The sequence below is a fragment of the Furipterus horrens genome, unplaced genomic scaffold, assembly GCF_987537825.1.
Source record: "Furipterus horrens unplaced genomic scaffold, mFurHor1.1.pri manual_scaffold_17, whole genome shotgun sequence".
Taxonomy (NCBI): domain Eukaryota; kingdom Metazoa; phylum Chordata; class Mammalia; order Chiroptera; family Furipteridae; genus Furipterus; species Furipterus horrens.
Window position 1 is genome coordinate 13,021,189 of NW_028327187.1, and position 272,341 is coordinate 13,293,529.

The 272,341-nt window shown below is 39.6% G+C and overlaps 2 long non-coding RNA genes, 1 other non-coding gene and 4 pseudogenes across 24 annotated transcripts; 4 read left to right on the forward strand and 3 right to left on the reverse strand.

Annotated features, from left to right (window-relative positions):
- Positions 1 to 40,469: 40,469 nt before the first annotated feature.
- On the forward strand, positions 40,470 to 40,576 carry LOC149990555 (U6 spliceosomal RNA). Its single transcript, XR_016508840.1, has one exon. It is a non-coding gene; the product is annotated as a U6 spliceosomal RNA (small nuclear RNA).
- Positions 40,577 to 56,092: 15,516 nt separating this feature from the next.
- On the forward strand, positions 56,093 to 145,408 carry LOC149990556 (uncharacterized). Of its 2 annotated transcripts, none has more exons than XR_016508684.1 (6): positions 56,093 to 56,243; positions 129,952 to 130,075; positions 139,038 to 139,177; positions 143,802 to 143,873; positions 144,482 to 144,603; positions 144,938 to 145,408. It is a non-coding gene; the product is annotated as an uncharacterized LOC149990556 (long non-coding RNA). The 2 variants fall into 2 exon arrangements; XR_016508685.1 differs by having other exon boundaries at positions 144,549 to 144,603.
- Positions 84,166 to 84,483, reverse strand: LOC149990557 (thioredoxin pseudogene; annotated as a pseudogene).
- Positions 84,720 to 87,924, reverse strand: LOC149990558 (AP-1 complex-associated regulatory protein pseudogene; annotated as a pseudogene).
- Positions 88,180 to 97,161, forward strand: LOC149990559 (dnaJ homolog subfamily B member 6-like; annotated as a pseudogene).
- Positions 129,815 to 195,956, reverse strand: LOC149990560 (uncharacterized). 21 transcript variants are annotated; one of them, XR_016508669.1, is made up of 10 exons: positions 195,765 to 195,956; positions 186,477 to 186,601; positions 185,876 to 185,946; positions 181,764 to 181,867; positions 179,429 to 179,617; positions 175,752 to 175,847; positions 172,770 to 172,807; positions 146,897 to 146,987; positions 134,386 to 134,470; positions 129,815 to 129,999 (listed from the first exon to the last, which is right to left on the reverse strand). It is a non-coding gene; the product is annotated as an uncharacterized LOC149990560 (long non-coding RNA). The 21 variants fall into 21 exon arrangements; XR_016508665.1 differs by lacking the exon at positions 181,764 to 181,867 and adding an exon at positions 186,180 to 186,284; XR_016508664.1 differs by lacking the exon at positions 181,764 to 181,867 and adding an exon at positions 186,180 to 186,284 and having other exon boundaries at positions 185,876 to 186,030.
- A 25,558-nt stretch (positions 195,957 to 221,514) lies between these two features.
- On the forward strand, positions 221,515 to 221,994 carry LOC149990561 (large ribosomal subunit protein eL29 pseudogene; annotated as a pseudogene).
- Positions 221,995 to 272,341: the final 50,347 nt, after the last annotated feature.

Genomic DNA, 272,341 nt, shown 5'->3' on the forward strand with positions numbered 1-272,341 from the left:
CAAAAATCAAAGATGTTTTCATGTGTTCAGCTATAATTTGTGATCCTAAGACCTTTAGACTAGGCCCATTTCACTGCTCTTATGTTCAGGACCTAGAATTATCTATTACTAGGCCCATTTCACTGCTCTTATGTTTAGGACCTAGAATTATCTATTCCATATAAAATATGCTGTTTGTCAAATGAATCTAAAAGCAAACCTGAGTCATTTATTTTTACTCCTTAAATGTCTCTAAGCAAGGCCAGAGTGGATCTAATTCACCTCCATCTTCTGCATTCAGCATTTAAAAGTCAGATGGAGAATCAAAACAACTTGCTTTTTTAAAAAAAATTTTCCATCTCTTCACTCAGGCAAAGGAGCAAGTAGCCTTTTAACCTGGATTATATTTTTCCACTTAGCTTGGCCTTTATTGCATACTGCATTGCACAATTCTATTGTTCCCATGTTTTCATCATTAAATAAGTCTAGTAGTAGTTAAGTACCATTAATCTGGATCTCACACCTTTTACTTCATTTCCTCTTGTGAGTATTCCATAAGGATAAAATGATTTTTATATACTAGGTCAAATCTAGATTTGAGCCTCATAGAAAGTAATCAGTCATTAAGCCAAGTTAATTGCTTACAACTGTATAGAACACTAGGCTTTTTAAATTTACATACAGATCTATACAGCAGGCTCAATAATAAGAGTGATGGATTTTTGCATTACTAGTTTCTGTCTCTAGGAATAAAGAGTAAATCATCATTATTCATTCAGCAGATATTTCTTATATATGCATGGCTGTTTAAGACTTATAAATTGCAATAAAGATGGTTTATCTTCAGATCCTTAATGCTAAACAAAAAGACTGGCATGTAATAGACAATTATTATCCAGTCTTGCATTCATCAAAAATGTAATCTTTTACATATAGTATTTAGAGTGCTCAATAGTTAGCAATACTTCCTCAATTTTTTCCAACTTTTTTTCATAGTATAACTGTGATGCAATTTTATAAGTCTAGTACTCAACACCAAATAAGAAAATCAATAGTTACACTTATATGGTGGTTTAGAATTCACAAAATGCTAACATACGTATTGCCTTTTTCTCAACTGTAGGCACAGTATGTGTATCTCTTTAGTGCCTATAACAGCGAGTTCACATAGTAGGCAACTGATATTCATTTAACAGGTTTTGAAATCCTCAGTTTGTACAATTATTTATACTAGCTTTCTCATAGTGGGTCAAGCACACAATGAGTTTTGTAGATAGTGCTTACCTCAATAAAGTTTTATGCACACAAAAAACATCTAATGTCTTATAATTATGTAACACTTTATAGTGTAGAAGGCTCAATTTCATTCATTACATTTTCTTGTTACATGGGAAAATATACTGGTAATAACTTGACATCACCAGTAAAGTCTTGACTGATTAAAATCAGCAGTATCTAATTCCTTACATCTAATAATGCAGAACATAAAACTCCCCTTATTACTTGAGAGCATTAGCTTAGAATTCACAGAACCCAAAACAATAGCTGGCCCATGAAAAGCTATTAATATTTATTCATTCATAAACAATTAAAAACCCATTTGTATTTAGTGCTTTAGTTTACAAAGCACTTTAAAATGTACTCCTCATCTGAAACTTTTATTTCTATATTGAGAATATTTTTCCCTTTGTTATCCACAGTGCCTAGCATGTTATCTGGCACAATGTAAGTTATCACAATAGCTTAATCCCTTGTGTTTGCTGTATATTTATTTTATAGTTTAAAAGCAGTTTCCATATGTTTTTTTTTCCCTGCTACTTGGAATACTGTATCTTTACTCAAAATCACCAAAGCAGCAGAAACATCATGGCTACAAATATATGAAATTTTCATTTATCAATCACTTAATTCCTAATATCTGCATAGTATTACATATTTTTTACAAAGCATTTTGTTCATGCTTCTTCTAATCTTTGTATCCACAGTGCCTAGACAGTAGAATGTATATACTATGTAATCAATATTCATTCATCAACTCTGAAACTTATAAGTCTTTAAGCATTTTCATAGTTTAAAAGCATATTCACACATTTTTATTCAGGTCACCTGGATGTGATCATAACCATTAAGTCCTTAGTGCCTAGTACACATACAGGCTCACACAAGGAAATTAATATTATTCAGCACAGTCTCTGGCATTTACATCGTGGATAACTATGGTCCACAGACCAAATCCATTTGGTTCACAAGCTAAGAATAGTTTTTCCTTTTTAAAGGATGGTAAAAAATAAAGTGTAAAGATCACATGGCTTGCAAAGACTAAAATATTTACCATCTGACCCTTTAGAGAAAGGGTGTGATAACCTGTGAAGTACATAATGCTTCACAACTGACAGTGCTCTTTCAAATATTGGCAATGCATGGCTGCCAAAACAGGATTAAAGAGAACATCTTGCTTACACATATATTCTCAATCATTTAAATGATCTTCCCTCATGGTAAGAGGGGGGAAAAATCAAGAAAAGAATTAAACTTGCTAAATACTCCTATATTCTCTCACCTTTAAGCCTAGAGGTTGGTATTAAACCTAAAGGCAGGGTTGGTGCAGTCTACCAAATTATTAGGCCACTACTATGAGCAGGGAGGTTAAGTTGTCTCCTTGGGGCCTCACTCTGTTCCAGGCCCACTTATTCTTTTTTGTAACCATCACTAGGAATCCCAAACCCCAGGAATTCTGCTCAGCCAAGCTCAAAGAAGTCAGGTGTTGCAAGTTGGTGCTTCTCAGCAGGCTGGCACATCTGAGTATTTCTTGTCTAATTGTTCTCATTGCCCTAAATCATCTCTTTACATTTTCTATATATAGCCTGGCACTTTTTGCCCAGTAACCTGATGCTTTCCCTCTTCTCATCAGCCTAGAGCTTCTGAGTTAAAGGGAAGACTGAAATACAATTTTGTCTGTTTTTCTCAAATGGAGTGGACATGAAGAGAGACAGAAGTTAAAAGAATACATAAAACTTAATAAATGACTGAAAACTGATAAAAACTGGCTTACACTGCCCCCAGCATAATATTTCCAATCTAAAGATACTCTTCAAGATAATAGCAACATCAAAAAGGGAATCTCAAAATGAGCTTAAATGGAAATATAAAACCTGGAAAAGGAGAATTAAAAATGTCCAAGAGTAGGGAAGAGGGCAACAGAAAAGAGCTGAGGTTTAGAGTTCTCATACTGGTATTTCCTCTGGTCTTGGGCCTTGCGTCTCAGATCTCATGTCTTCCATGTGTCTCTGCTCTTAGGCCTTCAGCCATTCACCCTAAGTCTTTAGCCTTCTGTCTGACTCAAGACATGAGACATCCATCCAACTCAGTCAGGCCTTCTGTCCAACATGGGCCACCTTCTGTATGGATGTCACGGCTCTCAGAGCTTCCGATGGTCTCAAGCTTGAGGTTTCCATCTATCTTGGGACACTGGTTTTCCATTTTACTTCACAGGTCTGAAGTCTCAAGCTCACTTGTTTATTACTTTGATACTTCTATCCATTATGGGCCTTCCATCTTCTGTCCTTAGGTCTTTGGATCCTTGGGCTTTCTATTACTTTTGGATTATTTCACAGGACGGCCTGGCGTAAGGAACAGCTCCGGAATGTTTATGATAGCAGAGAGTCTGTGCCTATTGGGAAGGGGTTAGGAAGCCCCTTTGTCACAAACATACACAAACATGCACACATCGGTGTAGACATACACATGTTCACAAAAAGATGTGCAAGGACAGAAGATTGCAGGAAATAAAAGAGGGAGACACAGACTCATGAAGAGGCTGAAATACTCAAAGGTATGTAGAAGAAGAAAAGCAAAAAGCAAGAGAACAAAGAGACGAAAGGTGAAATGGAAAATCACAAAGAACAAGAGACACTGAGACACACAGAGCAGGAAAAGAGAGAAAATGGCCCAAGAGAGGCAGAAAGGACATGTAGAAAAGAGAAATCCAAGATAAATTGTAAAAACAGCAGAAGAGAGACCAGAATCAGAAAAAGGTAAAATGTCAAACCAACAAAAGGGGAGAGGGTGACAAACAACCACAGTTCACAAAGAGAAAGGTAGGCAGGACAAGGAATGAGCAAAACACAGATCATGTGACTCAGAGACACAATGGTAAGAACAATGAAAGAGCCAGATCTAGGAGAGCAAAGACAATCAGTAACAAAATGAAAAAATGAGAGAAACATCTAAGACAAGGCACAAACAACTTATGAACAAAAAAGAGAATGAGACAAAGATCCACAGAAAAGGAACAAGCACAAGGATCATGAGAATAGATAAGACACACTTTAGAGAACGAAGACCAAGGACATTCAAGGAAGAAATAGGCAAGCAAAGAATTACACACTTATGAGTGAAAAAGATACACCAAAGCAGACATTTAGAAGAAGAATGTACGAAGCAGAAGAGACAACATACAGTGAGGGGCACAAGAACTGGGAGAAACATCACAAAAAGAACAAAAGAAAACCAAAAAGTACATTAATAACTATAATAAGCTATTATTAGTACCAATACTACTTATATCACTATCAATAATAATAATTATAGTTGTAATAACAACCACCCATCAACATAGATGCTCTTCTACTCACAGACTCTTTTTGCCATACAAATTTCTTACATAGAACCAAAACATGCCAACTCTGCCTCCTACTAGATGGTAATAGTGATCACCTGTATTGGCCAAATAAACTTAAGAAACTTCTTGGGTAACCTTTTACTTACCCCGTGGCCAGGGACCGTACTAAGCACTTTAATACAATATTCCACTTACTCTTCATAAACAGACAAGTTTAATCAGAAACTCTAAATTCCCAAAGGCCGTACACTTAATGAGTGGCAGAGGATTTAAATATAGAATGTGTGCGTCTTTAAATTCTACTATGACTGTAAGAATTTCTAAGAGCCAAACAAGATGCCACAAAATGAGTGAATATTAACATAAAGAGCCCTTGGAGAACTCCAAGTCAATGACCTCATTTTATATCTTCACCTTTTCCCATGCATTTAGAAAACTGACTTGATTTTCACACCCTTCACAATTAAAACACTGGCTTTTCATTTAACACTAAATATTAACTGCAGATAGATTCTCTCACAAGGAGATAAAAAAGGGCCACCCTTTCCACACAAAAAAAAAACCTAAAAACTTTTTTGTTTTAAGTTTCTATATGTTTAGGCCTCTAAGAGTGGCAAAGAAAAAAATATTTTTTTGAGTGGCAAAGAATTTATGCAGTGAAGATAAAGAATAGATAAGGTGAGACTAACCTTGACACAACTAGTAGTGACTAATATCTTTGAGTTGCTTCAGTAAACGCAGTTGGTAATGCAGGCATACCTTGTTTTACTGCACTTGGCTTTACTGTGCTTCGTAGATGTTGCATTTTTTTAAACTGGAAGCAACATTCTCTACCAGCAAAAGGCTTACAATTCACTTTAAACGTGCTTTATTGTGGTGGTATGAAACCAAATTGCAATGCCTCCGAGGTATGCCTCCCATCTCACATTCAGGCCCCTCCTCTACATTATACTGCCATACTTCATCCTACAAAAACCTCCAAAAAACAGCTATTATGTCTAAAGCAATCCTCATGAGATTACAACACCAACAACTTACTTCATTCTGCTGTTCTAAAATGCTAGAGTGCCAGGCATCGTGACCTTACTTCGGTGTGTTCAAATTTCTTGCTCTCTGCATTGCGTTTGAGAAAGATAATTTGGTAGATATGAAGGAAACAATCAGGAGCTACAAAAAAAATGAGAGGGAAACTATATAAATGCCATAAAAAATACTGAGTACTTGCTAGAGTTACAAGAAGATTAAAAATAATGAGTTACAGAAACTGTCTTTACAGAGCTTAGAAATGCATAAACGTCAAGCTTTTAGGTTCTTCCAGACAAAACTAATACAACTTCTTCATTCAACAGAATGACAGACTATGGCATGAATAAGAAAATGTCTTGCCTAATAATATACAGTGAGCCACTGGAAACATCACTATTAACCACAGCCTTATTTCTTTAGTTGAATACTAATCTGTACAAAACCTTTACGATCAGGACATTTAATTTAAATTATACAGTTGTCCCAATTTTTCCCTCTTTGTCCCCTTCATACAGCCTCCCCCACTCCCTCAGGCAATCCCCACACCATTATTCATGTCCATGGGTCATGCAGATACGTTTTCTGGCTACTCTATTTCCTATACTGTACTTTATATCCCCATGACTATTCTGTAACTACCAATTTGTACTTCTTAATCCCTTCACCTTTTTCACCCAGCCTCATGGCCCTTCTCCCACTTGGCAACCATCAAAATGTTCTCTGTATCTATATTTCTGTTTCTGTTTTGCTTATTTATTTTTTAGATTCAATTGTTTATAGATATGTATTTGTTGTCATTAGATTGTTTGTATTTTTAATCTTCTTAAAAAAGACCCTTTAACATTCATATAATACTGATTTGGTGGTGCTAAACTTCTTTAGATTTTTCTTGTCTGAGAAACTTTATCTGTCATTTGATTCTAAATGACAACTTTTCTGGGTAGAGTAATATTGATTGTAGATCTTTGCTTTTCATCACTTTGAATATTTCTTGCCAATCTTTTCTATCCTGCAAATTTTCTTTTGGGGAATCAGCTGACAGTCTTTTGAGGGCTTCCTTATAGGTTACTAACTGCTTTTCTCTTGCTGCTTTTAAGATTCTTTCTTTGTCTTTAACCTTTGGTATTTTAATTATGATGTGGGCCTCTTTGGGTTCATTTTGTTTAGGACTCTCTGCACTTCCTGGGCTTGTATATCTATTTCCTTCACTAAGTTATGGAAGTTTTCTGTCATTAGTTTTTCAAACAGGTTTCTAATTTCTTTCTCTCTTCTCCTTCCAGCACCCCTATGATATGAGCATTGGTCTGCTTGAAGTTGTCCCAGAGACTCTTTCCACTATCCTCATTTTTGTTTTTTTTGATTATTTTTTCTTCTTGCTGTTCTGACTGGTGTTTATTTATTTTTTGCTTCCTTATATTCCAAACTGCTGATGTGATTCTCAGCTTCATCCACTCCTCTGTTGATCCCCTATAAATTGTTCTTTATTTCAATTAGTGTATCCTTCATTTCTAGCCCTGGCTGGTTTGGCTCAGTGGATTGAGCGTCGGCCTGCGAGCTAAGTGTCGCTGGTTCGATCTTCCAGTCAGGGCACATCAGAGAAGGAAAACTCTGACTCCAAAAAAGCTCCGCTGCCTTGCGGCATACCTCTTCAGGGGAAAGGCTAAGGGAGTAAACCCCGACAGAAAATCCGGAGCCGGAGTCCCTAAGGCGGTTTGACGTCGTAGTCAACACCGGCAACTCCTGCGGCGCACCTGAAGCCAAGCTGTATTGACTCCGTCTTTCCCTTGAACCCTTCAGCTGCGAAGAGAGGGGGGGTCTGCTGCATGGGCAACAGCAGACCCTCCATATCACCCTGCCCAGGCTCTGTAGCTTCAGCTTCACTGGAGAGGACACTCCAGCGTCATCACAAGATGTCGATTCAACACGGGAGGAGACAGATACCGTGTCACTCCCGAGTCGGACTGCACAGCCATTCTCGGCGGTGCAGATAGACTCTTAAGAAGCTACACCATTGTCTCTCGAGACGGACGGCTGCCGACGACGACGACGACCCTTCATTTCTGACTGATTCTTTTTTATGGTTTCCATGTCCTTTTTCATGCTGTTGAAGTTCTCTCTGAGTTTATCTATTCTTTCCCTCAGTTCCTTGAGCATCATTATAACCAGTGATTTGAACTCTGCATCTGATAGATTGCTTTTCTCCACTTTGTTTACTTCTCCTTCTTCCTTCTTCCTTCTTCCTTCTCCTTCTTCTTCTTCTTGAGTTTTGAGTTTTGATCTGTTCTTTCCTCTGGGCCATGTTTCTTTGTCTCCTCATTTTGGCAGCCTCCCCTCCCTGTCTTTGTTTTTATGCATGAGATAGAGCAACTACATCCCTTAGGCTTGGTAGATTGGTTAATGTAGTACATGTAGAGTCCAGTGGCACAGCCTCCCCTATTACCCAAGCTGGGTACTCAAGGAGCACCCACTGTGTGGGCTGTGTACACCCTCTTGTTGTAGTTAAGCCTTGATTGCTGTTGGCATGTCCAAGGTCAGCTACCGACTATGTTCCATCCAGGGTTACACAGCATAAGTTACAAAGAGATCTGCAGATGGCTACTATTTGTAGTAGGCTTAGAAGTGCTCGGGAGAGGCCAAGCTGTGAACCAAGGTCAGGTGCTATTTGTGCTGGGCCTGGGGCTACTTAGAGATACAGACAGGGCTCACTGAAGACACATGCTACTCGTTTGGAAGAATTTAGGAAAGTCTGAAGCATGGGCCAAGACAAGCCATTCGTATGGAAAAGCCACTGGCAAAAGCTTAGGTGGGCCTGAAAGTTGGATGGGGCAGGGCCTCAGGGAATCACTAGGGTGAGGCAAACAGTATGAGCCAGGTTGATGGAGATTCAGATATAGCACCCATCTGCCAGCTCTGTGTGGGGAAGGCTCAGAAAAGGAACAATGGCCTCTACTAGCACTTCTGTCTGGAAAAAAGCTGCCTCCTAGCTCTTGCCCTGATGCCAGACAATTCAGTTCCTCCTTGTATGTCTCTGGTGCCTTTCAGTCTGCTGCGTCAGCACTGGTACTCAGAGGGAATGAGTCCAAGTAAGTCTGTGCATGGGCCCTTTAAGGGGAACTGCCTGAGACTCCAGAAGTTTCTGTCTTTCACAGCCTCTATCCCCACTGGTTTTTTACAGCCAAAATGGTTTTTTAAAGCCAGAAGTTATGGAAGCTTATCTTCTTGGCACTGGAACCCTGGGCTGAGGAGCCTGGCATGGGGCTAGGACCCCTTGCTCCTGAAATTTCCCTCCTGATTTTTATTCACCACACAAGTGTGGGACCAGCCCATTCAGCAACTCCACCCCTCCTGTCAGTCTCGATGTGGCTTCCTCTAATTCTGTAGTTGGTTTCTCTTTTACTTCTACAGTTGTAGGATTTCCATCCAGCTTGATTCCTGACAGCTCTGAATGATGGTTGTTCCACAGCTTAGTTGTAATTTTGATATGGTTGTGCGAGCAAGTGAGCTGGGTTTACTTACACTGCCATCTTGACCAGATGTCTTACAATCAGGACTTAGTACACTGAATGGTTACTTCCATCTCCCAACCTGCAGCCCCCTAATCAGCCTCTCACATCACTGATCTAGAGTATGCAGGGTTCTAGTTCTTTTCATCTGTCTGACAACAGATAACTTTGTGCAATTTCTGGTCAGGCTCCTATTTACAGTTCTGAGGCTTCCGTCAATCATCAAACACAGCATAAAAAGATACAACTCATTTATCTTCTCAAACAGTTTGTTTTGTGTTTTATCCCACAGACATCCCAAGGCATCCTGAAGTATGCGAATGATTTCAAAACTTCCACAACAGGGCCTAAGGGGTGACACTTTGAGGACTACAAGGTCCGGAATGATGACTTGCCCATGATCAACATTGCAGATGTAGCAGCTGTTGTCCATGTTCTCTTAAAAGAACAATTTAGCTATAAGCCTATACAACATACTATAGTCTTAGCCTGAATACCCTAAGTCATGCAGCCTGCTACTCTCTTCACATCATCATTTTCACCCATCTCACACATAGTCGTTTCCCAGATTAGTTAGGAAGCTGTTTTTACCAAAGCAGACACAGTTGATAATGATGAAAACAATCTCAGTGGAAAGCTAAAAGCAATGTATACCGAAAAATTAAAGACAGCATCCTTATTGTGCTTTTGGAGATAGCTTACTCACCTCTAACATGTGGAAAATATCTTGAGACTTCACCTTCCTATTGGGGCCCAAGAAAGAATCTTGTTAGAAACTCCTGGCCTAGGGTTGTTGCCCAGTGGTAGTGAGATTTTCCCCTGGAGGATCCTCATGCCCCATCTCCACCTAGGGATCGTCAAGGGGAATGGGTCACTAACACTGTAAAGCAACAAGCCTATTCTTCTGAGGAAGATCTGGAAGAAAGATAAGAGAAAATAAATTACTAAAATGCAGTATACTGGGAAAATCTGTCTCAAACAGCAACTGGTGGTTAAATTAAATTATGTCTACCCTTTTTTTCCTATGGATTGAAGGGTAAAGATTGAGAACTGTGGAGAGCTGCCAGCCTACAAAAGCAAATTCTTCCACTCATTCCAGTTCCATTCCTTGAATCCCTTCATCTCAAAGAGAAATTTAGAGCTAAATAATTGCCAAAATTCCCATACTGTGCTTTTATTCTCCAGTCTCTACTATACTGTGAATTATTATTTTTTTTTTTACATTTTTGCAAATTTCTTTAATGTTTGGTTTAATATAATAAAAGAGAGTTGGAGTGCTATATCTGCTTCTGAAATCTGCTATCTGCTGCTTTTTTTTTTTTTTTTAATTTTTTTATTTTGGTTTTTCAATTACAGTTGTCCCCTTTTCCCCCATTTTCTCTCCCCCACCCAACCCACCCCCTCTCCCACAATCATATCCCTCCCCGTTGTCCATGTCCATGAGTCTTTCATACAGGCTCTTTAATTAAACCCTTCCCTTACTTATCCCCCTTCTCTCCCTCTCCCCTCCCCCCTATTGACTGCTATTCTGCTCTTTGTTCTATTTAGTTCCTTTGTTTGTGTTGTTCTTTAGTTTCCTGTATTAGGTGATATCATATGGTATTTTTCTTTCTTTGCCTGGCTTATTTCACTAAGCATAATTCTCTCTAGTTCCATCCATGTTGTTGCAAATGGCAGGAGTTCCTTCTTTCTTTCTGCTACATAGTATTCCATTGTGTAAATGTACCACATATACTGTGAATTATTAATGTTCTAGTGTTCTCACCATAAAGTACAGTGAGGGGTCAAGAAATTAAAGGGTTAAAAATAGAAGGAAAAGCTAAAGTTTTCTCAACCAAAAGAGCTATCAAGCTACTTAGGTAAGCTTCAATAGGATCTGACCTTATTGAGTTCTATAGGAACTCTTCTTCACATTGCCTCAGGTTTCTTTTATAAAGCACAGTTTTAATAACAGAACAATCTATCACAAAGTGTCTCTCTCACCTAGTTCTGTAGCATTTCTCTCTTTTAATTTGTATGTTAAGTACTCAGATGCTGGAGCTCTGTCATGGTAAACAGAATTGTTTTCTGCTCAATCCACATGGTATATTTCTTGAACAACTTTCATAGGTGGGGCACTACCATACTCAAATCAAGAATAGTTACAGTGACAGTTATTATGACAGCTAAGCAAATCTAAGCAAATCTATTCTTATCAAAGGCTAGGAATCCAGTAAATAGCTTAGCAACAGGCCCTTGGGTATCTGTTATTTTACCCTTTAGCAATTTCATGACTTCTCAAACTAACAAACCTTCAACTTCTTAAGGTAATAAAGGAATGACAGTAATAATAGAATTAGGCCTGCCAAAACAGGACTATGACACAGATCAAGTTGGTACTACTCGTCAACAAATTTTCAGCACTTACTACTAGTAGGCCAAAGGAAAGTAGAAATAATTTTCAAGGACTGTTAATCAGAACGCATCAGTTGGTTCTCTTTCCTAAGTAGCTACGAGGTCTGAAAGGAAGTGACTTGTTGTTTTGCATCTCTAATTCATCATTTATGAAATGGGGATCAAGTATGCTTGTCCTCATACACCTCACTGGAACCTAGTTCTGAAGGATAAATGAAATGATAAACCAAATTAATTCTGGAAAGTTAAAATGTACGTATATATGAAAAAAAAATTATAGGAATCAATGCAAAGTGGCTCTTGTTCTGTTTTAAAAAGAAGACCTACAGGAAGCCAAAGACAGAATTCCCACAACAAAACAAACCCCCCAAACTACCTTTTTCTCCAGGTGGCCTAGAAACCATCCGTAGATTAGATGGAGCTTATCCAGAAGATCTGCTGAATATAGAGCTTCTTAAAACTGTTTGGATTCCTCAGGTCTCACATGTTCATAATGTCCTTGAGAAGAAAGACAGGGCTCAGTAGGATAGGATACCACCTCAACAACAACAGCAAAAACTAGGAAGCATTAACCTGAATAATTCGATATAAGTGTGTCCTGTCTCTCATTTCTAGCCTATACAGTCTCCTTAAGGTCCCGTAATGGCAAGCACTGGCAGTGTCACAGAAAGCTAGGCAAATGTAAAAAAAGAACTAAATGAAAATAAGGATCAAACCAATACCCATCCTTAAGGGCTGACTAAATTTGTGGCCTAAAGGTTAAATACTTCAAGATGTTCAAGGTAGCAGAGCAACTGCTACAATTCCTGGTGGTACAATTGCCTTGACCACTTTTAATATTTGATGAACTACCTTTACTATAAGACAGGAGCTCACTGAAACAAGTCTAAGCCAGGTTTGCAATCTTGAAAGCACTTTGCATGGTATGATAGTATAGAAAGAACCAGATATGGATTCCAGATTTTAATTAGGAATTGCCATATTATTTATAAGGGATTTTATGTCAACATAAAAAAACCTAATAGTAGTATGTGAAAGATCACTTACTCAACTCTACATTCTCTAGATAAAATGTCCAGTAAATCCAAACTGGTATTTTACGGTGTTCTCAAGATGAGCAGAACAAGCTAAAAATCTCTTGGCAAGTCTTTCCCCATCCTTATTTAACCTAAGATTAGATATTTCATCCTCAAATACAGGCTTCTAGTTAAACATTATACATATTTACTGTGCTCCTTCCTGAAATCTCATGAATGATGATAAATGGACACTATATGAAAGCAAAGTTTCCCAAAGAACGTTTAAATGGATCCAAGCTCAAATTCATTTATATACTGCCTACTTAAGGTACATAAAAGGAAACATCTTTTCCAGTCTCCCCAGTTCTTCTGAGTTACTCTAAACCATATTTATTGAGTATAGCTGTCTTACCATCAAAAGCCTATAGTTTTCTATGTTGCTATAGCGATGGCATATACAAGGAGCATTTCCTTTCCCTTAAAGGGAATCTAAGGCTAGAGAAAGTGGTTTTGGATCTGGTACAGAACCATGCATTTCATTAGAGTTCAGTATTCATTGACAAAAATCTTTGAAGGACTCTCAATCTAGCATCCCTTAGCCCAAGAAAATGTCAAGGTACTTTAGACATAAAAACCAAGTATCATAGCCAGCCATCTGGTTCAAATATTCCAACACTAGACAAATCACAGAATTATCACCTAGATATTTTATGAAACTCAGTAATGCACAGTGATCTCCCAGACATATCCCCATTTTGAAATTATTATAAGCATTTGATTAGTTTATGCAATAAGAGGGTATTACTTCAGTCTGCTGCATAACCTCTAATATTTCTGGACAAACCAGAAGAATAGCATTCTAGTTGGTCAAACAAAATACTTTAAAGCCCACACATCATCTAAGAAATCTAGCGCTGGTCAAATTTAAATTTTGCTTCAATTTCACATCCTAACATGAACAAATCAAAAGGTCATTTCCAATATAGGCATCAAAACAATGAAGAGTTCTTTATTGAACTTAATTGTACAGGATGTACAAGGAAACTAAGTAACATTCCATGTCTCAGTGTTCTAATTTGAAGTGGTCAAGGAAAAGCAATCAAGTAAAACCTAAATCACCAACAAAAATATAGCTAATTAGTCCGGGCTGGATGGCTCAGTTAGTTGAAGCATCATCCCCTGCTCTGTCTCTCAATGGCACCAATACAATGGTGTATAACTATGCATGGAAGTTTAATTTACTAATAATGGCACCAATACAATGATAGATAACTGTGCATGGAAGTTTAATTTACTAATTCAGCAGGTCAGCTAAGTCTCAAACAAATACTTGAATTTGGAAGGAAACCAGTGTTAAGTGCTACTCATCTGTAGTCAAGAATATGTAATGGGAAAGTAAAGTTTTCTTCCAATTCAGTTTATAAGACTTGAGGCAGAGGAAGACATCAGCTCTGTGTAACCATACATGGCAGTACTCTTTGCCATCCAAGAATATAAGGTTTGAGGAAACAGCTTAGTTCAGATAACAGCTTCCTTCTCTTTAAGCTAGTAAAATATTTTCCAGAATGGTTTCACAAGAATATCTCAGCAGCCACCAGCAGATCAACATTTAATTATTTTACTTCAAGTCACAAACTCCCATGCAGATGTACATTTGATAGCCAGGGCCTAGATACCCTGTAAAGAAACTATGTTTAATCAGGGAGGTGGTTAGAGAAATAATTTATAGAACAATAGGTGAAAAAGCTAAAGGGGGATATGGAAAAGATGCATAAAACTGGGCTCAGGAAACTTCCTCCAATCCTATATATTAAGGTTCTATAAGGAGGACACTCAAGGAAAAAGTCACAATAACCATTTAGAGAAATGCCAAGAGAATTTTAACTACTTTTTTTTTTTTTTTGACCCTTTGAAAATTTTCCAAATTTCCCCATCTTAATTCATCAGTAGTCCTTAAACAGTCAGGTGGACATGGATGTTGATTTGATCCAAGGTTAGAGCCAGGGCCAAAAATTAGCTATTCTTATTCCCAGTTCACAACTCTTTTATAATTTTACCTTGTCACTTCTTCTGCTCCCAAGCCCGTGAAAAATATCAATCCACTCTGTCTAGGAGAATGTGCGCTTCATTAAAATGCACTTTCAAGAAGTAATATTAGAATAGTGCCTGTAAGCCCTCAGCTCACACATTCCCTGAGCTTACTGACCAAGATGCCCTCCCTACGCACACCTTTCATTTTCCCCTTGCTGTCACTTGGCTCAGTAAGAGTGCTTCCATCCACTCTTTTTTCTCCCTATGCCACATAACTTCCCAAAGTTTGTATGCTACTCATCAAATTGCCCAATACCATAATGATTTGCTCATTTCTGCATCCTCCATGAGATAACAAATTCCTTGACATGAATCATGTCTTTGGTATTGCTATTTACTCCAGTACCTGCCCCAAGAACTATTTGCTCAGTTAACAAAAGTTATCTCAATTTTGAAGATGCCAACATTTCCAGAACATCTCTTTTTACACCTGCTAGAGATTTTATTTTGAGCAAAGAATTGAAATACAACTCCAAAATTCACCTTTGGATGCTTTCTAATGCAGGCTTCAATCCACCTAAAACTGACCCATCCTTTCTGAGTAGGGGTTCAGAACTGCTCTGAATTCATCCCTTTAAAACAAATTCCAATAAATAGTTAGAGCTGTATGTTTACATTGAATGACAATTTTATTAGTAGCAATAAAAGATTTGATGAGTATAGACCAGTGTTTCTCAAACTGAGGTGACAAGAACCCTGGAGGTTTGTAGATATATTCTCATGGATCCCCAAGTCCTATGTAAATTATATAAAACATTATATATAATATACATATATATATCTTTCACAAAGATATACTAAAATTAGGAAACATGTTTACATTTCAAATAACTTCCTTAAGTCAGTGTTCCTCAAAACACATGTTCTTTAGGATCTCAAAGAATTTTGTTCCTGTAAAAGGTGTTTCATTCTGACAAATTACTTCAGTTTGAGAAAGAATGGCACAGACCATGTTTCCAAGAAGACTCAGGACCATTTGTATATTACCCAGACAGACAGTCAGACACATAATGTCATTAGGCACTTTATGGGGATGGGTGGGGGGGACACAACAAGCTGTGAGGAAATATGGATATGAATTAAAAGGAGCAGTAAGAGAAGCCCAGCTCATTATTATGCTTCTTGTTCCCGCTAGGGATGAAATGATGTACACAAAAATATTTCAAATTTGATATTAATATTTTTTAGTTGTACCTCTGTGTCTGTTTTTTTTTAATGTGTTTTATTGATTATAATGTTACATTTGTCCCAATTTCCCTTCCCTCTTCTCCCCTCCACCCGGGGACCCCCCTCCGTCCAGTTGTCCTCCCCTTTTTGACCATGTCCATTAGTTGTGCATATATCTGTGTCTGTTTTTTATCAGGGAGGCTAAGCTTTATTGCTTACCAAGGTACCTGTTGCAAAAGGTGATGGGGAAGAGGGTATATTAACATCATCACAAAGTAGGCATGGCAATGGTTTTCTTAAACAACATATTTCTCCATTGCCCTCTTGTCAAACAGGTTCCATGAATATCTCAGACTAAGAAGACATTATCACTACTCTCACTTGTTCTTAGGCAGAGAGAATAAAAATGTACCAAGAGCCAATGTATCATATTTATATCCCCAATCCCCAAACCTTGAAAAGCTCAAGCTTATAATGAGATTTAACAATCAACAATTTGCCAGCCATAGCATATAGCCAAACACAATGACTAGGCTTTATCTCTTTAATCAATTACTATGCCCCCAAAAGAGGTAAAAACCAAATGGCATTAAATAAACCAACTGGACTAACCCAGATGACTGTAGTATTAATCATATCCTGGAACCAAAAAGAAAAAGTAAACCCAACTCCTTAAGTTTATCCTGTAAACTTCAAACCCTGGTGGGCTTCCTTTATAAAGTTTAACTTATAATTCAGCCAAGACAGCACTTGATAATCATTTCTAAAAAATTATTTCAAGTGTGCTTGTATTAGCTCAACAATATAACCATCCAGGGAATGAGATTATATATAGCACTACATCACTTAAGCGTAACCTAGCATAGAGCCAGGTACACAATAGTAATGCTATAGTTCTGTTGGTTAACTCATATGGTGAGATACATATATATAGCAGAGGGGGTGGGAAGCAGGAAAGGAAACTTAACAGGAAACCTCTGACTTTTTTAAATGGGTAACATCTAAGAGAAAGAAAACAGAACAGAGAAAAGATTATTTAGTAACTATAAAGTAGTACTTACAGTATTCTAAAGAGCCAGAAACTCTTCTCACAGCGGTCCAAGGAGGTAGTAGTGTAAACTGCACCCTGACCTAGGCTGACTTTTTGACATCCTGTTCAGGGGAATAGTATCCTTTTTTCAGTGATTACAAAGAACTGCTGTTGCGATAACTAGTTATTTGCCTCAGCAGTTCTTTATTAAATACTTCTCTGCCACCACAACCTGTACCTTAGAGATAAGCCTATTCATTTTTACTAGGCAGATCACTGTTAAAATTTACGTCCACAAGAATGATTACATCTTGGCTTATTATTCTTTTCATATAAAACAGGAAAACAAGTCCTCTCTTCAGTGTGGTGCTTAAGGCTACTTTAAGTGAGCACTACTAAATAGGGTGTAGTTTATGTAATAGGTTAATCAAATAAGGTAATCTATGGTTTTCAAAAGCACTTCAATATATTTTGTCTCATTTCATTCTTTTACAGTGATCTTCTCAAAATAAGTAGGGGCTGGTTGCTGTTTCAGATGAAGAGATTTAAGGATTAGAAAATGTAGGTAGTTTTTCTAAAAGTGAATGGTTGTAAAGCCCAAACAAAGCACGGTTTTAAAGATGGTGGTAGAGCCCAAAAATACTAGTCTTAAGAGTCACAGTGGTCTATCCACAGACCCACCACCCAATGAGAAACACTGGTCATCAGGTACATGGCATCAATGGGTTTTTAACTTCAGAAATTTAATGACCAGGTTATCGGTACCACCTTGTAATCCAGATATCTTTCTTAATAAAAAATTAACAGCAACTTTTTGGTTTTATCCTGGCAGTTTATTCTGTAGAACAGCAATATACAGTAAGAGACGAGAGATTCTTAGCCACACAACCTGCTTTGGAAGGAAGAATGCAGAAAGCACTAGTTTTCCTTCCTGGGAAGACAACTCTCAACTAATACTTATATATACATTTAGAAAATCCAGAATATAAAGGGTGGCCATCCAGCTCCCTGCACCTGACTTGCCTTGAGCATTTTGCCCAGTAAAGCAGTAACAGAGGTGGGCAGAAATAGCTCCTATCTCAAGAATGGGATGATAATTGGAATTCAAATCATTAACAAATTCAAGAAAAGGTGTGAAGGCCCATCCACCTAGTTCAGGCCTGCTTTTGGTAATAATCAACACTGCACAAACACAACATCAAAGCAGTAGGGAGAGCTTGGGCTGAAGGGCTGAAATACTGAGACAATCAGTACTGTGTTAATCAACAACACAGAAGGGCCTTGGGATAGTTTGCACTGCTTAGAAGCAATGCAAAAAAGGACGTGCAGGGGTCCATATCAGATGGGCGAGACCAAGGAAAGTGCAACTGAAGCACCAGGGAAATATAAACTGGATAAACCAATGACATCTGGGATTGTTAACATCTAAGTCCAAGTGAAAGGGCCTTGACCAGTCAACAATCCTCACCAACAATACAAAAGGGACAGAGCAGGGCAGGGAAGGGCAGGGCAGGGCAGGGCTCACAATATTATCTAATGGCTGGATACATGGACACCCGAAACTGTGATTATTAATAGTCCATACGGGTCCAAGGACAGGCAAGAGGTGGGGAGAGGGAAAAGGGTAACTCCAGAACTACTTGGAATTTTATGCTCTGGAGCAATACAAAAGGAGTGGGAGTATGAGATGCTGCTTGAAGGACAAGTTCAGAGCATACTGTAATGTTTATACTTTATGATGCCATGGGAAATTGGGGCTGGGAGTGCCTGCCTAACAAGGTCAGGGAGGAAAAACCCATTGCTAATTGCTATGTGCCTATTAACATTCCCAGAAGTTTTGCCTGGTCAGCAGCCCCTGCAGTAATGCAAAGGGAGTGTAAAGAAATGGTATCCTACCTCTAACAGAAGGGGGCATAGATAATTGCAAATATTTTTGCATTAACAGTAAAAGAAATGTCCTTGGTGAGTCAGTACCCCTGATGTATACAAAGGTACTGGGTCCTACTTAATAATCAGTACTTCGGGTAACTGTTCAAGAGCTGAGGTCATGATAGCATTCCTCAGCAGGAATTCAAAGGCAGTGGTAGGGGCACGGGGCACCCTTTCCTACTGCCCAAGTCCACCAACAAATACAGTTAATTATGTACATTAATAATCTCAAGAGGAGAGCTCACTTATGGTTAACATGTCCCTAATGCAAAGGGGAAATAAAGAGGACACAATCGTACTCCAACAGAAGAGATGGACAATTGCAATTATGCACACTGAGGTCCAAACAAAGAGGGGGCATTAGTTGAATAGCATCCCCTTGCACTAAAGCAGAGTCTCCAGTCATTCTGGTATAAGCCATGCTTACAAAATTACATTTGTGCACATGAATTTTCCAAGCACTGAAATTCTGCACATAAATAGTCCCAGAAAAAAGCAGGTAATTAACACACCTTCTTTTAAAATGAAGAGGGTACAGAGACCTTAAATGAAAGACATAGTTGTGGTCAGTTACCATGATTCATTTTAACTATATATATTAGTACAAAGGTCCTTAGTAAAGGGCATCCACTGCTGAAATAAGGAAAATGAGTTAGGTCCATATATACTGCAGAAGAGAAAAGATAAAGCAATACTGCATATTAACTGTACAAAAGAAGGGGTCTTGGTGTTCAGATCCTCTTTTGTAAGGGTAACATATGACAAAAAGGGATACACCTTCCCAGTCTCAAGTATCTTGTATTGTAATAGCAACAGGGTAGGAGGAAAAAGAATCTTAGATTAATAGAAGGGACCACAGCTATAATTAAGTTTGTCTCAAGTAATACCAGTTGATATAAAGGAACTTAAAAATAATGCGTTCCTAAATTAACAAGAGACCACATCTGCATTTAACCACATTCGCAGTCCCCTCTATGGTAATACAAAAGATGTTTAAGAGCATGGATCCCAGACTGTAGCTGCCTTTAAGCACATTAACAGTCCCAACTACCAACTGTACTAATGCAAAGTGAGTGGGAAGGGATGGCATCCTAGACTAACAGAAATGACAGTAGTTGCAATTGATCACTTTTAACAGTTCCCAAAACCCTCCTTGGTAATGTAAAGGGAAAAGGACAGGCATGATCTTGGAATTACAGAAAGGACCACAGCTCCAATTAAGCACATTAACAGTCCCAAATGCTCATCCAGGTATTGTAAAGGAGTAGGAGGTAGATGGGAACCTAGACAAAGAAAAGGGACCACTGCAGCAATTAGGCAACTTCACAGAACCAAATACGCTCCCAGTAAATGTAAATAGACTTGGAGGGTATGGGATCCTAGATTAACAAAAGGGACAGTAGCTGCAATTAAACCCATTATCAGGCCTACTTACTCTCTGCTGTAATGCAAAGAGAGTGGGAAGACAGAGGGCACCACAGCTGCAAGTAAGCACATTTCAGTAACAATTCTGCTCCCAGGCTATGCAAAGAGAGGGGAGGCAGGATTTCAGAATAACAAAAGGGACAGTAGCCATATATAAGCAATTAACAGTCACAAGTACCTTCTGTGATAATGCATAAGAAGGAAGGAATGAGGCCCCAGACTAAGAAAAGAGCCAACAGTGACATTTAAGCACATTATCTGTCCAAGAACCCTCTAGTTCAATGCAAAGTGAGGATATGTGGGTTCTAGAGTAACTAAAGGACAGTAGTGGTATTTAAGCACACAAACTGTCCAAGAACCCTCTACTTCAATATTAAGTGAGGATAGTAGGTTTTAGAGTAACTAAAGGACAGTAGTAACATTTAAGCACAATAACTGTCCAAGAACCCTCTACTTCAATGCAAAGTGAGGATAGTGGGTTCTAGAGTAACTAAAGGACAGTAGTAGCACTTAAGCACATTAACCGTCCAAGAACCCTCTACTTCAATGCAAAGTGAGGATAGTGGGTTCTAGAGTAACTAAAGGACAGTAGTAGCACTTAAGCACATTAACTGTCCAAGAACCCCCTAGTTCAGTGCAAAGTGAGGATAGTGGGCTCTAGAGTAACTAAAGGACAGTGGTAGCATTTAGCGCATTAACTGTCCAAGAACCCCCTAGTTCAGTGCAAAGTGAGGATAGTGGGCTCTAGAGTAACTAAAGGACAGGGGTAGCATTTAGCGCATTAACTGTCCAAGAACCCCCTAGTTCAGTGCAAAGTGAGGATAGTGGGCTCTAGAGTAACTAAAGGACAGGGGTAGCATTTAGCGCATTAACTGTCCAAGAACCCCCTAGTTCAGTGCAAAGTGAGGATAGTGGGCTCTAGAGTAACTAAAGGACAGGGGTAGCATTTAGCGCATTAACTGTCCAAGAACCCCCTAGTTCAGTGCAAAGTGAGGATAGTGGGCTCTAGAGTAACTAAAGGACAGGGGTAGCATTTAGCGCATTAACTGTCCCAAGAACCCCCTAGTTCAGTGCAAAGTGAGGATAGTGGGCTCTAGAGTTACTAAAGGACAGGGGTAGCATTTAGCGCATTAACTGTCCAAGAACCCCCTAGTTCAGTGCAAAGTGAGGATAGTGGGCTCTAGAGTAACTAAAGGACAGGGGTAGCATTTAGCGCATTAACTGTCCAAGAACCCCCTAGTTCAGTGCAAAGTGAGGATAGTGGGCTCTAGAGTAACTAAAGGACAGGGGTAGCATTTAGCGCATTAACTGTCCAAGAACCCCCTAGTTCAGTGCAAAGTGAGGATAGTGGGCTCTAGAGTAACTAAAGGACAGGGGTAGCATTTAGCGCATTAACTGTCCAAGAACCCCCTAGTTCAGTGCAAAGTGAGGATAGTGGGCTCTAGAGTAACTAAAGGACAGTGGTAGCATTTAGCGCATTAACTGTCCAAGAACCCCCTAGTTCAGTGCAAAGTGAGGATAGTGGGCTCTAGAGTAACTAAAGGACAGTGGTAGCATTTAGCGCATTAACTGTCCAAGAACCCCCTAGTTCAGTGCAAAGTGAGGATAGTGGGCTCTAGAGTAACTAAAGGACAGGGGTAGCATTTAGCGCATTAACTGTCCAAGAACCCCCTAGTTCAGTGCAAAGTGAGGATAGTGGGCTCTAGAGTTACTAAAGGACAGGGGTAGCATTTAGCGCATTAACTGTCCAAGAACCCCCTAGTTCAGTGCAAAGTGAGGATAGTGGGCTCTAGAGTTACTAAAGGACAGGGGTAGCATTTAGCGCATTAACTGTCCAAGAACCCCCTAGTTCAGTGCAAAGTGAGGATAGTGGGCTCTAGAGTTACTAAAGGACAGTGGTAGCATTTAGCGCATTAACTGTCCAAGAACCCCCTAGTTCAGTGCAAAGTGAGGATAGTGGGCTCTAGAGTTACTAAAGGACAGTGGTAGCATTTAGCGCATTAACTGTCCAAGAACCCCCTAGTTCAGTGCAAAGTGAGGATAGTGGGCTCTAGAGTTACTAAAGGACAGTGGTAGCATTTAGCGCATTAACTGTCCAAGAACCCCCTAGTTCAGTGCAAAGTGAGGATAGTGGGCTCTAGAGTAACTCAAGGACAGTGGTAGCATTTAGCGCATTAACTGTCCAAGAACCCCCTAGTTCAGTGCAAAGTGAGGATAGTGGGCTCTAGAGTAACTAAAGGACAGTGGTAGCATTTAGCGCATTAACTGTCCAAGAACCCCCTAGTTCAGTGCAAAGTGAGGATAGTGGGCTCTAGAGTAACTAAAGGACAGTGGTAGCATTTAGCGCATTAACTGTCCAAGAACCCCCTAGTTCAGTGCAAAGTGAGGATAGTGGGCTCTAGAGTAACTAAAGGACAGTGGTAGCATTTAGCGCATTAACTGTCCAAGAACCCCCTAGTTCAGTGCAAAGTGAGGATAGTGGGCTCTAGAGTAACTAAAGGACAGTGGTAGCATTTAGCGCATTAACTGTCCAAGAACCCCCTAGTTCAGTGCAAAGTGAGGATAGTGGGCTCTAGAGTTACTAAAGGACAGTGGTAGCATTTAGCGCATTAACTGTCCAAGAACCCCCTAGTTCAGTGCAAAGTGAGGATAGTGAGCTCTAGAGTTACTAAAGGACAGGGGTAGCATTTAGCGCATTAACTGTCCAAGAACCCCCTAGTTCAGTGCAAAGTGAGGATAGTGGGCTCTAGAGTAACTAAAGGACAGTGGTAGCATTTAGCGCATTAACTGTCCAAGAACCCCCTAGTTCAGTGCAAAGTGAGGATAGTGGGCTCTAGAGTAACTAAAGGACAGTGGTAGCATTTAGCGCATTAACTGTCCAAGAACCCCCTAGTTCAGTGCAAAGTGAGGATAGTGGGCTCTAGAGTAACTAAAGGACAGTGGTAGCATTTAGCGCATTAACTGTCCAAGAACCCCCTAGTTCAGTGCAAAGTGAGGATAGTGGGCTCTAGAGTAACTAAAGGACAGTGGTAGCATTTAGCGCATTAACTGTCCAAGAACCCCCTAGTTCAGTGCAAAGTGAGGATAGTGGGCTCTAGAGTAACTAAAGGACAGTGGTAGCATTTAGCGCATTAACTGTCCAAGAACCCCCTAGTTCAGTGCAAAGTGAGGATAGTGGGCTCTAGAGTTACTAAAGGACAGTGGTAGCATTTAGCGCATTAACTGTCCAAGAACCCCCTAGTTCAGTGCAAAGTGAGGATAGTGGGCTCTAGAGTAACTAAAGGACAGTGGTAGCATTTAGCGCATTAACTGTCCAAGAACCCCCTAGTTCAGTGCAAAGTGAGGATAGTGGGCTCTAGAGTAACTAAAGGACAGTGGTAGCATTTAGCGCATTAACTGTCCAAGAACCCCCTAGTTCAGTGCAAAGTGAGGATAGTGGGCTCTAGAGTAACTAAAGGACAGTGGTAGCATTTAGCGCATTAACTGTCCAAGAACCCCCTAGTTCAGTGCAAAGTGAGGATAGTGGGCTCTAGAGTAACTAAAGGACAGTGGTAGCATTTAGCGCATTAACTGTCCAAGAACCCCCTAGTTCAGTGCAAAGTGAGGATAGTGGGCTCTAGAGTAACTAAAGGACAGGGGTAGCATTTAGCGCATTAACTGTCCAAGAACCCCCTAGTTCAGTGCAAAGTGAGGATAGTGGGCTCTAGAGTAACTAAAGGACAGTGGTAGCATTTAGAGCATTAACTGTCCAAGAACCCCCTAGTTCAGTGCAAAGTGAGGATAGTGGGCTCTAGAGTAACTAAAGGACAGGGGTAGCATTTAGCGCATTAACTGTCCAAGAACCCCCTAGTTCAGTGCAAAGTGAGGATAGTGGGCTCTAGAGTAACTAAAGGACAGGGGTAGCATTTAGCGCATTAACTGTCCAAGAACCCCCTAGTTCAGTGCAAAGTGAGGATAGTGGGCTCTAGAGTAACTAAAGGACAGTGGTAGCATTTAGCGCATTAACTGTCCAAGAACCCCCTAGTTCAGTGCAAAGTGAGGATAGTGGGCTCTAGAGTAACTAAAGGACAGTGGTAGCATTTAGCGCATTAACTGTCCAAGAACCCCCTAGTTCAGTGCAAAGTGAGGATAGTGGGCTCTAGAGTTACTAAAGGACAGTGGTAGCATTTAGCGCATTAACTGTCCAAGAACCCCCTAGTTCAGTGCAAAGTGAGGATAGTGGGCTCTAGAGTAACTAAAGGACAGTGGTAGCATTTAGCGCATTAACTGTCCAAGAACCCCCTAGTTCAGTGCAAAGTGAGGATAGTGGGCTCTAGAGTAACTAAAGGACAGTGGTAGCATTTAGCGCATTAACTGTCCAAGAACCCCCTAGTTCAGTGCAAAGTGAGGATAGTGGGCTCTAGAGTAACTAAAGGACAGGGGTAGCATTTAGCGCATTAACTGTCCAAGAACCCCCTAGTTCAGTGCAAAGTGAGGATAGTGGGCTCTAGAGTAACTAAAGGACAGTGGTAGCATTTAGAGCATTAACTGTCCAAGAACCCCCTAGTTCAGTGCAAAGTGAGGATAGTGGGCTCTAGAGTAACTAAAGGACAGGGGTAGCATTTAGCGCATTAACTGTCCAAGAACCCCCTAGTTCAGTGCAAAGTGAGGATAGTGGGCTCTAGAGTAACTAAAGGACAGGGGTAGCATTTAGCGCATTAACTGTCCAAGAACCCCCTAGTTCAGTGCAAAGTGAGGATAGTGGGCTCTAGAGTAACTAAAGGACAGTGGTAGCATTTAGCGCATTAACTGTCCAAGAACCCCCTAGTTCAGTGCAAAGTGAGGATAGTGGGCTCTAGAGTAACTAAAGGACAGTGGTAGCATTTAGCGCATTAACTGTCCAAGAACCCCCTAGTTCAGTGCAAAGTGAGGATAGTGGGCTCTAGAGTTACTAAAGGACAGTGGTAGCATTTAGCGCATTAACTGTCCAAGAACCCCCTAGTTCAGTGCAAAGTGAGGATAGTGGGCTCTAGAGTAACTAAAGGACAGTGGTAGCATTTAGCGCATTAACTGTCCAAGAACCCCCTAGTTCAGTGCAAAGTGAGGATAGTGGGCTCTGGAGTTACTAAAGGACAGTGGTAGCATTTAGCGCATTAACTGTCCAAGAACCCCCTAGTTCAGTGCAAAGTGAGGATAGTGAGCTCTAGAGTTACTAAAGGACAGGGGTAGCATTTAGCGCATTAACTGTCCAAGAACCCCCTAGTTCAGTGCAAAGTGAGGATAGTGGGCTCTAGAGTAACTAAAGGACAGTGGTAGCATTTAGCGCATTAACTGTCCAAGAACCCCCTAGTTCAGTGCAAAGTGAGGATAGTGGGCTCTAGAGTAACTAAAGGACAGTGGTAGCATTTAGCGCATTAACTGTCCAAGAACCCCCTAGTTCAGTGCAAAGTGAGGATAGTGGGCTCTAGAGTAACTAAAGGACAGTGGTAGCATTTAGCGCATTAACTGTCCAAGAACCCCCTAGTTCAGTGCAAAGTGAGGATAGTGGGCTCTAGAGTAACTAAAGGACAGTGGTAGCATTTAGCGCATTAACTGTCCAAGAACCCCCTAGTTCAGTGCAAAGTGAGGATAGTGGGCTCTAGAGTAACTAAAGGACAGTGGTAGCATTTAGCGCATTAACTGTCCAAGAACCCCCTAGTTCAGTGCAAAGTGAGGATAGTGGGCTCTAGAGTAACTAAAGGACAGTGGTAGCATTTAGCGCATTAACTGTCCAAGAACCCCCTAGTTCAGTGCAAAGTGAGGATAGTGGGCTCTAGAGTAACTAAAGGACAGGGGTAGCATTTAGCGCATTAACTGTCCAAGAACCCCCTAGTTCAGTGCAAAGTGAGGATAGTGGGCTCTAGAGTAACTAAAGGACAGTGGTAGCATTTAGCGCATTAACTGTCCAAGAACCCCCTAGTTCAGTGCAAAGTGAGGATAGTGGGCTCTAGAGTAACTAAAGGACAGTGGTAGCATTTAGCGCATTAACTGTCCAAGAACCCCCTAGTTCAGTGCAAAGTGAGGATAGTGGGCTCTAGAGTTACGAAAGGACAGTGGTAGCATTTAGCGCATTAACTGTCCAAGAACCCCCTAGTTCAGTGCAAAGTGAGGATAGTGGGCTCTAGAGTTACTAAAGGACAGGGGTAGCATTTAGCGCATTAACTGTCCAAGAACCCCCTAGTTCAGTGCAAAGTGAGGATAGTGGGCTCTAGAGTTACGAAAGGACAGTGGTAGCATTTAGCGCATTAACTGTCCAAGAACCCCCTAGTTCAGTGCAAAGTGAGGATAGTGGGTTCTAGAGTAACCAAAGGACAGTGGTAACATTTAAGCACATTGACTGTCCAAGAACCCTCTAGTTCAGTGCAAAGTGGGGATAGTGGGCTCTAGAGTAACTAAAGGACAGTGGTAGCATTTAGCGCATTAACTGTCCAAGAACCCCCTAGTTCAATGCAAAGTGAGGATAGTGGGTTCTAGAGTAACTAAAGGACAGTGGTAGCATTTAGCACAATAACTGTCCAAGAACCTTCTTGTTCAATTCAAAGTGAGGATAGTGGGTTCTGGAGTAACCAAAGAACAGTAGTAACATTTAAGCACATTGACTGTCCAAGAACCCTCTAGTTCAATGCAAAGTGAGGACATGTGGGTTCTGGAGTAACTAAAGGACAGCAGTATTATTTGAGCACATTAACTGTCCGAAGGTCCCTCCTGTTTAATGCAAAGTCATGATGGATGGATTCTATTGTAACCAAAGGATGGTAGTGGCATTTAAGCACATTAACTGTCCCAAGGATCCCGTTTTAAAGCAAAGTGAGAATGGGTGGGTTCTGTAGTAACATAAGAACAGCAGTGGTGCCCTGGCCGGTGTGGCTCAGTTGGTTGGAGCTTTATCCCGCAAACCGAAAGGTTGCTGGTTCCATCTCTGGTCAGGGGGTATACCTGGGTTGCATATTCGGTCCCATGTCGGGTAGTGTGCAGGAGGCAGCCGATCGAGGTTTCTCTCTCCTTTCGATGTTTCTCTCTCACCCTTCCTCTCTCTTTCAAAGCAATGAAAAAATGTCCTTGGGTTGGGATTAAAAAATAATAATAAAGAACAGCAGTGGCATTTAAGCACATTAACTGTCCCAAGGACCTAAGTTTTAAGGCAAAGTGAGGATGGGTGGGATCTGTAGTAACATAAGAACAGCAGTGGTGCCCTGGCCGGTGTGGCTCAGTCGGTTGGAGCTTCGTCCCGTAAACCAAAAGGTTGCTGGTTCCATCTCCAGTCAGGGCATATACCTGGGCTGTGTATTTGATCCCATGTCGGGTGATGTGCAGGAGGCAGACGATCACTGTTTTTCTCTCACATCAGATGTTTCTCTCTCTCTCTCTTTCTCCTCTCTCTCTCTTTCTCCTTTTCTCTTTCAAAGTAGTGAGAAAAAGTCTTTGTGTGGAGATAAAAAAAAAAAATAAAGTACAGAAGTGGCATTTAAGCACATTTATTGTTCCAGGGACCCCATTTTAATGCAGTGTGAGGATGAATGGGTTCTAGGTGACAAAAGAACAGCAGTGGCATTTATACACATTAACTGCCCCAAGGACCCTGTTTTAGTAAAGTCATCATGGGTGGGCTCTTTAGTAACATTAAGTACAGTAGTGGCATATGAGCACATTAACTGTCCCAAGGATCCTCTATCTTAATGCAAAGTTATGAGCGGATATGGTCCCAGACTAACAGAGGGACAGTAGTTCCTTTTAGCACATTAACAGTCCCAGGTACCCTCTGTGGTTATGTAAGAGAGTTAAGTATGCAGAGGATCCAGGTTAACAGGAAACAATGAGGACTGCAATTTTGCACAAAATCGATTTGTGATAAGGACCTTAAGTAATTATCACTTTTCAGATGTAAAGTTGGTGCTTTATTCCTGAGAGAACGGTCATTACTAATCACTTAGAATTGTGCACAAACGGTCCTGGTTCATTGTTCCTGAGTACTAAAGGTCTCCTGCTGGAATTCTAAGGAGCGGCTGTAGTTAGTTTACAGACATGGGCAAAAGCAATTATGGATATTATTAATTCAAGAGAAGGGTCTTGAATGTTAGGCCCCCATTATAGCTACCAAATGGGATACAATGGACCTTTCAAGTGAACAGTACTCTGGACAACTATGACTGTGAAAATTTACTGTCCAAGAGCTAATTTCTTGAATAAATCACTCCTTAGCAATATCCTAGACAGCGTGATAAGATTCCATCTTTTATTGCACAGGAGTATGAATATATGCAATTATGCATATCAATTCTTTAAGAAAAGGTATGGGTGGGTCTCACCTGTCAGGCATGACCATAAACAATAATCGTGACATTCATAACCCAAAGTAAAGGGCTTTGAGCGTTAGCATCTCTGCAATAGTCTGAAGTTGCAAGTGGCTTGTGTAATGAACAGGTACATTGTCAGTTGGAATCCTGCTCAATACTTATTCACAGAACATGGTCTCAGATAGCACTGCCTAGTAGCAGTGCAAAGGGTATGGAGGATCACTGATTACGGGTGAGACAATGTAGAATTACAGTTTGGTTGTTTGACTGTCTCATAACAGCAGGACTCCCAGAAGCAGGGCAAAGATGGTAGATAGGGTGCCTTTGGACAAGGCTATGGCATTTGGGACTGAGCATGTTAACTGTTGAACAAAAGAATTGTGTTTTCTGCATCCCCTGCAGTATGCAAATGTGTTTTGAACTGGAATATAATCCAGTAGGCAGGATTATGGATATTTAGAATTTCACTCAATGCACAGTGTATGAACACTGCCAAGAATATTGGTACTGTGACTATTGCAACAATGATAGAATAATGGTTTTTCCTTTCTTTAAAGGAGAAGATGAGCAGTAACTAGAATTAAGGACAATTGTCTGATGTGAAGCTCTTGATTAATTAACATTTCCTAAAGTAATGGTTCATAGACTCCTTGTTCTAACATGGGACAATGGGCAACTGGGATTTTGTACATTAACTGAAAATGATGACTCGGGTAAGTCAGCAATGAAGTTCCGCAATGCTAGAGGCAGGTAGGGCATCACAGTCTGATGGATGAACAACGGATGACAGATGACTTATTTTTAGTACCGAGTCAATAACTGAAGTGGGTTTAGGGAGAAGTAGGGGGGCGGGGCTGGGGCTGGGGTCAGGGCTGGGGCCAGAGCTAGGGCCGGGACTGGGGCCGGGGTCGGGGCCGGGGTCGGGGCTGGGGTTGGGGCCGGGGCTGGGGGGTAGGGCTGGGGCTGGGGCTAGGGCTGGGGCTGGGGCTGGGGCTGGGGCTGGGGCTGGGGCTGGGGCTAACACAGGGCTTGGAGGTTGGGGGCAGGTTCAGAAGAACTGGGGCTAGATGAAGAAGTTCTGGGGGCATGGTTGGGGACTATGGAGGCAGGTCACCACAGAAAATTGAAAATGTGGGCATTCAATGCTCCAACATAAATTTGAACAGAGGAAACAAGTCGACAGTTTCCTGCCTGATATGCTCATCATTAGTCAGTTTGTGCAGTGTTAAAGATGGGAATATAGTAAAGGCCTAGACTGGAATGGACCTTCAAATATTTTTTTATAATGAGTCATAAAGTTTAACTTTTAATTAACTATGGGCTGTAAGACTGTTCAAAAATTCAAAGTAAAGTAGTTTAAGTCTATTTCAAAGTAAAAAAAAATTATAGTAGAAAATATTTAATGCCAAATTATTTGACTTTGGATATGTTAACCCAGAAAAAGAAAAAAGGAAAACATTTAAGGCACTTATAAAACAAAGTTAAAACTTTAAGGAATTTTAAGGAACAACTATTTAATGAAAACTCATTAAGTGTAATTGAAATAAATTCTACAAATAAAGCCATAACAGTCATTTGAGGCTTAAATCTAACCCTAGCAAACCACATAATAGAACTATTTATGACTGGCATCCAGAAAATAAGTATAAATCAAAATCCAACCCCAGCATTAACCACGGGGTAGGTATTCCTCTTGAAAAAAGCAAGGGATTCCCCTGCTGCCACCTGTTGGCCAATGATCATCTGAGATCCATTTTTGGTTCTTGCCACGACTCACCGCCATGTTCACACTTGGCAGGCATGGGGAGCACTGTCTCTGGCCGCAGTGTAAAGAACAGAGGCCAGGGGGAAGTAGACTAGCCTTTGGCCACAGTACCAATGCAGAGGAAAGGGGTGAGGTTCAGCCGGTGCAACCAGATATGCCGCACAGCAGGTGGCAGTGTTGCAGCGAAGGGGTCTTGTAAAAGGAGAGGGAGCTGGAAAGGCCAAATGTCCTTGAAAAGACCTTGGGTACCACCTACTGGGAGCATACTTATAAAAGTGGCACCTCTGCTTCTACCTTCTGATTGGCTGAATAAAAATGGCGCGAGAAGTCATGCTAAATTGGTCTTATTCCATCCTCCATTGATTGGCTGTACCCAAATGTACCACCCTATCTAATTGGTGGTTCATATGACAATTCAACCTTGATAATCCCACCTTTCACTTTTTGCGGCAAGTGCAGCAACCGCAGCAACCCCACCAAATGCGGCAAGACCACGGAATACGGCAAGACCACGAAATGCGGCAAGACCACCGAATGCGGCAAGACCACCGAATGCGGCAAGACCACCGAATGTGGCAAGACCACCGAATGAGGCAAGACCACGGAATGCGGCAAGACCATGGAATGCGGTAAGATCACGGAATGCGGCAAGACCACCAAATGCGGCAGACCACCAAATGCGGCAAGACCACCAAATGAGGCAAATGCGGCAATGATCGCCATCTTTAATGTTGTTGAAGGTTCACTTGCAGCCAAACCCACCAAGAATGCACCGTGCCGAACCTTTCTGCCAGGACGTCCACGTGACAAACCGCCATTATGTCCACATGACAAAGACTGCCATATTGTCCCTGCGGCAAAACCTGTCAGGAAATGCATGCCACAAAAACAAGTCCCGCCATGTTTTACACTGCGGCAAGTATTTGCGGCGCCATTTTATAACATGTAACAGAGCATTTCCACCACCACGCTGCGCACTAGAACAAAGACACACCGTGATGTGGCCTTCCCGCCACTTGGACACGGAAGCAAAATTGCACGCGCCATTTTGGACAGCCACGCTGAGAGGTACTGTGAAGTCAAGTCGCCATTTTAAATCCTGTCCCTAACTCTTCTCCCGCCCTCATTTTCAACGAGCCCCTTGTAATGTGACACAGGACAACCCTATTCTTCTTTCTCAAGATACTACAATTCACGCTAAGTTCCAAAGAAGCCCGAAACCAGCTCATTCAAAATATTTAGCTCATGTAATACATATAACTGCCTCTGTTCCGATCTCCATATTGCCCCCCTAGTTTATACTAAGCACAACCAACTAACCATCAGCCAAGCCACACAGCAATCCTGAAGTGGCAGGCAGCCATATTTCCTCCCCAGCCTAACTAGCCCCTTAGCCTAACTGCAAAGTCATTTCCCAGCCAAAGCCGTAGGTCCACTCACACAACACCAACGATTAGCAGCAAAAATCTGTAGACATTCCAGATAGTGTAACAAACCACAGAAAACAACCACTTTTTGAGTGATTAAAAAAAAAAATCTAAGCAGGTATCCACGGCCCCGATGGGCAAGAAAAAAAATTAAAGCAGGTATCCGAGGCCCCGATGGGCAAGGGAAAAAAATAAAATAAAAGCAGGTATCCGAGGCCCCGATGAGCCAAAAAAAAAATTTTTTTTAATAGCAGGTATCCGTTGCCCCGATGGACCAGAGGTTTGGGGAAAAGAGGTCCATAGCAGGTATCCGAGGCCCCGATGGGCTTAGGGGGGAAGAAAAATTAAAAGCAGGTATCCATGGCCCCGATGGGCAAACTTTTAAAAAGGAGTAAATAAAACCAGGTATCCGCAGCCCTGATGGGCAAAATATAGAAAAGTGGAAGAAAAAACTAAACCAAAGAGAAAAAGGAAAAAGAAGGAAAAAAATAGCTTCAACCAAGCAGTATTGCAAAGAAAAACGCCTTTAAAATAGAAAATGGCCTAAAAAGATTCCAAATACCCGAAAGATGAGGAGATGTCAAGAAAATACTGAGAGGAAATTAAGAATTTTAGAAGTATTTTGTAGAATTTCAGTGAATTCTTTTCAAAGAAATGCGCCATAAAGAATGGTAGGAGCTATAAAACGTTCCAGAAAGAACCTCATGGGTGAAGACATCTGCTATTAGCAAGTGTCCATTCCACCTCAGGAGAAGAAGAAGAAATATGGCGCTGGCAGCAAGCTGCAGCGCTTTAAGAAGAGAGGGAGGTGGAGATTGCGGAGGCGGAGGGAGTAGAAGAGGCGTGGTCTAGAAGATTGAAAGCCAGACATTCCTGAGGTTTAGATGGCTTAAAATTTATTCAGTAATGACAGAAAGGGAGATTTCAAGAAGACAGCAATATATCCAAAGGAATAGACTGGAAATAGGCTTCACTGATAGTCCAGGAGCCATTACTTCAGTGAGCTTTCAATGAGCTATCATCCAGAGAATAGGGACTTTAAGTAAATAAAATTACATAACTAATGGCAAAATTATCCACAAACAACATAACAAAAGAAAATGTTTTAGTTTAGTTTGGTTTTGAAAAAGATAGGGAGGAGGTAGAGTTTTGATATGTTAATGAAGCATCCAAGTACCCTATTCAGTCAGAATGTCTAACTTACCATCAAACTTTTGAACCAAAGAAGCTAGGAAGGGGCTAGAAAGTAGAACCTTCTTCAGAGGACTTTCTCTTCCATTATCTAATGTGATAGTGAAGGCTTATTCCTTTGTTTTATCAATTATGAAATAGACACCCATAAAGGTTATGTCATGTACCTGAGGTCACACACCATGATCCTGAGTCAGTGTATTTTCTAATCCAGTACCCTGTCTCTGTATGGCCGCTAATCGTAGGATACTAGAAGTGTTGTAAGTCAGAAGGTGAGCAAGAGAGAAAATGGAAAGGAATTTCACAGAATGTCGATTTGGTCCCTGTATCACACAACTCCTAAATTGTCAAAGGATACAATGCCCTTCCACAGGTGAACTGGAAAGTAATACTATCAAGCAAGCATGCCCTCCAGTCTCCAGGTAAAGAAAAAAGTATGCAAACATTCTTTCTTAAAGGATACACTCCATCTTCTAAGTGCCTTCGGTTTCATAAAAGAGTAATTTGACTTGTCATTCCAAATGAGGGATATTTTGTTACAAAAGTAGTACTCTTAAGAAGACAATGATTAACACAAAGAGAATTTAATAATAGAGTTTCATTCTGGAAGATAATTTTCTAAAGGAGCATTCCTGAATACCCAGAAAATAAACTATGGTGTAAAAGCCTACAAACAAGGCTTGCTATAAGATATCACCCTAATTTAAGCTTTCACAAGTTCCTAGTGGAACAAATAGGGGGAAAGAATTATTTCATTTTATAGACTGGTAAATTGAGATTGAGGGATGTTGATTTCTTTTACTTTGGTTTAAAAAGCTAGTAGCAACATGAAGATCCCAGAGTAGAAATACTTAGATTCAGGTAACTTTGTGTGTCAGATCTCCCTCATGAGAATTTTGGGATTTGTATGGAATTTAAAGTCACTGTAATGACCATGGTATATTTGAAAAATAACAACAATGCCTGGAAAAGGCAGTAGCTACAACCACTTTGATATCACTCAGTCATCAGGAAAAATACAATTATGTGTAAGTAGTATTCCCTTTAACACCTGAGATCTCAGGTGTTTTTAGGAGGACCTAAAAAGCAAACCAACTACCACCAGCAGCAATATTATCAGGCCACCCGATCAGTCTTGAACTTCTCCTCTATAGATCATGAAATAATAGTATCACTAGGAATCTGACCCCATTAAAGAATTTAACCTATTTCAGCGTATTTTACCTTTAACACAGACTATCAATTGTTTAGATAACTAGGTCTGTCAAACACAACTCTGTCAAATAGAATTTTCTACAATTATGGAAATATTCTACAAGTTTTTTACCTTAAGTTATGGAAATTTTTCTTAACACGCAAAGAGCACCAACTACAAAAAAGTTTGACTTTATGAAATTAAAATATTTTGTTTATCAAAAACACTATAAAAGGTGAAAACATGAGCGCTATAAACTGATTGTCCCAAGGTTCAGTGGCCAAGCTAGAGAATCACTTCCATTGATCATCACAGTAATATCTTTCATGAAATTGAGTGAGATTAAGCTGCCGAAATGATGATAACATGATGATTTGGGGTGACTCTCACTCACATCAGACAAAGGACGCTTTTGGGTTCTGGGTTGCTAAGCTCTACTGCCGATTACCTAGTCTAAAAGAACTGCAGAGGTAAAAAGAAATCCATAGTTTTTCAGTACAAACAGGTTCCAAAGAGTGATTGCATTGGAAGTAACAACAGTGTTGCTAACTTTTTCTCCTACTAGAAGGTATTAAGTTAACCAGGAAAGGTGCATTTAACAGTTAAAAACAAACAAGAAACATTTTTTTCCAGACCGGTAAAGGAAGAGATAGTATATATGGACATTGTGAAGAATTTTCAGCTCTTGCATCTCTGCCACCAACAAGCCATCCAGACTAAGACCTAGAAACTTTGGGACCACATGAGCCATGGCCTCAGCCGCATTGGCAAGCACAGGAAGCACCCAGGAGGCCAAGGTAATGCTGGTGACATGCTTCATCACAGGATCAATTTCAACAAATATCATCTGGACTACTTTGGGAAAGCTGGTATGAGGCATTACTACTTAAAGAGGAACCAGAGCTTCTGCCTCTCTGTCAATCTTGATAAACTGTGGACCTCAATCAGTCAGCAAACACAGGTAAATGCTGCCAAAAACAAGACTGAAGCTACTTCTATCATGATGTGGTGCAATTGGGCTACTACGAATTTCTGGGGAAGGGAAAGTTCCCAAAGCAGCTTGTCGTGAAGGCCAAATTCTTCAGCAGAAGAGCTAAAGAGAAGATTAAAGGTGTTGGTGGGACCTGTGTCCCTGTAACTTGAAAAGCCACATGGAGGGGAGTTCATTAAATGCTTGCAAGTGCTTTTGTAAAAAATAAAATAAAATAAAGGAACATGGACAACAGGGTGGGATCGACTATGGGAGCGGGGGAATGGGTGGCACAATGGAGAACAATGGGGGGAAATTGGGACAACTGTAATAAAACAACAATAAAAAATAAATTAAAAAAATAAAATAAAATAATTTCACATGAACTGTTGACTAAATAAATATTTAAGCATCTCTTTTCCATCCATTCTTTTAAATCTTCATTGTTAAATTATCTTACCTCACATGGGCCCATAAATTTCATAATATACAGTGGTACTTAAGTACTACCTGTTACTTCGTTCAAAACTCATGATGAATGCCAAAACCTATGAGTAACAAACGATGAAGCATTTTCTCATGCAAGTTTCAGCAAGTGCAACGCGTCCCGAGGAAGCACCAAGTGCTGAAACATTTTTTTCTCGTCAAATTGCAACAAGTACAGGGTTTGATGAGTTCTGAAGCTAATGAGTACTGAGGTATGACTGTATTTTAATCAGGTTACTTATATAGAAAGGGACTCCCAAAAATATTTGCCCAGGACCCTGCATTATACATTGGAACAGCTCTGCTCTCTGTCCTGCCATTTATCGCCCACAGACTTTACTTAACCTAAATGCATGGCATACTGCAGAATTATGTGGGAAGAAAAAATCAAGCCCTCTTTTGTAAAGATTCCGGTTATTTTACCTACAGGTTTGTCACTTTGTTAACCTATGCTTCCTTTCTGCTTGAGTTAAAAAAAAAAAAAAGGTAGAAATTACCTGAATTAGCCACCAGATGGCAGCATGAAATTATTAAAGAAACTAGCCAGCTTGTGGGGAAGGATCCAAGGCTTACACCAGTTTGCTATCAGAAGAAAGAAAAGGAAAGGAAAGGAAAGGAACGGAACGGAAGGGAAGGGAAAGGAAGGGAACGGAAGGGAAAGGAAGGGAACGGAAGGCGGAAGGGAAGAGAAGGGAAGGGAAAGGAAAGGAAAGGAAAGGAAAGGAAGGGAAAGGAAGAAAAGAAGAAAGGAAAAAAGAAAGAACTCAGCTTCCTCTAGTTTGAAAAACCCTCTCCCCCTCAATGGAAGTTTGTTTTTGGCTTTGATGCAGTGAGATTTAAAGAGGGCTTTATAAAACATTCAAAATAAAATTCGCAGGCTGATGGAGGTAATTATCAATGAATTGCATTAAAGGAACAAAGACATTATGGAAAAAAAGAATATTTGGGGAAGGGCTATTTATAAACCTAAGGACTATCTGCAATGCAGAAAGAGATGTTTACCCTTCTTGTGTGTAGCTGTATATAAATCTCTATATAAATAAGGGTTTCTGATACTCAAAGTTCTCCAAAGGTGTAAAAGACTACCTTCAGAACTGGTGAGATGCCAATCCCTGAAGGTATGCAGTGATGGATTTTGTGGGGATGCTATGGAGATTACCACCAAATAGTAAAGTTGGACTACATGCCCTATAACAATCCTTTATTTAGCTCAAGACTTTATGAACCTCATCAGAGTATTTGGGGAATTCCTCTAATCCTGCCCCCCGACACATGTGTTTATGGCATCCTTCAAGGGTATATTAAGATATTGGGAGAGGTATTTATTTAAAAAAGAACATGGATTTATAGCCGTCAAAGCTCAGTGAGTATATACTTAATAATTGTGAATTTCACTGTGCATAATATATACTTTACATTGAAGTTTAAAATCTTATAAAGGAATATTGAATTCTGTTCATGACATACAAATGAAAGTGTCAGAGTGTATATGGAAGTCTGCAATTCATTGAAATGCATCAAAGCATAAGATAAGTTAATGGATTGATAGATAAGTGGTTATATGATTAAGAGCAAATATAATAGTATGTTAATGGTAGAACTTATGTGGTGTGTCTTCACTGTACTATTCTTTTATCCTTGATACAGGATTTAAAACGTCCATAAAAATGAAGTGTTGGGGGCAGGAGATATCACTGAGAATGAAGGAAGAGGGAGCTCCAAGGATTCATCATCCACTGAAGCAACCATTAGGCCAGAAATAAACTGTTAGCCCCAGCTGGTGTGGCTCAGTGGATTGAGCACTGGCCTGCGAACCAGAAAGTCACCAGTTCAATTCCCAGTCAGAGCACATGCTTTGGCTGTGGGCCAGGTCCCCAGTTGGGGGCATGCAAGATGGCTTCACTGGTGAAATCTACCAAATATTTGTAAAAGAACTAACGCCAATAGTTTTTAAGCTCTTCCAAAAAATAAGAGTAGAAACATCTCCTAACTCATGCTATGATACCAAAACCAGACAAACATACTACAAGTAAAAGAAACCTGCAACTTTCCATGCCAGTAGGGCTCTTGCAAACATGGTGAACGTTCCTAAAACCTGCCAGACTTTCTGTAAGAAGTCTGGCAAGCATCAACCCCACAAAGTAACAGTACAAGAAGAGCAAGGACTCTCTGTATGCACAGGGAAGGCCCTTGGACCCTGTTTTCTCTTTGATTCCAAGCATCAGGTTGGACCCATTTCTGCAAGTTACTATGACAGCAGAAAAAGTCTTAAATTTCTATTAAAATTATTGCATTTCTATTTCTATAAATGAGCTTTTTCTTTCTTTCTTTGTTTTTTATTTTTAAGATTTAGGCTTTTTCTTTCCACAGGAAAGAAAGAAGTGGAGGTTCAAGAGAAAATGTATATGTCTAATATATAAAAATAAACTTTAAAAATTCAGAATGGGCAAATCGACAGAGACAAAAAGAATATTAGTGAATGCTTAGGGCTGGGGAACAGAAGGGAAGGGAAAAATAAAGGAAAGACCTGAATCTCAAGTCGGTGGTGTAGCTTCCTAAAAACAACTCGGCCAGGTTTACTGTAGAAATCGGCTTTACTCTTTTGAGACAAAAACTCAACTCTGTTGTGGTTCTCCTATTTAAAAAGCAAATAAATAACTACATAAATAAGTAAATAAAATAGTTAGCTGGAGTATTTTACGAGCAGTGAATACATTTTTCTCTAAGAGGCCCAAGTGTCCTTTACAAAGTCATTTGACACCATTCTCCCACCCTTTCCTGACCCTGATCAGTAGATTAATCAAATATTAAATGAGTACTGTGCCAGGCTTTGTTGTGGGAAATAAAGATATTTAAATTTTTAGTCTTAAACCCCTTCTGATATAGATGGTGGAAAAAAGACTAAAGTGAATAAAAAACAGGTTTTACACAAAGCAGTTGTATTCTAAGGGCAAAATGGGGGGTAGTTGATAGTCAACACTATAGTGCAAAAAGGAGAAAGATTGCTGTGGTCACAAAACATTTCAGGAGTAAGGTCTTGAAAGATGAGTAAAATTTAGAGTGGTGAAGAAAAAGGGGGTGCAAGCACAGGCCAGGCAAGAGTACAGGAACAAAGAACAGGTATAATGAGATATTGCATAAAAGGTTTTAGGTAGAGAGAGTGGTAAGAGATGAGGTTAAAACAGACACAGCACACGCAGATGGTTTGATTCCTAGGCCGAAGAACTTGGACTTTATTTAGAAAGCAATGGCAGCTGTTTAGAACCAAGAATACGAAGAAGTTGGCATTTGGTTTATTAATTGAATTTCTGCTCTCAAAACCGTAACTAAAGGTGATGAGAGGTCTTACGACGTGTTCTCCGTAGACATTAGTGAACTTATATGAAGTCATTTGAAGGGTAACGAACTTACCTGTAACCTGTAAACAAAAAAATGAACAGAGCCACTTTAAAATAAAGTTGGAGTGCATTCTATAATTGTCTTTTTAGCGCTTAGACCTCCTCCTGCGAGCCTGGATCCCTCCTGCTCTCTTACCTGGACTCCAGAAGCGCGAATATCTCCAGGGGCAAAGCCGCAGTCCCCACCGGTTCCAGCTTCGCCCAGAAGGTCAGCAAGACTGCAGGCGGCACCAACAAGGTGGTGCGGTCCCTGTCCGAGCAGAACTTGGTCATCTCGCCCGCTGCTGGTGGCCCAGGATGGGCCTCTTGGCCCTACTCCAAGAACAAGAGGTCAACGTGGTGCTCTACGACAGGACCGGCCGCTGCTCGCGCCTCAAGGAGCTGGTGCCCATTCTGTGCGCAAACCGTAAGATGAACAGGGTGGAATTCCTCCGGCATGTCATCCGACTACATCTGGGACCTGGAGTTAGAGCTGAAATAAGAATCTCAAGGTGGCTCCCCTCAAAAGCTCTCCTCAACACTCCCAAAGACAAGATCAGCAAGCACCCTGGTGGCTGAGGCGGCTTGTATTTCAGAGGAAGGTCGCATCTTGTATCGCTGAAACGCTGTCTTCCAGGGCCTTCCAGGACCCGCAGACCCCAAACCTCCAAGAGGCAAGAGGGGAAAGTCCTCTCTGGACCTCCCAAATGCTTCGCAGCAGCTGCGAAGGAACAAAATGGAGATCAGCGACTTTGGGGCTCATGGTGGATCCAGCTCAGGGCTCGGGGACTGACAAGGCATGTCGGCCTTCCCTCAACAACTACCAAGCACCAGAGACTTGGGGGAGTCCCCGCCCCCCTCCACAATGTTTTTATTTTTTGAAAAGCAGACTTTTTAAAAAAAAGGTCACCTTTGGTGCTTCTCAGATTTCTCAGGAAATTGCTTTGTATTATGTATTACAATGATCACCTTAATCACCGACTGAAAATATTGTTTTACAATAGTCCTGTGCATGTGAGGGTTCTGTTTTTATTATTAAACAAATATTTTAGATGGCCCTGACTACTGTTGCTAAGGGGGTTGGGCATCCTCTCGTAGGCTGAAAGGTGGCCGGTTTGATTCCCGGTCAGGGCATAAGCCAGGGTTGTGGGCCAGGTCCCTGGCTGGGGAGCAAGGGAGGCAACCAATTGATGTCTTTCCCTCTTTTCTCCCTCCTTTCCCCTCTCTCTAAAAATAAAAAATAAAATGAAATCTTTTTTGAGAGAGATTTGACATGGTAATAAATAAATAAATAAATAAATAAATAAATGAAGTTGGAGCAGCCATTCCATAAGAACGGACCTGCATGTCTTATGCATCAAACCTTTGGAATGTTAAAACAGGGCAAAATAACCTTTGGAGTGGGCCTAAGCAACCTTGTGCCTTGCAAAAGAACTGTTTACAAAGATGACAAGAAAGTATTTATTATGACTACTGCACTGAAATTAAAAATATAGTTTAGAAATAACATAATGTTTTGTCATCTGCACAAGTAGAAAAGCCTTCCTTTTACTGATGCAGCTGTGCTCGCTTCGGCAGCACATATACTAAAATTGGAACGATACAGAGAAGATTAGCATGGCCCCTGCACAAGGATGACACGCAAATTCGTGAAGCGTTCCATATTTTTTTGGGGGGGGGGTCTGCTGCATGGGCAACAGCAGACCCTCCATATCACCCTGCCCAGGCTCTGTAGCTTCAGCTTCACTGGAGAGGACACTCCAGAGTCATCGCAAGATGTCGATTCAACACGGGAGGAGACAGATACCGTGTCACTCCCGAGTCGGACTGCACAGCCATTCTTGGCGGTGCAGATAGACTCTTAAGAAGCTACACCATCGTCTCTCGAGACGGACGGCTGCCGACGACTGATGCAGCTGTTTCCCTTCCCTTTCTCAGAAATAGCCATCGCCTTTGTCTCCTAATTGGGCTTCTGCTTGAATCAGTGCATCAGATGAGCGGTACTTACTGATCCTAATAAGTGCTTGTTGCCTCTCACTTTGAAAGATCCTTTTATTTTTAGGTTAACAAACCTCTGATATTATATTTTTTACAGTCCCTAACTTACAAATGTTTAATGGTTGTTTCACTAATAATATTTCCATGCAAGCAACTACTATCATCTCTGTTCTTCCTCTCCCTTATTTCCCTCCCTTCAAGGCCCTTAATGCCACTGGCAATTGAACCGTTGAGAAAAAAATAAAATGAATTTGCAGAAAATTTGTAGGAGGAAGGGGAATACCTGTGGTAAATAGGAACAACTTAGGAGACATTGAAGAAAGTAGAATTAAACCCCCAAATAGGTCTTACCTGACCACATGGAGGCCCACTGCCCCCAAATAATCTTTTACCAAATGACCTGATTTATTCTCATAAATTTGTCATACTGCCTGAAAATAAACTATACAATAGAGAGATTATCTAGGTGAGCCTAATATATCAATGAGCTCTTTAAAAGTATAAGGTTTTTTCCTACTAATGGCAGAACAGTAAGTCAGAGGTTTGAAGTACTAGTGGGATGGATGGATGAAAAGTTTTGTGTTGTTGGTTTAAAAATGGATGAGGTTAATTAGAAAGCAGTCTCTTAGAACTGAGAGTGGTCCCTGGTTGAAGCTTGCAAGAAAATGGGCACCTCAATCTGAAGTGTTGAACTTTGTCAACGACCTGAATGAACCTGAAAGACTTTGAGACCCAGATAAGAACTGTGGCCCTGGGCACTGCCTTCACTTTAACCTTGTAAGACCTTAGCAGAGTATCCAGCTAACATATGTCAGACTCCTGACCCATGGGAACTGTGAGCTAACAAATGGCTGTTATTTTAAGCCACCAGGTTTGTATTATTTTGTTATGTAGCAATAGAAACTAGTATAAATGTGATCTCCTATGATAAGCGTGAGGATTCTGGCACTCAAGAGTCTGGGAAGAGAGCTTCTGTAAAGCAGGGTCTACAGAAAACAAACTTATTTATTTTAATATTTTGCTGATGGACTTGTTCTCTGCTCAAGAAATGGAAAGTAACTCTCTTCCTTTCCTCCCTTTATGCTACATTCCATGAACAACAGGACCTTCTTCTTTCTAAGACCCAAGGCTCAGATCAGTCTTATTATTTCTATGGTTCAGTTTTACAAAAGTTAAATAGCTTTCCACAGTTTGACCTGAGAGCTTAACTTCCATGTATAGTATTGTTTCTATAGGATAATGTGTTCTGAGTTCCCAAGAACTTAAAAGCAAATGTTTGGAACAAAACCCATTCATTATGAAAACAGGCCATAAACTAGAATAGAAAGCCTTAAGTGAAAAGGATACATATATGTAGTTTCAGGTACCTGAGCACTGGTATTTGGGAGCATGAAGGGGGAGAAAAGGAACCAGTCTTTTACTAAGGGCATATATAGTATATATGGATCTAGATCCTAGTTGCCCATGTTTAAATATTAGCTCTGTCACTTGCTAGTTGTGTGACTTTGGACAAGCTGCTAACCTCTCAGTGCCTTATGTTTTCCATTTATAAAATGGGATAATAGTACTGATATCCTAGGGTTGCTGCACAAATAAAAGAGCAGATATATGTAAAGCTCTTAGACTAATACCTGGTACACTATAGGCGTTAGTTACTACTGTTATAAATGCTCAGAAATTTTCTTATAATCGTTTTTACCCCTCAGCTTCCTTAGCGCTATAAATTAATCTAAATCAGTTAATCTCTAAAGTTTTAGTTATTTCAGCATCCATGCATTTACAGTCTTAGAATATTAGGACCACCTTTTAAACCATTCCACCCAGAGATTGTCCCGTCTAAGGCCAAGTTGGGATGTTCTTTTTAAAATCTAGACCAAATCTTACACACTACAAAAGAATCCCAATATCTTTTTGTGTGGCCACCAAGGAAAAGCAATTGTTATTTGTTCTTTTTTGTTTGTTTGTTTGTTTGTTTGTTTGTTTGAAGTAGAAGAGTATAAAGGTGAGGAGAGTGAAGCTCAGTTTGAGTTTTAAAACCCCAGTCTCAAAGGTTTGCCTAGAATCTAAATCCACAGTGCGAAGGTGATCCGATTGGGAAGCCTGAAATATGAGTGAGGTTATTATGAATAAACTCAGATTTTGTTTTTCACTCTTCAGTAAAAGATTTCAGACTTATTTCAAATTGTATAGCGTATTTGAGCCAAAGTGCAGCACTCTGGCATATCAAAAACAAATGCCCATCCTTGATGCAAAAAGACCCAGTTTTAAGAACAGCAAAAGGCAACTTAAAAGCTTATTAAAGAGGCCACAAGAGGCATTGGGGCAGCACATAGCCCTTTCTAAGCATTTTTATGAGAAAAATGTAAGTAAATCAGAAACATGTTTTGGATTTCCCTGAAATTACCCAGTAACAGAGAGCTTTAGTTCACATTTGAATAGACTGAGGTTTTTTGATTAGAGGTAATCAATAATGCCATGTATTATTCTACTTGGCTAAAGCAAGAGGCTGGCAAAAAAAACACATGAAGAACTCTAGTATATCCCTGTACAATGCGTATTTATTGTTTGGCTAAGGACATCCTCACTCATGCTTCCGTCCTTCTTTTTAACGACTTGTTGCATTTTTACAAATATTCAGGAGAGCAGATTTTGAAGGGTATGAGGGAGGATAGAAAATGTAGCTCATCCAGTCACACCTCTTTTATAGTTCCAGCACTATGAGCCAAGGAGAATACACAATACAGGTCCCTGTGTATGAAAAGTTGCAGTATGTAGTAAAAAGATGAAACTTGGATTCTAGTCCCGACTATCATTTAGCTTAACCTCAGTTTCTCCTGTGTAAAATGAGAATAGCGATCTCCGCTTTACAAACTCAATGGGTTGTTGTGAAGACTTAATGAGATCATGGGTGAGAAGGTGCTTTCTAAACTAAAGCACTGTGCAAACCTAATACTTTCCTGCTTCTGTGCAATAATTCTTTTATTCTATACAAAATCAGGTCTTTACTGTTCTGTCTTACTTACCAGGTCATAACTGAAGGCATGGAACCCATCTGTCCTTTTCACTGCTCTAACACTGCACCTGCTACAGAGCCTGACATAAAGTAAGTATTCAATAAATATTAAAGTGATTATAAAAAATTAATATTAAAAAGTTTGCTTGTGTGACACTCTATCTTTTTTATCTTGATTTTCCTCATCCCTACTGCTTTCTCGGTTTCAGAGCCCTAGTGTCGCATACTTTCTCCTGGAAAAAAAAAAAAAAACGCTCTGGAGAAAAGAACCATTAACTTTATTTACAAGATTTCAATGGTGAACAATAGTTACTGGAATATTCTATGCCCCTCTTCCTCTTGGGAAATTAACATTTTAATAGAAGTGAAAACCTAACTAACAATCTCTAATGGTTGGAGTTTCAAGAATCAGTAGGCTGTGGGCAATACCTGATTTTATGCAATAAACTTTTGGAAGTCACTGAGTCCCAGGACCAGGATTAAGGCAATTGCCTTAGATACAAAAGTTAAGAGTAAAAAAACCTCAATATTCAACATAAATAATATTTAATGTAATTACTTGCTTATTTTTTACAGCTTTGTTGAGCTTTAATCTACACGTCATAAAGCTCACTCATTTAAAATGTACAACACAAAAGTTTTCAGCTATTTACAGAGTTGTATGACCATCACCATAATCTATTCTTAGAGCATTTTCATCACTGCAAAAAGAAACCTTGTACCCATTAGAAATCAGTCCTCATTCCCATCAATCTCTCCTCCTAGTGCTAGACAACCCCAAATCTATTTTCTGTTTCTATAGATTTGTCTATTCTAGAAATTAAATGAGTAAATGCAAGTAAAGCATTTTGCATTGTGCCTGGTACGTAAGTGCTTAATAAATAGCTTTATTATAAAAAAAAGAGAAATTAAATGAGTAAATGCAAGTAAAGCATTTTATGTAAGTGAAATTGTACAGTATGCAGTCTTCTGTGATTGACTTAATTTAGTATAATGTTTCCCAGGTTTATTCATTGTATGGATATACTACATTTTGTTTATCTATTCATCAATTGATTGAGTTGTTTCCACATTTCAGCTATTATAAACAATGCTGTTATGAACAAGTTTTTGTGTGGACATACATTTTCAATTCCCATGAGCATATACTTAGGAGTGGAACTGTTGGGTTATATGGTTAACTCTGGATTTAACTTTTTGAGGAACTGTCAAACTACTCTTCATTTTACATTCACAGCAGCAATGCATCAGGGTTGCAATTTCTTTACATTTTTGCCAATGGTTTTTTTTATTACAGCCATTCTAATGGGTGTGAAATTGTAAATGCAGTACTTTTTTTAAGTTAATGCAAAAAAGCCACGATGAATAAAAATTTTAAATGAAAACAGAACCTGTCAGTGCCATGCTGAGCCATATTAGAGCCTGAGGCAAAAGGAAATATGTGTGTTTCCATATATATGTTACTATGATTTTTAATAGTAATGAAAGAAACCAACTTTGAAAGTATATTTTATCAAGAGATGCAAATATTCTTCCCAAATCTGAAAAGAAATGAAAAAGAAAAGTAAATAAATAAAAAATGTACAAATCACTAGATGACAACATCAATTATTATGGAAAACATACACATCAAATAGAAATTAAGAAAATTATAGATGTCCTAATTTCACATTTGAAGTGGAGATATGAAAAATAAAACAAAGTACCCTCACAATTTTCATTTTTAACCAGAAAAATTAGTTTCTATGAATACTTCTGATATACAAAAAGCAGCCAATGACTTGGTTCATGAAAATTTGACGACTTAAGTCCTGTAGAAATTTCTTCTCAAATAATTATATCTATTTATTTATTTTAGAGAGAGGAGAAGGGAGGGAGAAAGAGAGGGAGAGAAACATTGATTCAAGAGAGAAACATGGATCGGTTGCCTCTCATAAATGCCTTGACCAGGGACCCAACCCAAAACCAAAGCATGTGCCCTGACCAGGAATCAAATTGGCCACCTTTTGCTTTGCAGGACAACACCGAACCAACTGAGCCACACCAGTCAGGGCTCAAATAGTTTTAAGTAACATGCAAAATTAAAACAACACAAACTATTAGCAACTTACTCAAGAAGAAATAGACCTTTAAAAGTGAAGAAAGAGAATTAGTAATCAAAGAGAAGCCTAGGTTCAAGTGACTTTCCTGGTCAATTTTACCAAGTTTAAAGAAAAATGTACAGTTTTTGCAAACTCTTCCAAAAAAATAATAATAAGAAGAAGGAACAATTTCCAACTCATTCTCTGAGACCAGAATTGTTTTGATACCAAAACCAGACAAAGACATGAGAAATGAAAACTACAGACCAATATCTCTTATGACTATATACACAAAAACATCAACAAAATACCACCTAATTGAATCTGGAAACATATAATAAGGATTATACATCACCACCAAGTTGGATTTATTGCAAGAAGGCTAGGTTGGTTCAACATATGAAACTCAATCATCCTATCAATAGAAGAAAGCACAAAAACCACACAACCATCTCAATAGATGTAGAAAAGAACCTTTAACAAAATCCAAAACCTTTCATGACATAAACATTCAACAAACTAGGAGCACAAGGGAATTTACTCACACTGGAAAAGGGTACCTTTTGTAGGGTGAATGATGGTCTCTATCTTAATTGCCAGAACCTGTGAACATGTTACCTCACATAGTAAGAGACTTAGAAGATGTGATTAAGATCTTTAGATGCAGAGATTATACTGGATCCATGTATCCAGAATACATATAAAAGTCTTACAACTCAACAATAACAGATCAATAACTTGACTGTAAAGGGGGCAAAGGATTTGAAGAAACATTTCTCCAAAGGAGATCTACAAATAGCCAATAAGCACATAAAAAGGTACTGTACATTATCACCATCAGGGAAATACAAATCAAAAGCACAATGACGTGCTACCTCATATTTACTAGGCTGGTTTATAATTTAAATGATCAATTTTGGCAAGGATATGGAGAAACTGGAACCCTGATACATTGCTTGTGGGAATATAAAATAGTACCATGCCTTGGAAAAAAACAGTTTGGCAATTCTTCGAGTGGTTCAACATAAAGTTGCCATATAATTCAGAAGTTCCACTCCTAGATGTATTTCCAAGAGAGCTGAAAACATATGAGCATACAAAAACTTGTGCGTGTATGTTCATTACAGCATTATTCATAATGGTCAAGAAGTGGAAACAATTCAAACATGCATATTAGATAAACAGTATGGTATGTATCTATGCAGTGGGATATTATTTAATCATAGGAAGGAATAACAAACTGAAACATGCCATAGAAATTCATAGACCTGAAATTATCATACTAAGTAAAAGAAGCGAGACACAAAAGGCCACTTGTTATGTGACTTAATGAAATGTTCAGAAGGGATAAATACTTGTTTGGGAGAAGAGAAAATGAAAGATAATGGGTATGAGGGTTCTCTGATGGGGTGGTGAAACTGTTCTAGAATTAGATAGTGGTGAGGGTTACACAAGCCTGTGACTATATTAACAACCAATGCATCATACTTTTTGAAATAATACATTTTATGATATGTAAATTATTTCTCAACAAAAAAGCTTCAGGACAGGTCAACTTTATACATAGTGTAAGTAATATGATTTTACATGTCTCATAATACATTTTTCATTCCAATGTATTGCTCTCTTTGATTTATCACACATTTGTATATTTTGCTGTTGGTCTTTACATTCCCTACATCACATAGTACAGTGCCTTATAAATGTATGACTTAATCATTTTAAGTGTTGAAATTAAGTAATGAAATACTTTTTTCATCTCCTTAGTCCCCTAATATAAAATATTACCCAACCTTCCATTTTAGTTTTCCCCACTAGTTGTAAATTTTCTGAAGCTACGAATCATGGTAGATTCATCCCCATATTCTCTTTCAACACCCAAATCTCACTTTTATTCCCATCTTGTACCTAGTACAATGCCTGGTACAAAAATATTGCTTATAATTCTTATTTTCCCCTGTCCAGCTTACATGTAATTTCTTTGAGGAACAATACTGGGTTTTGTTCATATTTGTACTCTCTACCATGCCCTTGGCTGGTTTAGCTCAGTGGATTGAGCGTCGGCCTGCGAGCTAAGTGTCGCTGGTTCGATCTTCCAGTCAGGGTACATCAGAGAAGGAAAACTCTGACTCCAAAAAACCTCCGCTGCCTTGCGGCATACCTCTTCAGGGGAAAGGCTAAGGGAGTAAACCCCGACAGAAAATCCGGAGCCGGAGTCCCTAAGGCGGTTTGATGTTGTAGTCAACACCGGCAACTCCTGCGGCGCACCTGAACCCAAGCTGTATCGACTCCGTCTTTCCCTTGGACCCTTCAGCTGCGAAGAGAGGGGGGGTCTGCTGCATGGGCAACAGCAGACCCTCCATATTACCCTGCCCAGGCTCTGTAGCTTCAGCGTCATCACAAGATGTCGATTCAACACGGGAAGAGACAGATACCATGTCACTCCCGAGTCGGACTGCACAGCCATTCTCGGCGGTGCAGATAGACTCTTAAGAAGCTACACCATCGTCTCTCGAGACGGACGGCTGCCGACGACGACCATGCCCTTGTGTAGCCCTATTCTTCACCTGTTGGTTCTTCTTCTTTTTTTTAATCTTCACCCGAGGACATTTTTTCCCATTGCATTTTAGAGAGAGAAGAAGGGAAGAGAGGAAGGGAGAGAAAGAAACACTGACAGAGAAGCATTGACTGACTGGTTGCCTCCTGCACTCACCCAGACCCAGCATCCGATGTGCCTGGACCAGAGATAGAACCCACAACCTAAGTATGCACCCTGACCAGGATCATCTTTTTTCCATCAAGTAGCAGGACCATGCTTCAACCAAACGAGCCACAACGGCTAGAACCACCTGTAAGTTCTTAATTTTAAAAAAAATTTTATTTATTTATTTATTTTTAGAGAGAGCAGAAGGGAAGGAGACAGAGAATAGAAACATTGATATGTAAGAGAAACATTGGTCGATTGCCTCTTGCACCCCCCTAACCAACGACCTGGCCTGCAACCCAGGTATGTGCCCTTACTGGGAATCAAACCAGTGATCTTTTGGTTTGCAGGTCAGCACTGAATTCACTGAGCCACCCCAGCCAAGGTTGTAAGTTCTTAATGAATGAATAAATGGCCAGAGCCACCTGTTGGTTCTTAATGAATAAATAAATTCTATGTTAGATTTGCTCTGCCATTTGCCACACAAAATTATACTTTTCCTTAACCCATGTTTTGAACAAATGTATTGTAGTCTAACTCTGCATGCATCTATTATTTTAACTATCATTTATAGGTTCATTACTCATACTTGTCTTAAATTATGAATGCAAAGATAACAGAAACTTTTGCCCCAGAGGTCATTGGCTTGTGCAGTAAATTCTCCAACTGAGAGCCCTTTTAAAGTGCCTGCTAAATATGGCTGGATGATGCTGAAATCCCAACACTTATTTTGCCTATTTGGGTTTTATATCCTTGCAGGAGACAGTTTTCTTACTTTTGGAACAAGTACTTATCAAAGAGGAAAACAGCTGTGACAGCGAATGAAATAGGTACTGACTAGACCAGTAGTCCAGAAAGCCAAGAGGATCAGCCTTGAAGAGCAAACATTGTAGCCTGGCCACCGACCTCTCCCTGGTGTTTCCTGGAGGCATCTTTCTTGGTTGGAATTAATGTAGGCATACTCGGGGAAATATGAGTGGGTGGAGGCAGAGATAGAAAGTTTTCACTTTGGCTGTGAATTAATGGAGAAAGCTCTTCTATACCTAGGTCTCTAGAGCTAACATTTTAAAATTTGAAATGCCACTAAATAAAAGCAGTGCATCAAGTCCCCACCCCCAAATTGACTAGCAGCGTCACAGCCTATTTTTGCTATTGCTTCCTGTTAATTATTTACTTATGTGTATTTCCTTAAAATCTAGATGGCCATTTTTTTCCAGAAAAAAAATCCTTAGAATCAGCAGAAGCAACACGGCAATAAAATTCACTCATTTTTTCCTACTTTTTCTACTTACCATTACATTACTTCAGCCCTGGCTTCCATGGCTCAGTTGGTTGGGCATCGTCCTCCAAAGAGAAAGGTCCCCAGTTTGATTTCCAGTCAGGGCACATGCCTGGGTTGCTGGCTGGGTCTGGCATGCAGAGACAACAGATTAATGTTTCTCTCTCACATCGATATTTAGCTCCCTCTCTTTAAAAACAATAAATATTTAAAAAATTTTTCAGAGATGTTACTTAGCTCAGAATAAATACATTTTGTCGCACAACCAGCATATATGCTACTTGATTGAAAAAAGATGATTGAAGCCACAGATTCCTCTGCAATACTTAGAACTACTCCTTTATTTACCCTGCCTACCCCTTCTCCTTGGATTTCTTCCTCAAAATTCAGCAGTGCCTTTTGCAGTTGACTTCTGGTCAACTTCTGGTCCTATCAATTTCAGAGATGTAAACAGACAAGTCTCAACCCTGAGAAATGACATAATTTAAGTTTAAGCTAAGAACTCTTCACTTTACTACACACGTTATGGACAAAACAGATGGGCTCCATGCAGTGTTTTACATAAGAATAGTCATTCATCAAGACCCAATTGTCTACACAATTCTCTACCATTACCTTCTATTTGAGTGTGAAAACAGCACAATAAAGAAGAACTAATAATGCAAATTAACAGAATAAGAGGTGTTCTATGCTGGTTTCTTGTAGAAAGCTAGAGATAACATTAGAATGTAGAAAGAAAACACACTTTTTGAAAGGGATTAGGACTTCTCGACTGTCTTTTCCTTACCTGTGCAGCACAAACCTTCTCCCACTAACCTATACCTTTCATCCATAACACTTCACAAATTTCAGCCTTTTTTTTTTTTTTTAATGTTTTGGGGGCCGGCATCAAGTTAGTGTATTTCCTTAGTGGAAAGAGATTTTAAAAAAGAGAGATAAACGTTTTGATAAATATAGAGTCTTCTTAGAGGAGTCAGGACTTGAGCTAAGTCTACAAGAACAGGAAGAACGTTTAGGCTGAAGAAGAGCACCCCAACCCCTTTACAAAGATGCTTTCTGTTACAGAATTAAACAAGAAAGCAGCTTGTTGTCATTGGTTCACAGTATGAATTTAGTCCAAACCTTTCCCATCTCTATCTTTAGTATTCCCATCTTTTCAATTAGTTGGTTGAAGCATGGGACTCAACTGGAGTGAAAAAAATAATAGGTTCTTGTTTACTCTAATCTAACACTTACTAGCTATTGCAGCTTTTGGGAAATTGCTTTATCTCTCTGGGCCTTAATTTCCTCATGCATAAAATAGGGAAAATCAGTCCTCAGCTCACCTTATTGAAATAATTTGGTGAAATAACAGAAAGACAGGTTTATTATAAGGTGCCCCACACTTTGAGGTAAATGAAAGTTGAGAATAAGAGATAACTAGAAAGCTCATTTTTAATTTTTTGAGGAAACTCCATACTGTTTTCCACAGTGGCTGCACCAATCTACATTGCCACCAACAGCGCAGAAGGGTTCCCCTTTCTCCACATCTTTTCTGTTAGGTTTGGCAGACAGAGTGAGAGGAAAACAAGCAATGAGTTTAAAAGATTTATTCGGTCAGCTAAAAATAGGCAGACTGAGACCAAAAAGATGTCAGCCCTGAACAGGAACAAGACAGGGGTTGTTAAGGGGAGTGGGAGTTGGCACGATCCCCTGCCAATGGTCTGATGGAGGAGTTGATTAGGAACGGAAGCTGATTCTGAGAACAGAGAAGTTGTTAAATTCCTGTCTGCAGATAAAGATATCTTAAAGAACATAGGCAGACACTGATGCCAGCAGTTACTGTGGGGGCAGCAGATCTATTGGGGGCTTGTTAAAATTAGACCTGAATTCCTGGAACCCAGGTCTTATGTCTAAGATTCCTGCCTTTGTTTTATTGTTTCTGTGGAGTTGTTTCAAAGGTCCATTTTCTGAAACTTCTTGGAGCTGCGATTAAGACATAGAGCCATTCTTATATTTCTTCTTGAGATATTGGTTGATACAGAAGGGTACGGAGGAGGAGCATGTCACTGACAGCTTGATTTGTGGCAGCCTGCACTGTCCTGGAGATGAAACTTATCAGGAGGTGTAGGAGACAGGGACCTACTAAGAGAAGAAAGCAGATTATTATTATTGAAGTTATTAAGGGTATAAGCATGGCTTAGAGGGGAGAGGAGAAATAAGAGAAGAAGGTCTTGAGCCAGGAGGGGTCATTGGAAGCATTTATTTCTGCACGTTTTATGATGTCAGTATTTCATTCTAAACTTTAAAATCTTCTACAACCTGCCCATTAGTGTTGACATAAAAACAGCACATCTCATTTAACAGAGCGCATGTTCCACCTACCTCAGCAGCAAGTATGTCTACGGTTCATCTGTTTTGTAGGACTACATCAGCCAGATTGTCTAAGGATCTCTATTGGTTTTCAATTGCTATAACAGTTCCATTCCAAGATTGTTGTATCATGACTGAGATGTTAAGGATTGATTGTTGGAGGAGGGGAATCTTGGCAAACCAGAAAATTCCATGGAAAATAGAATGGCCTATTCCTGTTTTTTTTTTTTTTTTTTTTTTTTTTTTAGGATAGGGTTGTCATGAACATGGTATTCCCATTCTGCTGTGCCAATTCCTGTACTGGTGACTCTCTTTGTCCTGTGAAGATGTTGAAGAGTTAGTGAGGTTTTTAAAAAAGACCCAAGGTTAGGGATGAGCTCCAATGTAGCCATTTCAGAAGGGGACAGGATAGAGGCTTCAGGGAGCAGTGTGATGACAGTACAAATGCCTGACCAGTATTGGGGAAGTATGAGGTAGGTCCTGTTACCACATAAAAAGTATCCTATTCCCATAAGAGAGATGGACATAGTGGATCCCTGTGGCTGGGAGTGTTTGAAGGAAGTATAGATAAAGAGATCAGAGGAGCTAATAATATATTTTCCTATAAAGAATTCATTGACACACAGAGGGGAATATAAGGGATTAGACTCGTTGTACATGTGAGCAGGGCTCTGGCAAAGCATGTTGTGGAAAATAAGCTGGAAGATATTGTTCTTTGGGAGCATCAGAGCAATGTGATCACTTTCAGAAAGATTTGAAATGTTGGTAATGTTAAAGAGTTGGCCCGTTTTCCTCCTTATTTTAAGTAATTCAGTAACAGTTTGTGAGCTATTATAAGGAAATATTATTTCAGAATAGATTTTTGAGGTTTTAGAGACTCAGTCGGCAGCCGTCCGTCTCGAGAGACGATGGTGTAGCTTCTTAAGAGTCTATCTGCACCGCCGAGAATGGCTGTGCAGTCCGACTCGGGAGTGACACGGTATCTGTCTCCTCCCGTGTTGAATCGACATCTTGCGATGACGCTGGAGTGTCCTCTCCAGTGAAGCTGAAGCTACAGAGCCTGGGCAGGGTGATATGGAGGGTCTGCTGTTGCCCATGCAGCAGACCCCCCCTCTCTTCGCAGCTGAAGGGTCCAAGGGAAAGACGGAGTCAATACAGCTTGGGTTCAGGTGCGCCGCAGGAGTTGCCGGTGTTGACTACAACATCAAACCACCTTAGGGACTCCGGCTCCGGATTTTCTGTCGGGGTTTACTCCCTTAGCCTTTCCCCTGAAGAGGTATGCCGCAAGGCAGCGGAGGTTTTTTGGAGTCAGAGTTTTCCTTCTCTGATGTGCCCTGACTGGAAGATCGAACCAGCGACACTTAGCTCGCAGGCCGACGCTCAATCCACTGAGCTAAACCAGCCAGGGCTTTTTTAGAGACTACACCACCCTAAATTAAAGAATAGATGTTATTGTAATATTAATATTCTGGGGTTATTGGTATGCAGGTGAGTGGAGTGTAGAGGGGTTGAAACATAAGGTATGGTTGCAGTAGGAGGTATCTAAGTGGCCTACTTATATGGATCAGCTATCAGAAAAGTAATGACAGAAACAAAAGAAGGCATTATCTATTAGGTGGGAAACCCTTCCTATTGGCTCTGAAAGGCTAGAAAAGTCTTGAGTTTGTAAGTCAGCAACCCCTAATTGCGTAATTTCGTGCCCTGGAAAAGTCTGATTAGTTAAGTTTACGTGGAATCCATGGAGTTTATGTATTATAGTTATTAAAGTTTCAGGATTTATAGGAAAGTCCTGAAGAACTATTGATGTGGCTCATGTAGTATTGGGACATATCCAGCAGTCAGTCTGGTTTGCTATTTGTGTTATGGACTGAATGGTAGGTGTCAGGGTGTGCTGGGAGAGGACACAGGTTGTGGAGGCAAGAAGGATAGGAAGGAAAAATTAAAACATAATGGGGGGAAGGGGGGGTACTGGGCAGAGGGGAGCAAAGGGGAAAATTGGAACTATTGTAACAATATAATCAATAAAATGTACTTAAAAAAACATAATGGGGAATCTTAAGACTTTCCAGCACCTTGAAAATTTAAAAGATTTTATTTATTTATTTTTAGAGAGAGGAGAAGGGAGGGAGAAAGAGAGGGAGAGAAACATTGATGTGCAAGAGATACACTAACGTGCAAGAGATACATTGATTGGTTGCCTCTTATACACTCCCCTCTCCCCCCAACTAGGGATCTCACCTACAACCCAGCATGTGCCCTGACTGAGAATCAAACCAGCGACCTTTTGGTTTGCAGGCTGGCACTCAATCCACTGAAGCACACCAGCCAGAGATCTAGCACTTTTTATTTCTTGATGCATTGATGTTAGTCATTCTGACAGATATGAGGTGATATCTCATTGTAGTCTTATTTTGCAGTTCTCTGATGATTAGTGACTTTAGCATCTTTTCAAATGTCTATTGACCATCTTTATATCCTCTTTGTATAAATGTCTATTCAGGTCCTTTGCCCATTTTTAAATTGGATTCTTTTTTGGTGTTGAGTTTTACAAGTTCTTTATAAATTTTGAATATTAACACCTTATCAGTTGTATTGACAAATATGTTCTCCCATTCAGTAGGATGTCTTTTCATTTTTGTGATAGCTTTTTGGCTGTGCAAAAACTTTCTAGTTTAATATAGTTCGAAGATGTTTATTTTTCCTTTGTTTCCCTTGCCCAAGGAGATATATTAGAAAAAATATTGCTATGAGAAATGTCTTAGATTTAACTCACTATGTTTCCTTCTAGGATTTTTATGGATTCCACTTCTGGGAATTTATCTGAAGAAATCTGAAACACTAATTCAAAAGAATATAAGCACCCCCATGATCGATCATTGCAGTGTTATTTACAATCACCAAGATTTGCAAGAGGCCCAACTGTCCCTCGGTAGAAGTGGATAAAACAGCTATTGTACCTTTTACACAATGGAATACTACTCACAGTAAAAAAAAAGAAAATTTTACCCTTTGCAACAGCACATATGGATCTGGAGAATATTATGCTGAGTGAAATAAGCCAGTCAGAGAAAGACAAATACCATATGATTTCACTCATAAGTGGAATCTAATGAACAAATTGAACTAACAAGCAAAATAGAGAGAGAGTCATAAATAGAGGGCAGGCTGACAGCTTTGTGTGTGTGTGTAGGGGGGGGAATTTGGGGTTGTGTGTGAGACTGAGCAAAAAAGAAAAATAACTCATTGACACAGGCAACACTGTGGCGATTGTGGGAGGAGGGTGGCAGAGGGTATAAGGGTGATAAATGGTAATGGAAAAATGCAATAAAAAAGGAGATCTAGAAATGTGGAAAGAAGAAAGAAGTTAGGGCAAAGTTAAAAAAAAATGGGGTTGGGAAAAGAAATGAAGGGAAAGAAAAAAAGGAAAAACAAGGGAATTTCAGTGAAGACAAAGGCTGTGAGAGAAAGAACTAATATAAATGATCCATGGACATGAACAATACGGTGGGGATTAACTGTGGGAGAGGGGCAGGAGTAGTCAGGGCAGGGGAGAGCAACGTGGGGGAAATGGAGCAATTATAATAGAACAATAAAAAAGGAAAAGAAAAAAAAAAAGGGCTTGTTAAGGAAGTGCAATCAGTCAGGAAAATTAGGGGTGGGGCTGTAGGGTTGCTGGGTTACGTTGCCGCCGGAGCCATTTGGTTAGTGCACGGCTGTTACGCCCGGGGCCTGTTTGGCTGTGACGCCCACCACAGTCTTTATCGCTTGAGTTCCCTATCCCTCTCCTAAGACCTAAGATGGCGGCGTTCGCCCGGCGCTTAAGTACTGCCTGAGTACCAGGTGTGGAAAAGCGTCCAAAGGGCGAATTTACTAAGGGAAGTCCCGAAACTGGCCAGTTTTTGTGTTGGGGTGAGTGCTGAACCTCAAATCAGTAGAAAAGTGGTTGTTGGCAAGGCGACACACTTAGAAATCGCGCTTATCCGAGTGGGGGGAGGAGCCGGCCTGTATTTCATTTTTCTCGCTCGCTCCTAAGAGGGATATTAGGTTGTTTTCCTCTCGTCTTTCCTTGTTTAAATGTTTTGGTTGTTTTTTTTTTAATTGACACCATGCCGCTCCAAAATGAAAGATTCGGTCTCCCCACAGGTCTTTCAGGAACAGACTAACCTGTTGGGCCTACTCGTCCTTATTTTTTTCATGCTGCTTTTTTGCGTGCAAACATCGTTTTGATAAACCAATGAGTTTGACATTCCTAATGTGCTAGATTAAAACATTTTTTTATATGCCCTTTATAGTTACTGGAAACGAGGACTTTCAGGCATTTAGGCATATACTGTAATAGGTAACGTTTGCCCTGGAACCTCAGGGGCGGGTGTGTGTGTGTGTGTGTGTGTGTGTGTGTGTGTGTGTGTGTGTGTGTGTGTGTACACACAGATATTATTTTGTGTATTGCTGATTACTCACTGAGTAAGAACAGCTAGGTTTCCAGAGTGTGTGTGTGTGTGTGTGTGTGTGTGTGTGTTGGTGTGTGTGTGTGGGTACACACAGATATTATTTTGTGTATTGCTGATTACTCACTGAGTAAGAACAGCTAGGTTTCCAGAGTTCACATCTCTTAGTGAAAATAAATTTGTATTCTGCATAGCATGTTTACTGTGTGGAGAAGACAGTAAAAAAATTACATCTAATGTGTTGTGAAATGCTTATGTTGGTTAAAAAGTGCCCATACCTCATATATTGCTGGAAAGACTATGAGTTGCTACAACCTTCTGAAAAAATAACCTGGCAATATCAAGGGAAATAAAAAATACAGATACCATTTGACTAAGTACTGGAACCTAATAGTCTTAACTTTTAAGACTATTCTACTGAGATAAAAGTACCAGTATATTAAGGTACATGAACAGGATGTCTTTGTAGCTTTGTCTTTGTGACAAGTTATTGGAAGCAACCTGTGTATTCATTAATAGGAGAATGTTTTGATAAATCGTAGGACATTTGTATTATGACATATTTTGCAACTGTCGAAACAGATTTACCTCTTTACATTCTTTTGATGTGGAGAATGCCATGTGAGAAAAGTAAGTTGCAGAATGCCCCATCTAGTGTGATCCTATGTTTTTTGGTGGTGGTGGTGGGGGTGATGAAAGAATGTAAGTTTAACTTTCTTTTCTTTGTCTTTTTTTAGGGGGGCTTTCTATATGTGATATGAAATACTTAAAACATATATACACGTACAAAGAATAATACAATGAACCTCTGTTCTCACCAACCAAACAGAAAATAACAAATTACTGTTATTGTTGAACTTCTCTGTGTACTCATCCCTGATTGTATCTCTCTCTCTTCCCTTACCCCCAGAAGGAACCATTATTTTAAAGAGTGATTATTTTTCTATGCATTTCTTGAACTTTTGTAATATATGCACTTTTTCTAGTATGTATTATTTTTAGAATTTATTTAATCTTTAAAGATTTTATTTATTTTTAGAGAGAGGGGTAGGGAGAGAGAAAGAGAGGGAAACATATATGTGAGAGAGAAACATCAATCAGCTGCTTTATGCGCCCCATCTGGGGACCCAAACCAAAACCTAGGCATGTGCCCTGACCTAGAATAGACCGGTGACCTTTTGCTTTGTGGGATGACGCCCAACCCACTGAGCCACACTAGGCAGGGCTAGCATGTGTTATTTTTATATAAGTTTTGAATAGAAATTAAAGAAAGAAAAATCATTTATAAAATACCTTTTTCTTTTCTAAAGGATTTTATTTATTTATTTTCAGAGAGAGGGGAAAGGAGGGAGGAAGAGAGGGAGAGAAACATCAATGTGTGGTTGCCTCCCGTGCACCCCCAACCGGGGACCGGGCCCACAACCCAGGCATGTGCCCTGTCTGGGAATTGAACCGCAATCCTTTGGTTCACAGGCTGGCACCCAATCCACTGGGCCACACCAGCCAGGGCTATAAAAGATCATTTCTAAGTGCCTGTTATTTGGATTACAGTAACAGGTCAATTGCAGTTACTTATAAAATAAGGGTAGAATCCAATTAAAAAAAAAATCCAAAACAGGAAATCAGTCATGGTAAGGAAGTAGAGAAATTGGAACCCTCGTACATCCACTGTGGAAAATAGTTTGGTGGTTTCTCTATAAATTAAACTTAGAATTACCATACTTCCTTGCCAACACTTGTTATTTCCTCTTTTTGGTTTTTAAAAATGTTACAACCATCCTATTACGTTTCAAGTGGTATGTGATTGTGGTTTGATTTGCATTTTCTTAATGACTAATGATTTTAGACATCTTTTCATGTACTTGTTGGCCATTTGGATATTTTCTTTCCAGAAATGTCTATCCAACTCCTTTGCCCATTTAAAAACTTTGGGTATTTGTCTTTTGTTTATTTTTTTAAAGTATATTTTATTGATTATGCTGTTACAGCTGTCCCAATTTCTTTTCCCTTTGCTCCCCTCTGCCCAGTACCCCCCTTCCCTCCAGCAATCCTACCCCACTTGTTCATGTCCATGTGCTTGTAAGTTCTTCGGCTTCACCCTTTCCTGTATTATTCTTAACTTCCTGCTGTCTATTTTGTACCTACCAATTATGCTTCTTAATTCCTGCACCATTTCCCCATTTCTCCCCCTGTCCCTTCCCCCCAGCTGATAACCCTCAAATGATGTCTATACCTATTCTGGCTGTTTGCTTAGTTTGTTTTTACTTTTTAGGTTCTGTTGTTGATAGTTCTGAGTTTGTTGTCATTTTACTGTTTATAATTTTGATCTTCTTTTTCTTAAGTAACTCCCTTTAACATTTAATATAATAAGGGCTTGGTGATGATGAACTCCTTCAGCTTTGTCTTCTCTGGGAAGTACTTTATCTGCCCTCCCATTCTAAATGATAGCTTTGCTGGATAGAGTAATCGTGGTTGTAGGTCCTTGCTTTTCATCACTCTGAATACTTCTTGCCAGTCCCTTCTTGCCTGGAAAGTTTCTTTTGAGAAATCAGCTGAGTCTTATTAGGTACCCCTTTGTAGGTAACTCTCTGCTTTTCTCTTGCCGCTTTTAAGATTCTCTCTTTAACTTTTGGCATTTTAATTATGATGTATCTTGGTGTGGTCCTCTTTGGGCAACTTGTTTGGGATTCTGTACTTCCTGAACTTGTATGTGTATTTCCTTCACCTAATTTGGAAAGTTACCCTTCATTATTTTTTCACACAAGTTTTTAATTTCTTGCTCTTCCTCTTCTCCATCTGGCATCCCTATGATTTGGATGTTGGCACATTTAAAGTTGTTCAGAGGTTCCTAAGCTTCTCCTTGTTTTTTTTTGAATTCTTATTTCCTCATTCCGTACTGATTGTTTATTTCTTCCTTATGTTCCAAATCATTGATTTGAACCCTGGTTTGGTTTCCTTCTCTTCACCATTGGTTTTGTGTGGATTTTACTTAGTTTCACTTAGCAAAGCCTTCACTTCTTATGCGTTTGCCATACTCAAGTGTATCTCTCAAGTCTGTGAGCATCTTTATCACCAGTGTTTTGAATTCTGCATCTGTTAGTTTGGCTATCTCCTCGTCGCTTAGTTCTCCCACTGGAACCTTAATCTGTTCCCTCTTTTGGGCCATACTTCTCTGTCTCCTCAACTTGACAGCCTTCTGTGTTTGCCTCTGTGGCTTAGGTAGAGCTGTTGTACCTTTCTGGATGAGTATTTCTTCTTTATATCAATTGTTGGACTTCCACACAGCTCGATCTTCTGGAACTTCTGGTTGTCTCTAGTTTTGAGGTAGTTGTATTCCTTCTTAGTTGTGGAGGGAGATGCAGCATGTCTACTTACACTTCCATCTTGGCTGGAAGTCCTTTTGTATTTGAGTTGTAAGAATTAGTTCTTCATATTTTGGATAGTAGACTTTGGTAGTAGACTTATATATATGATTTGCAGTTCCCCCATTCTGCAAGTTTTGTTTTTTTTTAAGATTTTATTTATTTAATTTTCAGAGAGAGGAGAAGGGGGGGAGAAAGAGGGAGAGAAGCATTGTTGTGTGAAAGATACCATACATTGATTGGTTGCCACTGGTACGCCCCCAACTGGGGACCTGGCCCACAACCCAGGCATGTGCCCTGATTGGGAATCGAACCTATGACCTTTTGGTTTACAGGCCGCTGCTCAGTCCACTGAGCCACACCATCCAGGGCTGCAAGTTTTATATGCACTTTTTGATAATGTCCTATGGTATACAAATTTTTAAAAATTTGAAGCCCAATTTATCTATTTTTTAAAATGTTTCATTTATTTGTTTTTAGAGAAGCATCAATGTGTGATTGCCTCTTGCGCGCCCCTAACTGGGGGCCTGGCCTGCAACTCAGGCCTGTGCTCTGACTAGGAACCAAACTGGTGACCCTTTGGTTTTCAGGCCAGTGCTCAATCCACTGAGCCACACCAGCCAGGGCCCAATTATCTATTTTTGTTGTTGTTCCTTGTGCTTTTTAATGCCCAATCTAAGAATTCCTTGCCAAATCTAAGGCCATGAAGAGTTATTCCCCTTGTATTACCCTTAAGTGTTCTATGATCTTATATTTATGCTCTTATATATATGCTCTTATATTTATGTCATTCATCTATTTTGAGTCTTTTTTATTTTTTTGTATACGATGTGAGGTCCAACTTTATTCTTTTACATGTACTTAACCAGTTGTCCCAGCACCATTTGTCCATTATCCTTCCATTTTAGCCTGAAGAATAAATAAATTTTTATTTATTGATTTTAGAGAGAGAGAGGAAGGAGGAGAGAGATGGGGAGAGGGAGAGAGAGAGAGACAGACATTGATTTGTTGTTCTACCTATTTATGCATTCATTGGTTAATTCTTGTATGTGCCCCGACAATGGATTGAAACCACGATCTTGGTCTATCAGGATGCCAGTCTAACCAACTGAGGTACTGGGCCAGGGCCCCTTGATAATACCTATAGACTTATTAGCAATGAACTCCCTCAGCTTTTGTTTTTCTGGGAATGCCTTAATTTCTCCTTTTGATTCTCTTTTGAAATATATTGAAATATAATTCACATGCTGTACAATTTACCCATTTAAAGTATACAGTTTAGTGATTTTTAAAAATATATGTATAGCCATCACCACAGTCAATTTTAGAACATTTTTATCACAAGACATCCATATTCTTTAGCCATAACCCCACACCTGTTGAATCCCATGTGCCCAACTCTAAACAATCACTAATCTACTTTCTGTTTCTATAGATTTTCCAGTTTTGAACATTTCATATGAATGGAATAATATAATGTATGGTTTTTTGTGATTGGCTTCTTTCAATAAGTGTAATACTTCAAGGTTCATCATCCATGTTGTAGTGTGTATCGGTACTTCATTCTGTTTGTGGCTGAATAATGTTCCACAGTATGGATATATCAGATTTTGTTTATTTGTTCATCCATCAGTGGCATTGGGTGTTTCCATCTTGAGGCAATTAAGAATAATTTTGGGTGGGTGAGCTAGGTGAAGGGGGAATCAAGAGGTACAAACTAACAGTTAAAAGATAAGTCATGGGGATGTACAGCAGGGTGACTGTGGTCAATAAAGAATTTACACAACTCAACACCAGGAAGACAAACAATCTAATTAAAAAATGGGCAAAGGACCTGAACAGACACTTCTCCAAAGAGGACATGCAGATGGTTAATAGACATATGAAAAATGCTCAACGTTACTAATCATCAGAGAGATGTAAATGAAAGCCACAATGTGGTATCACCTCACACCTGCCAGAGTGGCCATCATCAAAAAACCAACAAACAAGTGCTAGTGAGGATGTGGAGGAAAGGGAACCCTAGTGCACTGCTGGTTGGAATGCAGACTTGTGTAGCCACTGTGGAATAGTTTAATTCATCTTTTGTATTGTCTTTTTAGACTCTATTTGGTTTATTTCCACTATCATCTTTATTATTTTCTTCCTTCTACTTGCTTTTTTTGTTGTGTTTTTCTGTAGGTTCTTTTCTTTCTTTCTAAATATTTTATTTATTTTTAGAAAGATAGGGAGAGGGAGAGAGAGAGAGAGGCATTGATTTGTTGTTCCACTTATTTATACATTCATTGATTGATTCTTGTATGTGCCCCAACCATGAATTGAAACCACAACCTTGGTGTTATCAGGACACTACTCTAACCAACTGAGATGGAGAAAGAGAAGAAGAGAGGGAGAGAAACATTGATGTGTGAGAGATACATCGATTGCCCCCATCTAGGGACCTGGCCTGCAACCCAGGCCTATGCACTGACTGGGAGTCAAAGCAGTGACCTTTGGTTCACAGGCTGGTGCTCAGTCTACAGAGCCACACCAGCCACTGTAGGTTCTTTAGCTGTAAGGTTAGACTACTTAGGTGGGCTCGTATTGTTACGAATTTCCCTCTTAGGATTGCTTTTGCTGTATTCCATAGATTGAGTTGTTGTGTTTTGATGTTCATTAGTCTTTAGGTATCTTTTCATTTCTTCCTTGATCTCATTGTGAACCCATTTATTGTTTAGTAAAGCATTATTTAGCCTCCATGTGTTTGTGTATTTTTCAGTTTTTTTTCTTGTAGTTGAGTTTTAGTTACATGCTATTGTGGTCAGAGAAGATGCTTGATATGATTTCAATCTTCTTAAATTTATTGAGACTTGTGTACTAACATGTGGTCTATCCTAGGAAACGTTCCAGGTGCACTTGAAAAGAATTTCTATTCTGTTGCTTTGGAGTGAAATGCTCTGAAGATATCAATTAAATCCATTTGAGCTAATGTGTCATTTAAGGCTGCCATCTCCTTGATTTTCTGTCTGGAAGATCCATCCATTGAAGTCAGTGGGGTGTGAAAATCCCCTTCTATGACTGTATTTCTGTCCATCTCTCCTTTTACGTCCATATTTAGATGCTTCTATGTTGGATGCATACATGTTTACTCTGGTCATATCCAAAATAAAGTCTTTTGTCAGATATAAGTACTGCTGCCACAATTTTATTCCCTTTTCCATTTGCATGAAATATCTGTTTTCCATCCCTTTACTTTTTAATATGTGTGTATCTTTCATTCTGAGGTTGGTCTCTTGAAGACAGCATATATGGGTCTTGTTTTTTTATCCATTCAGCTTCCCTATGTCTTTTTTTATTTATTTATTTAATTAATTTTTAGAGAGAGGGGAAGGGAGGGAGAAAGGGAGAGAAATAGCAATGTGTGGTTGCCTCTGGTGCACCCCCAACTGGGGACCAAGCCTGCAACCCAGGCATGTGCCCTGACTGGGAATCGAACCAGTGACCCTTTGGTTTGCAGGCCAGCACTTAATCCACTGAGACACACCAGCCAGGACTACCCTATGGCTTTTCATTGGAGCATTTAAGCCATTTACATTTAAAGTGATTATTGGTAGATATATACTTATTGTCATTTTATTTTTTAAATGACTTTCCTCCTTTTTTTTTTTTTGTCCTTAAAGCAAGCCCTCTAACATTTGTTGCAATACTGGTTTGGTGGTGACAAACTCCTTAAGCTTTTTATTGTCTGGGAAGCTCCTTATTTCTCCTTCAATTTTAAATGTTAGCCTTGCTGGGCAAAGTAGCCTTGGTTGTAGGTCCTTGCTTTTCATCACTTTGAATATTCCATGCCAATCCTTTCTGGCCTGAAATGTTTCTCTTGAGAAGTAAGATGATAGTCTTATTGCAGCTCCCTTGTAGGTAACTTAACTGCATTTCTCCTGAGGCTGTTAAGATTCTCTTTGTCTTTAACCTTTACCATTTTAATTATGATGTGTCTGGGCATAGGCGTCTTTGGGTCCATCTTGTTAGGGACTCTCTGTGCTTCATGGACTTGTATGTCTTTTTCCTTCACTAGGTTAGGGAAGTTTTGTTCATTTCTTCAAATAGGTTCTTAATCCCTTGCTTGCTCTCTTCTCCTGGTATCCCTATGATGCAGATGTTGTTTCACTTTGTTTTCCCAAAGGTCCCTTAAGGTATCCTTATTTAAAAAAAAAAATTTTTTTTTTTGTTGCTCTGTTTGAGTGTTTTTTTCTACCTTATGTTCCAAATCGCTGATTCGATCTTCTGCTTCATCTAACTTACTGTTTAGTTCTCCCAGTGTATTGTTTATTTCAGAGATTGCATTGTTTATTTCTGACTGGTCCTTTTTTTATTGTTTCTATGTCTTTTTTTCATGCTGTTGAGCATCCTTATAATCATTACTTGGAACTCTGATAAATTGTTTGCCTCCATTTCATTTAGCTCTTCTTCTGGACAATTCTTTTGTTCTTTCATTTGGGACCTGCTTCTTTGTCTTCCAATTTTGGCTGCCATTTTGTGTTTGTTTCTATATAAGAGGTAGATCTGAAAAGACTCGGGTGCAGGCCTGTGTCAGATGCTGCCTTTGAGTTGCCTTGGGCAACCTGTTGGAAGTATCAATGATCCACATCTTGTGGTTCTCTTTGCTGGGCATGGGTGCATGGGGAGGATCAAACTGCACACCAAAGCCGGCTTTAACAGCACTGTGTCCTGGGGGTCAGGGGGTGTCAGCTAAAGTCTCAAAGCATCCAGAGATCTACCTCCAGCTGTACTCCTCAGCAGTGCTTAAGCTCCCAGGATTTGGCAAGAGGGATTCCTCTGGGTGGGGTAAGTGGGATTCCTGCGGGCGGGGCTCTTGCTTCCCCTCAGGCTGACGCAGCTTGGAGAGGAGTGCCTTGCTGGACAAAGGTGGCTTCTGCTGTATGGGGAATGACTCAGCAAGGATCCTCGTGGCTGACCCTTCGGCTCTCTCCCCAGAGCTACAAATCCCAGATTTTCCTCCTGTGGCTCTAGTCTGCTCTGTCCTTCCTCTGCTGGAGCCCAGAGTAAGTGGCTGTAAATGAAATGTTGGGCATTGGCCCTCTAAAAGAGTGTCTATGTCTCTAGCCATCTCTCCCCGGTGCACAGAAACCCTGCTGCTTTTCAGTCAGATATTATATGGGTGCTTTTCTCGATTCTGGTACTTTAAGCTGGGGACTTGGCTTGGGGTTTAGATGCCCCGCTTCTCAGGGCAAACCCCCTGGCTGCTGAAATATCCCTCCGGTACTTCAGCTGCCACCCATGGGAGCCCAGCTAGCCCTCTTGTGCCTCTGCAGTTCCTTTCAGTCTCGATATGGTGGTGTGGTTTCTTTTGTAAGTCATTGGTTATAAGGCTTCTTTCCAGATAGTCTTCAGTTGGTTATTCAGGATGATTTGTCTATAATTTAGTTGTAATTCCAGTTTGGTTCTGGGAGGAGGTTAGTATAGCTTCTACCTATCCTGCCACCATCTTAAGTCTCTGTCATATATAGCCCTTTTTAGTGTTTGCTTTAGGAGGTAGCACATACATAATTTTTTCATAGTCTGTATGTCTCCCTGTAATTTCGAATGTAGAAACATTAACGTTCTTAAAGGTCCCTTAATTCTCTCTCTTTTATAATTGTTATATATTGTATTTACATATATTGAGAACTCCCAGGAAATGCCCTTTGTTTTCAATCTTTAAACAATTCTACGGAAGTCAAGATATATAAGTCATCTATCATAACATCTAGTTAAATGAATTTGTTATTTTTGTTTTTCATCCTTGGTGATTTGGGTTTCCTTCTGATATATCCCATGTACATGAAGAACTTCTTTTGCTCTTTTTCTCTTGTCGAGAAGCTCTTATGGACTACATTCACTTAGTTTTCCATCATCTGAGAATGTCTTCATTTTGCTTCCATTCCTGCAAGTAATTTTTCTGGATAGATTATTTTGGCTTGACAATTTTTTAAAGCCATTTAAATGTGTGCCACTTTCTTCTGTCTTCCGTGGTTTTTTATGGGAAATGAGTTATTATAATAATTATTGTTCTTTTATATGGTAATGCTTCATTTTTCTTTTACTGCTTAAATGATATTTTTATAGCTTTAGTTTTTGGTAATTATATTATGATGTATCTGGCTGTGGGTTTCTTTGTGTTTATCCTTTTTGAAGTTTTTATTTTTTTTGTCATTTCTTGAATGTGTATGTCTATGTCTATTGCCAAACCTAGGACATTTTCAGACGTTAATTTTTTCAAATATTTTCAATCCCACACCCTTTCTTTTTATCCTTCTGTTATTCTCTTAATGTTCTCTGAACCTTTGTACATTTATGTTCAATGTTTTCTCTATGAGTATTTGATAGGTTCTATTTGTTTATTTAAGGTTTTGGGTTTTTTTTGTGTGTTTTTTTTTTGCCATCTCCATTGTGCCATTGCCTGTCCATTTATTTTAAATTTTAGTTATTGTATTTTTAACTTTAAAATTTCCACTTGTTTTTTATATCACATTTGTTGACAGTATTTTCTGTTTCAATATTTGTTGCAACAATATGATTGCATGTCTAAGAATTTTTATAATTGTTGTTTTAAAGTCTTTATCAGATAATTTCAAGAATTGTCAGCTTGGCATTTTTTATAACTTAATTCATGTTGTGCAATCTTGGCAATAATGCTATGGAAGTAATGCTGTATCATTTTCTGTGTATCATATACACATGATGTCAGTATCATTTTCTGTGTATCATATACACATGATGTCAGTATGTCTCATGAGTTGTTAACCTTGAATTGTTTGTTGGTTGAAGTGTACCAGAGTTTTCCACTGTAAAGTTACTGCGTTTCCCTTTCAATTTTATATGTATCTTGTGGGGTATACTTTGAGATTATACAAATGTCATGTTTCTCATCATACCTTAATCCACTCATTTTACCCATCCATGATTCTTATCTGCTACAATAATTATTTTAGTGTTTGTGTCATGGTTATTTAGAATTTCAGTTATTCCTTATGTGTTTATTAATTGGAATTCTGCAAGGAAGTTGTTCCTTTTTCCCCATTTTATTTAAGCAAATTTTTTAAAAAATATTTTATTTCTTTATTTTTAAAGAGAGGGGAAAGGAGGGAGAAATAGAGGGAGAGAAACGCCAATGTGCAAGAGATACATTAATCAATCGGTTGCCTCCCACACGCCCCCAACTGGGGACCTGTCCTGCAACCTAGGCACGCGCCCCGACTGGGAATCGAGCCAGCAACCTCTTGGTTTGTAAGCCGGCAACTCAATCCACTGAGCCACACCAGCCAGGGCTTAACCAAATTTTTTATGTCAGTATGGATTCCTTGTGACTCATTTCATTCTTTTGGTTATAACCCAATACTATCATTATTTTGTTGCTTTGGCTCTCAAGTTTGACCATTGGACTTTCCTTCAGGTTGACTCCTGTGTTCTTTTGATATGCACTCATTCTTTTGAGCATTGCTATACATTCTAGCATCATAATATGTTCTGGGCACATCTTGTTTTCCCCCCACTACTACTCTGGAATCAATCATTTCTTTTAAGGAATCCTGGTTTCTGTTATTGGATAATGGCTTTTACAAAACAATATTTGTGTGTTCATTGTTAGTGGGATATCATTGTTTCTAGGCCTTCTTAGTCAACAGAGTTAAGAAGTGTATGTTATACTCATATACATAGATATTCCTATTTCTATGTGCATCTTCCTATACATATGTGTTTATGTGTGGTTGTGTGTATGTTTCATGGAAAACCATGAATTCATAGATATGTCAAATTCCAATTAAAAGCATAGCATTCATTCTCCTCTAGTCTTCCTATTATTCTTGTAATTTCTTTTTTTGAAAGTGAGAAACTTGGCTCTCATTATCCTCAACATATATACTTTGCTCAATTTATTATTATTATTTAAATTTCTTTATTTATTGATTTTAGAAAGAGAAGAAGAGAGAGAGAGAGAAAGAAAGAAAGAGATGGAGAAACAGAATTGTTATTCAACTTACTGATGCATTCATTGGTTGATTTTTGTATGTGCCCTGACTGGGGATTGAACCCGCAACGCTGGACTATCGGAATGACACTAACCAACTGAGCTACCAGGCTGGGGCTACTTTGCTCAATATTACATTGTTAGAATTTTTTGTTTGTTTTTGTACTAAAACATACCCCTCTGAGAAGCAGATTTCCTAACTGTAGTACAGTACTAGTGTATAGTTCTGTTTATCTTTTGTCTGCCATCTGTAGTCAAAAATACTGTTTCTAAAGTTGCTTAAGCCAGTTCTTATCTACCCATTTCAATTTATGTTATCCTTTGTTATACATTAGGTTTATTTGTTATTCTTCACATTCCATTTTGGGGTTTCTCCACATGATGGTTAGGTTAAAAACATTTTTTATTTTTGGTTATATGAAACATCATGGTTCCAAGTGTCAGAGTTATACAAAAAAGGTTTACAAAGAAAAGAGTTATTCCATTTCTTATCCTCCCTAACACCCTTTTCCCATTCCCTGATCTTACCACCCCATTCCCAACCACTTCCTGTAAATAACTAGTCTTAGTATTGTAGCTTCTGTTTTATTTTCCCTGTTTTTCTTTAGCATGTATAATTTTTGTATATCCCATTTTTTCTTACATGAAAGGTTGTATACTGTAGTTACTCTTTTTGAGTTTGATTTTTTTCCCATTTACAGTATATCCTGGAAGTCACTCCCCATCAGGTAATGGAGATCTTCCTCTTTTTTTTTACTTGCTGCATTGTACTTCATTGTTTGAATAGACTATAGTTTATTTAGCTAATCTCATGTGTATGGGCATTTAGATTCTTTCCAGTGTTTTCCAACTGCAAACAAGGCTACAGTGAATAACTTTATGGGTACATATTTTGTATTGTTGAAGATGTATCTATAGCACAGATTCCTGTAGGAATTATTAATTGCTTTTGCTGTTTTAAGTATTGCCAGATACCTCTCCAGAACAATTTGTATTTGCACCAGAGAGGTGTGAAAGTGCCTGTATCCTCACAGCCTCACCAGCTGGATGTATTTTCCTTATATATAATATATGCATATGTGTGTATGTATGTGTATTAGTTTTAAATGAATGTAGGATCTTAACCAAACGTGCTGTTTGTATTTTTTGCCTACTTAACAATAAACCGTGGTTATAGCTATGCCCATATATACATACATAATGCCTAGATACACATATATATGCATATATTTTCAATGGTTTTTACTTTTTCCTTATTTGTACTTACCATATTTAACCAAGCCTCTTAATGAAACTCTTTTCAATGTCTTCACTATTAAATACAATGGTGTGACTAACTTTAGAGTTCATGCATTTTTGCATTATTGTTGTAGTCATATCTGAGATTAAGTCTTTTTAAAAAATTTTATTTATTTGTTTATTTATTTATTTATTTGTAGAGAGAGGGGAAAGGAGAAAGAAAGGGAGAGAAACATCACTGTGTGGTTGCCTCTCACTCACGCCCCCAACTGGGGACCTAACATGCAACCTAGTCATGTGCCCTGACTAGGAATCGAACCAGCAACACTTGGCTCGCAGGCCAACGCTCAATCCACTGAGCCACAGCAGCCAGGGGCTGAGATTAAATCTTGATCACTAGAAATAAGGCCTGTGCCATTAAAAAAAAAACTTAAAAAAATTTCAAACTAATTGTAGATTCACATTTAGATGTAAAACATGATACAGAGAGTGTCATGTATTGTTTACTCAGTTCTCCCTGCAAGGTAACATCTTACAAACCTGTAGGAAATAAAACAAAGAAATTGACATTGATACAACCCACTGAATTTATTCAGATTACCCAATTTTCACATTTTAAAAATACTGCCAATCTGATCGGTGAGGACTGGCATCCCAGTGGGTTTTTTTCCCCTCCATAATCAAATTTATTATTGCAGTGGCACTAATACAGCTGGAAGTGCTTATGGTGACATTGCACAAGGTTTCCTGTCTTCTAGCTTCTGTCCAAACAGAAATGTCTGCCTCCTTGTTCCTTTCCCACTGAATTGAGAGTTTCCCATGTTTTAGAGCCTCACCATCACTTGAGATTTTTTAAAAAGATTTGATTTATTTTTAAAGAGAGGAGAAGGGAAGGAGAAAGAGAGGGAGAGACGCATCAATAGGTTGCCTCTCATGCACCCCCAACCAGGGACCAGGCTCGTAACTCAGGCACGTACCCTGACTGGGAATCGAACCTGTGACCTTCCAGTTTGCAGGAAGGTGCTCAATCCACTGAGCCACACCAGTGAGGGCATCACTTCATTTTTTTTTTTTTTTTAAGCCACTGTAAAAGTGTTTAGTAGTATCTTGTCATTTTAACTTGCATGTCCCTGGTGACTTATGGTTCAGTATCTTTTCATGTGCTATTTGACATCTATATCTTCCTTGGTGAAATAGTCAACTTTTTTGTCCATTTTTAATTGGGTTGTTTGTCTTAATATTGAGGTAGAATGTTTGTTTATATTTTCCAGTTAAAAGTCCTTAGATAAATGATTGTAAATATATTCTTCACTGATCCACACCAGCCAGGGCTCTTTTTGCTTTCTTATGGATATCATTCAAAGATCCAAAGGTTTTCTTTTTTAATGAAATACTTTTCATAGTCTTTTTCTTTCATGGTATGTGCATTTTGTGCTTTAAATTAAGGAATATTTACCTGTGCCAAAGTGGGAAAGATATTGTTTTCTAGGAGTTTTATAATTTTACTTCTCACACTTAGATCTTTAATATAAGAAAATATAAGTACAACTATCAAAATATGTGAGACAGTATTAAAGCATTTTATTTTGATAAATTTATATCACTTGCAGTAGAAGAGAGGTAAGGTTTCAATTCCATAATGTACTTCCTACCTCAATTAACAAGAAAAAGAAGAGCATAATTAACCCAAAACCAGCAAAAGAAAAGAACTAATAAGGCAAGAATTTAATGAATTTGAGAATTAGGAAAACAATAGCGAAAATCAGTGAAACAAAAAAAAGTTGATAACTGGCAAGAATAACAAAGAGAAGGAAGACAAGTCATTAATATCAGTAACGATCTGCAGCTATTGAAAAGATAATGAGGGCATAGTATGAACAACTTTATATTCATAAATTCATCAGCTTTTAAAAGTAAAAGATTGATTCTTCAAAATTGGCAAATTACCAAATCTAAACCAAGATGAAATGAACAGCTTGAATAGTTTCACAGCTATTAAAGAAATTGAAAGTGTAAATTTGAAAGATTATAAAATAGAAATCTCAAGACCCAGCTGATTTGATTCCTTGTTATGTACTACAAACTAAAGAATAATTGAAACCAACTTTACATAATTTTATCAAAAGTAGAACTCATTCGACACTTAGCTATCCTGATATGAAAATCATTGAAAATTAGTACAAAAGCCCCACAAAACTACAGACTGCTATCTTTGACCATCTCAGACCTAAAATACTTTGAACAAAATGTTAGCGAATTGAACCCAGTAGTGTATGAAAATAATGATACACTATGACCAAGTGGAATATTGCCAGCTATGCAAGGCTGGTTCAGCAGTTGAAAATCAATCAGTATAATGTAACTTATCAACAAACTGAAGAAGAAAAATCATATGATTATATTCATTGATACCAAAAGGCATATAACAAAATCAAATACCCACTCATGATAATTATTAGGAAATAAGGACTATAGGATAACTCCTTTGAGTTGGTAAAGAGCATCTACAAAATACTTGGCTAACATACATAATGATGAAAGACTGAATACTTAACCACTAGGGTCAGGAAAATAGAAAGGATGTCCACTCTTCTGTTATTTAACATAATACCATAAATTTGAGCTACTGTAGTAAGGCAAGAAATTGAAATAAAAACTATCCTAATTAGAAAGAAGGAAATAAAATTTTTCCTATTTGCATAGAACTTGTTTGTCTATTGAGAAAGTATCTAACAAATAAGCCCCCCAAACTCCTAGAATTAGTGCATTTAGCAACATCACAGGCTACAAGATAAAGACAGAATTCAATCACATTTCTGTATGCTATCAATGAATGTGTGGAAGCAGAAATTTATAAATTCAATCCAATTTATACCTACTTCAAGAAAGTACAGTGGTTACATATAAACTTAACTAAATGTGTGCAGGACCAATATTCTTGAAATTACTGAATATTGATGGAGGAAACTAAGGAAGACCTAAATTATTGAAGATATTTACAATGTTCATAAATTGGAAGACTCAATGTAGTAAAGATGTCAGTTGTCCCCAAAGTGATACAGGTTTAACGCAATTCTTATGTAAATCTTAGTATGTTTTTATAGATATAGACAAGTTCATTCTAAAATTTAGATGGAAAGGCGCAAATCCTAGAATAGCTAAAACAATCTTGAAAATAAATTGTGGAATCATTCTACCTATTATTAATACTGTATACTGCAACAATCAAGACTGTTATATTGGTGGAGGGATAGACATATAGATCAATGTAACAAAATTGAGTACTAAGAAATAGACAAACACAATTATGCCCAACTGATTTTTGACAAAAATGAATCTTGGCCTGAGTCACATACCTTATACAAAAATGAACTGAAAATGAGTTACAGATTTAAGTGTAAAATGTCAAACTTAAAACTATAAAACTTCTAAAAGAAAACATAAAAAAAATCTTTCAAATGTTGGGCTAGGCAAGGAGTTCATATATTTGACTTCAAAAGCATGACCCATAAAAGGAAAAAGATGATGAATTAAACTTTATGAAAATTTAAAACTCTTACTCTGCCAACGACTCTGTTAAGGTAATGACAGAATTGATTTGTAAACCACATATCTTACAAATTACTAGTATTTAGAATACATAAAAACTGGAAATAGTAAAATAAAAACAAAAACAAGCAATCTAATTAGAACATGGGCAAAAGACATGAATGGCTATTTCCCAGAAGATATGTAGACTTCAAATTAGACAAGTAAAAAATATTCAAAGTCATTAGCCATTTTTTAACTGCAAATTAAAACCACAAGGAAATATTACCTGTTAGAATGATAAAATGAAAAATAGTGGTAAACCAAGTACTGGTTATGATGGAGAGAATCAGGATTACTCATACATTACTGATGGGACTGTAAAGTGGTACAGCCATTCTGGAAATTATGGGCCATTTATTTTTTTTAATGTTTTTTATTGATTATATTGTTACTGGGCCATTTATTATTAAGCCAAACATGCAACTATCATCTAACCCAGCAGTTACACTTGTGAATGTAAAAATAAATGTCAGAGAAATGAAAATTTATGTTCACACAAAAACCTGTACACAAATGTTCATAGCATTTTTATTCATAATAGTAACAATGTAGAAATGCCCAGATGTCTTGTTTTCTTTTTAAATAAAACAATTTTAAATTATAGTTAGTATACAATATTGTATTAGTTTCAGATATGCAACATAATTATTATACATTTATATACCTTGTGACGTGATTATGACAATAAGTGTATTAACCTTCTATCACTGTGCAAAGTTATTATGGTATCATTGATTACAGTCCCTGTGTTGTACACTACACCCCATGGCATATTTATTTTATAACTGTAAATTTAGATCTACTATTCCCCTTCACCTTTTGTACCTATCTCCCCCACCACTTCCCTCCCCTCTGGCAACCCTCAGTTTGTTCTCTGGAGTGTGCTTAGGATGGTTCTGTAGGAACACGCTGTGGAAATCCTTGCATGTCAGCCAGGAGACTTGGACAGAGTTCTCATCTACACTATTTAGGTGGAGGGGGAACATAAACAATGTTGCTCAATGGCACCTGTGATCCTGGAGAGTTTACACAGATCTCAGCCAGCTTTATGTGGTCTGTCTCTTGTTTGTTGTGCAGAAGCTGTACGATCAGCCCTCAGAGGGTAAATTCAGGGTCCTCTATGCCTTCATCTGTACCCCTCTCTGCCCAGATATCTTTTAGTGGTTGAATGGCTATACAAATTATAAATTCATCACATGTTGTGAATTTGTCCAATTAACAACTGTTAAATAGAGCCCCCTGAGGTTTGACAAGTGACCACAAGGGAAATTGAAATAGAGAAATCTATTACTCACAGTTCCTGGAGGTAGCACACAGCACATCTCATTAAGAGTCACATGGGGTGGACAAGACAGAGTGTAGGCTGAGGTAAAAGGGCAGGACCTGGGGCACATACGTTTATTAGGATCTATAAGTGAAGTGCTTCAGGTTTCCAGGCTAAGGGTGGATAGAGCAATTCAAATTAATGAGTGGGGTTTTGCTAAGCTTCTAGGGGACTTAATCTAATGGGTGCCTAAAGGAAAGGCAAGACTTTTTATCACAGTGGCCACTGGGGAGGTCATATTAGGACTTATATTTACTCATATTCAATCTCAACAGGTCACATACTGTAAAATATATGTCTCTCTGGGCTGTTATCTAGGGAATGTGTTGCCTGAGGGTCTAATATCAACTTAAGACCCTCAGGCCAACTGGCCAAGCAAAATGGATGTCGAGGCGATAATACTATTGCAGGTGAGCACAAGTAACCAGGCTCTTGGTGATCATGGACAGAGAATTGAACTGAACACACAGAATTTATAGCAGAGAGAGAGAGAGAGAGAAGATTTATTAAGTGATAGTGCACTCCACAGAACATGGGAGCGGGCCAACTCTGAGCAGAGATGACCTCAGGGGCTGGAGAAATTCTATTCTTGTAGGATAGATATTTCCTGGCTAGTTTTGGCAGGCTTTTATTGTGCATGTACAGGTAGTTATGTTACTTTTTAAGCTACTGCACATTGTGGTCTCCCATGATTTTCCTTGATTGACCACTGGGGAAAGGGATCCCACAGTGCTAATTTATTATAACGCTATTATAATGAAGCAGGGGCCATGTAACATCTTCCGCAGTCATAATTCACCATGATTCAGCACTTTTCTGGAAAACAGGGACAACTGGTCTTAGAACAGGGTCTCTGTCTGGTATCAATGTCCTTTGTCTTAGCCCTGGGGCGCCTTTGAAGTTTCCTCCCCCCTGACTGTCTCTTGCCCCGATACCATGGAGTAGCTTAGCTTAACTCTCGATGCACATAGAACCAGTCAGGAATGAAAATGAATGAAGTTGATACACACAACAAGGTGGATAAATCCCCAGAGAATTATGCTAAGTGAAAAAAATTCAACCTCAAAAAGTCATCCATGGACATGGACTACAGGGTGGGGATTGACTGTGGGAAAAGGGGTGGGTAGGGTGGGGGGAGCAATGGGGGGGGAATGGGACAACTGTAATAGGAAAAACAATAAGCAAATCAAAAATTTTCAAAAAGGTCACATACTGTAAGACACCATTAACATAATGTTCTGAAAATGACAAAATTACAGAAAAGGAGAATAGAGTAGTAACTGTTAACTTTCAGGGGTGGGGTTGTGTATAGGAAGGTAGTAGGTGTGTTATAAATGATCACATGAAGTATCTTTGTGTTAATGGAAATGTTCTGATCTTGACTGTCAGTATCGGTACCCTGGTGATGATGTATAATTTTGTAAGTTGTTACTATTGGAGGAATGTGGATAAATAGTAAAAAGGTTATCTTTGTATTACTTCTTACAACTGCATGTTAACCTACAATTATCCTAAAATTAGAGGTTTAATTAAAAGCACTCTGATCTTGAGTTGTTGATTTTTCAATGCTCTCTTTGTGTGTACTTCAATTATCTGGACAAGTCCTTGTTTTAAATGGAAGTACAGTATCTTAATGTTTGGAACCCATCTGGTTAGACAGTTAACTTGTTTTGAACACAACCAAGAACTGGAATAAAATGAATTTTGAACAGGTGGGAGAGGTACAGCAATGTCTTTGCACTAGAAGCTCACATTGAATTCATTGTAATTGAATTACATTCAATATGTAATTAAATTACATTTAATATGTAATTCTAATATATCTTGTTTCCAGGTCCATGGCACATTTATCAGGTCGAAGAGTGGCAATTGCATGGTATATTGATGTTATTACAAGTGACAGCTCATATAGTCTGACTGCAAGTGAAGAGACAAAAATATAAGTATAAAGTAGAGTAGTCTGGGGCTATTTAATGTAGAGGGTATCCAGAAAAAGTTGTTATAGTTTTTCCTGTTTTGTTAGGTAGAGATGCATGTTACACATTTTAGGATTCCCTTCTGAAGTTTAAAAAAGTTTGCTTACTTTAAAAACCCTCAGCTAATTAAGGAAACTATTTAGAAGATGTAGCTTTTATAGTTCCTGAGAAGGTTGGGATACCCTTACTGATTTGGAAATGAAGCAGTTTTTTCCCCCTAATCCTGTGTTTTCTACAAGACAGGGAGTTAAATGACAGTGAAGTTGTCACTGATATAGACATCAGTAGTACTATTGGGAAAGGGCAATAAGCCATAATGGTGTGGGAGCAGATTTAGGAGAACATATCACCTGACATGGTGGCTGACAATATAAAAGAGTTTTCAGTCCTGGCTGGTGTGGCTCAGTGGATTGAGTGCTGACCTGCGAACCAAAGGGTTGCTGGTTCAATTTCCAATCAGGGCACATGCCTGAGTTGTGGGCCAGGTCCCCAGTTGGGGGCATACAAGATGCAACCACACATTGCTGTTTCTCTCTTTCTCCTTCCCCTCCCTTCTCTCTAAAAATAAATAAATACAATAAAAAAAAAAAGTTTTCAGTATGTGGGCTTTTCAAGGGATCTACAAAGTGGAAAATATTTTCATAATAGTACTAAATTGTTACTTTCACATTTATTGTGTTTATATCTACAGTGATGATATCAAATTATCATCAAAAATAAATAAATCTGCTTTTGCCTGAGTATGAATCAAGATAGTGGCATCAAAATGTCGCAATAGTTATTGTGTTCTTCACTGTGCACCTGTAGAAAGAAAAGACTAGCCAGTTTGTCTTACAACATATCTTTGTACAGATGTTACTAATGTTATTAGATATGGACTCTTATGTCTTCATGTTGTGTGATGAAAAGGGAAGTATGTATGAAGTACTTCTGCAAACTGGATTAAGATTCCTATTCTAAGAGGAATGAAGGCTAGTAATATAGAGGAAAAATCCAGCACCCTTGTCATATTACATAATAGATTTTTTATAGTAAAATAGTTTGTCTTAACTATTGGTTCAGGTGGAACTCCAGATTTACTTATTCTGTAGTCGGTGCCTAGCCTCAGACCTTCCAGCTGATCAAGGTGCAGTTTTATACTAGATGGCTTCCTAGGTATTTACTTACAGTAATGTTTGCACTTATAGAATGTACTGTTTATTTTTAGATGTCTCCTATGTTATCTTCCAGGAGTTTCATAGTTTTGCATTTTACATTTAGGAGTTAATTTTTGTGAAGGGTGTAAGGTCTGTGTCAAGATTCATTTTATTCCATGTGGATGTCCAGTTGTTCCATCACCATTTGTTGATAATACTGTCTTTTTTTTTTTTTTTTTGTATTGCCTTGACTCCTTTTTTCAAAAATCAGTTGACTACATTTATGTGGATCTGTTTCTGGGCTTAGGTTCTCTATTCTGTTCCATCAATCTGTTTGTCTGTATCTTTACTGATAGCACAGTATCTTGATTACTGTAGCTTCATAGTAAGTCTTGAAGTCTTATAATGTCAGTCCTACAACATTATTCTTCAATATTGTGTTGGCTATTCTGGATCTTTTGCCTTTCCATATAAAATTTAGGCTCAATTTGTCAGCATGTACAAATCAGTTTGCTAGGGTTTTTTTATTGAGATTGCCTTGAGTATTGATCAAGTTGAGAGGAACTGACATCTTGACAACATTTAGTCTTTTATCCATGAACATGGAATATGTCTCTGTTTATTTAGTTCTTCTTTGATTTTTGTCATTAGAGTTTTGTAGATTTACTCATATAGCTCTTGTACATATTTGTTAGATTTATACCTAAGTGTTTTATTTTGGGGTGTATAAATAGTATTGTGTTTTTAATTTCAAATTCCACCTGTTTATTGCTGGTATATAGGAAAATGATTGACTGTGGTATATTAATCTTGTATTGCGCAACATTGGTATAATTGCTTATTAGTGCCATGTTTGTTTGTTTTTTTGTTAATGTCAGGTCTTTAGGATTTTTTACATAGAAGATCATGTTATCTGCATACAAAGACAGGTGTATTTCTTCTTTTCCAGTCTGTATCCCTTTTATTTCCTTTTCCTGTCTTTTGCCTTAGATAAGACTTTCACTGCGGTGTTGAAAAGAAGCAGTGAGAGGGGACATCCTTGCCTTCTTGATCTTTGTGGAGATTCTAGTTTCTCACCATTAATTATAATGTTAACTGTAGGTTTTTTTTCCTTTATCAAGCTGAGGAAGTTACCCTATATTCCTAATTTGCCAAGAGTTACCATGAATGGGTGTTGCTTTTTCTGCATCTATTAATATAATCACGCCATTTTTCTTCTTTAGCTGTTGATGTGATGGTTTACATTAAATGATTTTCTAATGTTGAACTAGCCTTGCATTCTTGTGAAAAACCCTACTTTGTCATGGTGTGTAAGTATTTTCTTTTGTGTTGGATTAAGTTTGCTAATTTGTGAGGATTTGTGCATCTATGTTATGAAAGATACTGGCATGTAGTTTTCTTGTAATGTCTTTGGTTTTTGTATTGGGATTACGTAGGGTAGTGTTGGCTTTATAGAATGATAAAGTATTCCCTGTGCTTCTATCTTCTGGGAAAGATTGTAGAGAATTGGTATTTCTTAAATGTTAGGTAGAACTCAACAGTGAACTCATCTGGGCGTGGTGTTTTCTGTTTTGAGGGTTTTTAATTATTGATTCCATTTCTTTAATAAATATAGGCCCAATGAGATTCTCTTTATCCTTGTGTAAAGTTTTGGCAGATTGTTTCTTTCAAAGAATTGGTTGATTTCATCTAGTTTGTCAAATTTGTAGGTGACGTTGCTCATAGTATTCTTTCATTATCTTTTTAATGTTCACGGAGTTGATAGTGATGTCCTGTCTTTCATTTTGGATACTAGTAATTTGTGCCTTCTCTTTATTTATTCAGTTGTCCTTGCTGTAGCCTTATTGATTTTACTGATATTTAGTAAGAATAAACTTTAGGTTTTGTTGATTTTTATCTGTTGATTTGCTGTTTTAATTTAATTGACTTCTGCTGTGTTTTTAATTTATATTTTCAACTTGCTTTGGATTTCATTTGATCTTATTTTTCTACTTTTCCTAAGGTGGAAACTTAGGTTTTTGATTTTTGATCTTTTTTTCCTTTTCTAATAGATACATTCAATGATATAAATTTCCCTCTAAGCCCTCCTTTCATTGCATTCTGCAACTTTTGATAAGTTCTAGTTTCCTTTTCATTTAGCTCAATATGTATTTTAAATTCTCTTTAGATTTCTTCTTTGATCCATGTGCTAGGTAGATGTGTCGATCTGCAGGTATTTTGGAGTTGTCCAGTTATCTTTGTGTTCTTGATGTCTAGTTTAATTCTGTTGTGGTCAGAGAGCGTACATACAGACCTCATTAGGACTCCTCTCTATTTCCCTGGTTCTGTCTGATAAAATTTTAACTGGTGTTTCTTTGGCTTGTTAATCTTAAGTACTTAGCAGTCTCCTCTTAATTGCTTACAATTCAAATTCCTGTTCTTTTGGGGAGTACCCTGGGGGTGGGGGTTGAACTTTTCCTGTGTGTTCCAAATTAAGTTATTTCCCTTGGGGATATCTTGTGAGCTCTGTTTGTAAAGCCTGCCTCTGCCCTTGGCAAAACCTTTCACTGCAGCTGTAGAGCTAAAGTTAGGAAAGGTAGCTTGCTTTTTCAGAGTGACTCCCCTACTTAGTGAACATGATAGTTTGGCTAGGATAGTAGGCTCTGGTTTTCCTAAATGACTGTCAGTCACAGGTTAAGTCTTCCCTTTGTGCTGTGTCTCAGAGAAGATCTCTTTCCACATTATTGTTCCTCCCTTATCCACAAATAGAGGTTGCTCAGGTTTTGATTGGGATGACATTGAATCTATAGATGATATTGGAAAGATTTTAATGTCTTACTCAGTCTTCTGATTAATGGACACAATATTTCTCCATATTTAGCTATATTTTCTTTGGTTTATTTCATTAATATTTTGAATTTTTTTCAGCACCTAGGTCCTGCATGTTTTTTGTTAGATTTATAAGAATTTTATTTTTTGAAGTGCTGTTATAAATTGTATTTTTATTTGTTTCATTTCAAATACCAATTATTAATAGCTGTATATAGGAATATGATTGACTTTTGTTTACTGACTTTATATTTTGCAATCTTGCTAAATTCACTTTTTAGTTCTAAGAGGTTTTGTTTTGTTTGTTTGTTTTTTCTTTTGTAGATTGAGATTTTCCAGAGGGACAATAATGTTTTCTGCAAATAAAGGTCTTTTGAATTCCTCCCTTTCCAACATGTGTGCCTTATAATATTCTTGCTGTGTATTGGTAACCCTTCCAATACAATGTTGAATAGAGTAGAGAGGGAGGGCATGTTTCCTTGTTTCCAATCTATTTTCTGTAGGTTTTTCTTAGATGCCCTTTATTAGGGTAAATTTTTCCCATTCTATTTTCAGTTTTCTGAGAATTTTTATCATGAAAGTATGGTTTTTCAAATGCCTTTTTCTAAATGTATTGAGATGATTGGTCCTCTTTAAAGTGTTACACAGAATTTCATAGATTTTTTTAAATATAATTTATTTATTTGTTTATTTATTTATTTATTTTTAGAGAGAGGGGAAAGGAGATAGAGAAGGAGAGAAACAACTTTGTGGTTGCCTCTCACTTGCGCCCCCAACTGGGGACCTGACATGCAACCTAGTCATGTGCCCTGACGGGGAATCGCACCAGTGATTAATATATTTTGTAGGTATTGGTAAGCTGAATCTAAACTTCTTATGGAAAGGCAAATTATTACTAACAAGTAACAAGTAGTGCAGAAGCAGCACAAAGTTGGAAGACTTAACATTACCTGGTATAGAGACTCAGTATAAAACTACAGTTAGGAAGGCAGCATGTTACTGGTAAAAGGATAGACACTCAGATCAATATAGTAGGTTAGAGGGCTTCTGGCCAAGATAGAGGCATAGGTAGATACGCTTCGCCTCCTTGTACAACCATAAGAAGGATTATATCTACCTCAGAACAACAACAACAACAACAACAAAAAAAAAAAAACAACAACAACGAGAACTACCTGAAAATTGAACTATATGAAAGTCCAACAAAGATATATAGAAGTAATACTCATCCAGATGGGTAGGAGGGGCGGAGACAAGGAGCCAGGGTGGAGAGGATGAAATGTGGCAGTGGTGGCAGTAGTGGCAAGGCAGTGGCTGCCACCAGCCGGCAGAATGAGCAGTCACACATTATAAAAGCCAGGAGGGACACCTGGGGAGTGAACCCAGGCCAGACTGCGCAGCTCATGGTTCCAGAACCAGGAAAATAAAGTCTCGTTGTTTCTGGCTGTGAAAACCAGTGGTGGTTGGGGTGGCAGAAGATACTGCTGGTCTCTCAGGAGAGTCCTTTTAGAGGCCTCCCACGGTTGTAGAATATACTGAAACCTGCCCACTCTGGGAACCATCACCAGGGCAACAACAGCTAGAGGGGTGCCAGTCGCATACGGGAAGCAGGTGAAGTGACTGGAAAAGGGGTGAGTGCCAAGCAAGTGGCATTGTTCCCTCTCTGACCTCTCCCCCACACATAGCACCACAAGGCTGTGAAACCGGTGCCCAGCACTGACAGTACCTAAGGCTCCACCCCTTACAATGCAACAGGTGCGACAGCTCTACCTAATACACAGAGGAAAACAACAGGGTGCTGTGAAGTGGAGGAGACAAGGAAGTATGGCCCCAAAGAGGGAGCAGATCAAGACTCCAGAAGGAGAACTAAGCAGAAAGGAGATAGCCAACCTAACAGATGTAGAGTTTAAAACACCAGTGATAACAATGCTCACAGAAATGATTTGAGTATGGCAAATGCATAAGGGAAGAGGTGAGGGTTACACTAAGTGAAATGAAGAAAAATTCACACAAAACCAATAGTGAAGGGAAGGAAGCTGGGGTTCAAATCAATGATTTGGAACATAAGGAAGAAATAAACAGTCAACCAGTATAGAATGAAGAAACAAGAATTGAAAAAAACGAGGAGAGGCTTAGGAACCTGGGACAACTTTAAACATACCAACATCCACATCATAAGGGTGCCAGAAGGAGAAGATGAAGAACAAGAAATTAAAAACATATGTGAAAAAATAATGAAAACTTTCCTAATTTGGTGAAGGAAATAGACAAACAAGTCCAGGAAGCACAGAGAGTCCCAAACAAACTAGACGCAAAGAGGACCATACCAAGACACATCATAATTAAAATACTAAAGGTTAAAGGTAAAGAGAGACTCTTAAAAAGCAGCAAGAGAAAAGCAGAGTTACCTACAAAGAAGTTCCCATAAGACTGTCAGCTGAGTTCTCCAAAGAAACTTTCCAGGCAAGAAGAGACTGGCAAGAAGTATTCAAAGTGATGAAAAGCAAGGACCTACAACCAAGATCACTCTATCCAGCAAAGGTATCATTTAGAACGGAAGGGCAGATAAAGTGCTTCCCAGACAAGATAAAGCTGAATGAGTTAATCACCACCAAGCCTTTATTATATGAAATGTTAAAGGGACTTATTTAAGAAAAAGAAGATCAAAACAATGAACAGTGAAATGACAACAAACTCACAACTATCAACAAATGAATCTGGAAAAAAAAAACTAAGCAAACAACTACAACAGGAACAGAATCATAGATATGGAGTACATATGGAGGGTTATCAGCAGGGAGGGGGAAGGGGCAGAATGGGGCACAAAGTGCATGGATCAAGAACCATGACTGGTAGGTAAAAATAGACAGGGGGGGCGTTAAGAATAGTAAAGTAATGGAGAAGCTGAAGAACTTCTATGCATGATCCTTAGATGTGAACTAAGTGGCGGCGGGGCAGAGGGGACACATTGCTGGATAGAAGGTAGGTACTAGGCAGAGGGGGTCAGAGGGAAAAGATTGGGACAACTGTAATAACATAATCAGTAAACTATACTTAAAAAGTGCAGCAGATTAGCTCAGAAATACTAAAAAAAATATAGTGAATTGATCTTTGCCAAAGGCAGAAAGGCTATCCAGTGGTGAAAGAATTTCCTTTTCAATAAATGATGCTAGAACAATTGTTATGTCCACAGGTAAAAAAGTGAATCTAATTAGAATCCTTAAACTTTTCCCAAAAAATAACTCAACATGGATCATAGCGTTAAATATAGAATGGAAAACTGTAAGACTTCTAAAATAAATTACATGCAAATATGTGACCTCTTGGTGATGAGTTTAAATACAACATCAAAAGCATAATCCACCCCCCAAAAAAGCATAATCCATTTAAGAAGAAATTGGTAAGTGGAATGTTTTATGATTTATTTTATTTTTAGAGAAAGGAATGGAGGGAGAAGGAGAGGGACAAAAACATCAATGTCGGGTTGCCTCTCAGGCGTCCCCAACCAGGGACCTGGCCTGCATCCCAGGCATGTGCCCTGACTGGGAATCTGATTGGCGACCCTTTGATTCGCAGGCCAGCACTCAGTCCACTGAGCCACAGCAGCCCAGGCAAACTAATTATTTTGAAAATGAAAGTCTACACATAGTGTAAACAGGAATGCTATAAAGGAGTTAAAATAAATATAATTGATAACATGACAGAACCATTAATTTGTTTTTGAAAATCAGAAGGCAGATTTTGAAAATGCAGTTAATTCTGAAGCAATTCCCATATAGCCCATCATTCCTAGTCCTTTTTTTTTTAAGGGTAGAATTAATGTTTTATTGTCATTTATATTAGATGACAGTTGAGCATTATAGTATCTATACTTGATCTTTCTTTTTTGTAAATAAAAATATAAGAGCTGGTGTGTGGTTATGTTTTCAGAGAATATGGTTAAACTAACTTATTGATGGTGGCTTAAAGTTTTTCCTATTGGCTCTTGAAAATTCATCCACCTTTTGTCCTTTTTTAAAATACTGAAAGGTTGGCAAGCATTTGACTTTACACTCTGCAGCAACATTCTGACAGTCATCCACATTTTACCTCAAGGAACAACACACTGGTATACTTTTCAGAGAGAGAATGAAAGAAAGGCTTGGTCATTTTGCAAGGCCCACACCATGTAGCAGAGAAGTCAACTACCACAAATTTATCTCCTGCACTGTTCAAGGCTTCCTGAAAAGCATCCATGTTCTCAATCTGCTTTACCATTTCGGTGGCCGAGGTCTGATGAGCAACTGTAAGAACCGACAGAAATGGATGCAAAGTGGCGGAGTGAACTTGGAGAGTGTGCAACCTACGTTCTTTATAGTGACAGGGGAACCAGGCCCCTAGTCCCTTCTAATAGCATTTACAACATGGTTTATACCTCCCTACGAAAAGGCCTAGCATAATTTATTCATTGTAGTTGGTTTTTAGCATTTGGTTGTAAATGCTAAAGAGGGTCACTAAATTTTACTCTCTCGTTTCTGTTGATCTCCATCAGACTGCTTCATGCCACAATCAGCCAGTTCTATAACAAGATTTACAATCCAGAATACTTGGGATTGCCATTATCATCCACAGGCACTCATGAAATCACTCTCCCACTCCAGCCCATTGGAGTCATCAGAGGCTGACACAGGGTGACTTCCAGACTTCTTGCCACTACACCTAAGTGCTTCCCAGAGAATGTCTTCTTCTGTCTTAGAACACTCTATCATTGGAAGCATTGGATTAATTCTTTCGTCATCTTCCTACTCTAGATCTAAGGATGTGCTGTCATCCTTTGTACTAGTTGATTTAGTTTTGGTCATTACATCACAACTACTTTCTGTATTTGCTGTCAAAACTGTGGCATCTGAGGAGCATCTACTACTTGGAAAACATTCATAGTGTGAGTTTATATTTCTCAAACAAGATTCAATGTTGTCTTCTGGTCCTGAGTTTGACATCCTGCACTATTGGTGGGGTGGCTCATGTGCTGCGCTCGGCCTTTCCTGCTCCAGCCTTGGAGCCTTCGCTGCTTTACTGCCTTGGCTGCCTCACGCTGTGCATCATATAAAGCTTCTCTAGTCTTAACTTCTCTTCTTGTAAGGCTCTTTTTGATTTTTCACATCCAGACCTTTCTGTTTTTCAGCAATAGAATCATAATGATGCTCTCTTAGGTCAACAATTTGCCAGTGACTGCTGCCTGGGCTTACCCCTTCATCACTTTCTATTAGATTCTCAAACAAGAAAAAGTGACTCAGATGATTCTACTGTGGAGTTGCTTAAAATCAACTTGCTGCTTTCATTTTGGTACACCTCTTCACTGGGCAGGCCCAGCACCTGCCTCCAGAATCACTGCCTTACTGACAAAAGAGCACCCTGTCCCTCAATTAAATGCTCACCTCTGGAGTGTGTTCTAAAATATTTGGATCCTCTGCCACGCTGCAGCTGCCCCAGTCCTTGCAGAGCTGTCTGAAGCACTATGTCCAGCAGCAGTTCTCAATCGTAGCTGCCAAGTGTCGCTCCTCCACCTGCTCCAGTCCTGGCTGGCAGCAGCCACATCCAGGACCCACAGTGGGCCAACGGGAGGGTGGTGTGTGGGGGTCTCGGCTGGAGCAAATGCTGCGGCTCCTCCTGAGGCCCCCCAGTCGCTGCTGCATGAGTAGGGCACGCTGGGCTGCGGGCTCTGGACTCTCAGGCCATCCGTGTGGCTCCACACTCAGCTTAGCCCTCAGCTTTGCATGAAAAATTTTGCTCTGAAAAAAACAGTAAAGAAAATGAAATGACAGACAAGAAGAAAAGTTATGTCTTAAAGCTCAACAATAAGAAAACAAACAACCTGCTGAAATGAGGAACAGTGCATGGCAAGGTCGCATTGCTGGCAAGTGTGGGTGTAGTGAGCGTATAAAACCTGGTTCTGACTGACTGCAAAGCCCAAATTCAACTTCTGTGCTACTCAGTTTTTGTATCTCAACTTCATTATCTGGGGCATACCTGCTGGTAGAAATCACAATGAAAGTTTGAATTATTGCCCTGGCTGGTGTGGCTTAGTGGATTGAACACTGGTCTTCAAACCAAAGGGTTGCTGGTTAGGTTCCTGGTTGGGGCACATGCCTGGGTTGCAGGCCAGGCCCCCAGTTGGGGGCGTGCAAGAGGCAACCACTCATTGATGTGTGTCTCTTTCTCTTTCTCCCTCCTTTCCCTTCTCTCTAAAAATAAATAAATAAAATCTTAAAAAAAATGTTTTAAGTATTAACAACAATAAAAAAAGCCAAACAACCCAATTAGAAATTGGACAAAAGACCTGAATATACACCTCACTGAAGAAGATAGGGATAGGGATGGAAAAGTAGCAAATGAAAAGGTGCTCATTTGCAATTAGAGAAACCCCAATAAAAAATCAAATATTTGTATGCCCATATTAGAATCATTAAATATTTTGAAATCACCTTAAAGTTAGCAATAAGAAATCTCATTTTAGTGTATTTTTTATTTTAAAATTGTTGCCCATGGGATTATAATATGCATATGAACTTAAAACCATCTACTTCATATTAATACTAACTCATGTCCAGTTTTTTATTCTTTTCCATTGTCTTATGCTACAATTATCAGAAATACTGTATTTAAGCAACAGGTATAATTTTAACAGGTCTTTTTGTGTGTGTATGTGGAGACACAAGCAAAATGAGCTTATAATTGTGTAGTATACTGAAATATATATAAAAATTCAACTGCTTTGTGTGTCTAGTCGATTCCTTAAATAAAACAGAAAAACTAAAAGCAAAACAGAAGTCCAGTATAGAGAAGACCAAGCAGGCCTATGCATATAGTCTATAAGGTACTGAATATAATCAGGGTCACCAGGAAAAACAGCTTTGTCACTTGACACACAAACACTGGGGGAGAGGGACTACCAGTGGGCAGGAGCCAAATCTTTTGACCTTTTCATCTTATTTTCTCTTGTTGCTGAGAAGGACCTGAGTAAAGGCAAGATAGAAGGGGGAGCTAGGGGAGCAAAGACAGTTTGCACATTTCCCAAATGCTCTGAAACTCAAAAGACCAGATTTCCCTCTTGAGGGTCTTAGCTCTGCAGGGGGTGGGGGCACCTATTCTTGCACCCACCCTCCCTCTACCCCAGGGGATATCAAAGGTGAAGGGCAAGTGGGGTGTACGCCACAGTGTGCTCTGACCTCTGACCTCACCTCTGAGTTCAGAAGGGAATGCCAATTCACCAGGTTGTAGGCCCCAAGGAAAGCAGAGAAGGGGAACGTCCTCAAGGGACAGGCTGTGCCACAGGAGAGGCCAAGGAAGAGACACCACCTTCTCCTTCCTACGTACCCGGGCCCTAGTTAGAACTCATTTTTTCTTGACAAATTAGAGCTTCACGTAGGCTCTGTAGAGATGAGAATGGAGCAAGAAACAAGTGTGCTTGGGAGTAAGAAGGGTGTAGGCCTTTATGAATCCCTGATGACCACTCTGCTTTCTACATCAAGAGCTGGGCTGCTACAGTTTAGGGACCAGGTCGGCCACTAACCTCCAGGTCTCCCCTAAGGTGGCAGTGGAGTCCTCAAGGACTGCTACCCAAGGAGAGATGGGCCCTCCAATGACAGGATGGCCCCGAGTCTCAGATTCAGCAGCTTCCAGCTGGAATCCCCTTTGCCTGCAGTGTTCCCCGCACATCAGTTCAAGCTCCAAGTATTTTTAGATCAGAATTTTTGCAAAAGCTTGCTCTTATTTGCTCAGACACATCAGAATGTAATTTTTTGGCAAATATTTTCTAGGTTTTTCCGTCTGAGGTGTTGAGAACAGGTTTCAGTGTTCACTTTTTTTCCTCCCTTTAATATGTGACTTCAGACTTTGGGGGAGGCAGTATCCTAGTGATGTATGACAAATAGGTCTTTTCTAAAGATTGATCTAAAAGAGAAAGATGCGAGAATGGAGACCCAACAAACCCCTCCAGAGTGGATGAGCTCACAGACCAACTATGTGATTAGAGGGTTGGAACTTTCAGTACCACTACCAGCCTCTGGAGATTAAATCAGTCACCATAGGCCAATGATTTAATCAATCATGCCTTTTCTTTTTTATTTTTTTTAAATGAAGCCACCATAAAAATGCAAGTGCCTGGAGTTTGGAGAGCTTTGGGGTTGGTGAACACATGGAGATGTTGGGAGAGTGGCATGCCTGGAGGTGGTCTGGAAGTTCTGCACCCCTTCTCATATATACATTGCTCTATGCATCTCTTCCATCTGGCTTTTTCTGAGTTAAATCCTTTTCCAATAAACTGGTGCTCTAGTCAGTAACATGTTTCTCTGAGTTCAGTGAGCTATCTAGCAAATTAATCAAACCCAAGGAGGGAGTTGTGGGAATTTCTGATTTATAGTCAGTTGGTCAGAAGTACAGGTGAGACAACCTGGAGTTGGATTGGCATATTGAGTTGGAGGGCTCCTTTGAACCTCCAATCTGCGACTAGTGGGTCAGAAGCACAGGTAACCTGGGCTTTCATTTGGTGCCTGAAGTGTGCATATATATGTATGTGTGTGCATGGGGACAGTCTTGTAGGATTGAACCCTTAACCTTTGGAATCTTATGCTATTTCCGGGTAGGTCGTGTCAGAATTGAGTTTAATTCTCAGATACCTTGCTGGTGTCTGAGAATTGTTGGTTGGTGTGAGGGATCCCCCACCCCCATGGTGGTACTGGGTTTGGGAACCCAATTTAATATAAAAGCTCCCCAATTTCATCTATAGAGTCAGTGTCATCCAAACCAAAATCTCAGCAACCTCTTTGTAGATATAGCCAAGCTTATTCTAAAATTTATATTAAAATGCAAAGAAGTTAAAATAACAAAAGCAGTTCTGAAAAAGTAAAAAATAGTTTGAAAGATCACACTACCTGATTTATACACTTCTAAAGATGGAGTAATCAGTGGTATGTGGTATTGGTGAAACACAAGGGTCAGTGGAACAGTGTTAGGAGTACAGGACTAGACCCACAGAAATCTAGTTAATTATTTTCAACTCGGACGCAAAAGACCAATATGGAAAGGATAATCTTTTTAACAAAAGGTGCTGAAACAATTGGAAGACCACATGTTAAAAAAATGTGTGGACATATAGCTTACTCATTATACAAATATTAATTAAAATTACCACAGAGACACTTTATTTTGGGGAAAACATGCATTTTTAGAAACAGTACTGACAGCACAGTATTAATGCTAGTTGAAAACTATTTCTTAAAAGAGTATGGCAGGTTTTTCTTTTTTAACAGATTTTATCTTTCAGTGCAGTTTTAGGCTCATAGCAAAACTGAGAGGAAGGTACAGAGATTTCCTATACCCCTTACCTCCACAAATACTTTACCCTGCCCTGATTATCAGTATTTCCAACCAGAGTGGTACATTTTTAATGATGAATCTACATTGACACATCAACATCCAAAGTCCATAGTTTACATTTGGGATCATTCTTGCTGTTTGTTGTACCTTCTGTGGCTTTGAATAAATGTATAATGCCATGTATCCATCATTAAAAAATCAAACAGAGTCTGCTCTAAAAGCCCTCTGTATTCCACCTATTTCTCCCCCCAACCCCTAACCTCAGGCAACTACTACTGATCTTTTTAATTTCTCCATAGTTCTGTCTTGAACGATGGTTTTGTTTTGTTTTTATCTTTTGTACTTCTGTTTGCATCGTTGATATTGGGTTGTTTAGGCTGACCTATGTTTGAGTTTCCTGATTATTTGTGTTGAGTTTACTTATGCCTTTTTCATTTGTGTTAATGTGTTTTTTATTTCTACCATTTTCATTTGATTCTTTGAGTTTCCGTCTCTCTTCTGATATTACATGAGTGATCTTGCCTGTTGTGTACATTTTTAACATAACTTCATTATTTTAAATGCTCTGTTAGTTCCCAAATCTTGTATCTGAGTCTGGTTTTGAAGTTCGCATGTTTTTCAGTCTGTTCTTTGTCCCTTTGATTTTGTATGAATTGTAAATTTTGTTGGTAGTCAGACATGCTATATATAAGATAGTAGATACTGAAGTACATATTTTTTAATCTTTGAGGAAAGCACAACTTTCCTTTGTTTAGGCTATTAATGTAGATTTTTTGTGTGTCAAATCAAGTTTTTGAAGCTTATTATTGTGGTTTCCCTCAGTGTACCAGAGAATTTGAACCTTTGTTTTTGTGTCCCTCCTTGGCTTTGGGTTTCTGACTTTGCACTACTATTCAGAGAGGGCCTGTCTCCTTCAGCTTTCTTCTGTAAACATATCACTATAATTTTACTTGATGCTTGTTAGCATGTGGTTGAGGAGAGAGGGGTATTCTCTACCGTTCTAATTAAGACTCAGTGTTAAGCAGGCACTGTGAATTTGTGTCTTGGGGTATGGCCTTCACAAGTCTTGCATCTTCCGATGTAATGCTAATTTCATCATGTATTTCTGTTCCCTCCCTAGGGCTAAAACTTTCTTTTCTCCCTTTACCCAGATATAGTTGCTTCTCACTAGTGGATGTCCCCACATTGTGAAATTAGGCTTTTGTTCTTAAAGGTGGTAGGCCTGGTATTGATTTTGCTCTGTCCTCTATTCCCAATGCTTTGGGCCCAGGTTTTAACGATCTTCCTTTTATGTTAAGAACTTTTATTTTTGGTAGGAGAGAGAGAGAGAAGTGGGATTTACATGGGCACAATTTCAGCCATAGTTGCTGCTCTCCTTATTTGTCTACATATTTGTCCTCCATAGTTTCTCATAAGAAATTTGCAGTTGAGTTGAATCATTGTTTCCTCATATGAAATGTGTTATGTTTTGTAGCTGCATCCAAACTTATTTTGTGTGTAATTTTGGTTTTTAGCAGTTTCACTATGATATTTCTGAGTGTGTTTTTGTTTCAGTGTATTTTATTTGGGTTTGCTGAGGTGGTTGAATATGTGAACTTAACTTTTATCAAACATTTTTTTCTCATTCTGGCACTCTGATAAGTTGTCTGCTAGACATTTTGATATTGGTCCAGAGGCTGTGTTTTGTTTCAACATTTTTTTGTTGCTGTTCTGTTGCTCAGATTGGCTCTTTTGTCCTGTCTCCATTCTGTTATTAAGGTCTCAAGTGAATTTTTAAATTGTAACTGTAATTTTTAGTTAAAATCTTCAATCTCTCTTTTTCAGCATTACCGAGGTATCATATACCATAAAAATTATCCATTATATATGCACGATTCATTTGTTGTTTTCTTGTAAATTTGTATAGTGTGCAGCGGCCACCACAGCCCACTTTTAGGATTTTTTATTATTCCCCCAAATTACCTCAACCCTGCTTATAATCAGTCCTGCTCCCATCTCAGTACGAGGGTCCCACTGATCTCTGTCTAAAGATCTGCCTTTTCTGACTGTTTTCATATAAAATGAAACATATAATATCTATTATATTGAGTTTGGCCTCCTTCACTTAATAAAATCTTTTTGAGGTTTATTTTTGTGGTAGCATGTAACAGTATTTTATTCCCTTTTTAGAACCGAATATTATTCAGTTTTATAAATATAACACAAGAGTTTTTTCTCCATTCAGCACTCAATAGAAAGTTGAATTCTCGCCCTTTTTTCCTCTTGGCTACAATTAATAAATGCTGCTATGACCACCAGATTAAATGTCCTTGTGTGTTTCCATTTCTCTTACATAGATTATTTAGAGTAGAATCCTGGATTATAGGGTAAGTATTTATTTAGCTTTTATAAAGGAACTGCCAAACTGTTTTCCAAATTGGCTGTACTATTTTACATTTCCACCTGCAATATATGAGAGTTCACATTCTTCCATATCCTCACCATCACTTGGTATTGCCTATCTTTGTGATTATAATGATTTTAGTTTGTATGAAGTGGCAATTCATTGTGGTTTCACTTTCCATTTCCTTAAGCTGTAATGAGGTTGAGCATCTTTTCATTTGCTTATTGCTCATTCTATTGTATTTGGTGGAATATCATTTAAACCCTTTCTCCAATTCTAATTTTTTTTCTTAATGCATAGTAAGACCTCTTTTACAATATATATACATATATTTTTTGACACAGGTCCTTTATAAAAAATATGCTTTACAGATATTTTTTCCCCACTATGTGGCTTGTCTTTTCATGATTTTACTTTTTAAGTTAACCAGAAAACAGAACATCTGTGACAAATATGTAAAGAAAGATTAAATGGTGAAGGTGGAGGTAGAAATCATTCTGTCAGTTCCTTTGTTTGGCTCCACATTTTGTAACCCAGGTGATGGCTTTAGGAAACTTTTTGGTAGAAGAGACCCAATTACCTTCAATTTCTATGAAGACACATTTGAGGACCTTTTGGGGAATCAGAAGGCTCCTATGTAAGCAGGAGCCAGGGCAGAGGGTCATGTTTCTCTGCCTTCAGTCGATTTCTATCTTCTGGAGGCCGATGTTTTTCTTTTTCAAAATATTTTTATTGATTGTTATTATAGTTGTCCCAATTTTTTCCCCTTTGCCACACTCTTCCCAGTACATCCCTTCACTCCAGCACCCACCATTAGTTCATGTCCATGTGTCATGCATATAAGTTCTTCCACCTTTTCATTTACTTTTCTGTTTTTATCATCCCCCCTGTATATTTTATACCTACCAGTTATGGTTCTTCATGCCTGCACCTTTCCCCCCATTCTGCCCCTTCCCCCTCCCTCCTGATAACCCTCCGTATGGTCTCCACATCTAATGTTTTGTTCCTGTTCTAGTTGTTTACTTAGTTCGTTTTTATTTTTTAGATTCATTTGTTGATAGTTGTGAGTTTCTTGTCATTTTAATATTCATAGTTTTTAATGTTCATAGTTCTGATCTTTTTCTTAAATGTGTCCCTTTAACATTTCATATAATGGCTTGGTGATGATGAATCCTTTAGCTTTACCTGGTCTGGGAAGCACTTTATCTGCCCTTCCATTCTAAATGACATTTTTATATATATATAAATGTGTGTGTGTATATATATATATATATATATATACACACACACACACACATTTATTTATTTGTGTGTGTGTGTATTTTTTCTTTTTCTGGCACTCTGATGACTTGTATGCTAGACATTTTGATATTGGTCCAGAGGCTGTGTTTTGTTTCAACATTTTTTTGTTGCTGTTCTGTTGCTCAGATTGGCTCTTTTGTCCTGTCTCCATTCTGTTATTAAGGTCTCAAGTGAATTTTTAAATTGTAACTGTAATTTTTAGTTAAAATCTTCAATCTCTCTTTTTCAGCATTACTGAGGTATCATATACGATAAAAATTATCCATTGTATATGCACAATTCATTTGTTGTTTTCTTGTAAATTTGTATAGTGTACAGCGGCCACCACAGCCCACTTTTAGGATTTTTTATTATTCCCCAAAATTACCTCAACCCTGCTTATAATCAGTCCTGTTCCCATCTCAGTACGAGGGTCCCACTGATCTCTGTCTAAAGATCTGCCTTTTCTGACTGTTTTCATATAAATGAAACATATAATATCTATTATATTGAGTTTGGCCTCCTTCACTTAATAAAATCTTTTTGAGGTTTATTTTTGTGGTAGCATGTAACAGTATTTTATTCCCTTTTTAGAACCGAATATTATTCAGTTTTATAAATATAACACAAGAGTTTTTTCTCCATTCAGCACTCAATAGAAAGTTGAATTCTCGCCCTTTTTTCCTCTTGGCTACAATTAATAAATGCTGCTATGACCACCAGATTAAATGTCCTTGTGTGTTTCCATTTCTCTTACATAGATTATTTAGAGTAGAATCCTGGATTATAGGGTAAGTATTTATTTAGCTTTTATAAAGGAACTGCCAAACTGTTTTCCAAATTGGCTGTACTATTTTACATTTCCACCTGCAATATATGAGAGTTCACATTCTTCCATATCCTCACCATCACTTGGTATTGCCTATCTTTGTGATTATAATGATTTTAGTTTGTATGAAGTGGCAATTCATTGTGGTTTCACTTTCCATTTCCTTAAGCTGTAATGAGGTTGAGCATCTTTTCATTTGCTTATTGCTCATTCTATTGTATTTGGTGGAATATCATTTAAACCCTTTCTCCAATTCTAATTTTTTTTCTTAATGCATAGTAAGACCTCTTTTACAATATATATACATATATTTTTTGACACAGGTCCTTTATAAAAAATATGCTTTACAGATATTTTTTCCCCACTATGTGGCTTGTCTTTTCATGATTTTACTTTTAAGTTAACCAGAAAACAGAACATCTGTGACAAATATGTAAAGAAGGATTAAATGGTGAAGGTGGAGGTAGAAATCATTCTGTCAGTGCCTTTGTTTGTCTTCACATTTTGTAACCCAGGTGATGGCTTTAGGAAACTTTTTGGTAGAAGAGACCCAATTACCTTCAATTTCTGTGAAGACACATTTGAGGACCTTTTGGGAAATCAGAAGGGCTCCCATGTAAACAGGAGCCAGGGCAGAGGGTCATGTTTCTCTGCCTTCAGTCGATTTCTGTCTTCTGGAGGCAGATTTTCTTCCTCATTTTTTTTTTTAGTATATTTTACTGATTATGCTAGCAGAGTTGTCCCAATTTTTCCCCCTTTGCAACCCTCTGCCCTGTATATCCCTTCCTTCCTGCAATCACCCCTTAGTTCATGTCCATGAGTCATGCAATAAGTTCTGCTTTTCCATTTACTTTCTTTTATTTTTTCCTTTTTTAAAAAGTATATTTTATTGGTTATGCTGTTACAGTTGTCCCCATTTTTTTCTCTTTTGCCATCCTTTGCCTGGTACATCCCTTTCCTCCAGCAATCCCACCTCCATTAGTTCATGTCCATGGGTCATGCATGTAAGTTCTTTAGCTTAACCCTTTTCTATACTATTCTTAACATTCCCCTGTTTATTTTGTACCTACCAGTTAAGCTTCTTGATCCCTGCACCTTTCCCCCTATCCTGCCCCTTCCACATCCTGTCTGATAACCCTCCATATGGTCTCCATATCTAATGTTCTGTTCCTGTTCTAGTTGTTTACTTAGTTTGTTTTTATATTTTAGATTCATTTGTTGATAGTTGTGAATTTGTTGTCATTTTAATATTCATAGTTTTGTTCTTTTTCTTAAATGTGCCCCTTTAACATTTCATATAATAAGGGCTTGGTGATGATGAACTCCTTCAGCTTTACCTTGTCTGGGAAGCACTTTATCTGCCCTTCCATTCTAAATGATAGCTTTGCTGGAAAGAGTAATCTTGGTTGTAGGTAGGTCCTTGCTTTTCATCACTTTGAACACTTTTTGCCAGTCTTGCATGCAAAGTTTCTTTTGAGAGATCCACTGATAGTCTTACTGGAACCCCTTTCTAGGTAACTCTCTGCTTTTCTCTTGCTGCTTTTAAGATTCTATCTTTTACCTTTGGCATTTTAATTATGATATATCTTGGTGTGGTCCTCTTTGGGTCTAGCTTGTTTGGGACTCTGTGCTTCCTGGACTTGTTTGTCTATTTCCTTCACCAAATTAAGGAAGTTTTCCTTCATTATTTTTTCAACTTAAGTTTTCGATTTCTTGCTCTTCTTCTTCTCATTCTGGCACCCCGATGATTTGGATGTCGGTACATTTAAAGTTGTCCCAGAGGTTCCTAAGCCTCTCCTCATTGTTCTCCATTTGTTTTCTTCTTTCTGTTCTGGGTGAATGTTTATTTCTTCCTTATGTTCCAATCTGTTCATTTGAACCCTGGTTTCCTTCCTCTCACCACTAGTTTCATGTGGATTTTCCTTCATTTTATTTAATGTAGCCTTTACTTTTTCCCTTATGTGTTTGTTGTACTTGGTCATTTCTGTGAGCATTGTTATAACTGGTGTTTTGAACTCTTCATCTGTTAGGTTGGCTATCTGCTCGTCATTTAGTTCTCCCTCTGGAACCTTGATCTGTTCCCTCTTTTGGGTTATGCATCTCTGTCTCCTCAACTTGACAGTATCCTGTGTTTGCCTCTGTGTATTAGGTAGAGCTGTCACACCTGTTATGTTGTAAGGGGAGGAACCTTAGGTATTTGGGAGTGCTGGGTGACCAGTTTCACAGCCTCCTGGCACTGTATGTTGGGGAGAAGTCAGAGAGGGAACAATGCTCGGCACTCGCCCCTTTTCCAGTCACTTCACCTGCTTCCTGTATGCAATTGGCACCCCTCTAGCTGTTGCTCTGATGATCATTCCCAGAGTAAGTGGGTTTGCAGGTGTTCTAGGACCCTGGGGTCCCTCAAAACAGGCTATCCCGAGAAACAGGAAGGTTCTTATTCCCCCCCGCACCCCCCACTTTTCATAGCCAGAAGCAATAAGGCTTTATTTTCCTGGCGCTGGAACCATGAGCTGTGCAGTCTGGCCTGAGACTGGGATTGCTCCCCAGGTGTCCCTCCAGGCTTTTGTAATGTGTGGCTGCTTTCTGCAGGCCAGCGACAGCAACTGCCTTGCTGCTGCTGCTACCACACCACATTCTCCACCCTGGCTCTCCATTTCCGCTTCTCCTACCCCTCTAGATGAGTATTACGTCTTTATATCTTTGTTTGTTGGACTTCCATGCAGTTCAATTTTCTGGTTGTTCTGGTTTTTTGTGTTTTGAAGTAGATGTAATCCTAATGGTTGTGCAAGGAGGCAAATCATGTCTACCTATGTCTCCATCTTGACCGGAAGTCCGGATTTTCTTCTTTTGATACAGGATTTACTTCCTTCAGTTCACTAGGTCAGGGAAGCCTGAGTTCATTCTCTAAATCATTCGGTGGAAGCGGGATGGGAAATTTCATATCTATTTTAACTTCTAAAATAGTTAATGGCAGAAAAATCACTACAGGGAGATTGTCAATATTACAAAGAGTAGAAGTTGAGGATGTCTAAACATCTTAATGATAAATGGCAAGGAGCAGCTGCACCACTTGCATAACAAGTAATTCAATGCAGGGATTAAACAGAAAAGTTGAACTATAACAAGCACCATTTGAGGATTAACAGGAGCACTTTCCGAGGATTTTGAAAAACTCAATATTCAGTTTATACTGAATCTAATTTGTAATCAGTTCATTGTAGTCCCTATTTGATATAGACTTGAGTATATTGTTGGGACCACACAATAGCACCCCTTTTTTATACTTAAAAGTGTTCTAAATTTCTGTGTGCACTTTACTTTCTTATTAAATATTTCCCAAGATGGCCGTGATTCTTTCCTGTACTAACAGTAGTGTAGACCTGCTTTTCCATTGTGTTTGAACATGAGTCAAGTAATCTTGCACAAAAATAATTTCAGTTTTGTTTTTAGTATTTAGTAGTTTAAGATATTAATGCCTTAATGGTAATAATTTTCTGGTTTAATAGAAATTCAGTATGTTTCCTAGTTGTGCATGAATGCTGGTAATGTAGTAGCAAATTTTGACAGTTGTTTAAGATGTTAAGCTTAGCTTTAAAATAATAAACCTGGTAAACTGGGTCTTTGTCGCTTGCTTAAAATATAAAAGAAGTGCGGATGTGTTTGATGTATTGCTGAAATTAAAGAAGACCAAAATAAATACAAAGGCATACTCTGTTTATGGCTTGGGAGATCTAATGTTCTTAAGATGGAAATACTACCTAAAAGAATTTATAGATTCAATGTAACCCTTATCAGAATTTCAATGACTTTTTTTTTTTTTGGTAAAAATAAACCCATCCTGAAATTCATATGGACTATCAGGAGACCCATATTAGCCAATACAATCTTAAAAGAGATTAATAAACTTGGAGGACTTGCAATTCCACACTGTAAAACTTTCTAGAAAGCTATACCAAGCAAAATAGTATGGTACTGGTATTAAGGAAAATTACACCAGTGGAATAGGATATAAGGCCCAGAAATAAACCATCATATATGTGATTGATTCATTTTTGACAAAGGTACCAGGACCATTTGATGGGGAAATAACTGTTTTCACAGGTGATATCTGGAGAACTGGATATTCACATCTTAAAGAATGAAATTTTACCCTTATAACATATACATAAATTAACTCAAAATTGATCAATGACCTAAAATTTCAATGTGAAATTGTAAAACTCTTAGAAGAAAACGCTGCCCAAACTCCTAATGAAATTGGATTTGGTGATTTCATGAATGACACTAAAGGCATAAGAAACAAATTTAAAAAATAAATTGGACTTCATGAAAATTAACAAACTTTGTGCATCAAAGGATACTATGAATAAAGTGAAAGACAATCTAAAAAATTAGGTAGAATATTTTCAAACTAGATATCTTATAAGAGATTATTGTTCAGAATTCGTGAGTAATACCTAAAACTCAACAACAGAAATAGAAACAAAACAATTCAAAATTGGGCAAAGGGCTTAACTAAACATTTCTCCAAATAAGATATACGTATTACCAATAGCCTCATGCAAAGATGCTCAACATTATTGTTCACTAGAGAAAATGTAAATAAAACCACAATGAGATAACATTCGCTCCTACAAGGCTATCTATAATTTAAAAAAATAAAGTTAAGTGTTGACAAGGGTATGGAGAATTTGGAACCATTGTGCATTGATGGTGGGGATGTGAAAATACACAGTTTCTGTGTGAAACAGTTTGGCAGTTCTCAAAAGCTTCAACATAAAGTTACCGCAAGACAGTCAATTCTACTCGTAGATATATATTCAAAAGAATTAAAAACAGGGGCTCAATCACTAACTTGTACAGTGTTCATGGCAGCATTATTCACAATATCCAAAAGGTGTAAGCACCCCAGGTGTCAATCAGCAGATGAATGATAAACAATATAAGGTATATATGAATAATGTAACATGATTCAGTCATAAAAAGAATGAACTGTTGATTCCTCAAAAAACTAAAAATGGAACTGCCTTTTGAACCAGCAATTCCATTGCTAGGATAAAAAAAAAAAAAAAAGAATGAACTGTTGATATATGATATAACATGGGAGATCCTTGAAAACATTATAGTTAGTGAAATAAGCCAGACACAGATGACAAATACTGTATCCTTTTACTTTTATGACATACCTAAAATAGGCAAATTGAGGGATGGGGCGGGGAAGGGCAAGTCATTGTTTAATGAATATGGAGTTTTTGTTGGGTTTATAAAAATATTTTGGATAATGATTTTGTGTTGATGTTTACAGAACATCGTGGACATATTTAATGTACTGAATTGTACACTTACAAATGGTTATAATAACAAAAATTATGTATATTTCACCATAAAAAAAAGAAGGAAAATCTGCTATTTTGTCATTTTTATATCCTTCGGTGAAATGTCTTGTTGTGTTTTTTGTCCATTTTCTTTTTTCCCAACTTTATTGAATGATAATTGACAAAATATCTGTTTGTTTTTGTAGGGACTAAAGTTTATAGTTTAGAGAACTATACTGAAAAATTAAAAATTATAAATTCAGAATCAAATACATTTGTCATTTGTTTAGAACATTAAAAAGTTACAAAAAACTACAAGATTAAAAAGCTGGCAAATAATCTACATCACAAAATCTAGAAAATAAGGATGTTATTAATGCTTAACACTGAAATTTTTAAATGTTTTTGGCTGTATACTCTTTAATTGTCCAGTAACATAAAAATTGTTTCTTAATAGTATTTTCTATAAAGAATAGAAAATAATTGATTAAAATGTGTTTTAATATATTGCTATTATTGATAGTTTTAACAAGGTATTAAGACAGAAAATCTCCCATATACTTTTATATGTTCTGTGATTAGAAGATTTTCTACAAACCAGCTTCTGGCTTTACACATTTCAAACTGTAACTTTTCTACTACCTACATGTTTTTGGTGCTGAAAGCCATAAGATTAGTTCACGTTTTACCAGAACTTCTAGCCCTGTCAAATGAATTTGTATAATGGGCAATAGGCATGTTACTGAAAGCTACTTAGAACTGGCACAGCTAGCAATCATTTAGCTGTACACTGAAGGTACCGTGAACCATTCAACTACATCCTACTACACAGGAAGTACATATATCCCCAACTGACCTTTTCCTTTACTGGATCCCAATAAAGCCTATATATATTTAAAGTATACAACATAATTATTTGATATAAGTGTATATTGTAGGATGATCGCTAAGATCAAGATAATGTAACATATCCATCAACTCACATGTGTGTATATGATGAAAACTCTTAAGATATACCTTAGCAAATTCAAAGTATACATTGCCATGTTATTAATTATAGTTACCATGTTGTGCATTAGATTATCAGAACTTATTCATCTTCTATCTAAACATTTGACCTACATCTATCTCCCCATTTCCTGCTCCTCTTAATCTATGGCAACCACTGTTCTACTCTCTCTATCTATGAAACTGACTTTTTTAAAAGACTGCATATAATAGCATAGTGAACTTATCTTTCTCTGTCTAGCATTATTTCACTTAGAATAATGCCATCCAGGTTGTAGCAAATGGCAATATTTCCTTTTTTTATGACTGCACAATATCCCAATGTATATACATAAAATATTTTCATTATCCATTCATTTTGGTCATTTCTATATATTGGCAGTTGTGAATAGTACATGGGTATGCAAATATCTCTGACAAGGTATTAATATCCAAAATATATAAAGAACTCATACAATTCAACACCAAACAAACAATCCAAATAAAAAATCGGCAGAAGACCTGAACAGACACCGCTCTCAAGATGACATACAAATGGGCAAATATAAAGATGCTCAACCTCACTGGCTATTAGGAAAATGCAAGTCAAAACTACAATGAGATAACACCTCACACCTGTTGGTATTGCTGTTATCAAAAGCAAAAACAAACAAAAAAACAAGTAATAGCAAGTGTTTAAGAGGTTCTTTGCCCATTTTTACTGTATTTTTCTTGGCAATATTTTGGTTATTACTCCTTTATCAGATATATGGTTTGCAAATATTTTCTCCTAAAGTTTGTCTTTCAATTTTTTGACTGTTTTCTTTGCTGTGTAGAAGCCTTTTAGTTTGATGCAGTCCCGCTTGTTTATTAAGCTTTTGTTGCTTGTGCTTTGGAGTCATATCCAAAATTTTTGCCAAGGCAAGTGTCAAGACGTTTATTACTTAGGTTTTTTTCTATGAATTTTACACTTTCAGGTATTTCCTTTCAGTCATTAATCTATTTTGAGTTAATTTTTTGAGTGGTATAAGATAGGGGTGCAGTTTCTAGTATTTTTAATGCTACTTATTGAAGACACTATGGGCATTGTGTGTTTTTTGGTTCCCTTGTCTAAGATTAGTTGACCTTATATGCACGTGTTTGTTTCTGGGCTCTTGATCCATTGGTTTAAATGCCTGTTTTTATGCCAGTACTTTACTGTGTTGATTACTATTGCTTTGTAATATAGTTTGAAATCAGGACGTATGATACCCTCTGTTTTGTTCTTTTTTTCCTCAGCATTACTGGCTATTAGGGGTTTTTGTGTTTCCATACAAATTTTAGGATAGTTTTTCCTATTTCTGTGAAAAACACCAATGGAATTTTGATACGGATTGCATTCAATCTGTAGATCACTTTTAGGCAGTATGGAAACTTTAACAATATTAATTGTTCTAATTCAAGAACACATTATCTTTACATTTATTTGTGTCTTCAGCTTTTTTTATTGATGTCTTTCAGTTTTCAGTATACATATCTTTCACCTCTATTTAAATTTATTCCTAAGTATTTGATTTTTAAAAATTTATATCCAGGTATTTTAATTATGTAAATCCTATTATAAAATTATAAATTGTGTATCACTTTCATTTACACAGTATTTGTTTACTTTTTCTGTCTATATATTTTATTATTTATTCTATTACAGTTCTCCCATTTTATCCCTTTTGCTCCCCTTTGCCCAGCCCACTCTTCTTTCCCACAGTCAATCCCTTCTTCGTTGTCCCTGTCCAGGAGTCGTTCATACTTGTTCTATGATTAGTCCCTTTCCCTTCCTTCCACCATTCCCTCCTCCCAACTCCCCTCCTACAGCTGTCAGTCTGCTCCATGTTTCCATGTCTGTGGTTCTGTTTTCCTCATTAGTTAATTTTGTTCATTAGATTCTAGTTATAAGTGAGGTCATATGGTATTTGTCTTTCCCCAATTGGCTTTTTTCACTTAGCATAAAGAATCCTGAAACACCAATTCAATAGAACTTATGCACCCCTATGTTCATAGCAGCGCTATTTATAATAGCCAAGTGTTGGATACGGCCCAAGTGCCCATCAGTAAAAAACTGTGGTACATTTACACAATGGAATACTACACAGCAGAAAGAAAAAAGAATTCCTACCTTTTGTGACAGCATGGATGGAAATGGAATATTTTATTTTTTGATGTTATTATAAATGAGATTGTTCTTCATATCACTTTCAGATAATTTTTGTAAATTTATGGGAATGCAGCTGTTCTTTGTGTTAATTTTGTATTCTGTAGCTTTAATTTATTTATTCTAACAGTTTTTAGTGGAGCCCTTAAAATTTTATGTATAAGAGGTCATATTAACTGCAAACAGACACAATTCTACTTCTATTTCATGTGTGTTTATTTCTGCTCTCTCTATTCTGTTTTTATTTATTTTTGAACTATGTGCCTGTTTTTCTCTGATACCATATGTTTTGATTACTATAGCTTTGTAACAAAGTTTCAAATTAGGTCATGTGATATCTGTAACTTTGTTCATCTTTCTCAAGATTGTTTTGGCTATTTGGGGTATTTCATGGTTCCATACAAATTTTAGGATTCCTTATTTTCTTTCTATGGAAAAACTGCTTGTGGATTTTGATAAAGATTTCATTGAATCTGTAGATTGCTTTGGGTAATATGGACATTTTAACAATATTAACTCTTCCCATTTATGAGCATGGCATATATTTTCATTTATTTGTGTATTTTTAATTGCTTTCATCAGAGCCATATAGTTTTCAGCGTACAAGTCTTTCCTGGATTAAATCTATTCCTTAATATTTTATTGTTTTTGATGTGACTGTAAATGGGATTATTGTTTCTTAACTTCTTTTTCTAACCTTAGAAAAAAAGCTTTATGCTTTTCACAGTTGAGTATAAATTTAGCTATGGACTTGTTACATAAAGCCTTTATTATGTTGAGGTATTTTCTTTCTGTACCTAGCTTGTTAAATTTTTATTATAAATCTATGTTGACTTTTTATTATATGCCATTTGTACATCTATTGAGATAATTATATGGTTTTCACTTTTTATTATGTTAATGTGATGTGTCATGTTGATTGATTTGTGGATGTTGAACTGTCTTGGCATCCCTTAAATAAATCCCACTTGATCATAGTGTATGATTCTTTTTATGTATCGTTGAATTTAGTCTGTTAATATTTTGTTAAGGAGAGGTTTCCACCTTGTTGACATGCTTGCTAAGACTTGTTCTTTTGCATTTCATTTTTATACTGTCATAGTGGGTGTGAAGTGATAAATTCCTGTGATTTTGATTTTTATTACCCTAATGACTAATGACGTTGAGCATCTTTTCATATGCTCGTTGGCCATTTTGGAGATACGTCTTTTCAAGTCTTTTCTGTTTTATTTTTTATTTTTTGGTTGTTCAGTTGTAAGAATTTTTAAAATATATTCTGGATTCTAGATCCTTATAAGAGACATCATTGTCAGATATTTTATCCCATTTTATACATCTTTTTATTTTCATAATAATATACTTTGACACACAGAAGGGTTTTATTTTCTTTTTTAAAAATAAGCTTTATTTTTTAGGTACATTCCCATGTCTGTTTTGTAACTACTAATTTCTGCTTCTTAATTTCTTTATCTTTTTCACTGATTCTCCTCAAGTCCCCTCTCCTCTGGCAATGGTCAAAATGTTCTCTGTATCTATGAGTCTGCTTCTGTTTTCTTTGTTCATTTATTTCTTTAGATTCTGCATATAAGTAAAATGATATGGTATTTGTCTTTCTGTCTGATTTATTTCATTCAGCATAATACCCTCTAGTTCCATCCATGCTGTCGCAGATGGCAAGATTTCATTATTTTTTATGACCAAATAATATTTCATTGTATATATCTACTACCACCTTTTTAATCCATTTGATTATTGAAAGGCACTTAGGCTGCTTCCATATGTTGGCTTTTTAATGCTGTGATAAATATATGGATGTATATACCTTTTCAAATTAGTGTTTTGGGTTTCTTCGGATAAATACCCACAAGTGGAATTGCTGGGTCCTTATGTCTCTTGATGTAGCCTTTTTAAAGTCTCTTTTGTCTGGTATATGTTGTACCACCTCACCTCTTTGGTTGTTTGTATCCATTTTCATGAACTATCTTTTTCTATCCCTTTACTTTCAGTTTGTGTTTTGTCTTTTCTATGTGAAGTGAGTCTTTGAATTCTGAAGGCAGGTAGTCAAGAAGCGTTCTAGATGTCTGTCTCAAATCATCTTCAGGTAGAGTGAAGACAGGCAGTTACAATCTGATAAATTCTCCCAGCCTGTAGTGTAAATTGTCTCTGGTGATCTTTGTGCAGCATGCAGGACGATTGTCCATAGATGAGCTGTTGTGGTGATTTCTCTGAAGTCCCACTTTAGCTTGGATAGCCTTGGGAATTGGGCAGTTTCAGTTCTCAATGATTTCAAGTCAAAGGATGGAAAACTGAAAAATGTTAGTTTGGAGGGTTGCATCCAAAGATTTAAGAAAACTACAAGAATTCAGGATCCAGTCTAATTTATAGGTTGAAATTTTTTTTTAAAACTTAGGAGACAATGAACAGCACTAGAATCTAATATCCTACAAGGATATGTTACAGTTTCTATCAAAACAATTTTTCTCTCTAAAATTATCTGTATTTTTAAAATCAAAGATAGCCAAATTAAGACTAATTTATTTGCAAAATAACTTTAGTTTCTATAAATTTGGCCTGATCATTTGTATAAGAGTATTTGCAAGAATTGTAATTAACCACATAGAGTCCTTTAAATCTGCTTTACTGAAAACTTGTATAAGGAATCTTTAGATTAAACTGAAAAAGTCTCTTCAAGGCCAGAAAAACCTAACCCACATACTTGCCAACAGAGTTAGCCTGCAATACCTATAGATTTGGTGTTAATTCCTCTCTTCTTGAGGTTCCCAGTGTATTTTTTGGTTCTTTCCTTGCATCTCCCAGTAACCAACCTTTGTTCCTTACTTGGAAAGAATACTGTAAAACATGTTAAGCAAGGTACCAGGATGTTTTTCAAGGGGCCTTTATTGGTTTTCAACGTCAATCTGAATTCCTTAAAGTTTTTTGTCATATCTGAGTCTGTGCATGTCTCTCTCAAATATAATATTCCAGTCAAAGCCTTATGTCCTGCTATAAAGAGAACAGACTGTGATTGAATTTATGAAAACAAACATTGCAATGCAGGTAAAAATACTCATTAAGAGTTTTTAAATTCTGGAAGGATCAGTTAGGGAGAAAAATGTGAATGTTTAAATCCTGCTTACAAAGTTGTCATTTAACCAAATTGCTAAGTCATATGTATTTTAAGAAAAACAAGTTTTCTTTTATCTGGAGATTGAAAGATTGAAGAAAACCCAGCAATTACAAACAAAAATTTAAAAAATTTAATCATTTACATCAGTTCATTTAGTCTTGTGTAATTAAACTTGTTTTTCTTGAACTCAGTTTTTTCCATTAGTTATCTCAACCTTGCCTAACAATTGAGGGTGATAAGATCAGTGATAATTCCAAGAAGTTTGCAAAGCTGTTCATCAAGACTGCTATGGTTTTGCTCAGTGAAGTGGGTGTGTCGATCACTGGAGATTGTGGAAAGTATACCCCAAGTGGTAAACAATTTCTTTGCCACTATGAGCACATCAGCCTTGTGGCAGGGGAAAGCTTCAATTCATTAAAAAAAAAAACAAAAACAAAAAACCCAAATCACACAAGAACATGATAATCCAAAATACGTGGGCATTGAGTCCTGTACTATGGTGGTTGAACAAATACAAAAAAAACAAAAAAACAAACAAAAAGCCAGGGATTGTGGAAGAACCAAGTGGCCATCTTGGGGTTCCCTTAGCCCCAAGTATTCATGTAATTTATAGCCATTATTTACCATTCTTAATGTCTCTGCTTCAGAAGCAGACTGTTGCCATGTTACCAGGACAACAGAAAGGCAAGAGTCTAGCAAATGAGGGGTCATTTTGCCAAACCAGACAGGACTTCATCCTTATGTGCCACAATGTGAGACTCAGGTTCAGTTATCTTGGTGTGTCCCTCAATTTGGTGACTGACAACTGGTGCAGGACACCTCAGGTTTCCAAAACTTTCACATAATTTCTGGAACACTTATACTCACACAGGTACAACATAAAGAAGGATCAATGTTGTTTCTTATTCACCAATGCTTTCCTTGTAATTTCAACACACCAGAAATAAGCCTAACTAGTTAAATATTTCTCTTTTGTAAAAAGAGAGAAAACAAATCTTTTGAGGTGTTCCAGGAGCCCCTCTGGAATAAACCTCAGTTATTCCCAGGCCAAGACTCTATTTATAATTTAAATTATGGAAGTTTGTCAAAATATATTATGAGGTTTGAACATTTGACTATATAAGATTGTATGTCATTATGAAGTAATACTTAGGCCATATAACATTTCAAACACAAATACAGAAAGATAATTGTTAGCAAAACTTAGTATTTACTATTGAGATTCAGTTTTCTTTAAGTAATCAAGGGCCTAAATGAGACAACACAGAAAGTTATTTTGATAAAACACACAATAATTTTTGCTTTTTAGATATATATATTTTTTACAGTCCAGAAGACCAAGATTCCTTTTACCAGAGAGAGAACAATGAACCTCTAATTTTACATCAGCTTATTTTTGATATTTAAATTCACTTACTTGATTAAAATTTCATTTCTCATGATACCTTTTCACAAACTTTCTATATTTTTCCTTTTCATATTCAAATTTTTATACTCTTTACCCTCTTTTCCATTCTGAAACAACCAACCTTACTTTAGGACAAAATTAATTTATTTTCCCTAAAATATACATCTTCATATCTCTCATAGCCCCCCTTTTAAAAACACAAAACATATTCTATTTTCCTTATATACACAGCTGTTTTCCTTAATATTACTAATTTTTATAGCTTTAATTACATATTAGAATTCTTAACCTTAAAAAAGATCTTAATTTCTACTGAAACTAAGAAGTTAGCAATTGTGAACTGGCTGTTACATTAGTAGTTTTTAGAGTGATATATTTATTAACACATCATAAGTTTTAGAAATATAAATTAGCTCATAGCACAATTTTTTTTAACTGTGGCACAAGACATGTTTACTAAGAGACCATAATATCTTTTTCTGTAACAAGAAGCAAAAAGTAGATAAACCTATGTTCGGTAGTTAATGTTTCATTCTTTAATCTATTTGGAAATGGCCTAGACATTCAATAAATAGCCATCATTTAATTTATCTAACAAAGCTTTAAAGTTTCAAGTTACAAAAGACATTTAGGAGATCATTTTTAACAATATAATCATTGCTAAATAGTTCACCTAAAAAGAAGCCTTTTATCCTACTTACACTGTTTAATTTACTTTTTCCAAACAATTAAGGTAAAATTTCTTATGAAAATTTCTTCATATCAAGTTATCTTTCTTGCTGACAAATTCTGCAACAGATATAACATGAATTTATTTGAATTATAAACCCACGTAGAATAAAAGTATTATGTAATGCTAATTATTCAAGAATAGTTGGATCCACAATATGTTTCTGGGACATGGAATAAATTAAAGTTACCTGTGGAAAATACCTAAAGCTTTTTCTTAATATTTGTGGAGAAGCCAGTTAAGATGTGCACAGCATTTGGCAAAAGTAAGTATACAGTTGTGAGTACATGAAACAGTTTATTCTTGTATTATTATTTATTAATTACTGTATTATTTTCCATATGAAGAACTGTAAACCTACCTTTGCCTCACCCTGTATTTGTCCTTGGCAAGGGAGACTTGGAGCCATAGAAGCAGATTGTGCTTTCAAAAACACTTTATTCTCCCATATTTTTTCTTCAGTTTTGGGAATTAGGGATAAAGATAAGTGGGCTTGACCTGCTTCTAGAGGTGCATTTCTAGTTTCACAAAGATGTGTAAGGTAACAATTGCTCTCAAAATTTGGGTCAAAACCTGTGACCTCATAGGTTGACCTACCTGTCTAACTAGTCAACTTAAGAAACATTCAAACCTGTACAGAAGTTTTGTGAGTTTATTTGAGCCAAACTGGCAATAATTCTAGGAAGCAAAACCTCAATGAGTTGAGAAAATGCTCTGGAGAATAGAAGTTTTGCACCTTATTTTATACATTACAATCAGAGTAGGAGGCATAAGGGAGTTATAGGACATCCACTGGTGCTAGATTAGGGAGATAGGCAGAGGCAAAACAGGGAAACTTCTGGGACTGGATAAAAAGTAAAATGATAGACCCATCTTTAACATAGGTAGATAAAGTCAACAGTCAACAATTAACATGATAATAATAACAATGAGGGGATTTGTGGTCTGTGCTTAGAGGGATCCAGAAAAAGGAAATTTGACATTGCAAAGGAATGCAAAAGGACAAGGGACAGGCTCAGTAAGGTAAACATTGACCTTTGTTAGGGAAAAATACTGGCCTAAGGCAGGACCACCAGCCCTAAAATGCTTTCAATTGGAAAGTTTTAATTTCAGACCTTCCCATGTGGTTACTTTAGGTCTCTTGAATTTCTAAACCTTCCATGCAGGCTTCCCTCGAACTTGTCAGGTTTTACATGTGGTCCTTTTTCTTCCACACTACATAATCTGTAATTTGCTTTTTTACCCTCTGGGAATATAGTTTTATTTTAGCTTATGGAGGGGCTGAAAATGTAAAAAGATTCCCATCAGGCTGTGACAGTTTACAATTTGGCTAAATTTCTGATCAGAGAATTATTGAATCCTTTCAAATATCTTGTCAGATTTCAGCTGGGACAAACAATAAATATTTCTGGCATTATTAAATAATTCAGTGGACCCAAGAGGGCATAAAGACCTTCCAGAGTCTTTCCCTCTGACAGGCAAAAGAAAGAACTGACACCCGTCATGTCCCAGACCCACCATGGGACACAAAGTCTATTTCTACAGTACTTTCAGGTAAAGGAAATCCTGTCAAATAAAGTTGACATTAACTTCTTTTTCTGACATAAATAAAGCCTGTTTAAATTTTCCAACTTTCCTAATCTTATTGAAAGTGGGTACAGATCTTCCCTACAGCCCATGGTTGGGGGATAAGGGAAAGAGAGAGTACAGCATTTAAGATACTTTGCATATATATGGTAAGTTAATAGCTAGATAATAGCTATGCTAATGTTCCAGGGCAAAGGGTGTAAGGAAAGGAGAAAGTGGGAGAGGAGCATCGATTGCTTGCCTCTCGCACGCCCCCAACTGGGGACCTGGCCTGCCACCTAGGCATGTGCCCTGACTGGGAATGGAACTGGCGATCTTTTGGTTTGTGGGATGATGCCTAACCCACTGAGTCACACCAGTCAGGACTGTTTTTTGATTTATTGATGGTAGCCATTCTGACAAGTGTGAGATGATATCTCATCGTGGTTTTAGTTTGCATTTCTCTGATGATTAGTGATTTTGAGCATCTTTCCATATGTCTGTTGGCCATCTGTATGTCCTCTTTGGAGAAGTGTGTATTCAGGTCCTTTTTCTATTTTTAAATTGGATTGTTTGTCTTCTTAGTGTTGAATTGTATAACTTTTTATTCACTTTGGAAATTAACCTCTTATCAGATGTATCATTGGCAAATATGTTCCCCCATTCAGTGGGTTTTCTTTTCATTTTGTTGATGATTTCCTTTGCTGTGCAAAAACTTTTTAGTTTGATGTATAGTCTCATTTGTTTATTTATTTAATTTTGGTTTTGGTTCCCTTCTAAGGTTTTTATGGTTTTGAGTCTAACATTTAAGTGTTTAATCCATTTTGAGTTTATTGTTGTTTATGGTGGGAGAAAATGGTCTAGTTTTATTTTTTTGCATGTATCTTAATGACTACCTATTATATAACAATGTGAGAGTTCTCTAAATATTTTTTTCCTTTCTTTTCCATTTTAAAAGTTTTTCTAATTAAAAGGGATCCATCCTATGTTCTTGACATTGGAATCTATAGTGACTTGAACCATCGCTATGGCCACAAGTCATCCCAAAGGAGAGTGCAAAAGATAGAACCCTCACAAGAAAGTTTATTCCTAGAGTTAGCCTAAGAAAGATGGGGGGCCCTGTCTTAAACAGCTGTTCTAAAACACAGGGAATCACTTGCTTTTCCATCTTAAACAGAATAAGGTTTAAGATTCCCTAAGCTTGGATCCACACCCTATAGACCATCTCTAGGAGGATCAGGATAGACACAGTAAACTCCTTCAGAGCTTGTTATGATTGGATAGAGAGCAAGTTACACCTTGGCAAGTGTACCCTCTGGATGGTAGAAGCCACAGAGAAAATTTTCTCACTAGTCTTAAGGCCAAGCTCTCAGGACATATAGCAAGATGAAAGGAAAGAAACCAGGCAGAGCAAAACAAAACCCATGAATACTCATACCTAGTAACCAGAGTTGCTAATCCAAGAAACTGGTTTCACAAATACTTTCTCTTGCTAATTTAAATTTAGGTGAGAGAAAAAGATTCTTACCACTTTTGCTGCCACAAAATCCAACAGACAGAGATCTGGTGGTGTGCTGACATGGTAAGAACCCTTACTTTTTGCTGGCCTGTGTCAGATGTTCCAGGATCTTTTCATCTGTAGCAACTTTGTGGGGAAGTGCGGGGTTCCAGCAAGTGAGTTCATCCTGCTCACAGCACCAGCTGTGGGGGAGAAACTAATTTTCCTCTACACTTAATTTCTTTTGGCTTATGTAATAACCAAATAGACATGAGACAGCAAGATCTTAGCAAGAAAACATAACCAAAATCTGTGTATGGGAACCCCATAAGCGTGAGAGTGTCAGAGACTCCACATATGTAGGTGAATCAAAGATAGAAAGGGGGATCAAGGTATGTAATACATTCTAATCTATGGATGAGGTCATGTACCTTGGGAGCTTCAAAGGGTCTTTGAAGGATGATAGGAAGAATGGACTTTTAGTAAATAGAAAATCCGGGCCATACAGTTGGGTCAAAAAGGTTATCACTGATAATCTCTTATGGACTACGCCCCTAACTCAGGTTTTTCTAGGCAGTTAAAGGGAGGGGCAGAAGTTTTGCTTGAGCCTGAAGCTAAAATTGCCTTTAGCACAAAATAATCCACATTCCACAGAAGCACATCTTGGTGTGGCTTGTTTTGAACCCCTACAATAGTCTCCAAGCCACCTGTGAGCTTTGATTCTTGCTCTATATGGGGTTGGGTACTTTAGGGTTCCAGGATAAATGGGGTGTATGATTGGGACACATGTTCTGACAAGAGACACTTTCCACCTGTCAGCTCGTTCTTTGAATTTTTAGTACAATGGTTTTTTAGTGTATCTGATATCTTGCAGAGGGACGCCAAATTTTCTCAGGAAAGAATGATTTGATCCGGTAGAATAGAACTCTGGAGGCATCAGTGACCTAGGAAGCACAAATTATTGAAAAGCTTTACACCCATATCATCTGCCCGTAGCTCCTGCAGTAAGGCAGATCTGTACTCCAGTTGAGTGATCATCAGCAAGTAATTGCTTTGAACCTCCATTTCCTTGTGTGATAAATACCTATTTATATCACATCTTGTTTTTGTGAAGATTTGAAAAAGAGATTAATACAGTGCTAAGAACTCAATAACCTCAACAAAAGTTTAATTTGTAGTAACAGGATTGCATTTCACACTTAGACAACACTGCTGAAGTTTCTGAAGTTTCTTTGGTTCCATCCCTTCTTCCATTCAACTATCTTTAATTTGTGTTAGAATTCATAACCGCCCCATGGTCTCTTGATTTTACCTTTGCTTGGTGGGAAGTCGGGGAGAAGGAAGCCCTTGGTCTAGAAGTGGTGAGTCTTAGGAGGCTTCTATGGAACAAAGGAGCCTCTAAATCTCTTCACCTTCATGTGCCAAGATTCGTTGTACACTACTCAATCCAACCTCTTTATTGACAAGAGTAAGAACCCATTATCATGAGATACGAAGCAGTTTGTCCAAAGTATACAGAGCTTTGGTGTGTTAGAGTGACTCTTTTTCTTTAGATTTTATTTATTTATTTTTAGAGAGAGGGGAAGGGAGGGAGAAAGAGAGGGAGAGAAACATTGACTAGTTGCTTCTCGCATGCACCCAACCGAGGACCTGGACCACAACGCAGGCATTTGCTCTGACAAGGAATCAAACCAGTGACCTTTCGGTTCGCAGGCCGGCAGTCAATCCACTGAGCCACATCAGTGGGGCTGGAGTGACGCTTAAGGACTTGGGAAATGAGACTGTGTGCATTTATTTCTGCCTCCACCTTCCGTGACCTTAGTCGGTGTCTTGTAATTGGTCACGGTTATTATACTTACACCATTGTACCAACCAGGACTTTTTCAGTGTTGGTTGTTAAATCACTACATCACTGGTACTGGCTAATATATTAGCTGGAACTCTTCTTGTTTTTGTAGTTCCTTCTCAAACTGATAACTTGAGTTCACATCTCAATAGCCCTATGCTCAACTTCTTAGAATACACCAGGCCTGGAGCTTGCCACTCAGCATGGGAAGGGGAGTAAATCAAATCTCTAGGAGTAAGTAAAGTGAACTTTTCCAAAGGTGATTTACCATTCATTCATTTGAAAAACAAGCATACCAAAGGGGTAATAGGGAAAACAGAATGGAAACAGAAAAGTAGATTCAGTTTGTGAAAGTTTAAAACTTTTTAAATTCAATAGTATATGTACCTTAGAGCTTCATAGCTTTGAAATGAACTGGCTGCGGCTGGGGTTACATCATCTGCTTTGAAAATGTATATTATAATGCCTGCATCCAAACACTGTGGAACCTTACCAGCACACACTCATATTAAGAAAGTGACAGATGTATGGGCCCTAGAAATCTCATTTGAGTAGACAGGTCTTCCAGACAAAGTGCTCAGTGCCCACTCTGTGGGCTAGCCTTCCATAGCCTTCAAGAAGGCAATGGAGTGGAGGGAAAACAGCCATCAGGGAAGATAAAGTTGCAGGCAGCCTCTTGGGGTCTTTTACCTTCAAGATCATTAAATTGATGCATGTTAGCTATAACAACTTGGGGTAGAGGTGTGGTCACTATGATATAGCCCCTTCTCACTTTTGCCAGGCCCGCCATCCTTCTCAGCCTCGGAGTTCTATTCTTGTTTTACTCAGTGAGGTTGCAGAGTGGGCAGAATGGAAATTAAACCTGGAAATGTAAAGGAAACTGTTTCTATGGCAAAAAGTATAAGATGAGAGACAAAGGGGGGGAAGGGAATGGTGCAAGGAAAGGAGGTTGCCTGCCTGGGCTTGTGGGAAGTTGTATTGATATCTGTGTACAGTTCCTGGTAGGGCTTGTAGGATGGGAAGGGTGACTAACCCTAGAATGTTTTTTCTTCTCTGATTTTTCATTTCTTTTCTGCTCTTTCAGTTTCTTTCTCTTCCTTCCTACTCCTACTCCTATGCTCTCCCTGAGCCTTGGGCCAATAGGGGATATCCATTAAGGATTCTTAATACATTTGTGGAGATATGGGAAAAAGATTCCTTCAGGAGGTTTTTGCACTGCTATTTGCTCTGAAAAAGGGCACCCCCTGGAAGGGGGTAGAAGGCAGTCCTGGGCCTCAAATGGGAATCTGATCCTGCCCCTTCTTAGAGACTACAAGAGGGAGCATATCTTTCCAAATATTTGGGCAGAAATGGGTAAGGAAGGTTGTTGTCTCTTCTGAGGTGGCCATTAAGCAGCTTGGAGACTTAAAAAAAAAATCCCCACCCAAGGATATGTTTATTGAATTGGGGGGGGGGCAGGAAGAAACAGAGAGAGAGACAAAGAGAAAGAGAGAAACATGGATGTGATAAGAGAAACTGATCGGTTGCCTCCCAAAAGCACCTTGACTGGGGATCAAACATGCAACCTTTTGGTGTATAGGATTGATGGGGGACTCAAATGCTGGAAAATTTTAGTTTCAGGTAGTAGCTAATAAGCTTAGTAATGAATGTATGTATAAAGTTGTTGTTTCAGGAACTGAAGTGTGACCCACCTTGACTCCAGGACACCATAAGCCGTTACACCTTTGTGCCGCAGGAGGACTGCAAGCAATCAAGACGGTATCTGAGCCCTTGTGCTCCAGGGTGAGGCACCACCGCCCAGGACACAAAGACCAACGCCCAGGACACAGATAAACGAATGTTGCAGCTTTTATCTGATTAACTTTTTCCCTGAATTCCAAACCCCTTACCTACACTTTTCTTCTCCTTAAAAAAAGGGCCCGTTTATAATGGAATTTAAGACGGTCTGTTATGGTATAAACCGTCTTCTCAGTTTGCCGAACATCTGAATAAAGTGCCCATACAGATTCAATCCCTGTCTCTGCTTATTGGGTCTGGTAGATGACTGACAGTGTGAACACCGGCTTTCCCAGTTTCCTATCTTGGCAACTCTGCCGGGACAGATTTTGGGACTCTGTGGTAAGTCTGGGTATTGGGCGGGGAGTCCCATTGGCTGCCTGGACTGGAGGGCCCGGGGTGCAGATTTGGAGATTCCCTAGCAGCTACCAAGTGATTTCACTTTTTCCTTTCCCGATTCTTGGCACCTCCCATCGTCTTCATCTTTGATTGACTTTGAAGCACTGCGCTTTCTGGTTCAAGCTACAATCCTGGGTCATGACTAAGATAATTAGGAATAAAGTGTCTTCTGGCTTAATTAAGGTGCTGTCTGGTTTACAGAGCTCTGTCTGTAAAAAGGCGTCTTCTGGTTTAATTACAGTACCATCTGATTTACAGAGCTCTGTCTGGTTAAAATGTGCCTTCTGGTTTTTGTGATAATACAGCACTCTATCTGGTAGAATGGGGGAAAAAGCCTCTGTTCCAGGAAGCACCTCTTTGGGGCGAATTTTGGCTGATTGGTCGACCCGTGCTAATGAACCTATGATTAAAAAGAAAATGCTTTTTTATCGTAATACTATTTGGCTTATGTATTGTTTTATCTATACTCAGGAGAGCGCTGGCTGCTGAATGGGTCTTTAATTACTGTATTCTACTATAAATAGAGTTGTTTTGTCAAATATCAGGGTAGTTGGACAAAATGTATTGCCTAGAAACTTTTATAAGTTTACTTTCATGAGTTTACATAATGAGGATGCAGCATTAAAAGGAAATACAGATTAATGGTCCAGCGAAAATTTATATCTTGCCTGTGGAAGATATAATAGTAGAAGCTCCAAGAAGAAGGCCCAGGAAGATCTAGATATTATGGCTGCTGAGAGTATGGTTAGGGATGAAGCTCTGGTCAGGGCTGAAGCGGTTTCTTAACACAGACTGGGACATCTGGGAATGGCTCCAGTCTGTCCTCACCCACACTGCCATTCTTCAGTCTGTCTCTTCCTAGCTCTGAGCTGTCCGTTTTGGCTGACACTGAATGAAGACACTAGATAAGCTGCAAATGCGAGTACAAAGGTAATAAATTTCCCCTTAAAGCAGTGCAAAGACAGGGAGTGAAGGGATAGAAATACCACTCTTTGCCTTCTACCCCATTACCCCAGGAATTCTCCAATTATGGAAGCATTCACATATACACATGCACCCTCACCAGCATTTACATATAGGCGCAAATACACAAATGCATACAATGGAGGGTCAAGAAATAAGTAGACAGCCCTGGCTGGCGTGGCTCAGTGGATTGAGCGCCAGCCTGCAAACCAAAATGTCACTGGTTTGATTCCCAGTCAGGGTACATGCCTGGATTGTGGGCCAGGTGCCCAGTTGGGGATGCACAAGAGGCAACCACACATTGATGTTTCTCTCCCTCTCTTTCTCCCTCCCTTCCACTCCCTCTAAAAATAAATAAATTAATTAAAAAAAAAATAATTCATCAAGTATGTGAGCTTAGTCAATTAAAAAAAAAAAAGAAAGAAAGAAGTAGACAGAAGAGTACATAAAGGACAGAGGTCCATTGGGGGCTTTTCCAAAGCTGTTTTTCTAGACCCGAAGAGTGAAAACTATGGAGCAATGGATTTGAAGAGGAGAGATGCAATCAACTGGAATGACTCATTTGCCTGTGCCCAGGAAGGAACCCCCTTCCCTGCCTCTTCCTTTCCTTTACCCTTCCTCCTTCCACCTCATAGTCTATTACTTTCTCCCCGTCCTCCTACCCCAGATCTGGTCTCCAGATCTGCTACACCTTCCCTTCTCACACAGGAAGTGGCTCTGTACTGAGATCCTAACAGCTTATGTCCCAACCATCTTTGAGTTCCAGAACTATCCTAGGAAACCCCTCAACACCTTCTAATTTGACAGAGTCTCAAAATTCAATGATTTCTTGTGACCACAGGCCCACACATGAACTATAAGAGGATGCAGCAATAGTTGTTGAATAAATTGTGAATATTCTCTAGGTTTCCTTCAAATATGTAGGTAATGGGAGATGGCAAGCACATAAACTATCAGAAGTGAGGACCAACATTCTTGAAATAAAATAAATATAAAACAAACAGGAGTTTTAGAACTTAAAATTACAATAACTAAAATAAATTACTTATGGTGTGATCTCAATGGCAGAATTGAGATGAGAGTAAAAAAAAATCAGTGAAGTTGAAGAAAGACCAATAGGAATTATGCAGTCCAAAGAAAAGAGAACTATTTTTAAGCTATATTTTTATTGCTTAACAATTAGTTTATAAACTTTATTGATTTTTGAGAGAAGATGGGAAAGAGAGAGAGAAACATCGATCTCTTACTCCACCCATTCATGCATACATTGGTGTTTTCCTGTATGCACTCTGACCAGAAAGCCCTGGCTGGTTTAGCTCAGTGGATTGAGCGTCGGCCTGCGAGCTAAGTGTCGCTGGTTCGATCTTCCAGTCAGGGCACATCAGAGAAGGAAAACTCTGACTCCAAAAAACCTCCGCTGCCTTGCGGCATACCTCTTCAGGGGAAAGGCTAGGGGAGTAAACCCCGACAGAAAGTCCGGAGCCGGAGTCCCTAAGGCGGTTTGATGTTGTAGTCAACACCGGCAACTCCTGCGGCGCACCTGAACCCAAGCTGTATCGACTCCGTCTTTCCCTTGGACCCTTCAGCTGCGAAGAGAGGGGGGGTCTGCTGCATGGGCAACAGCAGACCTTCCATGTTACCCTGCCCAGGCTCTGTAGCTTCAGCGTCATCGCACGGGAGGAGACAGATGCCATGTCGCTCCCGAGTCGGACTGCACAGCCATTCTCGGCGGTGCAGATGGACTCTTAAGAAGCTACACCATCGTCTCTCGAGACGGACGGCTGCCGACGACGACTCTGACCAGAGATTGAACCCACAACGTTGGCATTTGGGGACGATGCCTTAACCAACTGAGCTACCTGGCCAGGGCAGAGAGAAGAAATATTGAAAAAATTGGAGATTCAGTAACCTTTGGAACAATACTAAAAGTTCTAGAATTTGTCTTTGAAGTCTAGAAGGAGAGGAGACAGTGGGTGGTGCATAAATAATTTTTAAAGAAATAATTTCTAAAAGGTTAACAAGTTTGCTGAAAAGATCTGAATACAGATTCAAGAAGATACAGAGAACAAACTGATAATTGTCATTGGGGAGGGGTTGCAGATGGGGAGTAGAGTTGAAGGAAATAATAGGTACAAACTTCCATTTCAAAAAAAAGTGTCTCCAGGAGGTAATGTATAGTATAGAGAAAGTAGTCAGTTTTATTGTAATAACTTTATATGGTAATAGATGATTACTAGACTTCTCACAGAGATCACATCATAAAGAATATAAATGTTGAGGCCCTGGCCAGGGGGCTCAGTTTCTTGGAGCCTTGTCTTGAACACCATAAAGGTTGTGGATTCCCTTCCTGGGCAGGGCATATACAGGAGGCAACCAACTGATCGATGTTTCTCACATTATAGGTCAACTATAGTTTAATTTGTTTTTATATAAAAATAGCTATATCCATAGAACTAATGAGAGCCTTAAACAAAAGTACTGAATCAGAAAAATAAATAATAGGGAAGGGTAAAGGAAGCAATCCAAACTTCCATTGACAGATAACGGATAAAGAACATGTGGTGTATTCATACAATGGAATATTATGTTGCCTTTAGAAAGGACATCCTGTCATATGAATGAACTTTGAGGGTATTATGCTAAGTGTAAAAAGGCACTCACAAATGAGAGATATTGTGTGATTCCATTTATACCAAGTATCTAAAGTAGTTAAAGTCATAGAAACAAATAAGTTGATTTCCATGGTCTGTAAGTGTTGGAAGAACTTAGAATTTAGTGAATGGAGTTTCAGTTTTGCAAGATGAAAAACTTCTAGAGATGTGTTGCACAACATTGTGAATACACTTAACATTACTGGCCCACTTAAAGGTAGTTAAGATGGCAAATTTAATGTTATTATGTGTTTTTTTTTAAGATTTTTTTTATTTTTATTTTCAGAGAGGGGGGAAGGGAAGGAGAAAGAGAGGGAGAGAAACATCGATATGAGAGAGAAATATTAGTTGGCTGCCTCTTGCATGACCGCAACCAGGGACTTAGCCTACAACCCAGGTATGCACCCTGACTGGGAATCATACTGGAGACCTCTCGGTTCACAGGTTGGCACTCAATCTACTGAGCCACACTAGCCAGGATGTTATGTGGTTTTTTAAAAAATGACAATAAACAATTTAGAAAAATAAAAATAAGTTCACTAGGTTAACCAAAAAGAGGGAAGTTTAATGAACCTATGTGCTAGTATTTTTACATTCTCCCTGAAGTTGTGAAATATTTATACTAAGAAGACTGAGAAACTATGTATGTACATTTTAATCTAAATTGTAGCCACTACAAAAGCTATACATAGAAATTTATCTAAAGATAATTTAAAATGGAATACTGAAGTGTATCAAATAGAAAAAACAGGAACCAATGGACACAAAAAATAATAAAATATAGATTTGCACAACTTCTCAATAGTGTATTAAATGTACATAAACACTTGCACTAAAAGAGATCTTTTTTTTTTCAAATGGAGGGGGAAAACAATCCAGAATCCACCTGAATGCTGTATATAAGAAACCCCCTTTGAATATAGGCACTGTAAAAGTAGAAAAAACAAGTAAGAATTTTAAAGTAAATGAATATGTTTCATTTCCTGGTAAGATGAAGCAAGTAAACTCCACATTTCCTCTTTCATTAAATTTAGTTATGAAACCTAGACAGAATGCATGAAGCAGCTATTTGAACATTGTGAAAAGTAAATACCAACTGCAATAGGGAAGAAGAATGTGACATACCATTGTATCAGTGGTGAATATATAAATTTTTTCTCCATTATCTCCCAGGCTAGACTCAGTAGAGCCAGTAACATGGAAGCAAGCATTGACATGCACAGGGAGACATCCATGAAAAATGATCTAGTTCTAATTTGAACAGTGGGAAAGATAACTCCTAATGTCAGAATGGGCTAAGTCTGATTTCTTTTTCTCTAATTTTGTTACACCGTATCTCTCAAAACAATTCCAAATTGTGAGTAAAGGTAACTAGGACAGCAATAACAATGGTGTCTAGAGTTCCCTAAAACTCCAAGATAGGGTAAATTTGCACTCTCATCAGAGGCCAACCATCTTTATTTTTTCACTCTTATTTGCTGGTTGGCTCCAGATATCTGCTTAATCACAGAAGAATGCAGTACACCAATATGAATGAAGTGCCAGTTTTCTAGCCAAATGACCAAAAATGGGAGTGCAAGGTACCCAGAAAGTACTGGAGAGATAGTGGCGACAAGGAAACTTAGAAAGTGACACCATAATGTTGTTTACAAAGCCCTAAGTTGTTTGAATGTGTGGGTTTGTCCCTAGAATGCGTACTGTTAGTACACACAGACCCGTGGAAAATCTCTGAAAATCTGCCTCCATAAGCTGAGGGCAGGGAAAGACCAACGAAAGGCAGACCACTCCAGTCTGGAAATTACCAGTTTATTAAGGAAAAGTCACATACAAAGTAGGTCTTGGGTGCCTGCAAGATGAAGTGGATATCCTTCATGCCACTTCACAGGCACCAACTAATTATTGTGTAGGGTAAGAAGGAGTGGTACTAGTATATGAATGCTCAGGTATGGGAAATTACATGCTTGACTAGGTCAGGACAATGGCCTCTACCAGGAAGCAGCAGGTGACAGATGGCAGGGGCGGGGAGGGTGTTGCTGATTTATGTCAGAATGGACATCAATTATGATCACACAGTTTTAAGTGGGGTTTTGTGAGAAGTAATATTTTCTTGCTTTGGTCCAGCTCACGGGACAAACAGCAATGCCGTCATGGAACAGTGTCTCCTCCACTAATACCAAAGACTTTGAGAACTGAACTATTGGAAGTCAACCACCCAGATGTCAGACTGACCACTGGATCGAGCAGAGAGGACAGATATGAATCATACTGCAAAGATTTTGAAAACTGAACTGACATTGAAACCATGACCCAAAGAAGGCTGGTCAGGATTTGTAACCTAAACTCAACTAAATTCATTGCCTGCCAGAGTGAAATATAGGCACTACCCCCTACATTTGAAAAAAAAAATCCAGATTCTTATAATATTTAAAAAGTCAACAGAGAATACAAAACTACTTGGCATATGAAAGACCATGTAAATATCATTTCACATGGGGAAGCACAACCAATGCCAAAGCTATGAAATTATCTGATAAAGATTTTTTAAGTATATTTTATTGATTATGCTATTACAGTTGTCCCAATTTTTTCCCCTTCACCCCCACCCGCCTGGTACCTCCCTTCCCTCCAGCAATCCTCCCTCCCTCCTTAGTTCATGTCCGTGGGTCATGTGTGTGAGTTCTTCGGCTTCTCCATTTACTTTACTATTCTTAACATCCCCCTATTTTGTACCTACCAATTATGCTTTTTAATCCCTGCACCTTTTCCCCCATTCTCCCCCCCACTGATAACCCTCCATATGATCTCCATATCTATGATTCTGTTCCTGTTCTAGTTGTTTGCTTAGTTTTTGTTTTTTTAGATTCATTTATTGATAGTTGTGGCTTTGTTGTCATTTTACTTTTCATATCTTTGATTCTCTTTTTCTTAAATGTGTCCCTTTAACATTTCATATAATAAGGGCTTAGTGATGATGAATCCTTTAGCTTTGCCTTGTCTGGGAAGCACTTTATCTGCCCTTCCATTCTAAATGATAGCTTTGCTGGATAGAGTAATCCAGTTGTAGGTCTTTGCTTTTCATTGCTTTGAATACTTCTTGCCAGTCCCTTCTTGCCTGCAAAGTTTCTTTTGAGAAATAGCTGGGAACTCCTTTGTAGGTACCTCTCTTCTTTTCTCTTGCTGCTTTTGATATTCTCTTTATCTTTAACTTTAGCATTTTAATTATGATATGTCTTAGTGTGGTCCTCTTTGGGTCCAAATTGGGACTCTCTGTGCTTCGTGGACTTGTATGTCTATTTCCTTCGCCAAATTAGGGAAGTTTTCCTTCATTACTTTTTCACATAAGCTTTCAATATCTTACCCTTCCTCTTCTGTCACCCCCATGATTCAGACGTTGGTACATTTAAAGTTGTCCCAGAGGTTCCTAAGCCTCTTCTCATTTTTGTCAATTTTTGTTTATTCATTCTGTACAGGTTGACTTTATTTCTTCCTTTTGTTCCAAATTGTTGATTTGAACCCTGGCTTCCTTCCCTTCACGGTGGTTTTGTGTGGATTTTCCTTTGTTTCACTTAGTGTAGCCTTCACTTCTTCCCTTATGTGTCTGCCATACTCAACTATGTCTGTCAAGTCTGTGAGCATGGTTATCACCAGTGTTTTGAACTCTCCACCTGTCAGGTTGGCTATCTCCTCTCCACTTATTTCTCCCTCTGGAGCCTTGATCTTCACACTCTTTTAGGCCATACTTCTCTTTCTCCTTCGCTCCACAGCCTCCTGTGTTTGTCTCTGTGCCTTAGGTAGAACTGTCACACCTGTTACATTGTAAGGGGTGGAGCCTTAGGTATTCATCAGTGCTGGGTGACTGGTTTCATAGCCTTGTGGCGCTGTATGTAGGGGAGGGGTCAGAGAGGGAACAATACCAATTGCTCAGCACCCGCCCCTTTTCCAGTCATTTCACCTGCTCCCTGCATGTAACTGGTGCCACTCTAGCTGTTTCCCTGATGATAGTTCCCAGAGTGGGTGTGTGCGCATATGTTCTAGGATGGTAGGGGCCCTCTCAATGGGCCAGCAGCTTCTTCCACTACCCCAACCCCCAGTGGTTTTCACAGACAGAAACAATAAGGCTTTATTTTCCCGGTGCTGGAACCATGACCTGCTCAGTCTGGCCTGGGACTGGGATCTCTCCCCAGGTGTCCCTCCCAACTTTTATAAAGTGTGACTGCTCTTTCGCCTGCCAGCCGCAGCCACTGCCCTGCCGCCACTGCACTTCGTCTTCTCCTCCCGGCTCCCCGGCTCCCCGGCTCCCCGGCTCTCTGGATCTGCCCCTCCTACCTGTCTGAATGAGTATTACCTATTTATATCTTTGTTTGTTGGACTTCCATGCAGTTTGGTTTTCTGGTAGTTCTGGTTTGTTTTTGTTCTGAGGTAGAGGTAATCCTCATGGTTGTGAAAGAAGGTGAAGTATATGTACCTCTGCCCCATCTTGGCCGGAAGTTTCAGTCTGCCTTATTTTAAATGCTCGACCCGGAACTTCCTTTTGACCTCATATCCGGTCCCTCCTAGGATGTGCTACTTTTGCCAGTTCCCCTGTATCTTTTACCTTCTTTCAGCTGTCACCTGTAGTCCGGGTAAGTGTTCCCTGTGACACAGGGTCATACACCTCTTCTGAGCGGCAGTCTACTTCCCTTCAAGAAAGGAACGGCTGCCCTGGCTAATGTGGCTCAGTGGATTAAGTGCCGCGCTGTGAACGAAAAGGTCGCCAGTTTGATTCCCAGTCAGGGCACATGCCTGGGTTGTTGGCCAGGTCCCCAGGTGGGGGCACGTGAGAGGCAACCACACATTGATGTTTCTCTCCCTCCCTCCCTTCCCCTCACTCTAAAAATAGATAAAATATTTTTTTTAAAAAGAAAGGAAGGTAGGGCTATCAATTGGTTATTATTATGCAAAGTATCTTAAACACTATCATCCACTTTCCCCTTTCCCCAACCAAGCGATATAGGGAATATTTCAGCCCCATGCCTCCCTTGCCCCGCACCATTCTGCACCCCATTACATTGTCAGAGTAAAACCTTTCTTCTTTTACAATAGCATTATTTACTATTGCCAAACCTGGAAATAATTCAGATGTCCTTTAACTGGTTGATTTTTAAAAAGTGGTAAATCTATGCAGTAGATCACAACTTACCATTCTCTCAGCAATTTATAGAATAAAAAGAACCCCCCCCAAAAGTCAGAAAACAAAATCTAACAGCTTTATCAATCACTTTGATCCCATTGATATTTATAGTACACTACACCCAACAAGTGCAGAATACAAGTTGTATTCAAATGTATATGGAATGTTCACCAAGATAAGTTATTTATTGGGCCACAAATGTTTTCATACATTAAAAATAACCAGTCTACAAAATATACTTTTTGTATAGAAAAGCACTAAATAGAAATCAACAAGATACCAAAATATCTTGGAAAATAAGCAACACTCTAATAAATATCCGTGTAAGAAAGAATAAGTAAAGAGAAATTCGACAATATTTTAAGTGAATGATAGCACAAACTTATGAGATGCAGCTAAAATACTTTTCTGATAACTGGCACAGAAGTCACCCAGTCACACCATACTCTCTATCAAACATTATTGTTGGAGAATCAGGTGCAAAAACAGCTAGGCTAAGTTTCTACCTGCCATTTAGGAATCGCTCCATCTTCCTGTCATCAAATTTTTCCTAAGATGTATGTGTCACTAAGTGTTCTGTGTATTCTTTCTCTGATGAAGGTTGAGAATGCACACTATGTAAATGTACAATAGCACCTCAAATCACACCTAAGGGAAACCTTGACCAGAGGTCAAGTAACTTAAGTGTACTTAACAAACTTAACATATATTTAGATATAAAATTTGATCTGCATTTAATGGTTGATATCAAGCTCTATACAACTACATCAAAATTTTTTTCAAATAGTTCAGAAATGATTTGAAAAATACCCAAGAGAATGTTTAAACATTTTTTCTTATATTTGAAGGAAAAACTGGAAGTGTCTGTAGGCTAGTAAATCACTGAGTATGTTTTGTCTGTAATCTCATATTGAACATACAGCCACTGATACTAAACAGCCACTTTTTGAATTTTCATTCTCTGAAGATATACTCCTCCAAAAGATAGTATTAAAGTCTTACTTTTCATTTCTGTGCTATTTCTGGTAGTAGCATTCTGGAAGTGTTTTAGGTAAAACTTTTGGTCATAACGTTATTATGGGTCTAATTGTTATTTACTGAAGTTATTCTTTGAAGAAATAAATGTTGGCATGGTATTAAGGCAAAAAATATAATTTATAGAACTTCACAATGAAGCTCACAATTGACATTGACTAATAGATATTTTAAGTATTTTGTTAAAATTTTGTAATGGACAGTTAAGTAGATTAACAGAAAGTTAGAGAAACTGAGATCACCCAAGAAGGATTTCATTGTAGATTTCATCTCTGTCCAACAAATGTAAAAGAACAAGTTACAGTTAAACTTGAATGGACAGCTTGCCATTTCACATCCGTTTGTCGTCTTTATTGAGCCTACCTATACACCTTAGGCTCAATACAGGCCTAAGATACTGAAAACCAGTTTGTATGTTTTCTTCCAGCTTTTTGGTGATTATGTCTACTGCCTCATCTTGACTTATAAGCAAAATCTAGAAAAGTTGCAAAAAATAAGTGGTTTGCATTTTTATAGAAACAGTACAGAAAATATTGCTGTTGATTTTATGAAAAAAATAATTTTGTTTATTTCAATTTAAGTAAAATGTGAAAAAATTTAAAGACTGATAATACCTGCATTTGGTGAAAATGTGGATTGACTGGAACTCTTCTATACTGCCCTTGGGAATGCAAATGTGACAGTTACATTGGGAACTGTTTTTAATATAAAGTTAAAATATAACTACCATAAAACCCAGTCATTCCACTCCTTGATATTTAACTAGGAGAAATGGAAATAAAAGTGCACCACAAGACTTGTGTATAACATGATTTACATACTATAGTAAAAAAACTTCAATCAACTCAAATGGCAATAAACATGATTGTATAAGTAACATGTTATATCCATACAATGTAATATTACTCACCAGTATACAAAAATGAAGTACTGATCATGTAGCAATATGGATAAAACTTAGAATCATTATCCAATAAAAAGACATGGTATAATTCCATTCATATAAAGTTCTAGAAAATGCAAACATCTCTAGCAATTTGAAGTAGATAAGCTATTACCTGAGGCTTGGGATATAATCTAAAGGGGCATAGGAAATTTGGATTGTGGTTGTGCTTTCATAGGTATATACATATGTTGAAAGCCATCAAATTGTGCACTTTAAATTGTATACTTGATTGTACCTAAATTATAAATGATGAAAGAAATTAAAAGCATTCAAAAGAAAGTGGGAAGTATTGTTGATAAGCAAAAATGATTCTACGTAAGTAATGTAAAGTCCCTCAAACACCAACCAGAGTAACAGAAAAGAGAATATACTAAAACCATAATTTAAAAAAATTATTTATTTATTTGTTTATTTTTAGAGAGAGGGGAAAGGAGAAAGAGAAGGAGAGAAACATCACTGTGTGGTTGCCTCTCACTCGTGCCCCCAACTGGGGACCAGGTCCGCAACCCAGGCATGTGCCCTGACTGGGAATTGAACCAGCGACACTTGGCTCGCAGGCTGACACTCAATCCACTGAGCCACAGCAGCCAGGGCTTAAAACCATAATTTAAAAATTTTTCCATAATATGAAGAAAATTTGAAGGTGTGACCACCAGTTGGTGAGCTGGATCCAGGCAGTTGGAGGCTCTCCACTCCCTTCCCTTGATAGGTAACAGAACTAATAACCCAGAGCAAAAAAACAGGAGGGGACAGGACAGAATGACCACAAGAACAAAGGAGAAAAGTGGTTATGGAAACACTGAGAATGGACAAAACACGTTCTAGGAGCAGAAAGAATACAGGGCAGGGGGTGGCTAAGATGATGAAACCCCCTAGCCAATAAGGGAAAAACAACTCACTAAAATATAGAAAGAAACCAATAGAAACTTATACAACATACACTTCTCCCTCAGTGTGGTTTGTTGCTTTAAAAGCCAGTATCCAAGCCCCTTTCAGTTGGATATTAGTCCTTATCTAATTCCCCCTCTTGCTGGAGAGTTTCCCCAAATAAATCAATTACTTGACTATAAACTTACTGCCTTCTCCTAATTTTCCTGGCACATCAGACTCACACCCGTTTTTGGAATGTGTATTCTGCTTGCCTTCCGCATTCCCAGAAGCTGCCCCAGGGATATAGCCTTGAGATAGGCATGTTGTGTTGAAACTATCTGGACAGTATACATGACTGAAGCAAGTTCAGGGCTCTATATAAACTTTTAAAATTTGGCAAGCGAGTGCAGAAAACTACTTGTCTGGTTGTCCCCTAGGATAAGCATCGTAATAAGTAAGTTCTCTTGTTCATTAAAACTCATCTACTAGTCTGGATCTTTGATCTCTCCTTGCCCTCCTCTCCTATGGAGGCCAGTTTAACATTATACCTGGGAAGCTCCTGGCCAGTTTGCAAACCAACTATTGGTGAGCGATCCAAGAGACCCAAGATGAGCTTTGAGAAAGAGGTATCCGAGGGGAAAAATCTCGTGTTGGCCATTGAACTCTTAAGTGGGGAGGAATGGCTTGTATGCTAGATTCTTGTGAACTACCATGTGAATGTGAATAAAAATAGGCCACATACTAAAATAAACCTGACCAGCTCAGGGGAGGCCTGCGTGATGGCCTTACAAGCTCAGAGACTTAAAGTAACCACATAGGATGGTCTGAAATTAAAAGTTAACTAAAAGTGGGTCAGGGCAGGCAGTCCTGTCTGAGCCTAGAATCTTCCCTGATAAAAGTCAATCTACATAAAGGGAGCCTGTCTATTGTCCTTTTGCATCTACCTCAAGATAACTTTCCTTTTTTCGAACCCCTGGGGCACAACCACCTCACCAGAGCAGAGACCACTAATCCCCTCATTGTTATTGTTATCATGTTAATTGTTGACAGTTAACTATCCTGTACCCACCCGCATAAAAGAAGTATGCAGCTATCATTTTACATTTTTATCCCCATTCCAAAAGTTTCCCTGCTTTGCTTTCTCCGGCCCGCCATAATCTGCCACCAGTGAATTTTATGTAACCCACTTACATATTCTTTTTTGATTGTAATGTATAAAATAAGGTGCAAATTGCCGTTTTCTGGAACATTTCCTCAATCCGTTGAGCTATTGCTTCCCAGCTACTGTTGGTTTAGCTCGAATCAACTCATAAAAATTCTTACAGGTTTGGACGTTTCTTAGGTTGCCACGAGCATGAGTTTGGGGGTGCCCTAAAATATCGGCTTATTTAATGAACTTGTTTGAGTAACTGTACAGCACACTGGCAGAGGTGAAACAAATGGCTGCCCTCTACTGTGGGCAGTTCAGATGGACACCAATGTCCACCTGGAGGCTGAAATTCAAGTTAGAAAATTGGAAGATGATCTGAGATTAGGGAAGGACATATGGATTTCTACTATTCTGCTAGCTTCAGGACTGGAGAACAGGACAATAAGTTAGAAATCTTATGGTGCTGTTTTGTAAAGCTAGGAGTGCACAGAATGTTGCAGACTGAGGTCCCAGTACTGGTGACAAAGCCTGCTTAAAACTCTTAAGAGGTAGAATCTCTGGGAACGTGAGGAGTATGAAGAGGAGGTTGTGGTGATTGATGGGGAACTGGACAAAACTCTTCATGCCCTGTAACCCCTAATACAAAAGAGAATTTTAATGATCAACTACTCCAAACCACCTTGGAGAACTCTTACATTCTTTAGCCTTGAAGTTGTAAATCTTATGTTTTTGAGATGTAAACATCCAAGGAGATAACCAAAACATTGCCCACTGAAACTAAAGAAAAAAAGGGGGACCTTTTAAAATATACACTGCTGTAGAAATTCCTTGGCCCAAAATTCAGTCCACAGCCTCAATAAAATAAATATCGGTAAAAAGCTTTACCCATTTGAGTGGGTACCTGATTCATGGCTAAAGTTTTGGAATAAAAGCTCTGTGGTTTGTTTGCATCTCTGTCTGTGTGTTTATATATCTCTGGATGTATGTTGTGTACATATGATGTTTTTCTACATCTATCAGAAAAAGAGGATGAGACAAAAGGTGAATGAATATGGAAAGTTGCAGAAGGTTTGTGGAAAAGAAATATTGAGAAAGGAATTTTATGTGTTGTCAAGCTGTGATTGGAATGGATTTATTTAAGTTAAAAAGAAAATAGTATAATTTTTTTAATTTTAAAAATATTGTATTTTTTTTAGAGGGGAAGGGAGGGAGAAAGAGAGGAGAAGAAACATTTATTGGTTGCATCTCATACCCACCGCAACCAGGGACCGAAACCAAAACCCAGGCACGTGCCCTGATGGGGAATTGAACTGGCGGCATTTTGGTTTGTGGGATGACACCCAAACAACTGAACCACACCGGTCAGGGAAAAAAATAGTATAGTTTTTAAAATATATATTTTAGTGATTATGCTATTGCAGTTGTCCCAGATTTTTCTCCCTTTGCCCCCCTCTGCCTGGTACCTCCCCTTCCCTCCAGCAATCCCACCCCCCTTAGTTCATGTCCATGGGTCATGCGTATAAGTTCTTTGGCTTCTCCATTTCCTATACTATTCTTAACATCCCCCTGTCAATTTTGTACCTACCAATTTGTTTTAGTATCAAAAGTATACTGGTACAAAATTAGAATTGGTTTTCTCTTTGTTAAAAAGACAAAGTTTTTTTTTTTTCCTTTTTTAAGATTTTTGCCTGCTCTTAATAAGGAGTTGTAAACAAAAGCTTTTCTTTACCATTAATGTAATCTGCCTGGAACACAATGATTCTGTGTTTTGCCTTCATCAGGTCTTTGATCACTTAAGAAAACTGAGACATCTTTATTAAAAGAGCTGTTTTGTTTTTTTTTGTTTCTGTTTTGTTATTTTTTACAACTATGTAACTTTATACATAAATGTCATGGGAAGCATTGTCAAACAAGAAATGATGCTAAACTTTAAAGTTCTTTAAACATACCCTTTTAAAAGTCTTTTGTCATTTGCAGACATTTTTTTTCCATCTGTCGCTTTGGCAAAAAGTGTTCCTGCAAAGTGCTTCATTTTCGATGAGATTCATGGAAAAGTCTTTAACAACTACAGGTTTCTGATAACTAAGATCAATTTTCCTTTATGGGGGGGGGGGAATAATGAACATTTCCAGTATTTCCCCAAGGCTACTTGCACAATATGTCATGGATTGGTGGCCTGAGACCTGTCCCTGTTCTCCTTCCGCACATCAGTAAAACGGGCCCATTACATTAATGGTATAATGTTCGCAGGTGAAGACATGCCTCTGCATTAGGATACTCTAGGCTTTGTTGGAACATCTGCAAGAGAGAAGATGGATGGTGAACCCACGGAAAATTTGCCCAGGCACTGCCATAAGGTTTCAGGAGTCATTTGGTGAGTTAAGATTTGTGTTGTCCCAATATCTGTGTTTAGATGCATGTTTATACAACCCCTGAGAATGTAAAGAAGATGCAGCCTTTGTAGGGATTGGGGAGGTGGGGGGGAGGCAGGGTTTAGAGAACTTTTATTCTCCACCTGACACTGGGCAGGCACTCCGTTCCTTAGTCCACCTGGCAAAGAAAGGGCTTGTGTGGGACTGGGGATCTGAACAGCAAGCAACCATTGAGAAGGCGAAAATACCAGTGAAGCATATTAAAGCTCTGGGTATCTCCCAAGGAGGGCTCCCATTTGAGTTAGATGTTCTGTGTCTCTAGAAGTTAGGGCTTAGGCATTGTGGCAGAGACAAGAGAAAGGGATATGACCTGCTAGAGCAGCAGTTCCTAGCAGCACACATAGCGCTTCTCCAGGTTAAGCCTCTTATGAAGGAATACATTGGAGCAGACTGGGCTGAACTCAGCAGTCGGGCTGTTCTAAAGAGATTAACACTATGGCTTGAACAAGGGAAAGCCAAGGGTGGATAATTCATGAGCGGTCCCCTGTGGGGTCAGGATGCGTGGAGGGACATTTGGGTTTGCCACCAAGAATCTAAGTCAGTCCTCACTATTTTCTGCATCATTCTCAAAAGGTATTGACACCCATTGTCAATCAAGAAACTGATGTCCTAGCAATTGACCCTTTAGTATGTGCAGCAGATTGGGTGTATAGAAAGAATGGCCTTTGCATTATTCAGGTGGGATGGCATACTGTCAGGGATGCTAATTTCCCTTGAAATACAGTGACTTAACCAAGTTATAGCATGTCATGTATGTCCTAAACGATGCCCAAGGCAACTGCCAAAGGAATCTGGGGTTATCCACCAGAGTTCTCAACTGGTGAGCTATGGACCAGTTGATTATATTGGCCCACTCCCTCCAAGTGAGGGTTCTAAATATACCTTGCTTTGTGTGGATGTTGTGTCTGACCTAACCCAATCTTCCCTCATTGCCATGAAAACCAGGCTGCCATGATTAGTGGGTTAGAAAAGCTGAGTACCATGTATAGATAAATAGATAATGAATGGGGATCATAATTCAAAGGCCCTGATGCGCAATAGTGGGCAAGAGAACAAGACATTTAATGGGAAGTTCCAGCTCCCTTATGACCCACAAGCAGCAATATGGCCTTTGCAGTATCCTGGTAGACAGGGAGAATGGAATATGAAAGCAACAGATTAAGTTACTAACAGGTAAACCACCTTGGCTGGGTAGACTAAAATACTGTTCCAGGCTTTAACATATTTGAATGATTAACCAGCAGGGCCTGTTACCCCATATGCTAGACTTGGGACCCTTAACCAAGGCACCCAATACTGGAAAGGCATGGAAGTCTTAATAAACAGCTGTTGTCCTCACTCTTACTGTGTATCATCGTGCTATGCTGCTGAGAACACAAAGCCCCATTATGCCTGGGAAAGGAGTTATCTCCTAGAATTTGCAATGGTATATCTTACCATCCCTGGGTGAGGGGAAACTATTCAGTCTCCCATGGGATCTCCTTGTCCTGGGGCAAGTCGGACCTCTTGAAATGCACTATACCCAGATTAGAACATCACTATTGAAAGAAGGGCAAAGAACAATAAAAAATAAAATAGCCCTGGCTGGTGTGGCTTAGTGGATTGAGCACTGGCCTGCGAACCAAAGGGCTGCTGGTTCGATTCCCAGTCAGGACACATGCCTGGGTTGTGGGCCAGGTCCCTGGTTTGGGGCATGTGAGAGGTAATCGATTGATTTATCTCTCACATTGGTGTTTCTCTCCCTCTCCTTCTCCCTCCCTTCCCCTCTCTCTAAAAAGTAAATAAATAAAATCTTTAAAAATAAATAAATAATATATATATATTTTTTTTTTTTAAAAATAAGAAGAATAAAGGGTACAAATGGAGGTTTTGGTCTGGTATATCCCACCCCCAGTCTATTTCCTCACATCTGACAGTGCTGCCTCCTTCCAGCCAACATGTATGGTATGTACAACTAAGGCCAAGTTCCTAAAGCTGCCAACCTTCCTCTCAAGTCTGGGTAGGCATATTCTATTCCCCACAGGTAGGATTACTTGGCTTCTATCTTTGGCCCCTCCACTGGCCTGGAGGACCTTATGTTATAGAACCCCAGCCTATGCTGTTCTGGAATAGCTATGGGGTCCAATTGCCCGCTGCCAAGAAATGTGACTCCCAGTACAAAAGTTTGGTGAAAAATGAAAGGGGGTTTTATTTAAAGGTTATACGGATTCAGAATTATGGCAAGTTTCTGCCATTAAGCCCCACTCCCTTTAAAACACGCAAAAACACATAGTCCCGCCCCCTGCCCCCAAACCAGGCCAGTTTCAGAATGCACCAGTCAGAGGTACCGTCTCTCAGAAAAGCAGAAGTCTGCGGCTCAGCATTCCTGGTCATAGTTCAGCATTCTAGGCATCTCCCACTAATCTGTGCTTGATTAGGCAGGTCCCTGCAAGTACAGCTTCATCAGCTGTGCCACTGTGTTCTCCAGGCAGGTTTCCCAGTGGGTCTCTTTCTTACTCCAGCTCTTCATTTAAAACCGTGTGGCACCTTCTTTCTCAGCAGACCTCATGGCAGACATGGGTCCTTCTACATCCTTTCAAACCTCATGGCCCCTTCCTCATTGTTAGCTCTGGCGAGAATGAGAGGAGAAATGACAGGAGAACAGGCCATGCGTCTAAAAGATTTATTTGGCCAGCTGCACAAGGGTGCTGAGACCCGGAGGTGTCAGCAGCCAACAAAGAAAGGTGGGGATTTTTATTTTTTTTAAGATTTTATTTATTCTTAGAGAGAGGGGAAGGGAAGGAGAAAGAGGAGAGGAATATCGATGTGCAAGAGAAACGATGGATTGCCTCTTGCAACTGGGGACTTGGCCCACAACCCAGGCTTGTGCCCTGACTGGGAATTGAACCGACAACCTTCCGGTTTGCAGGCCTGCACTCAATCCACTGAACCACACCAGCCAGGGCAAGGCAGAGATTTTTTAAAGGAGGAAGGGGGAAGGGAACTGAAGGGACTCCCTGTTGATGGCTTTGGGGGAGCTGACCCTGGGGACAGAGGCTTTCTACAACAGAAAAGTTATTAAGTTCTTGCCGGCAGGCAGAGATATCTTTGAAGGACACAGGCAATCACTGACACCAGCAGTTACTGCAGGGACTTGCTAAAACCAGAGCTGGGTTCCCAGAACTCAGGTCTTATGCCTAAGACTCATGTCTGCCCCTTTCATGGCTGGCCACCCTAATTTTTAAATGCTGACTCAGAGCTTCCTACGTGACCTCCTACTAGGCACTATGTGTACTGAAAGTCACATAGATCTTCTCCCTGGGTGGCAGCACAGCTTCCCTTCAGGAAAGGCACTGCTATCACCTTGCCATTGTTATGAAAAGTATCTTAAGCTTCATCATCCGCTTGCTTTTCCCCTTCCTCCATCCTCCAACCATGGGCTGTGGGGAAGATCTGTACCCTGTTTCAATTATAGCACACAAAGAAACCTGTACTAAATTCACCCAGCAAGGCTTGAATGATAGCCAGCAAAGCCTGTCCTTACTGAATACTGAAATGTCTCTAATGTGGAAAGCTATATTTATAATAGAATGGCCTTCAGCATTACCGAATGTTGTGTGTTTATACCTGATGAGTCTGTTAATGTATTATCTATTAAATTGCATGAGGACACAATGGAATGTCCTGAGTGATCCAACCCCCAGCCTAAGGGACTTAGTAAATCAATGGTTTGAATCATGGGGTTCTTGGTGAAAAAGCTGTTATTGATTTTGGGAATCATTGTCTTAACCTCTGTTCTCTCTTGTATGTGCCTGTGTGGTGCTGTGGCATGTGCCTCTGGAGAGCTTCTGCCAAATGAGCCATCTCCATACTAGTGAAACCCTTGCTGACTACTCAGAGCACTTTTCAGAAGAGCGGTGCATGTGAGTTGTAAGGGCCAGTCACAAGGGGTGGAGTGTTGGGGCGGTCATCAAGAAGACATGACTGCTAGTTGATCCTCTAGCTGGACCTAGGAAATTAGAGGCTTTCCACCCCCACAATGCACTTGGAATGTGTTCTGCTTGCCTTCCCCATTCCCAGAAGCTGCACCAAAGGTACAACTTTGAGACAGAAATGTGGAATTGAGACTACTTGGACAGTATATGTGACTAAATGCATTGAGGACCTCTATATACATTTTTAAGCTTTGGCAGTTGGTTGCAGAAAACTGCTCATTTTGTAGACACCAAAGACAAGCTCTTAAGTTCCCTTGCTCATTAAAATTGCCACCTACCAGTTTGGAGTGGTGTGCCCTTTTCTTCTGTCTCTTTCTGCCCTCCGCTTGAGATAGCCGGTTTCAGATTACATCCAGGAAGCTCCTAACCAACACAAGAGTACAACTATGTAACTGAAAATATGAGTCAGAATGTCAAAATCCATTATACATTCAAATCAAACTATGAAGTTTTAGAGAAAAAGCCCTTTAAGTATTTAGGCAAAATCAACAAGTGACATACAGGCATACGTTAGAGGTATTATAGTTGAGTTCTAGACCACCACAATAAAGTGAGTTTTAATTTCTTTGCTAGTGGAGGGTCTTAGGGAGGTTGGTCACGCAGGCTATGAAAGAATTCACAAAGAGAAGAAAGTGCAGAGAGTAAAGTTTTTATTCAGTCTCCAAGAGGGGAGAGGGGCTTGGTAAGGAGAGATACATGAGCAGCAAAATGTAGGGGCTTTGAGCTTTTATTAGATGATTGGCAGGTTGTAGAGCAGGCTGCAGCTTGTTTCGATGTTATCTTTGGGTGCAGGGTCCAGTCAGGTAGGTTATTACAGTCTGGAATGTACTCTTTCGTAAGTTCCTGGAGCCTCTGTGCCTTCAGGGCACTTCCACTAATTCTCTAGTCCTGAGGGTAGAGGCTCATAAAACAATTAGGGTCAGTCATGCTTTACGGGGGTCCAGCCAACTCTGGCAAAGGGGGCCTGAAAAGGGAGCTTTTGTCCAGTTAGAGGGTCTTGCCATCAATTTGTAAAAAATGCAACATCTATGAAGAGCAATAAAATAAGGTAGGCCTTATAAGGAAGATAAATATATATTATTATCAGAAGTTTCAGAATGAGTGATATAACATGGGTAAATCATAGAATCATGCTGAGTGCCAGAGAAGAACGGAATTATATATTTAAGATACTCAAAGACAATGTGAGGTTAGCATTTTTTATATTGATAGGCTTTACTTTTTGAGCAGTTTTAGGTTTATAGAAAACTCGAGCAGAAAATTCAATGGGTTCTCATATAACTTAATCCTACCCCCTGTTTCTACTATTATTAATATCTTTCATTAGAGGGAACAATGTATGATTACTAACTATAATCCATACTTTGTATTGAAGGTCATTCTTTGTTGTACATTCTATGGGTTTTGACAAATGTATCATGTCATGTATACATCGTTTCACTGTTATACAGAATAGTTAGACCTAAAAATCCTCAACGCTTTATATCTTTATCCCTCCCTCCTTTTCCCCCAAACTCCTGGCACCTGCTGATGTTTTTTTTATTGTCTCCATAGTTTGGCCTTTTCCAGAAGGTTATACAGTTGGAGTCATACGGTATATACTTTTTTAAGATAGACTTTTTTTCATTTAGCAATATACATACGTTTTCTTTATGTCTTTTTGTGTCTTGATAGCTTAGTTTTTAAAATCACTGTATTGACGTACCATATATGTGTTTATCCATTCACCTACTGAGGGACGTGTTGGTTGCTTATACATTTTAGCAATTATTAGTAAAGCTGCTATCAACTTTTATGTGCAGGTTTTTATGTGGATCTAATGTTCAACTCATTTGGGTAGGATTGCTGGATCATATGGGTATAAGCACGTTTAGTTTTTTAAGATTTTGTCAAAATGTCTTCCAAAGTGGCTGTGACATTTTGCATTCCCACTAGCAATGACTAAGAATTCCTTCCTGTTGCTTCATATCCTCCACAGCATCTGGTGTTGTCACTGTTTTGGAATTTAGCAATTCTAATAGGTTTGTCATGGTATCCTGTTGTTTTAATTTTCAATTCCCTGATGCCATATGATGTTAAGCATCTGTTCATATACTCATTTGCCATCTGTATGTCTTTGGGTAAGGTGTCTGTTTATATATTTTGCCCTTTTTAAAATTGAATTTTTTTCAAATTGTTACATGTTTTTCCTATATTTTGAATACAAGCCCTTTATTAGATACGTGTTTTGCAAATAATTTCCTACAGTGTTTTTGCAGAGAAGTTTTTAATTTTAATGAAGGTCATTTTATTAATTTTTTCTTTCATGTATCTATCATATTTTTGGTATTGCATCTAAAAAGTCATCACAAACTCAAGGTCACCTAGACTATTTTATGTTATCTTCTGGAAGTTTTATTGCTTCGTAATATACATTTAGGCCTAAGATCAATTTTGAGTTACTTTTTGTGAGAAGTGTAAGGTTTGTGCCTATTTTAATTTTATTATATATAGATATCCAATTGTCCAACACCATTTGTTGAAAAGACCAGCCTTTCTCAATTGAATTGCCCTCACCCCTTTATCAAAGATCAGTTGACTATATTTGTGTGGGTCTGTTTCTTGGCTCTCTGTCCTGTTTCATTGTTCTATTTGTTCTTTTGCCAATTCCACACTATATTGTTTATTGTAATTTTATAATAAGTCTTAATGTTGCATTAAGTTCTGCATTTACTGATATGACTGTATGATTTTTTTTTCTGTAGCCTGTTGATATGAAGGATTAAATGAATTAATTTTTTAATGGTGAACCAGCCTTGCATACTTGGAATAAATTTTGCTTGGTCATGGTGTATAATTTTATTATGCATTGTTGGATTCAATTTACTAATATTTTGCTGAGAGTTTTTGCATGAGTATCATGAAAGATATTTTTCTGTAGTTTTCTTTTCTTATAATGTGTTTGTCTGGTTTTGGTATTAGGGTAATGCTGGCTTCATAAAATGAGTTAGGAAGTTATTATTTCTGCTTTTTTTGTTTTGAAAAGGATTGTAGAGAATTGGTATAATTACTTCCTTAAATGCTCGGTACAATTCACCATTAAACCCATCTAGACCTAGTGCTTTCTGTTTTGGAAGGTTTTTAATTATAGATTCAGTTTTGTAATAAATGCATATTCTGATTTTCTGTTTCTCATTATGTGAGTTTTGGTAGATTGTGTTCCTCAAGGAATTGATTTATTTCATTTAAATCATCAAATATGTGGCTATCAGGTTGTTCATAATACTTTTTTAATTATCTTTTTAATGTATATAGGATTGGGTGATGGCCCATCATTCCTTTCCGGTACTGATAATTTGTATCTTCTCTTTTTTAAAATAATTTTTTTTGTTATTGTTTTTCAATTACAGTTGTCCCATTTTTTCCCCCATGCTCCCCCTGACCCAGCCCACCGCTTCTCCTACAATCATATTCCCCCCGTTGTCCATGTCCATGAGTCATTTATACATGCTCTTTAACTAAACCCTTCCCTTATCCCTCTTCTCTCCTTCCCCCCTCCCCATCTTCTCTCTTTTTTTATTAACTTTAATAGAGGTTTGTCATTTTTATTATTTTTCCAAAGAAAGAGTTTTTTGTTTCACTGATTTTCTGTGTTCAGTTTCATTGATTTCTCCTCTAATTTTTATTATTTCTTTTCTTTTGCTTACTTTGGATTTAATTTTTTTCTAGTTTCTAAGGTGAAAACTTGACTATTGATTTTAGATCTTTTGTAATATATACATTCAGTGCTCTGCCCTGGCTGGTTTAGCTCAGTGGATTGAGCGTCGGCCTGCGAGCTAAGTGTCGCTGGTTCGATCTTCCAGTCAGGGCACATCAGAGAAGGAAAACTCTGACTCCAAAAAACCTCCGCTGCCTTGCGGCATACCTCTTCAGGGGAAAGGCTAAGGGAGTAAACCCCGACAGAAAATCCGGAGCCGGAGTCCCTAAGGCGGTTTGACGTTGTAGTCAACACCGGCAACTCCTGCGGCACACCTGAAGCCAAGCTGTATCGACTCCGTCTTTCCCTTGGATCCTTCAGCTGCGAAGAGAGGGGGGGTCTGCTGCATGGGCAACAGCAGACCCTCCATATCACCCTGCCCAGGCTCTGTAGCTTCAGCTCCACTGGAGAGGACACTCCAGCGTCATCGCAAGATGTCAATTCAACACGGGAGGAGACAGATGCCGTGTCACTCCCGTGTCGGACTGCACAGCCATTCTCGGCGGTGCAGATAGACACTTAAGAAGCTACACCATCGTCTCTCGAGACGGATGGCTGCCGACGACATTCAGTGCTATAAATTTCATTCTAAGCACTGCTTTTGCTGTATTTCACAAATTTTGATGTTATATTTTAATTTTCATTAAGTTTGAAATATTTAAAAAATTTTCTTGAGCCTTATTCTTTGACCAATATATTATTCAGCACTTTTGTTTAATCTGTTTGTTATTGATTTTGAGCTTAATTTCATTATGGTCCGAAGACATCTTTTGTATGGTTTCTATTTTAAATTAGTTTGGTGTCTTGTATGGACCACAAAGTGCTCTATTGTGGTTAACATGCCATGTGAGTTTGAGAAGAATGTATATTTTGCTGTTGCTGGATGAAGTAGAATGTCTTACTGGAGAATCGATCCCTAATCTTTATGTAACACTCTTTATCCTTGGTAATTTTCCTTCCTCTGAAATCTGCTTGTCTGAAGTTATAGCTGCCCCAAATTTATTTTAAGTAGTTTTAACATGGTATATCTTTCTTCATCCCTTTCCTTTAATCTATTTGTGTCTTTATGTTTAAATTGGGTTCCTTGTAGACAACATATTGTTGAGCCTTGTTTTTTATTTACTCTGACAACCTCCATATATATTTTTTATCTTTACTGAGAACATTCCTTCCTTGCTTTTTTTTTTTTTTTAGAGAGAGAGAGGATGGGAGAGTGAGAGAGAAGCATCAACTGATCCCCAACCCCAGCCCTTGTATGAGCCTGGTCTGGGGATCGCACATGCCTGGACTGGGGATCATACGTGCCCGGACCTGGATCGGAACCTGCAACCCAGGTATATGCCCTAACTGGGAATTGAACCCACAAAGTTTTGGTTACTAGATGATGCTCTAATCAACTGAGCCACGCTGGCCAGGGCCAGTCCCCATATTTAAATTTTACTTTACTAAATTTGTTGAGGTAACATTAGTTAATAGAGTCAGATAGGTTTCAAGTGTACACTTCTATGATATGTAATCTGTATATTGCATTGTGTGCCCACCACCCAAAGTTAAACCGTCTTCTGTTACCATATATTTAGCTCTCTTTACCCTTTACTATGCCCTACCCTCTTCCCTCTGGTAAACAGTATACTATTGTTTGTGTCTATGAGTTTCAGTTTTATTTCACATATGAGTAAAATCATGATTCTTAGCTTTTTCTGACTTATTTCACTTAGCATAGTATCTTCAAGGTCCATCCATGTTGTTACAAATGGCACTATTTCACCTTTTCTTATGGCTGAGTAGTATTCCACAGTATATATGTACCATACCACATCTTTTAAAAAAATATATATTTTATTGATTATGCTATTACAGTTGTCCTGACTTTTCCTTCTTTGCTCCCTCCACCCAGCACCCTCCCGCTCCCTCAGGCAGTCGCCCCACCATTGTTCATGTCCTTGGGTCTCATATAAATTCTTTGGCTACTCCATTTCCTATACTGTACTGTACATCCCCATGGCTATTCTGTGACTATCTATATTCGTACTTCTTAATCCCCTCACCTCTTCACCCATTCTTCCCCACACCACTCCTATCTGACAACCATCAAAACAGGTCCACTGGCACAGCCTTCCCTATCACCCAAGCTGAGTACTTGAGGTATGCCCTTTGTGGGGGCTGAGTACACCCTCCTCTTGTAGTTGAGCCTTGGTTGCTGTTGGCAGGTCAATGGGAGGGATTTATCCAGGCTGGTCAGCTACAAGGACTGGCTGTGACCACTGACCACCAACCTCCACCCTCCATGGAGAATCAGTTGTGTAGGGGCAGGGTGGTGGTGCTCTGAAGTTGTACCACATCTTTTTTATCCAATCATCTATTGAAGGACACATTGGTTGTCATGTCTTGGCCACCATTAATAAGGAACATAAGAGTGCATATATGTTGGAGAATAAATGTTTTTGAGTTTTTTGGGTAGATACCCAGAAGAGGTATGGTCACATGGTAACTCCATTCTTAATTATTTGAGGACCCTCCATACTGTTTTCCACAGTTGCTGTACCAGTCTGTATTCCCACCAGCAGTGAATGAGGGTTCCTTTTTCTCCACATCCTCTCCAACACTTGTTATTACCTGTCTTATTGATAATAGTAATTCTAATAGGTGTGAGGTGGTATCTCATTGTAGTTTTGATTTGCACTTCCCTAATAGCTAGAGGAATTGAGCATCTTTTCATATATCTGATGGCCATTTTTATGACTTATTGGGAGAGGTGTCCAAGCCCTCTGCCCATTTTTTTTTTTTTTTTTTTTTTTTTGTACATGGTTGGTCTTGAATGCCAACATAACTGGTTTTCTTTTCTTTTTTTTATTATTTTATTTTATTTTTATTGTTTTTCTATTACAGTTGTCCCATTTTCCCTCCATTGCTACCCCCAACCCAGCCCACCCCCTCTCCCACTGTCAATCCCCACCTCGTTGTCCATGCCCATGGGTCATTTATACTAGTTCCTTGACTAGATCCTTCCCCTTCTTACCCTCCTTCTCTCCCTCCCCCTCTCCCTTCTGGTAACTGTTAGTCAGTTCCTTGTTTACCTTCTGCCCATTTTTAATTGGATTGTTTGTTTGGTGTTGAGTTGTATGAGTTATTTATATATTTTAGATATTAACCCCTTGTCAGAGCTGTTGTTTGCAAATATCATGTCGTATTTGTTTTGTTGTTGGTTTCTTTTGCTGTGCAGAAGCTTTTTAGTGTGATATAGTCCCATTTATTTATTTTTGCGTTTACTTCCCTGGCCTTTGGGGTCAAATTCATAAAATGTTCTCCACAACCAAGGTCCATACGTTTATTACCTATGTTTTCTTCTATGTATTTTATTGTTTTAGATCTTATATCTAGGCCTTTGATCCATTTTGAATTGATTTTTGTATAAAGGGACAAACTATAATCTAGTTTTGTTCTTTTGCATGTGGCTTTCTAATTCTCTCAGCACCATTTTTTCAAGGGTTTTTCTCTTTTCCATTGTGTATTTTTGTCTTCATTGTAAAAAATGATTTACCCATGTACATGTTGTTTTTATTTCTGGGCTCTCAATCCTCTTCTGTTGGTCTGTATGTCTGTTCTTATGCCAATACCATGCTGTCTTGATTATCGTGGCCATGGGTACAGTAAAAAAAAATGTATGGGGCATAGAGGGGTAAATGAGGCCCCATTTTCAAGCCACAGGACTGGAAAGGGGGTAGAGAGTGAGGTGGGGGTAGAGAATGAGGGGGATAGAGAGTGAGAAGGGGAGACAGAGAGAGGGAGACAGAGAGAGAGAGAGAGAGAGAGAGAGAGAGAGAGAGAGAGAGAGAGAGAGAAAGAGAAAGAGATTGATTCACAGAACCAGAAACTATCAAGATGGTTGCAAAGAGGGAGCAGGTCAGAAAAAATATCCCAAAAAGTTTATTATGAATTCCTGGATTCACCCCTGAGGTGCACATTTTTGGGTTTCACTTAAATGTACTATAGAGTTTGATAATTAATCTGTGGGTAGAATAGTGTCCAGGTCCTAGACTAGCCACAAGATGGCACATATGAATGGTAGCTGTAAACAGTACAGTAAAATCACTGCAAACTAAACTGATATTGTCTAGAAAAATTAGATTGGAACTTGAAGCCCACACTTAATTGTTTTAGGCTATCTTCATTAAAAAAAATGGGGACTCGAAAAAGAGCTCGAGTCCCATCAGTTACTATGTAAAATATCCAGATTACTGAGCATAGGAAGAACTTGGAAGATCTTAATTTACCTGGGAAGACAATCAATAGATGCTAAAGCTATGTTACATAGATGGTGGAATAATCTAATAACTAACTGAACACAGCTATGTATACTTGACATTTGCTAAGAAAATCTATCTTAAGTGCTGTCACCATAGACACACAGAAAGAAAATATGATCTCAGCTGCCAGAAGCTGGCACTGAGCTAGGGCCTTGGGAGGGATTCAGGCAGCTGGTGTCAGTGACTGCAAAAATACCAGTGAGATGAAAGCTGGTAAAATCTGCAGGGGGTCTATGCTGGCTATTGTTTTTTTTTCAGTGGTGAGAGCTGCTAGGTTTGTCTGCAGAGCAGGTCACTGGAAACCTTGATCACTCTCACTCTGTGGCTGCTACTGGTAGTCTGTTTTTTTGTTGTTGTTGTTGATTCTAACCATCTTTATATGTCTCAGATTTGCTGGTTTCTGGTTGGGGTGAAACTAAAGTGGGACTTTCATGCAGAGTGCCTGAATGCAGGGGAAGGTAGTCACTCACACTGCTTTTACCCCCTGTGAGAGGAACTCTAGCTGAGGAGTTTCCTCTTGGCACTGAGTAATGCCGGCTTGGGGGTTAGGATGATGCAGGCAAAATGAAACTGTCTTCCTTTTTCTCTTTTTTGCAGTTATTCTCAAGGTTTTTGATCCACGGTGTTGCTGGTTTCTTAAGTGGAGCCTAGAGTTCTCCCAGAACTGTGTTTGTTAAAGGATATGTGTCTAATTGTTGATATTTGTGGGGGAAATATAGGCTAGGGTTTCCTCTCTTGTCAATTTAGAATGTCACTCAGATCCTCTTAGCTTTTATTTATGAAAATATTTCGTCTTTAATTTTGAAAAATAATTTTGTTAGTTGTAAGAGTTTTGGTTGTTTTTTTCTTTCTGTACTTTTACTATGCTATGCCAGTGCCTTCTTGCCTTTATTGTTTCTGATGAGAAGTCATTTACTTTTGATTGCTTTCAATATTTTTGCTTAGTCTTGGTTTTTAGCATTTTTACTATGATATGTCAGTGTAGATCTCTATGTATTTATTTGAAGTTTTTCAAGATTCTTAGATAGGAACAATGTTTTTCATCAAATTTGCGACATTTTATCTATGTGTCTTCACATTATGTTTTTCTGCTCTTTTCAGTTTCTTGCCTCCTGACAACACATTGGTATGCTTAAAGTTTCCCCACATTTCCATGAGCCTCATTTTTTTTGTTTTATTTTCTCTTTGTTCTGTGCATAAGCTTTTATTGGCCTTTCTTTGAGTTTATGGATACTTTCTTCTGCCACTTGAAAGCTACTGTTGAACCTGCTAAAGAATTTTTTATCTCAGTTATTTACTTTTAAAGTACTAAATTTCCATTTGGTTATTTTAAAACAATTTCTGTATTTTTAATGATATTTTCTATTTGATGAGACATTGTCTTTATAACTTTATTTCTTTAAGCATAGTTTCCTTTAGTTATTTGATCTAAAAATTTTTGAAATCTGTTAAAAATGACATCTGGTCCCTCTCATAGGCAGTTTTTGTTACTTTGTTTCCTGTTTATGGATCACACTTTCGTTTCTTTGGATATCTCATAATTTTTTTGTTGAAAACTAGACATTTTATGTAATGTGTTCAACACTAGGTTACAAACTCTATCCCTCTACAACACTTGTTTTTATGAATGTTTTCTTTGTTGTGTGTCTAGGATGTTTTAATGAAGACTATTACATCATAGTATGAAGCTTTTAATATTGCTCTTCAGAGGATGAAGACTTAGGTATGTACATAGTCACCTTGGGAGCACAGAGATTTTAGCAGTGCTCTCTTTAACTGTCTCTGAACTCCTTTTTAAGCAGTTGCTTCATATATTATTATGTTTTACCTATTAGGCTCCATTAATTACCAGCTACCTTCTATAATATTTTTCAACAATGTTCTGACATATAAATTGCTCAACGGTTTGATCCAATTAAATTTGTAAACATAGTTTTTGAGGCTAGCCTTCGTGGTTTGTTCAACTCCCAAGATGGCTTTTATTAGTTTTATCTTTCCCTGGTTCTTTCTGGTGAACTAGCAGGCCTTTTGCTCTTAGTTGACAGAAATTAATGATTTGAAGAGTGCCCTTAGACTTGAACTTTCCCCACTCTGTTTCAAATAGTCACTTTCTTTGGGTAGAGCTTTAGAGCTTACTTTTCTTATGGATTGCTTCTACCCTTGAAAAATTACTATGGGTACTAGGTGGAGTGGTGGTCGCTTGACTTCTATGCTTTTTCTCTCCTGGTATGGAACTACTGCGCCATGAGAAAACTGGGGCAAGGGGGAGAAGTCAGAGTTCCGTACTCTAGGCCCACCACATCTGGAGTAGAACCTCCATCATATTAATAGGAACTGGGTGAAAAAAAGGAATACTTGGACTCTTGGCTGGACTCACAAGGAATTTACTCTTTTCAAGTTGGAATTGGAGAGCACAAGAAATGCTGGCAGTCTGCCAGTCCAGCCTAGATATGGTAAGCATTGATTACTTCACAAAAAGTTACTTATAATGGATCATTAATCTAAATGTAAAATACAAGGCTATAAAATGCATAGAAGATAACATAGAAAAAAATCTAGATGACCTTGGGTTTGACAGTGGCTTTTTATTTTTTATTTTTTGGCACTTCTTAAAATTAAATTTATTGGGGTGAATTTAGTTAATAAAATGATATAGGTTTCAAGTATACAATTCCATGATATATTATCTGTATATTGCATTGTGTGTTTACCGCCCACTCAAATCTCCTTTTGTGACTGTATATTTGACCCCCTTTATCCTTTACTACCTCCACCCTCTTCCTTCAGGAGACCACCATACTATTGTCTGTGTCTATGAATGTTTCTTTGTGACAATGGTTGTTTAGATACAACACGAAAGGCATGATCCATAAGAGAAAGAAGTGATACATTGGACTTCATTAAAATTTAAAATGTCTGTTCTGCAGAAGACACTGTCAAGAGAACGAGAAGACAAGCCACAGACTAGGATAAAATATTTGCAGAAAAATCTACTCAGTAAAGGACTGTTGTCAAAAATATACAAAGAACTCAAAACTCAACAATAAGAAAATGAGCCTGATATTAAAATGGGCAAGAATCTGAACAGATAGCTCACCACAGGAGGTACACATATGGGAAATAAGCATATGAAACGATGTTCAAACTCATATGTCATGAAGAAGTTGCAGATTAAAACAAAAATGAGTGCTGGCCTGTGAACTAAAGGGTCGCAGTTTGATTCCCAGTCAGGGCACGTGCCTGGGTTGATGGCCAGGTCCTCAGGGGCGTATGAGAGGCAGCCACACATTGATGTTTCTCTCCCTCTCTTTCTCCCTCCATTCCCCTCTCTCTAAAAATAAATAAGTAAAATCTTTTTAAAAATAAAATAAAACAACATGAAACACCACTACTCAACTGTTAAGAGTGGTTAAAATCCTAAATATTAACAATACTAGATGTTAAAGAGGAACTTCTATTCATTGCTGGTGGAAATGTAAAATCGTAGTTACTTTGGAAGAGTTTGGCAGTTCCTTACAAAAGTAAACATGGACTTACCATACCATCCAGCAGTCACACTTCTAGGTATTTATCCAAATGAGTGAAAACATGATTACACAAAAACCTACACATGAATGCTTATAACAGCTGTATCTATACTTGCCAAAATTTTGAGGCAACCAAAGACTCCTTTAATAGGTGAATGGATAAATTGTAGTTCATCCATAAAATGAAACATTATTCAGGGGTAAAAAGAAATGAGCTATTAAGCCATGAAAAGAAAGGGAGAATTTAAACTCATATTGCTAAGTGAAAGAAGCCAACCTGTTAGTTTATTTTATGAGTAAGAATATAATTTATCTTGGTTAATATTTCATGAGCAATTGCAAGAAATATAAATTCTGCTGTTGGGAATAGTGTTTTGCAAATCTCAGTTATGACAAGTTGATTTTAGTGTTATTTAGATCTATTATTAACTTTCTAGCTAATTGTTCTATTATATTTGAAAGCTTCAAATATAATCTTGGATTTATCTAAGTCTTCTTGCTATTCTGTCCATTTTTGCTTCAGGTATTGTTATGTCTTCTTGGCAAATTCCCCTCTTTATTATTATGTAATGTTCCTCTTTATTCTGACAGTATTCCTTCTTCTGAAGTCTACTTTGTTATAATCATATAGCCATCTCAACTTTCTTTTGATTAATGTTTGCATTAAATAATTTATCTGTGTATTTGTATTTAAAATTAGTTTCTGGAAAAAAGAATATAGTTGGATCTCAAGAAAGATTGGAATAACTAATTTAGCTTTCTATTTTTTTTTCTCTTTTTCCCAGTCCTTTCTTGTTTAAAAGTATATTTTATTGATTATGCTATTACAGTTTTCCCGATTTTTTCCCTCCAGCAGTACTCCCCTTAGTTCATGTCCATGGGTCATTCATGTAAGTTCTTTGGCTTCTCCATTTATTTTACTGTTCTTAAAGTCCCCCTTTCTATTTTGCACCTATCAATTATGCTTCTTGATCCCTGCACCTTTTCCCCCCCTTCTCTCCCTTCCCCCTCCCCGCTGATAACCCTCCATGTGATCTCCATATCTATAGTTCTGTTCCTGTTCTAGTTGTTTGCTTAGTTTTTTTTAGATTCATTTGTTGATAGTTGTGATTTTGTTGTCATTTTAATGTTCATAGTTTTGATCTTCTTTTTCTTAAATAAGTCCCTTTAACATTTCATATCATAATGGCCTAGTAATGATGAATTCCTTTAGCTTTACCTTGTCTGGGAAGCACTTCTTCTGCCCTTCCATTCTAAATGATAGCTTTGCTGGATGGAGTAATCTTGGTTGTAGGTCCTTGCTTTTCTTTCTTTAAAAAAAAAAAAAGTTTATTTTTTAGAGAGAGGGGAATGGAGGGAGAAAGAAGGAGAGAAATAGCAATGTGTGGTTGCCTCTTGCGCACCCCAAATGGAGGACTTGGCCTGCAACCCAGGCATGTGCCCTGACTGGGAATCGAACCAGTAACCCTTTGCTTTGCAGGCGGATGCCCAATCCACTGAGCCACATACCCCAGGGTGGTCCTTGCTTTTCATTACTTTGAATACTTCTTGCCAGTCCCTTGTAGCCTGCAAAGTTTCTTTTGAGAAATCAGCTGACAATCTTATGGGGGCTACCTTATACATAAATAACTGCTTTTAAGATTCTCTTTGTCTTTAAACTTTGACATTTTAATTCTGATGTGTCTTGGGGTAGGCCTCTTTGGGACCCTCAGCTCTTCCTGGATTTGTATGTCTATGGAATAATTTTTAAAAAGAATTACAAGGTTTTTTTTACACTAAAAATAAAAAATAATGTTGAAGTTAATGAAAATGAAATAAATGGAGAAACATCCTGTGTTAATGGACTGGAAGAATTAATAGTTAACATGGCAATACTCCACAAAGTGATCCACAAATCAAATGTGGTATTATCAAAATTCCAGATCATATTATAGCAATTGACATAGTGATCCTAAAATTCATATGGAAATACAAAGGCCACAGGTTAGTGAAAATAATCATGAAAAAGAAACAAGTTGTAAGATTCATACGTCCTGATTTCAAAATTTACTATAAAGCTATAATAATAAAGACTGTGTGGTTAGCATAAGGATATAGAGAAAAGTTATATAGAATTTAAAGTCCAAAAGTATATCTTTGCATTTAGAATCAAGGATTTTCTAATTTTTAAAGATTTTATTTACTTATCTTAGATGGGAAGGGAGGGTGAGAGAGGGAGAGAAACATCAACGTCAGAAACATCAATTGGTTGCCTCTTCCACATCCCCAGCCAGGGACCTGGCCTGCAACCCTGGCATGTGTCCTGACTGGGAATTGAACCGGTGACCTTTCAGTTTTGGGGACAACACTCAACCCAATGAGCCACATCAGTAAGGGCAGAATCAAGGAATTTTCAATAAAAATGTCCAAATAATTCAATAGGAAGTAGTCTTTTCAACAAATGGTGCTGGAAGAACTGGATATCTACATTCAAAAAAAATAAAGTTGGATCTTAATGTTCATACCATATGCAAAAGTAAGTGCCAAATGGATAAGACTTCAATGTAAAAGCTATAATTAAGTTAGGTAATGGTTTCTTTGTTATGATACCAAAATCAAAAGTGACAAAATAAAAAATAGATAAATTGGATTTCATCAATTATTAAAAACTTCTAGGGAGCAAATAATATAAGCAAGAAAAACACATGCAATAGGAGAAAATATTTGCAAATCACATATCCAATAAGGGTCTATTTTCCAGTTATAAGAGTATAAAGAACTCTCACAACAAAATGACAGACATATGACCCAATCATCATGAACAAAGGATTTGAATACACATTTTTCCAAAGAAATACAAATGGCCAATAAGCATGTGAAAAGTTGCTCAACACAGAAAAACCAGTCAAAACCACAATGAGATACTTCACATCTACTAGCATGGCGATTATAAAATACAGAAAATAAGTGAGAATGGGGATAAAATGTAATCCTCTTGCATTGCTGGTGAGAACGTAAAATGGGACAGGTACTTCAGTAAAGCTTGTCAATTACTCAAAATGTTAAAGTTTCCATATTACAAAGCAATTACAATGCTAAATGTATATCCAAGGAAATAAAAACATGTCTTCATAAAAACTTGTATACCAATGTTTATAACAACATTATTCATAATAGACGAAAGGTAAAAGCCCGGATCTCCTTCAACTGATAAATGGATAAAAATGAGGTTAATTCATAAAGTAGAATATCATTCAGCCATAAAAAAGAATGAAGTACTAATACATACTATAACACAGACAAATCACCAAAAACACACTAAGAAAAGACGCTAGACATACTAAATATATTTGAGTCACCTTGGCAACTATGGTTTAGATGAATACTGTTCAAGAAATAATGACAGCAAGATGGATGCAATGACTGCTCATCAAGATAAAGTTCTGGGATACATTTTTAAAATTAACTTTGGCAGTATAACAAATCATGGACCTGTGGTTTCCTAATATGGCAAGTAACAGTACTTCAAAAACAAAAGAGCAAACTAAAAGTGAGATGCAGCTCAAATGTAGAGAACACCAGCAAAATTAAACAACCACTCATCACTGCATGATAGATATGGATGCTGGATAATAAAAGTATAAATAGAAAAATAGGACACAACTATACTAATAGTATTACATTGACACATATCCATGTCAGCTTAACATAGGGAATGTGCTTACTGGGCAACGTTACACGTAACAAAAAAAGCTAAAATTACTGCAACAGAAGTATGATAAAAATATATGAAATATACTTGGAAATTTTGGAATAGTATGTTAAGCTTTTAGGCATTTTTCATATACAGAGTAATGTACTCTCATGACATCAACTGGTATTAGGAGAAACACACGATCTTTGGTACCAGATACAAATAAATCATCTGTATATTCTTACTTTGCTAGTGAAATTTTAACACTGATACTGTTGCAGAACCCCAGCCTATGCTGTTCTGGAACAGCTGCGGGGTCCGACTGCCCGCTGCCAAGAAGCGTGACTCCCAATACAAGAGTTTGGTGAAAAAGGTAAGGGGTTTTTATTTAAAGGTCTTACAGACTCAGAATAATGGCGGCTTTCTGCCGTTGAGTCCCACTCCCTTCAAAACACCCAAAACCACATAGTCCTGCCTCCGAGCCCTGCCAAACCAGTCCGGTTTCAGAGTAAGTCATTCCGAGGCACTGTCTTTCAGAAAAGCAGACGTCTGCGGCTCATCATTCTAGGTCACAGTTCAGCATTCCAGGCATCTCCCACTAATCTGTGCTGGGTTCTGCAGGGCCCACAATTCCAGCTTCATCAGCCATGCTGCTGTGTTCTCCAGGAAGGTTTCCCAGTGGGTCCCCTTTTTCTTACTCCAGCTGTTACTCCAAAACCACGTGGCATCTCCTTTCTTACCAGACCTCATGGTGGGTGGGGTGGGGGTGGAGTAGTGGGGTGGGGGTGGCGGGGCTTCTACATTCTTTCAAACAGCGTGCCTCCCCTCATCACTCCCTCTCTCAGGGCTGGCCACTCTTAATTTTTAAATGCTGACCCGGAGCTTCCTACCTGACCTCCTACTTGGCACTGTATGTGCTGCAGACCTTTTCCCCGGGTGGCAGCACAGCTTCCCTTCAGGAAAGGCACAGCTATCAGCTTGTCATTGTTATGAAAAGTATCTTAAGCTGCATCATCCGCTTCTCCCCTACCCCCATTCCCCAAGCATGGGCTGTGTACCCCCACTTCAGTACTGATAAGCCAGAATGAAGCTACGAGGTAGGGTTTTCAAAGTAAGCAAATTGTACATCGGGACTACACTGCACTACACACAAACACCAATGTCAAACTTTATGAGCCAGAACCTGTAATTTCACAAAATCAAGAAGTGAAACAAGCACGCTTGAAATTCTTTGAATGGCTCTGGCCCGCGTGGCCCAGTTTGTTGGGAGCGTCGTCCTGCAACTGAAGGTTTGTAAGTTTGATTCCTGGTCAAGGCACATGCCTAGGTTGTGGGTTGGATCCTGGGTCCAGGTGCAGACGATCCTTGGTCCGAGCGTATACAGGAGGCAACCAATCGATGTTTCTCTCTGACATTGGTGTTTCTCTCTCTCTCTGAAAGCAATGATAACGTGTCCATGGGTGAGGTTAACAAAAATTCCTCGAATGTATTGTTGGCTCACTGGCAGGGTTATCAGGTTAGCATGTTAATACTCTATCAGAATCAAAATGTGAAGGAAGCAATGCAACATTGTCCCAAAAAGGCAATACTTTGTGGACTAATGTGTCCATAAGGTAGCAACAAACCTTGAAATACCTTCTGACAGTGAAAGACACAAAAATCCTCAGAAATTTGGTGGTTGACATCCAAGCTTGCAGGAAAATAGCCACCGTGACATACATAATAATTACACTGATGTGCTTTAAAAATGCCGCTCACCTCAGTGAATATGGAGATAAAATTTACAACATTAGAAGTGAATAAAGAGCTTATATCAAGACTAGAATATTTTTGTCTCTTTAGGACTCTCAGAATGTAACGTTGATAGACGTTTCCTATGACCAAATTTCTGATGGGAGGAGAAAGGCTAACATATCCAAAGGGTGTTGTATTTTGGGGTAAATTGAATAATGCTGGCTTTCCAAGGTTTCCTTTCTGTCCCTGAAACTATGACAGATCTGGATGAAGTTCTCTTGGAGTTTTAAGAGTGAAACCCCCACTCTTGTGTAGGACCTATGTAACTGGCAAGACTGCTGTTTTACATATCACATAACGAAAGTGAGCTGTTGACAAGAAAATCACATTACTAATAATTTATACCTAAAACTACAATAGCTGAGAATCACAGTGCCCTCAAGAACCCTGCGATATTATTGTCTTATCATCACTGGAGCATAAAATTGACAGTAATAATCCCTGAAGGGAAATAGGCAACCAATCCCACTAATTCAAACTGTGGACAATTGAGTACTAGTGAATTTCCACAATCACTCCCTATTGTCCATGGATTGTGCACAAAATTCACAGTTACAGTGTAAACGGATGAGTAAGACACCGAAGGTACCGGTAAATAGCCTTCCTTGTTTATACCTTTAAGAAACAAGAAAAACCCCAATTACCAGGCCTGAAAATCCTGCGTACTCATTGGAATTACTTAAGTGCCTAATAATAAAAGATGCTCAACAATCTCACATTATGTTAGTGATTCAGAATGGAAGGATCAGATGGTACTGTTACTGGAAAATTGGGGAGTATAGCTGGTATGTAGTTCCTTGTTAAGGGGCGCCATCACGTGGTCAAATTAGGCACTACACAATTTAGTGTCCACAAGGTGGTGCCAAATCCCTACCAAAATCGATATTTCTGATTATGTAGCAGAGGTATTAAACTGCACTGCTGATGGGACTAGTTTCCTACACTCACGTGAACTTCAAACCCTCTACATTCCCAGAGGGCAATGATGTATGTACCAACTGGGTAGCATAACATTCTGAACTAGCTCCAATGTGTCCGCAGTTCACTGACAAATCTGGAAAGGCCTGATGCATTACAACCTGTCAAAATGCCACGCCTTTACCATAGATTTAATAGGCAGTGGAACTAATAATAAAACAATGGCCAAAACACAATGTTGGAGCTAATAGAATGAGGCACATACTTATGACTAAGTTTACCCATATATACTTTGGCCCGTCACAGTTCCTTAGGTTCAAAAATTAGAGTGCCAGCCCATCACTTGCTAAACAGCAAGGCAATGTGGACAAATTTAGTACAAAAGCACCAAATAATTACATAACTCTGAAACAGTGCCAAATTTAAAATTTAGAGATATGCCAGGGTACAAATTCCTGTCAGTACAGGGACAGAGACGTGTACAAAACATTACTCCGTGAAATGCCTTTATTACTCTTTATTACTTAAGTGCTGGTTCCCAATGCCGCTAGTGCACTATTAGGAGGAATTTTCTTCAAAGTATCTAATAACTTTATAAAGGATGATGCTATGAGGACAAATTATTATATAAGATCCATGGTAACGGGCCTTTATGTCCAGACACACCATCAAATTTCATGACTTGTGGAAGCTATGCTGGGCAGTGGGACCTCGTTAATGTGGCCAGAAACTCAGATGAAAATGACTCCTCCCAAAAGCACATAGCTTCCTCAGGATATGGAAGCCATATTGTATTGGCAGAGAATCGAAAGATCCTAGTGAAACTCAAATGGAAAATGCCCTGAGAAGTTGGCAGGTGATGACACCTCTAAAGGGGCAAGACACAGTGAACAATTAGGGGCTGCCACAGATTTGTGCTGTTACTTGTAAGCCTCTAGGCTGTGCCAATAAATAAATGGTAAGTGATTGAAGTCACAGGGTATAACATTAATAGCATGACAATGTAAAGACTTAAATATGAAAAAGTGTAGCTATCCAGGTTTGCAGTATTATAAAGCACCCAATTAATTACAAGGCCAAATTTCCCACAGAAAATTTATATCCAATAGCATTATTGCCCTACAAATTTCAACTAATGGTTTACTATTTCAAAAAAATGGGTGCCAACCCTGTAATTTTGTTGGGCAACTTGATTGCATTGCCTATTTACACAGCATGGATATGGCCCAACTAGTAATAGATGGATTTACAAGTGAAATTAAACACTGCACCTAAAAATATGGTGACTGGTACATCACTATGTAAGTATGTATGTATGAATAGATAGTTCTTAGAATCAACGGCCCGTAAATAAGCAGCAACATTCTACTAAAATTTGACTAGGTCTAAACTTTAGAACAGAAGGTGCTGAACCAGATTTTCAAAGCTTTCCTCTCTTGACTGATTTTGATATTTGGTTGATGGTGAGATGTGAACCACAAATTGCAAAGGAAGCTTTTGGGGCACTTTATACAACTAGGCACAGTAAGCACGACTCATCCAAAGGACAGATAACTCAGTATAAAATACTGAATACAAGATGCACTGGCCATCCTGGCTGGCAGTAAACAATGATTACCTTTATCAATGTTTGAGAACATCACAAAGCTCTTTGGGATAAGTGTGCCACAGAGAAAAAGCACTAGGCTCATTCCTCTTCCTGCTGAAAGCAGCCTTTGTTCTCTTCCTATAAAACCCATTCTGAATTATTCTTGAGGTCAATGCCTGCGACCATCCTCCTGGTTAAAAATGATCTCACTACATCCTTTACCAATGCTCTGGTCCTAACATAAGATATGGGATTTCTTAAATTGTTTATTTTGGGGTCTCATCTAAGACCTCCCAACTCTAGCGTATACACTTCACTACTGCATTTAGTTAAAAGGACATGGACAACAGTGTGGGTATTGACTATGGGAGTGGGGTGAGCTGGGTGGAGGGGGGCACAGGAGAATAAATTGGGATGACTATAATAGCATAAACAATTTCATATATATGAAATATATATGTGTATATATATGAAATATATGTGTGTGTATACATATATATATATATATATATATATAGAGAGAGAGAGAGAGAGAGAGAGAGAGAGAGAGAGGGAAGGTAACTTACTGGGTAGTTTTAGTTGATACTGGAACTATGTTCACCTAATACAGGGAGCCAGTATTCTTCAAAGATGAGAATGCCTCTTTAAACTTTGGGCCGAAATGCCTTTGGCTTAGCTGTACTTTCACTGGCTTCTGCTTATAGGGACTAGAAGGCTGTCCAGACAGATACCACCATTAATTGAAATTTGTAGGGCAATAATGTTATTGGATATAAATTTTCTGTGGGAAATTTGGCCCTGTAATTAATTGGGAGCTTTATAATACTGCAAACCTGGATAGCTACACTTTTTCATATTTAAGTCTTTACATTGTCATGCTATTAATGTTATACCCTGTGACTTCAATCACCTGCCATTTATTTATTGGCACAGCCTAGAGGCTTACAAGTAACAGCACAAATCTGTGGCAGTCCCTAATTGTCCACTGTGTCTTGCCCCTTTAGAGGTGTCATCACCTGCCAATTTCTCAGGGCATTTTCCATTTGAGTTTCACTAGGATCCTTTGATTCTCTGCCAATACAATATGGCTTCCATATCCTGAGGAAGCTATGTGCTTTTGGGAGGAGTCATTTTCATCTGAGTTTCTGGCCACATTAACGAGGTCCCACTGCCCAGCATAGCTTCCACAAGTCATGAAATTTGATGGTGTGTCTGGACATAAAGGCCCGTTACCATGGATCTTATATAATAATTTGTCCTCATAGCATCATCCTTTATAAAGTTATTAGATACTTTGAAGAAAATTCCCCCTAATAGTGCACTAGCGGCATTGGGAACCAGCACTTAAGTAATAAAGAGTAATAAAGGCATTTCACGGAGTAATGTTTTGTACACGTCTCTGTCCCCGTACTGACAGGAGTTTGTATCCTGGCATATCTCTAAATTTTAAATTTGGCACTGTTTCAGAGTTATGTAATTATTTGGTGCTTTTGTACTAAATTTGTCCACATTGCCTTGCTGTTTAGCAAGTGATGGGCTGGCACTCTAATTTTTGAACCTAAGGAACTGTGACGGGCCAAAGTATATATGGGTAAACTTAGTCATAAATATGTGCCTCATTCTATTAGCTCCAACATTGTGTTTTGGCCATTGTTTTATCATTAGTTCCACTGCCTATTAAATCTGTGGTAAAGGTGTGGCATTTTGACAGGTTGTAATGCATCAGGCCTTTCCAGATTTGTCAGTGAACTGCGGACACATTGGAGCTAGTTCAGAATGTTATGCTACCCAGTTGGTACAAACATCATTGCCCTCTGGGAATGTAGAGGGTTTGAAGTTCACGTGAGTGTAGGAAACTAGTCCCATCAGCAGTGCAGTTTAATACCTCTGCTACATAATCAGAAATATCGATTTTGGTAGGGATTTGGCACCACCTTGTGGACACTAAATTGTGTAGTGCCTAATTTGACCACGTGATGGCGCCCTTTAACAAGGAACTACATACCAGCTATACTCCCCAATTTTCCAGTAACAGTACCATCTGATCCTTCCATTCTGAATCACTAACATACTGTGAGATTGTTGAGCATCTTTTATTATTAGGCACTTAAGTAATTCCAATGAGTACGCAGGATTTTCAGGACTGGTAATTGGGGTTTTTCTTGTTTCTTAAAGGTATAAACAAGGAAGGCTATTTACCGGAACCTTCGGTGTCTTACTCATCCGTTTACACTGTAACTGTGAATTTTGTGCACAATCCATGGACAATAGGGAGTGATTGTGGAAATTCACTAGTACTCAATTGTCCACAGTTTGAATTAGTGGGATTGGTTGCCTATTTCCCTTCAGGGATTATTACTGTCAATTTTATGCTCCAGTGATGATAAGACAATAATATCGCAGGGTTCTTGAGGGCACTGTGATTCTCAGCTATTGTAGTTTTAGGTATAAATTATTAGTAGTGTGATTTTCTTGTCAACAGCTCACTTTCGTTATGTGATATGTAAAACAGCAGTCTTGCCAGTTACATAGGTCCTACACAAGAGTGGGGGTTTCACTCTTAAAACTCCAAGAGAACTTCACCCAGATCTGTCATAGTTTCAGGGACAGAAAGGAAACCTTGGAAAGCCAGCATTATTCAATTTACCCCAAAATACAACGCCCTTTGGATATGTTAGCCTTTCTCCTCCCATCAGAAATTTGGTCATAGGAAACGTCTATCAATGTTACATTCTGAGAGTCCTAAAGAGACAAAAATATTCTAGTCTTGATATAAGCTCTTTATTCACTTCTAATGTTGTAAATTTTATCTCCATATTCACTGAGGTGAGCGGCATTTTTAAAGCACATCAGTGTAATTATTATGTATGTCACGGTGGCTATTTTCCTGCAAGCTTGGATGTCAACCACCAAATTTCTGAGGATTTTTGTGTCCTTCACTGTCAGAAGGTATTTCAAGGTTTGTTGCTACCTTATGGACACATTAGTCCACAAAGTATTGCCCTTTTGGGACAATGTTGCATTGCTTCCTTCACATTTTGATTCTGATAGAGTATTAACATGCTAACCTGATAACCCTGCCAGTGAGCCAACAATACATTCGAGGAATTTTTGTTAACCTCACCCATGGACACGTTATCATTGCTTTCAGAGAGAGAGAGAAACACCAATGTCAGAGAGAAACATCGATTGGTTGCCTCCTGTATACGCTCGGACCAAGGATCGTCTGCACCTGGACCCAGGATCCAACCCACAACCTAGGCATGTGCCTTGACCAGGAATCAAACTTACAAACCTTCAGTTGCAGGACGACGCTCCCAACAAACTGGGCCATGCGGGCCAGAGCCATTCAAAGAATTTCAAGCGTGCTTGTTTCACTTCTTGATTTTGTGAAATTACAGGTTCTGGCTCATAAAGTTTGACATTGGTGTTTGTGTGTAGTGCAGTGTAGTCCCGATGTACAATTTGCTTACTTTGAAAACCCTACCTCGTAGCTTCATTCTGGCTTATCAGTACTGAAGTGGGGGTACACAGCCCATGCTTGGGGAATGGGGGTAGGGGAGAAGCGGATGATGCAGCTTAAGATACTTTTCATAACAATGACAAGCTGATAGCTGTGCCTTTCCTGAAGGGAAGCTGTGCTGCCACCCGGGGAAAAGGTCTGCAGCACATACAGTGCCAAGTAGGAGGTCAGGTAGGAAGCTCCGGGTCAGCATTTAAAAATTAAGAGTGGCCAGCCCTGAGAGAGGGAGTGATGAGGGGAGGCACGCTGTTTGAAAGAATGTAGAAGCCCCGCCACCCCCACCCCACTACTCCACCCCCACCCTACCCACCATGAGGTCTGGTAAGAAAGGAGATGCCACGTGGTTTTGGAGTAACAGCTGGAGTAAGAAAAAGGGGACCCACTGGGAAACCTTCCTGGAGAACACAGCAGCATGGCTGATGAAGCTGGAATTGTGGGCCCTGCAGAACCCAGCACAGATTAGTGGGAGATGCCTGGAATGCCGAACTATGACCGGGAATGATGAGCTGCAGACGTCTGCTTTTCTGAAAGACAGCGCCTCGGAATGACTTACTCTGAAACCGGTCTGGTTTGGAAGGGCTCGGAGGCAGGACTATGTGGTTTTGGGTGTTTTGAAGGGAGTGGGACTCAACGGCAGAAAGCCGCCATTATTCTGAGTCTGTAAGACCTTTAAATAAAAACCCCTTACCTTTTTCACCAAACTCTTGTATTGGGAGTCACGCTTCTTGGCAGCGGGCAGTCGGACCCCGCAGCTGTTCCAGAACAGCACAGGCTGGGGTTCTGTAACATCCTGATGGAGCTCTAGTTCCCATCCTAGAGAGACATAGCCACTTACCAGTTCTTTTGATAGGTTTCCAGTAGAAGTCCTATGTTCCTTACTGCTCGCTATCCCTTGTAACCCTGAAAATTATGATCCCCTCATTGGATTTACCATTTGTGTTCCTCATAAAAACCTTCCAAAAACAGAGGCAAGAATATAAAAATGTATAATAAATCTGGTCTTTGTCTTTGTTGGTAGCAGAATGCTCCAAAAAGCCTGACAGATGGAAGTGTTGTTTTGTTATTTATAGGAACCCCTTTTGTCCACTCTTGAGTTTATGCTGAGAAGTTGACTCAAGATGGGCTCTTACAGGCCCTGGTTGGTGTGGCTCAGTGGATTGAGCACCGGCCTGTGAACCAAAGGGTCGCCAGTTCGATTCCCAGTCAGGGCACATGCCTGGGTTGTGGGCCAGGTCCCCAGTTGGAGGTGTGCGAGAGGCAACCACACATTGATGTTTCTCTCCTTCTCTTTCTCCCTCCCTTTCCCTTTAAAAATAAATAAATGAAGTATTAGAAGAAAGAAAAAAAAAAAAAAGATGGGCCCTTACATAATATCCAGAGAGAGAGAAGGATGGCCATGCTAAAAAAGCCAAGCCTATGAATAGAAAGTTGAACCTTTCAGCCCCAGCCCCCAGCCCCCAGCCCCCAGACCTCCACAGAGAGAAGAGGGTTTGGAAACTGAACTTAATCAAGTGGCTAGTAATATAATAAGATCCCTAAAGAACTCTGGACACCCAGAACTTCTGGTTGGTGAACACTTTGATGTGCCAGGAAGGTGACATGTCCTGAGTCCAAGGGGAGAGATCATAGAAGCTCCTCATCCAGGATTCTTCCAGACCTTGTTGTATGCATCTCTGATTTGGCTGCTCTTGAGGTTGTAGCCTTTATAATAAAACTAAACTTTCAGGAAGTTCTGGAAATTGTTCTAGCAAACTAACAAATCTGATATGATAATGGGAACCCCTGAATTTAGCCGGTTGCTAGCAAGTACCGGTGGCCTTAAGATTTCCTGAAGGGAAGGCAGTCTTTAGGAAGACTTTGCCCTTAACTTGCGGGAACTGGTATTAACTCAGGATAGTTAGCATTGCAATTAAATTGAATTGCAGGATAGCCTAGTGGTGTCAGAACAGTATCAATCTCTCATTGTGAACCTACCAACTAACTAAATTCTTAACTTTTTTCCAACATAGTGTATTTTAATTAAAAAAAAATCAAGGAAACCAAAACACTCAAGAAATATTAATTTGGAAATTGACTTATGTAAATCTGTTTCAAAAGATAACAAATATGAATATTTTGGTTTATAGACTTCAACATTTTTAACTTTACCAGGAAAATGCATCAAAGAGCTTATAGCAATTCCTTCAGTTTCTGATAAGGGGGAAAAATAGTATTATCTGAACTAAATTATAGCACTATCAATCTGTTCTTAAATCTTGTCCAATGGAGAGGCCTGTTACTTTAAATTAGTTTTCAGTTTTCTAATTACATTTATGTGAAACTATAGAACAAAAAATTAATATTCCCTTGGACTTCTTTTTAATTCTCAATTGAGGATATGTTCATTGATCTTTGAGAGAGAGAGAGAGAGAAACATTGGTGTGAGAGAAATATTAATCAGTTGCCTCCTCTATGCACCCAGCAGACCACGGCTGGAACCCACAACCTAGGAATGTGCCCTGACCGGGGATCAAACCTTTGTTCAAATCAGAGCTTTTGCTGTACAGGACAATGCTCCAATCAACTGACCACCCAACCAGGGCTGGACTTCTTTCTTAAAGAATGATTCCTTGAATGTCAATTTCCAAATTAATTTCTGGGGAAGGAATGACACCAAAATTTTTTTACATGCCCCAAACATAACAGAAATTGTGTATTTAAATTTACTCTAATCAGTGGCTTGCTTCTTCCCTTAAAACCAGGGTCTGACTGTGATCAATTACAGATGGCTCTAATTTTGATACATTCAACCAGTGTACACAGAATAGAGTTAACATAGTAGGCCTGAGACGACTATGCTCAGAAAGGCTTACTTGCAAGTTTGGCCCGTGGTTGGCATCTGGAAAATTTTCTGCCTTGATTGACTGGTGTGGCTCAGTTGATTAGGTGTCCTACCACAAAGCTAAATGTCATTGGTTCGATCCTTGGTCAGGTTCCATGCCTCAGTTATGGGCCCGATCCTCAGGATCCTTGGTCAGGGCATGTGGGAGAGGCAAGGAGCAGCTGATCAGTGTTTCTCTCTCACAATGATGCTTCTCTCCCTCTTTCTCCTCCCTTCTCCTCTCTCTAAAAAATAAATAAAATATTTAAAAAAACAAAACTTTTCCTAACTTATCAGGCTGGCTTACTCTGCCTAGACTGCTTCTATAAATAATGTGAATCACGCTGAACATCTATTTTCCTTCTGGAAATATGGAACTTTACTATGTGCCTATGTGACTATCCCACAATTAAAAATCTTGGCTGCCGAGTCTCTATCAGTCTTCTCAGGGGGAAACACTGCACACATGTTGCTACATTTTTATCGTGCTCTGTGTTACATTTTTATTGTGCTCTGTGTGACTTGCTCATGGGAGAGAGAGAGTAAAAGGAAGCCTGCATAGGGATTTCTCCAGATTCCTCTTTTCTGTTATGCTAATCTTAGAAAGGCTGTGTATCCTTACTATGTTGCTGTAAGAAATGTATGTGCTGATACTTGTGATCTAGTGACCCCTCCCAACCCAATGTACCATCTGATTTTTAAATATTAAGATGCCAAATTTGGACTTCTGGCCAAGATGGAGGCATAGCTAGACATGCTGCACCTCCCTCACAACTAAGAAGGAATTTACAACCACTTCAACAAAAAACAAAAAACAACCCAGAATATCCAGAAAATAGAAACTACATGGAAGTTCAACAAAGAAATAAAGAAAAAATATTCAGCCAGAAAGGTAGGAGGGGCAGAGCCAGGATGGAGAGAATGAGGTGCGCTGCAGTGACAGCAGCTGTGGGGGCAGTGCTTGGCAGTGGCAGCTGGCAGCACAGCTAGTGGCAGCACGGCTGGCAGCAGCAGCAGCAGCAGCACAGGGACTGTAGCCACAGCAAAAAGCGCAGTCATACATTTTAAACCTGGGAAGCGATCCTAGCCCCACACCAGACCACGCAGCTCACAGTTCCAGCACCAAGGAAAACAGAGCCACATTGCTTCTGACTGTGAAAGCCAGTGGGGGTTGGGGTGGAGGAAGAAACTGCTAGTCTCTCAAAGGAGGCATCCTGTTTAGTATGGGAAGCGGGAGAAGTGCCTGGAAAGGGGGTGAGTGCAGAACAAGTGGCACTGTTCCCTCTCAGACCCTTCCCCCACATACAGCACCACAACATGGTGAAACAGGTCACCAGCACTGACAAATATCTAAGGCTCTGCCCCTAACAATGTAATAAGTATGACAGCTCTACCTAAGACGAGGCAAACACAGAAAGATGTCAAGATGAGGAGGCGAAGTAGAGCCCAAAAGCAGGGGCAAGTCAAGATTCCAGTGGGAGGACTAAGTGATGAGGAGATAGCCAACTTAACAGACGCACAGTTTAAAGCACTGGTGATAATGATGCTCACAGACTTGACAGAAAAGATTAAGGGAAAAAATGAAGGTTATACTAAGTGAAATAAAGGAAAATCCACACAAAACCAATGGTGAAGGAAAGGAAACCAGAGTTCAAATCACAAGTTGGAATATAAGGAAGAAATAAACAGCCAACCAGTACAGAAGGTGGAAGCAAGAATTTTTAAAAAATGAGGAAAGGCTTAGAAACCTCTGGGATAGCTTCAAATGAGCCAACATCTGAAACATAGGGGTGCCAGAAGGAGAAGAGGAAGAGCAAGAAATTGAAAAATTATGTGAAAAAACAATGAAGGAAAACTTCCCTAATTTGGGGAAGGAAATGGACATAAAGGTGCAGAAAGCACAGAGTCCCAAACAAACTAGACCCAGGGAGGACCACACCAAGACAAATCATAATTAAAATGCCAAAGGTTAAGAATAAAGAGGGAATCTTAAAAACAGCAAGAGAAGAGAATTACCTATAAAGGGGTACCAATAAGACCATCAGCTAATTTCTCAAAAGAAACTTTGCAGGCAAGAAGGGGCTCACAGGAAATATTCAAAGTAATGAGAGGCAAGGATCTACAACCAAGACTACTCTATCCAGCAAAGCTATCATTTAGAATGGAAGGGCAGATGAAGTGCTTCCCAGACAAGGTAAAGCCAAAGGAGTACATCATCATCAAGCCATTATTACAGAAAATGTCAAAAGGACTTTTAAGAAAAAGAAGATCAAAACTATGAACATTAAAATGACAACAAAATCACAATGATCAACAGCAGAATCTAAAAAATAAAAATAAAAAACAAACAAACTAAGCAGACAACCAGAGTGGTAACAGAATCGTAGGTATGGGGAGCATGTGGAGGGGTGTCAGCTGGGAGGGGGAAGCAGGGAGAAGGAGGAAAATGATGCAGGGATAAGAAGCATAGCAGGAGGGTGCAGAATAGACAGGGGGATGTTGAAAATAATACAGGAAAGGGTAAAGTCAAAGAGCTTATATGCACGACTCATGGACATGGACTAAGGGGGGGTGGGGCTACTGGAGGGAGGGGGTACTGGGTGGAGGGAAGCAAAGGGAAAAGAAATTGGGACAACTGTAACAGCATAATCAGTAAAACATACAAAAACATGCCAGATTATATAGACAACATTTATTTTCTTCCTAGTTTCAAATAGCATTTTTACAACCCCAATTAAATATAATACATTATAACTATTAGATATTTTGGTTATAACTGTCACATTTTTAAATCACTGAATTAGAAATGTTAATGAATGAGGTTACATTTACAGAACACAACTCATACCTTGGTAACTACTTCTGACTTAGAACAAAAGGTCAACCTGGTTTTTAAGCAAAAAGAATTCATTTTTTGGAGAGGATACCCTTCTAAGAAAAGAAAATAAAAAAAGGAAAGAAAGAAAGAAAGAAAGAAAGAAAAGAAAAAGTACATCTGTCTCCTAAACTTGTTCCTAGTGAGACATTTTTCTTCTTTAGCTATGTAGAAGTTCTTTTTAGATATTAACTTGTTATTCCCAGTTAAAATATATTTCACTTTTTAATGGTGGTACTATCGAGTTCCAGGCTACTAAAAACAGGTACTCATATTTTTCAATTACAAATACTTCATGCAATTCCCTCTACTTTGACAACTTCAAGGAGTGTAAACATCCTTTGGTGGTCCATTGGAGCTAACTTCTAGCAACCATACATCAGGACCAAGACAAAGCAAAATATGCTACTACTTCTAAACTGACTAAAGTGATTCTGTAGGTACAATGAGAAATGATGTATTTTCTCCTAACAAACTATAACCACTGATTTTTATTATCACATTCTCTCCTCTAAATACTTCCAAATGCATACTTCCACTTATGTCTGCTCACAGGAACATGTCCACACTAACAATCTTTTGTTAGGCTCTTTTTCATGAGAACAAACCATGTTTCATAGCAGCTTCTGTGACTAAAAATTATAGTTGGTAAAGGAAATGATGAGTCAACTGTGTAAAGATAGTTACAAAGGCATTCACCATAGCTGACATATGAGAGGTAAATAACGTTAATACCAATTTCTCAATTTACTATAAAAAACATACCCACCAGTGTAACCAGATACTGGTTTCCACATGCATAGCATATTTTTTTCTTTTTCTGTAGCCAAATTATAACAATAAAATTGCTTAATCAGCACAGAATCTGAATGGGTGGCATAATTAGATAAAATAAATTTTCAATAACAACAGACAAGTACAGCCTGACATTCAAGAAGTGTATATATCAAAAGTTTAATAGTGGTTTCAGTTGAATGATGGGATTATAATTTATCTTAGCTGTATTCTTTATATCCTTGTGATACCTGAATTGGTTATAATAAGTACCTCTTTATAAGCAGGAAAAATAGCACTTCCATTTTATTTTATTTTATTTATTTTTTAAACTTGTAAGACTTTTTAAAAAAGATTTTATGTATTTATTTATTTATTTTTAGAGAGACGGGAAGGGAGGGGGAAAGAGAGGAAGAGAAACATCGATGTGTGGTTGCTTCTCACACGCCCCCAACTGGGGACCCGACCTGCCACCCAGGCACGTGCCCTGACTGGGAATCAAACCAGGGACCCTTTGGTTCACAGACCTGCACTCAATCCACTGAGCCACACCAGCCAGGGCAGCACTTCCATTTTAAAATAAACTGGAAATAAAACCAATTATTAAAGTAAAAATCTAATTGTCACTACATACAACATAAAGTAAAGAATACCATAAGAAATATTAGGGATCCAGATAATAAAAATTATGATTATTAGGATATAAGACTTGAATAAATGTTTCTAGAAAGGAAGAATAAATGTTGCAAACATGTTAATTCTGACCAAATGAATTTACAAACAAAATGCTGTAACAATATCCCCAAGTGAATTTTTTAAGACAAAGCAAAATTTTACAAAGTAATTCTTAAAGTCAAGTTAATGATTAATTGGAGAACAGTAGCTAAGCACATACTGAGAAAGAATAAGAAATTTTACTATAAACAAGGAGGGAATAGGCCAGGGTTCAGCAACTACAACCAATAGGTCAAATCTGGTTGGGGACAGATTTTGCATTCATTCTCTATGGTTGATTCTCTGAATGGATAATTGCAACAGTAATTTCAAAAACCACTCTGAGGCCCACAGGGTTAAAGTATGCACTATCTGGACTTTTATAGAAAATGTTTTCAAATTGTTGCAACAGACACTTCAATGATGTTGTCATGCCCACAGTCTCTTCTCTAAAGGAGTTCATGAAGGCCAAGAGAAGGCAAATTTATGAAGTACTACAATCCGTGAGGACAAGTAAGCAGAAGCTAGAAAGTAGAGAAATAAAGGTTGGGGAAGCCAATTAATAGCAAAAGCATGAACAGTAGGAAGGAGCTTTGAAAATACTGATGCCCAGAGCCACTCCAGACCAATTAAATCTCAATATGTTGCTCTGCTATTTTTAAAGTTCCCAAGTTGATTCTAGTGTACAGTTCTAATAGAGAAGCACTGAGCTAGGAGGGAAGCAAATACAGAGTGGCTGAGTGATGTCAGTGGTGTAGCATACAAGTGTTGATCCAAAAATACCTGCTGTTAAGGTGCCCAGAGCTGCTTGAATCCAGTTTCCAATATTGCTGCTTGAATCCAGTTCTCAGTATTGCTCCTGTATTTAGCTTCTCATTGAATTCTCATGTTCTTCCTTGTTCTACATGTGTACATATAATAAACCACTATTAATGAGGCAGAATAAGTGATTCACTTCTTCAGACCAAAAGAGCCAACTTAGTGTAGAAATTTGTATCAGATACACACTTGCATGAAATAGACCCTCAGCAGAAATATGAAACATTTGGAATTGTTAGGGTGTGACTATGGAGTGAAAATCATACACAATCCACTCCATATACCAGGATGAAACATTTTGTTTCATTTTTAGAAGTCCAGGTTATATTGTAACAAAGCCACTAATTATACAATTGCCTTTGTAACTCATACATGCACCCATTTAGAGTGAAATTCTGGTAGTGGCTGTGTTATAGCAACTTCAAAGAAATAAGTAAAGCAGGGTTTGAAAGTTGTTTCTCTTCTTTCAATGATGTGCAAATTCTGATATAGCCATGAGGCGCTAACCCTGGGAAACATGATTTTGCCTGTTTTAGTCAGATATGGTGCTCAGTAATCATTCCAACAAATATGGAATAACATGGATTAGACCATAGGTCTTGAAGTTTGAGAACCATTGAACTAAACGTGTCAGTTCAGGTACCTACCAAAACTACACCCACTTCTTTCTAAAGATTACTACTCTTGTCCATTGTCCCAGCTGTAGCACAGTTCTTGATGACCAGGTTTTGTTTCACATTATACAGTATTGAAACCGAGTTCAAAGCAAGGGGACCCTGTAATAGGAGATATCCCCCCAGCCCAAGGTTGGGGTAAAGGGGAGAAGCAGATGATATGGCTTAAGATACTTTTCATAATAGTGGCAAGGTGATAGCCTAGTCTTTCCTGAAGGGAAGCGGGCTGCCACCCCAGGATAAAAGGACTAGTGAGTTTCAGGGCTTATCCTGACTTGTGACATAGCCAGGGGAGGCGAGGCCCGAATATCACTGAGTCACTCTTATCCTGACAAAAGATGGCAGCCATAAGAATGTAAACAATACCAGGAAACTGGCAAATGTAGCCCATTGTGGGAGGAGCCGGATATGAAGTCACATAGGCTCAGGATTTAAAATAAGGGTGATCTGAAAGAGGAGATTCTGCCATGCTGCCTGCAGTAAGGGAGGAGCTACGTCTGTTCCTCTGAGAATTCACTATGTGGCTCAGACTAGTAAGAAAGAGGTAGCTGGTTCACCATGGGAGAGAGGAGAGGTAGCAACCATGCCGAGCTGTAGTGAGGAAGGAGCAGCCATGAGGGGTGGCCATGAGGTCTGAGAGAGAAAGCAGCTATGCAGTTTGCTGCTGCTCTGATCATGGCCACTCTAGCTGACTCTGAAGCCACAAGGACTCTGCCTTGCAAGACCTGACCTGCTGCCTCGCAGACCCAGACTCTCTCTGGACTCTTGGGACATGAGACATACAGAGAAGTCACTCTCTTGGGATGTGTGCTTCCCCAGGACTCCACCATGATCCAGTGTAACATGGCACATGTATTCCTGGACTATTATACAGAGGCTGAGAACAGTATACCCCAGATCCTGAAGAAGAGAGCTGCTGTGAGAGGATAGCAACTCTGAAATCCACGAGTGTACTTTCCAGAGGGGATGGAGAACTGTTTGCACAGCCAGCTGAAGGACAAATAAGGATGTGGGGAACTTTTGGTGTTTTGTGCTTATAGCTTGGTGGGGAGTAAGGGAAGTGCTGGGTCTCATGGGAGGATAGGGCTCCAAGCAGGAGTGCTGTCAGCCTCCCCAACGCTGGAATCCTGTAGATAAAAACCTGTTTCACTCAGCACTAATTGTTGGGTCATGCACCAAGGCGCCACAAACACAAGCCCTGGTTTCCTCTCCACTGAGCACAGTGGATGGAACCAAGCCATACATTGCCGGCAGCCTATGACATGTCTAAGCATGAAAAAGTGGGGCACAAATAAAGGTAAACCGGGACAATTAGATTCTATCTTTGGAATTTGAATAGAAACAATGAGAACTACGTCATTAGCAGGAAAAGCTGAAGCTAAAAGCCTCACCAAAGATAGGTTAATAGCAAAACCAGTCATAAGGAAGCAAGTATTAAGAAGATGAGTGAGAAAACCCTAAATGATAAGGCAGGTGAATAGGAAGAAGAGTTGAATCAAGTCAATGAAACAGCAGAAAAGGTCCACAAACTCCACTTCTTTAAGTTCATAGAGCCACCAAAGATCAGAGGCGGCTTAAGGTCGGTTGAGGCTCCAGGCGCAGAAGAAAATATTGGGCCCCTTAAAAAAAAGAGAGACAAGGAAAATAAAAATACATGTTAACCATATTTTATGCAGCGTAGTAATGAAACCAAACTTGGTGTCATTAGAAAAAGTATAAAGTTGGGGTTTTGCGGGGCCCTTCAGAGGTTGGGGCCTAGGGCACGCGCCTGGTACACCCGCTATAAAATCCGCCTCTGCCAAAAATGCAGTTCCATGCTGCACTCTTCTTACGATTCTTATGAAATTTGGATTTTCCTTACTGTGGGTACATTATGTGGGGGGTCTAGAACGAACTACTCCAAGAAGTGCCTCTGTCGTATACAGATTGTTTTCAGTTGAAGACAATTTTATCTTCAGGCTCACGAGAAAGTTCTGTTTCTTTAACTACCTAGAACTTGAGTTAGGGGCCTTGCCCATAATAAGACATCATTAGCCACAATCTCTTTTTGACCTCTCTATATGGCAGGGTAAACTTCTATTTACTAAACATCTGCTCTCCTTAGCATCCTTCAATGACCCTTTGAAGACCCCAAGGTGCATAACCCCATCCCTAGCTCAGGATGTCTTATATCTCAATTCCCCTTTCTATCTCGGAACCTCTCCTGTGTGAAGGGTCTTTCTTTCATGTATGCGGGGTTCCCATACATATGTGTGCCTTAAATTTGATTCTTTTCTCTTGATAATCTGTCTTATGTCTATTTGGTTATTAGAACTTTCAGGGTAGAGGAAAGTTTGTTCCTCCTCCACAGTTACTATGTGTATCTATATGATAAACACATTTCTTGAGCGAAGCCTGTGTGTTACCTCTTGAAACCAGAAATCCTAAGTAATTTAGGAACTTGTAGAGAGCTGGGCTACATAAACAAATGTTCAGTAGGACTGTGAATTATTTAGGCCTGGTTACTATTTGGTGGTGGGGTAGTGAACAGGTATACTCCATCACAACCCAGGCTGTAATGTTAAGAGCCTATAGGAACTGTGGCAAAGTTATTATCACAGGACCACATATCCAATGAAGGTAAGTTTTGGTACAAGTACAAATACAGAGAAAATTCAAGTGATCAAGGAAGATCACAGATGGGTGAGTGCTTCTGCAATTTGCAGGTAAATTTCTAAAGTGGTCTCATGAGATAAGTTCAGATTATAGCATCTGGCTGTGGCTTAGCTACTTTCCAACATTTCTGCTTAAATAAGAGCTGGAAAAGTATACAGCATTCCCTCACTTATCGCAGGTATTACATTCTAGACCCCTCCGTGAAGTAGGAACATTACATTTATTCTACACTCTTAAACCTACGTCACTTTAACAACATCCGTATACAGTACTGCAAAATCCCACGATATAGGGAAAAATCCGCAATAAATAATTAAATCTAATATTTTTTAAAATCCCATGATACAGTGAGGCTGCGGTAAGTGAACCGCGATATAGAGAGGAACTACTGTAAATAGATGCATATTTAGAAGTGAATATATAAGATGAGGAGCATATTTGGTTAGTGGTCAAGATGTAGAAATGCAATACAAACATATCAGAATTAAGTGATAGCCACACTCACAGTCCCATCTAAGGCAAACTGTCCCATCCATAGTTGTAGTAAACAAGCAGTCCTAGAAGGCAATGGATTTTAAAATGTGACTTGTCCTGTCATTCAACGCAGAATGTAGCAGGTGTGAGACACACTACACCCAAGCGTGGTATCACTGAATGGCTCAAAAAATGACTACCCAAGCAGAGGTGAGCTAAGCCACTGAAATTCTTGCAATGAGGACTAAAGTTCCTGAAATGCAAAGAAAGTGAGGCCCAAAAGAGTTGAATCGTAAAGGATGAAGCTGGGAGATATATCCAAGGACACCAGAGCAATAAGCAAGATTTAGTGATGAGTAGTTGAAAATGTATGAGGAAACAGAATGCACACAAAGCTAGGAGGTAAACTAAAACGTGAGTAAATAATGAGGAAGGTAAAAGAAAAGCAGAGACAAAGAGGAATTTAGACATGTGATGTACAGCACAAGTCTACAGTTAATACTGCATTGAATACTAAAAATTTCTTAAGAGAGTAGGTTTTGGGTGCTCTCCTCACACTCAGAAAATGGTAAGTAGGTGAGACAATAACGTTTGACTAATAATTTCACTATGAAGATCAAATCATCATGTTGTATAGTTGAAATTATACATCTTTTTATTTAAAAAATGTTAAGGCTGGCATACTGGATGAATGACACACACCCCGGTTGCAAATATTTTCAGATCTGTCTTGGAACCATTTCTGATCCTCAAACTGTTCTCTTCAGAAAGGAAACAGAATTTTATTTTCTTTATTTTATTTTTTAAAAGATTTTTATTTATTTATTTTTAGAGAGGGGAAAGGAGCGAGACAAACATCGATGTGAGAGATAAACATGAATTGGTTGCCTCTTGTACGTGCCCCAACCAGAGACCAAATGCACAACCCAGGCATGTGCCCTGACCAGGGATGGGACCAGAGACCTTTTTACTTTATGGACTGGTGCCCAACCAACTGAGCCACACCAGTCAGGGCTATTTTCTTTATTTTTTAATTGTCTTTATTCAAATACAGAATTTTCTTTATTTGGACTCTATGAGAGCTTAGTCTACCTTAAAAGCTAGCCATACACAACCTTGGGTGGTCCAAATTGCCTGGCTTGCCCAACAGAAGTCTGTTTCTTGAAAATAGAAGAGCTTACAATACCAGAAATTGCTAACAGGATTCTAGCCACAACTGAAGCTCACTGAGAATGTGAGTTTTCTGGAATTAGTTAGGGTGTCACAGCGGGGGAAAAAGGAATTAAGAATTTCCCCACATATTAGAATAGAATGATAATAAATCACTAGTAGTCTATGACAAAGCTGCTAATTGGGCATTCAAAGCCATCAAAGATGATATTGTGAGGGATCTGGCAACTGCTGCAATAGAGCAACTTAAAATTTTTTTTTTTTAATGGCCAGTTAGTAAATATTTGAGGTTTTACAGGCCATTTGGTCTCTGTCACGGCTACTCTGTTCTGCCACCGGTAGCATAAAAGTGGCCAGAGATAATACATAAATGAATGTTTGGCTGTGTTCCAATAAAACTGAAATCTGAATTTTGTATAATTTTTTCATGTCATGAACTATTATTCTCTTTTTTATTACTCTCAGTCATTAAGAAATATAAACACTATACATTATTGTTTGCTCATAGGCTCTTAAAAAAGAAACAAGCAGTGGGCCACATCTGGCCTGTGGGTCATGGTTTGCTGCCCTTTCATACACAGAAATGGATAATTGAATCCAAGATGGTCATACAACTTCTTTTAAATTTGAGGATGTTATATTTAACATGTCTAAGGGCATTCTCATGACTGTGAATTTGCTGTTTAATGAGCTATTCTTGTTCTATTTTTTACCATCTTAACCATTTTATTTTATTAATTTTAAAAAAGATTTTATCCATTTATTTCTAGAGAGAGGGGAAAGGAGAGATAAAGAGAGGGAGAGAAACATCAATGTGTGGTTGCCTGCCCTGCACCCCTTACTGGGGACCTGGCCCCCAGCCCAGGCATGTGCCCTGACGGGGAATCAAACCTGTAACCCTTTGGTTCAGAGGCCCGCGCTCAATCCACTGAGCCACACCAGCCAGGGCCATCTTAACTATTTTAAATGTACAGTTCGGTAGTATTTAATATATTCACATTGTTCAGTAAACATTCTACAAATCTTTTTCATCTTGCAAAACTCTATCCCCAATAAACAACTTCCCATTTTCCCCCTCTCCCCAGTAACTGGCAACCATCAGATTTCTAAGAGACACTGTGTGGGCCAAAGGAGATCTGTCTATTGAAGGGGTTTACTCCAGAGGATGCCAGTTTGCTCACAATGTTTCACGAAGAGTCTTGTAAAATTGTTTAATCCACGGTAAGAAATACAATTAGATTGGTCCAAAGATACACATACATACAAACACATAGCTGAAACAAAAATTTCACAAAGTACCCTTTGCCAGGTAGAGGCTAATGTTTTCTTATTTACATTTCTATATTAATCTGTTTTTTCCTAGTCAATTCTATTCTAATCTACACAATTCCATTCAAAACTGTGACCTAGTTTTAAATACTATTCAGGCAGAGTACGAAATACCCATGTTTCATATCACATTGGAAAAAGGTAACACTACAAATATGCCAAAATTACAAAGAAGCAAAAACTATGAATTTATAAAAGTATTTATAAACACACTGTGTGGGCCTGTGGCATTAAAAAAAAATTTAAGCTAACAGCTCACAATCAGGTTCCTTGTAGAAAGCTGGAAATCCTGTCAATATTGGTCTGTATTTCCACTGGGCAACTATCAGTAGGAGCCAAGGAGTAAAAAGCCTTCTCCTTTGGATGAAAGGTACATGTCCCAGTGGACCACAATTCCAAACACTCCCTACTATAATCTTCTCTTAAAAGCATCAGCTTCTCTTTACCATTACATTGGCACTCTTGTTTTTATTTTAAGAGTAATCTCTTTTCCAATGTCTCTATCAAAAGTAGATAAACAAAAGAAAAGCCCAACACTAAACAAAACAAAAACAAGAATAAAAAAGAAACTCAAAACAGGGTTTCAAGAAAAAGGAGGAAAATAAATATCAGAACCATTTTACAAATCTACCTGTGGAAGAAACCACTCAGGAGAGACCTGTGTGATGGCCTTACAAACTCAGACCTAAAGAAACCAGGTAGGATGGTCTGAAATTAAAACTTTCTAACTAAAAGCAGTTCATGATGGATAGTCATGTGCTAGGCTGGTATTTTTTTCTAACAAAGGTCAATCTTTACCTTAACTGAGCCTATTGTCTTTTTGCATCTATGATAACATACTTTTGGAATGTGAAATTTCCTTTTTCCGGACCCCTCCAAGTACAGGCATGGTGCCATGGGGAGACCACAAATACCCTCATTGTTATTGTTATCATGTTAATTGTTGACTGTTAACTATCCTGTGCCCACCTTCTAGGAAGTATGTGACTATCATTTTAGCTTTTATCCAATCCCAGAAGTTTCCCCACTTTGCTTTCTCCCGCCTCCTTAATCTGTCACCAACAGATTTCATGTAACCCCCTTATGCCTCCTCTTTGGATTGTAATGTATAAAATGAGGTGCAAAACTGCCATTCTCTGGAGCATTTTCTCAATTTTTTGAGGCTTTGCTTCTCAGCAATTGTGGTCAAGTTTGGCTCAAATAAACTCACAAAAGTTCTCTACAGGTTTGAATGTTTCTTACGTTGACATACCCCATCTGGACTCTGCAGGCATTTGCACACTGCAACCCCTGAAATAAAGGATGGAGAAGCCTGTGATTAATTGATGCATTAGAAGCTAGAAGAAACAAAGCAGGGTAAAAGAAGCAGAGACTGGGTGTAATAATTGTATTAATTGCAGAACATGAAAGTAAAGCCTCATGAACTGCTGCTGTTGGTATATAAGCATCTAAATAAACTGGGATATGTTGAGGCTAGTAAATTTATGTCTTCAGGAATTAGAATTGGCCTACCAAAAGTAATCACAGTTAGCAAAGGGAACTGAGGCTGAAAGGACACACAACAAACTAACACAATGCAGAGATGAGGTCGTGAGAGCCACAAGCAAGCAAAACTTATGACAAAGGTGAAGCCCTAAGTAAGAAGAGCCTTATGAAGAAACTAAAAATTAGGAGGTAGGAAAATAAGATAGAACAAAGTAGACAGGCAAGCCAATAAGTAATGGGAGAAATGAAACAGAAAAAGATAAACAGAAAGACAGAGTAGCTCAGTAAATGGCAGTATCTTAACATGAAGGCCCACAAACCCCTGGTGCTTCACGTCCCAGAGCTTCTCTGGAGCCAGGTACCACCCTTAAGGGGTATAACCATATTAAGGTCGCCTATATTTGGAATTTCATGTGATTATTTCCAAGGGGCCAGCCAATAACCTGTCATTATCTCAATGAATTTGTTTCTACCAATCAGAAGTGCATAGCACTTACTTCTACCAGTAAGAAGCATAGCAGCCCCTCAGGAGTAATACAATTTAGGAAATTGGCTATGATCTTGTAGAGAATCTCTTTGTTTCAAAGATGTTGTACAAACAAAATTGTGATATAAAATTTAGATTTCTTTAAATTTATTTATTTTAATTCTCACTCTAGGATGTTTATTGATTTGTAGAGAATGGAAGGAAGCGGGGAAGGAAGGAAGGGAAGGAAAGAGAGAGAGACATTGATTAATTGCCTCCCATACATGCCCCAACCAGGGATGGAACCTGAAACTTCTCTGTGCACAAGATGGTGCTCCAACCAACTGAGCCACCCAGATGGCAAAATTTAGATTTTATTTCCACTAGAAGGTGACACTTTGAGAGACTTGGTAGATGCTGCAGTCAAGCAGCTATAGAGAGATAAACCAGAGAAAATAAGGTAGACATGTCATAGTGTTGCCCATGCCCAAAATTCTTCTAAAGGAAACTACTGCAAACAAGCCTAAGAAAGCATTCTTGTGACCAACTGTTCCTCCTCCACATCTATGGTTGGTCAGATCAAGGGTAACTAAGAATCAGTGGAGAGATATCCACAAGCTGGTCAATAGCCTGTGACATGTCATGACCTGAAAGCTGTTCCCAAACAAGGATGAGGTGAGAAATTAGATTCAACTTACAATTAGGGAAAAATAGAGGAACAGAAATTCAGCATCTGAGATAAATGAATACATGATAAAAGGACATACCAAGAATGATTTAATTAAGATCAACTTGTTAGTAAGCACAGGAATCAGAAGCTGAAAATAAGCAGAAACTATCCATCGGTGATAGGATAAAGAACAAAGGATAAGGAAGCCAGTCAGTACCAGGAAGAGACTCATGGATATGAGGAAAGTAGGATTGTGTAGTTACTTATGAAACTGTCACTTCCCAAAATGGTCAAGTATGATTCTGGATGCCTCATGGTTGGGTTGGTTACCTTCTATTTTTAGGGCAATTAAATGATTCTGGATGTATTTATGATAGCTGATTTGTATTAGTCTAAAGTAGTTTGGGATCATACAAAGGGGAAGAAAGACATTTGTATTTAGCGGTCAATAGGGGAAAATGTCCTAGATCTGCCAAATACCAACTGCTACCTCTGTAGTCTCCAGAAACTTAACAACTCAAGGCAATCTGATTCTCAATTTAATGACAATTGGGCAGCATGAAGAACAAGAGCTAAAGCAGACAGTCTGCAGACAGAGACATGAGGGAGAATAAAAGCCATGACTATATAGGTTGCAAACACCGATGTTATGAATAAGAAAAAAAAAAAAAAAAAAAAAAACCCGTAAGTATTCAGTAGCTAGGAGGTAGAGGAAACCACAGTATAAGGAAATCAGTTGGTAGCAGAGGCAACATGTCAGGCAGAAGACCAGAGGAAAAAAGCTGAATCACATTAATACCACAACAGAGTCGAATTCTGTAAACTTAAGAAAGTTAGATTGTTATTATTATTTTTATTATATTTTTTCCATTACCATTTATCCCCCTTATAATCTCCTCCCCTCCTGTAAACTTCTTAAACTGATCCAAAGGACCTCATTTCTTGCAATAAAATTTGGATTGCTAGGAAGGCACTCTCGAAAAGGAATGTAACTATTTGGAATTGGTTATATTAAAGCAACAAGGTAGATAACCAAGCAAATCCCTTTGACATCCCAGAACGGATACTGATGACATGCAAAGCATATTGGCCTGGCTACCACCTGTGCTCGCAGAAACATAAAATTGTGAAATATGGATAGAAACAGCTAATCGGTAGAAGAGAATGGATGTGAAAAAGTACTCTAAGAGGTTATAAGGGGAGATGAGAGGCATGAATATGAGGAAGCCCACTATGACTACACAGAAACTAAGAGAGTAAAAGTTCTAAGAGTAAAATGTCACAGAGCAGGTGTTGGCAAACTACAGCACAGACACATTCTTCATTTATGTATTATCTATGGCTCCTTTTATGCTACAATGGCAGAAACAATAGGGTACACGACAACTGACAAAGGTTACCACCCCAGCCTAAAAACTCACTTTTGAACAGAGAAACAAAAAAGTAAGAAAATAAAATTTAAACTAGCAAATTCAGCAAACTTAATTCAAAATTCTTGAAAAAAAAATCCTTGAAAAGTAGAAAATTTTACTCTAGAAATGCAAGGTAGGTTCATTATTAGGAAATCTCTTAAATATAAAAAATAAAACAAAAAGCTCAAAGAAAACATTTACCTCCATGTTTAACAATCATGTCCTTGACTAAGATACCCATTCCTTTATCCAGATCACACTTTGAGATGTCAATGAAAGGATTAGTTCCTTCTAAACCTGAAAAATAAATTTAGGGTTTGATATGCAAATGATCAAAACCACAGCCCCCTCTACCTTAACTATTAGAATAGTGATTTATATCCAAAGTAACCTCTGTATTAGATTCATTTATGGGTAGAAGATATTTGCTGGTAAAGAGAGTAAACACTAGAGCTAATTATATAAGCATAAAAACAACAACATAAATATAAAGACAAAGTCACTATGATAAGGAAGAGGAACCTCTAAGGGATGGTAATAACATGGCCCATAAAGATTCTATCACTCCTCTAAGAACTCCAGCCAATGTCTAGATAACTATTAGGTCATACACATAAAACACCAATCACAAGACATTTTCCGGTTCTGATTCAAGTAGAGCTGTGTTATTGTTATTATATTACAGGCAGTGTGAGTAAAATTCACCCTGAATGTCTGCTTTAATGTATCACCTCAAGTTTTTTTGTTCTAAAGTTTTTGTGTATGTATACCAGAGAGTGGGAATGGCATGCTATATCCCATGGGCTGAATCCAGGCTGCTGCCCGTTTTGGTAAATGAAGTTTTATTGGAACACAGTCCTGCCCATTTGTTTCCATATTGCCTATGACTCCTTTCATGCTACAGACGGGGGCAATGTATTCAAATTAGGGTAAAGTCATAATTAGGAAACATAAGTTGTAACTTTTTGGATACTTGAGAATGTGTAAATATTAAAACAGTTACCCAGAAAAGAAGGAATAAATTGGGAGAACCATATATGATAGATGAATAACTACAATGAAGCATATAAAACATAACATAGTTCTTCCTGCATACATAAACCCAATTTGTGAATATGCTTTCTTGGTGAGTTTAATTTGGGTAGGAAAAAACTCAAAGGACAAACTGACTACTATGAGTTCCACACTTCCTAGGATTAGCTATACAACCAAGTCCTACAGAAAAGAAAATGGGTTGGGAGGGGGCTAGGATTTGTAGACATAGTTCATTTAATGTATGCCAGGAGTTGGCAAACTTTCTGTGAAGGGACAGATGGTAACACTTCAGGTTCTGTGGATCATCTGGTCTTTGTTGCAGCTACTCAACTCTACTGTGGCACAAAAGGCAGCAAAAGATAAAGAATGAGTATGATGGTTCCAACAAAAGTTTATTTACAAAAACAGGCAGCTGGCACGTGGTACATGGTTTGCCAATCTCTAGTCTATGCTAATTATCTGGACACTGTTACCTTAGCAGCAATAAAATTTATTAAAGTATTCACTGATAGGTTTTCCTGTTGTGTTCCACATGATACGAGCATAGAATAATTTTGCCAGCATTGTTTGCTAACAGAATGCAATTATGTGGAACGCTAGTCAGGACATGCTGATCTGCACAGCAGGTTACCTCAGCACCTGATGTACCTGCACCTGAATTAACATTCTGCAAGTTGATGGGATTTTCAGTTGTGGCTCCAATTCTTATCATTCCTTTTTTTTTTTAATATGTTTTATTGATTATACTGTTATAGTTGTCCCAATTTCTTTTCCGTCTGTTCCCCTCCACCCAGTAACTTGTCCCCCACCCCTTAGTCCATGCCCATTGGTTGTGCATATAGTTCTTCTCAACATCTTCCTGTCTCATCATCTCCCTCCCTTTCCCTGCTTCCCCCTCCCTGCTAACCTACCCCCATATGTTCCCATACCTATAATTCTTTTTCCCTTTTCATTGCCTACTTAGTTGCCTTTGTTTCGATTCCTTAGCTTCTGTTGTTGGTTGTTGTGATACAGTTTTCATTTTAATGTTCATAGTTTTGATCCTCCTTCTTCTAAACAAGTCCCTTTAACATCTCATATAACAGTGGTTTGTATCTAATGAACTCCTTCAGTTTCACTTTGTCCTGGAAGCACTTTCTCTGCCCTTCTATTCTGAATGACAGCTTCGCTGGATAGAGTAATCATGGCTGTAGGTTTTTGCTTTTCATTACTTTGAATATTTCTTGCTAGTCCCTTCTTGCCTGCAGTCTCCTTTGAGAAATCAGCTGATAGCCTAATCGTGACCCCTTTGTACATAATTGTGGGGGACAGACAGGCATGGGGAGATGTGGGAAGCATACAGGCTTGGTATAAAAGACTGACCACTGTGCGGAGCCGCCCCCAGCTGGGCCCTTAGCCGGCAGGTTGTCTTCCAGGCCTGCTCTGAATCCCACCCTCTGGGGGATTTTAAAGATAGAATAGAAATACAAAGTGGCTTTCAAGGAAAAGGGAACCTGCTCTGTTTTCTCTGTAAAACCTCAAATCCTTGTCAGTAAAATGTGAAGAACAGAACAATAAAGTAAGAGGAAATGCTTTTGACCTTGTGTAAAATACCTGGATGTTTCAACCCTGTATTGATCTGCATTTCCCTTTCACTCCCTACCATTTGGGGAAGTGCTGCATATTTTCCTTAAGTACTTCCGCATGTGGAAAGTGGATTAAAACCCTGGCTAATAAAGAAACAGGGCGATTTTCCACTAGAGAAAACCCCCTCCCTTCCTTCCTCAGATGGAGAGTGTCTAAATAGTTTCTTCATCCACTCCGAGGGACCCAGAGTCTCTCTCACATAATTCTCTTCTCTCTTGCTGCTTTTAAGATTTTCTCTTTATCTTTAATTTTTGTAATTTTTGACGTTTTGATTACAATGTGTCTTGATGTGGTTCTCCCTGGGTCCAGTTTATTTGGAACTCTCTGTGTTTCCTGGACCTATAAATCTACTTCCTTTCCCAAATTAGGGAAGTTCTGTTTCATTATTTTTTCACATATTTTTTCAATTCCTAGTTCCTCTTCTTCACCTTCTGACAACTCTATAATTCGGATGTTCACTCTCTTATGATGGTCCCAGAGGTTTCTGAGCCTCTCCTCATTTTCCTCACTTTTTGTTTCCTCTTTCTGCACTGGTTCACTGTTCCTTCCCTATGCTCTGATTTGTTGATTTGATCCCTGGATTTTCTTCCCTCACCACTTGTTTCATATGTGTTTTTGTTCATTTCAGAAGGACTAGCTTTCATGCCTTCCCCATCTTAATTAAGTCCTGCTCTCATTTCTGTAAGCTGTCTTATAACTATAGCTCTGAACTGAGCCTCAGAAAGGTTATCTATCTGTTCGTCCATTAATTCACGTATTTGCTTTCTGGTCAGCTGCATGATTGGGATCTCTATCATTATCTCTGCCATCCTGGCAGTTTTTTGCTTCCTTGGTGGGGCTGTCACACCTCCCACGCTATAGGGGGTGGAGCCCCGTGCACTCATCACTACCGGGCGACCCTTCTCACCACACTGGCGCTTTGTGTGGGGGCGGGGGTCCAAGATGGATTCCTGAAGTTCTCTCTCCACTGAGACTGGAAGCCTCCTCCTCCATCCCCACACCCTCTGAACCTCACAGCCCAAGGCAACGGGGGTCTTCTTTCCCCAGCGTTGGAAACACGAGCTAACGGGTTTGGTCTGCAGCTAGGGGTGCTCCCAGGTGCTTCTTGCCTCCCCTTAAATACAGGTGTCTGTGATTACTGGAGTCCCACTGCCCGTTGCTGCAGCTGCCACCGCCAGCACAGCTTGACCACTCCACCCCAGCTTCGCCCCGCCTACCCGTCCGGACGAGCACCACTTGTTTATAACTTCATACGTTGGACTTCCATGTAGCTTTATTTTCTGGAACTTCTGGTTATTTCTGGTTTTGTGGTAGTTGTAGTCCTTCTTAGTTGTGGATGGAGACGGAGCGTGTCAGTCTAGGCCTCCATCTTGGCTGGAAGTCATTATACCTCTTCATCCCTTTTTCTTTGGTGTAGAAAAAAGCATAACTTCACAGGAATTGTCTAATATAAACATCATGCAGGAGAGTGGGGTAGTAATATTATAAAAGGTGAGAAAAAAGATAAACAAATGATGAATGGCTGTGGGAAATAAATGCTAGTTCATCCAAAGTGGTAATCTCTAAACGTTAGAGGGACCTACACATCCCTCACACCATCTCCTTTCCAAAACTAAATCTCCCCTTGAGAATGAACTCTATATGTGCACACCTATGCCCTGAAAGTAGACATTGATGAGGATCCCACAAGGAGGCAGGAAGTCCCAACAACTTAGAATTCACTTGCCACATTCTAGTGCTTTGAGTATAGTGAGGTAATTAAGATCTCTGAAGTGTGGTCCTGGCTGCTGTGGCTCAGTGGACTGACTGAGTGCTGGCCTGTGAACTGAAAGGTTGCGAGTTTGGTTCCCAGTCAGGGCACATGCCTGGGTTATGGGCCAGGTCCCCAGTTGGGGCATGTGATAAGGTAATTAATCAATATTTCTCTCCCTCTCTTTCTCCCTCACTCTAAAAATTAAAGTTAATAAAAAAAAAAAAACAAGATCTATTCCATTGTGTAAATGTACCAGTTTTTTGATCCACTCATTTACTGATGGGCACTTAAGCTGTTTCCAAGCACTTGGCTACTGTAATAGCAGTGGGGTGGGGTGGGCAGGGGAGGGAAAAGGGGGAAAATTGGGACAACTGTACCAGAATAACAATAAAAAAATAAGATCTCTGAAGTGTGGCTCAGACAGCTCTACCACTGGCTCCCTATGTTATGTCAGTTGACATAACCTCTCCGATCCTCAGTTTTATTACCTGTAAAGTAGAAACAAATTCTACTTCCCAGAGTTACTGTTAAGTTAAAATGAGATAACAAATATGTGTAAAGTACTCATCTAGAACATAAAAGGCACTTATAAGTGATAAGTGCTACTACTAATATAATATGATTTTAGAAAGGAAATTTTCAAAAGTTGTGTGGGTGCTAGATGACTAGCATAAAGCAAAAGACAAGGTAAAAATCAACAGATATGCTGTCACAAAAGAAGGATGGATAATGGGGACAGTGAAGTCCTAGGAAAAACACAGGTTCAGTGAGCAAAAGTCACCTTTATACAAACTGTTTTGGCCCATACAGAGAAAGAGACAAGAGGACTTTTTGAAAACAGCATGCTAACATTCATATTCATATACATGAGCAATGTCATTTTAAAATACATTGTGCTAGAGGACATGGAATACAAGGACTACCTCTGTATCAACTCCCTTTGTATTCCAGACTTCTTCTTAGGTAAAAGCCAATTTTTTCTATCATTCAGGTTCCTTCTGCAGGCTGATCTATCTAATTTTGTCAGTAGGAATTAGCCAAGTACTCCAGAGTCTATACCAGGAACATTATGCTCAGAAGATACCATCTCAAGACCATGTTCATGGGAAAAAGTGACCTTTATTACTTCCATGAAAAATGGGAGATACCAAGGAATGATCTAGCCTTAAGGTATTAACTCTGGATGGAGGCATTACTAGCTTAAGACAGGGGCAACCTCTGCTTCCAAGAAGGGCCATTTTATAGATGCTGCTTAGTTTAATTATGAGACATTTCAGTACTCCTTGAAGTCTATTAGGGGTTAAAAGGAGGCTCCCTGGGGGGGGGGGAATATCTAGTCCAATTGGTTTAAAAGAAGTACAATTCAGAAGATTCTGCTCCCTCTGAAATTACTAACCCAAGGTGCCATGTACTTGGATGCCACTGAAACCATTAGCCTCTTGCTCTGAGCTGACTTTTGACAAGATATATGCAGTTCCATAGTCTGATAAAGAAAAAACTCTCAACAAGCCTGGTTTGAAAGAACAGACTCTCACTTCAAGGGAAGTGTGATTAGTGTTATGTTGACATTATTTGTGAAACGGAGCTTATGCTTCCTAGTTTAGTGGGAACCATTTCAGTTTTTCTAATATTTGGCAGGGGTGATCACAAACTGGGGAAGAATATAATTTACTTCAATTATTTTCAGAAAAATGTATTATAGAATAAGCTACAGGCTTTAAGTATTGGCCCCCAGAAATTATATTTCTAAGAGCCTCCCTGACAACTCAGGGCAAAATCAAGCTTTCCCCCCTAGTTACCTTAATCACTGAGAGGACCGCCTCTCCTGCTGCATGTTCCCTTACATGGAAGATCTGGTGAACTCTCTGAAAACACTTTTCAAAGATATCCTTCACAATTCAGCCTAGTGAAGGATTACAAAAAGAAAAAGATTGCTGTCATCATCTATGACCCTCCCATACTCTACACTGGTATTATAAAGGAAAATGGAGAAACTAGGGGAAAAAAAATCTCATTTACTATAGCAACAAGAAAAACAAAATACCTAGAAATAAATTTAACTGAGGAGGTAAAAGACCTGTACTGAGAAAACCATAGAATACTGAAGAAAGAAATTGAGGAAGATACAAATAAAAGGAAGCATATACCATGCTCATGGATTGGAAGAATGAACATCATTAAAATGTCCATGCTACCCAAAACATCTATAGATTCAACACAATTCCTATTAAAATAACAACAGCATATTTCACAGATCTAGAACAAATATTTCAAAGAGCTATTTGGAAAAACAACAAAAAATAAAGACTCTGAATAGCCTCAGCAATCTTGAGAAAGAACAAAGTAGGAGGGATCACAAAACCTAATATCAAACTACACTACAAGTCCACTATAATCAAAACAGCCTGGTACAGGCATAAGAACAGACATGTAGATCAATGGAATAGAATAGACAGCCCAGAAATAAACCCATGTCTCTATGCTCAATTAATATTTGACAAAAGGGGCAGGTGCATACAATGGAGTAAAAAGAATCTCTTCAATAAATGGTATTGGGAGAACTGGACTGGTACATGAAAAAGAAATTAGACCACCAACTTACACCATACACCAGAATACACTCAAAATGGATAAAAGCCTTAAATATAAGTCGTGAGACCATATAAGTCCTAGCTGAAAACATAGGCAGTAAAATTTCAGATATCCCACATAGCAATATTTTTGCCAATATATCTCCTGGGACAAGTGAAGTAAAGGAAAAAGTAAACAAATGGGACTACATCAAATTAAAAAGCTTCTGCATGGCTAAAGAAACAATCATCAAAATTAAAGGAAACCGACTGTATGGGAAAACACATTGGCCAATGATACATATAAAGAACTCATACAACTCAACACCAGGAAGACAAACAATTCAATTAAAAAATGGGCAGGACTTCCGGCAAAGATGGAGGCCTCGACTGACATGTTCTGTCTCCCTCCACAACTAAGAAAGACTACAACTACTGCAAAACCAGAAATAACCAGAAGTTCCAGAAAATAAAGCTACATGGAAGTCCAATGTATGAAGTTATAAACAAGTGGTGCTCGTCTGGACAGGTAGGAGGGGCAAAGCCGAGTCAGAGAGGTCAAGCTGTGCTGCTGGCCGCAGCTTCAGCGATGGGCAGCGGGACTGTGGTAAGCACAGACGCCTGTATTTAAGGGGAGGCAAGAAGCGCCTGGGAGCACCCCCAGCTGCAGACCAAACCCGTCAGCTCACGATTCCAACGCCGGGGAAGGCAGACCCCCATTGCCTTGGGCTGTGAGGCCCAGAGGGCGTGGGGATGGAGGAGGAGGCTCCCAGTCTCTGAGAGGACAGAATGGCAGGAATTCATCTTGGACCCCTGCCCCACGCAAAGCGCCACAATGTGGTGAGAAGGATCGCCTGGTAGTGAGGAGTACATGGGGCTCCACCCCCTATAGTGTGGGAGGTGTGACAGCCCCGCCAAGGAAGCAAACACTGCCAGGATGGCAGGGATAATGACAGAGATCCCAATCACCCAGCTGACCAGAAAGTAAATGCATGAATTAATGGACGAACAGATAGATAACCTTTCTGAGGCTCAGTTCAGAGCTATAGTTATAAGACAGCTTACAGAAATAAGAGTGGGACTTAATCAAGACGGGGAAGGCAGGAAGGCTAGTCCTGCTGAAATGAATGAAAACACATATGAAACAAGGGAAGGATGAGGGAAGGAAAACCAGGGATCAAATCAACAAATCGGAACATAGGGAAGGAACAAACAGTCAACCAGTGCAGAAAGAGGAAACAAAAAGTGAGGAAAATGAGGAGAGGCTCAGAAATCTCTGGGACAATTATAGAGCGAACATCCGAATTATAGGGTTGTCAGAAGGTGAAGAAGGAGAACTAGAAATTGAAAAATTATGTGAAAAAATAATGAAACAGAACTTCCCTAATTTGGGGAAGGAAATAGACTTACAGGTCCAAGAAGCACAGAGAGTTCCAAATAAACTGGACCCAGGGAGAACCATACCAAGACACATTATAATCAAAATGTCAAAAATTAAAGATAAAGAATCTTAAAAGCAGCAAGAGGGAAGAAAATTATGTACAAAGGGGTCCTGATTAGAGTATCAGCTGATTTCTCAAAGGAGACTCTACAGGCAAGAAGGGACTGGCAAGAAATATTCAAAATAATGAAAAGCAAAAACCTACAGCCATGATTACTCTATCCAGCGAAGCTGTCATTCAGAATAGAAGGACAGAGAAAGTGCTTCCAGGACAAAGTGAAACTGAAGGAGTTCATCAGATCCAAATCACTGTTATATGAGATGTTAAAGGGACTTGTTTAGAAGAAGGAGGATCAAAACTATGAACATTAAAATGAAAACTGTATCACAACAACCAACAACAGAAGCTAGGGAATCGAAACAAAGGCAAACTAAGTAGGCAATGAGAGTGGAAAAAGAATCATAGGTATGGAGAACATTGGGGGGAGTTCAGTGGGGAGGGGGAGGGGGGAAAGGGAGGGAGATGATACAGGAATTAAGAAGCATAGTAGGAGGGAGTGGAGTTGATAGGTAGATGTTGAGAAGAACTATATGCACAACTAATGGGCATGGACTAAGGTAGGGGGACAACTGGAGGGGGGGTCACTGGGTGGAGGGGAGCAGAGGGAAAAGAAAAAATTGGGACAAGTGTAACAGAATAATCAAAAAACATATTTTAAAAAAATGGGCAAAGGATCTGAATAGACACTTTTCCAAGGAGGACATACAGATGGTCTATGGACATATGAAAAGATGCTCAACATCACTAGGCATTAGAGAGAGATGCAAATTAAAACCACAACGAGATATCACTCACACCTGTCAGAATGACTATCATTAATAAATAAACAAACAAGTGCTGGCAAGGATGTGGAGAAAAGGGAACCCTAGTGCACTGTTGGTGGGAATGCAGAGTGGTGCAGCCACTTGGAAAATAGTATGGAGTTTCCTCAAAAACTTAGAAATGGAATTGCCTTCTCATCCTGTGATTCCACTGCTGGGAATATACCCTAAGAATACCAAATACCAATTCAAAAGAACCTATCCACCCCTTTGTTCATAACACCACTATTGTATTTACAATAGCCAAGTGCTGGAAATACCCTAAGTGCCCATCAGTAGAACAATGGTACAATTTACACAGTGGAACACTATGCAACAGAAAGAAGGAACTCCTAACTTTTGTGACAGCATGGATGGAACTGGAGAATATTATGCTTAGTGAAATAAGCCAGTCAGTGAAAGATAAATACCATATGATCTCACTTATAAGAGGAATCTAATGAATAAAATAAACTAATGAGCAAAACACAACCAGAGACATAGAAACATGGAATAGACTGACAGTGGCAATAGGAGAGAGGGGAGGGGTCTAATGGTGGAAAGAAGGGGAAGGGATTAGGCAAAGAACATGTATGAATCACCCATGGATATGGACAATGATCAGAGGATTGACTATGAAAACACTGGATGTGCTGGGCAGAGGAGGGCAAAGGGGAAAAATTGGAACAACTGTAATAGAATAACAATAAAAAGGGAGGGACGGGAAGTAGGGGGAAAAAATGCAAGGTATTGTGTAGTCTAACCCAACTATTTTTAATGCAACTTTCACACCACAATGAAAAAGTTTCTCCTAACTGTTATAATATATTATGCATTTACTTGTTATTAATTCCTTTGTCTACTGTCACAAGAATGAAATTTCCATGATGGCAGAACTTCATTAATATCTAGAAGAGTGTCTGACACTTAGTAAGCATTTAATAACTATCTGCTGAAGAAAGGGGGCAAGTGTTGCAGTATGATTATCTCTCCTCTTACCAGTACCTGGAGAACCCCACCCAAACCACTAACAACTTACCAAGGCTTCCCAACTGCCTCACAAGAACATCCAAGGCAATGGTGATTCATTCTTGCTTGCTGGTGAATCCGCTGAACAGAAAGCCTCAGTATAAGTGGCAGGTAGGTTTTAGCGTTGCTCTTGAGAAATGACAAGGTTTCTGATTGCCTAGGAATCTGCATTTTAACAAACATCCCAGGTGATTTTATGCACAATAAAGTTTTATACCATGGAAATTTCCTTCATCAGGGGAGCACAATTTCAGAGGCTATTATAAAAATCTTTCAGTGTGGAATAAAAAATGTTTCTGCTTCACATGGCCTACCTGGACTTAGATAGGGTCTAGAGGAAGCACAATACTGGTTTAGATTCAAATCCATTTTCTATACCAACTAGCTATAATATTGGGAAAGATATCCAATTCTCCTATCTGCAAAAAATGGGAGAACGAGAAAAGGAGAGGTTAGGCTGATTACTGTCAAGTATAGTTTGAATATTTTAAGACCCTTTAAAAAATATCATAATGGAAAAACACCAGGTAATTGCCTAGTGCTTATTAAGGCTACCTTCCCCGCCCCTTCCCACTAACTGGGCAAGCCCACCAAAGCCACTGGCCGCTTACCAAGACAACTACACACAAGATGTTGATTTGAGCCTCTGCTAATTTTCTGGTAACCTCACTGGGGCAGATAGGGCTCAATATACTTCTTTACCAGTGGCATGGCTTTTAATTGCATTTGTTGTTACCTATAGGATTGGGAGAAGGAAGAAGAAAAAAATGTAAGATAGACAGTAAAGATTTGACACCTAGTTTTAATTTTACTTTCACCACATTAGTCAAGTCATCTAGTCCGCACCATGAACCTCAGATTTCACTCGTGCTAAGCATTATTATTAGCATCACAAGTATGCCCTTTATCTGGAAAAGGCCATTGCACCACCTACAATTATTTAATAAGGATTTTTGCCTCTATTTTAAATAAGATCAAAATTATATAACTTGAGTACAGAGTCACCAAGTAACTATACCGAAGTGTTAGAACTCAGATGTGAACTCTGATGCTGACCTTTTTAGCCGCCTGCATGTCCTTCCCTCTTTAGATTTCAATATTCCCATGTTTGAATGCAGGTAAACTTGATTTCTTAGCGGTCCTTCTGTGTTGGGCAGTTATGACCTTTTGTTCCGTACTCCTGAATAAAAGAGCCCTGTAAAATTGAATAAAACTTCCATCTAATTATCAGATGGCATTTGGTTCACACTGATGAATAAAGGTAATAAAACTCTCGGCTCTGGACCAAAGCCTGTCATTTACAATCCCAACTCCCACCAGGACTCACCTTACCCATACATGAAAAGGAATTGAACATATCTTTTCCCTTATCAGCTACCTGAATTACCAAAAGGATCACAAGGAGCTACATAGGCCCTTGGTTAGTCCCCTATCTCCAAGACTCAAACACTAGGAAGAATAGGGCTCTGAGACATGAGAGTTACACAGGATAAGCCAAAGACAATCCCAAGGGGTGCTTCTTTCTAAATAAGCACATATTATTGCCCTAAGGTTCTCAGTTATTAGCTGCTTAGCATGAAAAGCAACCCAGGACTCTGGCAATTCAGCAATGGCCCAAAGCCGAGGCTATTAATTATTATCATTAGATACTGGCAGCACCAGCTAGTGCAACTAGGTTTCCTGTTGCTCAGTGTGAGGCAGGCAATCCTCAAATCCTAGATATACCAAAAAATTTCTCAGGGCTCATTTTTAACTACTTCACGCACCACCAGCCAAAAAAAGAAAAGTATGTCCTTTTATCTACTCATGATCAGGAGATCCCAGCAAAAAGCTCTCCTACCATAGATTTGTGCTGCCAAATGTTTGTGTGTGTTGGGGGTGGGTGGTGGCCAGGTACAGGAGCCTTGATGGGTTTTAGCCATCTCTTTATTGGATAAAGTAAAGCAGCCATTACTGGAACAAGATCTGCATGCCCACAAGCAGCTGTTGCCACTAGCAATTAAAGGAATGTGTAGGGGGCCTAATCGGGAAATAAATGGTAAGTGTAAACTTTGATATGTGAAAATGCCTGCACTAAGGAATCAAGAGTAGAGTAGTTAGTACTTAGTGCCTTCCTCTCAAGACAGAGATCTTATTCCCACCACTCCCATCTCCCAGACCACTCAGCTCTTTTCCAAAGTAAATTACTGCAGTTTCTGGCCCCATTTATTCCACTTTTGCTCAGGTGAACAAATTTCAAAATAGAAATAGTTTCAATGTTTGCCTAATTTTGAAAATCATCAAGGCATAGTTTTTAAAAAATCCAGAAATACATTAAAAGATGAAGTAAAAATCCCAGAACCTCAGAAAGTTTAACACTTGATGTATTTTCTTCTAACTGGTTTCATGTGCATATACCAACATGAATTTTTTTTCCACAAAAATTAGATGAAACCTTACTACTGCTCTGTAGCCTTTTTTCAATTAATATACTGGGTATATCTTTGCCCACGTGATATGTTTTAAATGTAATAATGTATTTTTTATTAATTATTTATTGCTAAGAGTACTACAAAGACAAGTAAAATATGGCTTTTGCCCTTGACCTTAACTGAGGGATATAGACACAAAAAGGTAACATTCATCATTATTATGTTATAAAGATAAATAAGATTTCAGTTCATGGTTCTTCCTAATTAAGTCTACAGTTATTTTTAACAGAAAAGGCCCAAAAGAATATTATTACATAATAGTCCAAATAAAAAATCTATTTGCTAAAATTCCAAGGAGCTGTGGCTAAATGCTGAGTATTTCCTCAGTGGCATCTGATGTGAATTCATTGTAAAGAGCCATGTGGACTCAACTATCAACAACTGAATCTAAAAAATAAAAACAAAACCTAACTAAGCAAACTAGAATAGGAATAGAATATAGGTATGGGGATCATTTGGAGGGTTATCAGCTGGGACTAAGAAGCATAATTGGTTAGTACAAAATAGACAGGGGGAAGTTAAGAATAATATAGGAAAGGGTGAAGCCAAAGAACTTATATGCATGACCCATGGATGTGAATTAAGGGGGATTGCTGGATGGAGGAGGGGTACTGGGCAGAGGGGAGCAAAGGGAAAAAGTTGGGGCTACTCTAACAATATAATCAATAAAATATACTTAAAAAAAGAACCATATGGAAGCCGCTTAGAAAACCACATGCCCCACAAGCCAGTGAAGTGAATAAAGTACAGGGCAGTACATTGTTGGAAGGATTCACTGATACTATACTTGGACTTCCATCTTTTTTTCTCCTATTATTTCCAGTAAACAACAATGGGCTGCAACCATTTTCTTTCAGAAACAAAATGGCTTCTCCCCCTGGGACTCTCATTTCCAAGCAGATCTGCTTATACATAATTATGTTACAGTGGTATCCATGGCAACTTGGAAAATACAGATAAGAATCAAAAGAAACTATTTTTTCAGCACCATGATGGGTCAGATACAGATGATCAAAATGGATGACAAAACAAGTATTTTAAAAACATATCCAACAAAGATGAATGAATATGCAACAAAGTAAATATAGCAAAATGTTATTTATATCATCTAAGCGGTTGGGTATGTGGGTTTTAACTGTATAATTCTTTCAAATTTTTTGTATGCATGTTTGAAATTTTTCATAATAAAAGGCTGGGAAAAATCAAGTAAGCAGTTTCAAAAATAATGCTCTAAGGTCTTTTCCTCCATTTTTCTTTTACAATAAGACTATCTGATATTTTCTCCATTTTGTTTTTTTAGATCTAACTTTCTTGCATTGGACTTGGAGCTCCCCAGCTTTTTAATGAAGTGAAGTGAATCACAATATACTCATAGGCAGGTTACCAAAACAGTGTGTGGTAGGTTAGGGAGGATTAGAGGGGAGAACCCCAAGTTCTTGGAAGTTCAGGCTCACTACCTACGTAAGTCTGAATAAGTGATTATTTCAGAAACCCCATTTCTTCATTTAAAAATAAGCATTCAGATTCTCTAAATATTTGCCTCATCCTACTTTTCTGTGTCTTATCACATTAATTCCTTATTTTCTACAATGTATTCTCATTACAAAGAGCTCTTTAAGGAGGAAAGTAAGGGATAAAGCACCAAGGCATATGCTCGTGTGCTTCAAGTTAGGATATAACAAAAGGAATTTCTAGAGCAGAACTTCAAAACTTGTAGTTGAAGTATACAGTACAACTGAGTGATCATACAATGCTGGGGGAGGCCTTACAATCTCCTAGTTTGAAATGTAAACTAGCTGGACCCTCTGTAAAACAGGAAAAAGACTTGTCATAAGTAACAATGAGTGAGGTAAATAAATGAGACTCTAAGATGCTAAAAATATCTATGGTGAATGGAGAGGGGAATGAAACTATCACTGCTGAGTGATGATCCAAAACAAGGTGAGCAGTCTTTCTGCAAAGGGCCAGGCTTTGTGGGCCAGCATGTCTGATGCAGCTATTCAGCCCTGCTGTCGTTAACCAATGAGGCCTCAGACAAAATATCAGTAAATGTGCGTGGTTGTGTTCCAACAGAACTTTATTTGCAAAATCAGGCAGCCCATGAGCTATATTTACCCACCCCTGATCTAGAATGTGGAGCCCAACCTAGGAACACCATTTGGAAGACGACATGAGGAGTGAAAAGGGAATGACCATACAAGTAGGAACCATTTAGCAAACACTGGGCAGTGAGGATGGGGTTCCCAATCTGGCAGCTATCCCCCAAGTCCCAGCAGGGAAGAGACTGTCAGCAGTAACAACAGTACCAACATATGTAAGTGCCAAAGACCGAAATCCAAACACAAGAATAACTTTATCTCAGGAGAAACTTTTGAGAATATACATACAGAACTTGAAAGAAATAGCAAGTTTCTGACCACATGCATTTTGAAGAAAGAATTGACAGTACAGAGCCTGTGGCGATCACCTTAGTGGCACACAATAAATGTTTCTTGATGAGTCATTCATTTAATCATCCAATGAACATTTACTGAGGCCTACTAACATGCCAGGCTGGGTTCTGGAGATGAAGACGCTGTCTCTGTCCTCAAGGACCTCACAGTCTGATAACTAACATAGGAAGGGGGTAGGAAGTGGGAGAGGCAAAAAATAGACAATTACAATACAACCTGGTAAGTGCTATAACAGTTTGTATTGAAATGGCTGATATAAAATTTCTCTCCAGTGGCTGTAATGTCAAGAGAGAAGGGAGGAACAAATTGTAGAAGTCAAAGATATAATTATATGCTTTTAGGCTACTTTAAAAACCCAGGCTCTTCCTAACTGCTGATCACAGATGAATTTGGGAACTAGACACTGGCATGATGTAAAATGGGACTCCCATTCTTAAGATGGGAACAGACCTCCTGTGTCTCCTCTACAACACAAGCTTTATTGTTGTTGTTTCATTTCATTCTGCTTAATATACATCTGCCAACCACATCAACCACAAATACAAGCCTGATTTAACATCTGTAACTAGAAAAATGCTGAAAATGGGAGCTTACAACTGGATTAGCCCAGTGTAAGTGGATAGTAAAAAGCAGTAACAGCTTTGCTTTGTACTTATAAATCCAATAATCTCTTCATTAAAAAAATTTAATTAGAATGTTATAAGTATAAAAGATATAATACAGCTCATGGAGTGGGAATAATAATTTAAAAATTTTTACTTAATAAATATAATTAGATTCCCCCTGAAGTCATTACACTGGTCTTGCCTATACTGTTCCATTCTGCCATTTGTCAGCCCACACTCACAATGCTTTCTTAGGTGTTGCATTTTATACTGCCAAAGACCTTAGTGTTATCTATAAATGTGGACACTACACTACACCCATATCCTCCCCTAGATCAGTCATAAATATTCAAAATAAGATCAATGCCTGAATGGACGGGAAAGAGGGTACTGTTTTGTGTTTTGTCTAATTTAGTTTATTAGGGACAAAATGTTGCCATGTCCTCTCTCCACACCCATAGCCAGGGAGCATCACTGCTGTGCAGAGCTCAAGAATGCTTTCCTTTTAGATAAAAATAAATGGCTATCTACTTAAATGACAGACAAATGTTATCTCAAATTGGCTACCAAGAATTTGACATGTATTGCACTCTGCAGTTGTCTTTGGAATCACAAACCTTTATTCAGACTCAAAGGCAACAAACATATATATATACGAGGAGTGTATGTGCAACAAATGACATTTGTCATTTGCAACAAATGAGAAGGGGTAATAAATCCTCATACAGAGCACATAATATAGAGCTTTTACAAACAGATAACATTCAGACTCAATTAAATAGCTCACAAAAGGAAATGAGCTAATCATTAACATTTGTGAATCCAGCCTCACCAATAAATAATAAGAAAAAATATCATACAAATATACCATTCTTTTACATATAAAGTCAGCAAAATTTTTTTTAAGTACCTAAATGACTGAGTACAAAATCTGACATAATTTTTTGAAACACTATCATGGCAAGTCTTTATATATAATGTTCAAACTTTTTGATGAATAATTCTAAGTCTCAAACTATATTTTATGAAGAAATAATTTGAGATAAATGATAGAAACTAAATGAAAAGACATTCATTACATAATTTAAAATACTGAAGCTCTTGAAATACTTCCATACAATAAAATATAAAACCATTAAATGACAATTATAAAGAATGTTTAATATGAAGAAATGCATGTTATAATGTTAAACACAAAATACGGTATAAATAGTACAAATATATGAGCAACTGTAAAAAGTGAAGAGAAAATGAAAAGAAGTGAATACATTTGTTAATACTGGTTATCTCTGGGTAGTGAAATTATGGATTTTCTCCATAATTGATGGATATCCTCAGACAAAGCTGTAATGAATTATTTACCAAGTTTCCAGATTGATTGAACTATTCAAACATAAACACAAGAAAAGTTAAAAAAGACAGAGAGATTTAACCTCATGATTTCTAACCAAAAACTTAAAAACAAAAGTTAAGAGGCAAACAATAACCTGTAGTATGTATTTATAACATTACAGAAATCTGAGTAATAGCCTTTATTTACAGAACACATTCAAATAGATAATAATAATAAACACTAAACTAAAATTCTTGCATAAAAATGAAACAAAGACATGAATTACCATCACATGAAAGAAAATAAAACTGCTAAGAAATATATGGACGGAAAAAGAATACAAACTTACTAATAAGCAAAGAAAGGCAAAATTAAAATAATACTGTTTTTACCCATAAAATATTTAAAAACAAACACTACTCAATGCTTATGTGAGTAAAAATTGGTACAATGGTTTATGGAAGAAATGTGGCAATATGTGCTGAGTGTTAAAAAAACGTTCATACCCTTTGATGTAGTAATTCCACTTTGGTATCTATCCTAACAAATAATAAAAGAAATGCAGGTGGTGTTTTCAGTCTTTTAGTATATGGAAAAAAGCAATAATGTTTTCTTTATTATTAGACATTTGTATTAACACATCAAAATGTTAACAATGGGGTAACGAAAATCTCTACTGCAGCAAATGATTGGTTGTCTCAAAGCATTAGACCAGTCCTGGTTGGTGTGACTCAGTGGATTGAGTGCCAGTCTGCGAACCAGAGGGTCACCAGTTCAATTCCCAGTCAGGGCACATGCCTGGGTTGCAACCCAGGTCCCCAGTTGGGGGTGTGCAAGAGGCAACCACAAACTGATGTTTCTCTCCCTCTCCTTCTCCCTCCCTTTCTCTCTCTCTAAAAATAAATAAATAAAATCTTTAAAATATATATATATATATATTTTAAAAGCATTAGATTACATCTCAGATCAGACAAAACAAGAAGAGTGTGTCTAGCCTGCCACAGTTGAACATTTTAAACCTTCTGTAGAACAAAAAAAGCACAGATGACAAGGGTAGATAAGGATGGCCAGCCCACCAGGTTCCAAATTAACAATTCTTTCCTTTATGTAAAGACTTGGACAACTCACTTAATCCGTGTCCCTCAAATCTGTCATTTGTAAAAGATGAACAATGGTGCTGCAACTTTATAAGATTGTTGAGAGTACTATATGAGTCAAGAAATGTGTAAAAACACATAGAGCAGTATCTGGCATAGTTTAAGTGCTATGGAAGTTTAAGTATAATTATTATTATAGATAAGGAAACAGGACCAGAAAAGGAAAACGACCAGCATGAGATCACAGCTAGGATCACTGAAAAAGACCCGTCTCCTCAATTCTGAATCCTGTGCTCTTTCTACTACATATTTAAGTTCACCTTTTAGCAATTAACAATTGATCCTCATTAACAGCCCTCTGAGAGATATGACAGCACAGCTACCTAAAAAAAAAAAAAAAAAAAAAATCCTCCTAGACAAAACCGTGCTCAAAGTTCTATAGAAAAAAATAATTTAGAGAAGAGGGTGTGAGCCCAGGTCACCTTCATACCATCAATCATCATTTGCGTAAATCCTAGGTTTTAAAGCGAAGTGTGACGAGCATTTGGAAGCACAAATCCTCACCCCAACAGTCTCAAGGGTAGAAAATCAAGGGCTGTTGACAACATAACAGTAGATTCTCACTATACTGCAACTACCGTGTTCTGATACTCAGAAGGGATAAAAGTATCCAGAGACAAGTAAGTACAAGAGCCCAAGATCTGCAAGTCCAACAGAGAGCCTTCCAAATGTGTACTGCCTGAAAGTGGCCAGTGTCCAAATGCTCTGGTTTTACTTATTTCCTACACACACAGCCAGCTGCTGTAACCTTCTCGAGTCATCATTGCCTCCACATGTTTAAATTCACAGTATCAATAGGCCAGTGGCAGGCTAGATTCCGGGTTCATTTTTGGTGGATTTGGCCACAGCCCAGGAAAACTCCAACTCAGGCTGATCTCTTCACTCAACTGTAAGTCCTGGTACCCCAAGATGGGCAAGTAAAGATAACTTACCTCCCACCTCCCCATTCTGCAATCTTAATTACGCGTATGTGGCGCCCCACCCATCCATCGTTCCTTCAGTAATACCCTTGCGCACTTCTTTCTTACCGTTAGTCACTGTCCATGTTCTCTCGAACACGCACGCACGCCCTCACGCTCCCTGTCAAAAGTGGCTGCCAACTACTAGAAACTTTGCTTTCTTAAACACTCCTTCGATTCGCCCCTGCCAAGTCTTGCGCATGCGTCCCTCTCTCCCGTCAGGTCAGGTCGCAAATATCCCTGCCCAAGGCCGTACCTCCTCCAGCCTGTCAAATACACACGCGCAACATTCCCAACCTTTCGTATTCTCTGTCCTTCCACCTCCACTTTATATATACGTATATGCCTGCATACATATGCCTGATGGTTATTTGGACGTGTTTCTTGCCACATTTGTGTCCCAGAGCTCAAGGAGAGCCATTCTTGCCTAATGGGAGTAGGTGTGTTAAACTAGGGAAGTGGAATGCGGAAAAGATGGCATTCCAGGTGACTTGAGCAGATGACAAATCTAGATGGAACCCGTCCCAACCCCGAGGGAGAGGCTAGAATACTCTCGAATTCTGAAATAAGACCCACCACCCTGAACAAAGGCAAAGTAAGTTCTCCTCATCAGATGAGCTTAGTCCTAAAGCCCAGCCCTCTAAAATACATATGCTATATATGAGGAACTCCATAATTTTAAAACAGGGAACGTTATGGAAAACACCGAGGCTGGGGTGTCTCAATCCTGGTTAGAGGAAAGGAGTCTGTATTCCTTTCACAATGGTAAGCACATGCTCAACTCCCTTTTGTAGTCTGAGGCCTGTACTGTCCCCCATTTTTTCCGTCTTGTGAACAGAGAGAACACACAAAATTAAATATCTCCCTAGCCCGAGTTCCCTCCGCCGCCCTCCATGTTCTGTCCTCCTGTCGTTCCTTTACCTAGTGGCTGAATCGGGTGTCGTAGAATGAATTTTTAGTACCGGCCGTCCCAAGACGGGGAAGAGGGAGCGGCGTCACCGACTTCGCGGCTCCAGAGTGGCAGGAGCAGGCCAAGGTGGTGGTGGACAGCGGGCAGAGGCCAGCTGAGCCTCCAGCCGCAGCGCCGCTGGAAGGAAAAGACTGCCTCGGCGGAATTGCTGCAGTGTGCTTCCAGCGCATGCGCTGAACACACCCTCTTCCCTACACCCCCACCCACCTCTGGCTCTTACAGGTTAATCTTTAGGCCTTCTTCACCTCTTCCTGGGTGTCCACGTCCCTAACCCAACCTGCTTCTTTCACCTTTCTTCCTTTTGGTTGCACTGGCCTGCACCACCACCCCTCCTTCAGCCCATACTTCCTTTGTCAGTTCCTCTCCTATTCTTCTTTTTTAAACAATTTATTTTATTTTTTTGTTCAGTTACAGCTGTCCCAATTTTTACTCCATTGCTCTTCCCCGCGCTGCCCCCCTAGTCAAACCCCACCCTGTTTTCCAAGTCCATGGTTCCTTTATACTCATTCCTTGACTAGAACCTTTCTTTTCTTTCCCCGTTAACAACCCCCTCCCCAAACCCGCTTCTGGTCGCTGTCAGTTTGTTTCTTATTTCTATGTCTCTTTCTATTTTGCTTCTTTGTTTATTTTGTTCATTAGGTTTCACTTATAGGTGAGATCATATGGTATTTGTCTTTTGCTGCCTGGCTTATGTCACTTAGCATAATACTATCCAGTTCTATCCATGCTGTCAGTACAGAATTTCCTAAAAAAAAAAAAAAAAAGGAACTGCCTTTGGATACAGTGATCCCACTGCTGGGATTATACCCAGGACCCCTGAAACACCAATCAAAAGAACCTATGCACCCTATGTTCGTTGCAGCATTATTTACAATACCCAAGTGCTGGAAACAGGCTCTTGTATTCTTACCTCATTATTTCATTGCCCAGTCTCCTTGTTGGCTACTATTACTCGTTCATATCCTCAGTGCATCACTCTTCGATTCTTGATTTTTTCTGCCGGCCTGCAGCCCAATAGGACCTTTTACTCCTCTCTTGCGTGCTTGATGTTGCAAACTGTAAAAAAAAAAAAAAAAGGTTTTAAAAAGGTATCATATCCTCATAATCTTCCCCAAAGCAGTTATCAAGCTGGGCCCAACCAGCTAGTATCAGGCAAACAGAACTCTTGCTGATGAACCCATGAAGAAGATTCACAGACAGGACACTAAAACATCCCTTGCACAAAGCAAAAAAGGCAAGGGTATTCAATCAATTTGGGACAAGAAGCAACATGCACAACACTAATATGGTCTGGACATTTAAATTACTCTTTAGTGTCCTTCATTGTTAGATACAGGGCTTATTTCTGTCTTCTGTGAGAAATTCACATATTAATTTTAAGAAGAGTGGCATCACTTAATCAACAGGATGTGACATAGATTCCTCTTTGGATGTAAGGAGGAGAAAATACAGGATAATATTTGGTTCTCTTTATGTGTTTTACTTTGGTAGCTGGTTCTTCTTGCTTTCTAAGAAAGCCAGTGTGCAAATGTCAAAAACTTTAGACCCACAAATCTGGACACCCATAGAATATGCACATAATTGTCCTCTCTAGTTAACTTGTTAATAATGTCATATTAGCATTATTTAGAGAAATAATGGAAGTTTGTGTTTTTTACATGATGTACACAAAAAAGTTATATAACAATGTACACATTCAGAAAGAAAAAGAGATAAATAGAAATGGCTGGAGTTATAGTGGCACAAAGAACCTCTTTCCTAAATTAAAAGAATCATGTATTAAAAGAAGACATTTTGCCCAGAATTCTACAACACTATTATAACAAAAGCTTTTACTTTGTGTTATGTTTTTGTTATAATGGTTTTATTGAGATGTAATTCATATGTCATACAATTCACCAACTTAAAGTGTGAAATGCGATGGATTTTAGGATATGCACAGAGTTGTACAGCCATCACTACAATTCTAGAAATTTTCATTACCCTCAAAAGAAACCTCATGTCCATCAGCATATCTTTGTTATTTCAATTTTTGTTTAAATATGCAATAGTTTAACATCAACTATTTTATAAATGTAATAATGTGTTGTGTTAACTATTTTTCCATGTTCCTAATTATCATATTTATCATTTTAATAGATGGGCAGTGTTCCATTTTTTAAAGTATTACAAAGTTGAGGTTAGCAATAATTCTTGCAGATGATGGAGTTACCTCTTTCCACTTCTCTTCCTTTTGACACAACTTTCTTAATGTTAATAAATCCATGAAAAAGCTTGTAAATCTTGAACCCTATAAAATACTTATACTTATTTCTCTGAACTTTCCAGTTTATAAGCACTTCCTCAGGAAAGGCAAAGGAGAAATTTAGGGACCCCTACAGTATCCACCAATCTTGAGCTAACATTTTGAGACTCTATTTCCCTCTTTTCTCCTACTCTATACATTTCTTAGGAGAATGACCCTCTTTTAGAGGATGTGATGGTTAATTTCATGTGCCAACTTGGTTGGGCCATGGTGCCCAGATATGTGGTCAGATATTATACTGGATGTTTCTGTGGGGTATTTAGATGGGTAAACTTTCAGTAAAGCAGATTGCTCTCCATACTGTGGGTGGACCTCATTCATCAGATGAAAGTACGGATAGAACAAAAGACTAACCTCCTGCACCAAGAGAGAATTCTGCCAGCAGAAAACCTCTAGACTTGAATTGCAATATCAGCTCTCCCCTGGGTTCTCATCCTGACAGCATTTGGACTTGAACTACAGCTCTGATTCTTCCCTGGGCTTCCAGACTGCTAATCCACACATATATAATCTCACGTTAATTCTGTTTCTATGATGAATCCTGACTAACACAGAATTTCTGGAAATGTGTGAATACCCTGAATTGAGAGTTGGGGTATTGACTACTTTCTGGAGAAATAGTAAAAAAAAAAGAACACTCTATTGGTCCCTTGAATACAGCTTTGCCTTGCCAAATTGTACATTGACTAAATCTGACATGGGACTGGCCTTAACTCTGCAAAAGCTACCATAACAAAGATGTAAAACAACTGAGGAAATAAGAAGTACCCTTGTTTCCTTAGAGTCTAATAATTTTTTCATGATAGTACTAGTCTACTTTGGCAGAAAGAGAACTGGTCTGTTCTTTGTGACTTTGGGAATAAGGCAATGGGAAAACAGAGACTGAAAGATGGTATAGTAACAAACTCATGTTACTAAAGGCCTTGATTTAGTTCTGAAGGTTTATTAGTTTCAATATATGAACACTTTGGCTAACAGGCTAACAGGACCTCTTTGGGTCCAACTTGTTTGAAACTCTCTGTGCTTCCTGGACTTGTATTTCTATTTTCTTCACCAAATTAAGGAAGTTTTCCTTCATTATTTTTTCAAATATGTTTTCAATTTCTTGCTCATTCTCTTGTCCTTTGGGCATCCCTATGTTTCAGATGTTGGCACTTTTGGAGATGTCCCAGAGTCTTCTTATTCTCTTTTCATTTTTTTTTTTGAATTGTTGTTTCTTCATTCTGTACTGGTTGCCTGTTTATTTCTTCCTTATGTTCCAATTCATTGATTTGAAGCCTGGCTTCCTTCCCTTCACTATTAGTTCCATGTGGATTTTTCTTTTCTTTCTCTTTTATTTCAGTATATTTTATTGATTGTGCTATTGTTCCAATCTCTTTTACCTTTACTCCCCTCTGCCCATATATGCCCTTACCCTCCAGCAATTCCACTCCCCTTAGTTCATGTCCGTGGGTCATGCATATAAGTTCTTTGACTTCACCCTTTCCTGTATTATTATTAACATCCCCCTGTTTATTTTGAGCCTACCAGTTATGCTTCTTAATCCCTGCACCTTTTCCCCATTTCTTCCCCTTCCCCCTCCTAGCTGATAACCCTCTAAATGATCTCTACATCTATGACACTGTTCCTATTCTGGTTGTTTCCTTAGTTTGTTTTTTATTTTTTAGATTCTGTTGTTGATCGTTGTGATTTTGCTATCATTTTAATGTTCATAATTTTGATCTTCTTTTTCTTAAATAAGTCCCTTTAACATTTCATATAATAATGACTTGGTGGTGATGAACTCCTTTAGCTTTACCTTGTCTGGGAAGCACTTTCCCTGCCCTTCCATTCTGAATGGTAGCTTTGCTGGAGAGTAATCTAGGTTGTAGCTCCTTGCCTCTCATCACTTTGAATATTTCCTGTGAGCCCCTTCTTGCCTGCAAAGTTTCTTTTGAGAAATCCGCTGATAGTCTTATAGGTACCCCTTTATAGGTAATTCTCTTCTCTTGCTGTTAAGATTCCTTCTTTATCCTTAACCTTTGGCATTTTAATTATGATGTGTCTTGGTGTGGTCCTCCCTGGGTCTAGTTTATTTGGGACTCTCTGTGCTTTCTGGACCTTTATGTCCATTTCCTTCCCCAAATTAGGGAAGTTTTCCTTCACTGTTTTTTCACATAATTTTTCAATTTCTTGCTCTTCCTCTTCTCCTTCTGGCACCCCTATGATTCAGATGTTGGCTCATTTAAAGCTAAATCTGCGGATAATCTTAAAAGCTCCCCTTTTTCTCTTGCTGCTTTTAAGATTCTCTCTTTATGTGGGGGAGGGGTCCGAGAGGGAACAATGCTGCTTGCTCAGCACTCGTCCCTTTTCTAGGCACTTCTCCCACTTCTGTATGGGACTGGTGCCCCTCTAGTTGCTGCCCTGGACATTGTTCCCAGAGTGGGTGGGCCTGCAGACGTTGTAGGACCATGCAGACTCTGCTGAGAAATTGGCAGTTCCTTCCTGCGTCCCAACCCCCACTGAACTGCACAGTCGGAAGCAATGAGGCTTTATTTTCCCCGGTGCTGGGACGGTGAACTGCATGGTCTGCGCTCCCCAGGTGTTCCTCCCAACTTTTAAATATGTGACTGCGCTTTCTGCCAGCCTCCACTGCTGCCGCCACCATACTGTGTCCTCTCTGCCCCAGCTCCGCCCCTTCTACTTGTCCAAATGAGTATTTCTTCTTTATATCTTTGTTTGTTGGACTTCCATGCAGCCCGATTTTCTGGAACTTCTGATTATCTCTAGTTTTGAGGTAGTTGTATTTCTTCTTGGTTGTGGAGGGAGATGCAGCGTGTCTGTCTAGGCCTCCATCTTGGCCAGAAGTCCTCTACTCCCTCTTTTGATCCATACTTCTCTGTCTCCTCAATTTGACAGCCTCCCTGTGTTTGCCTCTGTTTATTAGGTAGAGTTGTCACACCTGTTACATTGTAAAGGGTAGAGCCTTAGATAATGAAAAACCACTGCTGCTGCTGTCACTGCCATAATTGATTATTGACAGGCAAAGCTGGTGAATGAACACAAAAATGTTATTTTATTTGTGTTGCAAGTCTTCATAACTCGCATGCCAGACGAAACAGGAAAACATGGCTGGAAGATGTTACATTTGCCTTCCAAATCTTGAAGAATTGATTGTAATTGACAGACCCTATTTTGCCTCCAGAACTATGATGTAAGGGAGTACAGAAAGTGGAATTTTTGACTTTCCAATTTCTCAAACAAGAAGAATTAAATGAAGATTGTAAGGGTCAATTCAGAGTACCCAGTTCTGTGGTACATATAATAAAGGGAGTATTCAACTGGAAGTTAAGGAACTTAGAATATAGTTTAAGCTTTGTCGCTGTCTTAATTTGATCTTGTGAAGATTACTTTCTTTCTTGGGTTTAACAGAATTTAGTAATTATTGGAAAGAAAGAATTCAAGCAACAAAGTAGTATGATCAACTTTGAATTTTAGAAAAATCACTTAAGAGATGATATAGACCTGTTTAGAGTAGTAGTGGGATAGACAGAAATATGACCACTCTGAGAAATATTTAAAGGGCTAAAGTATTTTATAATGATACAAGGATTGGTTCATAAAAAAACTATAACAATTATAAATATATATATATATATATACATATATATATATATATATACCTAACAAAAAAGCTTCAATATACATGGAAAAAACCTGACAAAATTGAATAAAAAGATAATCCAATAATAATAATTGGTGACTTGAATATGCCACTTTCAGTAATGGAAACTAAAAGTAAATAGAAAATCAGCAATCATATAGAAAACTGAAACACTATCAACCAAATAGAATCCTCCAGTGGACAGCAACAGAATAAACATTCTTCTCAAGCACTCATGGAACATTCTCCAAGAAAGACCACATATCTTAGGCCATAAAAAAGTCTCAATAAATGTAAAATGATTAAAATTATACAAAACATGTTCTCCAATCACAATAGAATAAAATTAAAAATCAATAACAGAAGGAAATTTGGGAAATTAATGCATATGTAGAAATTAAACATTACATTCCCAAATAAGCAATTGATTAAAAAGCAATCACAAGGAAAATTAGTAAATACTTTGAGATAAAAGAGAACACAACATACAAAAATTTATGGATGCAGCTAAGGTAGTACTCAGAGGGAAATTAATAGCTATAAACACCTATATTATAAAAGAAGAAAGATCTTAAATCAATTACTTAACCCTCCACCTTAGGAAATAGAAAAAACAAGAAAAAACTAAGCTGAAGGCAAGCGGAAGAGAGGAAGTAATAAAAATTAAACTGAAAATGAACCAGAGAATAGAAAAACAGTAGAGAAAATAAAAAAACTAAAAGTTGGTTCTGTGAAAATATCAGCAAAATTGAAAAACAAAAAACAACAACAAAAAAACCTTTAGCTGTACTGACCCAAAAGAGAAAAGACTCAAATTTCTAAAATCAGGAATTAAAGAGGGTACACATCTACCGACCTTACAGAAATAAAAGGAGTATAAGGGAATGCTATGAACAACTGCATAGCAATAAATTAAATAAATTGGATGAAATACACAAATTCCCAGAAAGACAAACTTCCAAAACTGCCTTAAGAAGAACATGAAATCTGAATAGACCTATTAAAAGTAAAGGGACTAAATAAGTAATTTAAACACTTCCTACAAGAAAAGCCCAGGAAGAGATGGCTTCACTAGTGAAATCTTCCAAACATTTAAAGGAGAAATAGTATCACATTAAAAAAAAAAAAAATCCTCACCCAGGGACATTTTTCATTGCTTTTAGAGAGAGAGGAAGGAGAAAGGGAGAGAAACATCAATGCAAGAAAGAAGCATCCAGTGTCTGCTGCCTGCATGAACCTGGTCTGGGGATCATACATGCCTGGACCAGGCATTAGGGATCAAACTTGCAATCTGGGTATTTGCCCTGACTCAGAATCAAACCTGCAACCTTTTGGTTATGAGAGGAAGCACCAACCACACCAGCCAGGGCAGTATCAATTCTTCACCAACTATTCCAAAATATAGAAGAGGTGGAAAGATCTCCAAAATCATTCTTTGAGGTCCATATTACCTTGAAATGACAACCTGACAGTAATATCACAAGAAAAAAAAACCCTAGATCAATATTCTTTTTCGATATAGAGGTAAAAATCCTCAACAAAATGTCAGCAAACCAAATCCAGCAGCATATTAAACAGATTAGCTACCTCGATCAAATGGTATTTATCTCAGGGATATAGTGTTAAATGAGCATATAAAAATCAATGTAATATACCATATAAACAGAATAATTTTGACTCCCCCAAATCTTAGTTGTCCCTCAGTATACATGGGGAATTGATTCCAGGATCCTTATGGATACCAAAATCTGGGGATGTTCAAATCCTCTATGTAGAATGGCATAGATCAATGCATACAGTTGGCCTTCTAACTGTGGACTCCCAATTGTGAATTGAAAACAGTACAGGTATTTACTGAAAAACATCGATGTATAAGGGGACCTGTGCAGTTCAATCCTGTTGTTCAAGGGTCAACTATACTTCAAACCTTCAGTTTCCTCCAGCAGATTCACTTACAACAGCTTCTTCCAAGTCCATAAAAGAGCATTCCACTCCTTTGTTTCTGCTGAACTTGTGTATGTTTTGCCATTAGACTATATGTCAGAAATTGCAATTCTTTGTTGTCACCAAATAAACCCATTTTGCTGGGGAAATATCTGGATGTCTATATATTTAAGGTGAGCAAGGGCATTTACCAAAAGCCCACAGTATTTTCTTTTTTAAATAAATGGTGAGACCTGGCTGCTGTGGCTTAGTGGATTGAGCATTGGCCTGTGAACCAAGTATTGCTGGTTCCATTCCCAGTCAGAGCACATGACTAGGTTGCACGTCAGATCCCCAGTTGGGGACGCGAGTGAGAGGCAACCACACAGTGATGTTTCTCTCCCTCTCTTTCTCCTTTTCCCTCTCTCTAAAAATAAACAAACAAACAAACAAACAAACAAATAAAATTTAAAAATAAATAAATAAACAGTGAGACTGAAAGCCTTACACTTAAGATCAGAAACAAGACAAGGATGACTATTCTCACAACTCCTATTCAACAATGCAGTGGTGGTTCTAGTAAATGCAAAAAGTTAAGGCAAACTCAAGAGACGCAGAAAAAGCATTTGACAATATTCAACAACTCTTCATAATGAGAGCATTCCACAAACTAGGAATAGAAAAGAACTTCCTCACCTGATAAGAGTATGTATATATATATATATATATATATATATATATATATATATATATATATATATATATATTTAAAAACTCATAGCTAATAACATACTAATGGTATTAAAGTCTGAAAGCTTTCCCTCTAGGATCAGGAACAAGACAAGGATGTCTGCTCTTAACACTTCTTTTAAAAAAGATTTTATTTATTTACTTTTTAGAGAGAGGGGAAGGGAGGGAGAAAGAGAGGAGAAGAAACAGCAATGTGCAAGAGATACATCGATCCATTGCCTCTTGCACTCCCCCAAGTGAGGACCTGGCCCACAACCCAGGCATGTGCCTGACTGGGAATCAAACCAGGGACCCTTTGGTTCATAGGCAAGCACCCAATCCACCAAACCACACCAGGCAGGGCTGTTCTTACCACTTCTTTTTTATTGTCGTTCTGTTACAATTGTCCCAATTATTCCCCTGTTGCTCTCCACTGCCCGCCCCCTTCCCCGCTCCCATAGTCAATCCCTGCCCTGTTGTCCATGTCCATGGGTCACTTTACTAACTACTTGTACTCTTACCACTTCTATTCAAAAATTTTCAGAAGTTCTAGTCAGGGTAATTATGCAAGTAAATGAAAGAAAAATAACCCAGATTGAAAAAGAAAAAATCAAACTATCCCTACTTGCACATGATATAATCTTGTATATAGAAAATCCTAATCCTAAGAAATGCACTAAAAAACTATTGGGACTATTAAATTAACTCAGTTTAGCAAGGTTGCAGGATTAAATATCAACATACAAAAATAATTACATTTCTATATGCTAACAATAAACAACCCAAAAATGAAATTACGAAAATAATTTCTATTTACAATAGTATCAAAAAGAATGAAATCCTTAGGAAAAAAATTAACAAAAGATGTGTGAGACTTATACACTAAATTTATAGTGTTTTATAACATATTAAATGAAAATAAATGGGACAACATACTGTGCTCATGTACAGAATGACTTAATATTGTTAATACTCCCCAAATTGATCTAAAGTTTCCAAAATATATATCAAAATTTCAGTTTCCTTTGTTGCAGAGATTGACAAACTGACACTAAAATTCATGTGGAAATGCAAGGGGCTCAGAATAGCCAAAACAGACTTCTGGCCAAGATGGAGGTGTAGGTAGACATGCTTCTTATCCTTGCACAACCATAAGAAGGATTACATCTATCTCAAAACAAAGATAACCAGAACTACCAGAAAAGTGAATTCCATGGAAGTCCAACGAAGATATAAAAAAGTAATACTCATCTAGACAGGTGGAAGTGGTGGAGATGGGGAGCTGGGGCAGAGAGAACGCTGTGGCGGGGGTAAAGCAGTGGCTGTGGACAGCCAGCAGAAATTGTAGTCACACATTATAAAAGCCAGGAGGGACACCTGGGGAGGGATCCCAGCCCCAGGCCAGAATGCACAACTCAGGGTTCCAGTGCTGGGAAAATAAAGCTTCATTGCTTCTGGCTGTGAAAACCAGTGGGGGTAGGGTGGAGGAAGAACCTGTTGGTCGCTCAGGAGAGTCCCTTTAAAGGGCCTCCACATTCCTAGAACTTAGGCAAATCCATCCACTCTGGGAACCATCACCAGGGCAATAGCTAGAGGGGCACCAGTCCCACAGGAAGTGAGTGAAGTGACTGGAAAAGGGGCAAGTGCCGAGCAGGCAACATTGTTCCCTCTCTGACTCCTCCCCCACATACAGTTCCACAAAGCAGTGAAATCGGTCACCCAGCAGTGACAAATACCTAAGGCTCTGCCCCTTACAATATAAGAGGCAAGAAAGATCTACCTAATGCACAGAGACAAATACAGGAGGCTGTCAAGTGGAGGAGAGAGGGAAGTATGGCCCAAAAGAGGGAGCAGATCAAGGGTCCAGAAGAACTAAGCAAGGAGGAGGTAGCCAACCTAACACTTGCAGACTTCAAAACACTGGTGATAATGATGCTCACAGAAATGCTTGAGTACAGAAAATGTGTAAGGGAAGAAGTGAAGGCTACCCTAAGTGAAATGAAGAAAAACCCACAAGAAACCAATAGTGAAGGGAAGGAATCCAAATTATGTTCCAGTGATTTGGAACATAAGGAAGAAATAAACAGTCAACCAGTACATGATAAAGAAATAGGAATTAGCCTAAGTTGGTGTGGCTCAGTGGATTGAGCACCGGCCTGTGAACCAAAGGGTCACTGGTTCCATTCCCAGTCAGGTTACATGCCTGGGTTGCAGGCCAGGTCCCCAGTTGGTGGCATGCAAGAAGCAACCACACATTGATATTTCTCTCCCTCTTTGTCTCCCTCCCCTCCCCTCCCCTCTGTCTAAAAATAAAATCTTTCAAAAAAAAAGCAAGAATTGAAAAAAATGAGGAGGGGCTTAGGAACCTCTGGGACAACTTTAAACGTGCCAACATTCAAACTATAGGGGTACCAGAAGGCGAAGAGGAAGAGCAAGAAATTGAAAACTTATTTGAAAAAATAATGAAGGAAAACTTCCTTAATTTGGCAAAGGAAATAGACATACAAGTCCAGGAAACATAGAGAGTCCCAAACAAGCTAGACCCAAAGAGGACCACACCAAGACACACCATAATTAAAATGCTAAAGCTTACAACGAGGTGGGGATTGGCTGTAGGAGAAGGGGTGGGCTGGGTAGTGGGGGGGGGAATAGGGGAAAAGGTGGGATAACTGTAATAGAAAAACAATAAATCAACAAAATTTTTAAATGCTAAAGGTTAAAGATAAAGACAGAATCTTAAAAGCAGCAAGAAAAAAGAAGAGACCTACCTACAAAGGAGTTCCCATAAGACTGTCAGCTGATTTCTCAAAAGAAGCGACTGGCAAGAGGTATTCAAGGTGATGAAAAGCAAGGACCCACAACCAAGATTACTCTACCTAGCAAAGCTATTATTTAGAATGGAAGGACAGATAAAATGCTTCCCAGACAAGGCAACGCTAAAGAAGTTCATCATCACCAAGCCCTTATTATATGAAATGTTAAAAGAACATATTTAAGAAAAAGAAGATCAAAACTATGAACAGTAAAATGACAAAAACTCACAACTATCAACAAATGAACCTAAAACAAAACAAAACAAAAAAAAACTAAGCAAACAACTTGAACAGGAACAGAACTATAGATATGCTGTACATATGGAGGGTTACCAGTGGGGAGGGAGAAGGAGGAGAGTGGGGGAAAAGATGCAAGGATCAAGAAGCATAACTGGGAGGTACGAAATAAACAGGGGGACGTTAAGAATAGTAAAGTAGGGACTTCCGGCCAAGATGGAGGCCTAGACAGACACGCTGTGTCTCGCTCCACAACTAAGAAGGAATATAACTACCTCAAAACTAGAGATAACCAGAAGTTCCAGAAAACCGAGCTGCATGGAAGAACAACAAACAAAGATATAAAGAAGAAACACTCTTCCAGACAGGTAGGAGGGGCGGAGCCGGGGCAAAGATGACGTGGTGTGGTGGTGGCGGCAGCAGCGGTGGCAGTGGCAGGCCGGCGGAAAGCGCAGTCACACGTTTTAAATAGTTGGGACACCTGGGGAGCACTCCTGGCATCATATCAGACCACGCAGCTCATGGTCCCAGCGCCAGGGAAAATAAAGCCTCGTTGCTTTTGACTGTGCAAACCAGTGAAGGTTGGGGTGGAGGAAGAAACTGCTGGTCTCTCAACAGAGTCCACTTGTTTAATGGGCCCCCACAGTCCTAGAATGTCCGCAGACCCACCCACTCTGGGAACGATAGACAGGGCAACAGCTAGAGAGGTGCCAGTGCCATACGGAAGTGGGAGAAGTGCCTGGAGAAGGGGCAAGTGCTGAGCAAGTTGCATTGTTCTCTCTCAAACCTCTCCCCCACATACAGCGCCATAACATGGTGAAACCAGTCGCCCTGTACTGATGAATATCTAAGGCTCCACCCCTTACAATGTAACAGGAGTGACAGCTCTCCCTATGACACAGAGGCAAACAAACACAGGAGCCTGTCAAGATGAGGAGACATAGAAGTATGGTCCAAAAGGGGTAATGGATCAAGGTTCCAGTGGGAGAACTAAGGATGAGGAGATAGCCAACCTAACAGATGTAGAGTTCAAAACACTGGTGATAAAGATGCTCACCAGTTTGACAGATATGCTTAAATATGGCAAATCCATAAGGGAAGAAGTGAAGTCTATGCAAAATGAAACGAAGGAAGATCCACACAAAACCAATGGTAAAAGGAAGGAAATTGGGATTCAAATCAATGATTTGGAACATAAGGAAGAAAAAAAAACAGTCAACCAGTACAGAATGAGGAAACAAGAATTGAAAACAATGAGGAGAGGCTTAGAAACCTCTGGGACAACTTTAAACATGCCAACATCAGAACCAGAGGGGTGCCAGAAGGAGAAGAGTAAGAGTAAGAAATTGAAAGCTTATGTGAGAAAATAATGAAGGAAAACTTCCTAAATTTGGTGAATGAAATAGACATACAAGTCCAAGAAGCACAGAGAGTCCCAAACAAGCTAGACCCAAAAAGGACCAGAACAAGGCACATCATCATTAAAATACCAAAAATTCAAGATAAAGAGAGAACCTTAAAAGCAGCAAGAGAAAAGCAGAGAGTTACGTACAAAAGAGTGCCTATAAGACTAACAGCTGATTTCTCAAAAGAAACTTTGCAGGCAAGAAGGGGTTGGCAAGAAGTATTCAAGGTGATAAAAAGCAAGGACTTACAAACAAGATTACTCTATCCAGCAAAGCTATCACTTAGAGTGGAAGGGCAGATAAAATGCTTCCTAGACAAGGTAAAGCTAAAGGAGTTCATTATCGCCAAACTATTATTATATGAAATGTCCAAAGGACTTACTTAAGAAAAAGAAGATCAAAACTATGAGCATTAAAATGATGACAAACTCACAACTATGAACAACTGAATCTAAAACATAAAAACAAAATCCAAGTAAGCAAACAACCAGAATAAGAACAGAATCGTAGGTATGGGGATCATTTGGAGGGTTATCAGCTCCGAGGGGGAAGGGGGAGAAACAGGGAAATGGTGCAGGGGTCAAGAAACATAATTAGTTGGTACAAAATAGATAGTGGGAAGTTAAGAAGAATATAGGAAAGGGTGAAGCCAAATAACTGATATGCACTATCCATGGACATGAACTAAGAGGGGTGGGACTCCTGGAGGGAAGCAGGGTACTGGGCAGAGGGGAGCAAAGGGAAAAAAATTTGGACTACTGTAACAACTTAATCAATAAAATATACTTAAAAAAAAAAAAAAAAAAAAGGCCCTGGCTGAGTAGCTCAGTTTGTTAGAGCATCATCCCGATATTCCAAGGCTGCAGGTTCGTTCGATCTCCAGTCAGGGCAAATACAAGAAGCAACCAAACAAATGCATAAATAAGTGGAACAACAAATAGATGTTTATCTTTCTCTCTTGCGTGGACTCCCTCTGAAATCAATAAACTTAAAAAAAATTTTTTAAAATAATTATAAAGTAAATGGAGAAGCCAAAAAACTTATATGCATGACCCACAGACATGCTCTAACAAGGAGGGATTGCTGGGGGGGAAGGGGGGATACTATGCAGAGAGGGGCAAAGGGGAAAAATTGGGACAACTGTAATAGCATAATCAATAAAATTTACTTTAAAAATATAAAAAATACAAATATATAATTCTAAAAAAAATAGTTACAACACTTGGAAAAGAAGAGCAAAGTTGGAGGCCTCACTCCTCTTAATTTCAAAACAAAATATAGAGTTACAGTAGTGAAGATTGGTACTGGTATATGGATAGCTAATAGATCTCTGAAACAGAATTGAGTTAAGTAGGTGAGAAACTAATAAGTGAAGAATGGCAGTAACTAATTTCAGGAGACAAAAGACTATCCAGGTAATGAAAGGTGACAAAGTATTCATGGCTTAGCCATGAGTACCATTCACATAGCTATAATTATGTAAATGTTGGATATTGATGTAACCAATATTAGAGGAAAGGTGAAAGGGTGGGTGAGAGGTAGAGTGGAGAACTTAAAGTATGAAAGTGCAGGAGGTGGGCCAAAAGATTATGTAGGTAAAAGAGGGCTAAATGGTCATTCTATTTGTTTCAAATTGAGCTACAATCATTTAGTGAATTGAGAGATCAGTTTAATGGGTCACAACCAGCAGTTTTTACAACATGAATAGACACATCAAAGTGCACTGTACACATTAAGGATAAGTATTTTTTTCTTAAACTCAGTTGAGTTCATATATATGTATACATACAGGCACACAGATACAGACACACACACACACAGAAAGATGGATGTAAAATGTATTTCTTCATGTCTCAATTAAAGTTGCTTGAAAAATCAGTGCTTTATATACTATAGGTGTGTATTACTTTAATAAAAATATAAACCTAAAGGAAGATTCAAACATGATAATTAATAAGCATATATCGAATTTGACTCACAGAGAGACTTTTTCTCTTTTGAAACCATTTATGCAGCTTCATTTAATTGTTTAGGAATAAAACTCATTTCATCACTCTATAGGTGGTAACTGCTCATGCTCTTTGGCTTTAAACTTTAATTTTTGAAAACATTTTCCTTTCTGGTTTCATTTATGGACCCAGTTGCACATAGCAATCAAGACATATTGAAAATAAAGAATATACATTTTCTTATGCCTGTGTTTTACCAAATATATTTGTACTGGCTGTCTGAACAAATTTTATATGAAAATCATATAGTTAACAAGTAACTTAAATAAAAATAGTTATTGTGAATTTAAAAAATTACAGAACCCCAAAACATTTCAAAAATTGTAAAGTACAGAGAAGGAAAATAAGGAGAAAAAAAGTCATGTTCAGTCATACAGCCCTCAAGTAGCTTCTGTTGATTTTTCAGTGTCTAGTTTTTCATATTTATCTATATAAGTGAACATGTCCACAAATCTTCATGAGGTTTACATAAGATATAAGCAATTTGGAAAACAGGAAGGAAATATGTCCAATATGTAAATTATGGTTTTGTAAATTATTTCCCAAGTAATAGGGCATTCTTTATACTGAATGCTTCAATCGTGTTATTTTATAACTTAAATGGTGGTGATTATGTTGGAAACTAAAATTACTGAAGTAAAATGGGCTAAATTATGAGTAAATCTTCTTACTGTGGAATTTAACAGATTTTTTTTTTCTGTCTTATGTATCTCAACTCATATCTTTATGGACATTTGTATTTTATTTTTTAAAACAAAAAATGGGTTACTCTAATTTGTTTCATTTACTGGATTAGATACATCTCACACATATTTTTCCTATGTCCATAGCACATACATAAAAACTGGTCATCTACTACCTAGACCACAAAGAAGGCTTAAGTCTTAATTATAATAAATCCTACAGGGCACATTTTCTGAACAGGAAAAGAATCAAACTTAAATTTAATGACCCAAGGTTTTATTTAAAACACAAACAAAAAAACAGAAAATACCTCTCCTGTGTTTTCGGCTTCAAGGACAAAAAGAAACGCAGGGAAGAATGGCGGCTGGAACGGCTGTGGCGGCTGTGGCGGCTGTGGCGGCTGTGGCGGCTGTGACGCAATAACGGGACTGCGCAATCCTTGTGTGACAGCCTGGAGGTTCTTAGAGAAAAACAGCCACTGCTTTCTTAGCCACACTAAGGGGAGCTGCGTCGGGGCCTCTGCGGCAGTGGTGTGCCGGCTCACTAGAAGATCTCACTGAAGACATGAGCAGTAAAGAACGCTCCAACTGTGGGCCCTCTGGCCACGGCGCCCAAGAACACTCTAGAGGAGGACAAGCTCGAGGGTGCAGAGGTAGAGGCCCTGACAGAAGTTTTCAGTGCAGTTCCACCACCCAACCTAACATCTGTTACCGCTGTGGTGAGTCTGGTCATCATGCTAAGAACTGTGACTTTCCCGAGAACATCTGCTACAACTGTGGGAGAAGTGGCCACATCGCCAAAGACTGTGTCCAGACTAAGCGCACAAGAGAGCAGTGTTGTTACACTTGTGGAAGACCAGGCCATCTTGCCCGTGATTGTGACCATCTGGAAGACCAGCAGTGCTACTCTTGTGGTGAATATGGTCACATTCAGAAAGACTGCCCCAAAATCAAGTGCTACTGGTGTGGTGAGGCCGGCCATGTGGCCATCAACTGCAACAAGATAATGGAGGTCAAGTGCTACCACTGTGGGGAATATGGACATGTAGCTCGGAGATGCCCCATTGAAACCACCGATTAAGGTTTTTCCATTGTGTGCCCCCCTTCCACCACCTTTTGCTGACTGATAATTGTATTATTTTCTCTGGAACCTCTTCACTGACCAAAGGTTGATGGATGGAGGCTACTCCTAGGCCAGTAAGCTTTAATTATCATGCTCAAGGAGGAAAGGGGCTAGAAAAATATCTCACTTGTAGATGTGTTATAATTAATGTGTTTATAGTACATGTGTTTATCGAACAGTCATTCTGAGCCTAAGGTAATTGCTAGGTTCTCTGGAGTATATTTATGTTATATTCAGTTAAGACCTACTGTGTGACAGCTACTATTGGAGGACTTGGAGATACATCAGGAAGTAAATCAGAACAAGTTTGAGAACACAGACCTAGAATCCATTAATGAATAAAAATATCTAGCTTGTCAGATGAAGGTAAATTGCTACAGAAGAATGGAACACCAAGTAAAAGGATAGAGACCATGTATGTTGGCACAGGGGGCACACATGATTCTGTTTTAGATGTACAAGGTACCCTGAGGAGATGACAGTTCCTCAGAGATTCATTGCATAAATAAAGCTAATTCTAGAAATGACTATGACCTTGACAAAGTAATTTTAACTTTATTGTGTATTAATTGCTTTGAATTATTTGACTTCATTAGCTTTTAAATAACATTAAAAGACACCCCTATCTGGCCCTACATAGACTGTATAGTTTAATGAAAATAAACCAGAAAAAATATGTATAATGTGTTTAAAGAGCTTAAAGAAAGTAATGAGGAAAAAAAACAACTAATCAAAAAAACCTTAGCAGCTAATTGTGGGCATAGAGATATTCATGGCAAAGTTTGAAATTATATCTTTTTGAAAATCTAAGAACATAAGTATAAATATTAAGATTGAACATATAGATTGGGCCTTTAGTAATTTCAAAAGTACACATTTTTCAGAGATACAAAAATTATATTTATATTTAGGAGTTTCTGAAAAATGTGTTTTCACAGATATGAAAATGTTCAGTTTTATATGCTGACATATATTTTTTAAAATCGTGTCTGAAAAACAACTAAAGAGCTCTAAAATAGAGAAGGCACTTTTAAACTGTAAATAAAACCTGAGGTATGGGGAGGTAACGTTTGTGTCAAGAGAGAATTCAAATTGTAATGAAAATGGTTTAGAAAATAACAACACTGACAATACTACACATCAAATTTAGAATGTAATAGAATTTATAGCAGAAAAAATAGCACAGAGGGTAAAATTTTGGCCCATTAACTCAAATGGTACAAGAAATGTAACTGAAGTCACATTCTTTTTTTAATAGAGATTTTATTATTTATTTATTTTTAGAGAGAGGGGAAGGGAGGGAGAAAAAGAGGGAGAGAAACATCGGTGTGTGGTTGCCTCTCACACGCCCCCAATCAGGGGCCTGGCCTGCAACCCAGGTATGTGCCCTGACTGGGAATCAAACTGGCCACCCTTTGGTTTGCTGGCTGGTATTCAACCCACTGAGCCACACCAGCCATGGCTGAAGTCACATTCTTTTGTGAGCATTCATAACAGTTGGTATGTAACTCTTCATTCCTACCTGGGAGACCCCTTCAATTCAGCTAAGTTTCAACTTCTATGACTCTCTTGGGCTTCTAGAAATTGCTTCTGTCCCTCTCTGTGCTGTTTCAACAGGATAAACTCAGGCATACTGCCAGCTCTTAAATGCAGCAACCTCAGTCCAATCTGCAAAGACACAACATGAAATAGCTGTATCACACTGAGACAAACAAGTTCATGAGTCTCATCACAGTGCTAAACTCTGTTTAGGAAAGGAGAAACACAAGACCCTGCTTTTGAATCCCCCCCAAACCATCTGGAGTTTCATTTCCCATGTCTTCAGAAGTTTTGGAGGGGGAAGAGGCTATGTCCCTTTATTGAGGACACACTCAACATTTAAGTCCTCTTTACATTCTCTCTTATATTTAGTCTGACCTACACATTGTTTAACAATATTCATGAATTAGATGCCAACATTTAAAAACTGGAACATTTCCCATAGGAAATATTGTTATTATTATTTTGTCTCTCTGGACAAGAAGATCAGGAAGCAATAGGCACTCATTTCTGTGCAGAACTTTCACCTGAAGGTGAGTAGCAGTTTCTCCCTACAAGTCACAAATTCCCCCTTTAACTCCAGCACCTATTATATACCCCATAGTCTTACAAAAGTCCCAGCCAGCACTGCTTATTCATTTACTTTACCTGCCAGGCCCTGCTAGTCACTTCTTTATAGCAAACCTCCACTGTATACTTAGGGATGGGGTACCCAACTATATAATACTCACCACACAAATTTAATTAAAACTGTTTGTAAACCCTCATATTAATAAATAAAAATAGAAAAGCAGATTATCGATAGTAAAAAAGCGTTTTATAAAATTCAAGCTTTTTCCGATTTAAAAGCAACAACAACAACAAAAAGATATCTTAGAAAACAAATTGAAATAAGGCTAATGTGGCATCTGCTTCCAAGGGGATGGAATAGATGTACCTTTACCTATTCTTCTTGTTCAGTGCAACTAAAAACCCTGAACAGTATATATAAAACAAATGTAAGACTGAAAGTTGGAGAGAAAAAGCTAGATAAGGGGCCTCTGTATCAAAGGAACTACGTGGTAGTGAGTTCCCTGGGTTTTCTTTTCTGCTTCATATTACCCTGACTTAAAGCTGAAGAGGCCAGCAACCCAGAAATTTCAACAAGCACAGACCTAAAAAACCCTAACAAATGCCTGCTCTTACTAGCAAAAGACACCAGAAGAGAAGCAGTCTAGAAAGATAAAAAAAAATTTCAGACAAAACTGGTCTATCTTAGCCAAATATCACAAGTAAAACTATGGCCCCACCCTCACCAGTAAAGACCTATAGAGGAACTTAGACTCGCAAGGGTACAATCCCATAAAGCTACAACAAGGTGCCCCAGCACTCTGACCAGAGTACTGTCCAAAGAAGATACAGCAGTAACAAAGTGGATCTTTGAAAAGATTATAGAAGTTGTCAAACCTCAAGCAAGACTAACAAAGAAAAAAAAAAAAGGTAAGAGATAAATGACCAGTATTAAGAATAAAATAGAGAGGTCCTGGCTGCTGTGGCTCAGTGGATTGAGCATCGGCCTGCGAGCCAAGTGTTGCTGGTTCGATTCCCAATCAGGGCACATGACTAGGTTGCATGTCAGGTCCCCAGTTGGGGGCGCAAGTGAGGAGCAACCACACAGTGATGTTTCTCTCCTTCTCTTTCTCCTTTCCTCTCTCTCTAAAAATAAATAAAAAAACAAATAAATTATTTTTTTAAAAAAGAATAAAATAGAGGCTATCATTATAGACCCTAAAGACACCAAAAGAATAATATAAGATTATGATGAACAACCCTACACACATAAATTGGACAAATTAGATGAAATCAAACAATTCTTTTTTTAAAACAATATTATTTATTTATTTGTTTGTATTTAAAGAAAAATTGGATTATTCATATACTGCTGGTAGGAATATAAAACAATACAATCACTTTTGTCAACAAACATTCCCAAAGAGGTGCAGAAAGAAGAGACTTTATTTAAATGGATAGTTTGCAAACTGGGAAAACACAGTCTCCAGTGGAAAACTGAAAGCGCACTCCCCTGAGGCAAAGTGGGGGTGGCATCTTTTATATAGAAACTTCCCACTCATGGTCCCAATTTGGTCCACTTTATGAAAATGAAGTTTCCAAATCATACAGTTCTTATTGGTCTAAATCCATGCAGTTCTGATTGGTCACCATTATGCATTCTGATTGTCCAGTCTAGATGCAAATGAGGATATAATTTTGTAGTTCTGATTGGATGGAGCAGGTCTCATTCCATTGGCTGAAAGATGAATCTAAGTACTCCTTTATAATGGTTGACTCAGGCGGTAGAGGCATAGTACAGGAGGTTGAAAACTCAATCTGTGGCTTTCCTGATATGCAGAGTATGTGAGAGGCCTCTGTCAGCAACAGCCCCTAGACTCTGGTTATCAATTTTGTCCCAGTTAACTATGAGAAGTTCATTTTGACAGATGTATTTTTCCCTGGGGTTCACATTTCCTCCTGTTGGTCAAGACCTGTTGGCAGACAGTGTTGATAATTGGTCAGGTTAGTTTGTTCCATGTCAATGCTGTGGTTTAGCTACCTGCTCCAGGTCCTTTCAGTCACTTGGTGGGACTCCTGTGGTTGGAAAGTAATCAATACTGTAACTAGGGTTATTTGGTCCCAAGAGGCCTTTAAGGCACCTCTCAAACTCAGAGAAATTTTCCAATGTAAAGTCTATCTCAAGACATTGATTTAGCATGGTCTCAGTAAAGTTTCTTCACAGTATCCTATACAATGGCTAAGACAGCTCAAGAAGAATTAAAGAACAACCAAAGGCACTCAATTCATAATATTAAGAAAATCATAGGGAATTGGTGAAAGGCATTCAGTTTTGGGGGTCTATTCAGGTTAAAGTTATTGATTTTAGAGAGAGAGGAAGGGAGAGAGAGAGAGAAAGGGAGGGAGAGAAAGAGAGAGAGAGAGAGAAAGAGAGAGAGAGAGAGAGAGAGAGAGAGGCAGACAGACAGAGAGACAGACAGACACTCCAACTGGAAATCAAACCCACAACCTAGGTATATGCCCTCACAGAGGATTAAACCCACAACCTTTAGGTCTATGGGCTGACTATAACTGAGCCATCTGACCAGGGCCAGTTCAAATTTCTTGTTTGGGGGTGGACTGACAACTAATCTATTGTAAAATAGGAAAAAGATATTAACTGTCACGGATTACAAAAAATAAGGGGAGGTAGTGGCTTGGTGGACCGTCTCTATTGTTTGTGTAGCTATTAGTTGAGACTTCATAGGGGACTTTAAGAACCTAGTTATACAGAACATGAAGAGTTTGACAATGAGATACATTAAACAAATTAGAACAATAATAAGTAGAACAATTTTCAACCCAGACCTTAAAATAGGCCTGAGTTTATAGTTGGGAGCTATGTCAGAAAACTTAAATCCTATCAGATAGTGGCACTTATGGAGAAACTGGAATGTTCCTTATGGGACTTTGCAAGTTTAAGAAGCTTGGCTGTTTCGAATTGTACTTTGGAGGAGATACTTGTCCAGGTGAAGCAAGAGGTATTAGCTACGGCACAAACTCCTTCTTGGGATGCAAGCAAGTATCTAAGGTAACTCTGTGGTCTAGGACTACTTGAGCTGAGTCTACAGGTCTTTGTTGAGCTCCAATAGCTCTAGCCACTGAGCAAGCTATCTTGTTAATGATTCTGGTTAGGTTCTGCATCCTTATATCTAATTGAGCAGTGCCAAGACCAGTGCATAACTCTACAATTCTAAGGAGGAATTTGCTTTTGTGTTGATCTCAAAATTCTACCTGCCATCATCCTGGAATGATCAAGATTCAGCTATGTGTATCTGAGAACAGTTAAGCAGTTAAAAGAAATAGGACAAAGAAATCAGGAGCTAAAAAAACCTATAGCCTTAGTTGCTCTCTGATGATGACCTTTAAAAATTATACAACTGGATGTATTTTCTATATACATAAGCTAGTGTTGGAATTTAGGAAAAGAGCCATTTATATCTGTAGAAGTGGCCAAATCATAGTCAGATTTCCAAAGAGGCATACTACCCTGTTTATTAGGCAACTAGCTATTTGTGAAATTTATAATGGTTAATAGAACAAGTTTCTCTTTTTGGTATGTTTCATTAATTATGCTGTTACAGTTATCCCAATTTCTTTTCCCTTTGCTCCCCTCCACCTAGCAGGCCCTCTCCCTCCAACAGCCTCCCCCTTAGTCCATGTTCATGGGTGGTGCACAAAGTTCTTCTCAACATCCCCATCCATTCTGCGCCCTCTTACTATGCTTTTTAATCCCTGCACCATTTCCTTCCCTCTCCTCTCTTCCCCTTCCCAGCTGAACTCCTCAAACATGCTTCCCATACCTATGATTCTGTTCTCACTCTAGTTGTCTGTTTAGTTTGCCTTTGTTTCCATTCCCTAACTTCTGTTGTTGATAGCTGTAATATGGTTTTCATTTTAAGATTAATAGTTTTGCTCTTCTTTTTCTTAAATAAGTCCCTTTAACATTTCATATAATAATGGCTTGGTGATGATGAACTCCTTCAGCTTTACCTTGTCTGGAAAGCACTTTCTCTGCCTTTCCATTCTGAATGATAGCTTTGCTGGATAGAGCAGTCTTGGTTCTAGGGCCTTGCTTTTCATCACTTTGAATATTTCCTGCCAGTCCCTTCTTGCCTGCACAGTTTATTTTGAGAAATCAGCTGATAGTCTTATAGGCAACCCTTTGTAGGTAATTCTCCTCTTCTCTCTTGCTGTTTTTAAGATTATCTCTTTAGCCTTAACCTTTTGCATTTTGATTATGATGTGTTTTGGTGTGGTCCTCCCTGGGTCTAGTTTGTTTGGGATTCTGTGCTTCCTGGACCTGTATGTCCATTTCCTTCCCCAAATTAGGGAACTTTTCCTTCATAATTTTTTCACATAAATTTTCAATTTCTTGCTCTCCTTCTTCACCTTCCAACTCTATGATTTGGATGTTGGCACATTTAAAGCTATCCCAGAGGTTTCTAAGCCTCTCATTATTTTTTTCAATTCTTATTTCCTCCTTCTGTACTGGTTGACTGTTTGTTTCTTCCTGTGTTCCAATTTGTTGATTTGAACCCTGGTTTCCTTCCCTTCACCGATTGTTTCATGTGGATTTTCCTTTATTTCAGCCAGGATAGCCTTCATTCTTTCCCCGTCCTGCTTAACTTTTTGTATCAAGTCTGTGAGCATCTTTATCACCAATGCCTTAAACTGTGCATCTGTTAAGTTCACTGTCTCCTCATCTGTTAGGTGTGCTATCTGTTCATTGTTTAATTGTGTCACTGGGACCTTGATCTGCCCCCTCTTCTGGGCCATACTTCTCTGTCTCCTCATCCTGATAGCTTTCTGTGTTTGCCTCTGTGATTTGGGTAGGTCAATTGCACTGTTACATTATAGGGGGTGGAATCATAGGTATTCATTAGTGCTGGTGCCTGTTTCACCAGAGTTTGGCGCTGTATGTAGGGGAGAAGTCTGAGAGGGAAAAGTGCTGGTTGCCGCCAGTTTTCCAAGCACTTCTCCCCCTTCCCGTACTAAGCAAGTTGCTTCCTTTTTGAGACTGGTAGCTTCTTCCTCTGCCCTTGCCCCAACTTGCTTTCACAGTCAGAAGCAACGTGGCTCTATTTTCCCTGGCACTGGAACCGCAAGCTACCTGGTCTGGTTTGGGGCTGGGATCGCTTCTCGGGTTTAAACTGTATGACTGTGTTTTTTGCCATGGCTACTGCTAGCTGCACCTGCCGCGCTCCTGCCAGCCATACCACTCTAGCCATGCTGCCCGCCAAGCACCGCCCCCACAGCCGCTGCTCTGCTCCTCTTTCTCTCCATCCCAGCTCTGCCCCTCCTGTTGCAGGAAATTACCGGTTGCAAGAAACTCAAGCAGCACTCAGAGAGGTGGAGGAACAAACTTTTGTTCATGCATGTGGGCCCAGAGGTGTAGTCTCCAAAGGTCTGAGCCCCGAGCTAAACATCTGGCAGGCTTTTATGGCATTCCGCCATCACAAGTGGAAGTCAATGCTCATTGGCAGATTGTTTGCAGGCAAACTGTTCAAAAAGTTTTCTGATGTAAGCACAGTTATGTTACAGAGTGGGGGTCTCCAAAAATCCCCAGAGCCTGCGGTTTGGGAAATGGGGAAAAGGGAACAGCTTTTAAGATGCCTTTGCATGACTATGGCTAGTAGCTAGTGTCTTAGTTATGAAAATGGCTTTGGTTCTTCCAAGGCCCCAAGGAGATGGGAGGGGTTTTGACCATGGAGTGGTACGGAAAGAGCATACAGAGCCTGCGCAAGGTTCTGTGAGTGGTCAGAACTGGTAACTACGCCCACTGTGTCACAGGATGAAGTTGGGGATTTAAAACTAAGGTGGCAACCATTTTAGAAAGAGGAAGAGAGGAGATCTATCTACACGGTTTGCCGGAAGGAGAGATCTCCATGTGGTTTTCAGAGGGAGAGAGGTGATCCACGCAGTCTGCAAGGAAGGCAGAGAACTCCATACTGCTTTGAAAGGGAGAATACCATGTGGCTTTTAAAGGGCAAAGCACATGTTTTCCTGGACTGTTATACAGAGGCTGATGACATCGTACCCCACCCAGATCCTGAAGGAGGCAGCTGACAGATAAGGGATGGGGAACTTCTGGGCATGGTTTTGGCTTCTAGCCTTTTGGGGATCAAGGAAAGTGCTGGGTCCTGTGGGAGAACAGGGCTCTGAGCTGAAGTGCTCACTGCCCTACCCATGTTGGAATACTGTAAATAAAGACCTGTTTTCCTCAACACTAGTTGTTGGGTTTTACACCAAGGCACCATGTGAAAAAAACCCCTTTTCACTCTGTAACAGTTTTGGCGACCCCCAATGGGACTAATGGAACCTGCAGCCAGGTTGATTCTGTAACATTTATAGAAACAGAACATGGCGGTTATTTCTCTATCACTCCTACCTTTATGGCTGGTTATTTCTTCTTTATTTATTTGCTGAACTTCCCTGTAGTTTTGATTTTCTGTTTTGTTTTGTTTTAGTTTTGAAGTGGTTGTAAATTCCTTCTTAGTTGTGAGGAGATGCAGTGTGTGTATTTATGCCTCCATCTTGGCCAGAAGTCAGATCAAATTTCTTATGAACATAATACAAATAGCAAATTACACCAATTAAGTAAGAAGCTCAAATTTATAAGGGAAAAAACCCAATATTTAAGTATTAAATTTCTAAGTATTCATCTCAGTGTTAAACACGGTTTCAGGGCTTGGATGCAGATATGGCCAAGTCCAAGAACCACACCATGCACAACCAGTCCCGAAAATGGCACAGGAATGGAATCAATAAACCCTGATCACTAAAGATACAACTCTCTTAAGGGGGTAGACTTGAAGTTCTGAAGAACATGCACTTTGCCAAGAAGTACAACAAGAAGGGCCTGAAGAAGATGCAGGCAAACAACCCCAAGGCCATAAGTGCACATGCAGAGGCTATCAAACCTTTTGTAAAGCTCAAAGGGGTCAAGCCCAAGATCTCAAAGTCCAGCAGCCACAAGCTCAGGCAGCTTGCCTACATTGCTCACTCCAAGCTTGGGAAACGTGCTTGTGCCTGCATCACCGAGGGTCTCTGGCTCTGATAACCAAAGGCAAAAGCCAAGGGTCAAACCAAGTCACAGACTGCAGATACAGCTGCAGTTTCAGCTCCAGCTCATGCTTAGGCTCCTGAAGGTGCTGAGCCCCCCGAGAAGGCTCCACAGTAGAGACCTCTGTCTGCACGTGGGAGGATAGAAGGACTGGTGTGACCCCCTGGGCTGCTGTCTACATGGAGCTGGTGTCCTTCTGTGATATTTGTACAAATAAACCTGAGGCAGGATCTGTAAAAAACAAAACAAAACATGGTTTCACCCAAATGTTACCCCATGAGATAAGAAATTTTAAATAGTCCCTTCTTTTCAATACATCATCATAGTTTAATAAAAATAAAGTAATTCAATTTCTCTATTCCTTTTGCCCATCCTCATGAATCTGGTGCAGAGTTATTATAGTGTCTAGACTAATATAGGTGCTCTAAAGAATGAATGAATATGAATTAATTGAATTTCTAGGTTCCAGAATATTGCTGGTATTGTACAATAAGCCTGCCTGCCAGAAAGCCATGTCTCTGGTTGAAATATATTCCTGGACCAATAGATTGAGAAGATAAGACCAGCTGTCAATGTCAGGCTGTTCCTTAACTTGTTAGATAACAGTTAGATCTTTTTTATCAAATTTAACTTTCTTAGTGAATAAGACAAGGTCTCCTTCTTTCCCTGTATCCTTGTGAGAAATGCTCACAATAAAAACCAGGACACAGGACTTGAGCAGCAAAGTGAGGTGTTTATTCATGAGTCTGCAGAGTCGGGTGCACCGCCAGCCAGGAGAATGTGTGCTCAAAATAGACAAAGAAAACTGGTTTTATACTAATGTGATTAGCTCCCCTTCCCTAACATGATTAGCTCCCCCTCCCCTCTCCTTCTCCCCCATTTCTCCATTACTGGTTAATCCAGGTTCACAATCTAACACGATTAACTACTTAACTCAGGGTGTGATTAAGTAAGGGTAATCTAGTTATAGGTCTATCTCCAACTTACTTGCAAAATTATCTAACTACATCTTCCCATTTCTCTGTGTTTGGTGACAACAATCTTCCTCCTTTTGATCCCAGAGATATGTGTGAAGAGCTGCGGAATGTCATTTCCTTGCCCCTTTTCCATGATTCATCTGTTAATTATCTCCTACTGGTTTGAGAATCATTGGCTTGCTTCTTTATCCCTAACATCCTCTATACTACATATTAAAGTGTTGGGCAAAGATATATCGTCGTCGGCAGCCGTCCGTCTCGAGAGACGATGGTGTAGCTTCTTAAGAGTCTATCTGCACCGCCGAGAATGGCTGTGCAGTCCAACTCGGGAGTGACACGGTATCTGTCTCCTCCCGTGTTGAATCGACATCTTGCGATGACGCTGGAGTGTCCTCTCCAGTGAAGCTGAAGCTACAGAGCCTGGGCAGGGTGATATGGAGAGTCTGCTGTGGCCCATGCAGCAGAACCCCCCTCTCTTCGCAGCTGAAGGGTCCAAGGGAAAGACGGAGTCAATACAGCTTGGCTTCAGGTGCGCCGCAGGAGTTGCCGGTGTTGACTACAACGTCAAACCGCCTTAGGGACTCTGGCTCCCGATTTTCTGTCGGGGTTTACTCCCTTAGCCTTTCCCCTGAAGAGGTATGCCGCAAGGCAGCGGAGGTTTTTTGGAGTCAGAGTTTTCCTTCTCTGATGTGCCCTGACTGGAAGATCGAACCAGCGACACTTAGCTCGCAGGCCGACGCTCAATCCACTGAGCCAAACCAGCCAGGGGTGCAAAGATATATACTCAAGGAAATAATTAGTGATGGGGGCAGGAACTGAATCAAGAGTGAATGTGGTTATGGTGAAGCCTTACTTTACCCATTATGCAAAAGGCAATCAGTCACCACAGTGAATCTCTGTTGTTTTCACTGGAGAACAGACACTTGTTTTCTACCATTGTCTAAAAGAGAACAAACCATTTGGGCCTCTTTATTTCTTTCTCTTTTCAAAATTTTATTTATTTATTTTAAGAGAGAGGGGAAGGGAGGGAGAAAGAGAGGGAGAAAAATGTTGATGAGAGAGAGAAACATCAATGGGTTGCCTCTCGTATGTCCCCAACTGGGGACCTGGCCTATAACCCAGGAATGTGCCCTGACTGGGAATCAAACCAGCAACTTTTGGCTCACAGGCTGGTGCTCAATCCATTGAGCCACATTGAGCCAGGGATATTTTATTTTTTATTGTTCTTCTACCTTCTTTCAATAGTGCATGTTCCAGTCTGTGTATAGTGCATTTCAAAAGGTCCAACTTGCTCCAAGACAAGGAGATCCCGGTGGAGGCTGAATAGTCTTACATACATTGATTAGAAAATGTTAGTTTCAGGTAACAGCTAATAAGCTTAGTAATCAATATATGTATAGGGCCACATACTAAACCTGACAAGCTTAAGGAGGCCTGCCTGGTGGCCTTACAAACTCAGAGATTTAAAGTAACCACATAGTATGGTCTAAAATTGAAGCTTATTTACTAAAAGCAGTTCAGGGATGGTAGTCATGCTCTAGGCTGGTATTGATGTGGCACTCAAGTGTTGGAAAATTTTAGTTTCAGGTAACAACTAATAAGCTTAGTAATCAATGTGTGTAAAAAGCTATTGTTTCAGGAACTGGAAGTGTGACCCACCTTGACTCCAGGACACCATTAGCAGTTCCACCTTCATGCCTCAGGAGGGCTACAAGCAATCAGGATGGTATCCGAGCCCTTGTGCTCCAGGGTGAGGTGACCACCACCCAGGACACAGATGAAGGAATGCTGAAACTTTTATCTGATTAACCTTTTCCCTAAATTCCAAACCCCTTAACTACACTTTTCTTCTCCTTATGAAAAGGGCCCGTTTATACTGGAATTTATGACAGCCTGTTAGGGTACAAACCCGCTGTCTTCTCAGATCGCCGACCATCTGAATAAAGTGCCCATAAAGATTCAATCCCTGTCTCTGTTTATTGGGTCTGGTAGGTGACAGGCAGCGCGAACACTGGCTTTTCTGGTTTCAGTATTTTTTCCTAACAAAGGCCAATCTTTACCTTGTCTGAGCTTGTCTGACAACAGACCTTTGGAATGTCAAATTTCCTTTTTCTGGACCTCTCCAAGTACTGTACAGGCTGCCCAGGAGGGAGTTGTAAGGGGCAAGAAAACTGGTGATTCCCAAACCAGTAGAAAATAATTAGCAGCAAACGGCAAATGTAATTAGAGGGTCTCTGAGCCAGAGTTAGCAGTATTAGCATATTTACAAATCAGAAAAGGGGCATTCCAAAGCTCAGCACAGATGCTTCTAAGGGCAAAGGATATCTGAGATCAAAGGGAGGAGATATTCATCACCAAACTCCAGGAAATGGGAAAATGTAGCTAGACAGCCCAGCAAACAAGACAGGGAAATTTCAAAGAGCTGGGGACAGACCTATAACCAGATAACCCTGAGTTAATTATCATCCTTGGTTAGTTTAGTTAATCGCGTTAGATTGTAACTCCGGAGTATCCAACATGGAAAAACGGAGAAGGAGGGTGAGAGGGGAAGGGGAGAGCTTTACTTGCATTAGAATAAAAACAGCCAGCTCCGTCTTTTCCACACGCACCTTAATTTGGCTTTTTGGCTGTGCCCAGAGCAGCAGATCTATGAATAAACAACTGCCTCAGTTACTGCTAAAGTCCTGTGTTCTGGTTTATTGTGAGCATTTCTCACAGAGTGACCACAATCCTCTCGTTGTTATTGTTGTCATGTTAATTGTTAACTGTTAACTATCCTATACCCACCTGTGTAAAAGTATGTGTCTATCATTTTACCTTTTATCCAATCCTAGAGATTTCCCCACTTTGCTTTCTCTCATCTCCCTAGTCTATCACCAATGGATTTCATGTAACCCCCTTATGCCTCCTGTTTTATTGTAACGTGTAATATAAGGTGCTGAACTGTCATTCTCCAGAGCATTTATCAATTCGTTTAGATGTTGCTTCAACCTGGCAGTTTGGCTCAACACACACACACACACACACACACACACACACACACACACACACACACACACATTTTCTGTTTACAAACCTACATTTCTTATTTTTTCAAAGCAAAAAGAGGGAGGGCATCAAAATGTTCTTCTTTTGGGTCAGCAGCAGCCTTAGACATGTTTTTGACAATTTACCTAAATGATTAACAACTATCAAAATACTATCTTTAACCAGCAGTTTGACATTTGTTTCTAAGAGTCTGTTTTTGTTTCATTGGAGTGAGTGGTGGTAGTGGGAGGAATGGGTAAAAAAGATGAAGGGAAATATAGTCAATAATATTGTGATAAATTTGCATGGTGACAGATGATTACTAGACTTCATGTGGTGATCACATTGAAAGATACATGAATATTGAATCACTATATTGTACACCTGAAACTAATGTAATATTGTATACCAAGTATACTTAAATGAAAAAAAAAAACAAAAAACTGTGCCCACAATTAAAAAGGGCCAAAGAAGGATAATTGGTGATGGAAGGAGACTTGACTTTGGGTGGTAAACACAAAATACAATATACAGATGATGTATTGTACAATTGTATATCTAAAACCTATATAATTTTATTAACCAATGTCACCCAATAAATTCAATAAAAAATTGAATTAAATTAAAAAACAAAACAAACAACCAAAAAAAACCAAAAACAAAAACCAACACCTACTACCTTTTGTCAAGTTTCACAATGTTATTCTGTCTAAAGTCCTTAATGCTTTCTTTCCTAATAGGACAAAAGCTTCTCTTTTAGGCCCTCTTTGCCAGAGCTAGCTGGATCACATAAGGCATGACTGATTCTAATTGTTTTATGAGCCTCTACCCTCAGGACTAGAAAATTACTGGAAGCACCCTGAAGGCACAGAGGCTCTGGAAACTTACAAAACAGGACATGCCAGACCTGCACCCAAAGATAACATGGACCCTGCACACAAAGATAACATCGAAACAAGCTGCAGCCTGCTCTACAACCTGCCCAATCACCTAATAAAAGCTCAAAGCCCCTACATTTTGCTGCTGGTATAGCTCTCCACACCAAGCTTCTCTCCCTTCTTGAAAAGTGAATAAAAAGCTTTGCTCTCTGCACTTTCTTCTCTTTGTGAATTCTTTCACAGCCCGTGTCACTAACCCCCTAAAACTTTCTTTTACTCAAGACTGAGCATGAGGTTTTCTGATTTATTTCAAAATATAAAAGAGAGAGAAGAAAGTAAGGAGAGGCAGTTTTCTTTTGACTTTTCAGCCTCTTAATGACACATAAGAGTGGTGGTGGTTTATCAGCAATCTGACTTGTGATCTTCTGTCAAGAGCCAGGCAAGATTTATATTTCTCATCTTTTGAAGTTAAGAATATTTAAATGTCATCTGTATTTGATAAAATAACTAGTAGTAGTTATTCATCTGGTTCAGGTTCTGATAAATCACTCCTCTATTCTGCTGTCAAAAATATTTATACCTGAAGGATAATTTAAAAACTGACAAAAGGCTTAGAAAAGGTCAAGAATTCTCATAGGTACAAGAGGCCATTTTAGGTCTTCTGGCATAAATCAATACCTTAACACACTGGTTCCTGCCTTTTTTGGTAAAATTGCTTTTGTGATTCTGTTCCTAAAAAGTGGTAATTTCAATTCTTTGTTACACACACAGCATGGTTGGGGTATGGATCTGAATCTTATTTTTTCACCTAATTCCTTTTCCCAGGTAAATACTGTAACAGATTTCTGTGCAGCAAGTAGGCAACCAAAGACCAGAATGGGCCTTGAACATGTGAGGGCTTGTTTCACTATTACAGTTGAAACTGAATTGACTCCATGATAACTGCAAGTTGCCTGCAAAAGTCATAGGGAGAACTTGGTCAAATAGTTGAAGGTTCCTGCAAGATAATGATTTCTGCAGAAGAATCTAGAAGCTTGGGTAGAAACTCCTCTAAGCACAGCTGCAGATTTTATGTAATATCTTGCCCAAGGTAAGAGCACCAATATTTTCTCATGATCTTAATGGCATCCAGGTCATCCTTGGAGATCTTCCTTAAAGTTTAATTTAATTAATCACTTGGCAGTCTTTAAGGGTTTGAGTAACCAAAGAATTTGGGAAATATTGGCTGAAAATTCACTTAGAAACCCTTATCCCACTTATCTTTAGCTAAATCATTTGTTTTTAACCATCACATTTAGATTTCATGAGATTTTAAAGCAATTCGCCATCATCTTATTTTTCTTGCTGACAAACTTTCTTTTTTTAAGTGTATTGTATCGATTATGCTATTATAGTTGTCCCAGTTTTTTCCCCTTTGCGCCCCTCTGCCCAGTACCCTCTTTCCCTCCAGCAATCTCCCCCACTTAGTTCATGTCCATAGATTGTGCATATAAGTTTTTTGGCTGCTCCATTGCCTTTACTATTCTTAACATCCCCACCCCCGTCTATTTTGTACCTACCAATTATGCTTCTTAATCCTTGCACTATTTCTCCCCTTCCCTCTCCCAGCTGATATCCCTCCAAATAATCCCCATGCCCATGATTCTGTTCTTGTTCTGGTTGTTTGCTTAGTTCGTTTTTGTTTTTCAGATTCAGTTGTTGATAGTTGTGAGTTTGTTGTCATTTTACCGTTCATAGTTTTGATCTTCTTTTTCTTAAATAAGCTCCTTTAACATTTCGTACAATAATGGCTGGGTGATGATTAATTCCTTTAGCTTTACCTTGTGGGAAGCACTTTATCTGCTCTTCCATTCTAAATGATAGCTTTGCTGCATAGAGTAATCTTGGTTGTACATCTTTGCTGTTCATCGCTTTGAATACTTTTTGCCAGTCCCTTCTTGCCTACAAAGTTTCTTTTGAGAAATCAGCTGATAGTCTTATGGAAAACCCCTTTGTAGATAACTCTCTTCTTTTCTCTTGCTGTTTTTGTGAGTCCGGAGTCACCAAGAAATCAGGAGAGGGCAGCGAGTTTACAGCAAAGCAACTGATTTATCAGGGAAACTCTCCAGTGAGAGGAGGTATTAGTGAGATCAGGACCAATTCCCACCTGAAAGGGGTTCAGATACTGGTTTTTAAAGCAATAAACCACACTAGGGGGAAGTGTATGTTGTATAAGTTTCTATTGTTTACTTTCTATATTTTAGTGAGTTGTTGTTCCCTTACTGGCTAGGGGCTTCTCTTTGGGCACTGTAATCCCCCTCCCTTTCCAGACCTTGGGATCAATACACAGTCTCAAGGTTTTCCTTTTTCCAGCTAGTGGAGATGATACACACAGACTTTCAAGGGCTACCGCGTTTCTGCACTATCATAGTTCACTTGTGTTGTTCAGAATGCCTGGTAGCCTTATCAGATCAGGCTCAGGACTGCTGGATCAGTGGGTGAGACACGTCTTCTTTTGCTTCAATGGTGAGGGTCTTGCCTTTGTTTTGGGGTTATTCTCTTCTTTTCTGTCCCTTCCTGTTTTTCTGTTCTGGGTTGTTAATTCTGTTACCTATCACCTTTTAAGATTCTCTCTTTATCTTTAACCTTTGGCTTTTTAATTATGATGTGTCTTGGTGTGGTCCTCTTTGGGTCCAAATTGCTTGGGATTCTCAGTATTTTTTCTGGACTTGTTTGTCTGTTTCCTTTCCCAAATCAGGGAAGTTTTCCTTCATTATTTTTTCACATAAGTTTTCAATTTCTTGCTCTTCCTCTTCTCCTTCTGGAACTCACATGATTCAGATATTGGTACATTTAAAGTTGTCCCAGAAGTTCCTAAGCCTCTTTTCTTTTTTATTTTTTTGAATTTTTGTTTCTTCATTCTGTATCAGTTGACTGGTTATTTCTTCCTTATGTTCCAAATCATTGATTTGAATCCTGGCTTTCTTCCCTTCACTATTGGTTCTGTGTGGATTTTTCTTCATTTTACTTAGTGTAGCCTTCACTTCTTCCCTTATGTGTTTACCATATTCAATCATTTCTCTGAGCATCATTATCACCAGTGTTTTGAACTCTGCATCTCATAGGTTGGCTATCTCCTCCTCCCTTAGTTCTTTCTCTGGAGCCTTGATCTGCTCCCTTTTTGGGGCCATACTTCTCTGTCTCAACTTGACAGCTTCCTGTGTTTGCATCTGTATATTAAGTAGAGCTCTCACACATGTTACGTTGTAAGGGACAGAGCCTTAGGTATTCCTCAATGCTGGGTGACCAGCTTCACCGTCTTGTGGCATTGTTTGTGGGGGAGGGGTCAAGAGGGAGCAAATCCACTTCCTCGGCATTCACTCCTTTTCCAGTCACTTCACCTGCTTCCTGTATGTGATTAGCACCCCTCTAGTTGTTGCCCTGGTGATGGTTCCCAGAGTAAGTGGGTTTTCATACATTCTAGGACCACGGGGATCCTCTAAACAAACTTCTGAGAGACGGGCAGTTTCTTCCACTGCCTCAACCCCCATTGGTTTTCACAGCTAGAAGCTATGAGGCTTTATTTTTTCGGGGATGGAACTGTGAGTTGCGCGGTCTGGCTTTTGCTGGGATTGCTTCCCAAGTGTCCAAAGCTGCCTTGGGATGTCCTGCAACAAATGTTCAGTCTCAAGATTAATTTCCCCTTGTAGAGGCTTTTTAAAAAATTATTGTTTTTCAAATTGGTTCAGTATCTGATTTACTTACTTCTAAATACATTTCACTCTTTTGAAAAAAGATGTGGGCATCATTGGTTTCAAGAAAATCTTGCCCTATCAGGTAAATTGGGGCAGATTTGATGAGCAAAAATACAGATTGTTCCAAACATTTCCCTAGTTGGAAGGAAACAGGTTCTGATTTTAAAAGTCATTGGTTGATTAGATATCCCTATCGTTTGCGCAGAAGCTTTACTCCGAGGGGAAAGGCAACTGAGTCAGAGCAACCATATGCTTGCTTCTGTTTTTTTTTTTTTTTTTCTAAATTCTATTTCAGTTTTCTATAACCCTTCTTAAGGTGATCTGGCTTTCTACAATAAAAATAGACTTCTCTACAGGGCTTTCCCAGCAGACCCTATTTAGTAATTCTGTTGCTTTGCTCCCAGAAACCAGTAGGTGTATTAATTGGAAAAGGTAAGAATAGCCAGGATCACATGTCTTAACAGCCAAATTAAATTCTTTTGTGAACCTATTAGGGTCCCAAAGAAAGTAAGGACAATCTTTAGGTAGATTTCTTAATTTCGTTTTAGTCCAGTGAATGTATACAATTATACAAGTGCTTGTTTCCATCTGCCTGAAACCAGCTTTTCTTCAAAGGAAGCTCATAGAATTTCTTGTGATTTTTTGTGTTTGTTTGTTTTGTTTTGTTTTTGTCTATCCAGGTTTGGTTTTCCATTCTCAGTGTCCCTGAGGTCAGTATGAAGCTGTGGTGGAGGAACAGAGAAAAGAGAGAGAAGCAGGAGGAGGGAAGGAGAGTAAGTCTGGACAATAAAGTAAATGGTACAGCAGGGCAGTTGAGTAAGAGGGAAGAGTGGGATATTGACATCAAGCAGCTTCAGAAGACTTCCTTATTCAGAGACAGGTTCTAAAAGCTCTGATCAACTTTTTATTTTATTTTATTTTATTTTATTTTTTCATGTTTTTGAAAAAAAATTTAAGTATATTTTATTGATTATATTGTTACAATAGTTCCAATTTTTTCCCCTTTGCTCTCCTCCACCCAGCATCTGTCTCCCCCAGCAACCCCCCCAAGTCCATGCCCATGGGTCGTACATACAAGCTCTCCCACTTCACCCTTTCATACATTCTTCTTCTTTTTTTTTAAATAAATAAATGATTGATCAACTTCTTTTTAAAAAGATCTTATTTACTTATATTTTAGAAAGAAGGTTAAAGAAAAAGAGAGAAACATCAATCAGTGGCCTCTTACCCCCCCACGCCCGCCAAGTGGTGTCCTCACCCACAACCCAGATATGTACCCTGACCAGAAATCAAACCAGCAACCTTTCAGTTCACAGGCCAATGCTCAACCCACTGAACCACACCAGCCAGGGTTCTGACAAATCTCTTGTAGAGAAAAATTTATCTGTGCTCCTCCTAGGAGTTTCTAGTTTCCAATTAAGATAAGCTTCTCATTCATTCACTTTAAACTTAGAGCTGGCACTTCATAATTATACATGCAAAAATTTAATTTAGGTGCCAAAAAAACCCTCCATTTTGGTCATCTTCAGTTGGTATCACCTCTAGTTAAGTATTCCTATTTCTGTAATACTTGCAAGTAGAGGCCTCCTATTTATTGTATACCTGCAGGACTATTAATGGAGGCTGGGGGTGGCAGTTTTTGGCCTTGGAGGCATGATTTCTCATGTTAATTTTGTTTTCTTTGCATATATACTGAGTCTGAACAAATTTCTAGTGATATTGTGTGGTGGGTTGAAGCATCTTGCTTATGGGTTGAACTCCAAAGGACTCTCACCACCCAAGTCACATTCAACCTTCTTACATGTATTGGTTTCTGTCTTTGGCTGTCTAATTTTTCGTCGGCAGCCGTCCGTCTCGAGAGACGATGGTGTAGCTTCTTAAGAGTCTATCTGCACCGCCGAGAATGGCTGTGCAGTCCGACTCGGGAGTGACCCGGTATCTGTCTCCTCCCGTGTTGAATCGACATCTTGCGATGACGCTGGAGTGTCCTCTCCAGTGAAGCTGAAGCTACGGAGCCTGGGCAGGGTAATATGGAGGGTCTGCTGTTGCCCATGCAGCAGACCCCCCCTCTCTTCGCAGCTGAAGGGTCCAAGGGAAAGACGGAGTCAATACAGCTTGGCTTCAGGTGCGCCGCAGGAGTTGCCGGTGTTGACTACAACGTCAAACCGCCTTAGGGACTCCGGCTCGGATTTTCTGTCGGGGTTTACTCCCTTAGCCTTTCCCCTGAAGAGGTATGCCGCAAGGCAGCGGAGGTTTTTTGGAGTCAGAGTTTTCCTTCTCTGATGTGCCCTGACTGGAAGATCGAACCAGCGACACTTAGCTCGCAGGCCGACGCTCAATCCACTGAGCCAAACCAGCCAGCTGTCTAATACTGATAGGGAAAATAATTGCCATGCTCTGTCTCTGTAACTGTGCTTGCATTTGCATCAGAAAAACTTATTGAACACTTTGCCTTCTAACAATCCACCAATGAACAGTTTGCCTGCGAACGATCTGCCGATGAGCATTGATTCCCATGCTTGCTGGCAAAATACCATAAAAGCCTGTGAGATGTATAGCTCGGGGCTCAGACCTTTGGAGACTACTCCTCTGGGCTCGCATGTGTGAATAAAAGTTTGTTCCTCTGCCTCTCCCAGTGTTGCTTGAGTTTCTCGCTACCGGTAATTTCCCGCAACAATACAGCCTTGAGGACTTGGAATGCTAGGTAACCAACCTTTGTATACATGTTCCCTTGACAAATCAATTATTTAATTATAATTGAATTAGAATTCCCAATGGGACTCCTGTACATCTAGGGGAATGCCCTCTGATACCTCTACATAGATTGTTAATCATGAAATAGGGGTACAGAGCAAGAGGTCCTTGAAACAGATATTCTCCACAGACCATGGTTTGGAAGATGGGGGAAGGAAAGAAACGGAGGCTTAAGATATTTTTCATAACAATGACAAGGTGATAGCCATGCCTTTCTTGAAGGGAAGCTGTGCTGCCACCTGGGCAAAAGGTCTACGTGACTTTCAGTATATCCAGTGCCAAGTAGGAGGTCAGTAGGAAGCTCCGGGTAAGCATTTAAAAATTAGGGCAACCAGCCATGAAAAAGGGACAGTGATGAGGAAGGGGGCCATGTGGTTTGAAAGGGTGTAGAAGGTCCCTTGATCCCATGATGAGGTCTGGTGTGGAAGGAGGTACCACATGGTTTTGGTTTAAGAGCTGGAGTAAGAAAGAGGAGACCCACTGGGAAACCTGCCTGGAGAACATGGATGCACAGCTGATGAGGCTGGAATTGTGGGGACCTGCCTAACCAAGCAAGGATTAGTGGGAGATGCCTAGAATGCTGATGAATTATAGAATTGTACAATTGAAACTTATATAATTTTATTAACCAATATCACAACATAAATTCAATAAAAATTAATAGAATGTTCTGTCAAATTTTCTTTGTTTCCTGAAATAAGGGGAAGAACCCTGTGTTGTCCGGGCCTTGCATCCCACCTCAGAGAAAGAAGGGGCTATTTGCTCTACACCTGTGCTTTCTTGCCCATCCAAGGTATGACAAGGTTGGGGCTCAACATAGAGGAGAGAAGGGAGGTACAACCTGGGCCCCTAAAGGTCTGCAGGCCCACTCGGATCACTGTTTTCCGTGAGCACAGGCCCCACATCAGGGCCACTGGCAAGGAGACAACACCCCCACATGGATGGAGAGCCTGGGAGAGGTGTGCCCAAGGGACCAGAGGGTCCTTCCCTTTCTCTTCCAAGAAAATAGACACCTCCTCAATAGCTCAGTACTTACAAAACTCCCTGGAAACAAGAAAACTCAGAAACCAAACAATGGCAATGACCAGGCAACTGAAACAAGGGATTTCCTTATTTTTTTCCCTACAAGTTTCACTTAAACATCTCTGCATGGCACTGAGCTCAGAGAATATAGAATCCACAGGATACCTTCCCATGCTCTTACCCCATTCCTTCCTGTGTCACTTCCTCCCACATACACAGAAGAGCAACAGGGATGAAGAAGAGGGGCAGCTTTGCTCAGTGCCTTTTATGTTAATTGCCGTGGTAAATGGGAGGTAAAGCACAAGCACAAGTTTGAAGAAGGAAACATCTTAGCCCTCTGCATGAGCCGGGGCAGGGGAAGGAAAGCTTTTTTTCAGAACAGTTGAACTGTTCCCCCTTTTTTTTTTTTTTTGAGACTCCACAACACACACTTCACATCACCACAACCAGCAAGAGAAAGGGCGCCCAGTGCATAAGCAACCTCTGCCCAGAAAAGCCACTGAAGACTCAACAGTGAGCTCTGGGGTCCCAACCCACTACTTCAAGAATCCCCTGGTCTGAGGACGGGGAGCCTCACCTCTCCTCCAAGACCCAGAATTTGCCCAGTTCTCACTGAGATGACAAGATGTTCCTGAGGGTCCTCCACATCCTTGACCATACTTGCCTGACTTGACCAATTGCTCCTCCGGGCTACCTTCCCAACCAACCAGAACTGACACTTCCAGAAATGGGCATCACCTCCACAGTGCCTGCAGCACAGGACTTGTCCCTGAGCCCATGATATGGGCTCTGCTGGGCTCCCACAGCGTCCAGCTTCCTTTGGCCTGGGGCTAGCTCCCTGGGTCAGAATCTCCTTTGGAGCACTTGCCTGTCTAGCTGGGCTGCAAACTGAGAGGGCAGGGACCACATCCCACTTGTTCATTGCTCAGTTCCCAGTAACTCAGTCACTATTCGTTGGAGTAGCCAGAAGACTCAGTGGCTACTGCTCAGGTGGTCAAGTCAGTGCCCCAGTTCAGGCACTTGGTAGTCAGACATGCTGTGACTTCCTCTCATTTGGCATGCATGCATGTGTGCACGTGCGTGTGTAACCTGTTTTCCCCCGGGAGAACCTAGGAGCTCCCTGAGGGTAGGTTTCACAACCTGGTTTTAGTTTATGTCACAATTTGTTCCCTAGGGGACTGGCTCTCCTCTTCACCATCCCCACCTCTGCCCAGGAAAGTTGCCTCCTGACGAGGACCCTGGCTCTACCTCACCCCGTGTTCCTCACTGTCCCAGCTCTGTATGACCTTGACCTTGAACACGTCTTTGTTTTCTTGTCGGACAGTGAGGAGGCTGGGGTACATGGAGGGCAGGGAGCCAATCAGTGCTGCGATTGCTCATCTCCGTGATGTCCAAACTCTGCTGCCTCCTGAACAACACGGGGATCAGGGATGGGGAGCAGGGACTTGGGAACTCGGGAACCCACTCTCCCACCATTGTGTCGTGAGTTCGTGGTGATGAAAATGCCTGATGCCCACCCAGGTACTGGTGGGACAATCAACATGCTTATCCAGGCCTGGGCCTCGGCCAGAGGAAATAGGGCTCAGAGACAGTGGGAAGCAGGCAGGAAGACCCTCCTGACTGCAAAGATAATTAAGACCAGCAACCATTTACCAGGGAAGGTTGTGGGTCTCCCTTTCCTGGAGATCATAGAAACACGGAAGCTAATGAGCCCTTAGAGACTATCTGTTCCAGCCCCTTCATTGTATAGAAAAGGAAAGTGAGACCCACCGGGAGGAAGTTGCCCACCCAGGGTCACAGACCAGCATAACGAAAGAGCAGAGGACCAGCCCTGTTGCCAGGGCTCTCCAGCCAGAGCGGATTCCATTCCTGCAAGCTGAGAGGCCTCCTTCAATCACAGGACAGCCCTGCTGATTCTCTGGCATGTCTTTCCTGCACAGATGAGGACTGCCTGAGGCCCTCCGAGGGTCAATGGCTTCTGGGAGGGAGAAGCAAGGATGGAGGCCCATGTCTTCAGGATGTCTGAGCCCAGGTGCTCCCTGCACACTCCCTCACCTCCTCGGAGGACTGGAGAGGCGCCTGCAGCCCTGGGGTGTCAGATGGCTGCTCCTGCTGAGGTCCTGGATCTCTCCTCAAAGACTTGCCTCTGTGCATCCAGCCCACCCATCCTCCAGGAGGCCCCTCACGTAGGCAGGCAGTCAGTCGGCCCCTCACTGGAGAGCACCTTCCAAATGGCTCTGGGTGAGTCATAGATATCTGACACCAAGGCTCCTGCCTTCAGGTAGTTTCTGGGTGAGGGGCAGACTGAGGTACATGCACTCAGGGGCAGCCACTTGGGAGGACAGAAATGGGCCGGGGAGTTCAGCGGAGATGACATTGCATGGGTCATTGACAGATGTTGGGTAGGACCTGGACTGGGAGGTGGGAGGGGGTGAAGGCCTTCCCGGCCTCCTTCTTCAAACCCTCCTGCCTCACCTTTCTGGAGGCAGAACAGGTGGGGGTGGCAGAGTGTGGTTGTCAGGGCACACACATTAGGGGTTTGGACTCCTGACAAGAGTTAGGGGTCCGGGCCCGTGCCTCCCAAGCGAAGGGACCTTGAGCTTTTCATTTCACAGCTTTGGATCTCAGTCTCCTCATCCCAGAATTGGGAACTAATGATGTCTCACAGCGCTGAAGGTGGAGCTCACAGAAGCCTCAGGAAGAGCCTGGGGCCAATGGTTTTTCAGTATAATTTTAGTTTCTGTTACTTCAGTATATTTGGGGGACCTACTCGGAAGTCCAGAGATGTATAAAGATTATTTTCAGCTGAAGACATCTTAGATTCAACAGATAATGGGGGGAGGGGGGAGGAAGCCTTCTAGGAGCTCTCCTTATCTGACTAAAAGCAGCAACTTCTGGGAAATAAGGCTGCCACAGATTTCTTCCCCAGGGTGGGGGCCTCCTCCCAGAAGGTAGACAGTGTGTGAAATTTAACCCAGATCCCTTCAGCAGGGCAAGTTTTGTGGCCCTGAAGAAGACAGAAAGACCACTCACGCTTATATAGACAAACATTATCACACGCTCTCTTATTATCCAGTGTTTTTCTCCTGAAAATCCAGATGGCTTTCCAAAAAGTGATTTATTTTCCCCACAGGTGCCTTTCTCCCCCTTCTCGTGTATTAAGATGGTATATAAGCCCCAAATGCCAAACATCCCTTTAAGTTAGCATCACCAAGCGGTTCTCCTGTGTATATGGAGGTTGAACATGTAAATAAGCTCTGTTTTTCCTCCTGTTAATCTGTCTTTTATCAGTTTCATACATACACCTCAGTTACTGAATGTAAGAGAGTAGAACAAAGGGGGAAAAGGGAACTATTGTGACATATAACCAATAAAATACACGTAGAGCAAAAGTTTTTCCTCCTTGGCAATATTCAGAAAGGGGAATCTGGAGATGATGTGTACGTTTTATTTCGATCCTGACTCAGACACACTGGGAAAAATAATACCCTTCATGACATGGATGAGACACTGTCAGGGTACTTGATGATTTTATGGAATTACTGTTAGTCACTCTAGCTGTTATGAAAACACCGTAGTTACCTTAAAAAAGAGAATTCTTATGTTTCAAAGCTCTATACTGAATACTGACAGACACAATGATGTCACATGTGGTGTCAACGTAAGAAATGTCCAAAGCTGTAAGAATTTGTATGAGTTCATTGGAGCCAAACTGACAACAATTGCCAGGAAGCGAAATCTCCACGGGTTGAGAGAATGCTCTGGAAAAGGGCAATTTTGCAGCTTATCTTATACAATACAATCGAAAGGGAAGAGGCAGGTGGGTTCCCTGAAATCCATTGGCGGCAGAAGAAAGGGAAGCAGGGAAACCTTTAGGATGGGATTACGAGGTAAGATAATGGAGTTAACAGTCAACAATTAGCACGATAACAATAACAATGAGGGGATTAGTGCTCTCTGCTCTAGTGCTGTGGCGGTGCCCTAGGGGTTTGGAAAAAGGTTACTTTGACATTCCAAAGGTATGTTATCATAGACCCAAAAGAACAAAAGGCAGGCTCCATTAGGGCAAAGATTGACTTTTATCAGGGCAGATTCTAGCCTCAGGCGGCGCTGCCCACCCTGACCTGCTTTTAGTTAGAGAGTTTTAACTTCAGACCATCCTATGTGGTTACTTTCCGCCTCTGAGTTTGGAAGGCCATCACACAGGCCTCCCCTGAGCTCGTCAGGTTTAGCGTGTGGCTCCTTCTTGTCCACAACGGCCAGGACCTGAGAGTTGTTGCCGGATGTTGTGCACAAGAGGCCTCGTTATGCTACCCTACTTGTAAGCTTGAAATTTTCCGTCATGAAACATTTCCATCATGAAGTGGAGAAGGGCGGATTGCAGAGGTGTTTACCCCAATGTGGCTTATGTATTCAGCTTTGGAAGGCTTTTCATGACAGGGAACATGTTAAATTTAAGAAAGTGCGTGATTTGTGACTACCAGCAACATTGCTGGCAGCGGCTTCCGCCTGGAGACAGAAATTTCGCCCCCTCATGTCAGCCCCTTCATTAGGCAGCATCTGTGCTGCTCCTCTCAGCCTGTGACAGCCTGTTCCGTTGCCAGGCAATGGAAGCCAGCAGCCAGAAGCCCTTTCCCTGGGAGGGAGAAAGGGGGAAGGGGAGGGAGAGAAGCAAGGAGGGGGGAAGGTAGAAAGAAGCTGCCCAGGGAAAGGTTTTCCCTGCCCAGGGGCCCGGCCCAGGGGGAAAGATGAGGAGTGGGGGTCCCCTGTTGGATGCCAGTTTCCCACAGCCCCTACTTTCCATGGTTTCTCTCTGGCGGCAGCCCCATCCTCAGCGCTTGAGGCCTCGCACAAGGGCCAGGGGAATGCATGCATGTGCACCTCCTGGGAAGACCAGTGAGATCTGTGATTAAGGTACCTGTTAGCACCCACTCGCGGAGCCAGGATCCACACAGGCCTCTCCTGGGAGACACTGATTAAGTTAAAACATTCCAGGAAGCAGCTGATCAAACGAAAAACCGCATTGCTGAGCACCTGAGCTGGGGCCATCCCAGAAGATAGGAGGGCCAGAGGCTTATCTTTGGGGTTGAGAAACCTGTCCTCAGGGACCTGTGGGGAAGGGATGCAGGAGCATGTGGTGGTTGTTGCACAGTGGCCTGGCAGTCTCATAGATGCTGACTGTGTTGGGGAACCCTGTCTTCTGGCATTGGCTCAGACCCACCTGTCACCCAAAAAGCTGTGTGGGCCTGTGCTCAGCTCTGACTCTGTTTCCTGGTCTCAGAAGGGAAACTTATCATGCAGGGTCCCTTGCCTCCTTTCAGGCTCAGATGAGCTGGCATGACAATTCCCCCACCCACGTACCCACCCTACTCCCATCCTCCAGGAAAGACCCGAAGCACCACCCCAGCCAGTGAGCTCCATCTCTCTTTGGTCAGGGAACTTCCTAAAGCCACTGGGCCGTGATCATGAACTCTCTCCTCTGGCCTGGGAGGTGGGATTCAGAGGGGATCCAGGCTGGCATGATGGGGCATGAGGTCAAGCAGCTGCCTCAGACATCAACCTTTCAAGACCCAGCATCTGAGAGAAGAAGGGTGTCTGTATCCAATGGGAAAAACATCAGGGAGGCAGCAGTCAGGAGCTGAGCAAGAGCAAGGCCCAGACAGCCCCCTCTTTCAGCAGCATCTTTGTGGCTCCTGGTTGCTAGGAGCAGGCTCTCTCGTTGCTAAGGAACAGGAGCCTGGTGGATTAAATCTGATTTCCTGAGCTCACTGGAAGGGATGGGGGTGGGTGGACAGAAGGTGCAATGCAGATACCCTGGGGAAGCTCATCCTGGCCTCCAAGCTCTGTTGGGGGAAGAAGTGGGCAGTGGGGGAAGGGAAAGGGAGGCACAGCTGGGAACTGTTCCCTAGAGAGAGGTGGGAGGGGTGGGCGTGGGAGGGTTGTACACCAGATACTGGTTATAGAAACCAAAGACCAAGGGTGACACTGGCAATTAAGAGGCCAGTTAGAGAACTAATGAATGCTAATGCTGATCCTTTTCTGAAACCTCAGGAAAGACCTGCAGTCCCTGGGGGTGTTTCTGAGCCACCTGACCGGGCCAGATGAGTCTGGGCAAGCTTTGTCCTACAAAGGTGGGAGGATCAGCACTTTGGGGTCCTTGGGCCTAACTTCTTGCAGAATGACAGACCCTTTGAAAAGTGACCCTTTGCTCTCTGATTAGATAATAACCCCAGATGACAGGGAACTCACTTCCTCCTATGACAGCCCTTTCTGTACCTCACCCTTTGAAAGTGCTTTGTCCCATGTAGCCCAAGTCAGTCTTCCTGTGGCTCCTTCTTGCAGAGGGCCAAGGGAGATTGTCCAAATCTTCCCTGCTGTAGGGACCTGTAGCCTCTCTCTTCTGTGAGCCCCACCTTCCACCTCTCAGGGATAGACTGTGTGGGGGCCTCACAATTACTTGGTGCCCTCTGAGTCCCTGCTCTCCCAAGTCTGGTATTTAGCCTCTTAAGGGGCAAGCCAGGAGGAGAACAAATTTACAAAGAGTGTCCAGGACCCAATTTAGGCCCCTGAGTGCAGGCTTCTCCCACTGCCTGGCTCATGTGGGGTCCTCTTGGGTCAGGGCAGCGTCTTGCTTTCGAGAAAAAAACAAAGAGTATGTGTGTGGGGTGTGTGTGTGTGGGGGGGGGTATTTACAAACCTAACAGGAGAATGGGGATGTAATGAATTCTGTAGACATATTCTCTAGTAAAACAGCCATAAATAGCAAAATTATATAAAATTTGTTTAAAAATTGTCCTAATGCCAGTACCCAGCAGTGGGCAGGTGTTTCTCTCTCTGGTGGGGTTTTTGTTATTAAGAAGAGCTGGCTTGTTTTGGTGGAGGTTGGCAATGGACTCTCTCCTTGCTGTGTAGCTGTGCGCTGATCCTGAATTTCTTCAGGCCTCAGCTCCTTTTTCCTGAGCAGAACTGCTGCCTGTGCTTGTCCTGCCTAGGCTTTGGCTAGGTCAGCCTGACCTGCTAAGTACCTTCCACATGCAGGTGCCCCTCAGTGATTAAGGGTACATTCAGCTGAGCTGAATATTTTCTCTTTGTCTGTAACACTCTCCATCACTTAACATATGTTTTCCATACTTGTTTTTCTGTTTCTCCTCACTCCATTTGGTTGACATTCTTCTGTTTTGTTTATTGCTGCATCTCAGTGCGTAGTATCTCAGCCTGACACTTAGTAAGTATTCAACAAATCTATGCTAAATAATGAATATATGCTTACATATATATATAAGCTCTTTATATCTATACTCATATGGCATGATATCCAAGTTAAATTGCTGACCAAAAAGAAGGTAAAGAACAGTATGTATGATGTAATAACTTTTGTGTGGGAGGACAAAAGGGAAACACATAAAAAAGAAATTTGTATTTGTGCATGGCCAGAGCGTCATTGGGAAGGCATAGAAGAAACTGGTGGCCATAGTTAATTCAAGGCAAGAGAGCCGAATGGCTGAAAGGACAGGCATAAGATAGATACTTTTCATGGTACTGCTTTTTGTGCTTTTTAAATTTTGTACCATTAACATGTTTTGCTTAAAAATTCTTATTAAAAATTTAAAGGTTAAAAATAATATTAAAACCTCAAAAGTAGGATTTCTGGCCAAGATGGAGGCTTAGACAGACACGCTGCAGCTCCCTCCACAACTAAGAAGGAATACAACTACCTCAAAACTAGAGACAACCAGAAGTTCCAGAAAATCCAGTTGTATGGAAGTCCAACAAAGAAATAAAGAAGAAGTACTTTTCCAAAGAGGGAGGAGGGGCGGAGCCAGGGCAGAGAGGACACGGTGTGGTGGCGGCAGCAGCAGCAGTGGCAGTAGCAGCGGCAGGCTGGCGGAAAGCGCAGTCACACATTTTAAGCGCAGTCATACAGAAGTGGGAGAAGTGCCTGGAAAAGGGGCCAGTGCTGGGAAAGCAGCACTGTTTCCTCTCAGACCCCTCCCCCACATACAGCACCACAATGTGGTGAAATGGGTTGTTCATACTAATGAGTACCTAAGACTCCACCCCTTACAACATAACAGGAGCGACAGCCCTACCTAAGACACAAAGGGAAACAAACACAGGAGCCTGTCAAGATGAGGAGACAGAGAAGTATGGCCCAAAAGGGGAATGGATCAAGGTTCTATTGGGAGAACTAAGTGACAAGGAGATAATCAACCTAACAGATGTAGAGTTCAAAACACTGGTGATAAAGATGCTCACTGGCTTGAAAGATATACTTAATTATGGCAAACACATAAGGGAAGAAGTGAAGGCTATGCAAAATGAAACGAAGGAAAATCCACACAAAACCAATGGTGAAGGGAAGGAAAGCGGGGTTCAAATCAATGATTTGGAACATAAGGAAGGAAAAAACAGTTAACCAGTACAGAATGAGGGAACAAGAATTGTAAAAAAATGATGAAAGGCTTAGGAACCTCTGGGACAACTATAAACATGCCAACATCTGAATGACAGGCCTGCCAGAAGGAGAAGAAGAAGAGCAATAAATTGAAAGTTTATGTGAGAAAATAATGAAGGAAAATGTCCCAAATATGGTGAAGGAAATAGACATACAAGTCCAGGAAGCCCAGAGAGACCCAAACAAGCTAGACCCAAAGAGGACCACACCAAGACATCATAATTAAAATGCCAAAGGTTCAAGATAAAGAGAGAATCTTAAAAGCAGCAAGAGAAATGCAGAGAGTTACCTACAAAGGGGTGCCTACAGGACTACCATCTGATTTCTCAAAAGAAACTTTACAGGCAAGAAGGGACTGGCAAGAAGTATTCAAGGTGATGAAAAGCAAGGACCTATAACCAAAATTACTTTATCCAACAAAGCTATTATTCAGAATGGAAGGGCAGATAAAGGTAAAGCTAAAGGAGTTCATCATCACCAAGCCGTTATTATATGAAATGTTAAAGGGACTTATTTAAGAAAAAGATCAAAACTATGAGCATTAAAATGACGACAAACTCACAACAATCAACAACTGAATCTAAAAAATAAACACAAGATCCAACTAAGGAAACCAGAATAGGAACAGAATCATGGGTATGGGGATCATTTGGAGGATTATCAGCTGGGAGGGGGAAGGGGGAAAAATTGGGAAATGGTGCAGGGATTAAGAAGTATAATTGATTGGTACAAAATAGATAGGGGGAAGTTAAGAATAATATAGGAAAGGGTGAAGCCAAAGAACTTACATGTATGACCCATAGGACATGAACTAAGCAGGGTGAGATTGCTGGAGGGAAGGGGGATACTGGGTGGAGGGGAGCAAAGGGAAAAAAATTGGGACAGCTGTAACATAATCAATAAAATATACTTTAAAAAAAGAAGAAGACAGGGCATTGGAAAAAATGAATGCCAGAAAAGATTGAAGAAGACACAGCGATGAGAACTAACTCAGAAGCTTTATAACTGCCTGAGAGAGATTACTCTCACCTCCCAATCACACAGGAAATATCTGGCAAATGGTGCAAACTAATGACCAAACTTGGCATAATGGGGGAGATTTGCAGCTGAGAATGGGAAAAATTTATACTGTATGTTTCCTTTTCTTACTCTTTCCCTGACTGTTCATGTGGATACTGTGTTTCCTAATGACCTATGTCATTTTTCCTCAACCCATAAAAATATCTAAGTTGAGTATGTCTAGAGAACCTTCTACCCGTTTTTTCTTCAGTTAGGATAGTATAATGGTATGTAAACTAAGGACTACCGTATTTTGTTCCCTGGATGGAGTTTTATGGAGTGCTCAGGAGGCAAAGCACCTCAACTGGTAAATATGTCCTTCTGAAATGAAAGCAGCATAGAAGAGAATGACATTTTGACCTGACTCTGGGAAATCACCTTGAATTACAGGAAATAGATTCATCTTTAGAAATTATAATTTATAAATCCTAAGAACAAATGATGGCTTTAATAAAAAGGATCAACACCAATGTTATAGCTTACAACAAATAAAAACCATGACCATTGTCACGATATCCTCTCTTGCTAGCTCAAATACAAGAACTAGAACCTGTAATTTGAGAACTAGAAAAATAAGAGATAATAAAAAGGGGGAATTTGCATTTTATCTATGGAAAAAAAATTTGATAAAAAAGTTTGACTTACTATAGGTTTTACAAGACCTGTGATAAATAAGGAAGCTAACCCGAGCTGATGTGGCTCAGTGGATTGAGTGCTGGCCTGTGAACCTAAAGGTTGCCAGTTCATTCCTGGTCAGGGCACATGCCTGGGTTGCAGGCCAGGTCCCCAGCTGGCGTCATGAGAGAGGCAACCAATTGATGCTTCTCTCCCTCTTTCTCCATCCCTTCCCTTCTCTCTAAAAATAAATAAATAAATTCTTTAAAAAAAAAGAAAAAAGAAGAAGCTCTGACTGGTGTGGCTCAGTGGATTGGGCATCCTCCTGCAAACCAAAATGTCACCGACTCAATTCCTGGTCATGGCACATACCTAGGTTGCGTGCAAGAGGAAACCAATTGATATTTCTCTCATATACCGATGTTTCTCTCCCTTCCATTCTCCCTTTCTTCCCTTCTCTATAAAAATAAATAAATAAATAAAATCTTTAAAAAGTGGAGAAGTATAAAAAAAAGGAGTTAGGTATTTCTCTGACACCTGTTATAGCCACCTATGCTATAACCTCTATAACTGTATCACCTAAATATTTTTCTGTAATATACATATTTTCAGGTTTTCCTCTTCATCTTCAGCTGAGGAATCAAGGTTCATCTTTGTGCTTACCTATGGAGGATTTCAATACATGTGGCAATGGATTTGCCTATTATATTCCCTAGATATTTATAAAAGAGCTAAAAGAATTTTCCCATCATGCTAGTTCAACATGTAGATGACTTATTCATAACTGGTAAGACTTCTATGTCCCTTTTCATGCTGTTGACCATCCTTATAATTATTACTTTGAACTCTATATCTGATAAGTTGCTTGCTCCATTTTATTTAGCTTTTCTTCTGGTGAATTCTTTTGTTCTCTCATTTGGGGCCTCTGTCTTTGTCTCTCCATTCTGGTCACCTCTTTGTGTTTTTTTTCATGTATTAGGTAGATCTATAAAGACTCTGATTCAGATGTATGTCGGACACTGCCTGTGACTTGCCCTGGGCAATCTGTTTGGAGCTATCAGCAATCCACAGCTTGTGGTTCCCTCTGCTGGGCCTGGCTGCATGTGGATAGGACCAAGTTATGCACCAAGTCCAGCTTTTATCAGCACTGGTCTTGGAGCAGCAGGTCAGCAAATGTCTCAAAGCACCCAGAAATTCACCTTCGCTTGCTCCAACCAAATGACCTACCCAGCCAGCTGGTATTTTTACAGTTACCTTAAATGCCTGGAGCTAAAATGAAAATAAAAACAAAGGGAAAAAAAATCCCAATCTCTGTGTGTTGGTTCTGTGTTGGGGCACTCTTTCAATGCTTAGCTGTGTCATTTATAATTCTGCCTTAGCTTTCACTTTTGACATGTGTCCAGTCTGAAGACGAGGCAGAGGTGAAAGCTGAAGGTCTTCTCAGCCCTTCATAAGTACATGTCCTTTCCTGTTTAAGCACATGGGTTTCTGGATTCCCCATTATACATAGAAGTTTTTTTAAAGCCCTTATTCCCACATATATCTCCTTCCCAGTCTCTTCCTTCCCAGGCTCCTAGGTCTGTTTAACTCTTGTCTCAAGTGCCCCAGGCCACTATGGGTATTACCTATGTCTTTAAATGCTTTTGGCAGTAGCCTCCCTGAAAGCCACCTGAGCTCTGTGAACACACTTTGTGCCAGTTCTTGAAGGTACTTCCAAGCAAGTTGAGACCCTTAACACAGTTCTTTAAGAGTAAAGTCCACATTGCTTTCTTTGGCACTAGCAACTTGCACCAGTTGTGCCAGTTACTGTCCTCACAGCTGCTGCTGATCTGGGGTGTGGAGTATCATAAGTGAATAATTTAAAATGCCACAGCACAGCACTCTTTTACCACAAAGCAACATCATCTTTCTTCACTAAATCTTGGTGGTGTGAGTCTTGTTGTAAGTTTTCCTTTTAAATTTTTTTCTTTTATTGATTCCAGAGAGAGGGAAGGGAGGTAGGAAGAGAGGAAGAGAAACACTAATGTGAGAGAGAAACACTGATTGGTTGACTCCTGCACATGCCCTGACCAGGGATCAAACCTGCGACCTTTCCAGTTTGTGGGACAGTGCCTAGCCAGGGCAATTTTAAGTTTTTGACTAGATTCCAGAGTTTTTCCAAAGCTGATTCTGACAGTTTTTCTAGTTCATTAGTTGCTTTTTGGGAGGGTGGTATACCTGAACTTCCTTACTCTATAATTTTCAGTGACTGATATACCCTGATTTTAAAACCACTTTCCTTGCTGAAATATACACTTATGAGTGCTACTTGTAGCCTGAGGGCTGAAGTGCCTCTATTATTTCCAAATAGGAAATTTTTAAGGGTGGCATAAGGGCTGATTAGAGGAGAGGTCTGGGGAACTTCTTCAAACTGTGTTTGCAAAGCACATTGCATACATTTGAGAAAATGCCAATTGTCGATACCATGCATGTATGAGAACTGATTAAAATTATGGGGCAAGTTGTTAAATCTTCCCCAGGCCTCTGTTGGTGCTGCTTTAGTAGCAAGCAGTTATTTGATTGGGAAGCTGCTTTCAAGAGTACATGTCAGGATGGGAAGATGAGCCTGGTCAACCACCAATAGTCTCTCTTCTTGAGAGGGAATCAAGCAAACTAGTCTGAATTTTGGGTTATCCCAGGATTTATTGAGCCTTTTTCTATCACTCTGCTTTTGGGCTGAAGAAGATATATAGCATGTAAATACTTCTCAGGTTTATCCCCACTCCAATTCCCCCAAAATCCACAGTCTTTGAGGCTTGTTGAGAAGCACCATGCTCTTGAATGAGCTGCTCTGAATAGATGTCAATCTAGGCCAAAAGGAACTCTCTGTCCACACACATCAATGTCTATGGCCACCAGGGGGCAGGTGGACTTTGGAGACTATTACTGCCCCCATACCCCCCTTCCTCCCCAATGACTTTAGATGGCAGCTTCCAAATTTCTTTCCATAACTTTAACTGGAGCCTGAAGTGCACTGCAGGAAAGTGGGCAGCATCACAAAACACCTGACTCAAACATAGTCATCTAGTTACCCCTCAGGTAAGGAGAACAATCTGAGTCTAGCTGTTGTGATTTAAAGTCTTAGAATATCAGTGCTGGGAGGGCCCTTGGGGATAACCTGGGCCAGGGTTTGGGGTTTTTGTTTTCATTTCTTCAGATTAAAGGTACAACACTTTTGGTTGATCCCCTTTGGGGATGGTTGACAGTGGGAGGCCCTGGGCCCTACCCTGTCCTGTAAATAAAGATGCCACAGAATTCTAGGACAGTGTTGTCCAACTTTCAGTCATACCCAGAGCATCTATATCATTTGGGTTAGCTCTACCAGCCAATGTGCTAATATTTAATATCTTTCTTTATATTGACTCACTTTTTTCTTTTTTAAAAATATGCTTTATTGATTATGCTGTTACAGTTGTCCCAATTTCTTTTCCCTTTGTTCCCCTCCACCCAATGACCCCTTTCCTCCAGTTGCCCCCCACTTAGTCCATACCCATTGGTTGTGCATGTAGTCCTTCTCAACATCTTCCTATTTACTCCACTCCCTCCTACTATGCTTCTTAATTCCTGTACCATCTCCCTCCCTTTCCCTTCTTCCCCCTCCGCGCTGACTTACGCCCAAGAGTGGTGAGCTCTGGGCTGTAGCTCCTCCCAACCTCCTTCCCTGTCTAAACTTGTTCATGAGGCATTTCAAAAAGGAAGTGTTGGAAATCTGTCTGTAACTGATTAGTATTGTCTGATTCTGGTAGCTCTATTTGGTCTTCCCTACTTGGATGAGAAGCTGGGGAACCTACTCCCAACTCTTCACACATATGGTGTTTCCCCAGAAATCTAGACATAGGGATTTTGTTGCTGATTGCCTGGCAGGGCCTTGAGGACTAATTTTACCACCTTCCCTGCACCCCCTCGTACTACCCCAAATCTTCTAACCCCTAAAACTAAGTCTTCTAATAGAAAAAGGGCCTGAATATTGTTTCTTTCACAAGCACTACCTGGATTGTATTCCTCCCAGCCAGGGAAGTGTTCACTCTGAGGGGGAGGGGGCTCCACTGATGTAGGTATCAGGCTAGCCTTCCCCTCTGCTAAAACTAGGGTTCCCCAGGGAATGATTAGGGAGAAGGAAGACCAGCCACAGCACCAGACTCATCTTCAACTGCCTCTCCCCACCTTTCCTTTCAGGAAAAGCTTTGTAGTTTTTCCCTGGTTCCTTCTAACTCCATTTACATCCCCAGAGTCCTCAAGTACCAACACCCTCACCGATCTGATAAATTCCTTTGTTATAAAAAAATTTCTGGATGGAGAAAAGAAAAGCTAGGTTCAAGTCTTGGCTTTTTCATTTTCTAGCTGAGTAACTTTGAAGAAAATAATTTCACCTATCTGCGCTTTACTTTCTCCTTTGCAAAGTGGGCATGATAATCTCAGACATGCCCACCTCAAAGAATTGCTGTACAATTCAAAGGGAATAGTGTATATGAAGTTGTATTGTAAAGAGCCAATCACAATGCACATGTAAAACATTAATTGAGTAAACTGTCTCTGGGACTGATATTTTGAAAGAGAATAACTTGAAGGAAGTTACAACATTTTAAACATCAGGGAAGGATGGGATAGAAGATGGTGGCTCAGGACACTTTATTGACTTTCTTATTCACTTGAAAACCAATTATTAAATATGTAATATGCATTGGGCATTCTTCTAGAAATTAGAGATAAAAACCTCTGTCTCCATTGAACTGACATTCTAGGAACATGGCAGAGACTTAAGAAAAATAACCTGTGTTTTTCCAGTCTTGGAAAATGAATCCAAGGTCTACTTTTGAGCCTCAAAGCTATGGAAGAAATTTCATTGACTTGATTTAATCCTTCCTGTACAAAATCTACCTTAATGTTAGTTCAACAATATCAACCATTTATCATATGCAAATCTAAAATAATATATGTCATGCATTCAACAACAAGCATTTAACTCAACAAATGTATATTATATGTCCACTCTGTGATTGTCACTTTGTAAGTGTGGCAATAGTGAATGGAAGAGGGTGTACAGAATTAAATAAGGTGGAGTTTCTGCCTTTGAAGAGCTACCAACCTAGTAGGGGAGATAATTTACAAAGATGTAGGTCCCATGATACAAAGCTGGAGTTACTCTAACAAATAGTTTAACCCAGTAATGAATGAAAATAGAGGCCCAATAAAAGGGAAATTTATAATGGAGTGCAAAGTGCTATGAGCATTCATTTCTATGGCTTAGGGTATGGAGCAAATTTCATCAAAGAAGTGACATTTGAGCTGGATCTTGAAGGTAAAATAGATTTTTAATAAGTAGAAAGGCAGGTAAGTCATGCACCGGAGCAATCACAAGTAACAAGATGACAATTCCAAGAGGATAAGTAAATGTTTAATGAACATATGAAAAGGTACTCAACCCTTTAATCAAAAAGATAAAATTTAAGCTGCAATGTTATTTGCACCAGAATAAATAAAATGAAAAAGCTAAACAATACAAAGCATTGTTAAAAATGTGGAGCAAACAGTATATAAAACTGTTTGGAAACATCTACTAAAATGTGAATATATGTATGCTTTATAATCTAGCAGTTCCACTTCCTAAGTATACAGCTAACAGAAATGCATAGATATGTGCAACAAAAGACATGTTCATAGCAGCACCATTCATTTATAGCTAAACACTGGGGACAACACAAATGTCCATGTCAATGTAGTATATTCATTCAATAAAATAATATGCAGCAATGAAAATGAATAAACTATTGCTATACACAATATGGGCAACTCTCATAAATATAATATTGAGAAAGAAACCAGACACAAAATAGTATACAATATATGATTCCATTTACATAAAGTATAGAAATAGGCAAAATTAATTTATGCATTAGACATCACTATAGTGGTTACTGCTGCAGCAGAAGGAGAGGTTGTAATTGTAAGTTGGCACAAAGGGGATTTCTGGGATGCTGGTAATGATATGGTTGCTGGGAAATGGGACTGGTTAAATGAGAGTGTTCCTTTTGTGACAATTCAATAAGCTTTACATATCCGCTTTTAAAAATAAGACAGATAACATTAAAAAGATAAGAAACCAAAGCAATCCAATGCAGGAAATGAAACTCTTTTCAACAAATGGTATAAGAATGATTGGATATCCATATGAAAAAATGAACCTCAACCTTTCCCTTACATCATACACAAAAATTAATTTGCGATAGATCATAAGTGTAAATATAAAATCTGATATTATAAAACTTTCATCAGAAAACATAGAATATGACGGGGGTATGCAAAGCTTTCTTTTTCATTTTCATATGTTTTATGTTGTCCCTATTTATTTTCCCTTTTCTCCCCTCCACCCAGCAACCCCCCTCCCTCCAGCAGTCTCCTCCTTTAGTCCATGTCTATGGGTCGTGCATAAAGCTCTTCTCAACATCCCCTGTCCATTCCACACCCTCCTACTATGCTTCTTAATCCCTGCACCATTTCCCTCTCTCTCCCTCTTCTCTCTCCCAGCTGACCTCCCCCGACATGTTCCCCATACCTATGATTCTGTTCTCACTCTAGTTGTCTGCTTAGTTTGCCTTTGTTTCCATTCCCTAGCCTCTGCTGTTGATAGTTGTGATACTGTTGTCATTATAATGCTCATAGTTTTGATCTTCTTTTTCTTAAATAAGTCTCTTTAACATTTCATATAATAAGGGCTTGGTGATAAGGAACTCTTTTAGCTTTACCTTGTCTGGGAAGCACTTCATCTGTCATTCCATTCTAAATGATAGCTTTGCTGAATAGAGTAATCTTGGTTCTAGGGCCTTGCTTTTCATCACATTGAATACTTCTTGCCAGTCCCTTCTTGCCTGTAAAGTTTCTTTTGAGAAATCAGATGATAGTCCTGTAGGCACCCCTTGGTAGGTCACTCTCTGCTGTTCTCTTGCTGCTTTTAAGATTCTCTCTTTATCTTTTGCCTTTAGCATGTTATGATGTGTCTTGGTGTGGTCCTCCCTGGATCTAGTTTCTTTTGGATTCTCTGTGCTTCCTGGACCCATATATCCATTTTCTCCCCAAATTAGGGAACTTTTCCCTCATTATTTTTTCACATAATTTTTCAATTTCTTGCTCTCCTTCTTCACCTTCTGGAAACCCTATAATTTAGATGTTGGCATGTTTATAGCTGTTCCAGAGGTTCCTAAGCCTCTCCTCATTTTTTTAAAATTATTGTTTCCTCTTTCTGTACTGGTTGACTGTTTCTTCCTTATGTTCCAATTTGCTGATTTGAACCCTGGTTTCCTTTTCTTCACCACTTGCTTCATGTGTATTTTCCTTCATTTCAGCCAGGATAGCTTTCATTCTTTCTCCATCCTGTTTAACATTTGCTCTCAAGTCTGTGAGCATCTTTATCACCAATTCCGTAAACTGTGCATCTGTTAAGATCTCTATCTCCTCATCTGTTAAGTGCGATATCTGCTTGTTGCTTAGTTGTGTCACTGGGACCTTGATCTGCCCCCACTTCTGGGTCGTATTTCTCTGTCTCCTCATCTTGACAGTTTTCTGTGTTTGCCTCTGTGATTTGTGTAGGGCTGTTCCACCTGTTACATTATAAGGGGTGGAGCCTTAGGTATTCCTTAGTGCTGGCGCCTGTTTCACCACTGTTTGGTGCTGTATGTGGGGGACGGGTCTGAGAAGGAACAGTATCAGTTGCCGCCGCTTTTCCAGGCACTTATCCTCTTTCTTGTACTAAGCAAGCTGCCTCCTTTTCGAGATGGTAGCTTCTTCGTCCGCCCCAACCCCTACTGGCTTTCACAGTCAGATGCAATGCAGCTCTATTTTTCCCAGAGCTGGGACCACAAGCTACATGGTTTGGTTTGGGGTTTGGATCATTTCTTGGGTTTAAACTGTATAACTGTTTTTCGCCATGGTTACTGCTAGCCGCACCCGCCTGCCGCACTCCCACCGGCCATTCCACCTCTAGCTATGCTACCACCAAGCACCACCCCTGCAGCCACTGCTCTGCTCCTTTTTCTCTCCTTCCAGCTCCGTCCCTCCTACCTTTCTGGCTGATTATTTCTTCTTTATTTCTTTGCTGAACTTCCCTGTAGTTTTGATTTTCCGGATTTTCTGTTTTTTTTTTTTTTTTTTTTTTTTTTTAGTTTTGAAGTGGTTGTAAATTTCTTTAGTTGTGAGGAGGTGCAACATGTGTATTTACACCTCCATCTTGGCCGGAAAGATTTCTTAAAAAGTCACTGAAAGCAATACCCTGACAAGAAAAGAAAAACTAAATTAGACTTTATCAAAATGTAAAATGTCGGGACTTCCAGCCAAGATAGAGGCCTAGACAGACACGCTGCATCTCCCTCCACAACTAAGAAGGAATATAACTACCTCAAAACTAGAGACAACCAGAAGTTCCAGAAAATCAAGCTGCATGGAAGTCCAACAAACAAAGATACAAAGAATAAATACTCACCCAACAGGTAGGAGGGGCAAAGCCGGGGCAGAGAGTACATGGTGTGGTGGTGGCAGCAGAGGCAGCACCGGTAGTCTGGTGGAAAATGCAGTCATACATTCTAGTTTTTTTAATTTCTTATTTTTAATATGTTTTATTGATTATGCTGTTAAAGTTGTCCCAATTTCTTTTCACCCAGTGACCCCCTTCCCTCCAGTTGTCCCCCCGCTTAGTCCATACCCATTGGTTGTGCATATAGTTCTTTTCAACATCTTCCTGCCTACTCCCCTCCCTCCTACTATGCTTAATTCCTGCATCATTTCACTCTCTTTTCCCCCTTACCCTTCTCCGCTGACCTCCTCCCTATATGTTTCCCATACCTATATTTATTTTCCCACTCTTGTTGCCTACTTACTTTGCCTTTGTTTCAATTCCCTAGCTTCTACTGTTGGCTGTTGTGATACAGTTTTCATTTTAATGTTCATCGTTTCAATTCTCCTTCTTCTAAACAAGTCACTTTAACATCTCATATAGCAGTGGTTTGGATCTGATGAACTCCTTCAGTTTTACTTTGTTCTGGAAGCATTTTCTCTGCCCTTCTTATTCTGAATGACAGCTTCGCTGGATAGAGTAATCATGGCTGTAGGTTTTTGCTTTTCATTACTTTGAATATTTCTTGCCAGTCCCTGCTTGCCTGCAGAGTCTCCTTTGAGAAGTCAGCTGATAGTCTAATTGGGACCCTTTGTACATAATTCTCTTCTCTCTTGCTGTTTTTAAGATTTTCTCTTTAGCCTTAATTTTTGACATTTTGATTATAATGTGTCTTGGTGTGGTTCTCCCTGGGTCCAGTTTTTTTGGAACTCTCTGTGCTTCTTGGACCTGTAAGTCTATTTCCTTCCCCAAGTTAGGGAAGTTCTGCCTCATTATTTTTTCACATAATTTTTCAAATTCTAGTTCTTCTTCTTCACCTTCTGACAACCCTATAATTTGTATGTTCACTCTCTTATAATTGTTCCAGAGATTTCTGAGCTTCTCCTCATTTACCTCACTTTTTGTTTCCGCTTTCTGCACTGGTTGACTGTTTGTTCCTTCCCTATGTTCCAATTTGTTGATTTGATCCCTGGTTTTCCTTCCCTCACCACTTGTTTCATATGTGTTTTTGTTCATTTCAGCAGGACTAGCCTTCATTTTTTCCCCATCTTGATTAAGTCCCGCTCTTATTTCTGTAAGCTGTCTTATAACTATGGCTCTGAACTGAGCCTCAGAAAGGTTATCTATCTGTTTGTCCATTAATTCATGTATTTGCTTTCTGGTTAGCTGTGTGATTGAGATCTCTATCATTATCCCTGCCATCCTAGCAGTTTTTTGCTTCCTGGGTGGGGCTGTCACACCTCCTATGCTATAGGGGCAGAGCCCCATGCACTCATCACTACCGGGTGACCCTTCTCACCACACTGTGGTGCTTTGTGTGGGGGTGAGGGACCAAGATGGATTCCTGTCGTTCTCTCTCCCCTGAGAGACCTGGAGCCTCCTCCTCCATCCCCACGCCCTCTGGGCCTCACAGCCCGAGGCAATGGGGGTCTGCCTTCCTCGGCGTTGGAATCGCAAGCTCATGGGTTTGGTCTGCAGCCAGGGGTGTTCCCACACGCTTCTCCCCTCCCCTTAAATACAGGCGTCTGTGCTTACTACAGTCTTGCTGCCCATTGCTTCAGCTGCTGCCACTGGCACAGCTTGACCTCTCCGCCCCGGCTTTCCCCTCCTACCTGTCCAGACGAGCACCACTTGTTTATAACTTCATACGTTGGACTTCCATGTAACTTTATTTTCTGGAACTTCTGGTTATTTCTGGTTTTGTGGTAGTTGTAGTACTTCTTAGTCATGGAGGGAGATGGAGCATGTCAGTCTAGGCCTCCATCTTGGCCGGAAGATGCCAGTCACATGTTTTAAAAAGTCAGGAGGGGTAACTGGGGAGTGCTCCCAGCACCAGACCGGACCACACAGCTCACGGTTCTAGCGCTGGGGAAAATAAAGCATATTGCTTCTGACTGTGCAAACCAGTGGGGGTTGGGGCAGAGGAAGAAATTGTCAGTCTGTCAGTAGAGTTCACTTGTTTTAAGGGCCTCCATGGTCCTAGAATGTCCACAGACCCACTCACTCTGGGTACAGCGGCCAGGAAAGCAGCTAGAGAGGCATCGGTCCCATACTGATGGGAGAAACACCTAGAAAAGGGGTGAGTACTGAGCAAGTGGCATTGTTCCCTCTCAAACCCCTCCCGCACATACAGTGCCACAACGTGGTGAAACAGGTCAGCCCGTACTGATGAATACCTAAGGCTCCACCCCTTACAACATAACAGGATTGACAGCTCTACCTGAGACACAGAGGCAAACAAACATAGGAGCCTGTGAAGATGAGGAGAAAGAGAGGTATGGCCCAAAAGAGGGAATGGATCAAGGTTCCAGTGGGAGAACTAAGCAATGAGGAGCTAGCGAACCTAACAGACACAGAGTTCAAAACACTGGTGCGAAAGATGCTCACCAGCTTGACAGATATGCTTTAGTACAGCAAAGGCATAAGGGAAGAAGTGAAGGCTATACTAAATAAAATGAAGGAAAATCCACACAAAACCAATGGTGAAGAGAAGGAAACTGGGGTTCATATCAATGATTTGGAACATAATGAAGAAAAGAAAACAGTCAACCAGTACAGAATGAGGAAACAAGAATTGAGAAAGTCCTGGCTGCTGTGGCTCACTGGATTGAGCGTCGGCCTGCAAGCCAAGTGTCGCTGGTTCAATTCCCAGTCAGGGCACATGACTAGGTTGCATGTTAGGTCCCCAGTTGGGGGCGTGAGTGAGAGGCAACCACACAGTGATGTTTCTCTTTCTCTATTTCTCCTTTCCCCTCTCTCTACAAATAAACAAACAAACAAACAAACAAATTATTTTAAAAAATAATTGAGAAAAATGAGGAGAGGCTTAGGAACCTCTGGGACAACTTGAAATATGCCAACATCCAAATCATAGGGCTGCCAGAAGGAGAAGAGAAAAAGCAAGAAATCGAAAGCTTATGTGAAAAAATAATGAAGGAAAACTTCCTTAATTTGGCGAAGGAAATAGACATACAAGTCCAGGAAGCACAGAGAATCCCAAACAAGCTAGACCCAAAGAGGACCGCACCAAGACACACCATCATTAAAATGCCAAAGGTTCATGATAAAGACAGAATCTTAAAAGCAGCAAGAGAACAGCAGAGAGTTACCTACAAAGGAATTCCCATAAGACTGTCATCTGATTTCCCAAAAGAAACTTTGCAAGCAAGAAGAGACTGGCAAGAAGTATTCAATGTGATGAAAAGCAAGGCCCTAGAACCAAGATTACTTTATCCAGCAAAGCTATCATTTAGAATGGAAGGGCAGATGACGTGCTTCCCAGATAAGGTAAAGCTAAAAGAGTTCATCATCACCAAGCCATTGTTATATCAAATGTTAAAGGGACTTATTTAAGAAAAAGAAGATCCAAACTATGAGCATTAAAATGACAACAAACTCACAACTATCAACAACTGAATCTAAAACATAAAAACAAAATCCGACTAAGCAAACAAACAGAACAGGAACAGAATCATAGGTATGGAGATTATTTGGAGGGTTATCAACTGGGAGGGGGAAGGGGAAGAATGGGTGAGAAGGTACAGGAATAAGAAGCATAATTGGTAGGAACAAAATAGATAGCAGGATATGAAGAATAGTAAAGGAAATGGAGAAGCCAAAGAACTTATATGCGCAACTCCTGGACATGAACTAAGGGGATGAATTGCTGGAGGGAAAGGGGTATCGGGTGGAGGGGGGATAATTGGGACAATTGTAATAGCATAATCAATAAAATATAGTTAACAAAGGAACATGAAAGAAAAACACAACATCATTTGTCATCAATGAACTGCAAGTTAAAACCACTACTCATCCACTAGAATGACTAAAATAAAATTGAAAAGAAATGAAAATACCAACTATTGGTGAGGATGTGGAGTTATTGGAACTTTTATATACTGCCGGAATGTCAAAAGCAACAACTTCTTTCGTCATAATTCTGGCAGTTTCTTATACAGTTAAATATACAACTTACTGTATGTCTTAACAGTTCTACTTCTAGATATCTCCTCAAAAGAAATAAAAATATGCCCATGAAAGACCTGTATATAAATGTTTATAGCAGCTTTATTCATAATAGCCCCAAGCTAGAAACAACCCTGATGCTCATCAACTGGTGAATATAATACAAATACAATGGAATACTATCCACTACAACACAGCTGAATTTCAAAGCATTATGCTGTGAAAGATACCATACTATATACAATATGTTATTCCAGTTACATTAATCTGTAGAAAAGACACAATTTATCCATGATTGTACTCTTGAGGATGTGCTGGGAATGGGATTAACTGGGAAGGAGCTTTAGAAAAGATTCTGGGGTGATGGTAATGCTCTATATCTTGACAGAGATTTGGGTTACAGAGGGATGTGGATTTGTCAAACCTCAGTGAATGTTTGTTTAAGCTTTATATATTTCACTGTATGCAAATTTTACCTCAAAAGAAATAAAAACTGCAAAAATTGAACTCTAGTTAATAATACACATGCAGAAATGTTGAAAGATGTGTACTAATGTCTTCAACTGACTTTGAAATGCATTAAAAATATGATGGGAGTGCCGGCCTGTGAACCAAAGGGTTGCTGGTTTGATTCCCAGTCAGGGCACGCAAGAAGCAACCATACATTGATGTTTCTCTCCTTTTTCTACCTCCCTTCCCCTCTCTAAAAATAAATAAATACAAACTTTAAAAAATACAATGGATTGATAAGTCAAAGAAGAGTTGAATAGATGGCCAAATATGTGATAAAACTAATAGAATAAAATGTTAATGGTATAATCCGGTGGTGGGCATACAGGTGGCAAAAATTTTCAATTTGATGGAGGGTGGGAGAGTCAAGAAAAATAAGACAAGGGCATTTGGGGGCAGTAGGTAGGAAAGAGCTCTACTGCTTCTCTGGGGGAAGTGGCCGATGAATCAATTGGAGAGTTGAACAGGGTCCAGATAATAAGGGGCCCAATGTGGCAATTCAGGCATTTGGACTTTCCCTTTTAAGTAGTAAGGAATCATCTCAGATTTTTAAGCAGTTGAATGACATGATAGGTGGTAGTGTGGCAGAGAAATGTCTCATAGTTAGGAGATAAGAGGCAAGGGATCTGGTCCCACTCACAGTACGACGTGGGGTAAGTGGATTAACAAGTCCAGGTCTCAGAAAGTTCCAACAAAGTGCACTGCTTCTCCTTTGTCTCTTCCTCCATTCATAGAGAGGCCTTGGGGAAAATGAGTTTAATCAGGCACAGAAGGAACTCTGTAAATACAGTGGAACCTCAGTTCTCAAACTTTATTCATTCTGGGAGGCTCTTTGAGAACTGAATTATCTAAGATGGGAGACGTTCAAGAACTGAGGTTTGGCTTTATGCACATCCTAAAGGAGAAAAATAAACTGCCTCTTCTTTGTCCTTATCCTCCACCCAACTCCCTTGCCCCTGCTCCATTTGAATGATTTTTCCTGCCTTTTAACTGGCTTTTTTTACCTGCAAGGTCAGCAAGCTGGGTTTGGAACTTGACCCCTGAACAAGAGCACACCAGCCACTTTCCTCTAATTCAGCAGCTGATACCTGATTCTGGCTCTAATGCCCACCACTTTTTCACCTTCTGTCTCTTACTCTAGAAAGTTCTGGTGCAAGGACCTTGCGGTCCTTAAGGCCCTAGGTCTGTGGCTATCTTAGAGTCTGAGAAGCCACACCCAAAGAAGTGGACCAAGCACAAAATGTCTACTTCCAGCTTTCCATTTGCTACCCTAAACCCCACCCTGCCTTCACCCCACCCTCACCTTGTCCTCCTTTGTTCTCTATAGCAGGTAGTGTCATTACTACTGACCTGGTGCCAGGGAGTTATCTTTCTGGATGAATATGACTTATCTTTTTAGCTAGACTGTGAATTCTTAGAAATCCAAATGGGAGGGTGTTACTGAACAAAAAAAAAAAAAAAATGGGTGATCCACTTGCTTGCCCCCACAAAAACCAAACCCATGAAGTGGATGCTGATGGAAAAGGAAAGAGGTTTTATTCAGATGCTTCACCATCTTGGAGAATGGCAGATTCCCTGTCTCAAAGCTCATCTCTTTTTCAAAACCCAGACCAAACCCAGCTGTCCTCAGCAAGACCAAAACAAAAGGCAGTGCTCAGAGTGCCTGCTCCATTTTAAAGCACCACCCTTTGGAGCCCACAGGTAGCTGCTAAGTGGTCATCTAGGTGGCTTAGCTTGTTCCAAGCTGGTGTCTGGCTTCAGGCTCCCTCCTGGAGGGTGTGTGTGGAGCCAGTATGGTCCTGGGCCATGCTGCTGCTAGAACCATGAGGCCGTGTGCTCCTGGATGAGAGAGTGTGTGAACATACTGCCGAATGCTTCACCAGGTTGGCGTGACAGAGACAGGGACTCCCTCCTGGTGGCCATGGGCCATACAGCTACTATGTCCGTGTGGCCCATGGAGAGGACAGGCCAGTGCACCATTTGAGTGCAGGTCTCGAGCAGCAAGTGATGAGCCAGAGACAGCAGGTCTTGAGCAGTGAGTGATGAGCAAAAGCAGAGCTGGTCCTGAGCAATGAGCTATGAGCAAGAGCAGTTAGTTGGAAGAGCGAGCATCCAGCAAGAGAGAGTGCAGGTCAGAGCAGTGAGCAAGGAGCAAGAGAGAGCATTTATTTTTTTCCCTGGGGCTATATATGTTTTGGGTGTTCTCAGAAAGACCAATTAACTTCCTAAACTTTCCTGAGCTTTGGGTGGGTCCACCTCCTAACCAATCTGTTCTTTCCCCAGGCTAGACTGACAGGCCTCTTTGGTCAGCACCTCCCCCTACTGCCATTTTGACTTTGATGGCACATGTGCCTGCTTTCCTCTGGTCCCACCCCCAATCTGGTACTAGAAGAGCAGGGGCAACGGCTTTTCCTCTCATCTAATTACCTTTCTAGCTTTCAGTGCCCCGGGGCCCTATCCCATCCCTCTGTGTGGCATGCTTGGCTCCATCCATTCATCTTTCCAGCTTCCTGTGTGTGCTTGGGCCCTGTCCATTCATGTTTCCAGCTTTCAGTGCACCCAGTGTAAGGAGTTCCCCGTGCCACCATCCCAGCAGTGGAGGAGACTTCCCTGACTCCACTGTGTCCCGGGGCTGTCCAGCTTCCCTGACCTCCGGGCCTCAGCCTGTGTCACTGCAGCTGCAGCAGCTCAACCATCTCCAGGTGAATGCTCCACTGCAGCCAAGCCCAACCACCGCTCCCACTGGAGGAGGCAGTACCCTGCTTCTTGTGCTGTCTGCCAGGGTTCCTGCCTTCTCTGGGCTGAGCAGTCACACAGCTGAGATGCCGCAAAGCTGACCTGCAGGGAGGAGGGGGTAGTGCCCTTCTACCGGTGGGGCAAGGAGTCCCCTTTCGGTCTCCTCCACCAGTAACAAAGGGGCAGGCCAAAGATATTGTAAGTCCAGATTACCTCCTAAGTTGAACAAAACAAAAAACCTACCAAATGTAGTGCTCCAAAGCCTTTACTGAAAGAAACATCTACACGTGATGAGGAACTCCCAGATCTCATCATGTCTCTGACATTTCACTCTCCCCCTGAAGTTTCTCACTGATTACTCTCCTTTTAAACCTAAACCAAGCATGGGCATAGAGAGCCCTATGCCCATTAGAAAAGATGAGACTAAGCTAAAATGTTCAACACACTAGAAATGGGAAGACAACAAAAAGGAAACGAATACCAATAGCACCACAGAGCTAGATAACCTGACTTCAAAGATATAGCCTGCTCTTTAAGGCTAGCAAGTCCTGGTGTATAATATTTGCTCAATAAATATTTGTTAAGGGAATGAATATCTAACCACAATGGAAGTTGCATACAGTTTCTGCCCTCAAGAGCTTTGGTTCTAGTGAAGACACCAATTTAATGGGTAATTTTAATATAGTTTTATAAGTGTTGTGCTCTGACTGGTATGGCTCAGTGGATTGAGTGCCAGCCTGTGAACCAAAAGGTCACTGGTTCGATTCCTGGTCAGGGAACATGCTTGGGTTGCAGGCCAAGTCCCGAGCTGGGTGCGTGCAAGAGGCACCAATCTATATATCTCTTGCACATCGATGTTTCTCTCCTTCTCTGCTCCCTTCCCTTCTTTCTAAAAATAAATAAAATCTTTAAAAAATAATTTTATAAGTATTGTGATAGAGATGCATAGTGGTTAAATCACAGACTTGAGCCAGATTAGCACAGTATGAATTATAGGTCCTTGTGTAAGTGATTTAATCTTTCTCTTTGTCAATTATAAAATGATGCCCCTACCTTGTATAGATGTATATCATATTGCCTTCCATAAGGATTTGGGGTAAGTAGAAGGAAAAGCTTAGATAATTTAGATGTCAAGTTAAGTAAGTCCTTTTTTCTCTTTAAGTTCCAGTTTTTCCATCTGTAAAATGAGGAAATTGGACTTTGTGGACGGTCCCTTCCAGCTCTGACATTCTATGTTCTAGATTTTAAAACTGAACCAATGCCAAAGAACTAGGTTGTTTTCTTCTTTTTCCAGTGAAAACAATTTTCAAACCATCTTGCTGTTAACATTTACTGAGCACTTACTACATGACAGGTACTATGCTAGATGTTTTCCATATCTTATTGCTAATTTTTATAATCAACCTGAAAGATAAGCCTTATCTCTATTGTTTATAGGCTTTGTTACATCAAGTAGCTGTATGTATGTATGTACTTATATATATGTATGTATTTAGAGTACCTTCTTTGTATTATGTATTGTGTTAAATGTTAAGGATACAAAAATAAATAATGCTGACCCAATTCTCAAGGAAGTCACAGTCTATGACAGGAAAATGAGATGTAACAAGGACAAGGCCCATTCTTACACTGCACTGTAACTGTACATCTGAGATACCTCTGTTCCAATCGTACAAGAGTTTCAGTTCTCAGGATAGGAAACTTTTCAGACAGGGTATAGCACAATGTTTAGCACATAGTAGGCTCTTAATAAATGTCTTTTTAATGAATAAAAATAAATGAATAAAAGACAAACATCCCATTCCATTTCTGTCTTGGATCATGAAACCAATCCATTTCATCCTTTCTCACACTTCAGGCTTTGCTGTTCTGTGCTATCCTGCAGAGGTTTAAGTATTTCTTGTCATGTTCTTTTCTATAATGCTCCTGTTGCTTCTGTCATCTTTCCCCCTCTATGTCTGCTCTAATAATAGACCAACTATTGAGCAGAACTTCTTCTTTGGCATTCAGGAAGCAGTTCCATGAATATGGCCAATTGATTTGTTTTTAATGCACCTACTATTATGAATAGCCTGCTGGCTCAAGCTGCAGTTAGGCTACATCCAATATCTTTTCCCTTCCATGCCTATACTTTAGCCATCAGAAATGTGTCAACATTCATACCTATTTCCCAGTAATATGGATTCTCATCAGTACCCTTTCATGATTATGGACAGTAAAAGTGAAGTTTTCTTTGTCCTCAGACTTCTTTCGCCACTACTAGGCATCCTGGCTCCTGTTTACAATCAATCCCATTTGGCTCTTGGATCCAAGGTGATGCTGTATCATCAGAACTCTTAAGTTACTCTCAGAGATGAATAAATAAAAGTGAATGAGGGGTGTATAAGGGGACTAAATGGTAATGGAAAAATACAATAAAGATTAAAATTTAAAAAGTGAATGAAGGAGGGGACATTTGTATTCACCTTTAAAGAAAAGATTTTCTATATTTATTCAGAGATGGGGGAAGGGAGGGAGAAAGAGAGAGAGAAAAACTTTGATTGGTTGCCTCTCACATGCCCTCAACCATGGGACCTGACCTGCAATTGAACTGAAGACCCTTTGGTGACCCTTTGGTTAGTAGGCTGGTGCTCAACCCACTGAGCCACACCAGCCAGAGATGTACTCGCCTTCTTGAATAACCTCTCAATGCATCATTCATTTTCAAGTAGGTAGGCTGATTTAAGCACAGGGCAAGGGAATAATGCAAATGACCTACTGGGTTCCACTTTAGCCAGAAAATGCTACTGAAGAATAGGAGAGGCCCAAAACAAGAAGTGCCTTTGGTCTAAAATACAGAACATCAGGATAGAAGAGCTTTCAGAGGTCATCCAATGCAATGAGTCCCAAGCTCTAATCTGCAGACCCATGAGAGTTTGTGACATTTTCATCAGTCTGCTGACACATGGGGAAAATTGTTGCCAATTAACCTTTCTTAAGAAAGACTTTCTTTCCCTGGCTGGGTGGCTTAGTTGTTTGGAGTGTCACATACCATACAACAAAAGGTTGTGGGTTGGATTCCAGGAAGGGCACATATTTAGATCGTGGGTTGATCCCTGGTCAGGGCATGTATGGGAGGCAATCAATCAGTGTTTCTGTTTCTTTTTCTCTCTCTTCCTTCTCTCTCTCTAATATCAATAAAAACATATCCTCAGGTGAGGAAATAAAAGTTTCCCTAATGCAAAGTAATACTGAATGTAAACTGTAATTGGCAAAAAAATTTTTAAAGACATTCCTAAGTAAAAGACTGTATCCTTTCTACATTTTCTATATTTTGGAGTTAAAACATCACTTCATTAATACTATATCATGAACCATGTCTTCACATAGCAACACTAAAATAGACATTTTTAAGTATATGTTATTATGTTGTTACAGTAGTCCCAGTTTTTTCCCCTTTGCTCCTCTCTCCCAGTACCCCCCTCCTCCCAGCAATCCCACCCCCTTTGTTCATGTCCATGGGTCATGCATGTAAGTTCTTTGGCTTCACCTTTTCCTATATTATTCTTCACGTTCCCCTGTCTATTTTGTACCAACCAATTATGCTTCTTAATCCCTGCACCATTTCCCCATTTCTCCCCTTCCCAGCTGATAACCCTCCAAATGATTCTGATATCTATAATTCTTTTTCTATTCTGGTTTGCTTAGTTAGATTTTGTTTTCATTTTTTAGATTCAGTTGTTGATAGTTGTGAGTTTGTTGCCATTTTAATGTTCATAGTTTTTATCTTCTTTTCCTTAAATAAGTCCCTTTAACATTTCATATAATAATAGCTTGGTGATGATGTACTCGTTTAGCTTTACCTTGTTTGGGAAGTACGTCATCTGCCCTTCCATTCTAAATGATAGCTTTGCTTGATAGAGTAATCTTGGTTGTAGGTCCCTGCTTTTCATCACCTTGAATACTTCTTGCCAGTCCCTTCTTGCCTTCAAAGTTTCTTTTGAGAAATCAGCTGACAGTCTCATAGGCGCACCTTTGTAGGTAACTCTCTTCTTTTCTCTTGCTTCTTTTAAGGTTCTCTCTTTATCTTTCACCTTTGGCATTTTAATGATGATGTGTCTTGGTGTGGTCCTCTTTGGGTCCAACTTATTTGGGATTCTCTGTGCTTCCTGGACTTGTATGTCTGTTTCCTTCGCCAAATTAGGGAAGTTTTCCTTCATTACTTTTTCAATTAAGCTTTCAATTTCTTGCTCTTCCTCTTCTTCTTCTGACACCCCTATAGTTTGAATGTTGGCACATTTAAAGTTGTCCCAGGGTTCCTAAGCCTCTCCTCATTTTTTTCAATTCTTGTCTCCTCATTCTGTACTGGTTGACTGCTTTTTTCTTCCTCATATTCCAATTCATTGATTTGAACCCCGGTCTCCTTCCCTTCACCATTGGTTTTCTGTGGATTTTCCTTAGTTTCATTTAGCATAGTCTTCACTTCTTCCCGTATGCGTTTGCCATGCTCAAGCATATTTGTCAAGCCTGTGAGCATCTTTATCAGCAGTGTTTTGAATTTTGCGTCCGTTAGGTTGACTATCTCCTGGTCGCTTAGTTCTCCCACTGGAACTTTGATCTGTTTCCCCTTTTAGGCCATACTTCTCTGTCTCCTCATCTTGACAGGCTTCCATGTTTGTTTGCCTCTGTGTCTTAGGTAGAGCTGTCGCACCTATTACATTTAAGGGGCAAAACCTTAGATATTCATCAGTACAGGGTGACCCGTTTCACCATGTTGTGGCGCTGTGTGTGGGGGAGGGGTGAGATGAGGGAACAATGCTGCTTGCTCAGCACTTGCCCCTTTTCCAGGCATTTCTCCCACTTTCGTATGGGACTGGCACCTCTCTAGCTGTAGCCCTGGTTGTAGTTCCCAGAGTGGGTGGGTCTGTGGATGTTCTAGGACTGTGGGGGCCCTTTAAACAAGTGGACTCTGCTGAGAGACCAGCAGTTTCTGCTTCTGCCCCAACCCCCACTGGTTTGCACAGTCAAAAGCAATGAGGCTTGATTTTCCCGTTATGGGACCGTGAGCTGCCGGGTCTGGTAAGGAGCTGGGAACGCTCCCCAGGTGTCCCTCCTTTTTTTAAAAACGTGTAACTGTGCTTTCTGCCAGCCTGCTGCTGCTCCCGCTGCTGCCACCACCACACCGTGTATCTGTCTGGATGAGTATTTCTTCTTTATGTCTTTGTTGGATTTCTATGCAGCTTAATTTTCTGGAACTTCTGGTTGTCTCTAGTTTTGAGGTAGTTGTATTCCTTCTTAGTTGTGGAGGGAGACCCAGTGTGTCTGACTAGGCCTCCATCTTGGCTGGAAGTCTAAAATTGACATTTTTATGTTGGTCCCCAAAGTTTTGGGAGAAATTGTACTAGTCTTTGAGATCCAAATTTTGGGTCACTGTTTCTGTGTAGTTGTTAAAAAACTTGGTAATACATTAATATTACCAGAAGCTTTGTTAAAACAATGTATTCCTGGCTCCCACCACCAGATATTCTGATTTAGCAAGTGTGGGGTGGGACTAGGGGTCAGTACTTTTACAAAAGTCTCCAGGCAATTCTGATGTGCAACCACATTAGGGAACCACTGATGTGGTTCACCCACTAGTAGGAGTACTCAAGAGCATAAGTAATTGTAATGATTCTAATGCGGACTTATTTCTGTTAGGGACAAAAAGAAAACACATTCTTTCACTTGCAGTATAACCAGAGACTTCCATTAGGGTTTCCAAGGTTCACAGTCAGAAAGGAAAATAATTTAAAGTGTCTACAGGCTCCAAAACTCACTTATTTGTCTGAACCAAGCTGAATGAATCTACACATAATTCGTGCTCTCTAAAGGTCTGTTAATATTAATGATGTTTGTTGACCAAATCTTGCTGAGAAATTTATAGAGAAAATTTCGGATTTCCGGCCAAGATGGAGACCTAGACAGACACGCTGCATCTCCCTCCTCAACCAAGAAGAAATACAACTACCTCAAAACGAGAGACAACCAGAAGCTCCAGAAAATCAAGCTGCATGGAAGTCCAACAAACAGAGATATAAAGAAGAAATACTCATCCAGACAGGTAGGAGGGGCAGAGCCAGGGTGGAGAGGACATGGTGTGGTGGCGGCAGCAGCGGCAGGCTGGCAGAAAGCGCAGTCACACATTTTAAAAAGTTTCGAGGGACATCTGGGGAGCACTCCCAGCACCAGAGTAGACTGCGCAGCTCATGGTCCCAGTGCCAGGGAAAATAGAGTCTTATTGCTTTTGACTGTGCAAACCAGTGGGGGTTGGGGTGGAGGAAAAAACTCCTGGTCTTCCAGCGGAGTCCACTTGTTTAAAGAGCCCCCATGGTCCTAGAACATCTGCAGACCCACCCACTCTGGGAACGACAGCCAGGGCAACAGCTAGAAAGGCGCCAGTCCCATATGAAGTGGGAGAAGTGCCTGCAAAAGGAGTGAGTGCTGAGTAAGCGGTATTGTTCCCTTTCCAACCCCTCCCCCAGAAACAGCGCCACTATGTGGTGAAATGGGTCACCCTCTATGATGAATACCTAAGCTTTTCCCCTTACAATGTAACAGGAGCAACAGCTCTACCTAAGACACAAAGGTAAACAAACACAGGAGCCTGTCAAGATGAGGAGACAGAGAAGTATTGGCCTAAAAGGGGGAACAGATCAAGGTTCCAGCGGGAGTACTAAGCGACCAGGAGATAGCCAACTTAACAGATGAGGAGATAGTCAACCTAACAGATGCAAAATTCAAAACACTGCTGATAAAGATGCTCACAGACTTGACAGATATGCTTAAGTACAGCAAACGCATAGGGAAAAGTGAAGACTATGCTAAATGAAACTAAGGAAAATCCACAGGAAACCAATGGTGAAGGGAAGGAAACTGGGGTTCAGATCAATGATTTGGAACATAAGGAAGAAAAAAAACAGTCAACCAGTACAGAATGAGGAAACAGGAATTGAAAAAAACGAGGAAAGGCTTAGGAACCCCTGGGACAACTTTAAATGTGCCAACATCAGAATCTTAGGGGTGTCAGAAGAAGAAGAGGAACAGCAAGAAATTGAAACCTAATGTGAGAATATAATGAAGAAAAACTCCCCAAATTTGGTGAAGGAAATAGACATACAAGTACAGGAAACACCGAGACTCCCCAACAAGTTGGACCCAAAGAGGACTACACCAAGACATATCATCATTAAAATGCCAAAGGTGAAAGATAAAGAGAGAATCTTAAAAGAAGCAAGAAAGAAGCAGAGAGTTACCTACAAAGGGGTGCCTATAAGACTGTCAGCTGATTTCTCAAAGGAAACTTTGCAGGCAAGAAGGGACTGGCAAGAAGTATTCAAGGTGATGAAAAGCAAGGACCTACAACCAAGATTACTCTATCAAGCAAAGCTATCATTTAGAATGGAAGGGCAGATGACGTACTTCCCAAACAAGGTAAAGCTAAACGAGTACATCATCACCAAGCCATTATTATATGAAATGTTAAAGGGACTTATTTAAGAAAAAGATCAAAATTATGAACATTAAAATGACAACAAACTCACAACTATCAACAACTGAATCTAAAAAATGAAAACAAAATCCAACTAAGCAAACCAGAATAGAAACAGAATTATCAGTATAGGAATCATTTAGAGGGTTATTAGCTCTGACGGGAAAGGGGAGAAATGGGGAAATGGTACAGGGATTAAGAAGCATAATAGGTTAGTACAAAAAAGACAGGGGGAAGTTAAGAATAACATAGGAAAGGGCATAGTCAAAGAACTTATATGCATGACCCATGAACCTGAACTAAGAGGGGTGGGATTGCTGGGAGAAGTGGGGTACTGGGCAGAGGGGAGCAAAGGGGGAAAAATTGGGACTACTATAACAAAATACACTTAAAGAAATAAAAATTAAAATGAGAAAATTTCATTTATCAAGACCCTAGCTCTACTTTTATCACCTAGAAAATTATATAGGCAGCCCTGGATGCTGTGGCTCAGTGGATTGAGCATCGGCCTGCGAGCCAAGTGTCGCTGGTTTGATTCCCAGTCAGGGAACATGACTAGGTTGCATGTCAGGTCCCCAGTTGGGGGTGCAAGTGAGAGGCAACCACACAATGATGTTTCTCTCCCTCTCTTTCTCCTTTCCTCTCTCTCTAAAAATAAATAAACAAATAAGTAAATTATTTTTTAAAAAAAGAAAATTATATAGGCAGCAAACTCCCTGGCATTGCTCTTAGTAATATATTTTCTTCCTATATCTCCTCAGGCAAAGAAAACAAGAGAAAAAAATGAACAAATGGGACTACATCAAAATAAAAAGGTTTTGAAGCCCTGGCTGCTGTGGCTCAGTGGATTGAGTGTTGGCCTGTGAACCAAGTGTCGCTGGTTCGATTCCCAGTCAGGACACAAGACTAAGTTGCATGACAGGTCCCCAGTTGGAGGTGTGAGTGAGAGGCAACCACACAGCGATGTTTCTCTCCCCCTCTTTTCTACTTTTCCCTCTCTCTAAAAATAAACAAACAAATAAATTATTAAAAAATAAAAATAAAAAGGTTTTGCATAGCAAAGGAAACCATCAACAAAATGAAAAGGGGACCCACTGTATGGGAGAAGATATTCACCAATGATACATCTGAAAAGGGATTAATTTCCAAAATAGATAAAGAACTCATATAACTTAACACCAAAAACAAACAAACAAGCAATCCAATTAAAAAATGGCCAGAAGACCTGAATAGGCAGTTCTTCAAAGAGGCATACAGATGACCAATAGACATATGAAAAGATGCTCAATGTCACTAACCATCAGAGAAATGGAATTTAAAACCACTATGAGATACCACATCACACCTTTCAAAATGGCTATCATGAATAAATCAACAAACAACAAATGTTGGCAAGGATGAGGAGAAAAGGGATCCCTTGTGCACCGTTGGCAGTAGTGCATATTGGTGCAGCCACTACAGATAGTAGTATCGAGGTTCCTCAGAAAATTAAAAATAGAACTATCTTATGACTCCAAAATTCTACATCTGGGTATTTATCCAAAAAAAATCTCAAACTATTTTTTTAAAGATATATGCATCCCTAGTCACTGCAGCATCATTCACAATAGCCAAGATATGGAAGCAACCTAAGCCCAATCAATAGAAGATTGGAAAAAGAAGATGTGGTACACATAGAATGGAATATTCCTGAGCCATAACAAAGCATGAAATATGACCATTTGCAACAACGTGGATGGACTGATAGTATGTTATGTTAAGTGAAATAAGTCAGATAAAGACAAATACCAAATAATTTCACTTATGTGTGGAATGTAAAGAACAAAATAAATGAGAAAACAAAAACAAAAACAACAGAAACAGACTCATAGACACAGAGAAAAGACTGATGGTTGCCAGATGGGAGGTGGGTAATGGGGTTAAAGGACTGGGTGAAAAAGGTGAAGGGATTATGAAGTACAAATTGGTAGTTACAAGTGCTGGGAATGTAGAGTACAGAATGGGGAATATAGTCAATAACATTGCAATAAATGTGTATGGTGACTTATTTGGGGAATCACTTTGTAAATTATATAAATGTTTAACCACTATGCTCTAAACCCGAAACTAATATAAAATAATATTGAATGTCAAATGTAATTGAAAATTTAAAAAAAGAAGAAGAAAAAGAAAAGAGACAGGAAGTCACAGGCACCTCTGGACCTGATTCTCTATCTAAATCAACACTTGCCATACTTTCCTTCACTCAAGCAAAAAATGTCAGCATCATTTTTGCTTCTTCTTTTTCCTTCATGACCCAAATCTCATTTGTCAACTCTACCATAACAGAGGTTCACAGAGCCATCCCTTTTTCTTTATCTCCACAGCGAGTGCCTTATTTTAGACCAACATTTTTTTTACCTGGTTCATTTCTTAGTTTCCTTACCTCTTATCTTTCCAAGACAGCATCTTTCTACACTGTCACCAGTTTTCTTTCTAAAATGCAGATCTGACTTTAGCCTCCTACTCAAAAGTCTTCAGTGACTCTTTTGACTATCCAAAATAAAGACTATACTTCTCAGCATAGCATTTAATAACTCTTTGAAGTGAGTATTAACTCCATTTTGCAGATACCCCCCCCCCCCATGCTCAGAGAGGGAAACAACTTGCTTAGGATCACACAAATATGCATTGGTAGAACCAAGATTAGAATCCAGGTGGCTTCATGACAGTGCTCTAGCCGTTATAAAGTACCTTCTAAAGAGGGGAGAAAGGGTAGGTACTGTGTGTGCTGTTAAAGTGATGGGATGATGGTTACACAATCCTGTCTCCTGGATGAGACACATACTTTGAAGCTCACACAAGTGAGCAAAGACCTCTTAATGGCTTTGTAGACTTGAACAACTGACTTACCCTTAGAGCCTCTGTTTACTCACTTAGAAAACAGGGACAAATTATTCCAACTTTAAAGGGTTGTTATGAATACTATATGAGATGTAAAGGACTAGCATAGTGCTATGTTCACAGGCGTGTGTCAATGAACATCATCACCCACCCTTACCCCCACTCCAGTGACCTAAAAAATCTATTTAGACAATGAGGAAAATAGAATTTATACAGTAGGGGTGTGCGATTGGCTGTAAGACTTCAGGGTATATTCCTAGTTCTGGGGTTGCAGAAAACCTTTTTCATGCTATTAATTAGGTTAAGGCTAGGGCTCCTTTGGGAAAACAGTCATGTGTGTGGTAAGATTCCTGACTAAAAGCAAATCCTAAGCCCCAGTGCCCATAATATCCATGTTTTGTTACTCCTCATGGCTGAAGCACTGTGGATTTTTATTAAAATGCAAACGTTTTCTGAGACAGGCAGCATATACTGGATGGGGCAAAAGTAGGCTTAGTTTTTTCTACTGAAAATAATACAATAATTAATAATAATACAGGAATAAACTGTTTCACATACTCACAACTGTAAACCTACTTTAACCCCACTTTGTAAATTAACTTGTTGGCCTGATTAGCTTTCACTTACTTCATTCTCTGAGTAGAGTCCTTCTATGGCTCTGTGCTTTGGTGCTCTTAGGAGGGACTCCCCACCGCACCCCCAGCGTGTTAAAATCCTTCTCAACATTTAAGGCCCATGTAAGCCACTACCTTCTCAAGAAGCCTACTGTGATAGGTAAGCCAGATCCTGCCTTCCCTTCCCTGTCACTCTGGGAGCACCAAGTCCTAGAACTCCTGTGAAGTGTGAGGCTTGGCTGTATGGAGACTTGCCTTGATTTCCCGCTTGTACTTGACATTTCCCTTGACATTAGGCTAATAAACGCCTTGACCTCATTGAGCCTCAGGTTTACTGCTTGGAAAAAGTTGGTGATAATAATACCTCAGGGCAATAAGGGAGGTGCTCTATTCGCTGGAGCAATGCCTGCTCTGCTGACTAGCGTGGCCCTTGTAATTTGTGAATTTGGCCGATTCGTCTAAGACCACAAGTCCCCCTTGTCCTTCTGCCCTGCTCAGCCCACCCTCAGGTACTTAATGACTCCATGTTCTTGGGCAGCTAGTGCAGCCCTGATCTGCATTTTCACCGACCATGCAGTCTTTTCCCCGAGCAAGAAGGTTAATTAGATGCTGGGTAGAAACGGCTTGACGCTCACCCGCCCGCTGGCGAAGAGCAGAGTAGCTTGGTAACCACAACGCGACCTCATGATTAGTGCACTAGACGCCCGCGCTGCTGGTAGGGGAGGCAGAACTTCCCAAGATCGCGGGGAAGGCCCTAAGGGCTGAGGCTGAGCACAGCCAAGCAGACCCATTGGGCCACCCGCAGGGCATGTTACCCCTCCCACCTCTCCCTCGCCTCACCCCCATTCCCCCGGCCCAAGCGCTTTCTGACAGAGGCAAATTCTCCCTTACCCTCGTGGGGCTGGGTCCTTAGTCTGGGACATTCAGCGGGACTCACAACTCTTATACCAGAGGTGGGCGGAAGGGGGCCGTGGGTGCTGGGAAGACAACCCTCCTCTAGCAGCTCCAAATCCCGAGTGCTCAAAAAGCGGCAGCGGAGGCCTGAGAGACCAGCGCAGCGGGGATGGCGGGGTCCAAACGACCCT